The sequence below is a fragment of the Eschscholzia californica genome, unplaced genomic scaffold (genome assembly GCF_041429995.1).
Source record: "Eschscholzia californica isolate CP2 unplaced genomic scaffold, dmEscCali1.0.p SCAF_4, whole genome shotgun sequence".
NCBI lineage: Eukaryota > Viridiplantae > Streptophyta > Magnoliopsida > Ranunculales > Papaveraceae > Eschscholzia > Eschscholzia californica.
In genome coordinates this window covers 1,737,961-1,941,849 of record NW_028238461.1, presented here as the reverse complement: position 1 = coordinate 1,941,849, position 203,889 = coordinate 1,737,961, and the positions used below count along the sequence as shown (strand labels likewise).

General features: G+C 36.5%; 22 protein-coding genes, 3 long non-coding RNA genes, 1 other non-coding gene and 1 pseudogene across 38 annotated transcripts; 12 read left to right on the top strand and 15 right to left on the bottom strand.

Moving 5' to 3' along the window:
* Positions 1 to 27,843: 27,843 nt before the first annotated feature.
* Positions 27,844 to 30,723, bottom strand: LOC147541403 (uncharacterized). The gene has a single exon (XM_086635156.1). The coding sequence runs from the start codon at positions 30,639 to 30,641 to the stop codon at positions 29,367 to 29,369; it is 1,275 nt and encodes a 424-aa protein (XP_086491282.1). The 5' UTR covers positions 30,642 to 30,723; the 3' UTR covers positions 27,844 to 29,366.
* Positions 30,724 to 31,276: 553 nt separating this feature from the next.
* LOC147541402 (uncharacterized) lies at positions 31,277 to 32,551 on the top strand. The gene is made up of 2 exons (XR_015223999.1): positions 31,277 to 31,705; positions 32,037 to 32,551. It is a non-coding gene; the product is annotated as an uncharacterized LOC147541402 (long non-coding RNA).
* Positions 32,552 to 34,988: 2,437 nt separating this feature from the next.
* On the top strand, positions 34,989 to 35,763 carry LOC147541401 (uncharacterized). Its single transcript, XR_015239711.1, has 2 exons — positions 34,989 to 35,258; positions 35,361 to 35,763. It is a non-coding gene; the product is annotated as an uncharacterized LOC147541401 (long non-coding RNA).
* Positions 35,764 to 36,140: 377 nt separating this feature from the next.
* LOC147541400 (disease resistance protein Roq1-like) lies at positions 36,141 to 42,444 on the bottom strand. The gene is given in 6 exon segments (XM_086673140.1): positions 36,141 to 37,224; positions 37,614 to 39,559; positions 39,668 to 39,982; positions 40,201 to 41,099; positions 41,102 to 41,313; positions 41,905 to 42,444. Coding segments are annotated over 5 exon segments (2,733 nt in total). The 5' UTR covers positions 42,408 to 42,444; the 3' UTR covers positions 36,141 to 37,224; positions 37,614 to 38,755.
* An 801-nt stretch (positions 42,445 to 43,245) lies between these two features.
* Positions 43,246 to 52,500, top strand: LOC147541399 (uncharacterized). The gene is made up of 8 exons (XM_086632217.1): positions 43,246 to 43,921; positions 44,442 to 45,507; positions 45,600 to 45,971; positions 46,060 to 47,604; positions 47,988 to 48,563; positions 50,928 to 51,002; positions 51,104 to 51,238; positions 52,203 to 52,500. The coding sequence occupies exons 1-8, from the start codon at positions 43,446 to 43,448 to the stop codon at positions 52,314 to 52,316; spliced, it is 4,359 nt and encodes a 1,452-aa protein (XP_086488343.1). The 5' UTR covers positions 43,246 to 43,445; the 3' UTR covers positions 52,317 to 52,500.
* A 1,632-nt stretch (positions 52,501 to 54,132) lies between these two features.
* LOC147541398 (sec23/sec24 transport family protein) lies at positions 54,133 to 60,677 on the bottom strand. 4 transcript variants are annotated; one of them, XM_086637309.1, is made up of 16 exons: positions 60,511 to 60,616; positions 59,809 to 60,427; positions 59,668 to 59,733; positions 58,976 to 59,029; positions 58,697 to 58,869; positions 58,390 to 58,576; positions 58,111 to 58,256; positions 57,880 to 58,034; positions 57,626 to 57,707; positions 57,425 to 57,540; positions 56,744 to 56,833; positions 56,541 to 56,664; positions 55,418 to 55,695; positions 55,018 to 55,232; positions 54,675 to 54,895; positions 54,133 to 54,237 (listed from the first exon to the last, which is right to left on the bottom strand). In XM_086637309.1, exons 2-15 carry the CDS (start codon positions 60,134 to 60,136, stop codon positions 54,681 to 54,683), a joined length of 2,229 nt encoding a protein of 742 aa, XP_086493435.1. In that variant the 5' UTR covers positions 60,137 to 60,427; positions 60,511 to 60,616; the 3' UTR covers positions 54,133 to 54,237; positions 54,675 to 54,680. The 4 variants fall into 4 exon arrangements, with proteins under 4 accessions (XP_086493435.1, XP_086493434.1, XP_086493433.1 ...); XM_086637308.1 differs by having other exon boundaries at positions 59,809 to 60,677; XM_086637307.1 differs by having other exon boundaries at positions 54,133 to 54,895; positions 60,511 to 60,586.
* Positions 60,678 to 62,024: 1,347 nt separating this feature from the next.
* On the bottom strand, positions 62,025 to 64,818 carry LOC147541397 (large ribosomal subunit protein uL1). 3 transcript variants are annotated; one of them, XM_086673779.1, is made up of 5 exons: positions 64,675 to 64,818; positions 64,389 to 64,432; positions 63,321 to 63,540; positions 62,374 to 62,745; positions 62,025 to 62,267 (listed from the first exon to the last, which is right to left on the bottom strand). In XM_086673779.1, exons 2-5 carry the CDS (start codon positions 64,391 to 64,393, stop codon positions 62,214 to 62,216), a joined length of 651 nt encoding a protein of 216 aa, XP_086529905.1. In that variant the 5' UTR covers positions 64,394 to 64,432; positions 64,675 to 64,818; the 3' UTR covers positions 62,025 to 62,213. The 3 variants fall into 3 exon arrangements, with proteins under 3 accessions (XP_086529905.1, XP_086529907.1, XP_086529906.1); XM_086673781.1 differs by having other exon boundaries at positions 64,554 to 64,687; XM_086673780.1 differs by lacking the exon at positions 64,675 to 64,818 and adding an exon at positions 64,548 to 64,667.
* A 1,372-nt stretch (positions 64,819 to 66,190) lies between these two features.
* On the bottom strand, positions 66,191 to 71,245 carry LOC147541396 (cell division protein FtsZ homolog 2-2, chloroplastic-like). The gene is made up of 8 exons (XM_086673777.1): positions 70,909 to 71,245; positions 69,636 to 70,437; positions 68,218 to 68,517; positions 67,656 to 67,746; positions 67,227 to 67,351; positions 67,040 to 67,132; positions 66,613 to 66,669; positions 66,191 to 66,497 (listed from the first exon to the last, which is right to left on the bottom strand). Exons 2-8 carry the CDS (start codon positions 70,293 to 70,295, stop codon positions 66,363 to 66,365), a joined length of 1,461 nt encoding a protein of 486 aa, XP_086529903.1. The 5' UTR covers positions 70,296 to 70,437; positions 70,909 to 71,245; the 3' UTR covers positions 66,191 to 66,362.
* A 2,918-nt stretch (positions 71,246 to 74,163) lies between these two features.
* LOC147541395 (CAX-interacting protein 4-like) lies at positions 74,164 to 76,059 on the top strand. The gene is made up of 2 exons (XM_086673776.1): positions 74,164 to 74,371; positions 74,834 to 76,059. The coding sequence occupies exon 2, from the start codon at positions 74,857 to 74,859 to the stop codon at positions 75,811 to 75,813; it is 957 nt and encodes a 318-aa protein (XP_086529902.1). The 5' UTR covers positions 74,164 to 74,371; positions 74,834 to 74,856; the 3' UTR covers positions 75,814 to 76,059.
* A 2,400-nt stretch (positions 76,060 to 78,459) lies between these two features.
* Positions 78,460 to 83,320, bottom strand: LOC147541393 (protein ABSCISIC ACID-INSENSITIVE 5-like). Of its 3 annotated transcripts, XM_086673775.1 has the most exons (6): positions 82,978 to 83,238; positions 82,400 to 82,456; positions 79,750 to 80,957; positions 79,145 to 79,216; positions 79,016 to 79,045; positions 78,460 to 78,814 (listed from the first exon to the last, which is right to left on the bottom strand). In XM_086673775.1, exons 3-6 carry the CDS (start codon positions 80,863 to 80,865, stop codon positions 78,725 to 78,727), a joined length of 1,308 nt encoding a protein of 435 aa, XP_086529901.1. In that variant the 5' UTR covers positions 80,866 to 80,957; positions 82,400 to 82,456; positions 82,978 to 83,238; the 3' UTR covers positions 78,460 to 78,724. The 3 variants fall into 3 exon arrangements, with proteins under 3 accessions (XP_086529901.1, XP_086529899.1, XP_086529900.1); XM_086673773.1 differs by lacking the exon at positions 82,400 to 82,456 and having other exon boundaries at positions 82,978 to 83,320; XM_086673774.1 differs by lacking the exons at positions 82,400 to 82,456; positions 82,978 to 83,238 and adding an exon at positions 81,105 to 81,229.
* Positions 79,555 to 79,628, top strand: TRNAE-UUC (transfer RNA glutamic acid (anticodon UUC)). Its single transcript has one exon. It is a non-coding gene; the product is annotated as a tRNA-Glu (tRNA).
* An 800-nt stretch (positions 83,321 to 84,120) lies between the features above and the next one.
* LOC147541392 (diphosphomevalonate decarboxylase 1-like) lies at positions 84,121 to 89,895 on the top strand. Its single transcript, XM_086633743.1, has 10 exons — positions 84,121 to 85,000; positions 85,101 to 85,299; positions 85,954 to 86,017; positions 86,383 to 86,446; positions 86,537 to 86,617; positions 87,711 to 87,797; positions 88,072 to 88,229; positions 88,325 to 88,373; positions 89,125 to 89,249; positions 89,377 to 89,895. The coding sequence occupies exons 1-10, from the start codon at positions 84,779 to 84,781 to the stop codon at positions 89,594 to 89,596; spliced, it is 1,269 nt and encodes a 422-aa protein (XP_086489869.1). The 5' UTR covers positions 84,121 to 84,778; the 3' UTR covers positions 89,597 to 89,895.
* A 994-nt stretch (positions 89,896 to 90,889) lies between these two features.
* LOC147541391 (uncharacterized) lies at positions 90,890 to 96,321 on the bottom strand. The gene is made up of 5 exons (XM_086634002.1): positions 94,862 to 96,321; positions 94,216 to 94,469; positions 93,916 to 94,127; positions 92,024 to 92,288; positions 90,890 to 91,423 (listed from the first exon to the last, which is right to left on the bottom strand). Exons 1-5 carry the CDS (start codon positions 94,950 to 94,952, stop codon positions 91,124 to 91,126), a joined length of 1,122 nt encoding a protein of 373 aa, XP_086490128.1. The 5' UTR covers positions 94,953 to 96,321; the 3' UTR covers positions 90,890 to 91,123.
* Positions 96,322 to 98,567: 2,246 nt separating this feature from the next.
* LOC147541390 (uncharacterized) lies at positions 98,568 to 99,881 on the bottom strand. Its single transcript, XM_086634003.1, has one exon. It carries the CDS (start codon positions 99,572 to 99,574, stop codon positions 98,828 to 98,830), a length of 747 nt encoding a protein of 248 aa, XP_086490129.1. The 5' UTR covers positions 99,575 to 99,881; the 3' UTR covers positions 98,568 to 98,827.
* A 2,017-nt stretch (positions 99,882 to 101,898) lies between these two features.
* Positions 101,899 to 107,215, bottom strand: LOC147541389 (uncharacterized). The gene is made up of 8 exons (XM_086632214.1): positions 106,487 to 107,215; positions 105,726 to 106,309; positions 105,410 to 105,600; positions 105,031 to 105,329; positions 103,905 to 104,025; positions 103,204 to 103,619; positions 102,311 to 103,103; positions 101,899 to 102,216 (listed from the first exon to the last, which is right to left on the bottom strand). The coding sequence occupies exons 1-8, from the start codon at positions 106,870 to 106,872 to the stop codon at positions 101,899 to 101,901; spliced, it is 3,108 nt and encodes a 1,035-aa protein (XP_086488340.1). The 5' UTR covers positions 106,873 to 107,215.
* Positions 107,216 to 122,422: 15,207 nt separating this feature from the next.
* LOC147541388 (uncharacterized) lies at positions 122,423 to 127,430 on the top strand. Its single transcript, XM_086632669.1, has 14 exons — positions 122,423 to 122,762; positions 123,390 to 123,501; positions 123,882 to 123,994; positions 124,082 to 124,204; positions 124,302 to 124,474; positions 124,548 to 124,623; positions 124,944 to 125,030; positions 125,860 to 125,940; positions 126,034 to 126,066; positions 126,178 to 126,231; positions 126,335 to 126,376; positions 126,637 to 126,715; positions 126,949 to 127,019; positions 127,135 to 127,430. The coding sequence occupies exons 1-14, from the start codon at positions 122,583 to 122,585 to the stop codon at positions 127,225 to 127,227; spliced, it is 1,317 nt and encodes a 438-aa protein (XP_086488795.1). The 5' UTR covers positions 122,423 to 122,582; the 3' UTR covers positions 127,228 to 127,430.
* A 336-nt stretch (positions 127,431 to 127,766) lies between these two features.
* LOC147541387 (protein SUPPRESSOR OF K(+) TRANSPORT GROWTH DEFECT 1-like) lies at positions 127,767 to 137,690 on the bottom strand (annotated as a pseudogene). The gene is made up of 10 exons (XR_015223479.1): positions 137,625 to 137,690; positions 137,121 to 137,519; positions 136,680 to 136,767; positions 136,057 to 136,162; positions 135,731 to 135,929; positions 135,575 to 135,643; positions 135,407 to 135,481; positions 128,563 to 128,661; positions 128,323 to 128,472; positions 127,767 to 128,075 (listed from the first exon to the last, which is right to left on the bottom strand). The product of XR_015223479.1 is annotated as a protein SUPPRESSOR OF K(+) TRANSPORT GROWTH DEFECT 1-like (transcript).
* A 1,167-nt stretch (positions 137,691 to 138,857) lies between these two features.
* Positions 138,858 to 143,473, top strand: LOC147541386 (uridine nucleosidase 1-like). Its single transcript, XM_086638306.1, has 9 exons — positions 138,858 to 139,149; positions 140,613 to 140,728; positions 140,836 to 140,895; positions 141,144 to 141,326; positions 141,437 to 141,541; positions 142,132 to 142,228; positions 142,313 to 142,420; positions 142,945 to 143,080; positions 143,173 to 143,473. Exons 1-9 carry the CDS (start codon positions 139,068 to 139,070, stop codon positions 143,279 to 143,281), a joined length of 996 nt encoding a protein of 331 aa, XP_086494432.1. The 5' UTR covers positions 138,858 to 139,067; the 3' UTR covers positions 143,282 to 143,473.
* A 2,988-nt stretch (positions 143,474 to 146,461) lies between these two features.
* On the top strand, positions 146,462 to 151,207 carry LOC147541384 (uncharacterized). 2 transcript variants are annotated; one of them, XR_015224271.1, is made up of 4 exons: positions 146,524 to 146,662; positions 147,067 to 147,179; positions 147,249 to 147,413; positions 148,054 to 151,083. It is a non-coding gene; the product is annotated as an uncharacterized LOC147541384 (long non-coding RNA). The 2 variants fall into 2 exon arrangements; XR_015224270.1 differs by lacking the exon at positions 147,249 to 147,413 and having other exon boundaries at positions 146,462 to 146,662; positions 147,067 to 147,123; positions 148,054 to 151,207.
* Positions 148,384 to 150,871, bottom strand: LOC147541385 (uncharacterized). The gene is made up of 2 exons (XM_086638305.1): positions 149,436 to 150,871; positions 148,384 to 149,325 (listed from the first exon to the last, which is right to left on the bottom strand). Exons 1-2 carry the CDS (start codon positions 150,715 to 150,717, stop codon positions 148,547 to 148,549), a joined length of 2,061 nt encoding a protein of 686 aa, XP_086494431.1. The 5' UTR covers positions 150,718 to 150,871; the 3' UTR covers positions 148,384 to 148,546.
* Positions 151,208 to 152,956: 1,749 nt separating the features above from the next.
* Positions 152,957 to 155,435, top strand: LOC147541383 (copper transport protein ATX1-like). Its single transcript, XM_086638307.1, has 3 exons — positions 152,957 to 153,117; positions 153,533 to 153,608; positions 154,989 to 155,435. The coding sequence occupies exons 1-3, from the start codon at positions 153,109 to 153,111 to the stop codon at positions 155,276 to 155,278; spliced, it is 375 nt and encodes a 124-aa protein (XP_086494433.1). The 5' UTR covers positions 152,957 to 153,108; the 3' UTR covers positions 155,279 to 155,435.
* Positions 155,436 to 156,351: 916 nt separating this feature from the next.
* LOC147541382 (large ribosomal subunit protein P2B-like) lies at positions 156,352 to 157,981 on the top strand. The gene is made up of 3 exons (XM_086638304.1): positions 156,352 to 156,828; positions 157,416 to 157,636; positions 157,760 to 157,981. The coding sequence occupies exons 1-3, from the start codon at positions 156,741 to 156,743 to the stop codon at positions 157,787 to 157,789; spliced, it is 339 nt and encodes a 112-aa protein (XP_086494430.1). The 5' UTR covers positions 156,352 to 156,740; the 3' UTR covers positions 157,790 to 157,981.
* Positions 157,982 to 160,017: 2,036 nt separating this feature from the next.
* On the bottom strand, positions 160,018 to 163,078 carry LOC147541381 (Protein kinase superfamily protein). The gene is made up of 2 exons (XM_086638284.1): positions 162,432 to 163,078; positions 160,018 to 161,037 (listed from the first exon to the last, which is right to left on the bottom strand). The coding sequence occupies exons 1-2, from the start codon at positions 163,010 to 163,012 to the stop codon at positions 160,227 to 160,229; spliced, it is 1,392 nt and encodes a 463-aa protein (XP_086494410.1). The 5' UTR covers positions 163,013 to 163,078; the 3' UTR covers positions 160,018 to 160,226.
* Positions 163,079 to 167,286: 4,208 nt separating this feature from the next.
* Positions 167,287 to 172,232, top strand: LOC147541380 (serine/threonine-protein kinase KIPK1-like). Its single transcript, XM_086638281.1, has 3 exons — positions 167,287 to 167,986; positions 168,544 to 170,756; positions 171,289 to 172,232. The coding sequence occupies exons 2-3, from the start codon at positions 168,751 to 168,753 to the stop codon at positions 172,160 to 172,162; spliced, it is 2,880 nt and encodes a 959-aa protein (XP_086494407.1). The 5' UTR covers positions 167,287 to 167,986; positions 168,544 to 168,750; the 3' UTR covers positions 172,163 to 172,232.
* Positions 172,233 to 173,090: 858 nt separating this feature from the next.
* Positions 173,091 to 176,131, bottom strand: LOC147541379 (uncharacterized). The gene is made up of 3 exons (XM_086638285.1): positions 174,950 to 176,131; positions 174,030 to 174,207; positions 173,091 to 173,773 (listed from the first exon to the last, which is right to left on the bottom strand). The coding sequence occupies exons 1-3, from the start codon at positions 175,820 to 175,822 to the stop codon at positions 173,253 to 173,255; spliced, it is 1,572 nt and encodes a 523-aa protein (XP_086494411.1). The 5' UTR covers positions 175,823 to 176,131; the 3' UTR covers positions 173,091 to 173,252.
* A 15,600-nt stretch (positions 176,132 to 191,731) lies between these two features.
* LOC147541378 (uncharacterized) lies at positions 191,732 to 194,105 on the bottom strand. The gene is made up of 4 exons (XM_086634434.1): positions 193,471 to 194,105; positions 192,713 to 192,823; positions 192,198 to 192,278; positions 191,732 to 192,087 (listed from the first exon to the last, which is right to left on the bottom strand). The coding sequence occupies exons 1-4, from the start codon at positions 193,936 to 193,938 to the stop codon at positions 192,004 to 192,006; spliced, it is 744 nt and encodes a 247-aa protein (XP_086490560.1). The 5' UTR covers positions 193,939 to 194,105; the 3' UTR covers positions 191,732 to 192,003.
* Positions 194,106 to 196,268: 2,163 nt separating this feature from the next.
* Positions 196,269 to 201,631, bottom strand: LOC147541377 (anthranilate synthase beta subunit 2, chloroplastic-like). 4 transcript variants are annotated; one of them, XM_086638299.1, is made up of 10 exons: positions 201,490 to 201,631; positions 201,237 to 201,377; positions 200,575 to 200,776; positions 200,317 to 200,489; positions 199,856 to 199,926; positions 199,678 to 199,715; positions 199,476 to 199,586; positions 198,707 to 198,806; positions 196,909 to 197,044; positions 196,269 to 196,578 (listed from the first exon to the last, which is right to left on the bottom strand). In XM_086638299.1, exons 3-10 carry the CDS (start codon positions 200,699 to 200,701, stop codon positions 196,474 to 196,476), a joined length of 861 nt encoding a protein of 286 aa, XP_086494425.1. In that variant the 5' UTR covers positions 200,702 to 200,776; positions 201,237 to 201,377; positions 201,490 to 201,631; the 3' UTR covers positions 196,269 to 196,473. The 4 variants fall into 4 exon arrangements, with proteins under 4 accessions (XP_086494425.1, XP_086494428.1, XP_086494427.1 ...); XM_086638302.1 differs by having other exon boundaries at positions 200,578 to 200,776; positions 201,204 to 201,377; positions 201,490 to 201,614; XM_086638301.1 differs by having other exon boundaries at positions 200,578 to 200,776; positions 201,490 to 201,523.
* Between the last annotated feature and the right edge of the window lie 2,258 nt (positions 201,632 to 203,889).

Sequence of the window (203,889 nt, the reverse complement as noted above, 5' to 3'; positions counted from 1 at the left end):
AACCCTGAATTTCACAATAGAAATTTAACCTAAAACCCTACCCAACTCATCGATTAACATTGAAGTATCGTGTTCATCCCCAAAAGGACCTAGTCGAGACCAGAGACTAACCTAGATTTCATCCATAATAAGATACTAGATTAGAATGAGGAAATTCCAATTTAATAACAGGAGTAATAATAATGGACCAAATACTAGTACTAATATTCTTCCACAAGTATCCTATGAATTTGAAAAGATTATTCATCATATTCTCTTATAAAAGCAACATAAATCAAAGATCGTACCATTGAAGAACCCTAATTCAAACACCATATTTAGCAATAACAAAATCATAACCTAATAACTCTTCAACTATATACTAATCAAAATACTTAAAATTTGTGAATCATCAATTTCAGAAATAAATCGTTTTTAATTCAATTCAAAGAAACACATAGAGAAACTTGATTTTCTTCACATACAAATTACAAGAAGAAAAATGTAAAATCTTGTAGAACTTTCATTCAACATAAATCCAAATACTTCAATCCAAAAATCATCTTTATTAAGAAACCTTAAAAAGTAATAAACGAAAGAAACACAAATTCAAGGAAAAATTGACCTACTAATCCTATCTTAATTATTCAAAGATTCAAGTATCATATTCAAAAATGTAAATCTCAATTTCGGTCCCTTCAACTTTGCAGATTGGTATTAATGAATTACAGTCTGAAATCAATTCATTTTCAGGTACCCAAATCTAATATAATCAGGCTGTTGATCTTGATTTTGGGTCTCTGTCTGATCTGGATTTGAGTCTGAAGACGAAGACGTAAGCCCCTTTTGAGTTGCCGTAATCGAAACATTTACAACTTCAGGAGGATGGGTACCATCATCAGCCATAAAACCATAATCGATCAATTTTCGCTCAAAGTCGGATAATACCATACCCATGTAAGATAACTGAAATTCTGTGCTAACAGTTACTAAATTTCCAGAAGAATGCATGATTCTAATCCTCAGTTTATCCACTGTTTCACTTAATCCAATACAATCAAGATAATAAGACTTTTCGAATTGTCCTTGAATATTATGTATATTTATTGTCAATCCAATTATATCTGATTCCAAACTTGTTGTTCTTGAAGTTGGAGAAACAAAATTTGGAGAACTATCTGTTATTCTTAAACCACAACTTGATGAACTTCTTGTCTTCTTATCTTCATATATTACAACTTTTTTACCTTTGTCTATGAAAGTCTGGGTTTGTGGCTGATTGCGATCTTCATCAATTAGAACAAGATTTTGATGATCCTCTTGATCATCAGTCGGAGAAGAAGATGCCGGAAAAACAGAACTTGACGAAGACCCAATTTCAGTCAACTCATTGTCAAGAATTCGATCATCAGTTTGAGAAGAAAGTACCGGAGAAACATAATTTAAAAAAATCCCAAGTTCAGCTAACAGATCATTTTGAGAAAACAGAATTTCATCCAAATCTTCATTTGGAATGGGTTCTTGATCTTGAAGAGGATAATTAACAATATCAAGATGGATACGACAATTATGGTGTAGTTGGTAGAGCCCTATATCAACTTGATCGTACAAAATCACACCAAATAGGTTGGAAAGTTTCTGGAGAGAAATTGGGAAGCCTAGGGTTTGAAAAATGATCTGTTTGATCTTTGAAATTTTATCACTCAGTCTCACAGAAACAGGGAATTCCTCTGTTCCGAGTACCACATAGACAAAGATCTCCTCCATTCCTCTATCTAGCTATAGTTTCTCTCACTAATATTTTCTTTCTTTCTTTCTTTCTTTCTTTCTTTCTCTCTCACCAGATCTTTCCTTTCTTTCTCTCTCTCTCTCTTGATCTTTCCTTTCTTTCTCTCTCTCTCTCTAGATAGAAAGCTCTGAAGATCTCTGTTTTCCCCAAGTTTGATGAAACAGGGAATGAATTTATAGAGTGGAGTGGGTTCATAACTTATATTCCAACTGCCATAACTAACTAACAGAATTATCTTCCCACTGCCCTAACTAACTAAACCTATTTTATATATAGCATTATGTTTTTGCTCGGTTACACCACCGTCGAAGAATTTAGGAACAATGAGACCATTTATAGACTTCTGTTATCAAGGATTTAGAGTTATGTAAAAAGTAGTACTATGGAGGGATTTTTGTTGATTAGGGCAAAGTCGCTTAGAGAAGAAGGTCTAGACATCTAATAAAGTGGCGGATCATTCTGAGTTTCTGAAAATCTTTGACTACGGTATTCAGGACATTATTCACAATGAGTCAATGACTATCAAGGTCGTGGGGATGACCTGTTGTCTGCCCTCCCGCTCCACCAACCATGAGATCTACAGAAAAGTCACTCTTCTAAGACCAATGTGGTGTTACATGTTACTAAAAAATAGCAAACAAAGAGAATAAGATAAGAGAAGAGAAGTCAAGTGGTATTGCATGTTAAGAAAAAGGTAGTGGTACTGGTATTAGGCCATTAGCCCAGCTCGTTCGGTGACCTAGTCTTTCTCTCCTTACTTAACTGTTTTAGCATAGACACTATATTTCTATCAAGTTTCCAATCTCTAATCAAATAAACTAAATCATTGTTTAATTCACATTCTTCTTTAGAATCTAATAAAGTATTTTAATATCACATGTAACTATTGCTACCTGTTTTTTAATCCGATTATTTACGTTTCTTTTTTAAAATTGTTAAGCTTTTTGATTTATGGTTGACAATTTATTATGGACTTTGAAATAAAACTAATACAACCTCATCATTTAAAATTTTACTTAGCCAAATCAGTAGTTAAGAGTGTTACACTAAGATCTAAGTTGTTTTTAACAAATTGTTATTGTAACTAATAGAATGAATTGTTAGATCGTGTATTATTTTTATATAGTTGAAATTTATAGAATCAAAATAATATTATGAACTTAAATTTTTGTTGATTTTAATATCTTTTCATAGTTAAATCATTTCCAATTGCAATTTTTGTGGAGAAACAAAACTTGAAAAAAATCAAAGTTTATCAGTCAACTGATCGTCAAGATTTTGATCAGGAGATAGTGGAGATACATAAGTAATTTAAAGAAGACAAATGCTAAACGAAGCTGCATAATTGCTTCACAAAGCTATTTGCTAGACACAACCATTTGTTTTTTATTACATTGTTAAACAACACCAAAAATTGATTTATTGGTATTATCTAGTAAATATTTTTTTTGAATCTTAAATTGCTAAATACAACTATGTTTTAACTCCCCAAAACTATTTACTAGACACAACCTTTTCTTTCATTAAATTATTAAACAAAAATAAAATTTGTTTTATTAGTGTTATCTAGCAAATATTATATTAAGCATCTAAAAAGAAAATCATTACTACTACAATTAGACCCGATAAATAATAAATATAAAATAGATAGAATATTTTTTAAAGAGTTACTAATTTGACAATTACATAATCTATTTTTTTTTTTTTCTATATAACCTTAACATTGCACAAAAACTAAAATTTGCTCCAATCCATCGGAATGGCTTTTTTGTGTTGGGTACACTGCTTGCTTGTGGATACTCAATCTCCATGATTGATATCCTCCATGCCAAACAGAAAAATTCGAACACGAAAACACCAACCCCTTTAAATTCCAAAAGAGAATAGTTCAAAAAATCAAGTTGAATTAAACCTCCTCGGTTAAAAATAAAAGTTATAAATAATGATTGAGCATTTTGAACATATTAAAACTCTACAAATTGAAGGGATTGATTACTAATTACCGTTAATCCAGACAGTTTTTAGGAGTTTAAAACTCATCGACATTGGTTGCCTTGATAGTTTGAAGCTCTAGTAAGATCCTATGGAATGCTTCAACAACAACTACTTCATTTTCTCTAGTTTGATTCGAGCGGGAAGAGAAGAATCACATCTCCGAACGAAAACATTAGATTTCACTCATTCTTATTTAGATTTGAGCAAATTAGGTGTAAAGAAGTAGTAGCAGTACATATTAAGACTCATCTATACCATTAAGCCCTAAATTAGAATAAACCAAACCCAAATGGTCACCATAACCAAATGTCGTAACCCTAAACTTCTTCCAGACTCAACATAATGAATCCCAGTTTATTGGGTTTCAATGCTGCATGCACCTAATACAAACCCATAAAACCCCACATTTGACATAATCAACGTCTAAAAACCCTAAAAAATCAAAACAAAATCCGATCGGAACCCTAGTTTCATGCATTACGACATTTTCTGTTAAAGACTTTTTAGATCTAAATGACCATGTATATATAAACATAAAAACTACCATTAAAACCGAACCATGACATAGGTCTTTCATTTAATCTAAAATCTAGTTTAATATGAAACCGTGAATTTCACAAAAGAAATTTAACCTAAAACCCTACCTAGCTCATCGATTAACATTGAAGTATCATATTCATCCCCAAAAGGAATGGGCAATAACCCAAAAGGACCTAGTGGAGAACAGAGACTAACCTAGATTTCATCTATAATAAGATAGATTAGAATGAGGAAACTCCAATTTAATAACATAATAATAATGGACCAAATACTAGTAGTAATATTCTTCCACAAGTATCCTATGAATTTGAAAAGATTATTCATCATATTCTTATAAAAGCAACATAAATCAAAGATTGTACCATTGAAGAACCCTAATTCAAACACCATATTTAGCAATAACAAAATCATAACCCAATAACTCTTCAACTATGTAATCAAAATACTAAAAATTTGTGAATCATGATCAATTTCATAAATAAACCGTTTTTAATTTAATTCAAGGAAACACCAATTTTCTGTAATTATAAAAGAAAAACATACCACTTGTTCTATGTAATTATAAAAGAAACACAAATTCACAACAGAAGAAAAAAAAAAGACCTATTATTTAACCCTATGTTAATTGATCAAAGAAGTAAAATAAAGTCCTACTACACATTATTACTAGTTCTTTGATCATTAAAACTTGTAAAAAAGATTTTGTAGACAAGGAAAAAAATATAAATCCAAATAATAAAACCCAATGAACATGTTAGCTATGGTTTTAGACCTCTAAAGAAACCTCTAGAAAGTAAAATAAAGTCCTAATACACATTATTTAGCGAGTCAGACAAAAACAAAACAATATTGAAATTTATGTAACTATATTCTCTAAATTAGATTTCATATCTGAACATGTTAAAACCCAATGAACATGTTAGCTATGGTTGTAGACCTAAAAAGTAGTAAATAAAAGAAACACAAATTCACAATAGAAGAAAAATTGACCAAAGATTGAAGTATCAAATTCATATGTAAATATCAAAATTTCCTTACCTTCCATAATACTATTAGTAGTTTTTTCAATAAAGAACAATCTTCGCCGATTACTTCCAATTTGTATGGAGGAAGATAATCATCTATGTAGTATTGGACAAAGAGGAATTTCCTGTTTCAGTAAGATTGAAACAGATAAAATCCAATCAATCTCACTGAAAAGGAACTCCTCTATGCCCAATACAACATATTTGAATATCTTGTCCATTACTACTTTGTCTTCCTTTTCTTATTCTCCCTATAATAGATAGCTCTCTCTCTCTCTCTCTCAAAACCTCTCCAAGTAGTCTTGTGAAACAAACAGAGAGAGAACATGAATTGAATTCATATAGTGAGGGGTTTCTAAAATATAGTATTCAACTTCCAATGGGAGAAAGTGCCTAACCAACCTTTCTCCTTAAATTAAGGCCCACGCAATCCAAAGAATTTTAGAAACTTTCTAAATTCTTCAACAAAAAAAAAAAAAAAGAAACTTTCTAAATTCATAATTTATAAACACCAAAGAATTAGAAACCGTTAGAGGGTAATGGCGTCATGCTGATGTCAGCAACACTTTAAATCTTCTTCCCACGTGGCCATTTAATTAGTTTGGTTCCAACGTTATAAGATTTCACCAGTTAACATTTAGCTCCTGAAAATTGTCTTCTTGCAAAAAGCAACCCTAAACAAACAAATCTCTTAACCAACTTCATCTTTTATATATACCAACCCTAAAGATAAACCACATTAAATTTGAATTGGGTGCTCCTTTTAAACCATTTGCTCAACTAATGTGAGTCCTTCCACCAAGAAAGTAATGAAAATTGAGGTACTTCTCATTTTCGGTTGCTTCGATTTTGTCATATTCTCTTTTTTTTTTTATAATGATGAACGGGAGAAGTCCGAACCGAAACTTCTAACAATGAGAAAACGATTTTCGCTCTATACATTGCAGAGATTTTTCAAAACTCCTAATGACCCTTGGCACTCCCATAAGTTAGCGACCTCCTCTTATTGAAATTAATAGAAACAACTTTCAAAAAAGAAAAAAAGCTAGATTTAAGATTTTGTTTTTTCAAATTTTACGTATAATTTTGGGAATGTCTCTTCCTATCAAGATTCTACAACTTAACGGAAGGAAACAAACCAAGATAGTTTCTAATAGATTATTGTGGCGATTTTGTTTAATCTCACTTGTCAATTTGATTCCTTTGGGTTTGATTTGAAGTCCTAGGTCGGATTCCATAGATGTAGAAATGTTTGGTTTTCATTATCTTTTATTAGGCAAACTTTTCCCTCACCAAATGGAAATGTATAATTTTTCAACAAAAAAAAAAAGAAATGGAAATGTATAATAGTATGGAAATGTGTGAAATTGCTGAAAATATGTTCTCAATTAAAACCCAAGTCTCACATAGCTTTGATTCACCCAAAAATTCTAAAACTCAAAGTAGAAATTGACCTAATAACAACCCTATCTTATCAACTAACAAAAGAAGCATCATATTCATCTCTCAATTTTGTTTTTTGTTTTTTTTTAAAAACAAAACTATTCCTCTGTCAATGTCGTTAGTCAGACATCACTTCATCTGGATCTGAATCTGAAGACGAAGACGACGAAGATGTATACCCAGTGTGAGTTGGCGTAATCGAAACATCCACAACTTGAGTAGCATTGGTACCATCATCAGACTTAAAACCACAGTCGATCAATTTCTTCTCATAGTCAGATAATACCACACCCAAGAAAGATAGGTCAAATTCAGTTTCAATTGTGACTAAATTTCCAGATTCATGCATGATTCGAAGCCCCAAAGTATACACTTTCTCATTTAATCCTATCCCACCATCTAGATAATATGACTTCTTCAATTTTCCTTGAATACTAAATATATTTACCATCAATCTAATTGTATCTGAATTTGAACTTGTCTTCTCATCTTCATCAATTTGAATCACTTGTTTATCTTTAGTCTGGGTTTGATCTTGATTCTGGGTCTCTGTCTGATCTGGATCTGAAGATGAAGACGTAATCCCGGTGGTGCGAGTTCCCGTAATGGAAACATTTACAACTTCAGGAGGATGGGTACCATCATCAGACATAAAACCATAATCGATCAATTTTCGCTCAAAGTCAAATAATACCATACCCATATAAGATAATTGAAATTCAGTGTTAACAGTTACTAAATTTCCACATTCGTGCATGATTATAGCCCTCAATTTATCAACTCTCTCACTTAATCCAATCCCATCAAGATAATAAGACTTCTCAAATTGTCCTTTAATATTATGTATATTTATTGTCAATCCAATCATATCTGATTCTGAACTTGTTGTTCTTGAAGTTGGAGAAACAAAATTTGGAGAACTATCTATTATTCTTACTCCAGAACTTGATGAACTTCTTGTCTTCTTATCTTCATCAAATAGAATTTTCTTTTTACCTTTATCTTTAATCTGGGTCTCCTCTGTCTGATCTTGATTCTGGGTCTCTGTCTGATCTTGATTCTGGGTCTGAGGCTGATCTTGTTTCTGTGCCTCTGTTTCTTGAATTTGGGTTTGATTTTGATTAGGAACCCTAGTTGGTGGTCGATCAGGAGGAGGCATCATCATCAAAACATCAACAGTTTGAGTAAAAGACAGATTAGTATCAGGCTGAAACCCACAATCAGACAATTTTCGATCATAATCCGATAATACCGTATTTGAGAAAGATAAAAGGAATTTAGTATCAACAGTTACTTTATCATTAGATCCATCAATAACCTTCAATCTCAATATACCCACTGTGTCACTTAGGTATACATCATCAAGAAAAAAACTTGTCCATGATTTGTTTGGTATAGTTATCAATAATCGAATCTTATCAGATGATGAAGGAGGAGAAAGATTACCAATAAGATATTGATGATCATCAAGAAGTGGTGGTGAAATGGACAGTGGAGTGTAATCACCAAGATTTTGATCAACATAATCCTCATAATCTTTTGCTTTATTTAATTCAAGAAGAACACGAGAACCATGGCCGAGCTCGTAAAATTCAACTGTCATTTCATTTTCCATACACAAATAATCAGTTGTGTATAATTCCATTTGTAAGATTGGGTGATTTACAGTATCGAATATTTTTTCTTTGATAGAAAGAATTGTGTCTGTTGATCTTACTGAAATTCGAAATTCCTTCCCTTCCTCTGGGTCAATGATCAATTCCATTGGACTACTATTTTCTCTCTCTCTCTCTCTCTCTCTCTCTCTCTGGTTTTTCTTCTCTCTGTTTCTCTCTCCGGATTTTCTTTCTCTGTTTCTCTCACTAGTTCCTCTGTAAAACCCTGATTTCTCCCCCTACGGTTTAATAGAACGTCTTCCAACTTCCATAACTAATAAAATATCCACCAACTAGGGTTCCTATTTAACTACGGAGTAAATCTCTCTTTCTCTCTCTCTATAACGGTTTCCTCTCTTTCTCTCTCTATAACGGTTTTCTTTCTCTGTTTCTCTCTCTCTATTGATTAGTTTTCCTCTGTAAAACCCTGATTCCTCCCCACAATATATATAGGAACTTAATAAATTAACCGTTTAATCAAACGGTAATGGCCACCAACTGACTTAACTACCAAATCTATCTCTATAACGGTTTTAACTAACTTATTTGATTCTCGGTTTTAACCCAACCCAAAAGGAGGACCTAGTCGAGACTAACCTAGATTTCATCCATAATAAGATACTAGATTAGAATGAGGAAACTCCAATTTAATAACAGGAGTCCTAATAATAATGGACCAAATACTAGTAGTAGTAATATTCTTCCACAAGTATCCTATGAATTTGAAAAGATTATTCATCATATTCTCTTATAAAAGCAACATAAATCAAATATCGTACCACCTTAATTATTATACTAGTTCTTTGATCATTAAAACTTGTAAAAAAGATTTTGTAGACAAGGAAAAAAATATAAATCCAAATAATAAAACCCAATGAACATGTTAGCTATGGTTTTAGACCTCTAAAGAAACCTCTAAAAACTAAAAAGTAATACTATATAAAAGAAAGACAATAAATTCACAATTGATCAATTCAAAAACAAAAATCACAATAGAAAGATAAAAAATAAATAAATAAAATAGACCTATTAACCCTATCTATCTTGAATGATCAAAAATGTAAATCTTAATTTCCTTACCTTCCATAACATTAGCTTTTCAATATGAGAACAATCTTCATCCGTTACTTCCAATTTGCAGATTGTTATTGATGAAATACAATAGGATTGAGAGATCAAATAGATTATCTCATTGCATTTCATCAATAACAATCTGAAAATTGGAAATCCTCTGTAGCCAAAATACTACAAAGATCAAATAGTTTCTCCTTCTCCCCGTGAAAACCTCCTTTGTTTTTCTCTCTAACTAGTAGTAGTCTTGTGAAACAAATAGAGAGAACATGAATATTGTATTTATAGAGTAGGAGTTTCTAAAATAGTAATATTCCAACTTCTCAATGGGAGTTTCTAATCCCTTAAATTAAGGGCCACGCACTTTCTAATTTTGAAACCCTTAAAATCTTCTTCTCACGTGGCCCTTTTCTAATTTTGAAACTTTCTAATTTTGAATCCTTCACACTCAGGATTTATCCCACGTAAGTACTTGCATTGGTTTAGCCCACAACAAGATGGAATCTGCATTAAGTACTTGCACTTGCACTTAATCCATTATGCCTTGCGAAAAAACAACAATACCCGCGAACCACATATCCCTCTATAAATAAGAATTTTATGGTCTACCGACTTCTTTATTTATCATTTTGAAACCCACGACATTCTTGGATGCAAGTTTCATCCGTTTAAAGCCCCAAAACCATAACTAGTAAATTATTAATCCAATACCATGATTTCAATTCTTTTTCGATTTGTGGTAGAAGTGTATTTGCCAACTCAAAATTGAATATAAATAGAGAGTTGAAATTGAGTTCTATCCCACTTAGGGCAATTTGAATCTGGATAGGAGAGTTCTGGGCAGGTAGGAAGTCAAGTGTTAAAGATATGTCCCAGCTCACCCTTTGAAATTCTCTAATTGGTAGGATACTGCAATTCAAGACACGTAACGTTTAAGAAAAGTGGTTTTCCAAGGAAATTTATGCGGACCATTGAAGTAGGTTTATTAGATTCCCATCTCCCTCAACACTTGCTTGTGAAAGTATTGACCTAAACTCCAAGTTTCTGGAAGTCTCACATTCGATTTCCAGAAAATTGGAATCAATCGTTGTTGAATTTGAGCTATAAATGGTATAAATAATAAGTTTGTCACCGTTAGACCATTTATTTCGTTAGACTTTATGCCAGTAGTCTAGTTGCGCTTTAGGTCCATTAGTTTCAAGGTGGGTTTTCTTTGTGGAGTATTATATTTTCATTACAATAATAGAATAAATTATCAAAACTTTCAAGTTTTTTGTTTGTATAATAGATTTTTAATATTCATGAAGGATAGAAAGACCATCTTTCATAAAAGAGAATATGATTATATTATCAAAACCAACATAAAATTTATATAATTTTTTGCAAAACAATCATGATGCTTGGTGACAAGCTAAGCTCTATTGCAAGAGAAGCAACATAGTATAACATTTTGATGCAAACAATCCAATGAATTTTGCGAAGAGATTATCGAGTTTTTTTAAAATGCACTAAGTTGATGTTGAATGATTTCTCCTAAACTTGAGACTTTCCACTTCGTGCATATGATGAAGCTATCATGCATCAAGATGAAAATTCGTCGAAGGGAACTATAAAATTCTAGGGTTACATTTGCAACAGGGGGCCTATAGAATTCCTAACTCAATCTAGCATAAAATTTGTGTCATTGTTAGAAAAATTTAGTAATACAACAAATTAATATAGGGATTGTAGAGACTTGAAACATGTATTTAAATACACTTTCCTTAAAGCAATATTTGCTCCCTCTCCACTTGAGATTACTTATAGGTTATGAGCAAATTGCCTCCCAAGATATGACAAGCCTTATGTAAATCTGCACAAAGTAATATGTGAAGATTTACTTAAGGAGCACAAGAACAATCAAGATTTGGCTAAGAGTTTATTATAGAATAAAAAGATATTTCTGATTTTCTAAGTGAAGTGTTCTCTTGTTAATTCTCTTATTTATAAAGAATGAAACAACTTTTATGAAAGTTTGCAACCTTTCATAAAAGTAGTTAAAGTTGTAGAGATACATCTTCTTAATTTGAAATAAAACTTATAATTCAAATACAAAAACAAGTAGACATAAATTTAAAATTCAAATGTTATTTTGAAACTAAAGTATATTCAAATTAAATTAACTTTACAGGACAAATTGTTCATATTTTTCAACAATCCCCCACTTGAACAATTTTATTAGAAACCTACTTAGCCAAATATATTTAGGTAGTATTAATGCATAAAATATGGTATCTTTCGATTTGAACCATACCTTAGTGTAAGTGCACAAAGTTCCATCGAAATCCCAGGTAGCTTGTAGCTTTGAACCAGTTATTCCTTATGATAAAAACCGGTTACACCACACACACAATACATTTGTTCTTTTGCTCCACACAATTCTCGCTTAGCACTTTTATGGCCATGTGCCTCTTGGTTTCATGAACTATCCTTAGACAAACTCTAATCTAATGAGAGGCGGCACCACCTCTAAGTTCACATAGTTGAAGTTCTTTCAGTATCTTTGCTACTTTAGAGATACTTGTCATTATCGACTGAACTTCATTAAGAGTATTAAACTCAAACTCACTTCGTAGCAACCAACACTTTTCATCTTTAATGGGGTTATATATAAACTAAAGTGTTGAACTAGTCACTTATCAATAACTTGTTGTTACCCATTAAACCTAAGACTAGTTATTTCCTAGTATTAGGTTGGGTTGCCATCATTGGTGACTTTTAATGTAAGAGTTTCAACCCCATCCCACTAGATGTTGATTTTACCATATCTCTTGGTAGAGGTTTGGTAAAAGGATCCGCTAGATTTTGATTTTGTGAGAGGAGGTTTCAAGTTTGGATTAAATTGGTATAGGCGGTTTAGAATGGGTAGTTTCCAAAAGACGGCAATTGGCGGTTTAGGCTTGATGGCGGTTCCAATTTAGTTTCCAAAAATTGGATGGTTTCCAATGTTCCCACCGGCTTATAACATATATAAATAAGGGGCATTGAGTGCTTGTTTAACACCAACACAAGCAACAACAACTCTTCTTTAGAGAGAGCTAAAGAGAGAGAGCAAGAGTGAGAGAAATTTTTCATAGTTTTTGAGCGGTGTTAAATTTCTCGGTCGTCGAAGATCTAGTATAGAAGGTTAATTTCTATACGGTACCATCTTGGGACGAACTTGCGGGTTGTGTGAGTCGTCTTCATCTATCCTTCAATAAAGATTTCTTGTTCGCCCGAGGACGTAGGCTTTAAAGCCGAACCTCGTTAAATTCTGTTCGCATATTTGATTTTGACTTAGCTTTTCGATTAATCTTCATAATCGGATCAATTTCTAGGATAGGTTCGATAGCTTCCGCGACTTTTAGTTATAACAATTGGTATCAGAGCCTTGTTGAGATTGAACGAAGAGAAGATGGGATCGAGAAGCGGTACGGTCAAATCAGGGAAATATGAGATAGAGAAGTTCAATGGGAAAAATGATTTTTCTTATTGGCGGATGCAGATGAAGAATCTGTTAATCTCGCAGAAATTACACAAGACGTTGACGGGAAAGAAACCAGGAGATATGTCAGATGAGGATTGGGAAGAGTTAGATCTCGAAGCACGGGCTACCATTATGTTGTGTCTTGAGAGGGACGTGGCGTTCCTAGTAGACGGAGAAACAACGGCGGCGGGTGTGTGGTTAAAGCTAGAAAGCAGTTTCATGACGAAAACTTTAACGAATCGGGTCTACTTAAAATCCAAATTATTCACATGTAGAATGGAAGAGGGTTCTTCTATTCAGGAATATGTGAATAGGTTTGACAGGATTATCTCAGATTTGAAGGATATTGATGTTAAGGTTGAGGATGAGGACCAAGCCCTCATATTGTTACTTTCATTGCCTAAATCCTATGAGAACCTTGTTCAAACTTTGATGCTTGTTGGTGATAGTTTAAGCATGGAAGAGACGAGAAATTCGCTATTAGCGGATGACCTTCGTAAGGTTGCTACTAGCAGTATGGTGTCGGGTGGAGTTGACAAGGATCAAGCACAAGGGTTGTTTGTAACGAGGGGGAGGAGTAATGAAAGGGGAAAGGGAAAGGGCGGGAAATCTAGATCCAAATCTAGAGGCTCTTTCAAGAAAACGTGCTTTAGTTGTGGTGAGCTTGGCCACTTTAAAGCGGCTTGTCCAAAGAGAAAGTTGAAGCAAAAGAACGAAGGCTACAAGGAGAAACAAGAGATGCAAGAGGCGGGATATGTGTCAGAAGAGGCGGACGAATGTTTCTCGGTAACAGAGGTGTCTGAGAAGATCTTCGATAAGTGGATGCTTGATTCAGGGGCGTCACACCATATGTGCCCAAATAGGGAGTGGTTTACTACCTATAGGAGTATAGATGGTGGTACAGTTATACTGGGTGATGATAGTATATGTAAAACTGTGGGACTCGGAACAATACGGATCAAGATGCACGATGGAGTGGTGAGAACATTGACGGACGTAAGACACATACCCGATTTGCGGAAAAATCTAATTTCCCTTGGTGTGTTGGAGCGGAACGGCTGTAAGATAATTATAGAGAATGGCTCCATAAAAGTCGTTAAGGGTTCTTTGGTGGTAATGAGAGGTACTCGTTACGGTAATTTATACAAACTTTTGGGGACAACAATTACAGGAGATGTAGCAGTAGGAATCAATGGAAGGGATCCAACGGCTTGTACGAGGCTTTGGCATATGCGCCTTGGGCATATGTCGGAAAAAGGTCTATCTTTGATGTGCGGGAAAGGCTTGTTGAAGGACATGAAGAAGCCTTGCATGGAGTTTTGTGAGCATTGTGTGTTCGGGAAGGCACACAGGGTAACGTTCTCTTCAAGTAAGTACAAGAGCAAAGAGGTATTAGACTACGTACATACCGATGTCTGGGGACCGGCAAAGTTACCTTCCAAGGGTGGTTCCAGGTATTTTGTTACATTCGTTGATGATCATTCGAGATTTGTCTGGCTTTATTTTCTGAAGCATAAGAATGAGGTATTCAACACATTCCTGGTGTGGAAAGCAATGGTTGAGAACAAAACTGGTCGAAAGCTGAAGACGTTAAGATCGGATAATGGGACCGAATACACGGATGGGGCATTCAAGGAGTTTTGTAATCAGGAAGGCATTGTGAGGCACTGGACAGTAGTAAACACACCTCAGCTGAATGGAGTTGCAGAGAGATTGAACCGTACACTACTTGAGAAGGCTAGATGTATGCGCTCCAATTCGGGATTAGGCGTAGAATGGTGGGCAGAATCTGTTGCTACAGCTTGTTATATTGTGAACAAGTCTCCACATTCTTCTTTAGATGGCGGCATACCTTACGAGGTGTGGTCAGGTGAACATGCAGATTACGGGAGACTTAGGGTTTTCGGTTGTACGGCCTATTACCATGTTAAAGGTAACAAACTTGACAATAGAGCAAAGAAGACAATTTTCTTAGGATATGCTACAGGAGTCAAGGGTTATCGGCTATGGTGTACGGAAGACAAGAAGTTTGTAATCAGCAGAGATGTGGTGTTTGATGAGTCATCTATTGTAGCTATGGCGAAAGCTACGGTGCCTAATTGTGATGATGTTGGGTCTACTAAAGCTCAAGTAGTGGAAGTAGAAGCCGAAGACCAACGGGTTTCTAGGAATCATGATCAGGTGGAGCATCAGGATAATACTCAGGATGAGGAAATTGATGAACCCGATCATGAGGAGGTTCAAGGGGAAGGTACACAAGTTTTACAACAACAACAGCAGGATGTTTCGGTACACACTAGGCCGAAACGGTTATATAAGCCGGTACAGAGGTTAGGGTCAGACAATCCTCTTAGGCATTACGGGCAGGCAAATGTGGTTGAATATGCACTCTCGGTGGAAGACGACGAGCCGGTCACCTTCAAACAAGCTATTACCGCGGAGGAAAGAGAGAGTTGGTTGGTTGCTATGCAAGAAGAGATGGAGTCTCTTCACAAGAACCAGACATGGGAGGTTGTCCCATTGCCCGAAGGTAAGTCTGTTATTGGTTGTAAATGGGTGTACAAGAAGAAAGAGGATTCTTCCGAGATCAAGGGTACAAGGTATAAGGCAAGACTAGTGGCCAAGGGTTATGCACAGAAAGAAGGGGTCGACTACAATGAGATTTTCTCACCGGTCGTGAAACATACTTCTATTCGGGTGTTATTGAGTATTGTTGCTCATAGTGATCTTGAGCTGGAACAACTCGATGTTAAAACCGCCTTCTTGCACGGAGATTTGGAAGAAGAAATTTATATGGCTCAACCAGAGGGATACAAGGTTGAGGGCAAAGAAAATCAAGTATGTCGTTTGAAGAAATCTCTTTACGGATTAAAACAATCCCCTCGCCAATGGTACAAACGATTTGATTTTTTCATGCTAAAGCATGGTTTTCGCAGAAGTGACTATGATTGTTGTGTATACATCAAAAAGCTTCGCGAAGGTGACTTTATTTATCTCCTTTTGTATGTGGATGACATGCTTATTGCTTCTCGAAGCATGGTGGAGATAAATAAGTTGAAATCTCAACTCAGTCAAGAGTTTGAGATGAAAGACATGGGCGCTGCAAAGAAGATACTAGGAATGGAGATTAAGAGAGAGCGGTCAAGTAAGAAACTGTACTTGAATCAGAAAGGTTACATCGAACGAGTAGTCTCTCGATTCGGGATGCAGAATGCGAAGGCGGTGTCAACACCTTTGGCACCACACTTTAGGCTCTCGGGAAAACAATCTCCCACTACTACGGTGGAGAAAGATCACATGGATCGTGTACCGTATGCTAGTGCAGTTGGCAGTTTAATGTACGCTATGGTGTGTACTCGTCCAGATATTTCACAGGCGGTCAGTGTAGTTAGCAGGTTTATGGCAAACCCGGGAAAGACACATTGGGAAGCTGTGAAGTGGGTCTTGAGGTACTTGAAGGGTACCGTTGATACGGGTTTGTGCTTTGGTGGAGACACATGTCAGGTAAGCGGTTATGTTGACTCGGATTATGCTGGCGATCTAGATAGAAGACGATCTACTACTGGTTATGTATTTAAGGTACATGGTGCTCCAGTTAGTTGGCGATCGATGTTACAATCTACAGTTGCGTTATCTACTACGGAGGCCGAGTATATGGCTATGGCCGAGGGTGTGAAGGAAGCATTGTGGTTGTGGGGTCTTCTGGATGATATAGGGATTAAGCAGGAGTGCGTGGATGTATGGTGTGATAGTCAAAGTGCAATCCACTTGGCGATGAATCAGGTTCATCATGCTCGTACTAAGCATATCGATGTCAGGTATCACTTTGTACGAGATGTCATAGAGGAAGGTGATGTTTCTCTCATGAAGGTACACACAGATGAGAATCCCGCGGACATGTTGACTAAAGTGGTGACGTGTAGCAAGTTTCAGCATTGTCTGAAATTGCTACAAATCGGCTCGTGTTAAGTTGCCCGAAAGGGCGTAATGGCGACAAGGTAATCTTTATGTGAAGGGTTGGTAGAACTACGGTAGGCTTGATCCTGTAAAAGGGTACGTAGGCAACCATGGTCATATGGTGCAGTCGGATGAAGTTACAAGAAGCAGATATATCTTACAAGGAGTATCCTGGTGTTCGTCCAAAATTTGAAGTATATCAAATTGTCTACGAGGTGGAGAATTGTGAGAGGAGGTTTCAAGTTTGGATTAAATTGGTATAGGCGGTTTAGAATGGGTAGTTTCCAAAAGACGGCAATTGGCGGTTTAGGCTTGATGGCGGTTCCAATTTAGTTTCCAAAAATTGGATGGTTTCCAATGTTCCCACCGGCTTATAACATATATAAATAAGGGGCATTGAGTGCTTGTTTAACACCAACACAAGCAACAACAACTCTTCTTTAGAGAGAGCTAAAGAGAGAGAGCAAGAGTGAGAGAAATTTTTCATAGTTTTTGAGCGGTGTTAAATTTCTCGGTCGTCGAAGATCTAGTATAGAAGGTTAATTTCTATACGGTACCATCTTGGGACGAACTTGCGGGTTGTGTGAGTCGTCTTCATCTATCCTTCAATAAAGATTTCTTGTTCGCCCGAGGACGTAGGCTTTAAAGCCGAACCTCGTTAAATTCTGTTCGCATATTTGATTTTGACTTAGCTTTTCGATTAATCTTCATAATCGGATCAATTTCTAGGATAGGTTCGATAGCTTCCGCGACTTTTAGTTATAACAGATTTGATCTCACAAATGTAATCGAAATAATTCCATCTTGAATTAATTGTTTTACATACTCGTGTCGTAGACTAATATGTCTAGACTTGCCACTATATACTCCACTATATGCACGTGCTAATGTGGCTTGACTATCACAAAAAATTGAAACGGGTGGAATTGGTTTTTTAATGAATGGAATCTCAATGAGTAGGTCTCTTAACCACTCAGCTTCTTTTCCCGTTGCCGCTAATGTTATGAATTCGGATTCCATAGTAGAATGAGTTATACAAGTTTGTTTCTTGGATCCCCAAGAAATTGCTCCACCACCAAAAGTAAATATCCAACCCGTGGTTGATTTTTTATCATCTCCACTAGATATCCAACTTGCGTCTGAATATCCTTCCAAAATTTCAGGAAATTTTGAATATTGAAGGTTTAAAGCTTTAGTCTTTTTAAGATAACCTAAAACTCTTTTGATTGCTTCCCAATGTGAAATACCTGGGTTACTTGTATATCTACTTAATTTACTTACTGCATATGCTATATCCGGTCTTGTGCATTGTGTCGCATACATAAGACTTCCGATAACACTTGCATACTCAAGTTGAGCAACCGCTCTTTCACTATTTTGAATTAATTTGATACTTGGATCAAATGGGGTATTAGTCTCTTTTATATTAAGATGACTAAATTTGTTAAGTACTTTTTCAATATAATGAGATTGACATAAAGAATAACCCCCACTATTTTTCTTAATTTTTATACCCAAGATAGTGTCAACTTCTCCAAGATCTTTCATTTTAAAAGTAGAAGACAAAAATGTCTTAGTTTCTAGAATGCCTTCTAGTTTATTACAGATTAGTAACATATCATCAACATACAAAATAAAATAATAATTGTATATCTATCACAAGTTTTGAATTACAAACATTTATCCGCACTATTATGTTTAAAACCATTTAAAGTAATAACACTATCAAATTTATTATGCCATTGTTTAGGAGCTTGTTTTAAACCTTATAAGGATTTTTCAAGTTTGCATACTTTATTTTCATTTCCTTGAAGAATAAATCCTTCCGGTTGTTCCATATAGACCTCCTCATTAAGGTCTCCATTTAAGAATGCGGTTTTTACGTCCATTTCATGAAGGTTATGAATAGATGCAATAGCAAACATTAATCTAATGGAAGTAATTCTAGCTACGGGTGCATATGTGTCAAAATAATCTATTCCTTCTTTTTGTCGAAAACCCTTAGCTACTAATCTAGCCTTAAATGTTTGAAGTGTGCCATTGGTATGGTATTTCTTTTTAAATACCCATTTAGAACCAATTGCCTTTGAACCGGGTGGTAGATCAACTAATTTCCAAGTATGGTTTGACATAATTGAATCCATCTCATCATTTATAGCTTCCTTCCAAAACGCCGAATCTCTAGAAGCCATTGCTTCTTTGAAAGATTTAGGATCATCTCCAATTTCTAAATTGATTTGACTCACATTAATCACATTTTCTCTATTTCCTTCAACTAAATTGAAAGAAATTCTTTGAGAGTCATATTGATCCAAACCTAAATCTTTTTCTTTTCTTATTCTTTGACTTTTTCGAGGTTCATTCGGAAGTTCATGAATTTTTGAAGATATCTCATTTTGAGACTTATTTTGATGAATATCTATTTGAGAATTATTATCACTAGATAACAAGTTCTCAAAAAATTCTACTTCTCTTGATTCAATTACAACATTAGACTCTAAATCCAAGAGTCTATAAGCCTTGCTATTTTGTGAATATCCAATAAACATACGCTTTATAGCCTTAGCCCCCAACTTAGTCCTTTTAGGATTAGTAGTTCTACAATACGCAAGACACCCCCACACTTTAAAATAGTTAATGTTTGGTTTTCTTCCTCTCCAAATTTCATATGGAGATATTTTAGTTTTCTTTGAAGGAATCCTATTTAAAATATGGCAAGCCGATAAAATTGCTTCCCCCCATAATGAAAATGATGACTTAGCATTTAATAACATAGCATTTACCATTTCAACAAAAGTACGATTTTTTCTTTCGGCTAAGCCATTTTGTTGAGGCGTAAAGGGTGCGGTGCATTGATGTATAATTCCATGTGTCTCACAAAATTTATTAAAATCATCACTAAAATATTCACCGCCTCTATCACTCCTAATTATCTTAATTTTCTTTTCTAATTGATTTTCTACTTCCGCCTTATAAATTTTAAAAGCATCAAAAGCATCACTTTTATTTTTTAACAAGTAAACATAAGTATACCTAGAACAATCATCTATAAAAGTAATGAAGTATCGTTTGCCTCCTCTAGTTAAAATTCCATTTAATTCACAAATGTCGGTATGTATTGAGTCTAAAATTTTTGATGTTCTAGTAACACTTTGAAATGGTTTCTTCACCATTTTAGACTTTATACATACTTCACATTTATTCAAGTTGTTAGTATCACATGATAATAAACCACATTTAACCATTCTTTTAATAGTACTCACACCAATATGTGCTAATCTATTATGCCATAAATAAAAAGAATCATGCATATAAGTAGAAGATATAATATTATTATTAATTTTATTTTCCATAGTACATAGTTTCACCATTCCATCACAAGAATAACCTTTCCCAACAAATACACCACTTTTAGACAAAATTAATTTGCCCGATTCATACACCGACTTTATTCCAGGTTTTCCCAATAAGTCACCACTTACTAGGTTTCTATTCATATCAGGAACATGAAGTACATTTGATAAAGTAATTTTCTTTCCCGATGTGAATACAAGTTCAACATTACCTTTACCAAGTACTTTAGAACGTACTTCATTTCCCATTTGAATTTCTTGACCATCATTTATTGAATCATAGGTTTTGAATACTGCTCTATCATATGATACATGAACCGTGGCACATGTATCATACCACCATCCTGGAACTTTTCCATGAATTGCATTGATTTCGCTTAAAACTGCAACAATCTCTTCATTTATTGCATTTGCCTCTTGCATTTGTTCCTTACGAAATTTACAATCTCGAGCATAATGTCCCACTTTTCCACACACAAAACAACCTTTAGGTTTCTTTATGGTTTGGAAAGCCTTTTTAAATTTTCCTTGAACCCACTTCGGACCCGAAAATTTTTCTTTATTCTTCTTGGGATGATTTGATTTTTTCACCATGTTGGCTTTAGATATGCCAATATCATTCTCCACCTTGTTGTCTCTTGACCTTGATTCTTCTTCTATCCGAAGATGTTTTTGGATTTCCTCCAATGTAAAATCTTCGGATTTGTGAAGAATCCTATTCCTATAGTTTTTCCAACTTGGTGGTAATTTTGCTATAATTGCACCAACTTGAAAAGACTCAGGAATGTCAATTTTGACAACTCTCATTTTATTCACAATAATTTGTAATTCATGAATTTGGGGTAAAATAGGTTTATCATCAAACATCTTAAAATCAAAATATTTAGAAATAAGAAATTTTTTTCGTACCTTCTTCTTCAGCCTTATATTTAAATTCTAGAGCATTCCAAATATCTTTGGCAGAATGAGTATCCGTATAGAGATCATACAATCGATCAGACAATGCATTTAAAATATGACCTCTACAAATAAGTTCATCTTCTTCTCTCTTCTTTCTTTCATCCTTTAATTCATTAGTATCTTCTTCGCTTGGTTCAGGAATTGATTTCAGTGTAGGATCAAGAATATAGAACACTTTCAAAGCAGTTAAAAGAAATTTCAGTTTGTCTTGCCAACGAGTAAAATTAGTACCATCAAAACGATCTAATTTCACCAAATCTTGATTCATCAATTTAATAGTTGCCATAGTAGTCTCGGTCTCCATCAAAATATTGCTTTAAGATTGTTAGAAAAATTTAGTAATACAACAAATTAATATAGGGATTGTAGAGACTTGAAACGTGTATTTAAATACACTTTCCTTAAAGCAATATTTGCTCCCTCTCCACTTGAGATTACTTATAGGTTATGAGCAAATTGCCTCCCAAGATATTACAAGCCTTATGTAAATCTGCACAAAGTAATATGTGAAGATTTACTTAAGGAGCACAAGAACAATCAAGATTTGGCTAAGAGTTTATTATAGAATAAAAAGATATTTCTGATTTTCTAAGTGAAGTGTTCTCTTGTTAATTCTCTTATTTATAAAGAATGAAACAACTTTTATGAAAGTTTGCAACCTTTCATAAAAGTAGTTAAAGTTGTAGAGATACATCTTCTTAATTTGAAATAAAACTTATAATTCAAATACAAAAACAAGTAGACATAAATTTAAAATTCAAATGTTATTTTGAAACTAAAGTATATTCAAATTAAATTAACTTTACATGACAAATTGTTCATATTTTTCAACAGTCATTCCCATTCTTTTAACCTATTCAATAACAAAAGGCCGCGACTTTGGGGAATTAAGAAAAATCTCCGGGGAATAATTGATTTAGAGGGTACTTTAATTTTAACCCCAAAACAAATCTGATTGCAATTCGGCCCTTAATCTTCATCTTCTTCATCTCACCTCTACTCCACAACTTCTAATCACCACCATGGTTACCACCATTGGTTATTTGGTTTGTCCTTCTCCTCCTCTTTCTCTCTCTCGCAGAAACATCATGAACTTCCCCTTTAACTACAAAAATTATCAGTTGCATAATATCTCTAACACCTTTACCCTAAGAAAACACATATTCAAATAGATAGAAAACTACCCAATCCTAGGGTTTTTACAAAAGCTTTGTTTACTGCCCCAGTCCTCATTACTAGAAAACTAAACCAAACAATGGAATTAAATTCACTAAACTATTATGATTTGAACCTCCACCAACACCAACAATACTAGTGATTAGGGTTTATAATGAGGGTTGTACTTTATGTTTGAAATCACTTAGGGTTTCAAGAAAACTGAATATGAGGGTTTCAAGATCTGGGAAACCATTATAGTAATGAATCAATACAAGCATAAAGAACACTAAATCAGAATCACTAAATCGGGAATTATGTTAGAAATCGTTTTAGGGAGAGAAACCCTAACAGTTTAACACATTGAGAGAATCTCCATGGATTTGAGAGAGATAGTGACAGAGTGAGGGATCGTGAGAGAGAGATATACATTGAGAGCGCAAAAGAGAGAAAGTGAGACAGATAGAGCAATATGAGAGAGAGAGAGAGGAGAGAGAAATAAAAGAAAGGAGGAGATGAAGATTAGGGGGTAAAAGGTAACAAAGACGATTTTCGGACCTTAAATGAAGAAGTCTGCTAGGTCAAATGTTTTGACCAAAGTCTTTATTCCCCGGAGATTTTTCTTTATTCCCCAAAGCCGCAGCCTAACAAAAACACAACCCAAAAAAGTACTCAAAGAAACAACAGTGCAATGTCATTTTCAAACAAACCCCAGAAAGTATTAGAAATGAAACCAAGAGATTGTATTACTTGTTTTCGATGTATTAAAGACGACCTACTTACATCCTGAGTTGACAAGAATCACCAAAAAAAAGTGAACTACTAAAAGAAATTCGAACCCGAAGAAAAAACCGGAAGAAAAAAAAAACAGAACAGTTTTTGAAAGTGACAACCCTTGGATGATTTTCAGTTACTTTAAATCTCCCTGAGTGAATGGATGCTCCAATTTAGCAGTGTTGTTGGAAGAACAGAGACTGACCTAGATGTCATGCATAACAAGAGATAGATTAGATCAGGAAAATTCCAATTTACTAACATAATAATAAGAGAATAAACCAAATATACTAAGATAGATTTCATCTTATTCTTATAAACAACATTGCTTTATTCAAAATCATTAAACAAGATCCAAACGTACCAAATTCGAACAGAGATCCGGTTATTTCATTAACCTTCGACTTTCTAGCCCCCACTTATCCCAGGCTAACTCGTCTTTGTTTCTAACAACTGTATACTCAGGTTTATATTCTTCGTTCAGAGCAATGACCATGCAGTGACGGATTTCTTCCAGTTTAGGGGACTTATCGAAGATTTTAGTTAGACAATCTTGAGATGTACTACCAGATGGGACTTGTAGTATCACATCGGTCAAGCCAGTAAGATCTCGAGCTCTTGCAAAGAACATAACTTTTATCACAATATAAGAATTGTTATTTGCTTTCTCTCCATCATCCATTGTTGGGATCTCCTCCTGCCTACATACATATAATCATCAATGTAATACTACAAAATCATCCTAAAAAACGAAGAAAAATGGGTTGTTGTTGTTTACAAAATCAGGACGGAAATGGCTAACAGTGAGAACTCTAGTAAATAATGACTCCTAAAATGTCAATGAACCAAGTTCAAAAAAGAATTAAGCAAGACAAGGGCGGGTTTTCTCAAATTTTGATTGCAAACATTAGAACCTAACGAACTCGAAAGAATCGAAGAGATTATTATACATAAGAACTGAAATTTGTTCCGATCCATCGGAATCGCCTTTTGTGTTGGGTACACTGCTTGCTTGTGGATACTCAATCTCCATGATTGATATCCTCCATGCCAAACAGAAAAATTCGAACACGAAAACACCAAACCCTTTAAATTCCGAAAGAGAATAGTTCATAAGTCATGCTGAATTAAACCTCCTTGGTTAAAAATAAAAGTTATAAATAATGATTGAGCATATGGAACATATTAAAACTCAACAAATTGATATTTTTAAATATACGTCTGATTAAAACCCTAATTATATATTTTTAATCATAATCACCTACCCTTGATGCATTAAGAAATAAAGGTTTCGTAACCCATAATAGAAGATGATATTTTTTTTATCATAATCACACCTAAAACATACTTGAAAGTAATCGTTCAAATTCCGTGTTTATTGTGAGTAAATCTCCAGGTTCATAAATTATTCTAAACTAGAAATTCAAAATTTGATTCTCGCCCTTATTTAGGAATAGCTATCAATTTCAGTAATTAGAGCCCTAATTCAAACACCATATTTAGCAATAACAAACGGGAGATGCTAGAGTGCCCAGTTTTTAGCCCATTAAATTGCCCAGCTGATGTGGAATCACTAAAAGACAAGGGTTTTTCAAAGTTTGACTACGGTGGGGACCGCTTTTATTTCTAAATAAGGAAAGTTGGGCAATTTAATGGGCAAAATTGCTGGGCACTCTATCATTTCCCATAACAAAATCATAACCCAATAACTCTTCAACTATATTATCAAAATACTAAAAATTTGTGAACCATGATCAATTTCATAAATAAACCGTTTTTAATTCAATTCAAAGAAACACCAATTTTCTGTAATTATAAAAGAAAAGAAAAACATACCACTTGTTCTATGTAATTATAAAAGAAACACAAATTCACAACAGAAGAAAAAAAAATAGACCTATTATTTAGCCCTATGTTAATTGATCAAAGAAGTAAAATAAAGTCCTACTACACATTATTTAGCGAGTCAGACAAAAACAAAACAATATTGAAATTTATGTAACTATATTCTCTAAACAATATCTGAACATGTTAAAACCCAATGAACATGTTAGCTATGGTTTTAGACCTCTAAAGAAACCTCTAAAAAGTAGTACTATATAAAAGAAAGACAATAAATTCACAATAGTTCAATTCAATTCAAAAAAAAAATTCACAATAGAAAGATAAAAAAAAATAGACCTATTAACCCTATCTATCTTGAATGATCCAAAATGTAAATCTTAATTTCCTTACCTTCCATAAAATTAGCTTTTCAATATGAGAACAATCTTCATCCGTTACTTCCAATTTGCAAATTGTTATTGATGAAATACAATAGGATTGAGAGATCAAATAGATTATCTCATTGCATTTCATCAATAAAAATCTGCAAATTGGAAATCCTCTGTAGCCAAAATACTACAAAGATCAAATAGTTTCTCTTTCTCCATGTGAAAACCTCCTTTGTATTTCTCTCTAACTAGTAGTAGTCTTGTGAAACAAACATAGAGAACATGAATATTGTATTTATAGAGTAGGAGTTTCTAAAATAGTAATATTCCAACTTCCCAATGGGAGTTTCTAATCCCTTAAATTAAGGGCCGCGCAAAATTAGAAACTTTCTAATTTTGAAACCCTTAAAATCTTCTTCTCACGTGGCCCTTTTCTAATTTTGAAACTTTCTAATTTTGAATCCTTCACACTCAGGATTTATCCCACGTAAGTATTTGCATTGGTTTAGCCCACAACAAGACGAAATTAAATTGACCGGTTTAATAGAATGTCTTCCAACTTGCATAACTAATAAAATATCCACCAACTAGGGTTCCTATTTAACTACTAAATCTCTCTCTCTCTATAACGGTTTCCACTCACTTATCACTGATCGGGGTAATAACTAGAAAGGTCAATATAATATTGAAAATGAGTAGAAAAGCACAAAACATTTGAAAATTATTATTCAGGTCAAAAAGTATACAAAGACTAAATTATCCTTTTTTGTCTTTTTGTGTAACTAAATTCTTTTATTTTTCTTTAAACTTTAAATCGATATAACTTTTGTTTGAGATGTCGGATTTCAATAAAATTTATGTATTTAGAAATGATTTTTCATTAGCTTTCTAACAAGATCCACTTTCAATACTTTTTTTTTCAAAAAAAAAAACCAGAAAAATACGGTGTTTTTTCGCTTACGTTTTTCTGCAAACACGTGTTTGCACAATCTGTTATGCAAACAACTGTTTGTAGCAATCTGTTCTGCAAACAAACGTTTGCAAACAAGTGTTTGCATTTGCGATATTGCAAACAAGTGTTTGCATTTGCGATTTTGCAAACATGTGTTTGCATGTGCGACAATGCAAACATGTGTTTGCATGTGCGACAATGCAAACTGAGTTGTTTTCACTTTTGAGGCTTCATAGTTCATACCTTGAATTGGGTAAAATATCTCTCGTATATCTGTTGGCTTGGTTCATATATTGATCACATTATGAAAGTAGGAAGAGTCTGTGTGAAAGCAAGTAAGAGATTTGGAGGTATAAAGATTGACTTATATAAAGAAAGCAAAGTGAGAATTGATTGATGCCCTTGTTCTAATTGATTATCAAATTGACCAGTTCTTAAGAAGAACCACCACCAAATAGCAAACCCTAACAACAATGAAACAACAACACCCAAAACACCAGCTACAATTATAATTATCAAATTTCTCTTCTTCTTACTACCATAGTTTGATCCAAGAGGACCACCATATGGAACATCAAACTCATCATCTTTGGATGAAGAAGATGAAGAACAGGAACCTCAAACTTAGGTCGAGTCAAGAAGAAGATGATTCTAAGAAGAAGAAGATGATTCTAAGAAGAAGAAGATGATTCGAAGAAGAATAAGATGATTTGAAGAAGAAGAAGAACGGGTATAAGAAGAAGAACGAGTAGAAGAAAGAAAAAAAACCTAAATGTGTTTTTAGAGAGAGAGAGGGAGAGTTTTATTAAGTAAGGGTATTGTGGGAATGATAAAGAAAAAAAATGACCTTAATAATAATTATCAATATTATTTTAAACTTCACCTATTATTACACATAATATTGTGGTAACTTCTACCTAATAGAAAAAAGTTTAGGCTTTTTTAGTTATTATAATAATTTTTTAGACCTAAACAACCATTTTCTATTTCCACTACAAAAAAAAAGAAGAATTAAAAAGAAAGAGAGGTTTTACTAAACAAATTTCTGTTTTTGCTCGGGAGCACTCTTCTGTTCGGTAATTTTTTTTTCTTCAAGTGTTTTTTTATATGTTTAAGATGTTAAAGCCTAACACAAGAAACCTAATAATGAAGGAAACAGATTACCAATCACACTATTGATTAGTAGTTCGTTTCATTTGTAAAACATGCTCCACAATAAACAAAATGACAAGATGATTTTCGCTCTATATCTTGCAAAGATTTCCCAAATATGCCCCCCCCCCCCCCCCCCCCCCCCCCCCCACACCCCCCACCCCACTTGGAGTTTGAAATTGGCCTATATTTAAGACACTTAACGAGCATAATCTTTGTTATGCTGATGATAATAGACATTGAAATTAAACTCTGAAATTAGCTAACTAGTTACCATGAACCTTCATTCTTTAAACCCTAACAAACAAGAATTAAATGTCAAATAAAACAATTAAATGTCACAATTTCTTCATTTCTCTGAACTAGAAAGATTTTCAAAGATGAATCTCTACTTTCGTCAACCCCAACTCATAGAATAAGCAAGAGGTACAATCCAATGACCAACTTTATCTGTAGTTGTCATTGTAATAATACTCATCCATTAGCCGAAAACTCTTAACAAGTTTATAAAATTTCAGCTATGCCATAATAGACAGACACACTTGAAAACTGCGTAAAAGCAAGCACAATATCTCTAACGTTATTGTGAATCTCAAAAACAACATAGTCCACGTATTTCTGAAAGCAAGCTAAAATAAATTAATTTAGTAGCAATTTAATATCATAACGAGGTCCGTAGCTAGATAGATATGAAGCCACAAATTCAGCATGACAAAGTAGCGAAGGACCTCTTAGAATGTTTCGATTTGATTTCTTCCTTTGAGAACAATGAAATCAAGTCTGCGGGTCAGTAAAGATGCTAAGAAGAAGATTACTTGATGACTGGAAATTAGACATGAAACAAAAATCAACAACCAAACCAAGTCAGCCTGCATATCTGGAAAATAGCCTCTCTGATATTCTACTTGTGAAGGTATATGGGGAAAAGTAGCCGACGAACAACCACAAAGTACGACACAAACACTACAAATTATCAACTTATTCGCAACAGGTATGAAAGATGCGTGTCATCCTTTGATCTTCAAGAGCCGAACTAGCCAGTTAGGTAGACTGGGAAAGACACTTTTGAAAATAGTACAACAGTAGTGGTATGAGAACTTATTTTGTTCAATTAGAAATCAGAGCAAATTTTCCAAATAAACCACATTTTGGTAGCCATTAGCTATGAAGATCAGCAGAGAAGAGTGCAAAGGAAAAGAAGAAACCTGGATGTTGCTAGATCGGCTCCAGAGCCCAAATCATTGAACAAATTGCACCAACTACAACAATAAGTAAAAAGTTTAAAACACTTGATGAAAGAAAAAGAGAGGGAGCTCAGAGAGGCCTTGTAGCTGTTCTAGATTTGCTGTGTCTTTCGATTAATAAACACGTTTAATTGCAAAACCTCTTTCATGCATCTTCTAAAGCATTTGCATTGCCTCATCAACCTTACACTTCTTTAGCAAACACAGAATGATGGTATTGTACGTGATGCAATTGGGTAAGCAACCCTTCCCTTCCATTTAACCGATCAATTTTTAAACCTCGCAGACATCCCGTGATTGCAATGGCAATCAACCATTGTATTATATGTTACAATTTTTAGGTACTAATCCTTTGTTTGAAATTTTATCATATAACTTTATTGCTTTTTCATATTTTCCGCCTTGACCAACCCATCATTTAGCGTATTATAAATTTCAAATACTAACTTCAGAGCAACTACCCTCCATTACCTGAAATATCTCCATTGTCGTGTCTATATCTCTGTTCTTACCGAGGCCATTAAACAATGAGCAAATCTCAATAAACAGCTTCTTTGCAGTTCCAAATCTTCCACCCTGGCCATGTCTAGATATTAGTTTATTACTATGTGTGTTCAGTGGGTTTACATCCATTTTGTTTCATTTTCTCTAAAAGCTGCATAGCTCCATCCAACTTGCAACTTTTACAGTGACCATCTATCAAAGTTCTGTACGTGATCTCATCGGGCTCCAATCCTTTATCTACCATTGAATCGAACAATTTCACTGCCTCCTCCAGTTGACCTGTCAAACAAAACCCATTAATCATCGTGCTATATGTAACTAAATCAGGTTCTACTCCTAATTTCGCCATTAATTGAAATAACTCCCAAGCATCTTTCATCATCCCCTCTTTGCAGATGGAATTTGCTAAGATATTGAATGTCACTACGTTGGGCGATATCCCATGTTCCACCATTTGGTCGAAGTATTTTGTTGTTTTCTTCCATTGCCCACATTGGCAAAGACCATGGATTAGTGAACTATAAGTCACCACATTCGCCGTAATTCCTCGAGTAGACATTTCTTCAAAGAGTTTAACTGCTCCACTTAACTGTCCACATTGGCAAAGACCATGGATTAGTGAACTATAAGTCACCACATTGGCCATAATTCCTCGAGTAGACATCTCGTCAAAAAGTTTAACGGCCTCATTGAATTGGCTTGATTTGCAAAGAGCATCTATTATCACACTGTATGTAACAACATTAGGAGACAAATTCCATATCTTTACCATCTTGGTTTGGAACTCAATAGCAAGACCCACTTCACCAACTCTACAAAGTCCAGTTATTAGAGTTCCACATGTAACAATATTGGGTTGAATCCCAGAGTCAGTCATTTTATCAAACACTTGAAGGGCATCATCAATCTTTTTCTGCAGACACAATCCTTTAACAAGTGTACTGAAAGTGATCAAATTAGGCTCATAACCACTCTTTAAACATTTTCCAAGAACACAAAATGCATATTTCATTTGACCTAATTGACAACAACAATTAATCAAAATACTAAATGTGAACAAATCAATATGGATTCCCAACAAAATCATCTTTTTAAACATGGTAAACACATCAGAATAGGATCTAGATTTGGCAACTGAACTCAATAGTTGATTAAAGGTATAAGTAGATGGAACTGGTTCAGTGTAAACCAATTTATCAAAGTAAACCAGAGCATTATTCTTAATGCTCCCAGACTTATCTATTACTGAACCTTGGAATTGGGTAGGAGGAGTATTTGTGGGTGAAGAAGAATGATGATAATAACTTCTGAGAATGGAAGTGACAGAATGATTGAATGAAGAAACTACAACTAGTCTTTTGAAGAGGACTTCCATTTTCTTCTTCTCTAGTGATTAGTCCACCAAATTCGTTTTTTTGTAAGTAAATATAAAATGTAACGGCAAAACTCATAAACTTGCAACTAGCTCTAGGAAAAATGGAATTAACATTCCTTTTCGACCTCCACTCCCCCGATCATAATATCAATGTAACTCACTGTTATATCAATGAATAGATGAAATGTTTTAATAAAAAGAATAATGATTTGAAGGTAAGAAAGTTATTGATTTTATAGAAATGTCACGTATAAACAAAAATAATATAATACTCATAAAAACACACCTTGAAAAAAACCGACCTAAAGTCTAACTAAACTACGTATTGGCCTAAAGTCCGACGAAATAAACGGTCTAAAACCCGACAAACTTAAGTATTATTTATACGTTTTATAACTCAAATTTAATAACTATGGATTCCACCTATTTGGGTATCGAACTTGAGACTTCAATTGTGTGCATAAATTTATAACTTAAATTTAATAACCATGGATTCCACCTCTTTGGAGTTTACGTCAATATTTTCAACCACTTAAACAACCAAGTGTCGACGGAGATAGGAATCTATTAATCTAATAAACCTACTTCAATGGTGTGCATAAATTTCCACTTGGACAACCACTTTCTTAAAGGTTAGGCGTGTCTTGAAGTGTAGTCTCCTACCAATTGGAGAAGGGTATTTCAAAGGGTGAGCTGGGAAATAACTTAACACTTGACTTCCTACCTGCCCAGAACTCTCCTATCCAGATTCAAATTGCCCAAGTGGGATAGAACTCAATTCCTAACTCTCTATTTATATCTAATTTTGAGTTTCATTCAAGTAGAGGGAATGACTTGAAGCTTGTGTTTCTATAAGGATTTGGTTGCAAATATTTAGAGATAGCTAGAGAGAGAGACTTGTGGTTCTGTTCAAGACTAGAGTATAGTAAGAAAATTTAGGGAGAAATCAATGGGAAGAAGAAACATGATTATGGGAGCATTTCATCTCCTTCTGTTAGCTTCCATTTTCCATTTATCTGCATCCACCTCTGATCTTGCTTTCCACAAACACTTGCTTTCTTCAGGTATCTTTGTCTCTCGGTCTACCTCTTTCATTTTTCAAAATTGCTAATTGGTCCCATTTTTTGGGGCTGACTACGGGACGGGAAGTGACGTTGCCCGCACATTCGGTCAGACCATGAAGAGAGAGAAACAACCTGATCATTTGGGGCTAACCATCGTCAGTCGTCACCTTTTGGTACGTGGTCGGCCACAAAATCGGGTCGTTATCTATTTCAGATCATTTTTTCCTCCCCCAATAATTTTCAATTTGGGTGTTAAACACGTTGGAACTTATGATTGTTATTTTATAAATTCTTCAAAACAGTAAAAATCATATTTTGGTCTCAAACACAGTTTTTGTAGCTGATATGGAGGGAAAAGATCTGAACCATGACATGATACTGAATGAAAAGTTATGTAATGATAGCCGAGACAAAGTCACGTCGATGTATAGACGCAGTGTTCGAGGCAGTGGTGGTTTAAGAGGCTTTCGAACGGGCATTATCCCTATAGGCACAACTTCGAATAATCATCGTCGTAATTCAGCTACTGGTAGTGCCCATAAAGAAATTGGGTTCATTTCAGTAAGAACAGGACTCCTCACATTAACTCTTCTAATTTTTTCATTTTAGGCAGTATTTGGTTGTAAACTGGTAATGTTCTACGTTCAAAATTTACTTCTGTTTCGTTTTGTTTATGATGTTCAAGCACGTCTCTTGCAAAAGGTGTAAATCCGTCTTGGTCTTGTTTTTATATATATTGAACTGTTCAAATTTCCAAAGCAACAACGGCAACAATCGTATGATATATCGGACTGTTCGATGTCTGTCTGTAGAATAAGAAAATTAGTGTGTTTTTTTATTTTAAAATATCTCTTTTGTGCATTCTCTGTAAAATTTAGTTTTTGATCCCTAAATCATCTTTAAACACCAATCTATAGATATTTTACTCTCCTCTTTAAACACTACCGGCCAATCTCTATCGTAGATTTTAAAGGAAGACGGAACACTAAATCAAAATGTCACTGGATGCTACTGAGATATAAAATGAGAAGTGTGTCTGTAGGCAATAAATCAACTTCCATATGTTTTAGCGCCCTAAAGGTGTATGCCCAAATTTAGTAAGTGTCGAGACCTTTTGGGTGGGACCACTGAGAACAAAACCTCATACCTGTATTTAGTGTCTAAAGAAGGGACAATATCGACTTCTAAAGTTTGGAGCAAGTGATATCAAAGTCGAAGGCGACTCTTCGTTGAGGGGTGAGAACTGAGAAGACTGTGATAGTCTCACATTTCTCACGAGATCGTTCGTAGCGTGGTCTAAAGGTGTATGCTCGAGTTTAATAAGTGTCGAGTCTTTTTGGGTGAGCTTGTGAAGTCTTCGCCAAAACAAACTCCCGTATCTGTGTGAGACTAAAGCGAAAATAATATAGACAACTGCTAAAACTTAGGATGACGTACTATGGACTAGGAAGTCTTAAGATACTCGAAGTAGGCCTTATCTGTGTCTCAAACCCACCGGGAGTGCCAAGAAAGTGGGACTAAGAGCAAAAAGAGCAAGGCCCATTTGGAAGCACACATGGAGAAGTAGAATTTTAACCTGAAAAAAAAAAAAGAGTTATTTTCTTTTTGGCCCCCTAGTTTGTGACCAGATTCTTTTTTGGTCCCCTATTTTACGTAAATTCAAAATTGACCCCATTTTCTCTAACTCCGTCTAAAAACTGTTAGAGTTAATAGTTCTCTTCCACATATACCCTCGCGCGGGTCAGCCTGCATTACTCCTTTTCAAGAAATAAAACCCATTTAAGAAGTTCATTATCACCCCAACCTCAAAATCAACTTCCTTTTTATTCTCTCTCTCTAACTCCTCTTTTTCTCTCTAGGTTTTGTGTTCTCTGGTTCTATTTTTATAGTAATGGAGTTTATCATGAAAAGGGAACTTCTCTCTCTCCATCTCATTACAACCCAATATTGACATCTTTCTCTCTTTCTTTCTCTTGTTACTTTTCTTGCCTCTGATTTCATTTTGATAGTACTTGGACTAATCTAATTCCATTTTGATATTAATTGGGTTGCCTGTTTGTTGATGGAAGACTAGGGGTTATTGAGTGAGTTAAAACAACTTTTTGACTTTGTGTAGTTTAATAGATTAGTAGTGAAGGTATAAAGAAGGGAGAAAGAGATGATGCAAACATAATAAAGGGAAGAGAAGGCATTGATGGAAGGTACAAACACTGCTTTGTAAAAGAGGGGGAATTTAAATCTGAGTTCACAAATTAATCACTGGTATTGGGTTACTGGAACCAACACAGTTAATGAAGATCTATTGAATCACTGAACTCCCAATCATTTTCGTCCAGAATTTCCAAAATAATTTCTCCCAAATTGAATTCAAAACTAATTTGGTCCAAATTAATCACTTAATTCCCAGCCTCCGCTATGCCTTCTTGAAGTTCTATTAAATACTGAAATCGATCAACTTCTTCTTGTAGATACAGTTTCTGAATTTAAATTTAAATTGGAAGATGAAGATGATTAATTCCTTCTAAAGTAGAAGAACCCCCCCCCAAAAATATCAAACTTTAATTAAACCTATCTACAAGATGAAGGATTTAGCATCATGAAGCACAAAATAAGAAACCCCCAAAAAATCAAACTTTAATTAAACATCAACAAGGTTTTGAAGTTTAAACAACAAAAAAAACCTACAGTGAGTACTCAGAGCACAAATGCACAATAACCGGATTAAATGGAGGTAGATCTCCGTTGTTTCTTTGACTACAACGAAACACTAATCTTGTATTCGTATTTTTTTTTCAAAATCTGATCGATTACCCAAAAATTTGAATAGTAAAATTGAATTAGATTGAGATGGAGAACGTGTTTCAGGAGGTGTTGGAGAAAGAGATTGCAATAATTTGTGAGTGAATGGAATAGTGGGTAATAAGAAGAGAAAGTTATAGAGATAGAAAGTTGGAGAGAATGGGGGATGTGTATTTAAAAGTGCACGTTAACCAATCCAAGGATATTTTTGGAAGAGAACTATTACCTCTAACAGTTTTTAGACGGAGTTAGAACAAGGGGACTAATTTTGAATTTGTGAAAAACAGGGAGCCAAAAAAGAAGTTGGTCATAAACTAGGGGCCAAAAAAAAATCACGGGGTGAAACGTCATGACGACATAATGACAAAAATATACTCTAGTTTGGAGAACCTTATCGTAATAGAACACGTGTCTGTTTTCTATGCAACTCACGTGTTAATCACGTGCCTAAACAATCCCTATTTGTTCATCTTCTTCCACACATCATCACACACACGAAGGAAAAGAGTTATCAGGCAAAAACATCTCCTGTCCATCAAAACCCTATCTTTCTCTTTCTCTTTCTCTCTCTCTTTCTCTGGTAGTAGCTAGAGAGAGATTAACAATGTCAGGAGCGGAAGGAGGAGTAACAACAGAAGGAACGCCAGATCTGACATTTCCGGCGGCAGATGCAGAGGGAGAATTAAACACCGATAGTAGTAGTTTGCAACAGGATTCTGTTTCTTCAGAATTGACTACTTCAAAAGAGCTCAAGGTATGTATGTATGTATGTTTTTTTTTGTTCTAGAAAAGAAACAAAGTTTCTTTTGAATTTTATGTTGAAATAATATGTATGTGTTTTGAATGAATTGGATAGGAAAAGGAAGAAGAAGAAGAGAAGAAGGAAGAAGCAGTACAGAAGGTTAAATCGGCGTTCATAATATCCGGTGTTATTGTGGCTGTTATTGGTGCTATCTTTGCTGTTACCAAGAAATTGAAAGAGAAATGAAAACATGATTAAGCCTATCATCATCATCTTTCAAGTCTCTCTCTCTCTCTCTCTCTCTCTCTCTCTCTCTCTCTCTCTCTCTCTCTCTCTCTCTCTGTAGGTGGAGAGTATTATTCTAGACGGTTAAGAAGAAGTTGTCTGTTAGGGTTTCCTATTTGTTTGTTTCAAGTTGAATTTCTATGTCACTGTTATTTTGTTATCGTCTTTTAGCTGCTAAAGAAATGTCGTTATATTCTTTTTAGCTGTAACAGAATAAAATGATCATGTTTATATTGTTCGTTTTTTTCATTTTAAATGTCTGTCGCATTCTTTCCCAACTAGGGGGGGTGGGAATAGGACGGGTCCAGTCGGGTCTTTCCCAACTACGGGTGGGAATAGGGCAGGCTTGGGCAACTCCTTCACCAATTCGGGCCAGTCGGGTTCTCCGAAGGCCAGCTGTCCGTTAGAGTCCAGCGGGCTCAAAACCCCCCCACCAGACCTCGCCTGATCTGGTTCAGGTCAACGATTCGGGCCAGTCGGGTTCGAAGTTTGGCTGTCCGTTAGGGTCTAGCGGCTCGAAGCCCCCACCAGACCTCAATACTCCAAACTCTCCCAACGGATATGTTCATATCACAAAGAATGCCATAAAAGACTAATAACAATGAGAAGTGAGAACTAAGATCAAATTCACAATGAACACTAATAACCTAATGAAATGGTGCAATACAGTGATGAAAAGATATTGAAGTATGACGAGAATAGGGATAGAACAAGGTTGAAGCTCAAGCTATAATGGTGAAAACCAGAGAACACCATTAACAAAGTTGTGTAGGTTGAGAAGACCTAAATTTTATTTTCTAGTTAGCTCTTCTCCCAGGTGGGACTATTCTCAACAATAATAATAGTATATAAGTAGGGTCAAGATAGGTCATACGAAGTCCCCTATTATGGGAGACTTGGCACAGGCTCTAAAAGAACATAGATCATAAGGCTGATAACTGAACCACCATTCTCTCATTACCATCTACCTCTACTTGCACAGTAGAAGAAGCACCAAATCAAGTTCCAACGAGTACTTCTGTGTATAAGCTATTAGCTACAAGCAGAAATTAAGGGTAAAAAGAGCAACGCACTGCGGAACCTTCTTGCACCATGTGATTCATATCAGCCAGCTTCAACCTGTTTGGTGGGGTTGTGTCTTTCTTTCAGTGCCATGAGAATCACGGTTACCTGCGCTTATCCCATCCGAGGATCTGAAGAACTTCACCAGTTTGGCTGAAACAGATTGTGCAGTTCCATTACCGAACTGTTCGTCATCGTAATAAATATCATCGTCATCCTCGAAGACCAGGTGAATCCCATATTTCTTAAGTTTTAGACCAGGAAAGAGGGGTGGGTTTCGCATTGCTATCTGTACCTTGTCACCTTCTTTTAGTTCATGAACAAAGGGAGTATAGTGCAGGAATCTACACAAGTAAACTTGATCTTTGTCGGAATCAGGAACTCCCAACAAATACAATGTTGTAGTAACTATTGACTTGTTCTCCCTAAGGATCTTTGCTTTAATGTCCACTATGGTGGGGAGTGTTTTGAACTTATCCTTGTTCTGTTCTTAGAGAGAGATGGCGACAAATATAATTACATTTTTTATCACACAGTTTTTGCGATGTGATAAACAGGGAACTTCTTGAACCAACCGGCTTGGAATTTCACTTCCAGGAATGCTGAAATTCTGTAGCTTCTTTAAAGCAACCTGCAATTGGACAAATGCCATGACAAACACAAGGAATGATCATATATATGTAACTTCTCACAAGATAAATTCTCACCTAGTGTGTAAACTTCGTTTAAGGTTTAGAGTGTCAAAACGAGGGTGAGAGAAATATCAGATAGCAATGAACTGAACAAAACAGATATATAATTTTCACAAATAGTTCTCAATCGAAATATGGCTTCAACTCTAGCATTAGCTTTCCGGATGGTGTAACTGACAAGGCAACCAAACCAAGGAGAGTGAAAAGTACAGGAAAAACTAATCATATCCATTATGAGGGTAGTAACAAGTAATAGATAAGATACAAGAATTCTCTACTTATGACGACTGATAAGACCACAAAGCATGAAAACCAAAGAAAAACGTACCTTGAGAAGTTTCCCTTTTACAGCCGAGGCACATGAACTACAACCCCTCATGTACAATCTTTCAAGGAATTCAACTTTTCCAGTCCAGGAATATCAGTAACATTCTTGCAATTTTTAAGTCGCAGCTCCTGTAAACTTCCTAATTTTGACAAATCAGATACAGTGTCCAGTGCAGTACAATTTGTAACATCCAAAAGACTCAAACTTGAAGGAAGTAGAGGAAGACATTTTAGCTTATTGCAATTGGTTAAGGAAAGTGTTTCTAGACGTGAAAGGTCACTCAGGCTAGGAGGAAGGTTGCTGAAAAAGTTGTGGTCTAGTTTCAAAACCTCTAACGATGATAACTTCTCAAAATTATAAGGAATACTCGATATTTTGCAGTGACGGGGATCCAGATCATATAACAAGGAGAGGTTGGAGAAAGAAGCTGGAAGAGCGACAGAAGAAGGGTCATTTCTAGCATCTAAAACAGTCAAGTTACACTTGAAATCATGCCAAACTCTTCTCAAAATCATAAGGAATTCTCGATATTCTGCAGTAGGGTCTTCAATATCCGGAGGGTGTTCAAGATTGGGAAGCTTTTCCATTTTCAGCACCCTTAAGCTTGAAATCATGCCAAACTCTTCTGTTAGTTCTGTCACACCAGTTTTCTCCATCTGTAACTGATGCAGATTTTTTAATTTTCCAATGGAACTTGGTAATCTAAGGAGTCATTTACATTTGTTCACATTCAAGATCTCAAGCTATTCCAGTTGCCCTACAGACTTTGGCAACTCTGCTGTGGAGGTATTTTCAAGGATCAATCTAGTCAAGCTTAATTAGTTATTCTGTCATACTTCTGTCAACTCGTGAAGTCCAACTAGCTTTGGTGTTAGGTTTGATTTAAACTTTTGTTGCACTTCGTTTACACTCTGACCTCAAAGAAAATGGTTAAACTCGATGTTACATCATCTTCTTCAACTGAGTCCTCATAGATTCCAACCATCCATTTTTTTTTAACATAAAAGATTGTCCTTACCAGATGATCCGCCACCGTATAAGCGTAAGGATGCAAACTCAAGAAGGTCCACGGATAAACAGTAGGCAATGAATGACATCTCTCTATCCAGTTGGATTGTCATTACTCAGATCGAGAGCCATGTTCAGATGTCTTGTCCAATTTTCCAATTTCCGATTTCATTGGGTAAGTTTTCGATCAGTGTATTTTCTAACTGCAGATGAACCAGAAATGCTAATTTTTTAATGGATGCAGGGAATTGGTTAAGAAATCGGCAACTACGAAGGGACAACCGATTGAGACTTGATAACCCACCAATAGAATCTGGAAGAGTTTTTATTGCAGTGCCATCAAGGAACAGTTCCACTAACAATTTCAGATTGCCGATGGAGTCAGGAAGTGTAGAAATTGCTTCACACATCTTCAAGCTCAGTATTTCAAGCTTTTCCAAACATCCAATAGAATCAGGTATATCCTCTAAACTGGAACCATTAAGAGAAAGTTCTGTTAGAGAAGCAAGTCCACCAATGTTTTTTGGTAGGTGTCGCAGTGACATGCATCCATTTAGACTAAGCCTTTCAAGCTTCTTAAGGTAACCTATAGTATCAGGAAGCTCTTCTATAGCAGTTCCATCCGCTAGAAGATTGATTAACGATCTCATGCTTTTCAGGTCTTGTGGTAATGCTTTGAGTTTGGAGCAGCCAGAGAGGATAAGGTTTTTAAGATTTCTCAATCCAGAAATATCACTTGGAAACTTCACAAGACTTGAACAATCTTTAAGGTTCATCAGAAGTAGTGTTTGCAGATCCCCAATTGATTCATTGATCGTAACCAAGCTAGTACAACGTTCAAGGACAAGCTTCTCTAGATGACGATGACCAGAAAAATCAGGGGATTCAGTTAGATTAGAGCAACCAGAGAGATTCAAAACCTTCAACTTCTCCGGCACCTATGTGTAATTGAAAAAGCATTTAAGTCTGATAAAAGTTAGAAACAAACATAATCGCAAAAGTTATAAAGTTCATAACTATCGAGAGATGACTTAGCTAAAAGTTACCTTGTAGATAGCACCATGTTTTTGGCTCCATAGTTCTTTAATCTCACTCCCAGTGAAATCTAAGACAGCAAGTTCCGGCAGATAGAAATCAGAAGGAAGATATTTCAAAGAGCATTCTTTCCATTGTAGCCATTTCAGCTCAGGGGGGATAAATTTAAATTTCCCCTTTAAGCCGATATGGTTGATATGAAGCAATCTCAGACTACCCATTGGAGCAAACTGTTTCGTGCAAAGATAAACATCTTTTTCCTTTACATTTCTCCTTGTGCTACAATTCTCAACGTTGAGGATGATGCCTTGAATTCTCCTTGTCCCCTACAAGAAATCACAGGAAAAACATCAGATATACATGTCCTTGTGAACACAAAGATAACAGATGAAATAATCAACAGAGTGTTGCTACGATTGTGTTAAAATATATTGAATGAAATAAGAAATGTCAAACTTGGTAATATAGTTAAGTTTGAAATCTAAGTCATAAATGCTTGGCTTATAACTTGTACAAAGAATGAATCTTACTGCATGGCCCTTACCTTTTCGTACTTCAAAATTTCCATCACTTCATCATGGACCCACAATCGACTTTGCATACAAAGATTTCCTCGGCTTTCATCACGAACAATTTGTCTTCCCATGTCTCTAAATTGGTCATGCATCCACACGATATTGTTTTGAACAAACTTAATGAAAGATCTTGTTGTAAGATTTGTTATAGACATCTCGGAATTCAAACCACAACCCTTAAATATATCGACCATATCTTCTCTATTCATTTTCATTCGAGAAAAGAAACATGCAGTATCGAGGAAGATGCACTTTTCTTGTACATCTAAAGCTTCAAAACTAAACTTTAGAACTTCGTGAAGATTACCTGGATGAACATGTTTTAACTTTTCCAGCCCATCTGCCCACTCGTTTATTTTTTCCTTACCATAAAAGAAAGTTCCCAGTACTTCTAGAGCCAAAGATACTCCTCCTGCGATGGACACTACTTGCTCACTGAGACGCTTGAAAGCCTCTTTAGGTTGATCTCTTCCGAATGCATGATAACTGAACAGTTGGAGCGACTCTGCGGCATCTAACTCTTTCATGTCATATATATGAGTTACAAGATTCCCCGTCAACAAATTTCTATCTCTTGTTGTGATTATGATCCTACTTCCCTTAAGATACATGTCTCTGTTACCAACTAATGCATCAAGTTGGCTTACATTATCAACATCATCTAGAACAAAAAGTACTCGTTTATTAAGAATTCTCTCTCTAATCATACTGATACCGTTATCAATCTTTAGTGCAGTTGAAGAAGTATTTGGGAAAAGATTATTAATAAGTTTGTTTTGCAAGGATATTATGCCATTGTTTTTTCTTGAAGTTTCTCTAATATCTGAAATGAAGATGCGGCGTTCAAATTGCGGTCCGATCTTATTACAGCCTTTGCAAGTGTTGTCTTGCCAATTCCACCCGTCCCATGAATTCCAATAATTTGGACACTATTATTATTATCAGATATAAGGTCCGAGATCTTCAGCACTTCTTCCACCCGGGAACTGATACCAACAGGATATTTAGCCACACCCAAAGGGGTATTACTTAATCTGGCCAAGATCTTTTTAACCAAGAGTTGTATCAACTGTGTCTCATCCCTGCTAATAAAAAAAAAAAAAACAGGAAAATCATATGCTCATGGGCCTCAAAATGTAAGTGTTAGATCATTAGTGGGCATGAAAGAGGGCAAAGATTAATTGATGAAAGAAATTAGTGAAAATCACAATCAGTTTGTGTGACACCCAAGCTTTAGCACTTAGCCATATAGTAGATGGTATAGAGTTTTGTTTCTGGTAAAGGCTCCACGAGCCCCAATATTGTCGATTGCACAGGGTTTTGTTCTAGCAAAGGCTTCCCGAGCCCCGATATTGTCGAATGTACAGGGTTTTGTTTCTGGCAAAGGCTCCACGTGCCCCGATATTGTCGATTTTACAGGGTTTTGTTCTGGCAAAGGCTCCACGAGCCCCGATATTGTCAATTGTACAGGGTAATTTTGTTCTGACAAAGGCTCCGCAAGGCCCGATATTGTCGATTGCACAGGGTTTTGTTCTGGCGAAGGCTCCACGGGCCTCCGCCTACTTACTAAGTTTGAGTACACACAAATAAAATCAGTGATCAAACTTTGGAACTTATATATCAATCATAGATGGTTAAGGAAAATAAAGTAGTACTAGTATAATAATACTCACAATTCCTTGGAATACAAACCGGAAATTCCACCAACTTTTTCTAATGAATTCTTCCATCTAATAACCATGTCAGATTCGATCCCGAAACGTTGTTGGAGAGTTCGGAAACCTTTTCCAAAGCGGCCATTCAGTTCCCGGACGTCTGAAGGGTGGACTCCGTAAAACACAGGAATTAGAAATCGGCGGCATTCCAAAATCTTGGATAGCTCTTCAAGGCACCACCTAGAGTCGGCATAATTCACTGATATCACAAGGATTGAAGTGGCAGAATCGGAAATTGCATTTAATAAACTCTTATGAATTTCTTCTCCTCTTTCCAAACCCTCGTCGTCAAGGAAGGTACGAATACCATTTTCTTTCAGTTCTTTGTAGAGACTAGCAGTGAAGTTACTGCGAGTGTCTTCTCCTCTGAAGCTCAAGAACACATCCCAGTGGAATTTGAAGGAAGGAGGAGATGAGTAGTAGTGTGATTCTTCATCTTCTTCTTCTATATCAATAATCATTTCCTTCAAATTTCAAAGACTCATTTCCCTCTCTCTATCTCTATCTCAAAGCTAAGTGCAAATGTAAGCATCATAGGAACAAGGATATTCATGATGGTTTGCTATGAATGTGACAAGTGTGAATTATTGCCATCCAACCAAATCCCACTAGCACGTTTACTTTTTTTTTTTTTTGATGATAGCAAACAAAAATGCTAGTTGGCCTGACTTTTAGAACCGACCACGACCTGAATGATGATATTACCGTTTCCATTCTGTCTATTTGGACAGTGAAATGAGTCATATCAATTGAGTCGACCACGTCACCATTCAGGTGTTAGTTGTCTCCAATAATCAGGCCAAATAGTCTCTCTCACTAATAAAATACAAAGAACAAAATTCGTTAGTTTGTGTCGCGGACGACGATTGCGTAAGTGGTATAGCTCGAGAGAGCTTTTGGCACACAAAAACGTTAAATGCCCAACCCCAATCGAACAAGTCAGGAGAGAGATTCGACTTGATTAATTGAGACCAGCCAAATCACCTTTTGACCGTCGGTGGGAATCCAAAATTTGGGTTGCTTAACAGTTCTCTTTGGTGCATGTATCTCCATGTAAGTGAAAACAAAATTGATATATGATCTTTTATTTTAGTCGGTGTTTTTCTCCATAGCCTACTTGCATAAAAACTCTTAGAAAAGTTTAAAAAACAAGTGAAATGATGTGATTGTATTTTATATCGTATTTTTATTGTTTAGTACCCACTAGTTGGTGCCCAAGTGGGATTTTTTTTTTGTTGAAAGCGCAGGTGGGATTCGGTTGGATGATTTATTTACTTCTCCCTTCACGTTAATATGGTCGTTTTGACTGGCCATTTTGAGTTCTGTCAACAACATTAAAAAAAATTTCAACAAAAAAAAAAAAGCAACAGGGGAGTTAAAATAGAGTTTTGATGGGATGAATTCCTTCAAGCTTTCCTTTCCCCCTCCCTAGAGAGAGAGAGAGAGAGAAGATGATCTGGTATCATCGGCATAGGTAGCTGAGAAGATAAAAGGAGGAAATGATTAAGTTGGATGAAGAACCCTACTCATCATCAACATCCACTTGTGATGTGTTCTTGAGCTTCAGACAAGAAGACAGTCATGACTTCACTTACCACCTTCACAAAAAACTAAAAGAAATTGGAATCCGTACTTCCCTCGAGGGTAATTTGGAGAGGACGGTGAACGACGATGAAATCAGTCCAAACTTATTGAAGGGCTCCTCCGCTTCAATCGCCGTGATATCAGAGAGCTACGCCAACTCCAGACGCTGCCTCGAGGAGTTATCCACCATTATTTTAGATCACTCCGGCTTATATTTACTTCCTGTATTTTATAGATTAGATCCTTCACACGCCCGGCGTCAGAATGGCCCTTTCGAAGAAGCTTTCCGATTACACGAAGAATGTTTGGGGAAGAATTCTGAAACTGTTGTCCGGTGGAAGAAAGCCTTGGAGAAGGCAGGTGGAATTTCCGGCTATGATTCACGTAATATGTCAGTACTACTTATTATTAGTCTTTTTTGCTTTGATAGGTTTCCTGTTAATTTGCTACTCTTGTGTTTTTGTTAAATGTTCATCATCTTCTTTGTGACAATAGTCCCACATGGGGGAGAAGGGGTAACTAGCAACCAACAATACAATATATAGGTCTCTCTTGGCAATTGGTTTTGATATGGATGACAACAAATTTAACATGGTATCAGAGCTAGGCCAGTGATAGACTTAAAAGCCGCACGTGCTCCACGTCACCGTAACAAAAACAAAAACACGTGTGTTAGACTAATCACGCCCCCACGTGAGGGGGCGGGCGTGTGAGAATAGTCCCCACATGGGGGAAGGGGTAACTAGCAACCAAGAATATAATGTACATGTCCTTTCCAATTGGTTTTGAGTTGGATCACCACAAACTTAACAATCTTTACTAGCTAATAAAAGAAAACTCATGTATGTTGCGTTTCCTGATCCAAAGGAACGGTTCAACCTGTTATTTACTTCAAATATTGTTTTTGACAGGGATGAAACACAGTTGATACAAACTTTGATTCATAAAGTCATGACTAAATTGAGTAATACTCCCTTGGATGTGGCTAAACATCAGGTTGGGATTAATTCTCGTCTTGAACAAGTGTTGAAGGTATTATCTGAGAATACCAATGTTGTTCAAATTGTGGGATTTCACGGGATGGGTGGAATTGGCAAGACAACTCTTGCAAAGGCTGTATACAATAGACTTGCTCGGCAATTCCAACATTGTTGCTTCATTCCAGATATCGGGAGAGCTTCAAGGAGAGCAAATGGATCAATTTCATTAAAGAACAAACTAAAGCACAGTCTATTTCCAGATTCGGAAGAGAGTTTTCTTCATAAACCAGTTGTTGTGGTTCTAGATGATGTTGATGATGTGAGCCAACTTGCTGAATTAGTTGGGAACAAAGACATGTATCACAAGAGAAGTAAGATAATAGTCACAACAAGAGATAGAAATGTGTTGATTGGGCACTCTGTGAGTTATATCTATGAACTGAAAGAGCTGGATTCTACTGAATCACTTAAACTCTTCAGTTATCATGCATTTGGAAGTCATCAACCTATAGAGTCTTTCAAGCATCTCGCCAAACAGTTCGTTTCACATACAGGAGGACTACCTCTAGCTCTTGAAGTATTGGGTTCTTTATATTGCGGTAGGAGAAGGGTCAATGAGTGGGAAGATGGTCTGAAAAAGTTAAAACAGATTCCTCCAGGTAATCTTCACGAAGTTTTGAAAATCAGTTTTGATGGATTAGATGAACAAGAAAAGTGTATCTTTCTTGACATTGCGTGTTTCTTTGTTGAGTCGCAAATGGAAAGAGAATACGTAGTAGATGTATTGAAAGGTTGTGGTTTCAATGCGGAGAAAGCGATATCAGTTCTTACAGCAAGATGTCTCATGAAGGTTGTCAGCAACAATACCATGTGGATGCACGATTTGCTAAGAGACATGGGGAGACAAATCGTTCGAGAAGAAATGCCTGGAGATAGTGGTTTACGCAGTCGATTGTGGGACCATGATGAAGCTATGACTGTTCTGAAGTATCAAAAGGTAAGAAAAGCAAACTCAGCGATTTCTATACTTTTTCTAACTTTTCGTCTCTTAAAAATGTTTACCTCCATAATCCCTGTTACCTTCTTTAGGGAACGGAAAATATTGAAGGAGTCTTCCTCAACATTGAAAAAATACCACCAGTCTTGCATCCTTCAGAAAAACCTTCCAACACAGTCGAACGAGAAATGACAACTATTAAAAGAGGAAACATCGAGGAGAAATATGTACGTCTGTGCACTGAATCATTTGCACCGATGGTTAATCTGAGGTTACTTCAGATCAATAATGCCAGCTTAGAAGGGAAGTTTAAACTTATAGCTCGTAAGCTGAAGTGGCTGCAATGGAAAAGATGCCCGTTGAAAGAACTTCCTTCTGATTTATGTGCTTCAGAACTTGCCGTACTTGATCTCACAGAGGGCAAAATTGAACAAGTATGGAGCCAAAGATGGTGTTTTAATAAGGTAAATTACATATGGGTTTGGTTGTGGTCCGTGCTTGCACATTCCATTTAACATCTTCCGATTAAAAAGCCTTTTTGACTGTACACAGGTGCCCGAGAATTTGAGAGTTTTGAATCTCCTGGGTTGCTATAATCTAAATGCTACCCCTGATTTTACTGGTCATCGTCACCTGGAAAAGCTGATTCTTGAGCGCTGCACGGGCCTGGTTAAGGTCCATAAATCGATTGGGAACGTGAAAACGTTAACCATGCTGAACCTAAAAGACTGTTCCAATCTTGTTAACTTTCCAAATGATATGTCTGGACTGGGATGTCTTGAAACTCTTAACCTCTCTGGTTGCTCCAAATTCAAAGCATTACCAAAGGACTTGAGCAGCATGAAGTCTTTAATCAATCTTCTAGCAGATGGAACTGCTATAAAAGAGCTTCCTGATTCTATATCTCATCTTGAGAAGCTTCAAAGGCTTAGCCTAAATGGTTGCATGTCACTGAAACACCTACCAACTTCCATCGATCAGCTGCATTCTCTAGTAGAGCTTTCTCTTAGTCATTCTGCTGTAGCAGTATTACCTGATTTGGTTGGTACCCTCGATTCGTTATTGGAACTATATTTGAATGGTTGTACTATACAAAGTCTTCCAGCTTTTGTTGGTTCGTTATCCCGTCTGAAGCATTTGTCCCTTGGTCGTTGTCGTTCTCTTAACCAATTGCCTGCGTCCATTGGAGGATTAACATCTCTGGTTGATCTACAGTTAGACAATACATCGATCGAAGAACTACCAAATGAAATTGGAAACTTGATCTTACTTGAAAAGCTTGAATTGAGATTCTGTGCATCACTTAGCCATTTGCCCGATTCAATTGGAAATATGTCAAGCTTGACTACATTGCTTCTTGTAAATACCTCCATAGCAGAGTTGCCAGAGTCCATAGGGCTATTGGAAAAGCTTGAGATATTGAATGTCAACAAGTGTAAAAGACTCCTTAGATTACCAGGTTCCATTGGCAAATTAAAAAATCTGCATCAGTTACAAATGGAGGACACCGGGGTGGCAGAATTGCCGGAAGAGTTTGGCATGATTTCAAGCTTAATGGTGCTGAAAATGACAAAACACCCGGATCTTGAAAAACCTTTGGGTATTGAAGATCATACTAAATTGAATGTTTCAGATGCTAGCATTGGCCCTTCGTCTGTCGCTCTTCCAGCTTCTTTCTCCAACCTCTCCTTGTTATATGATCTGGATGCTCGTCACTGCAAAATATCGAGAATTCCTTATGATTTTGAGAAGTTATCATCGTTAGAGGTTTTGAAACTAGACCACAACTTTTTCAGCAACCTTCCTCCTAGCCTGAGGGGCCTTTCACGTCTGGAAACACTTTCCTTAACCTATTGCAATAAGCTTAAATGTCTTCCTCCACTTCCCTCGAGTTTGAGTCTTTTGGATGTTACAAATTGTACTGCACTGGACACTGTATCTGATCTGTCAAACTTAGGAAGTTTACAGGAGCTGCGACTTACAAATTGCAAGAACGTTACTGATATTCCAGGACTGGAAAAATTGAATTCCTTGAGAAGGTTGTACATGAGTGGTTGTACTTCATGTTTCTCGGCTGTGAAGCGGAAACTTCCCAAGGTATGCTTTTCTTTGGTTTTCATGCTTTGTGATCTTATTTTTCCTCATAATTAGAGAATTCTTCTATGCTTTGTTATCATGGTTATGATTAGTTTCCTATGGCTTTCACTCTTCTTGGTTTAGTTGCCTTGTCAGTTCCACTGTTCAAAAAGCTAGTGCTAGTAGAGTTGAAGTGTATTTCGATCGAGAAATATTTGTGAAAACTACATATCGTTTTTGTGCAGTTCATTGCCAATTCTGTTATTTCTCTCTCCCCCGTTTTGATACCCTTAACCTTCTAATAAGTTCACACACTAGGTGAACATTTTTGTTATCTTATGTGAAGTTATAAATATCTAATAATTTGATCATACTGTATTTTTCATGGCATTGTCCAATTGCAGGCTGCTTTCAAGAATCTACAGAATTTCAGCATTCCTGGAAGTGAAATTCCAAGCTGGTTAGTTCGAGAAGTTCCCTGTTTATCGCACCGCAAAAACTGTACGATAAGAGATGTGATTATACTTATCACCATCTCTCTCCAAGAACAGAACCAGGATAAGTTCAAAACACTCCCTGCAATAGTGGACATTCAAGCAAACATCCTTAGGGAGAACAACCCAATATTTACGACAACATTGTATTTGTTGGGAGTTCCTGATTCGGATGAAGATCAAGTTTACTTGTGTAGATTCCTGCATTATACTCCCTTAGTTTCTTTACTGAAAGAAGGTGACAAGATACAGATAACGGTGCGAAACCCGCCATGTTTTCCCTGTCTAAAACTTAAGAAATATGGGATTGCCCTGGTCTTTGAGGATGATGATAATATCGAGGATGATGATGAAGAGTTTTGTGATGAAACTGATCTATCTGTTTCAGCCAAACTTGAGAAGTTCTTCAGTTCCTCGGATGGGTTAGGTGCAGGCGACCCTGATTCTCATGGCACTGAAATAAAGAAGCAACCCCATCAAATAGGTTGAAGCTGGTTTATATGACATGCATGGGGATGAACTTTTAGGTAAAAGATTCTTTTAATCTCCTAACAATTTATGTTCTTTTCAAGTCTGTGCCAAGTCCGCTTGCGCCCATAAGGAGGACTTCTACAACACTTTCATATGACCTATTTTGACCCTCAGCTCCTCCAATTGTAAGTTGTAAGGGAATACATTTGCGTCGAACAAAAGCATTTTGTATTTTCAATCCAATAGTAGTAAACATTGTGTAATAAATTCATGGCTTTCATAAGGAATACCCATTTTTTCAAATGAAAGGTATTTTGTTTTTAAACAAAACAATTCCTAAATTTCAAGGTTTTCAGACACTTACTATGTTCGTGATTCAGATATTCTCATTTCTCTCTACTTTTCTTTATGTTTTATGGTTTTTGTTGTTCTTCTTCATGTTTAAGGTTTCAGATATTTGTGAAGCTATTTTATGTGAATTTCATAGTTTTGGACACAACCACCTCTTACAGAAAAGAAAAGGCATTTGACCATAAATAATCATTGAGGGGGGTCTTTTAACAAAAATGAGAGGGCCTTATAAAATCTCCCTTTGTTTTATAGGGTTTTAGTTATTTGACCAGAATAACATTCATATAAAAGGAGTTTAGCTATGTTTTTTTTTTTATTATTGACAACAAAGGCATTAATACATCGATACGATGTGATAAGCACGATAACTGCCGAAAGACTACTGATCTGAAGCCCGACGAAATTAAACGGCCTAAAGCCTGACGAAATAAATGGTCTCTACATAAATTACTTTATTTATACCCAAGTTCAATATTTGTAAAGACTATGCTACTTTTTCCATTAACCAGTGTTTTACTTTTTCTTTAAACTTAAAACATAGTATAACTTTTTTTTATTAGATGTCAGATTTAGATAAACTTTGCATATGTATAAAAGGTTTTTCGTTTTGTTTCTAACAAGATCTACTATCAGTACGTTTTAATTTTTTTTTAATTAAAAAAATGACGTTTTTCAGCAAATTAGATTTGCAAATTCAGAATCTAAAATGAGAATTACAAACCAGACTTTCAAATCTTGTACTCTCGATTTACGGAATGCAATTTCTGTTTGCAGAACTTGCAAACTAGATTTGCATAATGCAATTTCGGTTTGCAGATCATACGAACTTGATTTGCAAAGCAAACTCTGTTTGTAAATTTGAAATTCAAAAAAATCAATTCAGAAGGGATAAAGAAGTAGGAGAATTAACTTACTACTTTGTGAGAAAAAATAAAAATGTATTGAATTTTTGTTTAAGTTTTAAAATGTATTGAATTCAAAAAAAAATTCAATGATGCACATAGTTCGAAAATCTACCAATAATTAAAGCAAAAAAAACGATCCAAACTTGTGAGATAAATTACAAGAATTTGTAAGCCAATAAAAGTTCAAAAAAGGAGAATGAAAATCAAACAACAAAATAAGAAAATGAAAGGGAATTAAACGAAAATAAATCTCAAACCAGATCTCATGTTACTGATCAAGTGTATTTCTTCTGACAACATTTCTTCAAAACAAATCTCTTGCTTTCTCAATCTTATGAAGGTACGATATAAACTAAGCAACAATAAATAAAAACCAGAAGATGATATAAACTAAGCAACAATAAATAAAAACCAGAAGATGATGGTGACGACGAAGAAGGGAGAAGAATAAGATGAAGGCGAAGAAGCAAATAAATAACTTCCATGAAGGAGAAGCTTAACGGAGAAAAACAACTGAGTCAGGGTTTCAAAAACAAACCTGGATTCTATTATTAGAGAAAGGTGATACATAATGAAGAGATATACAAAGATACTCATGAATATTGAATTGAACAAGCACAAAAACGGTCTAATTTGGACCCAAACCCCATATACTTTTAACCTTAAAAACCAACTTTTATAGGATGGAACTTGGGACCTTCTCCTGGAGTGTCTATCTACCCACTACATCACGAGGGGTGGACAATAAATATGTCACATAAACTTTGTGCGCCCATTCCGTCCAATCCAACTCGGAACCGTTCCCCCGAACGATCAGGGTGTGTACTCTCACTACCCGGCGTAGGTTAGCCTACCCTCGACTAAAACCCTAATTTTTGAGAAACCTATTTCATCAGTTCATTGCTCTAAAATACAAACCTTTCTCCCAAGAAGCGGCCGCTGCTCCATCGTCTTTGAGAAGCTCCCCGGTCTCAAAATCTAACTCAGAAAATGGTAAGCAAGATTCTCCATCTTCAAGCTATACTCAAATTCTTCCATTTCCCTTTTCTTCTCTCTCTGTTTTCTATCTTGAATCAATGTGAATACACAAGTAAGGTTTTTTTTTTTTACTGTATTATTTTAGGCACCAAAGAAGGAGAAGGCTCCTCCTCCATCTTCAAAACCAGCCAAGTCTGGTGGAGGCAAGCAAAAGAAGAAGGTATGAATTAGGGTTTGTAAGATTTCCAATCAGATATTTGAGTTATTAAAATAGGATTGTTTTGGATTAGTAAAAATGGGTTCTTGATTTTTTTTTGGTAGAAATGGAGTAAGGGTAAGCAAAAGGAGAAAGTGAACAATATGGTGTTGTTTGATCAAGCTAGTTATGACAAGCTTCTTACTGAAGCACCCAAATACAAGCTCATTACTCCTTCAATCCTTTCTGATAGATTGCGGGTATGATATTTTCATCTTCTACTCATCTATTCTTCACTTGTTGCCTTTCACCAATGTTACAATTTTGTTTAAAAATTGCTACATTTTTTTACTAGCTTAGATACAATATGGGTGGGATTAAATTCCACCAAAAACTGAAAATATAACTCTGGTTTTGATCGAGTACCATTACCTTGCTAAGTAATTTGCTTTTGTTTCCGAAGAAATTGCTTTAGTAGTTCCTTAGTTGCTGTCTAGAATGCTAGCGTTGGCATATTGTTGATTTCTATTGAAACTTCATGATTCAGCTTGTATCTTTTATGGGTATGTATGTCTTTAAATTCATGCGCCCTGGAAATTCTAATTCATATTCTTGTGTATTGGACGATAGTCGTCAATATGGTTTCGCAGCCTATGGTTCATGATATATTTGGGATTTGTTAATTGTTTTGGTACATTTTATTATGGTCTGATCTCTTAAGCCTTAGAATGTTTGTTGGTTGAGTGTGTCACCCTTTGAAGGGTTATGACTTGGTTGTATAGCCTATGTTGGGAGTAATGAGTTGCCATTTAGAAAACTTAATTCACCTCTTCTTTATTGTCCAAGATAACCTCTTCTTCTATTCAGAGATTTATCTAGGATGTAGTTTCTTATCAAGACAGTGCATGATTCTTAATTTGAAGTGAACATTTCCTTTTATTGTGCTCCCTTTTGTTTTGAATTGTTGGTAACCCCTTGTTTCTCTCATGCTGTAGCTATCTAGTTTCTTTTTGTTTTTTCTTCCACAATCTCAAATTATACCCGTGATGAAGTAGGTATTTTGGACTAGTGACTTCGCATTGCAACTAATAATGTTCGTGGTAGTACCAGTTCGCCCTATTTGTTTTCTTACCTGCATTCATCCAACTAGCAATATCCTGTGTATAATATGACAAAGGTCTTATATTCTTCGGTGTCACTTATCCATTTTCTTTGTATCTTCAGGTTAATGGATCTTTGGCAAGAAGGGCAATCAAGGATTTGATGGCAAAAGGTGCCATCCGGATGATATCTACTCATGCTAGCCAGCAGATTTACACCAGAGCTACCAACACCTAGAGAAGGCCATGACGGAAGAAGCTTCTTACTTTTCGATTTCTAGAGTTAGTCAGAGATGACTAGCCTTTGTTTCTTTACTTTTGTGGTATCAAACGCCTGTTTTTAGTTATTCAGCTTGTTATTTGGATGATGTATTTTTGTTGAAACTTTTCGTGGTAAGATAGATGGAGATGATTTTATACTAGATGTTGGTATTTTTCTCGTGATTAACTGATTAAGAAGGATTTAAGAGTTAGGTATGCCAGCTGATAGCTCATTTTCTAATGATTTTAGGCGATAACTTGGTAAAACAGATGATGTTGTGCAAGTAATTTCTTGCATCTCTGATTCTTTCTGCTCGAGTTTGTGTTAGTGTTGTTCTCTATAAATAGCCCAAGAGCCACTGAGTAGGGTGAAAATTGGTCTGGGTCGGATAACGTCGAACCTACTTGGGAAAGGTCTATGGCACATCGGACGCCGCCGGAGGCAGCATGTAGACAACCTCCGTTTTTGCTTGTTCACTATTGAATTTGTAGGTCTACAGAGAAGTCATGCAGACAACCTGTGTTTTTGCTAGTTCACTATTGAGTTTGGAGGTCTATAGAGAACCCAAGTCGATTTGATGATGTTAAATTTATTTGTAGTAGAGATTGATAAAAATACTTTTGGCACCGTATCATAATTGTTAAGATAATTCCTTATTGGTACAGGAAAGGACAAAGATGAGTTTTGTGTAGGAAATATTTTACATCTCGAACTAGCTTTTGCGATAAGAGATGCTTGGGCCACCCAACACTGGTATTAGAATCCAATATATAACAAGTCTCAACTCAATAATTAATGAAGTTAAAGTAATGTGTGATGGAGTGATTATTAGGATAATCCCAATTAGAACTGAAAGGGACAAAAAGTGAATTACAAGTGTAAGAGCATCTCCAATGGGACACTTAACAAACATTCTAAAAATCCTAAGTGTCAAGGGTCAAAAGAGATTCTCTTTCCTAGATGTCAATATAGAGACACTCTAATTTTTGTTGATCTCCAATGGAGATCTCTAAAGACTCCATAAGTAATACACATGTTCCTCTTTAATTCAATAGATAAAAAGTAGTTGAAAAGTAAGGGTTTCTATTGGTTGGAATATTAAAGTAACACTTAGAGAGTCTCAAGTAGACACTCTCATTTTAGAGTTTCTCTCTCTAGACACTTTATAATAAATGTGTCCACCTCACATTAGAGTGTCTAACAAGGTGTTCCATTGGAGATGGTTTTTTAACAAAAACTCTCAAAAATCAAATGTGGCACTCTAAGTGTTAGAGATTGAGTGTCCCATTGGAGATGAGCGTCACCTCTTAAGCTAGTTCTTCGGGTAGAAAGGCCCAAGACCGCGCTACGCTAGTATCGAGTCTGTGATATAACAAGCGTCGACTCAATACCCACTGAAGTCAAAGCCAATGAGTGGAAGGGAAGAGGTGGTGAATTTGCAAGTGTAGAAAAAACTCGACCTCCTGACCTGGCGGAAGGAGCAAGGTGTGTATCAGATTGTTACGCAGTGATGTGCAGGTTTCGAAGGTCATCATTTTCCCATGTTAGACCTTGGAGTATTTATCTGGTCGGCATATCACTAACCACATTTAAAATCTCTAATAATTTAAACTTCAAAGTAGGGATTATGTCATCAATGGATTCAACAGGACTTCTAATAAACTCTAAAGTGATTGTAACACTAAAAATTACTGGAAAAAGGAGGGTAATGATTTTCTCTTTAGACGATTTATTTTTTTCTTCAAAAAACACAGTAAAATAGTAAGTTTTTTCAATACTATTCCGCAAAAAATGGAATCCCAAAATTTTTATTTTGGATTAAAACAAATGATATGTTCATTGTTCGAGGTCGAGAATCCATGCCTCCTTTTTCATCTCCAATAATTCTCCAGCACCACTGTAAATGAATACCAAAAAGTTTCAAAACAATCCTTCTAATTTGATTCTACTTGTTTCTACAGGTTTGAACAAAACCTCTAAACTCAAAATCAAAATGTATATCTCCAAAAGGGATCTCTACAATGAGAATTTGAGGCCCCGAGGAGCTGGTACCCTGCAAAAGTTCAAAGCCTGTGGTGCTCACGAAGTTGATGCATCTATGGAGAAAGAAACTTTACTTGTAGAGCCTTGTACTTCCTTTTCTTTAACCTGATTGATCGGAAAGCCTCTTTCTATTTATTCGGAGGGGTTGTTTATATAAGATAGGAACCTCAAGAAACTATGAATACAGCAGTTCATACCAAAATACTTCTGAGGTTTTCCTCTAATTGAAATTTTCCACAAGGAACCAGCAGTTTGGTGTATTGTATGAAACCTAATTTAAGTTAATATTACCTGGTTCTATGCTTTCATGTATTCAAAGACACTCTGGGTAATCTCTTCCAGGAATGAAACGAAACCCATGATGCTGGTAAGGCCATTTCCATCAACATCTTGTTCTTCAATTAGATAATTCTCAAATGAAGTTGCATCATCTTGCCCTCCTTTGATAAACATGAGCTTTGGCGTAATACTTCTCTCCTGTTTCAATTTGTTTATCGTAGTACGCAGTAAACCTGAAAAAAGAAGATTGTTTTACAAAAGAACAAGATATTTTCCTGAAATTTGTTTCCGGTGTTGGTGAATAATGATAATGATGAGAGAAGACGAAAACGATGAAAGAGTTAAAACTACTTACAATCATGGGGAGGAGGAAAGGGAAGCGAAGGATCTGCAGTTGGAGAATAATACACGATTAAGGTTGTGAATGCATCTAGAAAAAATATCGGACTCCCACTGGTTAGAAGAGCAGCACGACTCAACGAGTGGCGAGGATACGCTTGCTTGTCAGGGGTAGCATACGATGTCAGTACTGGATATATAGCACGGCTGAGTGAAGTTGGGTCCAGTGCACTGCATCAAAAGCTTAATCCATCACTTCATTCAAATAATTCGACAACTCAAAATATTAGGACTTGGGACGTCAAGGTCTACCACATGCACGACCCACACACACACATAAACATATAAAAAATACAAGGAATTAGCTTATCGTGTTGCCTTGCCTAGTGGTAGGGACTAGTGAGCAGAATTTGTACCTGAAAAGACATTGTAGGTATATACGGTAGTCGGGGTGAACACCTTCTTCATGGAAACGAAGAAGAGGATTTCTGAGTAAAGCAAATATAAGGCGGGGTAAAGGCTGTAATTGTGGACACTGAGAGAAGGCAACATCAATATGAGAACTGGTCGAATTTCCACTCTCAGTTTGACCAAGTTTACAAGCATCAATGTACTGTGCTGTAAGGATAACAAGCCAATCATGGAGTAGTGCCCGGCCCTCTCTGACTCCTTGCTCCAAAGAAGCTAATATAACCTAAATTAAGTAAAAAAATAGCTAATAATCAACAAACCATGAATGCAGGTCAGTGTGGAGAAGAAGAAAAATTAACATTCTATGTTTGATGGTAGCAATTCCCATCTCTCTCTAATCAATGACAGAATGGTAACAAACCAGGAAAATAGTAGAACACTTCTACAATATCAGATGAGTTGCATGAACCCGTCAATAAATCTGGTCTCCGTATAATACGTAAAATTGCATCGAAATATCGAATGAATAAAAAGAACAGATTTTAGAAATGAAAAAAATACGACCACATAATTGTCCAAGAATATCAGTCATACAGTTGTCATGACACTGACGACCAACACGTCACAAAGGTGACACAAAAGAGAAATAGTATAACTTACTCTTGCTTGGAATCTTTAACAACTCACCTTCCTTTCCTCCTTGAAAAATGCGTTCATACAACAAAGAGTTCCACGATCTAGACAACCATGGATTATGTCCAGTAGGAGAGAAAGAAATTTTGAAATCCCACAAGCATTTTTTCCGTGCACTATCATGGGTTCAAGCAAGAAGCCAACTAGCCAAGTACTACCTTCCTAGAATACTACTCTTACAATTTTTTTCACCCATCATGGCAGGTTGGAACAGAACTTTAAAATCTTCAAAGAAAGAAACTATTAAACTAGAGTGTGAATTAGTTGGCCAAGGAAGGCTGAAGATAAAACGAACAAAATCAAGGTTATAAGCCGAGGGATCTAAAAGTCTGAGTACCAAAATTTATCTTGTATTAGTGTCTCTAGTATCATAATCTATCAATCTATTACAATGGCATGGCAGAAGCTGGAGCAGACTAGGCACAAATGTAGTACCTTGTGGACGAGTATTGAGACAACGACTTCAGAATCCACGCTGTCATACAATTCATTAAAATTTCTAGCAGTCCCATATTGTAAAGTCCGTATCCTCAATCGTCGCTGGAGGGAATAGTTGGGCCTACAAAAGAGCATATTCTATCAACATACACATTTAGAAGATGAGATAATTTGTCATGATCAGGTACAGCTAATCATACCTACTTGCAGAAATCAATTTTGAATTTTCATCAGGTGGGACAATAACAGTATACTGAAATGCAACCTGCATAACTGGGGGCTCCGAGTGTCTGCAAAAGCATAAACTTATATTAAACCATTTCAATTAATAAACACACCACAGTTGGCGTCCGCTACACAAATCATACGTTGTGCATGCTTCTTCTTCTTTTTTCTGAAAGTATTGTTAATGCTTTGCCATGAACAAAGCACTAGTACCAGTCAGAGATTGTGTTTCCGCGCCAAAGTAATAAGAATATTTAAAAGAAACTATCTGAGTCTCTTCGAATAGAGGGCCATACATGACGTTTTATGCTAACGATGGTGTCCCGAGGGACTAGATTACATTTTCTTTGCAAATTAAAGCATTATATTATTACAACTTCATCTTCTGAAAATTACTGATCTAGCAGAATCAGATGACTTTTAAATATCACCAACAGAAACTGAGTCCAAGAAAAACCACACTGATCATAAGTTCGTGACAACAGCTACGGTCAGCAAGCCTGAGTACTATGGAAGAACTAACAAACATCCCATATATATAGACACTAGTACCCAACAAGATCCGGCTCTTTATGAATCTCAGTAATCTGCAATATCGTACTTTAATTTGTATACTTCACAACAAACAAATCCTGAAATGGCTGAGATTTTAATACCTCGAGAATCCCACAGTGTTGGCGAACTCAAAGTCATACGCATATGTGGCATAAGAATCACAACAAATAATGTGTTGAACATTTTCGTACTGAGGATCTGGGAAGAAATGACCATACTGCAAAAACGTAAACAAGTGAGGATGGGGTCCAACGTCGGATGAACAAAATGAAGTTCAAACACCACAATTATTTATCACATACAGAACGGCCAGGTTTAAACTCGGAAGATGTCCTCAACCGAAGTACACAGCCAAATGCATACGGACGACTCAGCATCCGGTACCTGCAGAAAGATCAGTTAACAATCATCCAATAGATGAATCACTAATATGTAATCCAACTTCACATCAGCAGGTTAGACATCAAAATGTGAATCTCAAGAATATAAATTATATTTATATTACATTTATATACTGCCAACTAATTCTGTCTCTCATGTTGAAACAATCACTTACATGTCCTGAGGAAGAGTTGAATCATCTGCATTGGAATATAAGAACAATGACCCTCCACTTTCAATACTTAAAAACTTCAATGATGCCAAATCTGTATATTCATCTGTAACAGCAAATATATCAACACAAACGCCTGCTTGAACAGCAACAGTGGCCTGCAGAAAATTCATCAGTAATTACATTTCAAAGTCAATTTCAAAAATAATTAACCTTAAATGAAACCAATAATACCAGATCTTTGTAGAAAGGTGTCTGCTCAGGAAGTAAAGCACGATCTGCATCCTCTCTTTTGCTAGCATATTGCTCACCGTACCGTCTTGTGTCTAATTGTCCAACCCCGAAGTCAGGAGGACCAGACAGAAATGCAAACACCCTGGCTGTAACCAGTGTGGAAAAAGTACTCAGGTCATAACATTTGAGAACTGTCGAGAAAAGCACATTTAGACTATAGTTTCATAGACTTCAAGCAAATGTAACAAATGTATATTTTGTAGGTTATGATATTCGTACCTAATGCAAAAGTATTTCCATATTCTGATCCAAGGTAATTAATGAGGGCTTCCATTGCTGCCCCAAAACCTCGCCCACCCAGAAAAACACCTTCTAGACCTTGCCCAGCAGCTGCGGTTCTCTCCCAGGAAGACATTGGCTTTAATGTTTCCAGTGCCGCAGCAATGCGGTCCTTGCAAGTTTCTACCTGTTTCATAATTATTAAATACTAAAACTTATCCTATTTAAAAGTGTAATTTGTATTACCTAATGGAAACTATGAAAGAATTTCGAAAAAAAAGGTCTCTTAGACTTAGATATCGCATACCGGAGCTAAAAAAGATAACAATGGCATGACATCTTCAAGTTCTGTTGCTACTGTGCTGTCTGACTCTGGGGGTATGAAAACGTTCTTAACAACAGGTATAGGCCCTTGAACATCATATAACCCCAATTTATGGCTGAATGTTGCAAGCCCAAATAACGATCCTGGTGCAAGAGCTGCCGATGTTCCAAGAGACGAAAGAAAGAAATTGTTTAGCTTTCTAAGCATATAACTCAACAAATGGAAGTACAGAATATCACCTCTTCCTGAAAATCCACTTACCTTCTAATGCTGCTAATAAAGCACTCTTGGTAAGTTCCAAAAACTCTTCAGAGGCTGCATAGAAGTTCAAGAATTTAAAATTATGTGAGATACATCGTTCCTACTATTTACTAAAAGACCAAATCTATTTATAGTCTACCAATGGAACTAATTCTATGTGATTAAATTGTCGTTGAACGGTTGAAAACACGTACCCTCCACATTCATCATCAATATTTTAAAAGGCACATAAGATGTGACTGAAAGCCATCATATCCTTTAACTTTACTATTAAATAACTAATTTGATACTATGAACGATATCCTATCTATCACTACATTAAAATATATGAAATTGAAGTTACGCCTCTTTATCACCTCGTGCCCTCGAGGCACCGCCTGACATTGTAAAAAACAAAACGCATCAACGAGGAAAAACACTTCTTTTCTTTTTTTAAAATTGTTCATCATCAAGGGAACATCAAACATTATACAAAGTGATCAATGAAAGATAATCCATTTGTGAAGTGTGAACTACCCATCGTCATTCTAGGGCATATCTACCAAATTCATATATAAAAGTATTGATTCATCTAAAGAAGCCACAAAATTAGAATCACAGAGTTTCACTCTATATAAAAATTCTGTAAGTGAAAACTAGACCAATTCAGTTATTCGAATTCACAGAGATAATCATCCCCAATCAGAACTTACAAGATAAATCCACTGCCGCAACATATACTGGGCGAGCTTGCATAGCTTCTTCATCAGATCCATCAACTAAAATACACAACAAATCAGATCAAACTGTAAAACAAAATCCTTTTATATAAATCTCATTTAAACGAAATTTACCAGGAAGTTCAAGATCTATAAATGAAGACATCATTTCAGGACAAGATTGAGGATGAGAATAACGAGCAATTGCCTGTGAAGTTAAACCATTTAGGGTTCCACATAAAGAACAATTCCATGCCCACTGATCCAATTCACAATGAGTATTAAAATAAGCCCAACAATTCTCGCAGCGAGGAAGAAGATGACCATCAGATCCATAAACAGGAGCTAAACCATGTTCATCAGTTGTTGAAAATGGAGTTACTGTAACACCCCAAGGTAATCCTCCTGCTTCTTGTGCATCTGCGTCAATCGGAAATCGAGCAACCGTTGCTCGGATCGCCATGATTCCAACCTTCTTCTTCTTCCTGATTTTAATGAGATTAGATCAGATATGAGAATTGAGGTTTAGGGCTCTTTTGAGTAATCAGGAATAAACTATGGATTTTTTGCAGGATTTGATTTACCGCCGGCCCGGCCGTGGGTTAATAGCCTGATTCTATTCTATTGGCACCCAGTAAATTTTAGTGCATCCCCAGATTACACCGGGTTGGTTTGGTCGGGCTGTCCGTATCCAGTTCTCGTCTTCTCTTGTCTTGCTATCCGCGTGGGTAGCCAACAACTGATAGCTCAATTACTAATCGGGCTGTCCGTATCCAGTTCTCGTCTTTTCTTGTCTTGCTATCCACGTGGGTAGCCAACAACTGATAGCTCAATTACTAAGGCATGTACTCTTGAACTCTGTAGGTCTCAGATTCGATTCCTAACAAAGGCGTGATCCATGGATATTGAACTTGAGATATTAAAGATATAAACATGGTAGTTAGATAGACTTTAGTCATTAGTTTCCATGAATTTTAAATCAATATTAGTTGGGCTTTAGGCCTGTTTCTTTCAAGATTTAATTAGGCAATTATCATATTTATCACATCTTATTAATGTATCAATGCATTTGTAATGACTTTTTTAGTTGATTTTCAAAAAAAAAAAATTAAGATGGGTAAATATGGTTTGCTGTTTTTAGGACAGAGGAAATTCTTGGGGGAGACGAAATTAGAGCATCTTACATAACAAAAATTCTAAAAAATTTAGAAGGAAAGTGTGAAAAAAGTGGATTGCAAAACATCTCTTAACTGCTTGCCTGCTTGGTCAATTAGAGATCTCTAATGGGACACTTGAGAAAGACTCCAAAACGTACATATTGGCTTGCATATGTGGCGATTAAAGATCTTCAAGAAAAACACTCTAAATTTGAAACGTCATCTTAGAGCTTGTTATTCGTTAAATTTTGTTACCAGCATTTTGAAGCCCTAGAACATCAAAATTCTCAAAACTTTTAAGATAGCTGGGAGAAAACTATACCGAAAAAAATTCAAAATTTTTTGACTTCCGGAGACTAAATCGCGAATTGTCAGATACTTAAAAGGGCCTAAACGACGAGTTGACAAGAATTTGGAGCCAAAACAAATTAGGTAATCATTTTTCCCCTATTGGGGTAGTCAGTAGTGGGTTGCTCTATGGTATTATAACATCCTTCACAAAATTTTAGATCTATGAACACATCATACAAAACAAATTACAAATTGGCTGAGTTTTAACTTCAACTTTCCTTACAACATAAAGTTTGAACGTCTACGTATGTCTTGGAGATGATCAATCCCCCTAGTGAACCCCTCAATACTAATTTGTAATTAAGCTTACCCCTCAGTAATAAGTACTCGAGCAGAAATAGAATCAAATCCACACGCCAAGATTGCATTATGTACATGGGAGTGAATCTAGAATGGTTCGGAAAAAAATGATTCTTCTTGAACAGAGAATCCAAGGGTTTGCACCTATGAATAGAAATACCATTAGTACATGACAATATTCAAGGTAACTGGGATGATTTCTTACTTTCAGCTCAGGGTTAGAGAGTACACATACTAGTTCATCCTCCCATACCCCCGTCGTTAACAAGACATCAAAAACATATTACTGAGAAATGTAGATGGTAAAATGCCGAGTACCATATACTTTTGTGATGATCTCATCTCTTGGATGCTTTAGATATTAATCTGTTCTATTTAAGCAACTTCACGTCTACAACATTTACAAAAATATCTTCATGGTCAATCCCGTAGTCATTTAATAAGACTGGACACAATGATAATCAAAAAGAGCAGAGACTAACAAGCAGATCATCGCATAATTCTTTATACTGAAACAAAACCATTAGAGCAAAACTAAATGTATGAATTCCAAAAATATCTTCGATTTAAACATTAAAAAAGACTAATGTTTCAAAGTTTCAGTTGCTACTCAAGGTCCAGAAGAAAACAGAAATGAAATTTGAGCTCGAAACAAAAAGGTTAACCAATTCTGAGGAGGAGACGTCTACAATTGTCTAACACCTAGATCTCTTCAACTTAATAACAAAATACCTAGAAAATGCGGACTGGCTTTCCCATGGTACTCTTCAAGTACAAGCAGCGAACCTGAATTCACAAACAACCAAACACATCAATTAATTACCGCTATCAATAAACAATGCATTTTAAGGATTTCTACTACTACTTTATCCAAGTTGGTGAAATGACTTACATTTTGCCAGTTCTTCTTCAACAATGAAACAAGGAAGTTGACACTGAGTTGAACATTTTGGAAGATTTGCTTCTCTTCCATTCCAAGGTTACCCACAGCAACACCCATGCACAAAACCTTCTTTAGTTGAAACTTAACCATAGCCTTGGTTTCGTTAACTTTGGCTTCCAGTGATTCTTGATGAGACACAAGGGTAGGGAACTTTCCTGCCTTGTTAAGACCAGGTCCGAGTAGACGAGGAATCTGCTTAATGACAGCTTCTGATGCTAGAAAAGCATGAAACCTCTTAGCGAGCTTTTTGACCAATTTCTTGTTCTTGTTAAGCTTCTTTAGCCCTTCTACATCCATGTAGTCCAAACCTATCTTCTCAGCCTGCAATTAAAACTAATAGCTTGTAATTTTTGAAAAAGTGAGGTCAAGTAACACATTACAGCAGTTCACCAATGAAACCAAAAGCAATGATACAATTAAATGGAACTTCATACCGAAAGTGGGGAACATAATTAGAATGTAAGCATCATAGCGAGCCATGAGCTGATTGATACAGACACTAGCTTTCTGAGATGTTAGATTTATGTCAGATCCTATTCTGATTCAAGAGACTTATCTCCGGGGGCTGTGAAAAAACACTCGGGGAAATACACACCTCTTCAAGGATCTAAATTTATTGCAATCATTAAGTTACTACAATCCAGTTTACCACATGAAAACCCAATCAACAAAGAAGTGATTTGCCTGTTTTTCAGTTACACATATTCTCCATCAAAGCTACAAAGTGGGAGGTGTGGTCCAGCCGCAGTTCATATTCACATGTCACAAACATACTCTGATACTCATTCATGCTTCTACAACACAATGGACTTCATAGGGCAGAGTTCATATTCACCGAACAATGTCACGAAAAGTATCTTACATAACCTAGTACACTAAATAGAAGAAAAGCTTACCTCTTCCACATGTTGAGCATCCCCAAGCATGCAAACTTTCATCTTAGGCCTAGGGATATGTGGCAACTTTACGGAACCACTGAAACGCTTATCTTTTTGAGGGTCGTAGTTCTTCAGACCAATCTGTAGTTCCACTGTCTCAGTGAACTTACGGGCTTTCTCCTTAGCATCTCCAGAGATCTGGGTGATTGCTTCTCTCAAAACTTCACTTTGAAGCTTACTGTAAAAGAGATAAGGATATTTAAACTAGATTAGAGTAATCCTTGGTTCTAAATAGTGGCATACTGTAGAATGGCAAATATAGTATTTCAATGTTTATCAAAATTCCAGTCTATCAAACACCAGTCAGAAGGTACTTTTTACGGAAATTGACTGATATCATTGAAAAAGAAAAAAGCCCAACCCAAGAAATGGGTATTCACTAATTTGTCCCCACATCTTAAGTGTCTTTTTACAAACAAATAGGTGAACCTCACAACTACCCTTAATGACTGAAATGAAATAAAAACTAGTGGTCCACTAAAGTAAACCAAACCCTGAAATTCCATGGTGATTTGTTCGAGGGATTCGACTATGGGTTTGAATTCATTCAAATATTGAAATTAATATAGAACATTAGAACCGAACCAGGGCATTCAGTCAAATTTAAAGGTTTTCTTCACTCAACATGAAAAATGTGTCATCAACAATTAATTTAAGGGTATCAATAGAGCAAATGAAACTTCAAAATTCCCATGTTGAGTTTGTTGAAGGGATTTGACTATGGGTTTCACTTCATTGGAAATTTTACATTAATTAACAACCAAAACCAGGGCATTTAGTTAAATTTAAAGGTTTTCTTCAATCAACATATAAATTTGTCATCGACGATTGGTTTAAGGGTATCAGTAGAGCAAACAAACCAAGATACACAATATCAAAAACTAGATCTACAAACTAAGCTGAACAAGCACTATGATTTTCGATTGCTGATATAACATAGTGATAATAGATAAAATCTGATCTATAACCTATAGATGTATCATGAGAAAATTTCTATATAACTGTAACAAAGAGAAGAAAGAGTACCTCATTTTGGAACCTTTTACTGAGGTCCTCTAAAAAGTTCTAACCTGAAAAGAACACAAAATGAACATTATATATCAGTTAGGGCTAATCAATCAAACAACTTGACTGAACCTTTACACTACTTATATAATCGACTTAGGGTTCTTATGAAAAAGATACACTCACGAATAGATCCATTGTCAATACAAACAGATCTAGATTAACATTTTCTCCCTACCCAAAACAATCAGAAATCGAAAAACCAGAAGAAGAAAAAGGTTCAACGAGGCAAAGTAGAGCAACTAACCTAACGAGAGAGCGGAGATGGAAAACCCTAAACTAGGGTTTCCGAGCTTTTTATTGGTAGAGAGATAAACTAGGGTAGACGACAATGTATCGTGGGCCTGGAGCTCCGGGCTGAGGCCTTCTATATCCTATAAACGATTTCTATATCCATTTTTAGTCAATTTTTCTCGACGGAGTCAAGTTTTACTCACTTTATAAAAATAGTAAATTATACACAAGGCCAGCGCTTTGGGGAAAGCTAAATAGTTTCCGGGGTGTGAAATTTTAAAGGGAAGATGTATAATTTCAGAGATTTTCCGGGGAAATAAATTTTAAGGGGAAATAAAAAAAAAACACTCCACCTCACCTCACTCTATCTCCACCTCACCTCACTCTATCTCCACCTCACCTCACTCTATCTCCACCTCACCTCACTCTCTCTCCACCTCACCTCTTTGTCTTCTCCGATTTGGTCGCCGGCCGGAAAATATTCCGGTCGGCGACCATTAAAAAAAAAAAAAAAAAAAAATTTCACTCTCTCTCTCTCTAAACTCCGGCGAAGGGGTTTCCCTTCGCCGGAGTCCCGGTCTGTTCTTCAACAGACCGATCTGGCCTGTTGAAGAACAGACCAGATCTGATATGTTCTTCAACAGACCAGATCGGGTCTGTTGAAGAACAGACCAGATCGGTCTGTTCTTCAACAAACCGGAAGTGGTCTGTTGAAGAACAGACCAGTCCGGTCTGTTCTTCAACAGATCCGGCCTGTTGAAGACCGGATCTGTTGAAGAACAGACCGGACTGGTCTGTTCTTCAACAGACCACTTCCGGTCTGTTGAAGAACAGACCGATCTGGTCTGTTCTTCAACAGGCCAGATCTGGTCTGTTGAAGAACAGACCAGTTCCGGTCTGTTCTTCAACAGACCGGAACTCCGGCGAAGGGAAACCCCTTCGCCGGAGTTTCTAGAGAGAGAGAGAGAGAGTGAAATTTTTTTTTTTTTTTTTTAATGATCGCCGGCCGGAAAATTTTCCGGCCGGCGACCTAATCGGAGAAGATAGAGGTGAGGTGGAGAGAGAGAAGTGAGGTGGAGAGAGAGAGAGAGGTGAGGTGGAGAAGCTATTTTGCTTTTCCCTAAATAAAATTGTCAAACAAATTTGACCAATTTTTGACCAAGTCTTCACACCCCGGAAACTTTTTAGCTTTCCCCAAAGCGCTGGCCTATACACAACAAGCTAAATAGAATATTCTTCCTATCTCAAAAAAACAAGCTTACATTATACAAATAGTAAATTATACTGCACAAAGTTTTTTCAAAGTAGGTAGCGTTTGCGTTTGCATTTTCTCTATGTCAGATCCAAAAAGTCTGATTTAGTTGGTTTTATGTTCATTTGATTCAAAAGATTCAACTTCAGAGTGGGACAACCCGAAATAAAAAAAAATACACTAGTATGTAGGTATTTTAGAAGTCATATGTTGGTTTGGAGATGATCTTGCTTGTTCTTGCACTAATTATAGCTCTCTCCCTCTCTCTCAAGCAACATTTGTATCAAGAGGAGTAGCTGCATTAATAAAGCCTAAATATAACTTTTTATTGGAAATTTGGTACATATTTCCACAAGACTATGTTGTACTATTTCCTAGTAGTTTTTTACTAGGAAAAAAGAACACTAAAAGAAGTAAAGAATGTTTTTTACGAGGTAATTAATTATACGTCAAGCTCTTGGATATCTTGAGCGGCCTTTCTTCTTTAAAAACTCGGGAATTTCCACAACCCCACCTTCGGTAAAAGAAGAGGAAGAACGTCTGTTGAATCTGAGATCTGCACCTCCCTGAGCTTGCTGACTTCCCTGCATTCCATCCAAATGATCAGGCTTTTCAAGTACAAGACATCTTGATAGAGTCTAATGACTAAAGAGGGGGCAAGTTAAGATTGCTCTCTAATGCGTTTCGTAAAAGCTTTACCTTCGCTTCGCTTTCCACTTGACGTTTGAATCCGGTGGCAATGAGTGTTATGCTGATCTGAAAGCAGAGAAATAGGACTTGGTGCTTTATTTTCTATATCACCCATCATAAATTAACACGTCTCAAACTGAACTCAGATGAACTTCTACTCTTATGAAGAACATAAAGAATCCATTACTAGGATTTCTATGACAGAAGATAAGCCAGAGAAGATCATTAACCATCACTCAATTAGCATTGCGTTCATCTTTTTGGCTTGCTTTTTAAAACTAAGAGCTTTGGACAACTAAACAGTAGTTATATCAAATGATTCAATCAAAATGAGAGCTCTAACGACTCTAACCAAGCTTACCAAGTGAAACGAGAGAAGGTAAAACCAACGTCAATGTGCAAGGATCGACAATTTTGAGTACCAGAGAGAACTTACTTGACCACTAAGTGACGGATCTACCACTGCCCCGAATATTAAGTTTGCACTTGGGTCGACAAGGTCGTATATCACCTCAGCTGCAGCATTTACCTTCAAAAATTTCAATGTAAGTAGACATATGAAGAGAAAGAGGTTTAATCCAGCGATAAATCTTAGATCATGTGATTTAATAATATGCGTCTACCTCAAACAAAGTTAAATCACTCCCACCAGTGATGTTCCATACTATTCCTGTCGCCCTTTCAATACCAATATCTAGTAAAGGTGATTGGATGGCATTTAACGCGGCATCTCTTGCCCTAGTTTTGCCTGAAAACATTCGAAAGAAAAAAAAAATCAACAAATCGGCATAACTATACAAGCAAGTCAACCCATTTTCAAATGAAACAACTATCATAGGTTGAGTCCTTATTGTATGGATGCAGTTAAAGATTAATACAGTAAGGTTAAAACGAGGACCCCCAAGAAAATCAAGAACTTGGTATTAAGTATTAACTATTATTTACCAACCAGAGAACTCTGACAAGAATCAGATTTTAAATTTTCTCACAACAACAATCCAATCAATTAAGGCGATATTGTCCTTCGAAATATCTTAAATTAGTGATGATACCTGTTGCAGTTCCTATTCCCATGAGAGAGGAACCTGCATCTGCCATGATAGCACGTACATCAGCAAAGTCAACATTAACCAGACCTGGAACCTGCAATCAGAATAACTTATCATCAATCAAGAAACCGAAAGAATATCTTGGCAGAGCCTAATACCTACAGTTTGAGAATAAAGAATAGAAACCAAGAGTTACAAATCTAGTATTCCGACATTATCTTGACTAGCCAAAAGAAAACCAAGATGCAATATGCGAGTTGATTCACCATAAAGCAAAAGCTTCATATAACATAAGCAAATTATCAAGTCTATCTACTTGTAAAAGCATAATATAGACTTAAAATTAGTTTTATGGCTATTCATTGTCGTCCCTCGAAAAAAGCAAAAGAAGAAAATAAGGATGTTGAATTCCAATTACCCAATTTCACCATTGATGTGTTCATCAAGATGTCAAAGCTAAAATGGTCAAAGAAATCTGCGTAGAAGTTGATTAGACCTTCTACTGTTTTTAAGTTAATTACTATGTAAATATAGCACTCCAACATTGAAATATGGCCTTCCATACCGTTATAATATCAGAGATACCACGAACACCTTGTCGGAGTATATCATCGGCCAAATTAAATGCTTCAGTTACAGGGGTAGACTGAGAAACAGCGGTCAACAACTTATCATTAGGAATTACAATAAGTGTGTCCACGTTTTCTCTCAAAGCAGCTACTCCTTCCTGTGCTTGAATTGCTCGCCTTCGTCCCTCAAAAGAGAAAGGGGTTGTTACAATACCAACTGTTAAGATACCCATTGACTTCGCAACACCTGCAATTACTGGAGCCCCTCCGGTGCCAGTTCCTCCACCCATTCCAGCCTGCACGTAAGGCATAGATCAGGAAACGAAACAAATAGCAAACAATGCAATTATGATATGCAATTTATGAGAAGAAAAAAGGAACATTAAAATTAAGTGGGTTGTCTCCCATGAATTCTACCTGTGATTTTATTTTCTTTTTCTTTTCTTACTGGTGGGCAATTTTTTATTTTTTTGACAAGAACAACAAAGAACGGCATGTAATCTATTAATAGCTAGCACTCCAAAATTGAGGGTACTAGAAGGCTGGCCATGGATACAGAAGTCATGATTGTGCGAAGAAAGTTTGGCTTGCCCAGTTATTCGTGAAAGACTGCAATACAACTTCTACTTAAGCAAGGAAGTGGAGATTCTATGATAGGATCTACTATTAATAGATTACATGCCGTTGACCACTTGTATAGAACCATGCTATAATTTCGTTTGAATCATTCGGCTCGATTTGAGTTATTGGTCTACAAATATAAATTTGAACAGATTTCAGAAAAAAGCTTTCAAAGCAGTTGACCACTTGTATAGAACCATGCTATACACCAATCTAATCAGTAACCAAACGTTTCCTATTTTCAGCGATAGCAACTTACATGACAAAGACGAGAATTTTGTACTGATATAAAAGATTGTTACAAAGAGATTGTACATTCAACTATTTCAAGGATAGTTAGAACATACCAAAAATAGCCTGAGAACTCCCAATTAAGGTAAAGTCCCTAAAGAATGGTGAACCCTGTCGGGATAGGCCCACAATGGTTGTGGGAGGAGGTGGTGGTCACATTATAAGCATGTGGACTTTCATGTGGAAGGGGAAGATAATAATCTTCCAGGTCCCAACGTGTAAAGGGAAAGATAATTGAAGTTTGTCCCATATTGGTAGTGGGTGGTGGTCACCTTATAAGTTTGAGAGAAAGTCGCTCACCTTGAGCTGGCTTATCGGGTAAGAGAGGCCCAAGACCACTTGGACAAGGAAGTCCCAAGACCACACCCACAAACCCATTTTTTCATATTTTTTAACCTCCAAACTAATGTCTCCAGTATATCAAAAGGGTTAGGTTCACAATATGATATAGCATAACTATTAATTGAATCAAATTCGATGTGCAAATGCGAGTTTTACTTACTGTCACGAAAACCATATCGGCACCAAAAACTGCCTCTTCTATCACTTCTTTGCTTTCTTTGGCAGAATGTCTACCGATATCAGGATTGCCGCCAGCACCAAGACCCCTAGTTAGCTCCTGACCTATCTGAACCCTGTTCTCTGGAAACACGGGTGATATCCTCATAGCTTGAACATCTGTATTAACAATCCAAAACTCCACACCCTTCATGGAACTTGCAATCATTCTATTAACAGCATTTGAGCCACCACCTCCTACACCAATAACTTTAATCTTGGCCTCCCCGTAATTCGGTTGAGCAGATGAATCCCTTGAACTATCTGTGACACTACTACCTGAATTATCCATTCTCGGACTACTAACATTTTCATTCTTGTCACTTCTAAGCATTGAAACTTCAGGATGCAGATTCAAGAAAGGATCCCTATTTTGATATGGGCTAATATTGTTGGACTTCATCGAGCATTTAAAATGAGACAAACTAGATGTAAACCTTTGACCTGAATATAATATTCCATCATTCTTTCCGTCAAATGTCTTCAAGAATCTAATACTACTATCAAGATGAATCCCCCTAACAACTTTTCTTCCCTGGACAGCTGAAACTCCAACTGGATATCGAGTATCATAAGGCGTAAAACAAGGTAAACGGGTAGTCATGTTAAATGAACAAAAACCAAATTTCGGGTCTCAATAAACTAAACGTTGTCGAGAAATACAAAAGTCTGAGCGCTCAAATGCTTGTGATTTCATCACCCAAATCATGCTTGTGATTTCATCACCCAAATTGTTCTCTGCACACCTGTTCATGGTAAACAGAATTATACATCACAATCCACCCAAATTAAAACAAAGGCGAGTGGACGCCTCGACCTAGTCAATTCTCAATTGATAATCATAGCAAAAAAAGCAAGAAAATCATACAGAAAACTAAGTTGTAATTGATAATCATAACAAACACAAAAACTCAAACTGAAAACCATGTGATAGTTTGATAGTACTCCAATCATTCACAAAAAGTACTTGGAATCTAGAACACCAGATGTGCATTTTATCCAGAAACGTTGCCCATGAAAAGAGAGAAACCCATAAAGTAAAATCAAGAGAAATCCAACTAGACACACAAACACCCAGAAAATTAAAAAAAAAAAAAATCAGAATGAACTTGATCTTGACAATAAATGTAATCATTAAATTGCACTTGAAGAAAAGAAAATAACAAATGAGTGGTATTTAATAAGAAAAAGAAGAAAAGGGTATGGAGAAGAAGGACCTGTAAGAATTGTAGAAGCCCAGGAAACAGTATCAGGTGAATCGCCACTGAATGGGAGTTTGGTTTCGTGGTTGTGATTAAATTAAAACAAGCTTCTTCATAGCTCCTTCTTGGTCTGTCTTTTTGGGATTTGGATTGTTGTTATGAGAGAGAGAGAGAGAGAGAGGGGATGAAGTGAAAAAAATATTTTGAGGTGTGGTGTGTGGGTGGTTTAACAAAAGACAATGTGGGCATAAAAAACATACAGGGGAAGAGAAGACACAGTCTTTTGTTACTTTCTGCATATTAACAAGCCCTACCTGAAACCATATGATGCATGTGACTTGAGACTTCCCGACTAACCTACAAAAACAGATTTAGAACTGTAAACATCAAAGACTTCTAGGCTCTCTAGCATACAACATATGAAGAGAAAAAAGTATAGAGATGGAGAAGAGTAATGAATCGTAAATATTTATGCAGTCGGTTTGGTAACAAGTGTTTTAACTATTTGAGTCAAAATAAATAAAAGGATTTTTGAGTTTAAGGTCCAAAAATAGGGGGGTAATTAGTCATATATCCACTCCTAAATCAATAAATAAAATAAAACCAAAATAAACCGAAAATGTAAAATAAGTCCAAAAATTCACTATTTGGTGGGCCCCATGCATCAATCCTTTAATTTTCTCTCAATTTTGCCCTTTCATAAATATTTTTTAACCATTGGTAAACCAAAGGTTTATAATGGTTGAGTTACTACAATTATTCTTTCCATAAATTTTATGAAAGAATATTTATGGTGGATATTTAATGTTAATCTTTATTTCCAAAACTTATATTTTTCTAAAGTAACCTACCAAATCAATGTATATTTACCTAAAACTAGTTTCTCTCCCCCCAAACACGAGTTTTTCTTTCTGTAACTATATGTTCTTTGAATTCAAGAAAATATATTATTTCCAAAACTGATATTTGTCTAAATTAACCTACCAATTCAATGAATATTTACCTAAAACGAGATGCTCTCTCCCAAAAACGATTTTCTATCTCTGTAACTCTATGTTCTTTGAACTTCAAGAAAGTATGAATTTGTGATTTGTTTTTTATATCTATCTCGATCCAATTAAACATCTACAAATTCTTTTGTGAGGTTAAAAAGCAAACTATTTTGCTAGCATCTTACTGATTCTACTAGCATATTTTACATTCTACAAGCATATTTTACATTCTACTAGCATCTGATGAATGCATCGGACAAAGTAGTTTAAAAAGCAAATACTATTTAGCTAGCATCTTATTGATTCTAATATTAATTTTTACATTCTATTAGCATCGGTTGAATAAATTTGAATACAGTAGTTTAAAAAGCAAGAATATTTTGCTAGCATCTTATAAATTTGTTACAATAGGTAAACAAATACTTTTTAGTAATTTTATGAAAGAATATTTATGGTGGATATTTAATGTTAATCTTTATTTCCAAAACTTATATTTTTCTAAAATAACCTACCAAATCAATGGATATTTACCTAAATCTAGTTCTCTCTCTCCCAAACACGAGTTTCTCTTTCTGTAACTATATGTTCTTTGAATTTAAGAAAATATATTATTTCCAAAACTGATATTTGTCTAAATTAACCTACCAATTGAATCAATATTTACCTAAAACGAGATGCTCTCTCCCAAAAACGATTTTCTCTCTTTGTAACTCTATGTTCTTTGAACTTCAAGAAAGTATGAATTTGTGATTTGCTTTTTATCTCTACCTCGATCCAATTAAACATCTACAAATTCTTTTGTGAGGTTAAAAAGCAAACTATTTTGCTAGCATCTTACTGATTCTACTAGCATATTTTACATTCTACTAACATTTGATGAATGAATTTGATAAAGTAGTTTAAAAAGCAAATACTATTTAGCTAGCATCTTATTAATTCTAATAGCAACTTTTACATTATATTAGCATCGGTTGAATAAATTTGAATACAGTAGTTTAAAAAGCAAGAATATTATGCTAGCATCTTATGAATTTGTTACAATAGGTTAACAAATACTTTTTAGTAATTAAAATATATTATGTGAAATTGTTTTTGTTACATTTTCAGTATTTTACTAGCATTTTCTTGATTCTGTTACCATCTGATATGAATTTGTTACAATAGGTTGATTCTAATAAAATTTTATGCTGGTAGAATCTTATCGAGTCTAACCGCATTTTTAACATTTTATTGTAACGTTTGTTTTTTCTTACTCTTCACTACTGTAGATGATGAATGAAACCATCAATCGATTCTCTCTCTCTCCCACTCGATGCTTTCACCTTTTTCACTCGGTTTAATTTGGGCGTCGATGATGAATGAAATCAAAACCTAGTTCATATATTAGAAAGTGACGATGCTCTCTCTCTCTCTTCGGTTTGCTTTTGTCCAATTCTAATAGAAATATAAAAGAAAGTATTCTGCTAAACGGTAAAGGCAACTATTTTTCCGGAAGGAAAGTTTATTTTTGAGGAAATCATTTAATGAATCTCTAAATATTATGGTATATATTATTTTAGGTTATTTTTTTTAACTTAGGATAGGTTAGGCAGTAAAAGAGAATGAGAGGATAGACATGTAATTTACTTTGAGTGGATTTATTTTCTATTTCAGATTATCTTTGGTCTCTAGACTCATTGATCATGCGATTTTGGACTTAAAACACATCCCCCGTAAATAAAAACACAAACAAAATTTTATAATATTCAGGTTAACTCTTTAGAAAGACTAGACTACCTATCTGTTTAACTAGTTCTTTAATTTTCTCTTTCAATTTTAAATTTTATAAATTTCTTTTAATTAAATGTTAACATTTCAATAAGACTTAGTATATGTTTGGAAATAATTTTTCATCTATCTTTTTAACAAGAATACAAGATACACTTTCAATACATTTTTCTCATAAACACTCCAGAAAAATGACGATGACGAAAATGACGGAGGTAGTGACGGGTGAAAGTGGGGTGGGCACAATAGTGGTCGATGAAGGTAGTGGTGTGTGACGAAAATGGAGCGTCCGATGGATGAAGGTGGTTGTAGTGATGGAGGTGATTTTAATGGCGAACAAAGAAAAAGATGCCCTTGCGTTGAAATTGAAATTTCACTGAGGGCATTTTTGTCCTTGCGTCACATGTGAAATTCGCACACTTGAAACTTACATGGGAATTGACGTCTTTTGTGTCCACGTGTCAGTGTAAATTAAAAGTTTTACAAAACGGTGTGTGGTCCTAATATTGATATAACAGAGGGGGCAATGTCAAAATATCTCAAGTTTAAATTAGGCAATATATAAAAAAAACCAAGGAGAGAGAGAGAGAAACGAAGAAGAGAGAAGGGGAAAGAGGGGATTTTTGGATTGGTTGGTTGCAGTAATATCGAATCTTGAGTTCTCTAGATCCTCAACTTCCTTTCTTTTAGATAAGCTCCCTCTCTCACTGGTTCATCAGGTATGCAATTTCTTTCCTTTACTTTGATCCGAATTTCAGCAGAACCCAGTTCTTATTAAACCTAATTCACTTTCTAGGGTTTACCCACTTTCTTTATCGATAAAAAAAATGCCCTTTTCTACAATTATCTTGAACTACATATATTTTGCCTGATTTCTAGGGTTCATTGATTGTCTCGTGGAGTTGTTGATTGTTAAAAACCTCATAATTTTTCTTATTGTTTTATATATAATTCATGTTGATTACTTTGGACTGGTTTGAGGGTTCATTAATTTTATTTTTTCCCTTTACTTTTGTGATTTTTTTAGGGTTTTTATTTATTGTCTTCACACACCTTCAGGTTTCGTTGTTATGTCACGTTATTCGTGAAAATAGGGTGTCTTTTAGTTTCTAGGTGAACAGTTTCTACTGATAGGAATAAAAGCCCTAATTTCTGACCCTAAAATTCACTGTGTTTTACAGATTCAGATTTTAAAAATCTCATAATGCCGGCAACAGCGGGTAGGGTTCGCATGCCTGCGAACAATAGGGTTCATAGTAGCGCAGCGCTTCAGACTCATGGTATATGGCAAAGTGCAATTGGATACGATCCTTACGCACCAAACAAAGATGAAACAAAACAATCATCCCAGCCTAAATCGTCCAACTCTGAGCCCGATCCCGAGAATGCTTACGCTAGTTTTCAAGGTCTTCTTGCCCTAGCCCGTATCACTGGCTCAAATGCTGATGAATGTCGTGGTGCTTGCAAGAAATGTGGTCGTGTTGGTCATCTTACTTTTCAGTGCCGGAACTTTCTTAGTCTGAAAGAAGAAAACAAAGAGAAAGACGCAGCGGCTCTTCAGGCTTCCATTGCTTCTGGGTTGGATAAGCTCACGGGAAATGGTGGGAGTAAGGCTGGATTGGAAAGCTCTGAGGAGAGTTCTGAAGAGAGCGAGAGTTCAGATTCTGATGTTGACTCAGAGATGGAGAGGTTAATCGCTGCTCGAAATGGGAAAAAGGGTGTTAGCAAAATGAGGTCTTCGGCTCATAAGAGAAAAGACAGTTTGGACGAGGATGGGTCTGACTCTGAATCCAAATCCAAAGAAAAGAGGAAGAGAGGTAGGTCAAAGAAAAGAAGAAGTGGGAGGAGAAGCAACAGTGCTTCAGATGATGATGATGAAAGTGGTAGGAAGAGGAGGGAGAAGAAGAAGAGACACGAGTCTTCAGATGAGGATGATGAGGATAGACGAAACCGTCGTAGGAAGAGTAGGAAGGAGAAAAGGAGGAGAAGCCACCGTGATTCCAGCGATGATTCTGATGTGTCTGAAGAATCTACTAAGCGCCATAAGCGTAGAAGTAAGAGGGCTTCATCACCATTTGTCTCTGATGCTAGCGAGTCCAATGATGGTTCACGGGTGGCCCGGCGAAAAAGACACTCTGGGAAGAACAGTAGGAAACATTGACAACGTTGTGAAGAATAAGCATTGTATCCTAAGTACTGCCAGAAAGTACTCCCATGAAAGTGTAAAGTTTATGTTTCAGAGGTGATATGGGTTTCAATTATGGCTTCTGTAATAACTATGCTGGTTCGATTGGATTCTTATTTGCTTCGCTTTTGTTCTTTTTGGGTACTTTGTTTGCTCTAACTACGATGTATGAGAATCTATTACCTGCTGCTTGATAAATATAAAATGTACTCTCTTTTCTAATCTGTTTCTGAATACATAGTAGGTGCTTGTGATATGTGAATGTTGACAGTGGTATGAGAGTCACAGGCCACAAATATGCCAGACAAGTCCTATTTTCAGGATTCGGTGGTTGCTTATTCACTTTGAAGCAACTGCTGAGTTTAGACATGCAAAGGAGGAACTTGGAGAAGCTGAAATTTAGCATTGAAGTTCGAATATGAAGTCGACTTTGTCTTGTTCTAGAGATACAAAACTTCCATTTTTTGCATTAGATCTTTCTACATAATAATCTTTAAAGTTTATCGGGTTGTTCTTCCTTTTCCAGATTTTTGTGGTTTTCACATTGTCGGTAAGAGTTCTTTGATGATCTAGTTCCTCTGAGACGGAGGGCTCAACTAATCCAAAACATTACTTACCGGGAATTTCTTATCTTTGAAGAAAACATCGCCTACGATAGAAAAGGGCAGATGGCTAAGAGTATCTCAAAGGGACATCAGTCCTCTCCAACTAGGAGGTAGACTTGGAAGTTCAAGGGAAAATCATTGTAGGTGTGGTTCCTGACCCTTTTAATGCTGGTTTTGGTATGAGTTGTAATATGGACTATACCACGGTTGGAACAAGTGGTATGAATGATCCTTAACGTGACAGTAATGCGCAAAAATACTGTGGAAACGGAACGCGTCAGATATAGTTTTTATGTTAGTTCACAGGATATATCTGTTCTCACTCCATATCATCACTTGCTTTTACTAAAAGCATTGAGAAAATGTTATGGGGAGAACGAGGATGTAGTTATGTTAAGTTGCGAATGTTGAGGAAGAACGGGGATCTAGACACTACAAGTCTACAATGACTTTTTTGGGCATGTTCTAAGAGGATGCCATCCCCTACAGATAAGGGTGTTTTGTGCTCAGGTACGTGCTGGAATGTGGAGGAAGAACATGTAGCTATGTTAAGTTGCGAATGATGTCCCGTGCTAAGTCCAATTTTTTTTACTTTAAACGCGTTTACTCCAAGCAGGGAAACTTCTCTATGTTCTACTATTTATTATTGGTGTTTATGTGACAGTCCGTACTTTTTTACTTTGAACATGTTTACTTCGAGCAGGAAGACTTTTGAAGATCCACAAGAAAGACACTTTTGAAGCTAAGCACCGTAACCTTTCTTCTTCGATCGTCAATTTATTGAAAAAGTTTGCCGAGCTTAATGTTGAGTCTATGTGTGAACTACAAAGATTCAACAACACCAGATTCAATCTCTAGTTTGGACGAGCGTAAATCGAAGGCTAGGGAGAGACAAGCAGTTTTAATGGTTAGGCCGTCTCTATATTTTATTTTAGCTTACAAGGATATAGGGAAAAATGCTTATCAATGTCAATGAATTAGGGGTATGATCTGATGGATTTTTCGTTTGACAGTATAACTTGATCAGCACCTTCTTCCCCATGTCCCAAAATTTTGTCTAGAAAATGACTTCATGAAAAGAACCTATAGGTTTGGAAGTGCATGTTCTACTTCAGATCACTTGCTTATCACCTAAGCTATTTGGTTCAACATGCAGGAAAAGATGAAAGCTGCACAATTCAAGTTCATGGAAAACATCGAGTCTGAAGAAAATAATGTTTCAGCATCGAACCCCCACTTAGGTCTAATAGCGTGTCGGCGGAAGTGGCAAAACAGCCACTTGAGACTAATAGCGAGTTGGCGGAAGTGGCACCAGTTGTTTGTTCTCTTTGCCGTGACCCAAATTTTTGAGTCCCCTTTCTTGGTTCTTTTCGGATAAGGGAATATAAGTTTGTGTGTCTCTATTATTTATTACAACCCACGCCATGATCAAATTGACTGAATCTGTTATTCTTTCCATGAAACAAGAAATCGGGATTAGTAAGTTTGTGGAGGGAGGGCCGGGCAAGGCGAAAGATCAATTTCCTGTCACATTATCTGTTTACAGCATTTGATTTCAGTGTTCAGTAAATGAGTTCAGCTATGATGCGAGGCCAATTTAGACAATATACTATCCCTAAATTAATTTTTTATATTGAGCTTCATAATCACCCCAAAGATTTCTTGAATGAAATATACGAGCTCTTCGTAGGCTCAGCCGAACCACGCAAATAATGGTCTTATAACTTTCTTTAGATAATGATAGTGGAATTGATGGTTGCTTATGAACAATCGTATTGCATATGAACAAACAAATTGCATATGCAAGGAACAGGGCGCTAGAGAAACACAGTACTTGATGCTCCACAACAGAGAGGGAGAAAAAACAACGGAAAAACCAAGAATAAGGTTTGGGGCCTAATACCCCTAAGTAGTTGGGTGTGTGTCCAGTTATCCCTTAAAACAATCATTCGAAATCCAACTCAAATCAGTACAGACACAGACTTGGATGTCTTATGACTTGAACAAAAACAAACACTATTCGAACACAAATATATTAAAGGAGTGAAGGAACAATAATTACATGATACCACATGGCAACGAGAACTTCTGTTATTACTTCTCTTGTAAACTCTGATATCTAACATACTCAGAGAAGTATAAATACGATAAAAGAGCAAATGAAATAAACCTACTTAAACTAGAGGATTCATATATGTATAGATATAGAAGAGCATATGCTAAAAAGATGAGAGTTCTGAAATCTCAAATAGCCAAGGGTGTGCACCAGTTGCAGACATTTTTCAAGAGCTGGAAGTCCTTCGCAGCATCCTCAGCTTATCTATGGTTTTATCTGCTTTCGATGGCGCCTTCTGTTTCATTTCCTCTTCCATCTGCAAAAATACACAAGCTTATTTCTGAATTAACGAAGTCATTTTCTAGAATATTTGTTTTGTCCCGCTAGTGAATTTCCCTGAATTTCTCATGTGGGTTGATTTTGGGTACTATTCGTGGCACAAGTGTCAGAAACGAATACCACCTGCGACTTTTAACTATATGAATCTACATACAATGGTCTAGGTTATAGTAAGTACCTCTTGCCGCCTTTTCTTCATAGCTTCAGCCTGTTTGGGATAATAACATTTTATTAGAGGACCAAGAAGATATGAAAAACACACTACTAGAGAAGTAAAAGCTGCACAAATTGCTTTATACATACTCACCAGCGATCGCTTGAGGCGAGCATTCTCTTCTTTCAGTTGATTTAGCTCTGCCTCTAGCTCCACAGTATACGCCTATTTACAATAACAAAGGATCACAAAGTTAATTAACATGTAACAAGTACAGTATACACCTATTAACAACAACAGAGGATCACAAGGTTAATTTCCGAATCAATACATTAAAATCTTCTTACGAAATTCACATAGAACGAGAAAGCCTATAGCAATCGAGATTCCATTTTGCGAATCAACCCAGGCAGATTAGGGCAAAAAAATTGCATTCTCAGCAGTGTGCTTTCTACAGGTATGGAGGTGTAATGAATTATGCATTTTCTAGGTCTCACATTTCACATGCCTACCAGGAGTGAGTTGTTTGTCTAAGTACTGTAAGAGGAGCAAATCTTTATCAATCCATTGTAGTCCAGCCCGGTTAGGATACCTGGCTTTCACCCAGGCGACCCGGGTTCAAATCCCGGCAATGGAATCAATTCGTTTTACTTATTTTTTTGTTCTTTTGAATTTTTCAGACAAATGGGGATGGGAAAGAAACAGTCCATTCTATGATACTATGGATCATGTAAACCAAGTGTAAGAAAGAATGTTACCTGTTTTCTAGCACGAGACCTAGCTGCAGATTCTCTGTTCTTGATCATTCTTCTCTGCCTCCTCTCCACTACCTTCTCTACTGGACCATCAATTATCCTTTTTCTTCCTCTCATTCCTCCCATTTCTATCCCATACTGGTTTCCTGTATTATCCACTTGATTCCCACCACCCATTCCGTCTGATGATCCTGGACTCGGCGGTGATCCCATCTGTGCCGATGCCACATACCCACCACCATTCCCTACTCTCCCACCAAAAGATACCCCACCACCACCACCTGGAGGATATCCTCCATTTCTTTTCCCTGCATAATTGGGCGGTTCTCCCACTACCGCACCCGCATGCGGGTACCCTTGATACGCCGGTACACCATTTCCGGCACTCTGGTGATGGTCAGGAAATCCAAGACTCATAACAGGTGCTATTCCATAAGCTGAATTTACTCCGGCATTATTGCCTGGGTATACCCCATACTGGGGTGGTCCAGGGGATGGTGTTGCTATAGCCGCATGTGGAAGGGCTGATGGCTGTGACTGGTTTTGAGAACTAGACCCAATTGCTTCTCTAACTACCCCAGCTCTTACTAAGAAATCCTCTAGTGTCATCTCTCCAAAAGTTGGCTGGCGATCTGTAGTTACCGGATTTCCGACATTGTTACCTCTCTGTTGTTGGTCTCTGTGAATTTCAGACCAAACTTCTTCAACTGTTTTCCGGCAGAGAGGAGCAGGAAGAGTAATAGATCCTTGGCGGGGTAAACTTGGGTGAGATTTCAGATGATGGGTTTTGATTGTCGGTTCATTTTGATTTGAAGGTAGTAAAGTTGATGATGGTTCATTATTATTATTACCATTTGAAGATTGAACAACTTGATTTTCTTCAGCAGTCCAAATATTAGAAAGGAATTCATCCATGTTCATTGACCCAAAATTCTTCCCATTTTCACAAAGGGTATGTTGAAATTCATCTAGGGTTAAGGAATAGATGGAAGATTGTCTTCCTAGTGAAGATAATGTATGAATTGTTTTTGGGTTTTCATCTTGATGTTGTAATGATCCTGACGGGGCTGAATCAACTTCTCCATGGGTAAGGTTCTCTGATTCCCGGTGAGAAACCATAGCTTCAAGAAATTTCAGGCTCTGGGGAAGATGGGTATGACTAGAGAGAGAGAGAGAAGAGGGATGGTGATTAGTTGAGTGATTCACAGGCTCTGCAAAATGAAACAGAGAAATAGAGAAAGATTGTCAGGACTCCACTAAAGAAAAAGTTTTGGGTGCGGAGTAAACAAAGAAATGGTAAATATTGAGCAGAGAAAGTAGGGATTCTCATTTATTAAAAAGTTTAAAGTGATAATTACATGCAATTCAAGAAACACAAGGCAGACATGCAGAAGGAGAGACAAAGTTCAGATTGACGAAAGCCCTAATTTTTTAAGAATGAAGTTTGTGGGGTCAAATTCAACATTCATGAAATGACATTTCCTTTATAACTCCAGATGACAATTGCATTACTTGAGCAAATTTGAGAAAAAAAAATCACACACCAAACAAGGGGCCAAGGGGGTCCCTCCTGTGATGGATCTTTTTTATAAGAAGCAAAAAAACTAAGGTAGTGATGATTTGTTTTACTATTATAGATCTTAATATCCTTCTCGTAATCTAATTAACTCAATGAGTTGACTCCAGACTAATTTAAGATGTTTAATTGTTTGATTTGGTTATATCTGTATGACAAAATTAGGATGTTTATGTTTGATTAATGATGTTCGACTCCTTTCAGTAACGTATTTGGATTGAGTGGTTTTGAATGAGCTGATCCAAATTTAGAAGATCCCAAAGATCCCGACAATCAAAAAAGGTCAATTACTACCTAGATGGGGTGGCAATAAGTATTTTTCTTTTACCCTACACGCGTCCATAATTCTCGATGTAGTCTATAAATGGGTCCTATTATGGTGCTTGTTAGGGATCGAGGGATCAACAAGTCTAACCACTCCCCTGCTACCAACATATCTCAATGATTTTGCAACAAAAAAAACATATCTCAATGATTCTATGGCTGTGTAGTCTGAAACGTTACATGACCACGATATATCATATTAACATAGTATGCAACATACGCAGAAAGTTACATGTATGACCTAAAGATACTTTTTTATCTCTACATCATACAAAATTGTTTGTCCGTGTACACCCAAATCACAAAGATCCAACTGTCTGTAGGCCATATAACATATTTTTTTGGATTGTGAACATAATCGATTACATATATTAGAAGGGTAGGACCTTCTATATAGGGTATAATAATCCTTTTTTTTTATTGAACTGGGTATAATAATCCCTTGCTATAGCAATTCACGACACAACCCTTTGTGAACCACTAAGGCACCACCACCACGACGGGTAATGAAAAGGTTTTTTTTGAGAAATCGACTACGATGTACGTTAGTCGTTACAAGACATTGATGCGTTACAAGACATTGATGCATCATGAAGATGCACGATAACCGCCTAGTTTAATTTTAATTCAATAACCTAAAACCGACAACATGAAAGAGACCTAAAACCCGACAACATAAAAGAAACCTAAACCCTAACAAAATTATTACATTATTTACTATATTTCTTGTCTAAATTACATGGAGCAAATGACCAACTGCTTCCACTGAGATCTGATCCCACGACCTGACTTAAGGGAGATGTCCAACCACTACAACAAAAGACGGAGATGTCCAAACACTACAACAAAAGACGGTAGACAACGAAAAGTTTTCTTATGGATAGGGATGTGGTATCAATAATAATAGGGAGCGTTATTTAAGAATAAAAAAAATAGACCTAATAAAAAAGCCCCGATAGCTTTGACAGGTCGCTTTTGTACGAAAAGGAGTGATATCAAAAATAATATCATAGTCTTTATTACCAGAAATAGAATAAGTTGTGGGCACAGAAAACAGTAATACTTTCCTCTTTCGTCTAATTTCAAATATCCCAATGGCAATTTCGTAATTGTTCGAACTAAAAATTCAAAATCACCTCAGCTGAAAAATAAGCCAGAAACTATAACTAGTACTGCTGCTTCTATATCACATATATGGAAGAAGAAAAGAAACTTTTACTGGTCAAAATTTTTTCTACTCTCTCTCTAACTAAACAGTCTAAACTCAAAGTGTGTGAATTTGAATAAATGAATCATTATGAAATGCTAATTACAATTATAAAGAAATATACCTGTTAATTTGATCTTCTTTGTTAGGGTCTCATTTTGATCTTTCCACTCATTCGTGAGACACGGCTTTCTCTCAATGTAGAAAACCTAATTTCTTCACTTCTACAACGATTCAAACTCGAATGCGTTTTATTAATCTCCTTGTTAGTGATTAAGACAATGATGATGATGATGATTTAGCTATTGTTGAAGAACTATTTCAAGAAAGAAACCTAAATTCTATAGAGAGAGAGAGAGAGAGAGAGAGCTCACTTTGCTTGACCAACTACCGAAAAATTAATCTCATCCTTTTATACAAGAGAGAGAGAGATTCCATAGTTTTCAGTCTCTTTTTCTCTTACAGTCATTATCACCCATCTTGGTTTACGTGGTGGTCCCTACTTTAGGGTCAAATTATATTAGATTGGATAAAAGATTTGAAGTCCGCAACCTAAAGAAAACAGACTCGAGCACCTGTGTCGACACGTTTACGACGCGTGTCTTCGCGAGACTACTCCTGTGAACTTCCTGCCGTCAATACGTGTCCTTTTCTAATCGTTGGATCCAAGCTATCACTTCCCTTGCCCGTGCGGTTTCCTAATTTACCGATTCGCCCTTTTGCGTTATTCGAGGACTAGTTGTAGTAGTATTTTGGTTGCTAATTCCTTCCATTGGGCAGTTTTAAAGGGCTTTCATTTGAGAGAGTTTCTGAAGAGGGGAGGTGCCTTTAAACATTTATATAAGGGGCGTCCTTTAAACTTCTCACTTGGAGCTCTTTTATGTTGAAATACATGAGTGATCAAAGGAGGAATCACTCTGACAATGAGTTCAAAAAACTCCTTGGGGTTGTTAAAAAGAAAACTCCTTGGGGAAAGAGAATGTCCGAAAAGGCGCGACGGTGCAACAACGCCGGACTCCCACAGACACTAGGGTCCGCCCGAAACTCAACTTTATATAGAAATGTTATATAGAAGAGAATAAGATAAGGATCCGTAGAGACCCGTATTTAGGTTAGTTGGAGGAATATTAGATGATAGCAGAGGTTACAAGTTTGAAATTTGCCTTCGACATGTTATTAAAACAAACATGATATTTCTGAGTGTTTGTACAACAAATGAGTGTGAATGAGTTTATTGTGTGGTTGTTTTGCTTACCAAGGGAGTCAGTTAGAGTTCAACATTGTCTTGTACAATAACACCTTCTATCTTCTTCTCTCCAAATAAAGATTTATCTCAATTTACAATTTGATTTAGATATAAAGTATATAGTTGAGATTTCACTTTGTTGGTAGACATAATCCTAGTTTTTCTCTTTTGGCTAAAAGAAATACATAATGTTTAAACACAAATTGCACTAGACAACTTATTTTAAAACATAAACGAATTTAGAAGACAATTAAACGAAAGTTCCATAGACGCCACCATTATTACTAAAGGCGCTCTTTTTACGCGTAAATCTCCTAAGAAATTGGCTATAAGAGTTGCTCATAAAACAATAAAGGGGTGCCTTTGCCAACATTTATGCACACGCGATTATTGTTATATGCAAACACATTATTGGGCTTAATTAAAAAAACTTGGTGCCTATAGTATCTTCTTACAAACTTAATAAGTAGTAGTTTCTAGTTGGCAAACCATTTCTCCTCGCTGGAAAAGCAGTTCAAACGAATTCTTTTTTCGACCCAAATCTGAAAATCTCGATCAAGCTTTTCTCATTCTTCTTCTGCAAATTTCACGCAAATCTCGCCTGTTTATGATCATAGAAATTCTTTGAATTATCAATACATTTCTTTGCGTGTTAATCTCTTGTAAGGAAGAAATAGAAATGGCAAGTGAATCATCAGATAAGAATTGGATATTAATGGTGACTGCTCAATCTCCAACAAATATTGCAGTCATAAAATATTGGGGAAAAAGAGATGAAACCTTGATTCTTCCTATTAATGATAGCATTAGCGTAACTCTAGATCCAGATCATTTATGCACCACGACTACTGTAGCAGTTAGTCCTAAATTTGAGAGCGATCGGATGTGGCTCAACGGAAAGGTACATTTTCTTGTTTCTTAATAGTATGATTTTTTCAGTTTCAGATCACCGGAGCTTTGATGCTCTGTAATTTTATATTATGTTTTTTGTTTTAGTATAGGAGATTTCCTTAGCTGGAGGTAGATACCAGAGCTGTTTGAGGCAAATCCGTAGCTACGGTAGTGATTTTGAGGACGAGAAGAGAGGGATTATGATTAAGAAAGAAGATTGGGAAAAGTTTCATGTACACATTGCTTCATACAATAACTTTCCTACTGCTGCTGGATTGGCTTCTTCCGCTGCCGGATTTGCTTGTCTAGGTATATCTCTCATAGATTTGGTTGTGGTTGTTAATTTAGGTAAATTGCCTGATTGTATCTAGTTATCTATGAGTTTCATGCAGTCGAAATTTTCCTTCATATCCCTAGTTTGTTAGGTAGTGAAGTTAAGCGGTCTTTCTCAAAACAAGCATAGCGACTTTCCTTTGCAAATCCTATGATCTTATTTGGGAAATACAGATTGTCAGATCCTCTGTTGAGTGTCGATGATATTAGTAGAAAACTTGGCTTTTCGAAGATGGGTTTTGTTTCATGAGATGTATAGTTCGATTACATGCTTGATCGTGAGCATAACGTACTCTTTAATGTGACTGACTGCCTGGTGAGCGGGACCGATCAAGAATTGTACCAATCACTCAATTGTTTTTGATACTTGCTTGTAGTTGTATGCGTAAAAGTAGGTATAAGGGTCTAGTTTACTCTACATAGTATTCCTAGCCCTGGCCACATCTACATCAATGGAAGAGGGGAGACTTAATGTGGGAAGCATCCGGATTCAGTAATGCAGCAGACGGCTTGTTTACTTTGACCATCTCTCAGTTTCTTTTTACTTTATTTGACTGACACTTCAATAATATTTGTAATGAACGGTTCTTTTGTAAATCATAGCAAACTTAATATACTGGTGTTTTGTAGTGTATTCACTTGCAAAGCTAATGAACGTGAAGGAAGATCAGGGAAAGCTTTCTGCTATTGCAAGGCAAGTCTTACAATTTTGCACTTGCCCCTTCGTCGAAACTGCTAATGTTGACTCATACTAACACTTCCTCATGTGCTATTTATTTTTTGACATGTTAGTGTTGATATGCTTACTCTAATATATTCCCCAGCTTGTGAACTTGTGGGTTTATTTGTGATGTAACACATGCAAGTGTTAAGATTTCTGTACTATAACATCCTTATGTTGTGACCTACAAGTTTAGTTTTCTATTAGAGACGTGCTTATGTATATCTTTAAACTTTCAAATAGGAAGCTGCAATGTGGTATGCTACTCATTATCATAATAATCAACTGAACATTATCGGTGTGTTTAACAATCAGGAACTTGATTTCTACTTTTGCAGGCAAGGATCAGGCAGTGCTTGTCGCAGTCTTTATGGTGGATTTGTGAAGTGGGCCATGGGAAATGTAAGGTTTTTTATTGTTAAAATTGTCTTGATAACATCTACTCGTTGTTAAAGGGCCTAAAAATCTGATTCTGCACTTGTATTTGTTAAGGATACAAATGGAAGTGACAGCATGGCTATCCAACTTGCAACGGAAGCACATTGGGATGAGCTTGTTATCATTATTGCAGTGGTATGGCAATCTATCATACATGATGGTTGGGTATTCAAATAGTTGATACTTTGAGTAGTTTATTGGCTTCATTAATTGCATTATATTATTATTCTCATCCCACAACTAGTATGCGTCATGTTTGAAATGAGAAAAGAACCCCCACAGTTTCTTTACATAAAGTACTTCGTATTATGAACATTACCTATTTTAAACGGTGGCCATATATATATTTTGTTTATTTATTTATTTACAAATAATTTTAAAATAACGGCTCCATTCTGTTAAATACTGCTACACATACTAGTCTTAACTCTTAACACGTCCATCTCAAGCACCTTTAGGCTCGTATTCAAGACCCGAACCAATTTCAATTTATATATCATTCATTAATTCAAATTACTATTCTGATGTTATTTAAGATTTTTGATTAAGTTGCTTTGTGTTCTAAAAGCCTAAGACATTGCACACTACGACTTCCAAAGAGAGAAAAAGTAAAACTAGTTAAATAGGTGGAAAAGGCTTCATACTGAATTAATTATACAATTTGCAGCTTATTTCCTGTTTCAGTTTTCTTGTTGAACAATTAAGAAGTAAAACCTGTCCTTCGTGCAGCCAAATGCAAATTATTTCTTCATTAGTCACAGTCATATTACTCCATGTGGACTGGAACATTTAGGATGGAGTTGTAGTTTGTTTAAGGATGACTTGTACTTTTCTTTTACTTTGATCTCCGCAACTAACTGTATAAACAGTAAATATCAACTGTCTACAATCTTCTCTATTTCAGTTTTCTCATTTCAAAATACTTCAATTGGTACACGCATGAAATAGGCCAATTCAGCAGCTTTTTGTTCATACAAAACTCCGACAACAATTTTACATCTCTGGTTGGAGTCTAGTCTTTTTGTTTTACATACTACTTGTGTTATCATGGTCGTACAATAAGATGATGCTGCGTTCCTGCAATATCACAACTCTATAATCCTTCTAATCTGTGATAGTTTTGGCGGCTTTTGCTGTTCCTGCATTTCAAATGCATCTTGTGTAGACTGGTTAATGTTGGAATTTGCTTGTTTGTTTTGCTTCTCAAGCGTCGATTTTGTTGAACCAGGTAAGTTCCCGACAAAAGGAAACAAGTAGCACATCAGGAATGCGGGAGAGTGTTGAGACAAGTCCCCTTCTGCCTCATAGGGCTAAGGTATTTAATAAAATCTTACTTTGATGTGTGTACTAATTAATCTAGCTGGTGGGTACCAATGTATGATTCCCTATGAACTTTTCTGATAGCTGTCTGTATTTTTTATGTACATCTGAGATTTGAAACTCTTCAATTCTTATACTATTTATTTTCTTAAAAAAACCGTTTAATAAGGATTTCCTCTGAAGAAAAACTTCATAGATGTTCACTAGACTGGAGCCTACACAAACCTTGACCTGTAACTTATACTGAGTATTGTTTTGTATTATTGTAGGAAGTAGTACCTAAACGCATAATACAAATGGAAGAAGCTATTAGAAATCGTGATTTCCCCGCATTTGCAAAATTAACTTGTGTCGACAGTAATCAGTTTCATGCGACTTGCTTGGACACATCTCCTCCTATATTCTATATGAACGATACTTCCCACAGGCAAGTTTTGTTTCCTCGAGCTTTCACATTCTGCAACTGATAAATAGTAATTGTACCTCTGGGTTTTGACTCATGATTTTACCTGCCAATTTCAGGATAATCAGTCATATAGAAAAATGGAACCACTCTGAAGGTACACCACAGGTAGGACTTCTCTACACCTGATTTAGAATCTTTTACTCTAGAAGGAGCATTTCTCCTATCTTTTTTGTGGCTGACACAGTAACACTATAGCAGTATTTGTGAGATGATTGAGGATGAAACCCCACTGGTTGGAACATTTGATAGTGCCCTGCATTTTTGAGCCATCAGTTTGTAATATTTAAGCAATTGAGTGGTTCGAAAATATCCACGACCAAGCAAATTTCTCTGTGGACCTGTCCAAACAATCCCATTTTTGAGAGGAAGAGACCTTGAAAATATCCTTGAATCCACTTGAAATGGTGTTTGGAGAGGAGAGGAAGAGAGAAGAGGACCGAGCAAAACCCCGGAAGTTCTCTGAAGTTGATTTGAAGAGAAAAAAAAGAGTAAGGTCATAAGTCCCGACTCACCCGATCGACTAGCCTACTCGAGAGTAACCGGGGACTAGTCCCGAATTTTTCTTCACAGAACCAAGAGACGTATCTTCTTGGTCGATCATGTGGAGCTATGAAGCTCTGAGTGCTTCCTAACTAAAGTGATGGTTGCATGTCTACTTAATATTTTTTGGGCCGCCTCTGCCCGTTATGAGATAATACTGCTGCTCATACACAGTTTTGCTTTCATGCTGCTATAACTTGTAGTATTTGATCATTTTCTGTGTTGAGTACGCTACCTACTTAGATAGAGCTTGATTTCTATGGTTCTGTCATTGGGGCTCTAGCACGAAGATTACTAATTTCCCTGTACTTTGTAGGTGGCTTACACTTTCGATGCGGGTCCAAATGCAGTTCTGATTGCCAAAAATAGACAAGTTGCTACCCTTTTGCTCAAGAGGTTGCTCTTCCAGTTTCCCCCATCCTCAGATACTGAACTATCTAGGTAGGGATGTCATATTTCAGAGTTTATTTGCTGGATCGAATGTCAACCCTTTTCTTCATCCCTTCTTTTGGAATCTTAGCACATTTAGTATGATGTACCAATACTAATGGTGAATTCATTTCCTCAGCTACTTGCTCGGAGATAAATCGATACTTAACGATGCTGGTATTCACACACTGAAAGATTTGGAAGCTTTGCCACCACCTCCAGAAAAGGATAACATCCCAACCCAGAAATATCCAGGTGACGTGAGTTATTTTATCTGCACAAAACCTGGAAGAGGTCCAGTAATTTTCAGCGATGAAAATCAAGCTCTTCTGCACCCAGAAACTGGGTTACCGAAGTAAGATGTGTTCGATGATTTTCTCTTTTCTACTGCTTTCTTCACCGGGTCGCCAAATAACTTCATGAGACCAACATGGGTTTATCGCAGGTTGTGATTGTTTTTAGTCCCAGTAGAAGTAAATTATGAACGGTTCCCTTAAAACTTCTCGTATTATGTTTTTTTTACCTTTCGTGTTCGGAATGTTAGTTTGGTTTCATTTCCTTCATTGTTGATGAACTACTTCTGTCTCAGGGCATTAGTGATCAAGAATAGAATGTTGTTTTAGAACTAACATTTATAAATCTCACCCTCTTTGATTAATTCTATGCTTAATTATATGATCTTTATATGTACTATGAGTGTGTAAATTTCCGATAGCCAAACTGGAGGAGAAACAGCCTACCATAGTAATGCGGCACCTCCAGCCCACCTGGACAAAGCCTGTTTAGGAACACTATGTGACCTGCTTCAGCCAATGGACAGGATGGTGTCACGAACAAAAGAGTGATTCGGCACCATCACTCGAAAGCTCGCGTGGACCTTATGCTCCAAAAGTTACTCGCCAAGCACCAAAGTTACTCGCGCGGACCTTATGCACGGACCCTAATTAAGGCAAACCAATATATCTTTTGGCAGCGGATTAACAAACATATAACTTACAAGCATACTTAATCACTCGCTCTGGACAATTACAAGACTTGCACACATTCCAAGTCACTCACTTGCTGGGTTGATCTTTATTAAGAACTCTCGGAGTACAAAGATATGCGTAAGAAGTTGGGAAGATTCCATACACTTCCTAAAGACATTTCTCGAGACATCTTGGACATTCCAGAGTGCTCTCCAGTGTCCTGCAAGTTTCTACAATCTTCTTGAGTTCTCACTTCTGTCTTCATTATGTCCCAGAGAGTTCTACCTACGCAAAGGGGGTCATTTTTGTGTGCCAAAATTTATGGGCGTCACAATGGGCCCGCTATGAACGACTCCCCTTACCCCAACCCTACTCCATCCCCAATCCACTTTTCTCAGAGCCAAATTCAATCATTTCCAGCTGGTGATCTAGAGGATTTTGTCAATGGAAGTTCTTTTGGTCGCTAGACTAGAGATCATGAATCAACATCCAAAAGAAAAAAAACATGCCGGCACCTTATGAGAAATCAAAGTTTTTGGGTTCCGGGTGGAGTATGGTCGCAAGCCTGAAACTTAAAAGACCGACAACAATACATAATTTATCGCCCCTATCTCTGCAAAATGCAAATGTTATTGCGATGTATCACCAGAGGCCGAACTAGAAGAAAAACTGATACAAAAAATCTGGATAGGTTACCTTGTTTTAGTATTGAAAGAACATTAAATCAGAACATAGAACTATTCATGAACTGGTTCTTCGAGTTCGAAGTAATAAATATATATTTCCAGACCACAAACATAACTGTAAGTTTCTTAGAAGCCCAGGAGTTAACCAAACAAAATATTGGCATTAAGAATATGATAATACAGACTAATAAACAAGAATACACGTAAAAATCGACATTTTTTTTGCCCTCACCTAGCTCTCCTCTCCGAGCACAAGTGCCCTCACAATGGCATCGCTCATGCCATCGGCATATGGAAACATGTGGCCGGCACCTTGTAGCTCATGGTAGTGAATCCATGGCAGCTTTCCCGTGATGTAACGTTGCAGAGAGACTGGCACAAGCAAATCTTCATCTCCTTGCCAGAGATGAACTGAACCTTCATTGTTTGGAAATGGATTCTCAAGATCCACAGGATCAAACTCCCAGCTTTTAAAACCCACGTTCAAGTCACGGTGAATAGATTCAAAATCGCCTTGTTGCCTTGCTTGAGCCTGAGAAACCAAGAAAATGGATTTACTTGGTCGGAGATAGCGAGTAGCAAAATAGAGGCAGTTTATGTATATTCACTCTTAAGAGTTTCAAATGCAGGAAATGAATATTCTTTTTCCTGAGGTTATTAGGATTTTAAAGATGACCTAGATAGAACAACACCACCAAGGATTGAACTCAATGGAAAGCAACTCCTGATACCACCTACGTCCCTACCGAGTTGGGTTTCTCGTAGGAGATAAAATTTATACAACAAATATATACTTTTTCTCTTCACAAAGAGGCGTTTAGTTTGAATTGGAGCTCTATCTTCCTATTCACAAGTATTTTTGAATAGCGATAAACCAATCATTATCTAAAACCAAGAATTCCAAATGGTGTCTAAACTTCAAACAATTCATGTTCTACCATGTTTCTTTTTTTACTTAAATTTGTAATTAAATTTGTAATGTGGCAGACTTGCAGATCATCGTGCCTAACTAGTATTACCAGACAGCTTTTTTACGAGGATAACACTCCTCGATGTTAAGTAGCATAAGAACTTTGAAAGTAAATACCACGAGAAAGTAAGAAACAGAACAGGTTTCAAGGTAAGAAGATACCCTAAATTTTGCCGCTTTGGCAAGCTTGGGAAGGAGCTCTTTATCCTGACGAGAAAGGGTAGAAGGGAGATGGGCAGCAACACTTGAAGCAGGAAACCATTTTTGACTGTTCCACCAGTAGGTGAGGAATGGTGCATAGTGAGCCACCCGAAGTGTCCATTGATCCTGTAGGAGTTGCTGCTCATAGGCTTCTTTCGATAAGTTTGATGGAAATCCAGGCCACCAGTAATTGACGAGTGGGGCAATTAGCGTCGCTCCTGCTAGCCTGCAAAATTCCCAACAAAAAGATTCAAAGGTGCGAGTAAGAAAATGTCATTTCTAAGTCCTTGTCTTCCTCACTTGGAACTCTTGTTACGTTTATCTACAAAAAAAACTATTCTCTTTTATGTGGATAGCTAAGTAGTCGGAATCAGCTAATTCACATGAGTAACTCGTGAATCAGATTGGGATCAGGATAGCCCAACACACACACACACACAAGTCAGAGGTTAACTAAAAGTCTTCGAATTTTGGAATTTAATTTGAACAATTTGAGTAGAGTATGTGACCTATGTGAAAAGCACCATATATACATAACAATAAAATGTATTCATACACACTCAAGAACCTAGGGACTTCATGTCTATTACGAAACCATAATACAGACGGAAATTAAAAGTTCATCATCAATGATAAAACCTCTCTCCATGTAGAAACTAGATTAATTTCAAGTCTTCAGTGAAGGAACTTCTTGCTTGAACTAGAATGAGCAACGACCTAGCTATCATCTCAATCTACCACATGTATTATGAAAGCAAAAAAACCCAAATCGATCACGAAGTTGTGTCATGCCTACCATAGTTTAAATGTGCACATAATAATTAACAAAGAAACAAAACTTCAACGGTTTTGAAGTTTTGTTTAACTTACCATACATAACTAAGTTCACACTTGATGACCCACGATCTGTTTATGTGTTCACACTAGATAGCCCACAAATCATTCATGTGTTTACATTGGATGTTATTTGGATAGAGCTTATTTAAGCCCAAGACTGAATGGATTAGTTGTGCGGGACAAAATTCGTACATTCCCAATTTGTTTTTTTGGGGCTTCATATGTACAAGCCCAAGCTTACACTATCCTACTTGGACCATACAATCTAAAACAAATTGCAAAATGGCAATGTACAACGCCACAAGTTTGTCCCACACAATCAGGCCATTATGTGTTGGGTTTAAGACTTTAAGTAACTCTCTCCAAATAATATCTAGTGTAAAACACATGAATGGATTGTTGACTATCTAGTGTCAAACACATAATCAAACTGGCGGTTATTTAGGGTAAACACATGTGTTGTAGGCATCACAAAACCTTTTCATGGATTAAACTTATGTTATTGTGCTATTTAGAGCGACCTAATTTGGTTATCTAGTGACAAAATTTCATAATGGATTGAAGTCATGTACATCTAGAAATACATGTGGAAGATTTAGATAATAGCTATGCTCTTGCTCATTTTCGTTCAAGTAAGAAATTCCATCACTAAAGACTTGAAGGACGAAAGAGATTAGAGTATGCTTTTACATATTAGTTTGAAGAAGTTAACCTCGTTTCTGCATATGTATGTCTACATATCTACTTACATACAAATGTATAAGAGTTAGTGAGAAAACACTGGGGATGGGAATCGGCATGGCTCGTGTCCAATCCCGAGCCAACCTCACACCCAACTGCTTACGTTGATACATTTGTCTACTAAATATGATTACTAAGACAAATTGTCAAAAACTTAAATTTCGAATATTGGAAATGACCGTGATTCGTAATTGTCAGCAAAGATTTTGAATACTGAATACCAAGCATATAAGAGTAAAAGTCTGAGGTAAGAAGAAAATTTGGTGACACCATACCGATGAGGAATGTACTTGAGGCAGCCCCAAACCACTTGACCTCCCATGGAAAATCCAATTACATAAAATTTTGATCCTAGACCCAACTGATCAGCGAGCTCCGCTATATCCAATGGAGTACTCTTTTCAGTCCGTTTTGGGTTTGGATCACTTTCTCCATATCCAGGTCTGTCAAAAGACACTAAATAAATACCTAGTTCCTCAATGAGTTCCTGTCCAAACCATACACTAAATCAACAAGACAACTATCAAAATTTCAGACGAGAAGGAAAAACAATCAGACAGATGAGCCAAAAGTACCTGAGATAGGGGAATGGCATTATGTCTACAAGAATCAAAGCCATGAACATAAATAATCTTATATTTGGCCTCATCTTTTGGAACACCATGCTCTTTATAGGCCAAATATCTTCCATCACTGAGTTTTACTCTAGATGCTGTAACAGGTGGTCCAAATGGTGTACCACACATCTTCGGCGGTGGAGGTTGAATGGCTTTATAAGCCCATGCCATAAACCCCACGAAAGAGAGTAGTAATATCTTCTTAATCATTCCTGAAGATGTCAAAATTCAAACCACAGTTCAATCAATTGGCTCTAACAGAAACAAGGGTTCACACTCACTGAATTCCACTCTACTTTGTAAAACTATACATCTTTAGGCTAAATCTTTTACAATTACAAATACCCATTTCTTCATAAGACTGAAAATCAAATTCGATCAATTCATTTCTCACATATTACAGTCAAAACCTTAACAATTTATTTTAGCCCTAAAATCATTACTTTGCTTCTAACAGTTAATTTACTCCATTTGATCCCAAAAAAAGCAAATTTTGAATTTGGAACCAGACTACTAGACGATTTGATCTTAATCTACACTAAAAAGAAAACAAGAACAGACCCATAAGAGCAAAAACAAGAATAAACAGAGGGAACCAACCAACCTGATGAAATTTTGAAGGTACTATTCTGATTTGATTTTCTAGTGTGAGCCCTAGCGGATGCAGCAGAAATTTTCCTGTTAACTCCCGCCATCTCTAAAAACCCACACTCCAAATCCCTTGTATGTTAAGAATTCAGTGAACTTTGATCAAATTTGAATGCTGATACACCTCTGGAATCTCAAGTTATGTTATTCGAGAGATCTGGATTTCAGTGAATGAAAGGCATCCTTTTCAGACAATTGAAGTTCAACCCCAAACTGGTTTGAGCAGAAAGGATACTACGTAGTAAATTTCAAGATGCCATTAGCAATTCATAAAGGCCGCTTTGGGTCCTCGGAAACGGTCCCGGAGTGGTAATGACCTTATCCGCCCAAGTCCGAGCTAGGGCATGGCTTGGGCCTAGGGGGTGGGAAAACGGCTGAAAGGCCCGGTACCCGTTTGGGTCCGTCTGGATCCGAAATGAATACCCGATACCCGTCTCGAGGACGTTCGGCATGTCAGACAAGAATTTAATAGGCCGGAAGTGGTCATAGGGCATTGACGGAGTAACCATCTTGTTTAACATGAGTGGTCACTGCGTGATGAATAGTACCAAAATACTCGTTTGAGTAACATCAATGGTCTGTGAAGACCTTCAAAGGGTCTGCTCTCTCTCCAGATCTGTAGAGAGAGAGAGAGTTCAAAATTTTTTTTTTCTTTAGAGAGAGAGAATAAAAAAAATAATTTGAAGGTCGCCGCCGGCGACCCCTGCAGGAGAAGATGATGATGTGGCGTGATAGGTGACTTGGCAAAGAGAGGAGATGAGATGGAGGAGAGAGAGTAACGAAAAAGTTAACGATAACTGAAAAAGGGGGCACATATGGATATTTTTACTAAAGTAAGGTGCTAGGTAGGAAGCTGGTCACAAAGTTGAGGGCATTTGCGAAATAACCTTTAATAACCAGATTTAATAACTATTGATTCCACCACTTGTAGGAATCATATCCGAGACCTCCAAAGTTTTATTGTTTATGTCAACACTATTCACCACGTTCCACCACCAATACTCTCCTACCACCAACCACACACGACAAACACCACACCACCAAAACCGAAGTACTACTTAGAGAGCTTCATTAATGCAAGAGGTTTTTTTTTGTTGAAGGAATTAACGCAAGAGGTTGAAATCGATGAAACTACACTCTTAGAGGAAGCCGGTCTAGGCTAGAAGTGTCACCTTGTACAATGTGCATCTCTGCCAACAAATATCGGTCTCCCTCAAACAAATCATAACTCATACACGATTTTGCAAGATATTTAGTAAGAGAATATAATAAACCATGTCATAATTAACCACTACAGAAGCGTCATAATAAATTCTAAACCTTGTTAAAATGAGTAAGAAATATTTCAACTATTGAAAAAAACACTCCTGCCTTCGGAAAACCAATGAAAAACATCCAAAATACCAAGAATGCTCACTTTTTTTTTTTTTTTGATGAAAGAAGAATGCTCACTTGAGCTACCTTCCTTGATATTTAGTAAGAGAATATAATAAACCATGTCATAATTAACCACTACAGAAGCGTCATAATAAATTCTAAACCTTGTTAAAATGAGTAAGAAATATTTCAACTATTGAAAAAAACACTCCTGCCTTTGGAAAACCAATGAAAAACATCCAAAATACCAAGAATGCTCACTTTTTTTTTTTTTTGATGAAAGAAGAATGCTCACTTGAGCTACCTTCCTTGATTTCTGTGTATTTTGCAAGCTCAAATGGAGGAGAGTTGTTCCCTATGAAAGTTTTGATTGCTCAATGTCATGATGAGTTAGTTTTACAAGGACCTACCTGTAAGTTGAAGCCCTCGATTCTATATAAATAGTTTATGACTTAAAAAATGAGAATTTTTTTTAACGTTTAGAACAAATATTTGTAAAAAAAAATTTAGTAACAAAAAAATTCACTTAAGTTTTTCTAACATTTTTGTGGTTGCAAGGAGTCTGCAATGGGTAGAAAAGGAGTTATGACTTATTAGAAAAGAGTTGCCTGCTAGTTTGCAAAAGAATTGCGACTTATCGCAAAAGAGTTGCAAAACAAGTTTACATAAGTTGCATTGTATTTGTGTTTTTAATCAAAGAAAATACAAATATTTACTTTTAACCAAACAAAATAAAAATGTGAGTATTTAACCAAACAAAATATACCTTAATCTTTTTAACTAAAAACATTTGTTTAGAAAAATCTCATATAAGAAGGTAAGATCTCCAAATTAACCGATCTATACATAAATTGCTCTTACTCGTGGCAATACCAGCGGTTATCCATCCAATTTTACTCTAATAGGGCGGGATAAACAGCACAACCAACACAGACCAATCTTACCAATCGAAACCAAAACGAGAAATGGGTAAGTACCCGCTTGGGCTCTGGACCGAAGATGCAAAGCATCTGGGAATCACAGACAACTCTTACCATCCCAAACCAAAACGAGGACATGGACACCCGGTTGGGGTCATTGAGCCAGAGAAGAGAGGTATTCGGCATTCCAGACTCAGGGTGGGGCAGCCCATCCGAAGTGATAGACTGCCTGAAAAACCCATGATCTACATTACAGTAAGCGTTTGAATCTAACAACTTGCAACCCTTTTATGTGGCAACAATTCGACTTTTCATCATATGAAAAGTCATTCACCTAAATCACATACTTATGCTCACTTTTCCCTCGTGTCAATGTTTTGAATTTGTGACAAATACGACCACAGTAAGTTGCATATTTTCCTTCCAAATATCGTTCCCAGACTTCTAGGGTAAGAGAAAGTGAAAAGTTTGATTCCCTCTTCTTTCTCTCTTCAAATTTAAAGTCCAAGATCTTAAACAGCACTTTATCCACATCTACCACCAGTCATCAGAGCAATAAGATATAGTACAAGTCAAGGCATGCGACTAGTAGAGCCCCAACAAGAAAGAAAGTAGCCAAAATAGTTCTACTAACCGTACATCGTGAACTATCTGAACCGATAAAACATGATCAGCCAACGGAGTTCATTTTCTCTACATGGTATACCTAATAAGCTGAAGAACATATGAAGGTTATATACCTTCTCAGAGGTAATTGCTAAGGCAACAACACCAAGGCTGATACCAACAAAAACAAATGAGCAGGCACGAGCATTAATGAGAGAGAATGAAAAGAAACGAAACATAAGTTAAGGATCACTAGAGAGCATCAATCAGTGTGCGGGAACGACGATGGGGCACAACACCATTTGCTTCTAAGATATTACGCAAGAAGTCCACTAGTCAAAATCATAGGGATGAACTGATGAAGGGATCTACAGAAGAAAGACACAAAAGCATAGAACCAACAAGTAAGCAGATAACAAGCATAACGTAGAAGTTCAGACGACTCCACTATGTCACTACCTTACATTTTCATTTTTCATCGAAACCCACACATCATCATTAATATATTTCTGCAGTTTTACTCTGATGATCTTATCTAGTTTATCTTCAAGTTTCTTTCTCGAAAAAGATGTTCCTTGCTGTATTAGACAAATTAACTCACACAGATTTTTCAATACGGTTACATGAATGTCAACAAACTGCAATTTATTGATCAAATATGGTTTAGTAAGAACTCAAAACTTCGACACAAATATCTCTATTTCTAAAACAGAGTAAACCATATACTAATCGTGTCTGAAAGTAATTGAGGCATGAATGTCAAAACGAATATCTCTAAATCCAAGTAACCCATAATCAAATTATACCAACCATGTTTGTTTAATAGTAGGCATTCAACAACGAACAAATACAACACTGGTTGATGAAATAAAGCTTCTAAAAAGGCTTAGTGGATAATGGAGAACAATTTGAATTTCAATTTTACAAAGAAAACAAACCAAAGAGTTCACACCTGAAGTAATGGAGGAATTCCTCAGAATCGAATTCAACTTCGTCGACGCGAATAAGCAACCCAAGGATCAAAATACAACTAGCAGAGAGAAGAGCATATAAACCAAGAAACAAGCATAAGCAATCAACCCTCGATGTTCATCACCACAAGAAGCAAGTTCGACGAGAAGACGAGTACAAACCCTAGTTGACCATAGAACAAAAACCCCAGCCATTGCAAGAACAACAATACTACCTTGTGGAAGAAACAATGAGAATGATGAAAGAATGACAATTGGTAACATACAGTAACCAATCAAACTCAAACATCGATAAAGATCTAAATTCCCATTTCGACCAGCTAACATATTGAATACCACATAGAGAAAAAGAGAAGCAACAGTAACCCAACCTAGAATTATCCCAAAATGAAGCTTTCCAGCAAGTAATTGAAATAGACCAAAAGCCATTAAGAATAGAAATGGACCTGATAGATCAGCATGTTCATGTAGATTTGCGTTTACCCTAATTGGATTCAAGATCGAAATTGATTTTCTCCAGATTTGACGAATATCTATTCCGAGTTCTTCTAGTAAAGGAAGTTCTTCATCAAATCCAGAACCTGATCCAATTGTTCCTCCAACATTTGATCCAAAAACAGGAGCAGAAAATGAAGTAGATGGAACAGCAGATCCAACATCGAAAGTCATAAAAGGTAGATTATTAGGGTTTTGTGCTTGAAATGGAGCTGTAGGTTGTCGCCGTTGTTGTGGAAGAATGTTAGGATTTCCGGTGTTCTGAAAAACCACCGGTGGTACATTGAACTCCCTCGCCATCGATGAAACTCGGTTGGAGGAATCACTAACCTAATAGTAATAAATTAGGGTTTTGATATCAAACCGGGGATCGACTGATGAAGGAAAACCCCTCCAATAATAGACAGATTTCAATTAACAGATCTGAAAGCCGATATAAAATTTGTATAGAGCGAAAAGGGGATGATTTCTTCAATGTCAAGAAATGGAAATCTAGGGTTCAAGAAATGGCGTGGAATTTCCTATGGGTGTTAATTGCTGATTTAACCGAGTTCACTTCTGTCAACTTAAACGTGCGGCTGGTACGCGCAAGGAACTTGCCAGGATGATCAATAATTCCAGTTAACCCGAAAGATCTCTTAAATCGGTTACCGACTGCAAAACTCAAAAAAAACTCTGTTTATCCTCCATTTTTACGTGTCTCCAATGCAAAACTCTAAACTTATCTTATTTACTTACGTAGCATAGTTATTTTTGTAAATGAATAATTAGTTATTTAGAAATATATAGAAGACTCGATTTCTATTGGTTGAAAATCAAATATTGATGAGTTGGACAATTAGAGATATCTCAAGAGGACACTCAATTTCTAGACTGTCCTCTTGAGATATCTTTATTCCACTCTCGACACGTCATTTTAGAGATCCAAATAGAGTGTTGCATTGGATCTAAAAATCATATGTGGCACGAGCATCTCCAATGCAAGACTCAAGAAAAACTCTAAAAATCCTATGTGTCAAGTGTGAAAAATGGATCTCTAAATGGTCTCTTTCCTATTTGGCCATTTAGAGACACTCTATTTCAAAACCATCTCCAATGCAACACTCAAGAGAAAATCTATAAACCTATACTTTAGTTTAAAACTAATCGATTTGCTTATGTGGCACTTAGAGAAACTCAAGAGGACACTCTAACTCTTAAGGATCTCTAAAATGAATCTTGACACATCGCTTTAGAAATTCATGTTGAGTTTTGCACTGGAGATGGATTTTAGAGAAAACTCAAAAAAATCCTATGTGGCACTCTAAGATTTAGAGTTTGAGTGTTGCATTGGAGATGCTCTGAGCCCGAGGTACAACAAGAACGTAAAATTTGTTAGGGTCCGTTTGGTGCGTGAGAAAACTGATTTTCCTACAAAAATTAATTTTCTGCCGTTTACTTGAGCGAGTGAGAAAGTGAATTTCTTGTGGGCAAAAAGCTAGAAAGATGTCAGAAGTGGTGGTATAGTTGGTGGTGGACGTAGCCGTGATATTTTAGTCCTAGTGATGGTGGTGACGGTAATTTTATAGTAGTAGTGGAGATATAGTATCTTTGGCGTGGTAATATAAGTAGTAATGGTGTAGGAAACACGGTGATGGTTGAGGGGCGTGGCTGAGGTGTGGTGGCAGTGGTTGAGGTGTGGTGGGTGTGGCTGAGGTGTGGTGGCAGTGGTTGAGGTGTGGCGACATTGTGGTTGAAGCGTGGTGGTGGTGGAGGTATGATGGTGGTTTTGGTGGAGTCTTGGTAGGTACGGTGGTAGAAAGAAAAAATTTTATCAAGTAAAATTTGTGTTTATATTTGAATCAGAGTAACTTAACTTTAAAATTATAAGGCAAAAAATATGAACTTTGCAAGAAAGTCATACCAACCTCCCACCAATCTCTTTGTTTGGAGTTGGGCTCACGTGGTAGGCTCTGCCAGATTCACGTCCCTGATAATTTTATCAAGGGCGTGCTACTGTGCACATGGTTGCTAACACGTGTAGCCTCCTCCGTCCATCTTGTTGATTTGTACCAATATTTGACTATTAATTTAACTAATGAATTTATTATTTTGAAGGCCAATGGAAACTGTGGACAAAATTGGTGGCCAACTGTGGACGCTGTACAAAATTAGGGGCCGGCCAACTGAAAATGCTGAACACGATTAGGGGCTAACTACACGAATTGGTCATGCTATGATTGCCGTTTGAAAATTAACATAAAATACATTACCAAGAAAAGAAAAAAATGAAAACAATAATGAGTTATTTAAAATGGCAGATTCCAATATCCTAGTATGAGGTAGCTAGTGAAAGTGTGGTGGTGTTTGGGGTGGAGGACGATGGGAAGACCAGACGAGGGATATTAACATAAGATACATTACCAAGAAAAGAAAAAAATGAAAATAATAATGAGTTATTTATAATGACAGATTCCAATATCCGAGTATGAGGTAGCTAGTGAAAGTGTGGTGGTGTTTGGGGTGGAGGACGATGGGAAGACCAGACGAGGGATATTAACATAAGATACATTACCAAAAAAAGAAAAAAATGAAAACAATGAGTTATTTATAATGGCAGATTCCAATATCCGAGTATGATGTAGCTAGTGAAAGTGGTGGTGGTGTTTGGGGTGGAGGACGATGGGAAGACCAGACGAGGGATAGGGCAAAAAGAGACGATACATCTTCTCGTCCGGATTGATCAACTTCCATTCAAACTTGGTCACCAGGTGGTGTATCACGCTCATCGTCTCCACCCTCGCAAATTCATTCCCTATACACGAGTGTTGTCCTCCTCCGAATGGCACGTACGCATAGGGTGGTATTGCTGACGACTTACTCTCGAATCGAGACGGGTCGAACTCACTTGGGTTATCAAATATCTTCTCGTCCATGTGTGTCCCATATGACACCCAAAAAACCTGTAAATTATTATTTGCTATCATAAATTAATCTTGAAAGAAGTAATAATTAATTATGAATTAGTTAATACTGTAAGAGTTTATAATGTTTTACCTGCCAACCCTTTGGGATATCATAACCTCCAAAGTTAGTGTCTTTAATTGCTCTTCTAAAACTACCAAAGAATGGAGGGATTAACCTCATCAACTCTTGTGTTACTCTCCAAGTGTACTTCATTTTCTGTATTTCATTCCATGTCAGTTTTTCTTCTCCTCCTTTTCTCTCTTTTATGATGCTCATTTGCTCTTTGAGAACGTTTTGATAAACAATTGGATCTTTAGCCAATTTCCAAATAATCCATGTTAGAACAACAGCTGAAGTATCATGTCCTGCAATCATCAACGAAACAAAATTATCGATAACCTCTTCTTCGGTGAAGGCTTCTTCATCATCATCACCAGCGCCTGCAGGTGATTCAAATGACAACATACAAGTCAATATGTCGTTCTTTGGGTTTAAAGTTCCATTAGCGAGTTGTTCCTTTCTATTATTTATTATAGGCAACACCTTGTTGATGATCCTGGAGCGAGCTTGTAGACCTTTTCTAAATGTTGTTCCCGGTAAATTGAGAGGAACTGACAATATGGCATCGAAACAATGTTTGAAATCTTGGTACAAGGCATCTTGGGTAGGTTGGTCGGCGATGCCGAAAAGTATGTGGGATGACAGATGAAACGTGAGTTTCTTCATGAAACTTAAAGTATTGATAGTCATGTCTATACTCATAAAGCCTCCTTGGGTTTCATCTTGAATGTGCTTGGTGATGATGGTGTCCATGTGTTTTATATGCTTTTGAAGGCTTTCTGGTTTCAAGAAACTCATGATTGCCCCCTTTTGGAGCTTGTACCTGCAGTACCATACATAGATATTAGATAGACAGTACTCTCAATGGTACATATCAATATGGTAAAAAGAGAAGGCAGAGTGAAATTGTTAAGATAATATACCTCTGTCCAGATACTTCAAAGAAGTTGTGTTTTCCCATGATAGCAGCAATTGTTGGAGGTTGTCTAGGAGCAAGAACTTCATTATCAGCTCCTAGTACGAACTTTGTGCCTGCATGACCCGTTAAGAAAATTGTAGGGGAACCCATGAGAGATGTCTTGAAGATGGGTCCGTACTTGGCCACCCTCTCGTCGACCCATTCTTCACCACGGTTAGCCTTCTGAGCATCCAAGAAGCTTAGACTCTCTCCGATCACTGGGAGATAACCCATTGACCCATTTGGTATGTTTTTCTTCTTTTTCCTCCCTATGCTGCTTTTCTTAAATATAAGCAAATTCAATAGATACAACACTAAAGAAGCACCCAAAACGGCTAATACCATAAAAGAAGACATCGTCTCTTTCTCTCTCCCTTCTCTCTAGATAGATGGATGATTAATATATAGTGACAAGATTAACCGAATTCTGATCTCTCATACTCAAGCTTCTTGTATTTCTTCTTGTATTTTATTTTCATCGTGACACATGAGGTCGGGGCCTCGGGGGAGGTGGTTCTTTCCATCGTTGACATCGCAAATTAATCATTCATTAAGTGTGACTATATAGTTTAATTTATTCATTATAATTTACATTTTTATTCATCCTAGCTAAGCGCACATCGGCACATGTAATCCACACATGTAGATGTAATCAAATACTATTACTCTATTAGCAAGATTGACAGCAATTTTGCAATTAATTAGTATAACCAACCAATCACGTTCTTCTTTGTTTTTTTTAATTGTATCACGTTCTTCTTTGTTTATTGGCCTTAAAACAACTTTGCTTAATTAAAATATCCGAAATGGCAACGCAAGGACTAGATCTCACTCTGACTTTTTTTAGTAGACCCTTTCTTTCTTAGCTAAAATATTGATGAGATGGGTATTTGATTTTGTTGGGCGAGCATGTAATACTATACAAACTGTAACCTACTTTCAGTTATGGGTTAGTTTTGTTATGGCTCCCGATTTGTGACTAGCTTAACTTTAAATCAAAATGCAAAAATAATGAACTTTGAAAGAAAGTCAAAGAAACTCATACCAACCTCCAGAGTTGGGCTCACGTGGTAAGTTATGTCAGAATCCCGTCCCTGATAGTTCTATCAAGGGCGTGCTACTGCGCATATGGTCGTTGATACGTGGTCAATCTTTTTGACTTGTCAATATTGACTAATATTTGGCTCAACAACTTCAAAAATCTCTCTCCATAATTCTCTCAGACACGATTTTCTCTCTCCCTCCTTAAACTCCTCTCGTATCATGATTCTCTCGCTTCGATGTTCGTGGTGGTGGTGGAGGAAGCAGAATTGATTTTTTTTTTCTTTAAAGTTAAAAATAAAAAATACTTCTTTACGATAGAAAAGAAATAAAGGACAAGGATGGAGACATTTTGAAAGAAAGGGCTAAAAAAGAAAACAAAATTAAGGGCTAACTACACGAATTGGTCATGTTATGACTGCCGTTTGAAAATTAACATAAAATACATTACCAATAATTAGTCATTACAAGATACATCATTAAGATGAACATGATAACCGCCTAAGTTAAACTAAACAGACCTAACATCTGACAACAACAACTTTATTTAGTGCCTAAATTACATGAGATAAATTTTAGGGATAAACTGCTTCTACAGAGACTTGATTCCACGACCGTATGGGCTTAAGAAGAATGTCCTACCACTACACCAAAAGGGGTGGACAACGCGTTATTTATTTAAAATGATTACTTATTTAAAATGGCAGATTCCAATATCCAAGTAGGAGGTAGCTAGTGAAAGTGGTGGTGCTATTTGGGGTGGAGGAGGATGGGAAGACCTAACGCAGGATAGGGCAGAAAGAGACGAAACATCTTCTCGTCCGGGTTGATCAACTTCCATTCAAACTTTGTCACCATGTGATGTATCACGCTCATCGCCTCCACCCTTGCAAATTCATTCCCTATACAAGCGTGTTGTCCACCTCCGAATGGCACATACGCATATGGTGGTATTACGGACGAGTTACTCTCGAATCGGGACGGATCGAACTCATTTGGGTTACTGAATATCTCCTCGTTCATGTGTGTCCCATATGACACCCAAAAAACCTGTACATTATTATTTGCTATCATAAATCTTGATAGAATTAATCACTAATTATGGATTAGTTAATTAGTTCATAATGTACCTGCCAACCCTCTGGGATATCATAACCCCCAAAGTTTGTGTCTTTCATTGCTCTTTTAAAACTACCAAAGAATGGAGGGATTAACCTCATCAACTCTTGTACTACTCTCCAGGTGTACTTCATTTTCTGTATTTCTTTCCATGTCAGTTTCTCTTCTCCTCCTTTTCTCTCTTTGATGATGCTCATTTGCTCTACAAATTAAAACCCCTCACAAAAAATATCAGAGATTAGTCATATACCCATATTAACGATATAAGTAGTACAAACAATTTCCATTTTTAGCAGGGGATCGATATTTTGTGACATATATATGTACCGTTGAGAACGTTTTGATAAACAATTGGATCTTTAGCCAACTTCCAGATGATCCATGTTAGAACAACAGATGAAGTATCATGTCCTGCAATCATCAACGAAATAAAATTATCGATAACCTCTTCTTCGGTAAAGGCTTCTTCGTCATCAACACCGGTTGATTCAAGTGACAACATACAAGTCAATATGTCGTTCTTAGGGTTTAAAGTTCCCTTAGCGAGTTGTTCCTTTCTATTATTTATTATAGGCAACATCTTGTTGATGATCCTGGAGCGAGCTTGTAGACCTTTTCTAAATGTTGTTCCCGGTAAATTAATAGGAACTGATGACAATATGGCATCAAAACAACATTTGAAATCCTCGTGCAAGGCATCTTGGGTAGGTCGGTCGGTGATGCCGAAAAGTATGTGGGATGAGAGATGAAATGCAAGTTTCCTCATGAAACTTAAAGTATTGATAGTCATAATGCCCCCTTGGGTTTCATCTTGAATGTGTTTGGTGATGATAGTATCCATGTGTTTTATATGCTCTTGAAGGCTTTCTGGTTTCAAGAAACCCATGATTGCCCTTTTTTGGACCTTGTACCTGCAGTATCATATACATAGAATGGTAGTATATATGGTACATATCAACAATAAGAGGAGTGAAATTGTACTATACCGCTAAGGACCCTTGGTTGGAGTGGTAAGATCAGGTATAATCTTCCATCTTAATTGGAGGTCAAAGGATTCAAAGAAAAAAAAAAAAAAAATTGTAGTATACCTCGGCCCAGATATTTCCAAGAGGCTGTGTTCTCCCATGATGGCAATAATTACTGAAGGTTGTCTAGGAGCAAGAACTTCAGTATCAGCTCCGAGTACGAATTTTGTTCCGGCATGACCAGTGACGCAAATTGTTGGGGAACCCATGAGAGATGTCTTGAAGATGGGTCCGTACTTGGCCACTCTCTCTTCAATCCATTCTTCACCACGGTTGGCCTTCTGAGCACTCATGAAGCTTAGACTCTCACCAATCAATGGGAGATAACCCATTGAACCATTTGGTAACTTCTTTTTCATCTCTTTGCTGCTTTTCTTAAATATAAGCAAATTCAATAGGTACAACACTGAAACAGCACCCACAACTGCTAATACCATAAAAGAAGACATCCTCCCTCTTTGTCTCTCTCTCTCTCTATCTCCCTCTCTCTAGATAGATGACAAGATTTACCTAATTCTGATCTCTCGTACTCATGCTTCCAGTCTAAGAATCAATTTCTCTCTCATTTCACTAATTCACAATGAGATCCAGTCGGTGAAATTAGGGTTACAATTTAGGCACACAGATTGGTCTTTATAATCCAAAGTGATTCCTCATTGACCGTTCCGTTCCAACTACTTCCAAAGCTCCCCCCACTAATATTGAGTTAAATAGAGGAAACGCGGTTGTTGGAATTGGAGGTAGGTTATTGAGTTTAATAAAGGAAACACGTGTACGGCTGAAATGGCCGAAATTTATCTTTTTTTTTTTTTTTTTTTTTGATAAAACCTTTCCATTAAATCCAAACATCCTTACAATCATAAGACAAAAGGATATGGGAGAATTAACAAAGGGGCATAATTGCCAATTAACAATCACTATTTAAAGCTGCAAGTGTGTGAGCTAGGGGTGGGAAAATAGCCCGTCGGCCCGAGACCGCCCACGGGCACCCGAGCCCATGATTGACCGTGGGCACCCGCTACCCGCTTCGGGTATATCCCGCCCGGCCCGCTGAAATTTAATGGGCGGGCTCGGGTGAAACTCTCTACCCGGCACCCCGCCCATGCCCGAGCCCGATAGGGTATACCGGTGGGTGCCTGTATACCCGCCATAGAAATGCTTGTAAATGTTGTCTGCCTGAGCCCACTAATGCAATAAAGTGCTATAAGCCCACCACCCACCTATGTAAAATGACATATTACAAGTCGTTGGATGGTGAAGATGATACCCGTTGGATCTAGGGTTAGAACTTAGGATGCCAAAATAGGCTTAGGTCAATCAATCACTTCATTTTGCTCTCTCATTTTCAAGAGAGTTCCAGAAAGAGAGAGGGAGATAGAGGTAGAGAAAGAAAGTCAATTGCAGTCTTGCATAGTGGCAAATCATGCCAAATGAAGGATAAGCATTGAAGAAATGATGAAGTTCAAGATGATAGTTAGATCGAGAGAGATATAGATCAAAGTTAATCCCTGTTTATTTCTCTCATCCTCTTTGATTCGATTTGTCTTCATCTCATTTTTCTTTCATTGACCTTTTAAGCTTTTATAACACAATATGCAATTAATTTGTTTCCATCTAAAGATCTTCAATAGATTTGGTCAATCCAAATCTTTATTTTGTTAATCTGTAATGAATTTGTTTCCATCTTAAGATCTTCGATAGATTTGTTTATATGTACATGCAGAGATAGATAAAGGGAAAGAGAGATCTACTGTAACCTAAATTAATGAAAATCTTTGCTTGATATTCTATCTACTTTTAGAAAACCTAATTTATGATTGAATTTTTTTTAGTAATACCCGATGCCCGATTGCCCGAAACCCGCGTGGCCCGACTCCTGTAACGGGCTTGGGCGGGCTCTGATCATAAGAAAGTTGCAAATTACCCGCCCGATCTGCCCGACTACCCTAATAGCCAGAGAGGTAATCTACCCGATCCGCCCGAGCCCGACTCATTACTACCCGCGGGCGCCCTTGCCCGCCCGATTCCCACCCCTAGTGTGAGCTGCTGTGTTTGAGGAGCGGGGGCAGTGTTGTAATTTCACGTTTCTTTGACACAGCTCTACACGTAGTCTTTCAATCTCATCAGATAAGCGCCACGGGGTTGGTTCTAGACCCTCCGATATGAATCCAACGAGTACAAGGGAATCTGTTTCTATGATAAATCCTTGTAACCCTAGATCCACTCCCAAAGAAAATCCTAAAGAGATGGCTTCGAGTTCACTGTGGAGTGGCGTTTTTGGTTCGAATCGGTGTTGTCTACTACCAATGGTGATACCTTCCGAGTTGCGAGCAATGGCTCCTGCTGCTCCTCTTCTTGAAGTGAAAGATCCATCCGTGTTTATTTTGATAATATTTGGTGGAGGAGGGATCCATTCACTTTCCTGTAAATGATTAGTTGTAATGGAAGGAGTATTAGGTTTAGAATTATACCTGATGTGCCGCCGAGTTTCCTGAAGGATGAAGGGGAGATTGATCTGGGTTCCATTGAAGTGGACAGCATTCCTAGATTTCCACCAAAACCACAAAAGATAAGTATAATTTATCCATACTTTCTCTTTACTCTTACCTTGAAGTAATAGAAATTTCAAAGTTTCTATATGATCTGTTTTGATATTAGCTTGAATCTCTGGATCTGTAAGTGATATTAAATCCTTGAAGGTTGAACATTCGCTGAAAAGATGCGTCACTGTTTCTACTCCATTACTACACATATGACATGTAGAATCTATTGTTTGCACTCTCTGTTGTATATTAGATTTAACAGCAAGACCGTCATGGATTAATCTCCATATGAATTGTTGTATTTTAGGATCCATATTTGTGTTGTTCCATAGTTTAGACCACGGAAATTCAGTGAGATTTGCATTGAGTATTGGCCGACCCTTTAGTGTTGCATAGAAAGATTTTGTGGAGAATGAGCCTGAGGTTGTATTACACCAGATTAACTTATCTTCTCTTTGCATGAGTGGGAGCTGAATATCTTGAATTGCTTGAACAGTTGAATTATCAAAATGTTGATGAAGTAATGTTGCCTTCCAAACTTTGTCTATTGGATCTACTAAGTCAGAAACTTTTGTGATATGTTGAGGGAGAGGATAAATAATAGTTGGTACCTTGTTAGGCTGACTAGGAATCCAAGGATCAGACTTCAAATTAATAGAATTTCCTGTTCCTACCTTCCACAATATGTTGTTTTTCATAACATCTCTGATTTTTATTATCGATTGCCAGAGTGGGGAAGAAGGTCTAGATGACCTACTTTCCCATATACTATCTTCCGAAAAATATTTGCTTTTAAGTAATTGTACCCATGTTGCCTGAGGATTATTGAGTAGTCTCCAAAATAATTTAGCCACCAAAGAGTCGTTGACAATATCAAGAGATCGAATCCCTAATCCTCCATGCTTTTTTGAACTACTAATTATATCCCAATTCAGAAAATGTATTTTCTTGTCTCCAATGTTGTGCCCCCACCAAAATGCTCTCTCTTGTTGTTCTAGTTTGTTTATGGTGCCTGTTGGGATCTTTTGTAGACTAAAAGGATATGTGCAGTATGAATTTAGGATTGATTTGATTAGTACCGTCCTCCCTGCCTGTGATACTAGTTTTGTTTTCCATCCTGCTAAAGATTTGTTGAATTTATCCTGAAGCCAACCATAACTATTTAATTTGTTTCCTGGTTTCAGAATGAAAGAACCCAAATATTTTGCATGATCTTCCATCATTGGGGTACCCAACTGTTGGATAAATAGCTGCCTGGTCGCCAAAGGGACAAAGGAGCCAAAGTAGATGGAAGATTTGTCGAAGTTGACAGCCTGGCCCGAAAAACCTGTGTAAATTTCTAGTATACTCTGTATAGCATTAAGATTCTGTGAGGTAGTGTTGCCAAAAAATATGAGGTCATCGGCAAAAAGGAGGTGAGTGATTGCAGGACTATTTTTTCTAGCCTTGTATCCTATGTAAGATCCCTGTACTTCAAAAGCATTAATAAGAAGAGAAAGAGACTGGGCCACTAGGATAAATAGAAAGGGTGATAAAGGACACCCTTGCCTAAGTCCTCTAGAGGAGTAAAAGTTCCCATAGAGACTACCATTAATCTGGATATTAAATTGTGGAGTAGTTACACAGTGCATAATCAAGTCTAGAATGGGACCTGTGATCCCAGTAACAATCAAAACATTTTTAAGAAAAGGCCAACTAACTCTATCATAGGCCTTAGCCATGTCCATTTTTAAAGCAAACCCCCCGTTGCGAGTGATGTGACACGAAAATGTCACATTTGGAGAGCCTAACTTAGACTAATTAGTCATTTTCGAGTGTTATCAATAATATTTTATGTGTTTTTCTTGTTTAGGTACCATATTTGGAGCTAAACATGAAATTCGGAATAAAGGGAGCGAATTATCACTATCATTTCATGTGCCCAAAATGAGAGAAAAAGACTTCAAGCAAATCATATGAGAAGAGGAGTCAAAGACGAGCCCAACGGTGAAAACGGAAGTCAATTCCGAGTTCGGACGGGGAAGTTGTGAAAGAAAGAAGTCGAGGTTCGGTCTTAAAACAAGGATTCTATGAAGGCACCCTCTTGATTTCCAAGTGAAGTCTAAAACCCAAGCCCAAAGAAGATGAAGAAAGAAGAGATTTTGGAGGCACCCAATGGACTCAAGTTTGGGTCAAAGTCAAGGTTGACTAAGTCTAGGGTTTGAGTCAAATACACTATTCATCTTCTTCTTCAATCATCATTCAAGAACCAAGTAAGAAGAGAGAGAGAGAAGGAGGCAAGGGGCTAGGGTTCTTCATCATTTAGTAGAGTTTGAGAGAGAGAAAAAGAGAAGAAGGAGAAGGAGGAGTGCCGGCCAAGGCAAGGCCGGCCTAGCCTTGGCCGGCAGCAGCTCGGGCTGCACGGCAGCAGCTCGGGCTGCTCGGGAGAAGCTGCTGAGCAGCACGGACGGGACAGCAAAGGGGCGGCCATGTTAGCAGCTCGGGTTGGTGCTCTATGCTCGGGACAGCAGCTCGTGCTAGCTTCCAGCAACCGGGACGGAACAGGCCGGAGCAGCAGCTACAGCCCGAGCAGCTCCATGAAAGGCACGGGAAGGAAGCTTCACTCACGGCCATTGGCAGCAGCCCGGGAGCAAGCAGCAGCTCGGGTTTGCTCGGGACGCACTAGGGACGGCTGGGACAGCACCTATGTGGCCGGATCTACTTGATTTGTTGGCCGGATTCTTCTTGTTTTGGCCGGACCTTTCTTGACTTTTCCGGCCACTTTCTTGGCCGGAAAAGTTAGGGCTTTTACTCCCTATGTCATGGTCTTGCTTCCCATATGGTTTGATTTGATTTTGGTTGAAGTTTTCTAGAGAGAGAAAGCTAGGGTTTAGCTTTAATGGAGGTTGTGTTCTAAATGGAGAAGATGATGGTGGTCGCTATGGGGAACCCAGAATTTGCTAAGGGGAGATCGGCTGAACCTTAAAGACTCATATTTTCCGACGATCTTAGCCTCGAACCACATCGAAAAAGGGGGAATCTCTCACCATTTCCTTTCCATTTCTTATTCAATCGCCATGTTAGCTAACTTTAGTGTGTCGATTATATGAGATGAAATGTGATGAATTCGTGATTATGTTTAATATGATTTGATGTTTTGATTATGAATTGATGTTCATTTAATTCGATTATCGTTTTGATCGTATTTTCATGTGTCTTGTCAAGCACTTCGCATAGTTAATAGACGAAACGAAGTATTCGATATCGATCGTAGTCTAAGTCATAATTTCATGTATCTTGTCATGCACTTCACATAGTTAGGCGACTAGACGACACTTTCGATGACTCGGGATTAATCGATTATGATGTTTGTTTGACTAAGTATGATCTCCGGATATACGTAGTGCTTATAGACATCACTTTAGGAGTCGAATATTGGTTGTACCTCGACACATCAAATCGGACTACACATAGTCGTAGGTTTATCATTATGGATTCCCGGACTTCGACACCTCTCTCACTTATTTGTTGCGCGAATCGAGTCTTACCGTCTCCCGACTCTTATTCCTCCGACTCTTCTCTCGAATCTCTCTCGCCCATTTACTTTGTTGTTTAGTTTAGTTTTACTTTTTTATTATCTTCTTGTTACTTACTCAATCATAAACCTCCCACTTTTGTCTTGTTTTTTTCCTTTTTAGTCTAAGTTAGTGAGTGACTCGTAGACCGGTGGACTAGACTCTCCCGATAACCGGACTACCAACCTATCCTTGGATCGACTCCGGTTTTACCGGTTACTACTTGATACCTCCGCTTGGGTGTGCAACCTTTTCGGGTGCATCAAGTTTTTGGCGCCGCTGCCGGGGATAGGTTTAGTAGTTAGGATAGCGTTTGTTGTTTTGTTCATTAGTCTTGTGTTAGTTGCTTTCTTAGACGTTTTTTTCTTTATTTATTTTTGTAGTTTTATCTTCTTTTTAGGTACCGTTTTCGAGAAAAGAGCCAAAAGTGACATAAAGGCGAAGGAAAAGGAAGGAATCGAGAATTCAAGGAAAAAGCGAACGAAAGGAGAGGAGCACTCGATAGTATCACATTCTATCTCTTCCTTTTTACTTGTGTGTGATCGTTAGTCTATAAGTGTTTGTTCCCACTTTGCGATTGTGTGTTAGTATCCTTGAACATTGTGAGATCATGGCAAGTTGGTCATTTGATGAGAATGACCTTATGCGAACCCTTTCCAACACTAGTCGACCATCTACAAGTCATCAGGACTACTCAAATTTACATAGGAATGTTCCGACTAGTGATAGGAATAGGCGAGTTGAGTCTGACCGACCTAGGATGACCATGGGTGAATATCGACAGATGTATGGAGTCGGTCAGACTCGTCATGAATATGGTTTTAGGGATTATGAGCATGAGGGTAATCAACCCCGTAAGAGTCTTCGAGACTATCGACAAGAATTTGGGATGACAACACCTTCATGTATGGATTTGTCATTTGATGATAACCGTAGTTCTATTAGTATTGATCGACCACGTCGAAGTCTTCGTGACTATCGACAAGCATATATGAACGGTTCACTTAGTGATGACAATTCCCGACTCGATGATTCCACTCAAAGAGTCGAGTCTATGTATATACATGAAGGTAGTGAAGAAAGGACCTTGGAGACCATTAACCCGGTTTGTGCTATTTGTGCGAGCTTAGACCATTTAACCGAGTATTGTCCCATGATCCGTGTTCCGCGAGAGTCTTCGTCTAGTTATACTCATGTGCCTTATTACGAGGAGATGTCTGAAGACACTCTCCAAGCAATTTTAGAGTACCAAACTAGATTTAATCGAGATATAACAGAGATCACGGAACGGCTTCTCAAAATTGTTGATAGACTTGAGTCAGAGCCTATCGTCGACGAGGAAGGGGTTTGCGCACCCCAAACTCAAGAAGAGACTATGAATGATGGTGAGGGTAATACACCTAACTCTAGTCTTAAGTTAAATGTCGAAGAAGCTCTTGACAGACCCTTAGAGCATGAATTGTCCGATAACCCTTATTGCTCACTCCCTCGACCATTGTTATCTCACCATGATTCGACTACATTAGATTTTGATGTTGAGGATGATAGCTCTACGAGCAAACTTGGGAATCACATAATGTTGAACTTTCCAATCTTTAACACTTGTGATTATTTGGATGGGTTATGTAGAATGGAAGGTGTTATGCCTAACTTTGAGGCTCCCGATGCCTTTAAGGATGTCGATAACATAGTAGTTGAAGAGATAGCGGATAGCTTGTTGGATTATTTACCTGAGGAACTTATGGATCTTGACTTGGTCCCCGAGCCTATTGCCTTACCCTTAGAGTCTAGTTCGACCTTCCACATGATCTCAGACTCGGTTGTTGACCCCTTTTGGGACACTTCGGACGTCTTCCCTAGCATGTCTAGGGACTTAGTGGATATTTTATCCACTAAGCTTGAGTTTGACTTTTTGCCTTCGACTGACCTCCTCTCCCTTCACTTCTATGTCGATCCTTTTGACGACTTCTTAGTCGTCGCCCCTAGCATTCATGCTAACTTAGTGGACCGTGCATCCACTAAGTTTGGGGATGGCCTCTTTTCGGTTTTCGTCTCACGCGCAGTTCTTTGGTTTAATATTTTTGTGAGACGATTACCATGTGTATATAGCTTTCTTTGGGTTGACCCCCAAATCTTCCGTCTTTTGCTATATGATCGTTAGCCGATTAAGATGGGCCTTTGATGTTTGTGGGTAGCATCTCTGGAAACCCTCCACGAGACATAACTCGTGCTTTTGTGTGAAAACAAGAGAATCAAAGGCTAATTGCATAGCTCAATGCAATCGAGTGATCCGGCGTGAGTGGTCATTTTATATGGTCATGTCCTTTATGTGCTTTATTCTCATTATGTTTTGGATATTTTAGGAGCATTTCTTATATGTTTTACTTCTAAGGCGTGGTTTGTTCCAAGTTTGGGGATGGCGTGAGCTTGGCATCAACTTGGAACCTCGTTATACATGAGTCTTGGTAGTATCATCTTTTATCTCCTTCGGTTATGGTAATATCTTTCCACTCTTCTCTTTAAATTGATGTGCCTCTTTATCTTTTGGTGAGTGTATGCTTAGAACATTGAGGACAATGTTAGTTTTAAGTTTGGGGATGCGGGATATGACCATAACCAATGCATGACCATGGGTTTCAAAGACAAAAGGGTTCAAATTAGCTAAAATTTGAAAAATTTTGAACATTTTGAGTAGATTTGCATGTGATTGTAGTGATGGTTTTAAGAATGTTGATGCATATGTCTTGAGTTGATGAGTTTTGTGATTGCTAGTGACCTTTGCATGAAAGTCGAGTCTTTGAGTGTTTGTGTTATAATATGGGAGTAACATCTTAGTGAAGAAGAAACATCTCTAAGAGACCTAGAGTAGTCATTAGTGGAGACTTAACCCATGTGAGAGCTCAAAGCCTAAATTGCCCTTCGAGTGTACTCTTCCGCGCTAACTCCGAGTAGAATGAAGAGCTACTCAACCTCGTACCTATTAAAAGAGCTCATTTGATCTCGTGTGCTCAACTTCCTTAGCCACTAGGAGTGACATTAGGATAGCGAATTAACCTTGTCCTTGTAGTCTATGAAACCCAATGAGAATGCCAACTAGAGGGAGGCGGATACTCCATTACCATCATCATCTTATATCCCGAGAATGAAGACATGAGAAGAAAAGAACGAAGAATGTCAAAAGCAAGTATGAAAGGAAAAAAAGTTGATTGCACGAATATAGTATTGTGCGAGTTATGTTTGTTTTATGTGATGTTGTGTTGTGAAAAAAAAAAAAAAAAAAAAAAGTGAAAAAAAAAGTGAAAAGGTGAAAAAAAGAAAGAAAGAAAGACAAAAAGAAAAAAAAAATGAATGATGAATAAAGTTGTTTATGTTATGTTTTGAGCATGTTAGCTCTTTTGTGTGAGTGATGTGATTGTATATATGTGTGTTTGTGTGTATGTTCATGAATAAGTATTCGAAGCAAGAAACGAATGTGGAAATGCTTAAGAGGTTCTATCATGAAGAGTTCGACATTCTCGGGAATCCACCATCATCATCCATTTCTAGTATCCGTTAACCTTTAGAAGACATTCTTAGAGGGTAGAATGGGTGAGAAGGGCGAGTGAGCTTCCCCACTCTATTTAGTGGCTAATTCCTTTTCGAAGATCATTCGTTCCAAAATGTTGTCCTCACCCCTTTTTATGTGTTGAGTCCATGTTAGTGATCACACTCACACATACGAGCGAACCATTCTTGAGCGATTTCATATTTGGAGTGTATGTCCGTGAGGCCGAAGTCGAGGCGAAATGTACTAATTTAGGAATCAAGGTTTTGCGACTTCGGAACATAGATGTTGCTCATTATGGTATGACACTAGCACTTTAGGGTAAGATCATTAGTGAAGGGGCCTTTAGCTTTTATATGAACTTATTTACTTGATTCATTATGTGTTGACATGCTTAAATCCTTTACTATACGAATCATGCTTATCTATGATTTCGATATTGAACCATTATGTCTCATGAGACTCGATGTTTGTGGGTATCATCTATGGAAACCCTCACGAGACGACACTCGTCCACTAGGGGTAACCTAGGGGTTTAACGGCTTGTTGCATATGCTAAATGCAACCGGGATTCCTCCGAAAGTGAGTTAGGCTTTCATTTTAGCGAGCTTTCGAATTATGCATAGAATGGAGAAGTTCTTGGGTTATGATGATATTGTCAATAATTTGGCGGTCTGGAATGAAAGCATTTTGAGACCAACAAACACAATTGTCCAAAAAAGGTCTGATTCTATTAGCTATGATCTTAGTGATGAACTTGTAGACCGAATTACATAAAGCAATTGGTCTGAAGTCGGAGGAAGTGCTTGGAGATTCTACTTTAGGAATCAAAGCTAGAGTAGTATGATTAATACTGGGCTCAAAAAAGCCATTAGAAAAAGTGGATTGAATGAACTTTACCAGATCAGGACCCACAATGTCCCAATTGTGTTGATAAAAATGGCAAGGCAGACCATCCGATCCCGGACTCTTAGATGAACCCATATGCATCACAACTTTTTTGATTTCATCTTCGTCGGGTATCCTAGAGATGTAGGCCAAGTCTTCTGAGGAAATTGCTTTATAGGCTTGTAGAATCTCTTGTGGAGGTGGATTTACTGGTTCCGCTTCGAAAGCTTTCTGAAAGTGAGCTAATAGATCAGTCGCTATTTCCTGTTCATTATTCGAGTAATTGCCTGAACTTAATTGAAGTTGCAAGATTTTATTTTTCCGTTTTCTCTGCGTCATTGATGTATGAAAAGCCTTGGTGTTTCGGTCTCCATTCCGAGCCCATTTGAGTTTTGATCTTTGTTCCGCCTTAATTCGCTGAGTCTCCTCCAAAAAGATAATTTGTTCCTGCAATGATGATTCAATAATTAATGTAGATGAAGTCGGTACCAGCGATTGAATATTTAGTAGACGGAGTTTGAGGGCTTTAAGTTTGCTGTTGATAAGACCAAAGGCCCTTTGACTCCAAACTTTTAAATCTTATTTAGTATGTTTAACTTTATCATGGAAAGAGCCAACAGAATTGGTCCAAAATTCAGTAAAAGTCTCTTTAAATTGGTTGTGAGAGGACCAGAAAATTTCGTATCTATCAATCGTCTCTAATGTGCGACTCTGTGTATAAAGTCTGAGTAAAATAGGGGCATGGTCACTATTATAGCGGGGCAAGTGGAAGAGCCCCGAATCAGGGTGATCTAAAAGCCACGCCGAATCAGTAAGTGCACGGTCCAGACGCTCACGCGTCAAGTGATGAACAGACCTATTATTTGTCCATGTGTAGGCAGGACCATGAAAACCTATGTCAAGGAGCTGGGCCTGGTTAACAAAATTTTGAAACTGAGTGAGAAAGGGAGATCGCCCGGTACCACCCCAAATTTCTGTAAGAGAGGTGACTGCATTTAAGTCCCCAATACAACAAATGGGGTTGGAGACGTTACGTAATCTCCCTAGTAAATTGTTCCAAAATTGCGCCCTATCTTGAAGTCTGGGGGGGCCGTAAATGCAAAAGAGATCCCAAGGTATATTATTGAAATTATCCAGAATAGTAATATGAATAACATTATTAGAGGAAAAATTAACAGAAACTTCTATGGAGTCCGACCACAGGAGGAGGAGACCACCACTACGGCCTCTAGCCGGAACTAAATGATTATTAGTAAGACCTACATGATTAAAAGATGGAATAGAAATAGTGGAAGAAAGATGGGTTTCAGAGAGAAACACAAGATCCGGTTTAATGGATCGAAGGAACGCCTTCAGAGTTTCTATTGTCGGATCGTTCCTTAAGCCCCGACAATTCCACGCAAAATAACTCATTGTTCCATCGGCATTAGGGTTGCCGTGACCCGTTCATCATTGTTATTTTTTGAGATCTGATTAGCATTTCGTTTTGAAGATCGTCGATTAGGTACTTCTTTATCGAATTCCATATTGAGACTATTCTGAATTCCCAGCATTTGTGCGTTTCGAACAACGGAATTCTCATCCTGAAATAAATCATTAGTATAATTAAATTGAACAGAGGGATTAGGAACACTTGTCTGAGTTGATTCATCCGGCCTTGTAGCCTTTGAACGTTTAACCTGTGGAAAATAATTAGTTACATTAACTAAAGGATCTGTCGACGTCATTCCGACATGGATGCTAGAATCAGAACCTTTGCCTAGTAATCCTTCGACGCAATTTAAATCTCCAAGAGAGAAAGATATTTGTTCTTTACCAAGTCCCCTAACATTAAAAGGAACTCGAAAGGCCTCCGGATATCGAGGTTCCATTGCCTTTAGAACCATTGCTTTTAGTTCTTCAGTGGTGGCCAATTGTAAAAGATCCCCATATTTAAGAATGATGGGACAAAATTTGATCGAGTGACCGATAATACCACAAAACCTACAATAGCGAGGGAGACGTTCAAACCTAAGTTCAACACTAACAAGTTTGTAATTAGAGACCTTCAGGTTGACGCGTTGGGGTAGTGGTTTGGTAATATCGATTTCGGTTCGGACCCTGCCATAGACACTCCATTTTGAGACGTCAACAGCGGTAGTCGGAACAATCTTACCAAAGGAGGAAGCAAGGTTATTGACAGTGGTAGAATTAAGAAGACCACTAGGGATACCATGGAATTGGATCCAAAACCAAGCCATATCGAACTTGTGTTCATGGGGGGCCAATTGCGGGTCACTAGGTTTGAGAATGACAAGATCATCAGCCAAAACCCAAGGGGAAGTATCCAAAGCAAGTCCCAATTCCGTTGATGTGGTGAACCGGATCAGAAACATGTTATCGGCTATTTCAGTTAAGGAAAACTTGTTAGGTCCGTGAAGAACTTTTGAGATTCTCAGCATAGCCATTCCTATATCAATTTTCTTTTGACAGAAAAATTTGAGTATGCCATTCTTATTAACTTCATGTGTCTCCATATAGTGACTGCCATCAATGGTGGGGATTGGAGTTTCTTCAGTAGAGAGAGCGGCAAATTGGTGTATGAATTCCGTGTGTTGTGATTCCATGATGAATTGACTTAGAAGACGAGGATTAGATAAAAGAAAAACGAATAATGGATTAATGAGACTAGATCTCAGGGATTAAGGCCCCTAAAGGGCATAAAAAGGGGGAGGGATCACCGGAAAAGAGGAATCAATGTGTCTATTGGCAGGAAAACTGCCTAGAAACCGAATGTAACTAACTAACTGCCTAGGAATGAGGAGGAAATAAAGGAGGCGCCACCACTAACTGAAAACACTCAGCTGCAGAGCTTTTTGGCCGAAATTTATCGGTATTTCAATCTACTACAAAATAGAGGAAAATTTCGTGTAAAGATTTGGAAACTTAATGGGTTTCCGACCCTTTCCTTTCTCAAAAGAAGAAATCATTAAGGTGAATAGTAAGATTCGGTATGGTCCTTCATAATTTCGAAAGTTCTATAAATTCTAACCCATAAGAATTGAAAAACAACATACCTTCTATTATCTTCTTATCTGTTAGGGTTCTTCAATATTTCTTCTAATTTTCTTCAACGAAATTCTTCATTTTTCTTCATCTTTCTTCTCTGTCTATCATCTTCCTTCTAGGTTAGTCTTCTTCAAAAATTTAATCGACTACAATCTACGTTACAAGCCATTGATGTATCATGGAATTGTAATAAGCACGATAACCGTCTAATTTAAATCGAAAATGAAAGGGGCTTAAAGCCCGACAACAAAGAGGCCTAAAGTCCGACAAACTATTACATTATTTATAGCCTAAATTTGCTTCCACTAAGATTCGATCCCACGACTCCATGGTCTTAAAAGAGGTGTCCAATATTTTCACCAAAAGATGGTTGACTCTTAGCTACACTATTGATAAGATGCCATTTGATTTTTTTTATTAGACTAACAATAACTCTGCAGGTATAAACAACTATTTTTTTTTTTAATGAAATTAGGTATCAACAACTTGGCAAATAATAATATAACTAACCGATCACATTCTTATTTGTTTATTAGCCCAAAAACAGATCTGCTTACTTTGTTTATTGGCCCAAAAACAGATCTGCTTAAAACATCTTAAAACACCAATGACTAGTTTTCACTTTGACTTTCTTTTTGTAATGTTAGATATATACATACCGTTGAGAACATTGTGATAAACAATTGGATCTTTAGCCAACTTCCAGATAATCCAGGTTAGAACAGCAGTTGCAGAAACATATGCTGCAATCATCAACGAAATGAAATTATCGATAACCTCTTCTTCGGTAAAGGCTTCTTCATCATCAACACCGCCTGCAGGTGATTCAAGTGACAACATAAAAGTCAATAAGTCGTTCTTAGGGTTTAAAGTATTGATTGTCATGTCTATACTAATAATGCCTCCTTGGGTTTCATCTTGAATGTGTTTGGTGATGATAGTATCCATGTGTGTTATATGCTCTAGAAGGCTTTCGGGTTTCAAGAAACTCATGATTGCCCTCTTTTGGAGCTTGTACCTGCAGTATCATACATAGATAGATAGTACTCTTTTTATTTTTAAAGATTTTCATCCTTCGTTTTTGGGAATAAGACATCTTCCTCGTGTTGCTTCCGGAGTTTTTCCATCTCTTTATGGTTTGCTTCTTGTGTCTTTAAGGAATTTAATCTTCCTTTTGTCGAAAACTTTCTATGCTTCGAGATCCTTATCGTTGACTATGAAGGGAGTGGAGAGGTAGTTGGTGTGGCATACAGGTCTTTTCGAGAGACGGGAAAGCTTTCTTTTGGCCTAAATCTCTTTCTGCTTCTTCACCAGATCCATGTTTTTTTTGTAAGTACGTTAGAGTGGATTGCATGCATCCTGTTCTTTTCTTCTTTCAGCCGTGGGATTTTCACTGCTAGATATTCGTCGGAAGACATGATGACGTCTTAGATTTAGGTGACTAAATGAATTGTAGCTCGATACATTGAAAAAACAGAGTTATTGTTTTACTGGATTCGTTCTATAACAAATGTTTAGAGGTTGTTGAAGTGTTCTCCCTTTTTCTAGCGCCAACTTAATGATGTCGGAAAGTGATTTCTTGAGTATCTTCCCAGTGACCGGCTCATCTCGATCTCATTGATGGACTTTCCTCCCGTTTTGGTGGAATCTCGGGTAGGTGAAGGACGTCCAAAATTGGGAGGAAAATACTTCAGTGAGATATTTTGTAGGTTAAGAAAGTAATTCAATACTTTCAACAAAAAAAAAGAAGAAAGTAATTCAATAAGAGTGAAAAATATGACATTTTATCCTTTTTACGGCAAAGTTGATATGGTTATGTATGTTTGGGGAAGTCGGCAATCATTTAAAAGTGATAATTGACAAAATGCAAAAGAACGCTAAACGTTTACAAATAAAAGGTCAAAGCACCCCACATAAGTGTTAAAGGTATCTCACTCTCTCAAACCGCTGGGAAAGAAGAAATGAGAAAATCATTTATTCACCTGCAAACTTGTAACGAAGGAGGTGCCTTTAGCACTTACAGTAGAACCGCTAAAAACTCCCTATGTGAAAACTTGCAAAAAAAACAAAACAAAAAAAAAAAAAGCGGAAACAAAGATTAAATTTCAGAATAATAATTGTCTATAGATGAGAAACACTAGTATTTTGCAAGGTTGAAAGAAGTGTGGGTTGGAATTATTTATGTGCATTTCTATTAATCAAAGAGCATCCTCCCCCCTTCTTCTCTTATTTGGTTGGCTGCTGCTGCTTCATAAGTAAAGTAAACCATTTTCAGAAAAAAGTAGAAGATGTCAGACAAGACAACAATAAAAGCAGACAGATCCATCCATCCATACATCGTGCGTGACACATTATTATACACACCACACAGTACGGACGTGCGAGAGTGTGTCAATTGAAGGATAAACACACGTGAGAGTTCGTATGGCGCGCGCATACCATTCTCCTCCTTTATTAACAGTGTTGTGTGTTCCATCGCCTCTCAAATCTCGTGATAATAATCATTCATTTAGACTTTAGAGAGAGAGAGAGAGAAATTTGTTCTTCTTTTTAGATAGAGAAAGTGAATATAGAGAGAGAGAATGGATATGAGAAGTGTTAAAGAATTGAAGCCACTGGTTCATCTTCTAATACCTCTATGTATTCATTGGATAGCTGAAGAGATGACTGTTTCAGTTCTTGTTGATGTTACTACTAAAGCCCTATGTCCTGGTCAAACTACTTGTACTCAAGCTATTTATCTCACTGGTCTTCAACAAACGGTAACTACTTATTCTTTTCAATTTTTTTTTTTTTTTTAATTCTGATCTGGAAGAATAAGGAGACTCTGATTCTTCTTCTTCTTATAATTTACGGATCTTATTAGGATTCTCTGCTCAATATTCATCAATTATGAGTAAAATTTTGTAAATCATGACGTATGAAGTTTTAGGGATGTTTTGATATTAGTACTACTGATTTCATGAATAGAATTACTAGTACGTACTATTTAGGAGTAAGAGATTAGGTGTACTTTGAGGGAAATTTAATTACTAGTAGCATAATACTAGTAGTAGTCATTTTCCTTAAATGAAATCATAAGATATACTAGTAGAATTCTCCAACTTGTCTTAATATAAGTATATTTAATGTTTTGTCTTGATATGAGTTCATTTTATACTAATATGAATTTTTAATCGTTCTAAACTATTCTGAAATATTTCAAGTGTTAGCAATGAAGGTCTGAAAATATTACTAGTATTTGCCCAATTTTGTTTTATAGTTCCTACTTTTAACTTCTTAACTCTTTTATTAGTATTTGATATTCTCAGTTTTGATTATTCTGGATTTGTTCCTACTTTTAACTTTATGGAGGGAAACTAACTTAGGGCTGCTATTTTCATTTGTAGGTTGTTGGTATTTTCAAGATGGTTGTGCTCCCTGTCTTGGGTCAGCTTGCAGATGATTATGGACGAAAACCTTTACTCCTTGTCACTGTTTCCACCACTATTGTGCCTTTTGGTAATGCATTCTTTACTTCGACCCACTTTATAAGAAACAAATCAAAATTGTAACTTTGTTCAATCAATTACAATTTTGCCGAAAACTTGATTGTGGAATGTATCTTTACCCAATGTGGGGGCAATTGGGTCTCGACAAGTAGAAAAGTTAAAAAAAATAAATAAATGTTAGAGCAATAGTATGCTTGTCAGTCTTCCCCACCAGAAAGCACCCCCAAATGATGTCGCAGATGAAATAAACTTCGATAAAAAAAAAAATGAAGTCTTTCAATGTTGGAGGTGCCATTTGGGAGGGAAATTCTAGCATTTCCCCGAAGTGAGTAACTACATTCTGAAACTATACTGAGAATGCTAAAGAATAGTGTGTGCCTGTTCTTTCAGGTTTACTGGCATGGAACGAGTCTAAGCAATTTGTATATGCGTACTATGTGCTCCGTACTATTTCTTTTATCATAAGTCAAGGGAGTATCTTCTGCATATCCGTCTCCTATGCAGTAAGATTTTTTCCTCAATTGCCACTTGGTTTTAGTTTAAAATCCAGTATAGCTCTAGTATGAATAACTATTTCCTGCGTCTAGTAGGCAGATGTCGTGGAAGAAGGGAAGAGAGCTATTGCATTTGGATGGATTACAGGTCTATTTTCTGCTTCACATGTTTTGGGAAATTTATTGGCACGCTTTCTTCCCGAAAGTCATATTTTCGAGGCATGTTTGCTCAAACTTTCTGTTTATTTTTAAAATCCTAAATTAGATCCATTCATCCCATATTTGGTTCACATTACTGACTAAGCTGTGGTTTTAGGTATCAATAGCTCTGCTGATACTTTGCCCACTTTATATGCAACTATTTCTCGTTGAGACGGTTAAAAAAGTTCCAAGACAGGAGACAAACTCGCACTGGTTCACTTCAATTTTCAAAATCCTCCAGAACCGATGTAACTCAATGAGGAATGCTATTAATATTGTTACTAGAAGGTTGGTTTGTCTGAATTTGGAAGCATGGTTCTTCTTTAGACTAATAGCTAACTGACTTCATTTAACTTGACAGTGAAACACTTAAGCGCATTGCTCTTATTTCTTTCTTCTATGAGTTGGGAATGTCTGGCATCAGCAGTGTCTTACTGGTACTTTCACTCTCCGATTTCTCTAGTAAATGCATATGTTCGACTTATTACCAATACATCAAAATCGCGATACTATTCATTGTACTAAACCTTAAACCCTATAAGTATTCCATATATTAGTCCATGAAAGTAAGTTGTACTGCTTCTTTTCTTCTTCACACGAATATATTACAAAAGTTGTATATGGATTACATTTTATTCGCTAATATGGTAGTAATCTTCGTCATGAATATCATACATAATTCACACATCCAGCATCTAAAAAATTGAATGTTCTATCCCAATCACTTATTTTGACAAGTGGATATCTTCCTTTGCAGTATTATCTTAAGTCCGCTTTTGGCTTCAACAAGAATCAGTTTTCAGAAATTCTGATGATGGTGGGAATAGGTTCCATTGTCTCACAGGTATTGCTTGCGAAATCTTCATACTACAACCTCTTTAATGATTTACCTAGTTAAGAATACCAACTTAAATCACATCAATGTCGTTTTAGTAGAAGGCAAAAATGTGGACACACCTTTTTTCCCCATTTCAAGAATGGTTTACGCTCTAACGGGATGCCGAAGAACAATAAAAGCAGAAAAGTAAATAAAAAGACTAGGGCAAACATAACGTAAACGGGTGGGCCAAAATCTTGGGAAGTGGTTTTGTTCTGGTTGGACTTTGGGTTTGATATTGACCCATACTCAAGTCACTTTTCAACAGCTTATGATGTTTACCTGCTAAGTACATCCATAGTCTGTTTGGAGTGCTCAATAATGGCCCACTATTGGCCAGCACATGCCTCTGGTCCTCCACCTCTGCCCCCCCAACTAATTGGTCCACGCCACCAGCTTGGCCATTTTGGCTTACTGTACAGTGCAGCCGTAAGGTGTGACCATCTTGGCCATTCTTGGCCTGCTCTCCGAGATATATCTTGGAGGGTCTAGTGTATCTCAGTGCCCTCTAACTTTTTGAGTTTTTATAGGTTTGTGTTTCTACACTTTATCTTACTTTCTAATCAAGTCTGATGCCCGAGATCAGTTTCAGTGATGTAAATATAGTTTAGCTAGTCTAGTCTCTGTCCATTAACATTCATATGAATTTCATTTTTGGGCTCCTCAGAAAATTGGTTTCTGCGTAGTTAATTATGATACAATTTAACTGTTCCAAGAACATAATCCTTTTATATGAATTTCCTTTTTTTTTTTATTACTCATGGCAAGCGGAACTGATTCTCTTTTCACATTCTAGATTTTAGTGCTTCCAATTGTGAACCCTTTGGTGGGAGAGAAAGTAATATTGTGCATCTCCATTCTTGCTTCAATCATTTATGTAAGTTCACAAGACATCATCTTCCTGATATTCTTCAATCCTTATTGATGCATTTATGAGTCTGAAAATCATGTATATATCTTTCTTCTTCAGGCTCTACTTTATGGCTTGGCATGGGCACCATGGGTATGTACCGTTTACCAAAGCTAGTTGCTATTGATTCACTTTTTCCCTTTATCAACCTTAAGCAGTTAAAGAGTCGTATAGTTTTCGATCTAACAATGTCCTCTGATACAGGTGCCGTATCTCAGTGCCTCGTTTGGAGTCATTTACGTCCTAGTGAAACCAGCTGTGAGTATCTCAGTTGTTTTCTATGAAAATATCAGAAGGGCTTATGATGTCAGTTCTTATCTATTCAACTGTTCCTCTTATCTTATCTTCTAATCTATGGCAGACTTATGCTGTGATTTCAAAAGCAACAAGCTCAACCAATCAGGTCGGTACATATTTCTTGAATATTCTTGTCAGACTTCCCTTCTGGTTTTTGTGTGAATTTCAAAACATATGATCTTTAGTCTTCGAGCAGAATCATGACTTTATAAAACCAACTTAGACAAAGAACACCGAAGATAGAGAACGAGAATAAACTAGTTCTTTTGGTTGTTTATTTTCCCCCCTTGCATACATTTCGATGGATCCTTGAAGTATTCTGTTTCTTTTTATTCTCCCCTGGAATATAACATTAAGATTTTATAGGGGAAAGCACAAGGATTTATCGCTGGCGTGCAATCTGTTGCAAGTTTGATATCACCACTCGCAATGAGTCCTTTAACTTGTGAGTTTATCTCTCTGTGTTTACACCTATATTTCATGACTTTGTAGGTGGTGTTTTTTCATTTTGTCTTTTCTCATTGTCTGAATCTGACTCCTCTGACTTAAATGGACCCAACTTCAAATCAAATCAGCCATTCAGACGAGTCAGACGAAAGCAAAGGTTCTGAAATCTTACAGGAAATGCAGAACCAATATAATTTCATTATTTCACCCACAATATTTATATTTTTTCAGCATTGTTCCTCTCAAGCAAGGCTCCTTTTGATTGCAAAGGTTTCAGTCTCTTGTGTGCGTCAACTTGTATGGTAAATCCTCTCTCCCTCTCTCTCCCTCTCTCTCCCTCTCTCTCCCTCTCTCTCCCTCTCGATCTATCTAGATTATATGTGTGTGTGTGTAACTAACAATTGCCTCATGGTCCAGGTAGTTGCTCTCTGCCATGCCTGGCTCCTAAAACCAGATAGTGAACCAAAAGACAACTGCGAGAACACCGTCGAAGCTCCACTCCTTGCGTAATGCTTTACAGCGGAAAGTAATAGTTTGTAGGTTATACGACGTTATCTCCTCAGCTAGAGAGTCTCCACGAATGAATTTCCTCCCCAGGCTACACATCTATTGTACTATTGAAGATTTATTCTTTTATAATGTGTAACCTCTGACATAATGTTGTAAATATGAGCATGTCTATGGAATGTTTATTTTGATTTTCTTGTGTTTCATATTCTTGGGTTAGGGTCTGTTCTAATTCTTAAACCAAACGAGAAAACGGTCGGCACAACAAAATTACAATAATTGTACAACAAAATTCATTTTTCGTGGAATATAGTATTTTCCCGTAATCTTATTTATTGTTTTTACAAGTTTACTTCTAATGTGAAAGTCGTTAGTGAAATCTTGAAATACATTTTCTAGTTGGTGATGTAAAGCACCACTTGCTTGGGCCAATCGTGTATTGTCCTGGTTCTAATACCATGTTAAGATTAGACATCCAATTCAAAAAACTATGTGACAAAAGACCGAGCAGTCTAGACATTATATAGTTGGTTACGTGCGACTATTCTGACAACCATCATACAATCATATGTATTTCAAACTGAAGGGGCGACCCCAAAAATATGACAGAGATCAGATGAATTTATTCAGAAATGCATTGCTTTCAAACAAGCATAAGCTTTTACCATAAACACAGAGTTGGTGATAATTATTGTACAAGAATGAGGGAATTTAGTTTGATTTCATTTACCCTCCTCTCCAAACTAATTTGTGAATCTTTCATACCCATCAAGGTCCTCTTTACTCGCTGTTGGTTGCAGTCTTGAAAGTACTTCTTCGAAGTCCATTCTTGTGACAGGTCGCGAAAGGACCTACATTTCACACGACAAAGTTAAATTTGAAAAAGAATAAAATTCGATCTTTAACTAATCCGAGCAAAAAGGTTCATGTGCTTTGTGTTTAGTCCCACATTATGCACCTTTAGCCGTAGGTAATGCCTAAATGTGCATAATGTGGCTTATATTAGAACTGGTGTAGTGCCACAATGCCACATGTAGGTGTGTGTTTAGTGGTTTTAGTCCGATAGAAAAAAAAAAATCTTTTCCGATCTGTTCTTACCTTTGAGGCACGAGCTTGTGCCTGCAGATCTTGCACGGTGACCTGAATTGCTCCTGTTGGTCCCCATGTTACCCACTTATCCTTAGACGTCTTAATGAAGAACACTGCATCTTTGGTTTTCCTAACCGATTCAAGTATAGCGTCTTTCACCTATTAAGGTGACAAGAAGAAACATTATCTACTCTCATAAAATAAATCTGAAAACCTAGAGAAGGGTAACTTGAAACTGTGAATACTTACAGAAACTGCGATATCAGAACCAGAGAATCCCTCTGTCCTACTAGCTAAACTATCGAAGTCACATTCAATCAAATCGTGGGGGATATCTCCAAGATGCGTCTGAAACCATCATAACGGTAAATAGTTAAGGAAAATGTTTAACAACCCATCAATTAAGTTCAATAGTTAGACGCGTCTTTACTTATGAAACTTTGATCAAAATCTAGACTACTCTTGTTGAACACTCATTTAAGATGAACAACCGAGATTCAACTTGTCTAACTAGTAGGCTGAATTGTTGGATGTGTAGCAACTCCCAGAGAGATTTCTGAAGTGTTTGTTGGGGTCCCTCCTTATAATAAAAGGACTCCTAGTTGGAATAGGATTTCCCTTATTCCTTGTTTGGGGAAAAAATAGAAGTTTCTATTTTTTCAAGCCTAAAAAGGAATTCCTATTTCTTTTGGTAAACCTCCCTATTTATCATTATAAAAGGGAATGAAAGGGAAGAGATTATACACAACAACTTCCAGAACAAAGAGAAGTCAGAGAAAGAGAAATTTCTGAAGTGGTTCTTTCAAGAGAGATTGAAAGAGCAGAATATTGGTTTGAAGAAAAGAAGATTATTAATCTTGTGAAGCAATTTAGTTTGTGGTTATCTTCTTCAACCTTTAGGAATCTAGGATTTGTTCAAATCCTAAGGAGTAAGAGATTTTATTTCTTTGTTTCTTTGTTTAGTTTATCCACCATAGGTTTGGTGAAGAGTTGTTACTCAAGAGTGTTTCTACACATCTTGAAGAGTTGGTTAATCCTTTATTAGTTTAGGGAAGAATTGTTATCCAAGAGTGTTTCCACACATCTTGAACAATTAGTTTATCCACCATAGGTTTGGTGAAGAGTTGTGTAACCCATTATTTAATCATAGTGGAAGATTTCTGGACTAGGTCCCGTGGTTTTTTACCTTCTATCTTGGAGGGGTTTTTTGCCACGTTAAATAATCTCGGTGTCTCTGCTTTTACATTCATATCGTTTATCTTCATATTCCTGAACAAGTTAATTAGGTTATTTTTCCTAACAAGTGGTACCAGAGCTAAGGTTGGATTTATTGTTCAGAAATATGGAAGTGAATACTAATCGCATGATTAGTTTAGATGGAGAAAACTACTTGATGTGGAAAGCAAAAATGGAAGATTTGTTATACTGCAAAGACCTAGCTGCACCCATTGAAAATCACGGTACAAAACCGATGAAGATAGATGAAGAAGATTGGAAGGTATTAGATCGTAAGGTTGTTGGATTTATTCGACAATGGGTAGAACCCAGTGTTTTTCATCATGTATCGACGGAGACTTCCGCTTATAGTCTATGGAGGAAATTAGAAGAATTGTATGATCAGAAGACAGCTGCCAAAAAGGCTTACTTGTTCAGAAAGCTAGGAAAATTACAATATAAAGAAGGAACCTCAATTGCTCAACACTTGAATGAGATGAAAAGTCTAGAAAACCAGCTTTCTGCAATGAAGTTAGTTTTGGATGATGAGTTGCAGGCCTTACTTCTTCTAAATTCTTTACAAGATAGTTGGGAGACATTGGTGGTGTCTCTTAGCAATTCTGCTCCTGATGACATAATGCGTATGAATCACGTAACAGGTAGTTTGTTGAATGAAGAAACAAGAAGGAAATCATCGTCAGACGAGTCTCATTCAGAGACACTTGTTACAGAAAGACGGGGGAGAGGTAAAAGTAGAAAACCTCATAACCGTGATAAGTCAAGGGGGAGATCAAAACCAAAGAAAGAAGTTAGATGTTTTGGTTGTGGAAAAATGGATCATTACAAGAGTGATTGCAGGAAACCAAAGAAGGAAAATAAAAAGGATGATGAAAAACAAGATAATGTTGCGGCAGTTGCCTCAGGTGATGACATTATCTTACTCTCAGGTTGTGGAGACACTTGCTTAAGTATGACTGAGTCAGAACCAGAAACTGAAGGAGTTGAAGGAGATGTCCTTCGACCAAGGTGACAATGCAAACAATTTGTCGGATAGGACAATTGATGTGGAAGATCATCAAGTCCGATTGATTTAGGGATCGTAGAGTTGTAGCTAGAGACCAACTACGATCGTCGAATTACGAAGTAATTCGCGGCTAACTTCGATCGGATCCTACAACGGGTTACACATAAGAGTGACAAATTGATCTAGGATATGACTAGTGGGAGTGAGATATAATCATGGGAATGTCCCATAAACATATCTCATAGGCCTAAAAAGGAATTAGGCAAAGATAGTACAAAAAGGCCAAAAACAGGGTTTTTGGGCCTAGACCGGTTCGGGTACTTCTAGGACTCGGATTGGGCTGAATTTTGGAGGGTTAGTTGCTGATATAATAAACATTATATCTGCCAATTTTAGTGGTGTTTGGGCACCTCCTCCTTAGGGAATTGAGAAAATACCAATAGTTGCTCGACTATTTCCCTAAATCTTATTCTAAAGGGTGTTTTAGGAAACCTAAAAGGAGGTGGATTCTTATTAGGGTTCTATATAAACACTCTTAGGGCAGAGAATAAGGTGTGGAATTTCTCTCTAAGCTTTCTTACTCTACCACATCAAGTAGAGAGGAGAAAGTGAGCTAATTCCCATTAACTATCTATCTAGTCAAGAAGAAAGGAGTTCTTCTTTTCCAACCACCATTGGTGTGCTAGCTATACAACAAGGTGGGAGATCAAATTGATTGCTCGTGTCCCAAGTAGAGGAGCTACACTTGAAGCTCTTGGTCTTCTTCAATCAATTCAACTAGTTCGAGGGAAAAGCGATTAAGGTAATCTACTATCTCCATTAGATTAATTACTAGTTTTGCATGTGATCCTGGGAATACTAGTGTAGACATTAGATGTCATATTTCCGCTATAAACACTAGTAGAAGGGTGTAAATCCCTACAGAAACAACATGGTTGGTTGACTCAGGTGCTTCGTATCATGCTATTCCATGTAAGGATTTCTTTAGATCTTACAGAACTGGTGACCTTGGCAAAGTCAGGATGGGAAACTTAGGTTTCTCAAAAATCGTAGGAATTGGAGAAGTGAAAATCGAGACGAGCACAGGGAGTACATTGATTCTTAAGAATGTGAGGCATATACCAGATCTTCGATATAACCTAATCTCTACCGGAGTATTAGATGATGAAGGGTACCACAGTCACTTTGGTGATGGAAAGTGGAAGCTCACAAAAGGGTCAATGGTGATAGCAAGAGGGAAGAAGTGTTGTACTTTATACAAGACTCAAGTAAAACTGTGTAAAGGAGAATTGAATGCAGTTGAAGAAGATTCTTCCACTGATCTTTGGCATAGAAGACTCGGGCACATGAGCGAGAAATGACTTCAAATCCTTGCTAAACGACAAGACTTACCGAACGTAAAAGGTATAAATTTAAACACTTGTTCTCATTGTTTAGTAGGAAAGCAACATAGAGTATCCTTTCAAAGGAATGCATCTGAAAGAAAATCCAGTGTTTTGGAGTTTGTTTATTCTGACGTTTGTGGACCTTTAAAGGTCAAAACACTTGGTGGTGCTTTGTATTTCGTTACTTTTATAGATGATGCTTCCAGGAAAGTTTGGGCATATGCCATAAAGACCAAAGTTCAGGTACTTGCAGTTTTCAAGAATTTTCACAACATGGTAGAACGGGAGACAGGAAAATCATTGAAGTGCATTCGCACTGACAATGGAGGAGAATACATCGGGTCGTTTGAAGAGTATTGCAAAACCCATGGTATTCGACATGAACAGACAGTTCCCAAAACTCCACAACAAAATGGTGTAGCAGAACGCATGAACCGCACTATTGTGGAGAGGATCAGATGTATGCTCTCAGAAGCAAAGTTGCCTAAAAGCTTCTGGGGTGAAGCAATGTGTACTGCATGTTATCTGATTAATTTATCACCTTCAGCACCATCAGATGGAGATGTAGCTGAGAGAGTGTGGGCTGGGAAAGAAGTCAGTTATGAACACTTAAGGGTGTTTGGTTGCAGGGCTTTTGTGCATATACTTAAAGATCAAAGAGCAAAGCTTGATGATAAAGCCAAGCAATGCATCTTTTTAGGGTATGCAGATGAGAAATTCGGATACAGGTTATGGGATCCAGTGGATAAGAAAATTATTAGAAGTAGAGATGTGGTCTTTCTTGAAAACCAAACTATTGAGGACTTCGGGAAAGTTGAGAAGCATGAGAATCATAGTAATGATCTCATTGATCTAGACCCACATATCTCTTCTAAGGTTATGCATGATAATGCAGGTGAAGAACAAAATCATGAAGATGAAGCTCATGAAGATGTTCCTATGGGTGATGATGTTGAGCAAGAAATGGAAGTTCAACATGAACCACCAGTTGAATTGAGAAGATCGACTAGAGAGAGAGGACCATCTACCAAGTATCCTCCACACGAGTATGTGATGGTTATAGATAGTGGAGAACCACAGTGTTATGAAGAAGCTATAAATGATGAACACAAGAAGGAGTGGTTGAAAGCTATGCAAGATGAGATTGAATCATTGCATAAGAACAACACTTTTAAGTTGGTTGAAAAACCTAAGAATAAGAAAATTCTTAAAAATAAGTGGGTTTTCAAAATCAAGACCGAAGAAAGAAATTCACAACCACGGTATAAGGCACGCCTAGTGGTGAAAGGATTTGGGCAGAAGAAGGGTATTGATTTTGATGAGATTTTCTCTCCGGTGGTGAAGATGTCCTCTATACGGTTAGTATTGGGATTGGCTGCAAGTATGAACCTAGAAATTGAACAACTAGATGTCAAGACCGCTTTCCTTCATGGTGACTTGGAGGAAGATGTGTATATGGAACAACCAACAGGGTTTGAAGTTAAAGGTAAGGAACACTTGGTTTGTAAGTTAGAGAAGAGTTTAAATGGGCTGAAACAAGCACCAAGACAGTGGTACAAAAAGTTTGAATCATTCATGAAGGATCAAGGGTATCACAGGACGGCTTCAGATCATTGTGTTTTAGTTCATAAATTTCATGATGGAGATTTGATTATACTTCTGCTTTATGTTGATGATATGTTGATTGTTGGTCAGGATGCTAATAAAATTAGCAGGTTAAAGAAGTAACTAAACAAGTATTTCGATATGAAAGACTTGGGTCCAGCAAAACAAATTCTTGGCATGCATATCTCTCGTGATAGAAAAGCTGGAAAACTTTGGCTATCACAAGAAAGATACATTGAGAAGGTTCTAGAAAGGTTCAATATGGACAAGACAAAACCAGTGAGTTGTCCATTAGCCAGTCACTTCAAGTTGACTCGTGATCAGTGTCCATCAACTAGAAGTGAGAAAGAAGAAATGGAGAAAATTCCTTATGCTTCAGCTGCAGGAAGCTTGATGTATGCAATGGTGTGTACAAGACCGGACATTGCTTTTGCAGTTGGAGTAGTAAGCAGATTTCTTGCTAATCCAGGCAAAGAGCATTGGTTAGCAGTAAAGTGGATTCTGAAGTATCTTAGAGGTACATCTAAAGCTCGTATATGTTTTGGTAATGATAAGCCAGTATTAGTCGGTTACACAGATGCAGACATGGCATGAGATGTAGACTCTAAAAGGTCTACATCAGGCTACCTATTTACATTTTCAGGGGGAGCAGTGTCATGGCAATCTAAATTACAAAAGTGTGTAGCTTTATCTACTACAGAGGCAGAATATATTGCCATTACAGAATGTTGCAAAGAGATGTTATGGATGAAGAGGCTGTTAGAAGAACTTGGTATGAAACAAGATAATTATGTTATTCATTGCGACAGTCAGAGTGCCATCCACCTCAGTAAGAATTCTAGTTTCCATTCAAAGTCCAAGCATATAAATGTGAGATACCAATGGATCAAAGATGTTCTTGAAGACAAGGTGTTGAAGATCGAGAAAATTCATACTGACGACAATGGTTCAGATATGATGACAAAACCATTACCCAAAGGCAAACATGAGCTATGTAGCAGTGTTGCAGGTTTGGGGATGGTAGGTCCCTCTTCATAAGTCGGGAGGGGTAGTTTGTTGGGGTCCCTCCTTATAATAAAAGGACTCCTAGTTGGAATAGGATTTCTCTTATTCCTTGTTTGGGGAAAAAATAGAAGTTTCTATTTTTTCAAGCCTAAAAAGGAATTCCTATTTCTTTCGGTAAACCTCTCTATTTATCATTATAAAAGGGAATGAAAGGGAAGAGATTATACACAACAACTTCCAGAACAAAGAGAAGTCAGCGAAAGAGAAATTTCTGAAGTGGTTCTTTCAAGAGAGATTGAAAGAGCAGAATATTGGTTTGAAGAAAAGAAGATTATTAATCTTGTGAAGCAATTTAGTTTGTGGTTATCTTCTTCAACCTTTAGGAATCTAGGATTTGTTCAAATCCTAAGGAGTAAGAGATTTTATTTCTTTGTTTCTTTGTTCAGTTTATCCACCATAGGTTTGGTGAAGAGTTGTTATTCAAGAGTGTTTCTACACATCTTGAAGAGTTTGTTAATCCTCTATTAGTTTAGGGAAGAATTGTTATCCAAGAGTGTTTCCACACATCTTGAACAATTAGTTTATCCACCATAGGTTTGGTGAAGAGTTGTGTAACCCATTATTTAATCATAGTGGAAGATTTATAGACTAGGTCCCGTGGTTTTTTACCTTCTATCTTGGAGGGGTTTTTTGCCACGTTAAATAATCTCGGTGTCTCTGCTTTTACATTCATATCGTTTATCTTCATATTCCTGAACAAGTTAATTAGGTTATTTTTCCTAACAATAATGCATTAACATTCTGTGCCTACAAGTTGGCCAAGTTCAACCAACGAAGTACCAAAGAGTATATGGAGTACCTTGAATATTTGTTGCCTGGCTTTCAAATCAGGGAGAGGAAGATAAATTCGCTTCTCAAATTGTCGAAGAATGTTCTGACATTCACATTAAATGTTTCAAAATAGAAGGTATAGAAATTTGTAAATCTAGAAAGGCATGATCTTGATTAGTTCAAGCTTTTCTTTTACCTGATCAAGTGAGTATGGGTTATTTGTAGCTGCAAGTACAAGAACTTTCTGATCATCCTTTCCAACACCCTGAGAAGTTTTAAGAGTAACGAATTAAACAATGTAAGATATAAAAGGGTCAAGCCTATCACAGAATTGTTCGAATTAGACATATACCTGCATTTGTACAAGGAGTTCAGTAATGACCCGAAAGGAAGCTTCATTCTCGTTTCCATTCTCATGCTTTCCACATAAAGAATCTATTTCATCAATAAAAATAATGGAGGGAGCACTATCACGAGCCATTTCGAAAAGATTTGAAACAAGCTTTTCACTTTCACCCATCGACCTCGAAATCAATTGGGATGCAGTAATACTGCAGAAAGTAGCAAACCTTAATCAGCTTGTTGGCTTATGTACTGGTTTTGAGAGTACATGGATGATATATTGGCCACTCAAACTAGATATAAAAACAACATAATGTTGTATAGTAGATATAGAACCTGAAAAATGTTGAGTATGCTTCTGTTGCAACAGCCTTTCCTAAATAAGATTTTCCAGTTCCAGGTGGTCCATATAGAAGAAAAGCTTTCCATGGTGTTCTCTTGCCTAAAAGGTAAAAATGTTTAGCAAATGTTACCTTGTAACAACACAATAGAACCACATTCCAAAATGCAAAACTACAAAGAAAAATGCCCGGAAAAAATGGGTAGACCACAGGCTGAAAAGTGAGTGGAGAGGACCTAGATACTCATTATCCCATGTAGGACTATTCTCACACGCCCCCTCACGCGTGGCGTTCTTTTGAGCGTACCACGTGAGTTTTTCTTTTCGGGTGACATAGAGCACATGTGATTTTTAAGCCTATCACGTGTGGGCCTAATTCTGATACAATGTTAAGTTTGTGGTCATCATCCAACTCAAAACCAATTGACTATGAGTGGAGAGGACCTAGACATTGTATCCTTGGTTGCTAGATACCCATTCTCCAAGGTGAGACTATTCTCACAGCCGGTCGCGTCGGATTTGGTTTATGGTCAACCCATTCTTTTTTGGGCCGTTCGGTGAGTTTGTCATCGTTAGAGGACCAAAATGCAATTATTCCTTAACATAAAAAAATACTAACCTGTAAAAAAGTGGGGGAACCTGATGGGCAAGATAACAGCTTCTTGCAATGCCTGTTTGGCATTTTCAAGTTGATGGAGACCATCTTCCTATTGGGCCTCACGGCCATGGTGATAGTGGGCCTCACGGTCAAGAAGCTACATTAGCGTAGTTTCTATAATTAAGTATTTAGGGTTTCCATAATTATGAGTCTTAGAAATCAAGGAAAGTATTATTAGTAGTTATCTTATTTCCTTATTTGAGTCTATCTAGGAAAGTACAATCTCTATATAAGAGAAGTCTAGTCTGTCTTTGTTAACCAGATCAGAGAATATTATCAACCAAGTTTATTATTAATCAAGTTTATTGTTTATCGTTATTTTATCAGTTTTATTTCGTTAGTTTAGTTTATTAATAATGGTGGATTCCATTACTTTTACGCTTCCGCAACAATCTACATCACAAGTCCAGCAACATCATTCCATTTAACATTAGGTTTTTCCTTAACTATAGCAGAGTTCAAACCAACCCTCATCTTCTCTTTCTCCAAATCTTCATCATCTCTTGACTCTATCTTCTTCTTCGGTACATAAGACGTCGACGAAGAAGACCCTGAACTGATAATTCCATCATCGAGAATAAAACGAATCTCTTCTGCTCGTCTTAAGTATTCGGTGAACTTCTTGTTAACCGCTTCTCTAATCTTGAAATTTTTCTCATACTTCAAATAGGTTTTGAAGTATTCTAAAGCGTTCATGTATAATGGAAAAGCCATAGTGTAATTTCCTCCATTATCTTCTTCAACAGCTCTCTTTATGTATTCTATAGCTTGATCCTTGAAGAAACGAGACCTATCCCAATTCTACACAAGTTGTGTCAAATTCAAACCCTCATAAAAACAAAAACAAAAAAAAAAAAAAAGTAAAGAAAAAGAGTCATACTTATAGAAAGTTCTTAATTTGCCAACCTGTTCTTCTCCTTGAACTCCTTCCATCTGTGTTGTCTTTGAAAGATAAGAGAGAGAGAGAGAGAGAGAGAGAGAGAGAATGTAATATGATGCAAACAAATGATTAAGGTTTTATGATGAAGTGTTGACTTTTTTAAATTATGATGATGGAATTTAAGATCAACGGTTAAGAATGGTAGATATTTGTCAAATGTTAGACATAGCAGTTTTGTTTGATATTGGTCGTACACGTATTAAGCCCTATTAGCATGGGGCACTCCCCATAAGATAATGGGTTAATATCATCTTGACCTCATATTGGTGACTAACTCACCGTTTTAGTCTCATAAGAGTTTTGTTGTTGGTCTTAGCTCCCAAAGACTAAAATGAAAAAGTTGAAATTTTTTTAACCCACTCAACTCAACCAAACTACATGACACGTAACCAATTGGTGAATTGTCACAAATTAGAGGTTGAAACAGAACTAACTCTAAAAGAATTTCGAAAATAACATAGTAACGTGCCTCATCCAATACAATACCTAACAAGAGTAGGCTTTTACTTAGCATGGTCAAAAACTAAATCCGGGGAGAGCTCTTTCTATAACCTCAACAAATAGGTACCCAAAATAGGGGTATGCGGGGTGAGTGATTTAGGGAATAATGTTTTGGTTCCCTAGGTATCCAATCATTTATGAGAAAAATCTTTTTTTTCTTTGTTTTTTTTTTTTTTATGTTTGTTGAACTACTTTTTTTTTTTTTCTTTGTTGAAAACATTTATGAGAAAAATCTAACTTACAAAGTTTTGAATGCCTCCTGTCATCACCACATGTGTTTTCTCTTGATGCGGGTGAAAAATAATTAACAGACTCTGATTGTCTATGACCATTTATTAAAAAAATTTCTTTCTTTTTTCCTTCATTTACCACCCGTACTGGTCAATTAGCACCTTCGCCATCATGTCTCTCAGCGTCTCTTTTTTCTTATCTTACTATTATGGGCCATCGTGTCACGAAAATAAGAAAAAATTTAATGGTACAAAATTTTGAGTGAAAGTGTTTAACCAAAATTCTTTTTTGTTTCCCCCAAACCTCCTTGCCTCCATTAGCATATTCTTGACACCTAAGAGTCATCCGACGAACTTCACTCAAAAGTTTGTCCCCTCAAAATTTTTTGTGTTCCCTAGAGTGTTCGGCATAAAAATATCACTCACGTTTTTAAATAGCCCATCTCGATGTTTGGCCCCCTTGCATGGAACCCCATAAATTGGGGTTTTCTTCTCGCACATCATTCCGGCCGGGTATCAAATCCAGGAAGGCGAAACTATTTCTCACTCCTCTTTCTCTCTCTCTCTCTCTCTCTCTCTCTCTCTCTCTCTCTCTCTCTCTCTCTCTCTTTCTCTGTGTTGTTCTTGAGTGTAATAAGTAATACTATATCCAATTCTCAAGTCGAGGGAGAAGAAGTGATGGGAGAGAATAATAATAGTTGCTGCGCTTTGTCTACATCCAAATCCGAGAAGATAATCATCGATACAGATCCTGGAATCGGTAATAATCATCTTTTTTCTTATCACGATTAATTCATTCTCCATTTTGGGACTGGATCAGTTTGTTGATGCAGATTTCATTTCTGTAGTTTGTGTGCTTTTAATTATTTCTTTGATCTTGAAAAATATTAGTCAGTTTATGCTTTAGGTATTTTGAGCTTTGAAGAACTTTACTGTGGGAATAGTCCCACATTGGAATGGGCACTCCAACAACCAAGAATAGAATATAATGTCTAGGTACTCTTCTCTACCAAATGGTTTTGAGTTGGATGACTGCAAACTTAACATGGTATCATAGTTAGGCTCTCACGTGTATAGGTATCTAAACCTACTTCTAGGCTGCTTCTTAAAATGTATGTTCAAAGGGTGGCTCTAAAAAGATGTAATTTAGAATTGGGAAGAAATTTCTATTACTTAGTTGTATGTTGATCTTATTTTAGAGTATTGTACTCATTCGTGCGATCTCTTTTTGCTTATTTTAGAGTATCGTACTCTTTCAGAAAGATAAAAAAAAGTGTATATGAGAGAATCTCCAGATTTTTAGATTTTCTCTTTAAAAACCATCTCCAATGCAAAACTCAAAACGAATCTCTAAAATGACGTGACAAGATTTAGTTTAGAGATCCTTACGTCCTCTTGAGGATCTTTAAGTGTCACACAAGTAAATCAATTAATTTTATGGTCAAAATATAAACTTTAGAGTTCCTCTTGAGTGTTGCATTGGAGAAGGTTTTCTAATAGAGTATCTCTAAATGAACATGAAGGAAAGAGATCATTTAGAGATCCACTTTTCGCACATGACACCTAGGATTTTTAGAGTTTTTCTCGAGTCTTGCATTAAAGATGCTCTAAGTTCTTGATTCTGAGTTTGAGTCTTCAATTTTGACGTATGACTGCTTCATCTTTATGGTGTCAGTTTAATATCCTCCTTTATCTGGAATAGGCGACCCTTACAAATCGAGGACAAGCTGGTTTATATAGGCGACCCTTACAAATGCATGGATTAAGGCTAATTAGTGTAGCTCCCAAAAATATTTGACCATATTAGGCCACTCAAAGCATAATTACCTTGTAGTCCTGACCTTGATTGAGGAGCGCTTGATGGTTAACTGATTAAGGATTTAACTAGATATTTGACATAAAATTTTCTTAAATTTTGACTTAGAAATTTGAAAATATTGTCAGCATTTCTATTTTTTTTTTTTTAGTGTTCTGGATGTTTGAGACTTTGCTTTTTTCTAAAATGGGTCTTGAAAAGATGGATTTCGAACAGTTCTTATTATATATTTGTTTCACGGTCAAGGTTATTATGGTTTTTGAGGTATTACTAGCACTTGAAGATTTCAATAGAAACTTCTCTGCTGGTTATTCTCTTTTTTCTGAACATTATGTTTCTGCTCCTTTTTCTTTTGTTTGTAATTTACGTAGAATCCAATTATGAAAGAGATCTATCTTTATTTGCAGATGACAGCATGGCTATCATGATGGCATTTCAAACACCAAATTTGGATATTTTGGGTTTGACAACAATCTTTGGTAATGTTACTACCAAAGGTGCCACTCGGAATGCGCTGCTTCTGGTATTTAAAGCAATGAAAAAAAGAATTTACATCTTTGTTAATATAAATCATTTCACGTTGACTTTTACTTTACAATTAAAAACATTTATTAATATATAAAAGGATAGTGTGAGATAGCAGGGAGGAATGACGTTCCAGTAGCGGAGGGTAGCTTGGAGCCTTTGAAGGTAAGGAGACGTTATATTTTTCTTCTCTCAATATATGGTTCCTCTTCTATTTGCAACTGAAACATTTCTACATCAAAATTCCAATTTATCCTTGATAATTTACATAATTGATAGTTAAAATAAGTAAAGAATAAATCACCACTTAAGAAGTTCCAATTGCATTACCTCGTATATCTTATGTCTTTTTATTTCTGGAGTTCTGCTGTTTTGACATAGAAATTATACTGTGATTGAACGAACACTTGCAGGGAGGAGAGCCTCTTATAGCTGATTTTGTTCATGGTGCTGATGGACTAGGGAATTTATCACTACCTCCTCCGAGAGGAAAGAAATGTGATAAGACTGCTGCAGAATTTTTGGTTGAAAAGGTTTCTGAATTTCCCGGTGAAGTATCTATACTTGCATTGGGACCATTAACAAATTTGGCTCTGGTAAGTAGAAGCTCTCAGTTTCTCATAGGCACGAGCCTAAAACGTCTTGTTTTGTAGTGTATTTCTGGAAGGCGCTTCTAATACCATTTTGCTTTCTTTCTGTTGATCAGGCAATTAAAAGTGATTCATCCTTTGGGAGCAAGGTGAAGAGAATAGTCGTACTCGGTGGTTCTTTTTTTGCATTAGGAAATGTCAACCCTGCTGCTGAAGCAAATGTAAATACTACTTTTCAAACTTCTTTTTCAAGTCCAACTAGAAAATGTGGCTCTGCACTTCGTTGTCTTAGACGTTGCCAAGGGGTCGTGCTGTCCCTGGAACTCCATGCATTTTGAAACGTTTTGTTGCAGTCCAACATGCCAAAAAGGTGGACCTGCGTCGGGCCGTTTCCGGGTCGACACAGTCGATTGGTGACCTACATTGTCTGGTCATTACTGAATGCCGAATTTTCTTCGTCAAGTTTATTTTAAGTTGCGAGAGAAACTATATCTATTTGTGCACTTGTATTCCCGTGTAGTAAAATCAGATCATAAAACAAGTCTTTGCAAATTTAGACTTGGTTTTGAGCCAAAAACAGACATTTGAGGTGAAGACTTGTTGTAGTATGTAACTTCCTTAAACAGAAGATCAATTCCTATTGTCAGGTGAACACTTGTTGTAGTATGTAACTTCCTTAAACAGAATATAAATTCCTATTGTCATTTTGTCTTTAACCTAATTGAGGAACAAGTAGGAGAACTTTTTTTTTTTGTTTTGTTCAAATAACTAGGGGAACTTAATATAGCAAAGCTTACTTTCTGCCTTGCAGATCTATGGAGATCCAGAGGCAGCTGACTTTGTGTTTACTTCTGGAGCAAATATTGTTGTTGTTGGCATAAACATCACCACTCAATGCCCTCTAAGAGGTGCTGCACTCTACCCTACATAATCTATGCATTACTTGGCAATCCCATTTTACCTTTCTAATTTGAATATTCCATATGTTCCAGATGATGACATTTCTGATCTGCGAAATTCAAAAGGAAAACATGCTCAACTATTATGCGACATGATTAAATTCTACAGAGATTGGCATGTCAAATCAGATGGTTTCTATGGTATCTTCCTTTTTCTCCACTCCTCTTACTGTTTTTCCCATTATATGGGAGTATGGATGTTGGTTTCTGCTGTAGATATGACTTTTCCAAAGAAAAGGGCCAGTCCTGTTTGACCAAATCGACCTTCTTTTTGTTTTATGAATCTTTTTTTTCAAATACCAAAACATAAATAGGAAAAATATCACCACCAGGTCCACTACTTCACCACCACCACCACCACACGCACCAAGCGGGAGGGCGCATGTAGGTCCATTAGTGGATCTCCTCTTCGAGCAGGAAGGCTCAGTGAATGAGTTGATGTCCTCCTTTGGTTTTGTATATTCTTTTAATGTCCATCATCTGATGTTCAAGCACAGTGATGAACAATAATAAGAAGAGAACCGTGCATCCACTAGTAGAAAACAACCAATCTTAGAATTTGAAGGATCTCACTCCTTATAATTATGTCCATATATTTCTTTTTCTTGTGTGTGAGTCTTGATGGTGCTTTCTATAGTATACTTAACTGTAGTTGCTTTTTTCAGGGATCTTCCTCCATGACCCTGTAAGCTTTGTGGCACTAGTCCGCCCCGATCTGTTCACCTACAAGAAAGGGGTTGTCAGGGTTGAGACACAAGGCCTGTGTGTGGGGCATACTCTGATGGACCTGGGTCTGAAAACGTACGTAATTATATGATTATACCTATAATGTGCGCATATTACTCTGTCGTTTTGATTTTGAACAATTGATTTGAATTCATCTTTCGGTGCAGATGGAACACAAGCAACCCTTGGACAGGTTATTCTCCCATCTCAGTGGCCTGGACACTCGATGTCGACGAAGTTACTTCTTACATTAAGAATCTTTTAATGAAACCATGAAAATGATTGAAGAGATAACTTGGACTTTTTCTTCATTTGTTAGGTATCTTGCATTCATCCACATCATTGTAATGTATAAACAACTCAATATATTAGAATGTTATCAAAGTTTACATCACCTGTGATACAACATTGATATTAGAAGAGGTTTAATGGATATTACAAGACTAGAAATGCATAAAAATTTCTTTATTCTTTTTGTCTAAAACTTGAGACGAAAATCATGTTTCTCCCAGTTCTTTTTTTTCTTTGCTTACGGGGTGCGAAACTGAGGTCTATCCTAAGGTTTAATTCCATTTTGAATTTTGAATGTGAGAGGAACGCTTCTAATTGATTAACCCCTAGGATTGAGAAAATCCTGGCAGGACCACTCATGCAAATCCATGATTTTGAAAGAGAGATCATATGAACTTGTGATCAAACAAATTAAAATTTAGATGTGACAAGTTTGATAGCATAAGAGCTTCTCTGTCAAATGAGATCATACTTAAAAATAAGAAGCCAATTGCATCACTAATATTATATTTCATAAATTTGGTTAGTTTTCCTTCTTACTAGGGAAGTTAGTTTCTTTTCAATTTTAGGTTGGAACTCCCTCACATAATAACCTTCCTAGTTGATGTGTCAATTCTCAATTTTGGGAGTTGGCAAGGAAAGTGATGTTTCTCTAGTCTAGATATTAACATTCAATTAAGCATATTCATTTAACATACTATAAGAAAATAGATTTCCTTGCCAACTCCCCAAATTGAGAACTTTTCCTAACTATTTGCATGATTACCTCTTGGTGATGTTGATTTAACTCCCCAGGTTAACAAAATTTTAAATTATACGCATAAATTTGACAAAATATAAAGTAAAATTAATGCTATATTGAGAACAATATATTCTTTCATTATATTTGGTTATAAATAGACTAATAAGAGAACAAGATAGTAGTAGTAGTAATAATAATAATCTATTATATAAAACAGAAGGGAAAACGATGACTGGGACAAACATCCTTTTTTAATAAGGGATATTGTCTAGAGGCCCTTCTTAAAATTTAAAATATAATCCTTCGTAGAAATAAAGTTACCAATTTAAAAAATAATATCTTTTCCTTCTTAGAAAAAAGAATTCTAATTTAAGAAAAAAAGAAACAAAATAAATTTCAAGGGTTAAAAAAAGAAATTAAAATCTCTCTCTCTCAATAAAATAATAACAAATTTAAGAGAAAATAAACACAAGAATAATTCAAAAAAATAATAACTAATAAAAATCTCTCTCTTTCAATAAAATATTAACTAATTAAAATCTCTCTCAAGTGTCCGTGCCCTAGGGCACGGGATATACCCTAGTAAATAAATAACTTGTATAGTTTCACTATTACACTAGGGAAATAGTTCTAAGGGTTATCTCTCTCCAACTAAAAAATCTTAGGTGTTTTTCTTTTCTAAATTTAAACCTGAAATTTAAAATAAATAATGTGTAAATCACTTGTATAGTTTGAGTATTTGCATGTGTTTACTTTCCTTATCAATTTAGACAACTCGTCTCAAATTCAGACTTGTTTTGAAAGTTGAAAACTTATGCATTGGATATAAAGACTTTTTTTCAAAATCTTAAGATAAAAACATGCAGAACAACTAAACTTACACGTACAATCATTTTAGATTTCAGATGCAGAACTACAGAAAAACAAACGGCATGTTACACTAATTTCTATCGGTAATCTCTCTCCAATTATACATTCACTCACCTTCAAGTGGTCATCAAATAGATTAAGAATCCTCAACCTCCAAGTTGGGATGTAAGTGCTCTTCCAATTAGGGCAATCTTTGGAATGTCTATACAATCTTTAATTAGTCAATTAAACATAAAATTTTGGAATTCTACCAACTACTATGTTACATGGGCACCTTATCTATTTATTTAAGTGTTGCTTAAAAATAAGGAAAACAAGTGACATCAATATGGAGAAAATCAAGAATTGGTAAACCCTCTCTCTCCCTCTATCTACCTACTGTCCTGTAGTAGGGGTGAAGTTGAACTCCCATAAACCAAATATAACATTCACTTCAATCCCTCTCATCAAATCAACCAAATAAAGGGAAGGGGGAATCTTAGACTTCTTCAAAACTTCACCTAAATCTGTATATAACTATCCATACCCATTATACCAAACATTGATCATAATCATCAACAAGAGCCCAAAGAAATATATGGCTGATACTGGTAGAAGAATTTCATGGTTTAATATTATGACTGTGTTTTTGTGTTCAATGTTAATTATTTTTTTGGTTGCTTCTGTTGAATCAAGATTATTAAGTTACAGAGATTCATGGTCTTATTCATCCTCTTCTTCTTCGAAATGGATGCACAATTACAAGAATGCCATTGATAAACCTTGTGATGAGATTTATGTAGTTGGAGAAGGAGAAATTTTACATTCAATTAGTGAAAAATGTGGAGATCCTTTTATTCTTGAAGAGAATCCTCATGTTGATGATGCAGATGATGTTTTTCCTGGGTTAGTTATCAAACTTAGTCCTTTTTCCGAGTGAGTCACATATACAAACAACGATAAAGATTTTCGAAGTGAGTCGAAATAAGCAACCAGAAGGACTAGTCGTGTATATGGGAGTCGGAACACCTCACGACTTGTAAAAAAAATGTCAATCTGTTTAGATTGTAAATATTCTTTTTTGTACGTTTAATCATTTTTACCTATTTTCCTACTGGAAATATTTGTCATATGATCGTCTACAGAAAAAAAAAAAAAAAAAAAAAAGATTTGTTAGTTGTGGTTGAAGGATCCATTATTAGCAATGTAACTCGGTTTGTGATTAAGGCTTCCTGTTTTCTTGTTTAATAAGAGATGGTCGATCAAGAATGTAGATTGTTTGTTGTTTGTAAAATCTTTAGATCGATGTTTGTTAAGTTTCGCTTCGTTCTATTTTCTTCTTATGCAGTTTGAGTTAGTCTATTAGTTATTGTCATTCAAGCAGTCTGAGTAATTGATTTGATTAGATATATCCTAACTAGCTATGGTCAAATTTTCAACGAAAAAATTAGCAGGCAAAATTAAAACAATAAAACTTAATTTTCACCTTATAAAAATGTTAAGTGGGGGCCAAAAAAGCGAATTGGAAAATGTGGGGGGCAAAATGGTGAGTGAATCTGATCCCATATTGGATCAAATTTATGGCGGGAAAAGTAGACAGAATAATTCATATGGGGGATTTGGCGAGCGAAAGAGAGGGAGGGAGGAACCCTAATTCTTGAATATCCATAATTGAGTTTAGATTTAGAGGAGGAGGTAGATTTGAATGGATAATTCTTTGCTGAGACGAACAATTTTTGAAAGAAACTATGAAACAAATTTCGGGCTTATTTAAGGTGAGTTCTATTTTATCCTTTAACTGAGGGTTGAAAGAATTTTCTAGGGTTTTCATGAGAGATGAATGGAGTCTTCGGAAAATTATGATCTTTGTATGCATTATTATTCAAGAAACTAGGTTAATGATGATATTACTGTTTAATGCTAGTAAAAAATTTGAGTTGTAGATGTTTACGAATAAATAGCTCATAATGCCTGACTAGATTACAATGAACCGACTGAAATTAGTCATTGCTGGGAATGGATCAGTATAGGTTTTCTGGTGTAGGAGATGATGTTCGAGAGAGACATAATCAGATGCTCAAAGAGCATTTTGGATGATAGGGTGGTAATGTTGAAGGTTAGTTGGTAGTATTAAGCATAAATGTTTATAAGCTCGTTTCGTTCTTGTTCTTTTGGACAGGCAGGCGGTAGAGGGAAAGTCTGGAGTAGCTTTGCAATCTTGAGACGTTCCGCTAGGGTCAGTGATCAAGTTTGCATTTCCTTTCTATCTTTCTCGTATCTGTTGTGAAAATGGCTCCTGCCCTATTTAACTTCGACATTGTTAAACTGCATCATATCGATAAATTAATAGGTCCTCAGTAGCTATGTAGTGTAATATAGCAATCTATTTTGGGGGCTAGTTTTGTATGGTGTATTGTTTTTCATCGTTTTGGAACTGCTACTCATTCACAAGAAAATGCGTGGAGTGGAATGTAAAATTTTGAACTGTAGCCGTTTGATTTCGATCCTGGATTCTTTTTTGATGGGGTATGTTAAATTGCCAACTTTGCTGGGCTTCATAGTATAAAAAGACCACTTTCTTTTTTAAGTTTTTCGTTGATATCCTTGTTTGCGAGCTATGTCAGACAGATACATCTCCATTTTAATCCTACAAAATCCCTTCAATCCTATCTTGTTTTAGTCAACTATGTCAATAAGGCTGACTCAATTATCATAACTTACATCTTACTGTGCACTCCTCTATAAGCCTAAAATTTATTTTCTTGATGTAGAGAAAACGGTTTTGGAACGTGATTCTGTATAGAAATACTGTTGGTTCTTGGTACACTAAGAATGAATGGTTGTTGATCTTCGAAGAAGCTAACACGGTGGAAATGAAACAATCCTGGTTCTTGTAAATTCCAATAATGTTCCGGTCCCTCGGCACTTGACGTTTATTCCTATTGGCAGTTGTAGTAATTCCACTGTTCTTTATTGGGTGCTTGTGACATTTGGGTACCGAATTGAACGAACAGTTTGCTATGTGATCGATACCAGGAGTACCTAAACATATACCCAAATTCAAGTTCCATTCAATATTATTATTTTTGTTTTTCTTTGTCAGTTGAGCTGTGATACTTAATTGCTTTTTCTGTTTTTTCTTTTGTGTTATAATGTGAATGGACAGATGGAGCTGGAAGCAGGAGTGGGGCATGGTTTCAGGTTAGTTCCTATCCACCAATATAACTTACAAGTGTAACAATTAGATTCACTGGGTTTTTAGGCTCCAGAAAATGCTTCCCACAGCCTAAATTCTTCCCTCATTTTTGTTATCTCATTTGATGTAACACTTTCTTGAACTTGAAATAATCATCCCCCTCTTTGAAAACTGATATCATCACATTAGATGGGTCTAATAAGATTAGGATCAAGGCTATTTATCAACATAGAATACCCTTATCATGGTTTTTGTCCATAGACTAGAAAATCAAAGTTCATATAGAAAAGCATAGCAAAGTTTATAAACCTTCATATTCTTTTATTTCCTTACACATAAGGTTGAAGAGAAAACATGAACAACTATTACAATATTGTAAAGTCTTATTTGAAAATTAAATTAGGAACTGCTTCCATTGATGGAGTTCATTCCACTTTATTGCATGATAATCGACCACTTATTTCTATCTTTTGCAAACTACCCCACGCCCATCAATTCTGCTTGTGCAATCTAGGCTTGCATACTCAGTTATCTCAGCTCCAGTGTTAGAGATAGAGGCAGCACCGCGAAACTGAGATGCAGCACAATCTCTTGAAAATAAAGTCGAAGTGATAAATTTCTTATCACCTCCCATGACGGGCATGGAAACACCCATCTTTACTTTACTCACATACTCATTGCTATAAGTCTGACCCAGGACACCATTCACATTTTCACTCAATGAGTAAAACTTGAAGCCCAAATCAAGATGAGCAAAGGAGTCATCTTTTGTTATTCCATAGTTATGAACTCTCGACTCCTCCTCAGTAATGGGTACAACATTAGCAGTGATCTTGAAGTTACCTTCAACTTGCACACTAATGCTGTTAGTCATGCTAGACCTAGTAATGGTGACACTTGGCGTAAGCTTAGACTGCCACTTCGCACCCTCTGATTCTTCCAAGAAGATGGGCTGTCCATCGAAGGAGAGGGATAGACGGTCGACAGAGTCGTCCCATGTTGCTGTCTTTTGGGCACCGATATAGATTTGGTGGTCACCGAATAGGATGCCAATGGCTTGGACCCAGGTGAAGTCTCTCTTCATGTAGCGGTTCCTCTTTCCAATGAAGTGTGCATTGATGTGAAGGTTTGAGTCTGAAAGAATGCAGAAATCACGATCTTTCTTTCCGTGGAAGTAAAAGGTTAGTCCATCTCCTCCAATGAATCGTGGGTCCTGACACACCGCTCCGGGCTTGTCACACTCTGCACACATGATATGTAGGATCAGATGGAGATAATTGATATTTAGCTATTACAATGTGGTAATATGTTAGTTGTATGTCATTTCAAGGATATTGAGTTCGTAAACTTACTGCATACGGGTTTGCAAGACTCACAATTGACCTCACATCCACCAGCGCAAGATTTAGGACAAACATGCTCCGTATTGTAGCAGGTAGTGTACTTCGGGTCCTTGCACCTGGCTTTCTTCGATCCAACCTCAGAAGAAGGGGTTGATGGTGAAGTTGGAGGTGTTGGCGTTGGGACTGATGGTGTTGGCACAGAAGGTGTTGGTGTTGGGACAGATGGTGTTGGTGTTGGTGTTGGAACAGATGGTGTTGGTGTTGGAACGGATGGTGTAGGAGTTGGGACAGAAGGACTAGGAGTTGGGACTGAAGGCGTAGGAGTTGGGACGGAAGGCGTAGGAGTTGGGACAGAAGGTGTTGGCACAGATGGTGTAGGTGTTGGGACAGAAGGAGTAGGAGTTGGGACGGAAGGGGTAGGAGTTGGGACAGAAGGTGTAGGAGTTGGGACAGAAGGCGTAGGTGTTGGTACAGATGGTGTAGGGGTTGGAACGGAAGGCGTAGGAGTTGGGACGGAAGGTGTAGGTGTTGGTTCAGATGGCGTAGGAGTTGGGACGGAAGGTGTCGGTGTTGGCACAGATGGTGTAGGAGTTGGGACAGAAGGTGTAGGTGTTGGCACAGATGGTGTAGGAGTTGGGACGGAAGGTGTAGGTGCTGGCACTGATGGTGTAGGAGTTGGGACGGAAGGTGTCGGTGTTGGGACCGATGGCGTAGGTGTTGGGACAGAAGGAGTAGGTGTTGGCACAGAAGGAGTAGGTGTTGGCACAGAAGGTGTGGGTGTTGGTACGGAAGGTGTAGGAGTTGGCACAGAAGGTGTTGGAGTTGGCACAGAAGGCGTAGGTGTTGGCACGGAAGGCGTAGGAGTTGGAACGGAAGGTGTAGGTGTCGGCACAGAAGGTGTAGGCGTAGGGACTGCAGGAGGTGGAGTAGAAGGTGGTGTTGGATAAACGGGAGGTTTAGGTTCTGGAACAGAAGGTGTGGGTGTTGGGACAGATGGTGATGGTGTAGGGTAAACAGGTGGCTCGGGAGTAGGCTCTGAAGGTGGAGTAGGATCAACAGGAGATGGGCTTTCAGGGCCACATTGAGGTTTACAAGAGACACAATCAACATGACAGGAATCAGGGCAAAACTTAGGACAAACATGAACTAAGTTGTGACAAAGCTTGTAATTCTTGTTATTGCAGGTAGCATGACTTGGGTTATTGGCTATTCCAGGTGGAGTTTTCGCCTCCGCCACGACTGCTGCCATGATGACCAAAACAGCAGCTAAAATCATAACTCGAGACATCATGGTTGCTCTCAGGTAGAAGAAGTTCGACCCCCACACTTTCTCTCTCACTAACCTTTAACACTATATATATATTTATTAGTTTAAAGGTTAGCACAAAAAACTGAAAGTAGTGTGAATGAATAAGTTTGTGGATCCTCTCTGACCCTTTTTATAGAGAAGTTTGAAGCTCATAAAATGATAGTATGGTTGATTCCTAATAAGGCAACATAGTAGGATCATCTTCATCAAAAAAAAAAAAACATAGTAGGATCATGCCACTTTTATAGAGTTTACGTTCTCCTTCACATGTTGGGTTTCATCATTTTCAAGTCAACCCTTTTTCAATCATACTAAACTAATGTTAAGATTCTCTTCTACTTTTGTGTATATTATAAGTCATTATTATTATTATTTTGAATAGGATCACTTAGAAGAAATGCAAAAACAGAGAGAGAGAGTTAGCTACTTTTTTAATGGATCTTTGCAAATGGGTAGGCAAAGTTTAGTAGTATGTTATTTATGTGGTGAGTATGTTAGACTCTACTTACTATTTCAGCATCAAAATTAAACCAAAATAATATTTGCTAGTGGGCTTCACCATTGCTTCAAACTGACAAGGAAACAATTTAATGTTTCTTGGTACGAAGGTTTTGTTGAGGGCCCTTTTTCTCTCTAATTTTAATCCAAACTCTGGATGATTTTTTTTTTTTCTTCATTGGCCCTTGTAATGCATATGTTTTTCTTATGTTTAAAGTTTGACATAAGTACATCTGTACATGTAGCTTTCTTGCTTGAGGTATCTATATAAAAAGCTAAAGTTCTATCGGCGCCACCACTTTTACAAACCTAACTCTTAAGGACCAAATCTTTTGGGTGGGTGCCTTTATTCGTGTTAGAATTTGTTATTTCGTGGTGCTCTCATAAGTTTAACTTAAAAAAAAACGGATAGTTATAACTTATAGGCACTGCCAAAGCTTCAAAATCAACTAATCTCCAAATATAGTAAAGGCTATGTTTGGTTAGAGTTTGTAATTTTGAGAAGAGTCTTATCTCATGGTTCTGGTGAAAATTCTTATCTGCTAGAATTGAGTAAATATGGTGTTAAGACTTTGCTTGGTTAGATTTTGTTTTTAAAAAAAATTTAAGAAGGGTGCAGTTTTTGGGGCTACAAAAAATTTCAGGGGTGACAAAATTAGATGTTCCCCAAACATTCAACTTTCTAGTGACTGCGAACATCCCTGAAAATTTATTCTCGCTGGCTTTTGACTCTCTTTCTCATTGTTCTGGCCTAGAAGAATGAAGTGTTCTTTTGTCTAATTTTCTAGACGAAGATAGTCTGGTATGGGGTTCTAAGCGAAGCAATGTCTAGTTTTATTAGACGAGAGGTTCCAGTAACGGCTTTTAGCCAACGACCCTTGCAAGGGTGAGAGAAAAAGTGATGGTGGACAGAATAGAACAATTTTCTCCCAAAAATAATTTTTTGCTTCCACGAGAAGACATCTCTTTCATATCTTTGTGAGATCAATTTAGCTCTCTATATCTCACTTTTGTAAATTCTAATTTGCTGTTGTAGCATTCAAATTTTGTAACTTCATCTTTTGCGGATATCATGATGTATAAGTTTTTTTTTCTTTTCACATAAAAGATGGGTAAATTTATGAAGTCGGAATGCAATAAGAGAAGGACAAGACATGTCATTCGTAAAAGACCTTTTATTTCATATATCATGGTGGGTGGAAGACATGATAAGAAAGAACCCACCAAATCTTAGCCTTAAATTTTAAATCTTCATAAAGAGAATAGTATTAAAATCCATGGATGAAAACTTCACAATGTACTTCCCATTTGTACTACTCCAAGTTTTAGTACAAGTGTACAACAACCACTACACCCCTAAATGAAAGAGAGAATACCTAACTAATATAATCCTATTCCACTTTCTTTATAGTATATTCCACAACATGCACTATTATCACCTATTCTACATCTTATCACTGTACACGTGTCTAGATATTGGCATTTTGATTTTAAATAATAAAATTTATAAACAGAACTCGACTTCAACCGCTACTAATCTTAAGTTTGTAGTCATTCGGCTCAAATCAATTAACAATAAGTAAAAATGAAATTCGGACATTATATTTTTGGTTGCTGGATCGCCCTTCTCATATGGTATTATTCTGCATCCATGAGTCATGACGTACCTTTGTTGCAACTTGTGACCAACTTTTATGCGTTTTGGTGAAGTTGGGGTACAGCTGAGATAACGGCATCCATCCAAAGTCGCATATAAATATCAAACTCACGAGTTAAAGGTAGTCACGACATTCTTCTCATTATCTCTCTCTCTCTCTCTCTCTCTACTATTTCTTGCTCTCTCTCTCTAAATTGCTCCTCCTTCTCTTGGTCGCTATGGCTCAGGTATACTTCAACTACTCTACCTTTTCCTCTCTAGGGTTCTTGAATTCAACAAAAAGTTGTATGTTATTGAGTCCTTAATTGTTCTAGTTTTTGTGGTAGTATTTAAGCTTTTATCTTTAGTCTAGAGACTAGAGGGCTAAGCTCATAATCAAAATGCTTAGGGGTTAGGTCTGATCCCCCAATGTCATATGAGAGTAGGTCAGAAGCGTTTAGGATGCTCAAAGTGAAGCTCAAACTTAGTAAGTGTAGAAGCCTTTTGGGTGGGTTCGCAGAACCTTCAACCTGTTACTAGGCTTCGGTGTGGGTGTCAAAAGTTGGGACAATATCGATAGCTTCTAGGGCTTGGGGATGTATGTAATTACACCCTTGATGCATAGTGAGATGAAAGTGATCATGCCTATTGTCTAATTTGCAGACAGTGGTTCTCAAGGTTCGGATGTCATGTGGAGGTTGCTCCGGTGCCGTGCAGAGGGTTCTCTCCAAAACAGAAGGTACTGTCCTAGTTCCTATATACTATACCTTCATCTTAGTTAGAATGTTAGATGAACAGAAAGAGCAAAAATTTTATCTATTTGCTAATGTGTCAATGATTTTGTGGCTCGTTCCCACTAGTTTGTATGATTGCAAACGCAAGGAAGACCTCAGTTTACTTTGAATATGACCTAAGCAGTCCGACTCGGACTCGGACCTTGGGCGAGCCAAGTCCGAGTCAGGGGGCGAGTCAGCCGAGTCACTCGGCCGAGTCAGCCCGAGTCAATCTTTTGGTATTCAACAGATTTTAAATACTTCATTTCAAGAAAATATTTTTGTATTTCATAGATTTTGAAATATTTTTGTATTTCATAGATTTTGAATACTTACTACTAATAAATTTTTTTTTTATGTCTAGAAAATCTTTTGGTATTCTAAAGATTTTAAATACTTACTACTAAATTGCAACTTTCTATAACTATGTCTTGGTATATTTCTAGAAAAAAAATTTGATATTCCAAAGGTTTAAATACTTACTACTAATAAAAAATTTATATAATTGCAACTTACTACTTATAATCTTTTGACAAAAACAGAAAATTTGGTATTTCTAGAATACTTTCAAAAACAAAATTCATATGTGACAAATAAAGAAAAAAAAATCTGGCATATCCTAGTCATACCCGAGTCAGATCCGAGTCAGGAATCAGCTCGATGTATGTTCGAGCCGAGTCCCGAGTCACTTGGCTGACTTGGCCGAATCGTACTGCTTAAAATATGAGTATAAATAGTGGACATTCTTTTCTCGAATTGGGTAATGTAGTTTCCTTGGGTGTCCAAATTTTAACATGTATTGGTTACTTCAAAATTTGTTATATGGCGCAGTCCTAATAATGTGGTTGTTGTACTAGATTGATGTTACCAGGTACTACACTCCTCTTGCATAATGCGTACAAGATTATTTGTGCCGTTTTGGATATTGTTTCTATACTATACTCCAAATGTGGCGTACCTTGTCCGCCCTAATTAACTTAATTTTTGTGTTACAATCTATGAGCTAATTAGTTGAGTAGTAAACTGACAAGTTCTTTCTGTTAACTAGTTAAGATTTTAAAGTTAATGAAGATGTTTGAAAGTGCATATTTATAAATTCTACATACATCAAAAAGTGTATATATAGTTTAGAAATAGTTCAAAATGTAACTGCAATTGAGAATATAGTGTTATGAAAGTGGTATACGCCTAGCTACCCCATACTCGTATGAAAGCACAGCGGAGCAATCCGGGTTCAAAATAATATAGTACTTGATGGGCCAAAACTCTCTTGCTACGATACGGGTATTGTACTGGTAGTATTTTGGCAGTATTCACTTTAACTGCTAGAGTTTTTTGCATTACAGGGGTGGAGTCTTTCGATATAGATATGAAGGAGCAGAAGGTCACAGTGAAAACCAATTTGCCACCAGATGTTATTCTTGAGACGGTTGCCAAAACTGGAAAGCAAACTGCATTTTGGGAAGAAGAGGCACCACCTCCTGCCGAAGCAGTATCCGCCCATGCCGAAGTAGTATCCGCCCCTGCCGAAGCAGTACCTTCCCCTGCTGAAGCCGTTTCCTCCACTGCTGAAGCCGTACCCGTCCCCATGGAAGCAGTACCTGCCCCTACGGAAGTGGAAACTAAAGCTGCATAAGTCTTGAACATTTCACTACAGTTGTAACCAGTAATAAAAAAAAGAGAAAACAAAAAGGGTTTCGTGCTAGACCCAACTATTTCTTAATGTTATCAAGTGGTCATGTAGGAATTTCTCCGTTATGAAAATGATCATCTCTTGACTTCTTGAGCTCTTCTTTCTTATTCTTCCACCATTTTCATTTTGAGTTTTCTTCCAAAATCTTTGTCGCAATCCTTAGACTTTTTGTGTTTCAAAGTACCATGTGTAGTTGGTTCTTTGAAGAAAATTTTTTCCAAAGATTTCAATTTGATATGAAAAATGAGTCCTAAAAGCCCTAATATTTTTATGATTTTAGATTTCAAATGGTTTAGCAGTGATGTATAATCAATAAATTCTGAATGGCTCGAGACTGCTTCCAATCTAAGAAGTCTAGACTGTCCAATCCAAGAGGAGAGTGCCCATAGACCACACCAGTCAAACCGAATTTTGACTGGAGTCAAATGACTCTTGTTGCACCTAGAGAAAAAGGCGGGTGTATAGGAGCACCTATCTCTTTTATACAAAACAAATGTATTTTATGGAAACTTGGACAAACGTCGTGATAAGTCATGGTCGCCCTTGTATGATGTTATGAGTGTTTTTTTACTTCTGTGTGATATTTGTGCAAATTATTAGGTGTTCAATTCAATTTTAGTAATTAATCTAATTTTTGTAATTAATTCAAATTGTAAATTTTGTTTTGTATAATAGATAATATAGACTTGTAAGTTTACGTTGTAAGATAAATAAGATAGAAATGTGTTTCTTTTTAAGACTAGGTCACGTTCAATTTAGATTAATTAAGAAAACACTCATTTAAATTGTTATTAGCCCCCATTTCATCCCGCCCATGCCCCCTCTTCTTATATTAACGTTTAGGGAGACGCCAACAACACTTCGGAGGAGCGCCTTTAAAACTTTCATTCAATTTATGACCGATAAGAGAACTATAAAACATCTTTCCTTTTTTTTTTTGTTGAACGCTAAAACATCTTTCTTATTTCACCTATTCAAACTTTTTTTTTTTTGTTGAAATCACCTATTCAAACTTTAGTTTTCAAAGAAGTGGTACCATCTTTAACAAAAAAAAAAGAAGTGGTACCACCATCATGGGTTATACCTAGGTAATGGGGTAATGGCGGTGTCTTTAAGAAACCCATTTTTTTAGAGCTCAGTAAATAACAAACCTGGCGGTTTATAAGAAAAAAGAAAGTAGCCGGTGTAATCATTGGTATCCCACTACGACAAATAACCGACTAATAGTGTTTTAAGAAACCAAAAAACTCATTGGATAGTAGCCGCCCCTAGAAGTCCGAAATTAGGGTAACTTTTACCGCCTCAACACTCCCCTTTATAAACCCCTTTTCTTTCTTAGAATCTCTCTCATCATTCTTTTCCAACTTACTCATTGTTTACTATTACTTTCTGCCAATATTCGAAGATGAAGGTTATCTCTGCTTATTTGCTCGCCGTTTTGGGTGGAAACAATGCCCCCACTGCTCAAGATATCAAGTCCATTCTCGGATCAGGTTATCCGATCTATTCTTTTCTTCAGTTAATAATTATTAGTATATTATCAAGGTTTTAGGTTTTGTTTGACTTCGTCTCTAGGGTTTGTTTGTTTATTTGTTTACTGCGACTCTATGCCAATGTAGTATGAATGATTATTTGGGGTTTTAAAACTCTTCTTGTTTATATTCCATCTCTATGGCAACAACAATGCATTATGGTTGTTAGGGTTTTGGTTTTACTTGGTGTCTAGGGTTTGTTGAGTTTCAAATCTAAGGTTTATTCTTTATACTTTGTTGTTTACTTACTAAAAGACTGTGCCAATATGATTATTAGGGTTTTGTTTGACTTGGTGTCTAGGGTTTGTTGAGTTTCTTCTCTAAGTCACTCTAGCATCTCCCTTATGATTATTAGGGTTTCAAACTCACACCTGATTGCAATGTCCAATCTGTTTGATGTTAATGTAACCAATGAGATAGTTACTATTTTCTGGATCATACATATAGTACAAATTTATGAGCAAACAATTCAATTTTTGTTAGAAAATAGAAACCTTAATTGATGATCTATTCTAAAAGGAACGTATAATTTTTTGGTATTATTACAGTTGGAGCTGAAGCTGATGATGCTAGAATTGAGTTTCTCCTTTCTGAAGTAAAGGATAAAGATATAGTAGAGCTCATTGCATCTGGACGTGAGAAATTGGCTTCAGTACCTTCTGGTGGTGGTGGTGCAGTTGCTGCCTCCGCTGATGGTGCTGGCGCAGCACCTGCTGCAGCTGAGCAGAAGAAAGAAGAAAAGGTTGAAGAGAAGGAAGAGTCTGATGAGGTAAGAACCGTTTTTTTTACGATAACTTAGTATCTTCTACAACTCTATTTCAATTTATGGATTATTATATGAATGGTGTTTGGGATGCTTAAGTTTTTATATTCTTTTTTTTCGTTTTTGCAGGAGGATTTTCTTCCCAGTCTCTTTGACTGAGTCGCTCGCTTGATTGCTTGCTTACTTGCTGCTGTCAATATATATGAAGTTTTCTTCGGACTAATCAAAGTTTACTTAGCAGATGATCACTTGTTAATCTTTTCTTTTTTAATTTTCTAGTAGTTATATGCTTAAAAGGAAACAGTTATGTTTGGATTCCATTTATGAATAGAAATTTAATTGGTGTTTAAACTCTTGTCTGGAATTCTGAATGCTCCCTTCTTTTAATTACTTGAGAGTTTGATGATTGTCATGCTAATTACATTCTATAGTATCTTCTATTTAACCGAATGAGTCTAAGACATCTACTTTCATAAGTTGATCTACATTCTCAACAAAAGGTTGAAATCTTGCAACTTCAGCGATAGCTTCGCTTTCTTCTGCTGTTCCACTCTCCAAGAAAGCTCCGACAACTTTCCCGTCTTTGATCCAGTATGATCCGAACTTATATGTTGAAGATGCAGGATCATTATGCCGAATAGTACAGTATTTCCCACATTGTCTCCGTAAAACTACCATGAAAGATCAAACGAACGAGAGTAGAAGTAGGGGAGGTAGTCATAAACTTCAGTGGTCTTCCCTTCTTTACTGGCCTTGATAGCCTGCAATCGTAACACCAAAATAATAGAAATTGTCTATGAGAATGATACGCTGAAAGAGTATTATTACAAGATGGGACTGGTGTCAACTTAAAAGAAAGTAGAAAAGTATATATACACACTATTTTTTTTTTGTTGAGCTATACTATTGAATAGCATATGTTACTCCAATTGTCTATCCTTCTCATGGTTAAAATGTTTCAAGTGTCTTCTATTTTCAACAATAAAACTTTTTTTTTTTGGTTGAAAACAACAATAAAGATCTTCAAATTTAAAATTAACATCGAATTATTTCGCCCGATTCTGGAATTTTCCCAAGACTCCAATCTCAAAGACTCGAGCACACAAAGATTTAGATACAAAGCAATTGATTGACGCATTTATTTTTGTTTTGTAAACTTGGTTGGTGTTTGTACGTAGTTGTGTAAACTATATTATTTCATAATACTTTGTTAATATATTATTCCGGTGTAGTGCAATTTCTAACATCATCTATAAGAGAGGAAGAAGAAGACGCATATGAGCAAGGAAAATGCCTTTCTACTACCTGACCATTAGGTGGACTGAATCCAGACCGGTGTACATGATTGTACAAAATTTAAAAAGAATTTATTTTTTCTCTCTACATCGCGTCTGACTACATACTTCCACTTGAATTTGGTCGAAATAGTAGTCGGGCATCTCGATTCCACCGCCTACTTATTTTAAAAAATTTAAGCTAGAAAGACAAGCTATATCTTTTTCTGTTATAAGCCCAGAATTTTTAATCTTTTCGGTTAAGAAAATCAAATATTTTTATTTTGTTTCGTTAAAAATACAATATTTTTTGCAAAGTTGTTGCAAGTTATTGTAAAGCTGTTGCAAAGTTATATTGAAATTGTGAACGCATAATAACTTTGTTACCTCTTGGTTTATGTCCTCACAAAATGTTTGTATCAAAAGTTTCACAACATATTAACACTATTCCGATGGAGAATGTGAAACCTCACCACCTAATGACTCAACCCGTGAATTTTGAACAATTGTGCCTAAAATCAGATAATGGGACTTAATCGAATCAAACTTACATTAACAAAATTCCACCTAATATTTGTATAAATTTGAAAATGAGTACTATCGTATCGAATTAATAGCATTATTAGCATATTATGTTTGCAATCCCCCCTTTGCCTAAAATATTCTTATGGTTCTTAAGATTCGGCTCACCGCCTCATAATTAATACCTTCCTCTTATCAAAGAAACATATCACATGGTGGGTCATTTCCTTCACAACCAAACACAAATAACAAATAGCAATACTCCCAACCATTCCCATCCTATTCCTATTTCCCATCCTATCACTATATAATATAACATCACAACAACCATGCCTCTTAAGCACACTAGTGTCCATCACCACCCATCACAACAACCATGCCTCTTACCCGATTTCCCATTTTGTTAAAAGATTTCTATACTCTCTTTCCAACCAAATATCATAATTCACTATCACAAGTTGGAATATCTTAATAAGTGATACTACAATACTTAGATTTTTTTCTGCACAAGATGAGAAATATGAATCTTGTAAAAAGAGTTTGCAAAATCTGTCAACTAGTCAAAAAAAGAAAAAACAATCGGACCGTCCATCTTGAATTTTAACCCAAATATTTAGGCAGACCATCACACTTATGTAGTATATATGAACTACAAAGAGAGGGAGAGTTTATAAACTATAACTTGTAGTTGACTTGCTAATAGTAATATATACATCCATCTAATCCAACTAGTATTATAAACCAACAATCCAAAAAAGGTTCGTTTCCTAACCCCCCACCAATATAATTAATGACACTAGCTAGTAATACTCAACCGGAGTATCAGGACAACTATCATCAGAAGTCTCAAAATCTTTGCAAACAAATGGTGGAGGAATATAAGGAGGTTTAGTACATCTCAACAATGCCCAATTCACACCATTAAAAAATGGATGCCTTTTAATTGCACTTGCACCCATTGTTGATCCTAATCTTCTATTTGGATCCTTAATCAATAACTGACTAATTAAATCCTTAATTGACCCCGAAACTGCTGGTTCTTTAGGAAATTCAAGAGCTCTGGCTACTATATTAGCCATTGTTAATTCATTATCCATACCTTTAAATGGTGTAAATCCATATAAAAGTTCAAATATGAATATCCCAAGTGTCCACCAATCAACTGAACTTCCATGACCTTCGCCAGAGACGATTTCCGGTGCTAAATATTCATGGGTACCCACAAATGACATTGATCGGACATCCACTGGTTCTGAGACAAATTCCGGTCCACTCCGGCTACTTTGTTTCTTCTTCTTCTTTTTACGGTTTGGGTGGAAACAAGAAACTGCTGGGACTATACAATTTGGAAGGATACATGAGGAAGAAATACATTGAGAAGGGTCATTCTTGTAATTTGCCGACGGGAGAGGGAGATTTGGAGGTATTTCGTTAGACACAATCTGAGCCGTTGATGTAGTTGAATTATCACATTTGAGTGAGAGATCGAAATCGGTCAACATTATATGACCGTCGGATCTAACTAACACGTTTTCTGGTTTTAGATCTCGATAAACTATTCCCATCATGTGAATATACTCCATTGCTACTAAAACTTCACAAGTGTAAAACCTGGAAAAAAAAAATAATTAAGAAAGAAATACTTTTAATTAATATATTAATAAAATTTTAATTAAGAAATTAATTGATCTATTATGAGTTAGTAGTATAGCATGTGAAGGTTAATTATATTTAGGTGATGTGATTAATTGACTTTTGGTTCTTTTTGAAGCATTACGTGAAACAATTGTTAATTAGTGTAGAATCTTCTAATTCATAAACTTTTAATTGAATAATAAGTCAAACCCTTGTCTTGAATTCAAGTTAAGTAGTACTTAATTTTTACTCTAGATAGTTACCAAATTAAATATTTTTAACTCGTATATCTATAGACTCTGATTTTTTTTTTTTTTTGTTGAAAGAAGATATAGATGTCTTAAACAACATGATTAGAGGTCTGAGTATCTGACACGAAATATCTCATTAGTCAGAGTAAACACTGCACGAGTTATAATTTACTCAATGTACTAAAAATACCATAAGAACGACTTATAATTTTTGATATTTTCGAAAAACAAATATTTTCAACTTTGACATAAAAAACAAACACTACTACCAAGCGTTTAAAGGAGGAGGAGGAGGAGGAGGTAGATCCAAATAGAAAAAGTGTTATGAGAAAAAAACAAAGACAAAAATTAAGGAATCCCCGAAAAATCTCGAAAGTTAACAGAAAACCAGAACTAGGTTTTACGGAGTATATTTCAACAAAATGGTACAGCTAATCAAAAGGACAAAAATAGCATTATACTCCACATTTCCCGCCAGCTGTTTCTTAACACGTGACATGATTTGATTGATTTTTAACCGTTAGATTTGTGGATCAAATACTAGTAGTACTACTTATTAAGCCCAAAATCCGTCTAGGAATTCAATCAATCACTTGGCATACAAAGAGTCGACATTTTAGAAAGAAGGAAGGCAAGTGGTGGCATTCACGTAATATTTCCCTAAAATTAGCCCTCAAATCTAGCAACATACTATCTAATCAGTAATGAAAAATTGATTAATTCGATTTTAGCCCCCTATAGATGACCAATTAGCTATTTCACTCCAAAATAGCCTACTACACGATGGTGGAGCCCAAAATAATTCGTTAGTCGGGGCCAGTGGCCAAAACCTGAAATAGCCCACAGTGTCCCAACTGCTGATGAGTTTAACGAGAGCCACGTAGCTATGTTATCTCTAAATCTTGTTCGACCACAATCAATCGGACTAGTTGGGACGGGAACACTGGTTAGTTGTACAGACAGCAAATCACCAATGCTGGGGGGCCACTGAGTTTATGATTCTTCTATTAATTACTGAGCAGTGATGGTGACACAAACAACAATTTTTACTAGATAATCTTGTCCTGTCAATTTCGAGGAGAGAAGGAAAAAGTAGAAAAGAGTTGGTAAGGTACGCACCTGACGGCAAGCTCATCGAATCTTTTACCGGTTTGACGTTGTCGGAGAACATGTAAATCGCCACCGGGACAAAACTCGGTTAACAAACAAGACCAACGAGTTGACTCTAAATGAGCATAAAGAGTTGGCAAAAATGGATGATCAAGCATTTCTAGAATTTCCTTTTCTACCCTTGCTCTACCTTCTTTATTACGAGTAGCAATTTCTTTCCTATCCATAACTTTAGCAGCAAAAGAACAAGCAGAACCAACGGACGAGGAAGTTCCTCCTCCTCCTCCTACTCCTTTTAATTCAACTAAATAAACACTACCAATATCACCACTTCCTAATCTTTGAACAAATCGTAAATCACTGAGTCCTAATCCATTACCCGATTCCGATCTGAATCGTCGAATCCCATCCCAACATGAATCAGTTGTTGTTGAAGAAGAATGGGGTTTTATTGTTGTTGTTGAACGAAGGCTTGTTGAAGCTGCTGTCCATGTTGTTGTTTCAGAACCAGAACTTGTGCTTCTATTGATTTCTGCTGTTATTGTTGAGTTGAAACTCATACTCTCAAGGCCGTCTCTTAGATCGTCCATTGCTGATTTTCTTTCTTGTGTTTTAGAGAGAGAGAGAGAGTTTAGAGAGAGAGAGGTGTTTATGAGTGGTGTGGGGAAGTGAGAGGGGGAATGTATGGGAGTGAGATGTGAAACTGGGCTTGGGCTTTTTTGTGGGCCCTACAAATGAGGGCTGAGGTTGGACGGGGTATATTTGGGACGAAAGAGTGGACCAAAAACCGGGATTCGGTCGCCGGGTGTCTGTGGGATCCTTTCATTGAAATGCTAAACAACACCGAGTTTTTGCTCAATAAAACTATTTATTAGACAATTTTTTTATTATTTTCTTCCTTGTGCTCAATAAAATGCTAACCACTTCCAAAAAAAAAAAAAATGCTAACCAAAACCAAGTCAAATTGCTTTATTTTTTTGATTTTTTATTGAACTAAGGGAGTCAAATTGCTTATTTGGTAAGTATTATAACATATATTCTTTTACCAAATAATTTTAAGAAATTCAAATAATTTTAAGAAGATAATGTACTGTATCTTTCTATAAAACTCAAAAACTACTTATATAGATTAAAACTTTCTCGAATCCCGATTGTTAATCTTCTATTTACCTTCTCTTTGTTTTTCTTTCTCTCTTGGTGGTTCTTCAATAATTTTGGGAACATTTTTCATAGAGCAAAGATACGGTTTCCCTTAGTAGTAGTTTATTTTTAACAAGTGTTTGGGAAGTTGTGATATGTCCCGTATAAATTGGCGTGGAAATGGGAGGTATTGTCTATTTTAGTTGTAGGTTTATATTGCCTCACTTGTGACCCAATTCCCCCACTCTAATTCTAGGTATTAATATATTAATTTTTGAATTTTAAACGGTTAGATCACCTAAGCAAAATTCAGTAGTTCCAGTGGTGGATTAGGTATTAAACGGTAAAACTATTATAACGAATGATATTGTAACTAAATTAATCTTCTTTTTTTTTGAATGTTTGTTTTCGTAAGCATCAATTTGAAGCTCTTGCAATATCCACGGGGTCGATTGAGGTTGAGATTTTCCTCTACTTAACTCATGGTTTCTATGGCAAATTCATAAAATCTTATAGTATCATAATGAATATGCAAGATTACCTTATTGATCATATCAACTATCTAAGTGGACCTAGTTCCTTAATTAATAGAGATCCAATTATTGTGTAAATTTATAGTCGGCACACTTATTACAACTCAACTACTGTTGGACAAAACTTATCGGTGGTATGTCATGATCGTAATAATCTTGAACTGTTTTGATTGTCTCTGTAACATTTAATTTTATTTATTAGTCAACATATTTTGACCAAGTTCAAGATTTACCTAGTTTGATAAAACATTCAAATGCTAACCCGTTTTGTTGTATGAAGCAAGGGGGATCTCAGAATTTTAATCATATTCTTCATACAACCTTTTGGACATTCTTGAATCAGTTCTATGTCTATTTATTCAACTACTTAGTGGGGGCCTTGAGCAAATAATTGAGAAATGATTGTCTCTCTCTAGGGCACTCTCTGCCGGATCTTCACTTAAGAACATACACATTTTGTTTACCTAATATAGACATGACATGTTATTTTCTCTGTCTACAAATCGGTATACACAAAATCAAAAAAAATAAAATTGAAAATAATAAAAAGATTTATTTTTAAATGTCACCATATGGGATAGGATTCCGTGTCCCGAATTTTTGACATCAAAAGTGGAAATTAATTTGGTAACATTCTTACAAAAAGTTGTTGAGGAGAAGAAAATTTCTTTAGGTACTCCAAATTTTGCAATATACACCACCAAATGTCTTGGACTCGAGTTTTCGGATCATCAAAATGAGATGGTTATCACTTCAGTAGACAGAGTCCATGTTTTGTCCAACATGGGGTGGAGTTCGGAGTTAGAATTAAGAAATGTTCATAGATGTCATTGCCAAGCAAGTGTACCTACTGAATTTCCCTAAAATAAAACGGTCTTGGGGCCTCGATATGTTGGTGGTCCCAATATGCAGTTGATCTACCATTATTGGTATAGGCACCACGCTAAGAGCATATCCAATGCAAAACTCGGAAACAAAAATCTAGTTGTTGAATGTATCAAGTTTCAACTGAGATTTTATTTGTTGGATGACACTATTGAGATTATTCTTGATACACCTTAGTATAAATGTTACCGCATCATCTTATGACCCAAAATAAAATTTGCACACAAGATAACTTCTTGTAAAATCTCAAAAGATCTAAGGTGACTCTTTGAATTTTTCAAATTGAGTCTTGGAGACTCCAACAAAAAAAAAATTGAGTCTTGCAATAGAGAAGCTCAAAAGAAATTTGATTCTGAGTGCATGGGGGCCATCAATACCAATAAAGAGGTGCCCCATGAAAACATCCCCAACAACAAGCGCTGTTAAAGGCGCCAAACTTTAGGGGTTGGTAGGCTGAAAGTGGGCAAAACTGGGGTGCGCTTTTAAACTTCCCCAACTTTAAACCTAACCTCTACCTTTTATAGTAGGAAGTTTTGTGGGCACACATAGTATTTAACTATGCCCACCGAAGACTACAACTGAAGTCAACTGTTAAATACTTAAATGCACCAGAAGAGAGAAAAAAAAAACTGTTATATACGCTTACCATTTATACTTGCCACACTCACATCTCCTTCCGCTTAAGCCCAAAACACCTATTATGTATGTGGGTGTATATAACCAAACTTGTGAGTGCATTTAAAATTTCCCAAATCCCAAAAAACAAGTCTCCATGTCTTTCTCTCTATGTGTAGCCGTGTGGGCCAAGTAAGATCTCGGGCCAGAAAATATTAAAATTACAAAGATAAGTATATTTTTTTTTATATGAAGTAACAGGTAGTTTTGAGAGGTATAAATGCACCACCTCTAGTTAAGTGGAAACCTCATCAATAAGAGAAATATGTACACAACCACATCATAATTTACAATACTCTCTCTTTAGATGACCATCATTGTCTCTGTTATCATTGCGGATTGTCTCACTAAAATTCTGTCAACAAAATTTAATGGCTCAAAAGCCAAATAAGATAAAGGAGAACAATCTAAGAAACTGAGAGAAGTGTGAAGTTGTCTCGTAAAAAATTTTGTCTGCAAAACCCTGCGAGACAAAAATTGGACGACGGAAAAATAGTAGAACGCGTATATGCTTCAATCAATTTAAAAGACTTTAATTTTTCATTGCCTACTAATTATAATCATGATTTCTGCTTTTTATAGAAATTTGTTTTTCCTAACCTAAAACAAAATGAAGACACATGTTAGTTGTTTCAAGCCGAACTAAACCGAACCGAACTAAACTTGCTAAGTTTAGGGTGTGAGACTCTGGGTAGATAGATGAACAACCGAATCCCATTCCACACCAACCCACCAACCTTTAATGTTTATCTAAGTTTGTACAATATAATAAGAATCAGAGACCATCATGTCAGCTACTTTCAATGGATGTCTACATTGGATCTCTTTCTCTCTCTAAATTTTAAAAATACTACTCAGTACCATTTTTTAATAGACTTTGAGCATATATTCTTCTGCATATCCAACATCAGATCTTTCAATATATTTGAGTTATTTTGCCACGAAAAACTATATACTAATACAATAACAACTACTAGGAATGTGCCTCTTTAAAGAGCACGTCCACGGAGTGCAGGCCTGTAGGTTTAAACCGTTCACAACGAGCAAGCCCTCCCCCTTATTACACATGAATAAGGTGGACGTAACACGCACCTAACGTGCCTACCACGACTAACCCATCACGTTTGAGTGAATATGGTTCGCTTGGTTTCAAAAAAAAAAAATTTGACTTGTACTCCTAACCACAGGATACAATTGATCTTGAATTTTCCAATATCTTAGCGGTAAAGAAGAAAAGCGGGTCTACATAATCACGACCACTCAAGCGACTGATGGGGATGATGAGTTACATTATTAGCCGTCCCCACACGAATGGGAGGGACCCCCAAACTTGTGTCTTAAGGTATAAGACAAAACCGGATAGGCAACCATCCTTTTCGAATATGGCAGCAGGAACCTATAATTCCACCAATTCTTCGACATATATCTTTTAAGGATGCTATTATACACAAGTTTAGGATTACTCAAAAAGAAAATGTTACACAAAAATAACTAAATATTTTTATTATATCCAAACGTAACCATTCGGTTACTTGCCAACAACTCTTGGTTGGAGTGGTAAGAGGTATAATCTTTCACTTTAGAGGTCAAGGGTTCGAGGCACACGCTGAACAATTCAAAAAAAAAAAAAACATTCGGTTATTTTCTTGAAATTTCTCCTTAATCACTCTCTACATTTTCACCAAAAAAATAACTCTAGATATAGACACAAAATTTCACATTTAGTAAAAAGAAAAAGAACATACTGCAGTAATTTTGATGGAAACCAAAGGCTAGCAAACAAGAAATCTAATGAGGTGTAGCATGAGTCGATGCACCATTTTTTACATGGCAGTACATTTTTCTTCTGCTCACCTGGTAATGACCTGAAGATGTATGTATACAGAGACAGTAGTAGTGTAGTGTTCTTTCTTGCTTGCTTGCTTTCTTTCTCTCACTACCTCCTCCTCTTCACTCACTCTATTTCTCTCTCTCTCTCTCTCTCTCTCTCTCTCTCTCTCTCTCTCTGTAATAGAGTAGTAGGTCATTTCGTTTCATCCTCTCCAGTCCAGAAAAGAAACAACAAGTTATTATAATTTGAGAGACACTTCTCGTTATTTGCGTTTTCTCGTCTTCTTTCTCTCTGCCCTAATCTTTCTCTCTCTTATGCTCTCCCATCTATTCCCTCCCTCCTCCTCCTCCTCCTCAAAAACCCTAGATTTCTTCAAACCCTAGTAATATTTATCTCTCTCTCTCTCTCTCTCTGGACTTCGGAAAAAAGAACTTCTACATTTATTTCCTCAACTCATTGATTACCTCTATTCAGTGCTCGCTGGTCTGAAGAGCTCCAAGGTAGTTTTACTTTTTCTCTCTCTCTCTCTCTCTCTCTCTCTCTCTCTCTCTATTGTTGTTTGTTGAAATATTTACCTGCTTGAACTCCTCAGCTCTCAGCCTAGTAGTGTAGATAATTTATTTAGGTTAGTCAGGCAAATCTTTCCCATGGCCGTCGAACCTTAAATGAACCTTAGATTTTCATTTTCATGGGGTCCAGTGTTCGATTAAGCTACATACCCCCCCTGTGGTTCTGGTAGGGACATACATCTTCTATATTCATCATGAATTAAGCTTCACTTTCTGTGTTTAGGATTTCTATGGAGTATTAACTTTATGTCACTCTTGATTTGGTTTCTTTTCATTTTTCTACTATTTAGGGTTTTCATCTAGTATAACTTATCTTAATAACTTTGTAGATTTTGTTTCAATTTGTTAGATCTAATTAGTGATCAAATATAGATTAATGAGATTTGTATTCGGAGTTGCATTCTCTTTGTTTTTTGATTTGGATAACAGTCTAGTATGAGTCTTCTTTTTTTGTTTCCTTCTATTTCTGAAAATTGGTCATTTTACAGATTCTAAAGCGTATCCAAGGAGGAGCCGTGTGACTGTTCAAATTTGGGTTTTCATTATGGTTGGAGAAAACCATAAAGTTAAAAAATGTCTGATTTTTGGGGCTTCTTTATCTCCAAGAGACCTCCTCACAAATGGGTTAATATGATCTTTCCAAGTTCTATTCATTGTATTTTCTTAACTTTAGCAGAAGCTAGATTACTTCTATTATGGGCTCACTTTCTGGTACTTGTGAAATTATGGAATCGCACGAAGAATGTGATTTTGTTCGACGGTCTAAAGGAATTAACCCTCAAATGGATGGGAAAGCTGGAAAGCTTCCTATGTTGAAAGCTGGTCGTAGTTATGCATTAGAAGATGATATTAATCAGCTGTTTGAAGCAATCAATTTCCGACCTTCTGGGAAGGGTTTCAGTCAGTCTCTCCAGTTAGATAGAGCCACATCAAGCAAGAAAGCATCAAAGAACCCGCATAGAGTAGGTTTACCTCAAGCTTCAGGAATTGGAATTTCTGAGTCTGTCAGTTTGAAGCAGGCACTGAGGCGCCTGACCATTTCCCATGCTTCAGAAATGGCTGCTATGAAGCGTCTATCAAACCCTACCAGCTCCCCTGGGGTCTCTGAAGCTGGAGCTATAAAAAAGCTGTACAGAGCTGTGGTAGCTGAGGCTAATGAATCGGGCCTCCCCCTTGATGAAGGTAAAGGAAGTTTGATAGAGATTTCAATTGTGCCGGAAGAAGCAACAATGAGTTCCTCGAAGAAGATGCCTGAATCTTTGCAATTCTTCAGGACAAAGTCACCATTGCCAAGTGCCCGCTCCTCTCCTAGACCTGCAACCACTCCAAAGGGAAGTGGCACCAAAAAACCAGCCCATAGTGAGATTCTTTTCGAGTCATCAAAAGTTGGAGGTAAGGTATCACCGAAGATTGGGAAGAAACCTTTGCAAGCCACCAGGTCAAAATCACCGACCACTAGTGCCCATTTTTCTCCCAGGTTGGCACTTGTAGCCACAACAAAAGGAACTGACAGAAAAGGATCACCACGTGAAGAGATTCTTCCCGAGTTGAATGAAGTTGGAGGTGAGAAATTAACTCCGAAGCTTGGGGAGAAAGGGAAGTTGAAAGCTTCACCAAGTATATGTAACTCAAACACGATCAAAGAAGTACTAGAGGAAGATGAGAAAGATCCTACTCCAAAACTTGGGAATAGAACATCAGCACTTGAGCTGGGGTCCAGAAGCAAGCCTTGTACTGCAACATCTTCTTGCTCTTCCACTGGCAGTAAACTAAGCAAATCCCCCAGCAAAAGAATTCGTGGCGGGAAGCTGGTTTTCAAACCCAAGACTGTCATTAAAAAGAAAGCAAAACCAGAACCAGTTTCGGGATCTAGTAGTTTCGGCATAGGTAATGAAGCTAAAAATGAGGGCTTGGTCCCTAGTAGTAAATCAATAAAAAACAAAGTAATGAAGGATTCAGTTAATGAAGCAAAAAATGATGATTCGGCCCCTACTACAAGTAAGCTGGGTTTTCAGACCCACAACTTAAACAAGAAGAATGCAAGAAAAGAATCTTCTTCTCCAGCATCCAGCAGTACAAGCCAGAGTTTTGAAGTCTGTTCGAGTAGTGTGTGGCAAGGTGTAAGTAAACCGGAATTGAGTTCAAATATCCAAAAAGGGAGAAATTGTGGTCTAAAAGTGAGCAAGATCTCTAGATCAAAAGAAAAGGGGCAGTTTTCCCAAAGCTCGAAAAGTAGCATAGGTGAGTACAGTACCAGCACTAGCATTAGTGAGGAGAGTAATTTAAGTGGGTCGAGTTCTAACGGCAATAGGCCCCACATGTCAAAAGATTTAAGATGGGAGGCCATCCACCAAGTTGAAGCTCGGTATGGCAGCTTAGGCTTGAGGCATTTTAAGTTGCTTAAACGACTTGGTTGTGGAGACATCGGAACTGTTTATCTTGCGGAACTGAGCGGAACAAACTGCTCATTCGCTTTGAAGGTTATGGACAATGAGTTTTTAGCTTGCAGGAAGAAGATGCCAAGGGCCCAAACTGAAAGAGAGATACTGCAAATGCTTGATCATCCTTTTCTCCCTACATTATATGCTTATTTTACGACAGATAAATTCTCATGCTTAGTTATGGAGTTCTGTCCAGGGGGAGATCTACACGTTCTCCGGCAGAGGCAGCCCACTAGGTGTTTCTCAGAACACGCAGCCAGGTAGGAAATGTCTACTACATCCCCACCCTGTATAACATTGTGTAATCTTGTTAATATTTTGCTAAGTCATATAGCATACATGCTTTCATGCTCTCAGGATACATACATACTGGTAATCTGAAATGCTTACCTTATCTAGTTAGTTATCAACTTATCTTGAAATTTTATTCAATATTTTATTCTTGTTGGCTTAGCAAGTGTGATTCGTGATGATAGTAACGTGAAATGCTTACCATGTCTAGCTAGTTATCAACTTATCATGAAATTTTATTCATTATTTAATTCTTGTTGGGTTAGCGAATGTGCTTTCGTTTGCTCGACTTGGCTTGTTAGAGTAGTTTAGGAGCTTGAACTGAGAAAGTTCCTTGTTTCTCCCCTCTTCTAGGAGTATCCTTTTGGTGAATTTGTTTCTCATAATGGAGAAATTAAACATTTGATGGTGTGTCCAGATTGGGTTTTTGTTAGTGAACTCCTATTTTTATCTGTTATGATCTTTGCAAGTCTGACTAATTTGATGCTTTCGTCGATACAGGTTCTATGTCGCCGAAGTACTTCTCGCATTAGAGTACCTACACATGCTCGGTGTTATATACAGAGACTTAAAGCCCGAAAATATTCTTGTTCGAGAAGACGGTCATATCATGCTATCTGATTTTGACTTATCTCTCAGATGCTCAGTAAGTCCTATGCTCCTTCAATCATCTTCATTACCCACTGAGCCAACCAAAAATGCATCAGGCCCATGCATGGAATCGAGCTGTGTCGATCCAACCTGTCTCCATCCATCCTGTGTCCAAGTATCCTGTTTTACCCCAAGGCTTACTGCTTCAGGAAAAATCCGAAAGTCAAAATCTGATCTGGCAGGACAAGTCAACCCACTGCCACAACTCGTGGCGGAGCCAACCAGTGCACGTTCAAACTCGTTTGTAGGTACCCACGAGTATTTAGCCCCCGAAATTATCAAAGGAGAAGGTCACGGAAGTGCCGTTGATTGGTGGACATTTGGTATCTTTCTCTATGAACTTATATATGGTAGGACACCTTTTAAGGGATCAGGAAATGAAGATACCTTATGTAATGTTGTTGCAGAGAGCTTGAGGTTTCCCGAGTCACCAATTGTTAGTTTTCAGGCTAGGGATTTGATCAGAGGACTGTTAGCAAAGGATCCTGAGAACCGGTTAGGGTTTGTAAGAGGGGCAACAGAGATTAAGCAACACCCTTTCTTCGAAGGATTAAATTGGGCGTTGATCCGATGTGCTATTCCTCCGGAGTTGCCGAAGTTTGTTGATCCTATACTTGCTGCAGCTGCTGCATCTGCAGCTGCAGCTATGTCTTCTGAAAATGATGAGAGAGAATGTATTGAGTTCAAGAACACTGGAGAACATTTTGAGTTTGAGATGTTCTAATGAAATCCTGTTATTGTCTGTATTAGATATCTTGTCGTAAAGTGTAAATGAAGGTAAGAAATTAGGCTAATTCAAGCTTTGTCTGTGCATATTTCCTAATATTAAGGTAGGAAATTAGAACTATGAGATTTGAGCTTTGCGTAGGGCTGGGAAAGTCTGAAAATCCGAACTTGTCATAAGAACCTGAGTTCGTTACAGCCCATGGACACGTGAACGTGAGACCCGAAGACAGGTTCGGCCCGACGGCTCGACAAAACAAAAGGTTGAGCATGGGTTTTGAAGTGGTACACGGGCTCTCGCGTGATACTGATTTGATAATATTTGCTTGCCCATAGCCGACTGGAAGAACTAACTTCATGATAAAACTATTTGACCTTAATTAGTTAAGAGATCGTACAAACAGACTTCGTTAATGTTTTTATCTTTAATGGGGCATTGCTTTCTAAATTCCAGACCCTCACAGTGCACACTTATCTTGTGCTTAATTTGGGTTGAAGGCTTCTACTTTAGGTGACAGAAGGGTGCATAACTTGACGCTTCTAGAGGTTTGTCAGAGACTCCGATTGTTCCAAACCAGCAAACCCCAAAAGGGTATGCGGACTTTGACGAGTTTGGGACACCAATAAGTCATTCATCGAAATCTGCTCCATAATCTTAACGAGTTACATTCCAAAGCCTGGCTATTCGACCCAATGAGAGAGTAAACCCGTGGTTGCTCTACCCGACCTGATTCCCTAGTTTTGTTAAAATAATCTCATTGGGAGACTGAATTGTCTATAGTTGATCCAAAATTGACCACATCCAGATGAGTCAGATTAGAGAAAGACAAACACCCAGTAGGCTTATACAATGAACTCACATAAGATGTAGTGGAGATTATTTCTAGGGTTAGCCCATTTATGAGAGAGAGAGAGACTCTGCATTCTTCGGAATACTCTATGCAAACGATCTGTTTGCGCATTTAAACTTTCATCTGCTCAAGTAAAAACCTCTTCTCAGTGCATGTTAGGTTTACATACTTTCTCCAATAAAACAAAAAAATTAAGCAGATTAAAGTTCTGCTGTTAAGACTAGTGATCAGAACTACTATCTAATAAGGTTTAGAACTAACAAGATCTTCTGAGAATTCCTTCACCAAGAAACTGAAAATATCGATTTCGATATCGATAACTGTTTCTCGAACTTGTTCTTGAGTTTTACGCCATTCTTCACCTTCACTTCTGAAGTCCAATTCGACCATCATATCTATCGTGTTGGATTCAACTTCCTTCCATGAATCTAATCTCTTCCTTAGAGTTTTCTTCATCTTCATCTCTCTGTCATTTGACGATAACTTAGAGTTAGACTCTTTTCCTTCTTCCTCATCAATAAGATCTAAAACTAGTTTCTTCATATGTGAAGGTCGTTCGTTAACCTTCCACAAGTTTGATCCACTGAGAACTTCTTTGACAAACAAATCTCCCTTATAACCATCTAATAAAGCTTCTTTATCTTCATTAACACATGATCCTTCTTCTTCTTCTTCTGCAATTCTCTTTTCGAGTTCAAGAGGATCTAGCTCGGCCAGTAGCTCAAAACGACGAAGTTTGTGCAGTAAGTGTTGTCTTGATCCTGTAAAACCAACAAACAACAAGTTTAATTTTAACATTATGATCTGGGTAATACCAAATAGAACTATATATATAGTTCTTGACATCAAGGTTTGCATAGGCAGCTACTCTAATCGAACTCTTACCTAATAAAGCGCCAAAAACGGTTTTCTTGGTCTATAACTATCTCGAGGATGTAATTTTAAAAATATGAGAAAGACGAACGAAAAAAAAAATGAGATAAAAACAGTAAACAAAATGATGATTGTATAACTTACTCTGTACATTGTCGAAGCTTCGTTCGAGTTCATGTTCAATATCATCTTCATCCTCATCATCTTCTTGTCCTTCTTCATTGTAGTCTTCTTCGAAATGTGGGTCCAACACAGAAACAGGACTAAATTGTTCTTTCTCTTCTTCCTCTACAAACTCTTTTCCTTTTTCGTGCTTTTCTACCTAAATCATTCCCAAATCAAATATTAATTAATTAACATATTAGTTTTGTTGTTAAGCATGATTAGTTTAATCATGCACAAGCATAAGACCAACCTTGACTCCTAATATAACTCTTTCATTCTTGACTTAGAAATCACTTCGTAAACTACCAAATCCAATGTGGTTTGCATAAAGAAAGATTATCTGGTTAATAACCCGAAATATCATCTACCTCTACCTGTAATCTTACAACATTTTTTGTATATAAATTCTTTTTACTTTTAACAAATAAATTTTGATGTAGAATGACTTTAAACCCTACATTTGTAAAAAGTGCAACAAATCCGACCGACAAACCCTAATTCCTTTTTGTCTTCTTAAGAATAATTTTCCAATTCAGTAACAATGATTCACAAGTTAACACATCTATCTTGTCCTTGGTGATTTTTTTTTTTTTTAAAAAAAAAAAATTAAAACAGAAGGTGAATAATAGATAATACGGATGATTCAGTATTTCAGTTTCAGAAAGACATTTTGTCAGTTTCATCATGTACGAATTGTTTTTAATTTCTCCGCATCACAATTGGGTCTGACTCGTGTTTGTTTGTTTACTGATTGTCTAAATCTGAATCAACCATTAAAACGATTCAAAATTTCAAAAGTGTTAACACATTAGACAAAAACAAATATATCACTCAAACCATTCAGACGAGTCAGATTTGAATTAGAAAAGAACACCAAAACAGGGGGGAAAAAATCGAACCTGCTTTGTCAGTCGGCTCGGAGAAGTTACCGGCGACCTTAATTCCGGTGTAAATTCGCCGGAAGATAAATTATTTTGAAGAACAAATCGAAAAGGACTTGAACAAAAATCCTTGTCATCATATAAACTAAAATCCCCATTTCGAATTTGTTGATGAACAAATTCCATCTCTTCAGAATCGTCAGAGGTGCTAGTAGTAGAAGTCTCTAAATCAAAAGATTTATCTTCATTGCTTTCAGACCAAGCACTACTCAATCTACTATTACAAGAACAAGAAAAACCCACTTCAGAAACCCTAATTTCATTTGAACCCAAACTTGACTCCTCTGTTTTCATCTCCTCTGAAACTTTTGAACACCCATTGTAAGAATCCCACCTGAGAATATCTTTAACCTTAATAATCCCATCATTAATATCCTCACTGGTGTTTCTCTTTCTACTTCGATGAGTTATTCTCTTCAACATCGATCCGAAAAACCTAAATCCGACATTTTTAGATTTTTTAGAAGAGGAATTTTTCTGAATTCTTAAAGCAGCTTCAAGAAGAAGAGTTGCAGTTCTAGAAGGGATATGAACGAAAAAAGGAGTATTTGGTGAGTTTCTATTTGGGGTTTTAATTGGAGAAAAAAGGGGTGACATTTTAATGTCGGGAGATTCGTGGAAAGATAAAAAGCAAGCATTTTTAGAGAAGAAATTAGAGTTTTCTGATATGGGTTTTCTTCTTTTAATCTGTAAAAACTGTGTTTTTTTCTCTAGTGGTAATTTAAGTTGATAACGTCTTTCATCAATGTAATTCTTCAGTACGAATGGTTCTTGAACTTCATCTAATAAATGTTTCAGAAGATTCTTAGAGGAGGAAGAAGAAGAAGACATTGTTGTTCACCTTTAAAATACTGAAGAAGAAACCCAGATTGAAATTCTTAGAATGGGCAAATTTTTGAAGTTCTGAGAAAGAAGACTACAAGAATGGGCTTCCAAAAGGGGATTGAAGAAGTTGAGTAGATATAGATGTGAGAGAGAGTGAAGTAATGAGGAAGGTCTGGTGTTTAAAATCTAGGGTTTGTACAGTAGTACTGGGTAGTGGAATTAAACAAATGAGGAATTGGGGTTTTAGTGAGTGAGAGAGAGAGAAGAGACTGAAAGTGTAGTAGTAGAGATTAAGGACTGTGGGGGTTTTATTTCGATTAGCGGGCGCTGTCTAGCTGGAGGACTCGGGGAGAGAGAAAGTGTTAAGTGCCTGCCATAGTTACACGTTTTATTATTTTAGTATTTGAAAATTAAAAAATTTCTAATTTCTCTCGATATATTGAGGAAGAAATTATTGTCAATAAGCATCCAACTATGAGAAGCTTTCAACCAAAAAAAAAAAAAAAAGTTAATTCCATTTTGGCCCCTTAAAAATGACTAACTTTCAATTTGACTAATTTTTTCATTTTTCCGTTTTTTTTCAACGTTAGACGTTAGTGAACTAGCTTTTCTTACCAAAATTGCCCCTGCCCATGTCTTCCATGTCAGACGCAATACTGTGAGAAGTGGAAAGGAGATGGAGAATAGGCTGTGGAGATAGCAAAAAATGTCTAACTAAATTTTGAAGTTGAAAAAATATTAATTGGCTTGACAAGTTATAATGAGTCTTGGGATCCAAAATATTAGTGTCTAACATGACAATATGGACAGGGGCACTTTTGGTAAGAAAAACCACCTCACTATCGTTTGACATAAAAAAAGAAGAAAAAAAAACAAATTAGAAGCTGGTCATCTTTAGGGGGCCATTTCAATGAATTGGTCATCTTTGAAGGTCAAAATAAAATTATCTCAAAAGAAAACTACAGAAAGATTGGAGAATGATCAACTGAAAATATAATGACTTTTTTTTTTGTTGTTGCAAGAGCCAAGAGGATATAATGACTTGATGATAGGTTTTTGGCCCCGTGATTTTTGAAACCTCAAATTCATATAAATTAGTGTAATGATAATAAATATATTTGAAATAATATGATTATAATTTATTTTGATACAGATATGCTCTTAATGGTCATTATGATTTTTAATAACAGGTATCACTATCCTAAAATCATCGATTGCACTTCCGCTCGAAATCGAACCTGCGACTTTTAAGATTTAGGAGTGTGTGGCTACCAACTGAGTTATCAGTTGTTGGCTCTTGATCCTTATTTCAATAAACGTTCAATAAAGATAAAAAAAAAAAAAAAAAAAAGCTTCTAATTCATATACGTCAAGAAAGTTTAGGCCGGATAAAAACCATTTGACGAATAACAACCTGAAATTCAAATCAAGAATGAAGATGAAAATTTACAAGGTGAATCCCAATTTGTGATTAACTCATTTTAGCTTCACAAGGGTACCGCCATTCAATTCACCTCCAAGGACTAAAATATTTTCAATTTTTACATAAATACCGCTAAGAGCCAAAATGAAATTAACCTAAGAAAAAATTTGAAACATTTATTTTCACTTCATATCTTCCTGTCTCCTCCATTCCTTCACTTCTCAAGTCAACTTCATCTCTCTCGCCACCTCATCTTCCTTATCCAACGAAGATCGTAAGTTGTCGGATGGTGAACTTCAACACAAAAAATTAATTAAATTCTTGTACTTCTCTTATGTTATCTCTCAGCTCCTACCACTACTGTCGCTAACCACCACCATCTCCGTTTCTCTATTCTCTTCTTTCGTATTCCTACCTCTATTGCAGGTAACCAACACTACCTCTGATTATCTCTTATCCTCTCCTTCTCTCTTACCCTCTCCCTCTCTCTTTCCTTTCCTCTTTTCCCCTTAGACTCACTTTAATGTCTAGATCCCTAAGAGTTGTGATAAAGGAAAATTCTTTCTTGAAGAGAAGGTTTTCTATATCGTAAATCAATTCGTTCAGTAGAAAGATTTTCTTTCCCAAGGAATTCGATAGTGAAGGAAAACTAAAGAGAAAACAGTAACGAGGCGGGTAGAGGGGCATGTAGAAAGAAAAAAAATAAGGAGAGAGAAAAAGAAGGAAGTGGTGGCCGACCACCACCAGTTTCCGTCTAGTGGTGATGGTTAGGGAGAAGGAGATCAAAAAGATTAGATACTAAGATTTTTCCACTCAAATAATTTTACTTTCCAAAAAATACTTCCTCCGTCCCAAATTAAAAGTCCCATTTTAAAAACGTAATTTTTTTTCACAACTTTTACTTTTCCATTTTTACCCACATTAATTTTTAACATTTTTTTGTAATTCAAAAGAATTAGTACTATATATAAGATTAGTTTCCATAAACACAAATTATTTTCATCTCTTTCTAAAAGATTACTAAAATACGAATTGTTTTAATTAAGTAATAAGTACATTATATATTGTCAACACGGGTATAATTAGAAAATCTATGGATTTTATATGATAAAAGAGGAATGAGACTCTTAATTTGGGACAGACGAAAAAGGAATACGGGACTCTTAAATTGGGACAGAGGGAGTAATTTTTTTTCCTGGAATCACCTAACAACCAAAAAATGTGTGGATTTACGGGTTCACGGCCGTGTCCCTGTACCAATAAACGGGGTATTTGTTTCTATAGCTTACTCCTTAATTTAATAGTATACTAAGAAAAACTATTACTACCAAAAATAAGAGTTAGGTCATGTGATTTAGAAATATAATACTTTACTTTATTGTAGGGTTTGATATAAAATATGATTCTTACAAACTTATTTTGTCTGTAAATTACTTACGATCTAAATTCTTGTATCCCGGACGTAATTTTAGTATTTTTTTATAGAAATAATAAATGTAAACTCAGTAACTAATTTTAAATTCAATTATTAATTTGTATGGTGAAGGTAAAGAAAAAAGGATTTTTGAGGGAGAGGCCCAAAAAATGGAGGGTAAATAAGCATTACCCCCAGCCCAAAAAAAAAATTAGAACCCAGTCCAAATTGTCAGGACAGCTCACAGTTTCCTGGTTTTTATTTTATTTATCCCTCTTTTACCCCTCCACGGGAAATTTCTGTGTTTTCTGACAATCTGACGGACGACAGCGAATCAATTAATTCCCCGTACATGACGTCATGTCAGAGAAACATTCAGATTTTCTGAAAATTCAAAAATGGCGCCATTTTTTGACGAAATTTCAGTCAATTTTTTTGGATCCCTCCCATTATATTTTGTTTCAACTCCTTCTTTCTTCTTATTTATACATCCAAAAATCTTCTTTTCATCATTCTTATTTTGTTTTTCACATTTTATCTTCTTCATCTCTTTCAATCTCTAAAAACATAAATTTTCTTTTCTTTCTCTCTCTAAAAGTTTTATTTTCTTATTTTTGGATGTCCATCATTCTTTTTTGTTTCACATTTTATTTTCTTCATCTCTTTCAATCTCTAAAAACATCAATTTTCTGTTCTTACTCTCTCTAAAAGTTTTATGTTCTCATTTTTGGGTGTTCATCATTCTTATTTTGTTTCACATTTTATCTTCTTCATCTCTTTCAATCTCTATAAACATCAAAGTTTTCTGTCTCTCTCTCTAAAAGTTTTATGTTCTTATTTTTCTTCTTCATCACTCTTATTTGTTTCACATTTTATCTTCTTCATCTCTAAAAACATCAAAGTACATAACCAAATGTCCAGTGCACAGAACCATTTCCGGTACAGGAGAAAATTCCCAGTTCAAAAGTGTCCAGTACTAAACCAAATGACCAGTACATAGAACAATTCCCGGTGCACAAGAAAATTCCCCAGTACAAAAATGTCTAGTGCATAACCAAATGACGAGTACACAGAACAATTCCCGGTACACAAGAAAATTCCCACTACAAAAATTTCTAGTACATAACCAAATGGCTTGTACACAGAACAATTCCCGGTACACAAGAAAATTCCCAGTACAAAAATGTGTAGTACATATCTAAAAAATGACCAGTACACTAAATAGTTCCCGGTACACAAGAAAATTTCTTTATACAAATCAATGAAATACTACAAAAAATGAAGAAATTTGTTGAGATTGGAAAGAGATCAGAAATAAATCTGGAAAAAAAAACGAAATTTGTTGAGATTGGAGAGAGAAATATGTGTGGGAGAAAATAAAAAAGAAATAAGAAATAAATCTGGAAAAAAGAACGAAAATGGCAAGTTGGTAAATTTTGTAATGGCAATTCTGTAAATTCATGGAAAGTACAAGGTTTAATGTCAGGTGCGTCAGACTATTTTCCAAAAAAATTCGAATTTCCCGGGAATTTTTCGATGGCAATTTTGTGAATTTATGGAAAGTACACAGTCTGATGGGAGGCATGTCAGATTACTTGTCAGAAATTTTCGAGTTTCCCGGGAATTTTTCGATGGTCGTTTCGTAAATTTCAAAAAGAAGAAGGGTGTTTCGGAAATTCCACCCCTAGCCTGACTTTTTTGGACCTGCCCCTCATTCTTTATCTGCAGTGGGCCTGATACATATTGTTGGGCTGATTTTGGGCCTTTTGCCCAACCCCTCAAGAAAAAATACTACTTAATTTAATTAAAATCAATAAACAGGATTCATATAAAAAGTAGTCAAATTATCGTGAGATGATTTATGTTATTTGACTGGTAGATCGAATAGGCATCGGCGGCACTAGATTCAAAAAGCTAACTAAACGACAAAATCTAACCCGGTCGCGCGTGAAAACGATTTTGTCGATTCGATCTTACAAGACTGAATCCCAACCGTCCATCTCACTTACAAATTCATGTCAATCTCTCTTTTTACTTTTTCTCACTAAAAAAACTACTACATTTCCCAAGAACTTTGAATCGTACGACTGCCATGATAAGATAAAACCTTTCAACTTTAATTCAAAAGAAGTGGAAAAGTGATCACCTGTAGTACATGTGGCTCTCATTTGGTCAATTGGATTTGCCACGTGTACACTAATCTCCCTCATAAATAGCAAGAGAGTTTTTGACTTTTTTTTTTTTTTTTTTTTTTTTGAAAATCAAACTTCATTTTAAGACACAAAGACACAACTAAACAACTAAAACCGGACAAACAAGACAAGTTATGTCCACTTGGACTGTCTCTAGAGCTGCTTGATCTAACTGGTGGGCTACTTCTAGTGCAGTCGCCGTTAATCATCTAAGGGTAGTTTTATAACTGATGCTTCTTTCACCTTTTTCTCTTCTCGTCGTCAAACGTCGGCGTACAAATCTCCAGTTTGCGGCCTTTGAATCAGATACATCGATAGACAGAGTTGTAAGTTGATGAAAAAACTCCCAATAGTGGTCTATAATCAAAGCACTCGGACCTAAATAAAAACGAAAATCAAAAGGGTCCTAAATGTTAGGAAAAATAACCTAATTAACTTGTTCAGTAATATGAAGATAAACGATGCGAAAGTAAAAGTAGAGACACCAAGATTATTTAACGTGGCAAAAAACCCCTCCAAACTAGAAGGTAAAAAACCACGGGACCTAGTCCAGAAATCTTCCACTATAATTAAATAATGGTTTACACAATTCTTCAAGATGTGTAGAAACACTCTTGGACAACTCTTCACCAAACCTATGGTGGATAAACTGAACAAAGAAACAAAGAAATAAAATCTCTTACTCCTTAGGATTTGAACAAATCCTAGATTACTAAAGGTTGAAGAAGATAACCACAAACTAAATTGCTTCACAAGATTAATAATCTTCTTTTCTTCAAACCAATATTCTGCTCTTTCAATCTCTCTTGAAAGAACCACTTCAGAAATCTCTCTTTCTCTGACTTCTCTTTGTTCTGGAAGTTGTTGTGTATAATCTCTTCCCTTTCATTCCCTATTTATAATAATAAATAAGGAGGTTTACCAATAGAAATAGGAATTCCTTTTTAGGCTTGGAAAAATAGAAGTTTCTATTTTTTCCCCAAACAAGGAATAAGGGAAATCCTATTCTAACTAGGAGTCCTTTAATTATAAGGAGGGACCCCAACAAACTCCCCCTCCCGACTTATGAAGAGGGACCTACCATCCCCAAACCTGCAACACTGCTACATAGCTCATGTTTGCCTTTGGGTAATGGTTTTGTCATCATATCTGAACCATTGTCTTCAGTATGGATTTTCTCGATCTTCAACACCTTGTCTTCAAGAACATCTTGGATCCATTGGTATCTCACATTTATATGCTTGGACTTTGAATGGAAACTAGAATTCTTACTGAGGTGGATGGCACTCTGACTGTCGCAATGAATAACATAATTATCTTGTTTCATACCAAGTTCTTCTAACAGTCTCTTCATCCATAACATCTCCTTGCAATATTCTGTAATGGCAATATATTTTGCCTCTGTAGTAGATAAAGCTACACACTTTTGTAATTTAGATTGCCATGACACTCCTCCCCCTGAAAGTGTAAATAAGTAGCCTGATGTGGACCTTTTAGAGTCTACATCTCCTGCCATGTCTGCATCTGTGTAACCAACTAATAGTGGCTTATCATTACCAAAACATATACGAGCTTTAGACGTACCTCTAAGATACTTCAGAATCCACTTCACTGCTAACCAATGCTCTTTGCCTGGATTAGCAAGAAATCTGCTTACTACTCCAACTGCAAATGCAATGTCCGGTCTTGTACACACCATTGCATACATCAAACTTCCTACAACGCTGAAGCATAAGGAATTTTCTCCATTTCTTCTTTCTCACTTCTAGTTGATGGACACTGATCACGAGTCAACTTGAAGTGACTGGCTAATGGACAACTCACTGGTTTTATCTTGTCCATACTAAACCTTTCTAGAACCTTCTCAATGTATCTTTCTTGTGATAGCCAAAGTTTTCCAGCTTTCCTATCACGAGAGATATGCATGCCAAGAATTTATTTTGCTGGACCCAAGTCTTTCATATCGAAATACTTGTTTAGTTCCTTCTTTAACCTGCTAATTTTATTAGCATCCTGACCAACAATCAACATATCATCAACATAAAGTAGAAGTATAATCAAATCTCCATCAGGAAATTTATGAACGAAAACACAATGATCTGAAGCCGTCTTGTGATACCCTTGATCCTTCATGAATGATTCAAACTTTTTGTACCACTGTCTTGGTGCTTGTTTCAGCCCATATAAACTCTTCTCTAACTTACAAACCAAGTGTTCCTTACCTTTAACTTCAAACCCTGTTGGTTGTTCCATATACACATCTTCCTCCAAGTCACCATGAAGGAAAGCGGTCTTGACATCTAGTTGTTCAATTTCTAGGTTCATACTTGCAGCCAATCCCAATACTAACCGTATAGAGGACATCTTCACCACCGGAGAGAAAATCTCATCAAAATCAATACCCTTCTTCTGCCCAAATCCTTTCACCAGTAGGCGTGCCTTATACCGTGGTTGTGAATTTCTTTCTTCGGTTTTGATTTTGAAAACCCACTTATTTTTAAGAATTTTCTTATTCTTAGGTTTTTCAACCAACTTAAAAGTGTTGTTCTTATGCAATGATTCAATCTCATCTTGCATAGCTTTCAACCACTCCTTCTTGTGTTCATCATCTATGGTTTCTTCATAACACTGTGGTTCTCCACTATCTGTAACCATCACATACTCGTGTGGAGGATACTTGGTAGATGGTGCTCTATCTCTAGTCGATCTTCTCAATTCAGCTGGTGGTTCATGTTGAACTTCCATTTCCTGCTCAACATCATCACCCATAGGAACATCTTCATGAGCTTCATCTTCATGATTTTGTTCTTCACCTGCATTTTCATGCATAACCTTAGAAGAGATATGTGGATCTAGATCAATGAGATCATTACTATGATTCTCATGCTTCTCAACTTTCCCGAAGTCCTCAATAGTTTGATCTTCAAGAAAGACCACATCTCTACTTCTAATAATCTTCTTATCGACTGGATCCCATAACCTGTATCCGAACTTCTCATCTGCATACCCTAAAAAGATGCATTGCTTGGCTTTATCATCAAGCTTTGCTCTTTGATCTTTAGGTATATGCACAAAAGCCCTGCAACCAAACACTCTTAAGTGTTCATAACTGACTTCTTTCCCAGCCCACACTCTCTCAGCTACATCTCCATCTAATGGTGCTGAAGGTGATAAATTAATCAGATAACATGCAGTACGCATTGCTTCACCCCAGAAGCTTTTAGGCAGCTTTGCTTCTGAGAGCATACATCTGATCCTCTCCACAATCGTGCGGTTCATGCGTTCTGCTACACCATTTTGTTGTGGAGTTTTGGGAACTGTCTGTTCATGTCGAATACCATGGGTTTTGCAATACTCTTCAAACGACCTGATGTATTCTCCTCCATTGTCAGTGCGAATGCACTTCAATGATTTTCCTGTCTCCCGTTCTACCATGTTGTGGAAATTCTTGAAAACTGCAAGTACCTGATCTTTGGTCTTTATGGCATATGCCCAAACTTTCCTGGAAGCATCATCTATAAAAGTAACAAAATACAAAGCACCACCAAGTGTTTTGACCTTTAAAGGTCCACAAACGTCAGAATAAACGAGCTCCAAAACACTAGATTTTCTTTCAGATGCATTCCTTTGAAAGGAAACTCTATGTTGCTTTCCTACTAAACAATGAGAACAAGTTTTTAAATTTATACCTTTTATGTTCGGTAAGTCTTGTCGTTTAGCAAGGATTTGAAGTCCTTTCTCGCTCATGTGCCCGAGTCTTCTATGCCAAAGATCAGTGGAAGAATCTTTTTCAACTGCATTCAATTCTCCTTTACACAGTTTTACTTGAGTCCTGTAAAAAGTACAACACTTCTTCCCTCTTGCTATCACCATTGACCCTTTTGTGAGCTTCCACGTTCCATCACCAAAGTGACTGTGGTACCCTTCATCATCTAATACTCCGGTAGAGATTAGGTTATATCGAAGATCTGGTATATGCCTCACATTCTTAAGAATCAATGTACTCCCTGTGCTCGTCTCGATTTTCACTTCTCCAATTCCTACGATTTTTGAGAAACCTAAGTTTCCCATCCTGACTTTGCCTAGGTCACCAGTTCTGTAAGATCTAAAGAAATCCTTACATGGAGTAGCATGATACGAAGCACCTGAGTCAACCAACCATGTTGTTTCTAGTTCTGACTCAGTCATACTTAAGCAAGTCTCTTCACAACCTGAGAGTAAGATAATGTCATCACCTGAGGCAACTGCCGCAACATTATCTTGTTTTTCATCATCCTTTTTATTTTCCTTCTTTGGTTTCCTGCAATCACTCTTGTAATGACCCATTTTTCCACAACCAAAACATCTAACTTCTTTCTTTGGTTTTGATCTCCCCCTTGACTTATCACGGTTATGAGGTTTTCTACTTTTACCTCTCCCCCGTCTTTCTGTAACAAGTGCCTCTGAATGAGACTCGTCTGACGATGATTTCCTTCTTGTTTCTTCATTCAACAAACTACCTGTTACGTGATTCATACGCATTATGCCATCAGGAGCAGAATTGCTAAGAGACACCACCAATGTCTCCCAACTATCTGGTAAAGAATTTAGAAGAAGTAAGGCCTGCAACTCATCATCCAAAACTAACTTCATTGCAGAAAGCTGGTTTACTAGACTTTTCATCTCATTCAAGTGTTGAGCAATTGAGGTTCCTTCTTTATATTGTAATTTTCCTAGCTTTCTGAACAAGTAAGCCTTTTTGGCAGCTGTTTTCTGATCATACAATTCTTCTAATTTCCTCCATAGACTATAAGCGGAAGTCTCCGTCGATACATGATGAAAAACACTGGGTTCTACCCATTGTCGGCGTACAAATCTCCAGTTTGCCGCCTTTGAATCAGATACATCGATAGACAGAGTTGTAAGTTGATGAAAAAACTCCCAATAGTGGTCTATAATCAAAGCACTCAGACCTAAATAAAAACGAAAATCAAAAGGGTCCTAAAGACCAACAAAAATTACTTAAAAATCAACAAAGAAACATAACCTTTATTGTACTAAGTAAAATAGATTTTGTGATAAAACGGTTCATACGCGAGAAGAAGTGTGGTATTTCTCTTAAAAGGCTAAACGCGTTATCTTAGTCAGGCTTTTTCAAAATCGTGAAGTTTAAGTGTGTCAAACAAATGGAATCACTAACAGTTCAGAAGACTAATGCAAATCATCTTATAATACATTATCAACGTGATTCGCTTTACTGTGTTGTCGTCTTGGGAGGCTGTGTCATAAAACAATCTCATATCGGTGGTGAGACAAGGTGTAGTGCTCCTCTTAAGAAGTGAAACTCCCTTCTTTAGTGAGGCCTTATAGAATCGTGAAAGCCGAGTGTATCAAAATAGACAGTATCACTAGTAGCTCAAAAAGTTGGTCCACATCATCCCATAGGCATTTTCAATTTTTCCAAAAAAGTGTAAAATTTGAATGATTAAGAATGTGAATCCAAAAATAGGAATAGTGTGAGAACACAATAAACTTTTGCTATTTCGAGAATGTTTTTCTTTATTTAACCCATCTTATTTGGTCAAGTTTATTACTTTTGAGAAACCAATTAAGTCATAGAAAATGGTCGATTTCAACTAAATACGGAAAACCTAAATAGAAAATAACCATAAGTATTCAACAACTAAAATTATCATATGTTTCTTAAAAATGATTAATGGGTTAAACTCTCCCTTAATTTGTACATGAATCATGGCATTTCATCTTTCTTCCCATAATTAAATTGAGTCAATTGACAGTCCCGCACTAATTGTATAAAGACCGTGCATATGGTCATTTAATAATTGCAGGTAATCTTATTTTGAAGAAGGGAGAGAAACAAAATCACCAAACAATGAGATCAGTAGAACCTATGACAAAGTAAGTCTCAGTCCAATAGGCTATTGAAGTTCAGGAGGGAAAGGTCTACGGATTCCATAAACTAGCTAATTTCACGTCCATTAACATTTCAAGACATATATTGCCATTGGAGGGTTTATTATCATTTTTGTTAGCTAATTATCATTTCCATTAATTAGTTGCCAATTTAATTTATCATCATTATCATATTAATTATAAATTTTGAGTTTTTAGTCCAAAAATCTACACCTAAACACACATTAAGTCCACCCAAATATTAATATAGGATTTTAAGCTAAAATAATAGTAATTATAATAGATATTTAATTTAAATTGACTCATCTCTATAGAAAAAATTGATTTCTATCATTTCTATTTAATCATAACACTCATTATCACCTTCTATTTAAGAAAAACCTCATTTTTGAAAATCAATTCTCAAAATTCTTTCTCTTCTTTTTTTTTTCTCAGATTTTTTCGATTAATTTCAAATTTACTATCTGTTTCGCAATATACACGTTATTTAGTATCAATTACGTATATTTCTACAACAAAACACATTTAGTATAGTTAAAGTATGTCTAGATGTCTAAGTTACAGTATTTTTCTATTTATTGATTCTTGTTTTGTGTCATAAATAATGTGTTATTTATTGTTAAAGTTTCATACTTTATTTCATTTTCTTTTATATGCGTCATACATAACACACTATATATCAACAATGTTTCTTTCAAAAGGAAAAAGGACTAAAATCCAATTTTCTGAGAAAATTAGACCTTAATCTCCTTTTGAATTTTATTTGGGCTTAAAACTCGTAGACCCTATTAATTATTATGATCTTTAACCAACTTAGGATTTCAATGTCATCCATTTTTTTGTAGGACATTTCTTTCATTGGAATTTACACTAAAATCATCTCCATGTCATGAAATGTCCAAGTCCGCCAAATGTCGTTGATATTTTGTATGAAATTGAATGGGCTGGACCGTCATGGACTCTCAAATGCCCTGACACTTAAATGCTTTGGACATTCATGGACTATCAAATTTTCTCTACTTAAATATCTTAGACGTCGTGAAATCTAAGATATTTTGAATGCTATCCACATTCTTTATCTGAACTCCGAAATATCTTGATCGAATGCTCTCAAATATCCAAATTGTACACCCCATACATGTATCAAATCTCAAATGTCCTAGTTGTATAAACTCACCATCGTGGTCGTGGTACATTTGCTTACTTGTTGCGCACCACGAAAGATGAAGGGGCGCCCAATGGTCTTTATCATCCACTAGCAAGAACTCATGAAGGAGAGGAAGAGAAAGAGACAGAGAGGGGGAGGAAGAGTGTGTGCCCCGTAGGCTCCAGTTTGTGCTTTGTGGGCCTTTCCCTCGTCAAATTTGACTTCATACAAATTCGAATTGGCAAAATTTTCATGACTTTTGGCAAAGTGGGGTACAATACTGGAATGAATAGTATATAATATAATATATGATTTTATTTGGTTTTGTAAGAGATGGAGCTCTTCCCTTGATGGTTCTGATCCGACTGAGAAGACATGCATTCTGCCTTGTCGGAGAAATAAACGTATATTATTAATTCCTACTAAAACAAAATAGTAAAGTAAAAATGGTTAAATTCAGAACCTCAAAAATGACCAAATCACTTTTTCTTTTTTGTTGTTGAAAGACCAATTCACCTACATTGACTCTTTATTATGACCTATTTCAAAATCGTTTCTTAACCACTTTTTTTTATAAGATTTTTTTTTTGTGACACATAATGTCGTTTCCAAATTAATTTTTTCCCAAACACTTTTTCACCTTGTCTTCATCTTTGTTAGTTCTTCTATTTTGTCGGAAAAAAATGAAAATCTGAAATCTGATCCGAAGAGAAAATTCCAAACCAAATTTGTCCGGTTGAGAAAAGAAGCCCCAAGGTCCAAGCTAGTTCGTTTGATTTGGAGAAGAAAGTATCCAACGTAGGCGAACTAGTTTAGGAAATTAAATTCATCTCTAACTAGACAAATTGATGTGTGAAGTCTCGTTTAGATTTTTACATAACTACGTTGACTAAGAAATATTAAAATTCAAACCGTAAAAAATGAAAGGATAATTAAAATTTCTCAAAAACTAATCACATTTTAGATAGCTACAAAATAACCAAAATAAAATTAGTCAAAACATTAAATTCAAATGAGATTTTGTGACTTGAAAAGAAAAAGATATATACTTCTCAACAAAAAAAAAAAAAAAAAGAAAAAGATATATAAATAAGAGAACAAAAAGAGAAAAAATTTGTTTTTGGAAGGAGATGACAAAGTGAGTAGAGAAGACAAATTCGAATTAACTGCACCGTTTCTTTCATATTATAAAATAATAATAATAAAAAAACCCACGTGTAAGTGCATGAATCGAATCACCCAAAGTCAGTGATGGTCGGAAGAGATTTGTCCGTCTCCCTCCGGCCTCCACCTTAACTTTGTGTTGGTCCCACTATCCATACCCCAACAAAACACATACAGACAACATAAAACCCTAATAATAATAATAGTAATCAAACAAATCTAACAACAACAACAAAATTGAGATAGCAAAACGCCAAAGTCCAAAACCTCTCCATCTCTCTCTTATAAAACGTGGAACCCTAATATCAAACCCTAAATAATAATAATATCAAACAAATCTTTTTTTTTTTTTGTTGAAACAAATATCAAACAAATCTAACATTGGATTCTTGATTGGGAATATTAAAGAAATGAAAAAACATCAAACAACTAAGAGAGTCTAGATACTGTAGAGAGAGAGAGAGAGAAATGGTGTACACCTCTACACATTCCTAAATGACTTGACTCACTATTATTAACAACTACAACCCCAAGAAGATCCTTATTGCCCGACGCCCTATGATCTAATTAATTACTCAGTACTCCATTTTAATCTTAAGCTTCCTCTACTCTTAGCTCCCGCAAAGACGGGGTAGTCCGAGGTCACTAAGACTGGCCCTAATCTATGTTGGGTTGAACAACACGGTTTCAGACCAGTCTTTATGTCCCGAGACTGTTCAATTCGAGACCCACAGAGAGTGCCAAGAGAGATGAATCCGAAGAGTAAAATGACCTGACATTTTTAGAGTCACCTATCTGTGTTAGTATTATGTTGTATCCCGCGATCCCCTCTTCCATATCTTTCTCTCTAGGTTTTCTCTTCTCAAATTTAATGTAAAAAAGTTGATTAGATTGACTTCTAACTTTGTTCATTTTCGAAGGGACAGAATGCTATCTAAGAATGAAGAAAGAAAATGTAAGAGAGCAATAGTTCTTTTAACAGCCATGACACTCCATAGCAAATGAAGTCTACTTTGATATTCTAGATAATAACTTATGCTTTCCTCAATGATTATCAATTACTTTAGAATCAAATTTGTTATCTACATGTTTCAATTTAGATAGGCAAAATTCAATTTAAAGATAGCCCTACTCCCTTGATAGAGAGAGACATTATCCACCTAAATTTCACCACATAATTAAGGAATCTTAACAATTCTTTCCCCAAAAACAATTATGTATGTCCCACTAACAAACTCAAAAGATCAAAATCAATTCACCCCCACAAAAGACATAACACCTAATCTCCCATTACTTTCCCTCCTACCTCTTCCATATCTCTCTCTAGGTTTTCTCTTGTGAAATTTAATGAATATATATTGATTGGATTGACTTCAATTTTGTTCCTTTCCAAAGGGATAGATAGATAGGATGCTTCCAAGCGACAACAATAGTAGCAAAAGCTAGGTTTGGTTATGGGTACCAAGATTCTTTCTTAATTTTGTGATCAAGAATTAATACAATGACACCATGTCACTATCTTTATGTTAATAATTTAACTTCACCGCTTCCTCGTTGACACCTTAACAATTAGATTCATTTTTTATCCAATAAATATCGCCGTTGTCTAGGAAGACGATGACATCTTGTGTATGTCAAAATGTTAGTTCATACTTTGATGACACGTAGAATATTTGAAGTAGGTAAATCGTCCACAACTCATAAAATTATGGTTACATTTGTCAAAATGAGATGTTTAAACAACGAGAAACAACAACGAGGCATAAAAGTGTATTTATGTTCGAACATCACCCATGATAACAGCATTTTGTCCAAAGTCACCTTTACCATCAATGTATTATACGGGTAACACTCGTGGACTCTTAGTTCAACAGTTGCGCACCTCCTCTAAATGTAAGAGGTGGTACGAGGGAAAATTTAAATGCACTTACATTTTTTCGTATATGTACTCGCATTTCCTACATTTTTTCGTATATGTACTCGCATTTCCTACAGTTTTTCGTATATGTACTCGCATTTCCTTTCATTTGAACATAAAAGACTTGTGATGTGAGTATATATATAATAAAAATAGTGAGTGCATTTAACATTTCCATTGGCATTATACAATGGGAATGCCCATAAAATTTGATTAAATAGGAGCTATTGCGCGGGGAGGGATTACTGGAAGGGAATGTTAAATAAACACACGATTTTGTTATATACACTCACATCTCTTTTGACTTGGAACATAAATATACTTATCTCCCTCCTGTAGGTACAGTTCCAGCTCCAGTCTAGCCGGCTTATCAGAGAGAGTTTCTTGCCGTGTTTTCCTGCAAGCGCTAAGCAAACACAATAATTGAAGTCCGATCTCTTAAACAAAGGACCCGAGCTTAGATAATAAATCTCCTTGTCGTCGTCGCGTAAGGCAGCCAGTTTCTCAGCAGCCGGCGGATAACGGGCGCAGGCAAATCATCGAATGTCATTGGCTTAAGATAGGGCAAGAAGAGGGAGGGCTGCAATTTGTTTGTTCTCCTCCTGGCATGTCTTACTAATCAAGAAATAAAACTGTCGGATGATGGTATATGATTTTCGCTCGGTAAATTCATCTTGAGATTCCAAAGCTCTTACAACATATTAAACTACAGGATGAACAAAACTATAAACAAGACACTCTAAATTAGATGAATAGGATCAGCATTCTAATATTCTATTTAATTTTAGCAGTGTTTTCTTGTTTACATACTTGAGAAAGAAAGAAATTAGAGACACAAACAAAACAACTTCAAACCATTAGTAGATCATCTTCTACCACCACTCTTTTTTTTTTCCCCTTTCTGTTCTAAGAAATTCAATAAATATTACACTAAACACCCCATAAACAAATCTTAGTTAGATACATCATCATCATCATCATCATCACACATTCTAATTCTAGGTCTATATTAACATTTAGCCCATCTTAGTGAATGCCTCAATGTTCTTCCCAAGTTCTTCCAGCTTCATCATCCTCAGTTTTTCGCTTTCACTTACCAACTGAAAAGTTATATTAACCCCATTCAATTAATAATTGGTTTCATCATCAGACACTACTACTACTACTCAAACTTTAAAAGCAGAATAATCACAATTTCATGAATATTTACCTCCATTAGTTTGGCATGAAGTTGTGTCTTTTCCTTGTTCTTTGCATTGATAACTTCAACTGCTTCTTTGTATTCCCTTTCCTGTAGCAATTTCACATTGATTTTCATGCTGTTAATTGAAAACCTAACAGTAATAGAAATCGTTCAGCTAATTCTACAACTGCTGTTGGATAGGGTAAGCAGAAGGCCCCAACTCGTTCGTCTCAATTTTGAGGAGAAAGAAGTTCAAAACCACACACCCAACAATGTCATCCAGAAAATAACAAGTCTCAGCCCAACAAACTATCAAAATCAAACCGATGTTTGAGAGGGAATTACTGGGCTAATCCCACATCAATGGTAGAAAGAAGAGGGCGATGGTCAATTCATTCATATTAAGTGGGTAATTTTGAGGATAAATCCCACATCGGTTGTAGAAGACAGGCGCGTGAGAGGTAATCTCACATCGGTTGTAAACACGAGAAGTGATCAGGTTTATATGAAGTTTGTAAACATATACTAGAATATCTTCTAACCTTTTTTTGACAGTTCTTTTCGAGAGGCTTTAAATCGCGGTTAATGGCATCAATCTTCTTACGAATGTTGGTAACTTCCTTCCTCCTCGGATCAGCCAGTGCTTCAAGTTCCTGTGGGATTGCATTTTTCGTATTCAAAATTTAGAATCAATTAGTAATTCTAAATAGAGTTATTAGTTGGAGATAATTGCATAATTATATATAGTACTATGGTTGGAGGAAACTACAATACACAAGCTACATGTGGTGTTTATTTTTCCTTTTCATGGTCTGAATCTGTCTCATCTGACTCGACTGGATCTGAATCATCTGACTAAAATGGGATCCAAAATCAACCCAAATCAGTCTCATCCCACAAGTCACACAAAAACAAACAGTTAGACATCTAACTCTAGTTAATCCAGATTCTGAATCAGATTTCAGATCTGACTAAAAAGAAAATCAAACACTAGTTAAAAAGTATAGATCTGTGAAGAATTACGGCCAGAATTCAGGAATTTCGACGGAAATTATGGGGTTTCCTTTCTTGCTTCTCTCTTTAAACCGTAACATTGGATCTCCATTAATGGAGGCCTATAGATCTAGATGAAGAACCAATGGAGCTTGCTGTGACGATGATTATAATGAAGAAGACAAGCAACTAGTTAAGGTAACACAACAAATGGGTATTTACAGAAACAAAACAAAGGTTTGAAGAAACCCTAAAAAGTTAAACCCTAAACAACTAGATTTGTTCAGAGAGAAAACTTAAAACTTACTTGTCTAATGGCTGCTAAACGTCTGATTTCACCTTCAACACGACCTAACTGAGCATGAACTTTTTCTTTCATCTCCAACTTTTTCCTTTCGATCTCTTCTTCCCTTTCTTTAAAAACAGTTAAAGCCATTCTTGAAGTTTCTTCTCCACTTCCACTTTTATTTTCTTCATCATCATCATCTTCTTGTTCTGATTTATGACTTCTAGTAAAGTTAATAGCAGTACCCAAGTTCTGGATTTGGTGAGTAGTAGTAGTAGTAGTAGTTAGTTCTTTCTCTTGTTCCCATGTTTGTTTAAGACTAGTATGCATCATTTTATCTGCTAAAGAAGAAAAACCACCCTTACCCTTATCTTCTATTTCATCATTTTGAAGAAGATCAAGCTTGTTTTGGTTTTGGTTGATTTTGTTGATTTTAGGGTTTTGATTTGGAATGATGGGGTTTTCTTTTTTCTTGCAGCAGCTGAACATGCTTAGCTTTAAAGCTCTCAAATCACTAGGGAGAGAGAGTTGTTAGCTTTCTCTCTCTCTCTCTATGGGCCGGCAAGTATTACAAAAAGCATGCCTTACTCAAATTACCTTTATACCCTCCAACGTTCATATTATCATCCCCCCCCTTAATGACTCGTTTGGTATTATTTCTCATGGTGAAAACCATTTTCTCATCTATACTAATATGAGAAAAAAGTTTCACCTCCCTACCCCACATTGAAAACCATTTTCTCGTTCTCTTTTCGATAAAATGTGGTCGGTCGATTTCTCTTCTCGCCTCTGACTCATTGTCTCTGACGCTTCCTCTCTAAAGTTGATGCTCGTGTTTATGATATGCTACTGTCAATTGTTCACAATCGAAGTCAAGAGGGTTCAATTGTAAAATAAAGAAGATGATCTTAGTAAACAATAATCGAGATTATTAACTATCTTAGATTTACTTTTCGTGGCATCTATAGGCCATAGCCAACCACCTGTAGGTTCAACTACTTAGAAAAGAAAACGTAAACGTCTCTATCTACCTCACTCTCACAAACTCTAGCCTAAACTAAAAATCCTCCCTGTTTTGGAAGATAAATCCCGATTTAGAAAGCCTTAACTCCCATTTTTGAAAATTCTAACTCCAACGTGAAAGGTTACTCACAATTTTGAAAGTCTTTAACCCCAATTTTTAGATATTTAACTTCTAACTGGTTCTAGTGGGAATATATTTCCCACATTTTGCAAAAAGAAATAACTCTCAAATTAAAATCTTAAATCTTTCGACCATACTAAAATTGACATTTTGATTCCTAATGAAAATAAAATATTTTTTTCCATGAAAAATATAATTTTACAAGCAAATATTTCCGCATAAACATAAAGACACCAAAATCATTTTCGGCATGAGGGGAAATGGATATTCTCATTTGCCTTGGTCAGGAGTATGACTAAATATCTAAAGAATATTTGATTGACAATCCAAAGATAGAATTGCAAACCCGTCCACCCTTTTGATTTGAAATTTCTCCTGGGAGGAAAATCACACAATTAGATCATTTCTTAAAATTTTGTAAATGAAGGGAGAAGACTCAATAAGTTAATATTTTGAATAATCTTTAATCGACCGTTACAGATACGGCTATATAGATAAAACAAATTCTATTATTGTCATTATATTGTTATTATATTATTACTATTATATTACTATTATTTAAGAATTTCTCCAAAGTTGAGTAGTTGCTCTAAATTACAGAATTTCGTCTCAACTATTAACCAAACAAAATATCTGTATGAGCAAAACTAATTTAAGATTGCTGGATCAAATCCATGTGATTGCAACTGTTATTATTCTACATAATCATATTTATATTCTCCTTGGCAGGCAGAGATTAATTAGTAGTATATGTTTACTTGTTCTTAAATAATTTGGACCAGATGAATTCATTTCTTGCTTGCACATACTTAAAACTGCTCCAATTTATCCCCATTAACAGAGCTTCCAATTTTTGAAACTTGCGTAAGAAAATATAGTCTAAGATGGCGTTTATCTCATTGTCTACCACACCATCCATGCATTACAAGTCAAAACACACAAGCGGTTCAAATCTTAATTCATTAAGTTGTCAAGTATATTTGTTTCTTATGGTAGTAGAAGTATCGTTGTGGTGGTGGAGGGAAGATGGTGGTGGTTATGGAAATATGAAGGTACGATGATAGACGTACAATGGTGGTGGTGGAGGTATGGTGTTGGCGGTAGCAATGGTGGATGTATGATACTGGTGTTGAGGCGCGAGTGTGGTGGTGGTGGTGGTGTGGTTCTCTTTTTTTTTTAAGTTGGTTCTCCTCCATAATTCCTTAAGTTGTCAATTATATTTGTATCTTATGATCATGAATTTTCAAATTTTAGTGGGTGGCACATATGGTGGTGGTAGTAGTAGCCACTAGCCAGTAGGGGGAGAAAATGGTCATCTTCATACTTTTCCCTCGGATTCCTCCCTCCCTCCCTCCCTCCACATTGAAGGCAAAGGAACACTTCTTGACCCCACTACCCTACCAACTTCATCACTCTATGTTTTCTCCCTTTTGGCTAACTTTGCCACTTGCCCAGTTTAAAAGTAAATGACTTTGGGATTTTTGTTTTCTTCAACTTTCAAACATTATTATGTCTAATTTGTATTCATGGTTTCATCTTCCACTATATATATATATATATGCATAGAGTAATACATATTAGACAGCAATTTGAACTAACACAATGGTCCTAAGGCCCTTCCTACTTCTCGACTTAAGTCGATATCATACTGAATAAAAAAAAATTGAGAAATATGTACTAGTTCAACTGATGGATTTATTCCCAACTGAATACATTTAAATACTCTCTGATTGTTGATCAAATACATGAAACAGAAGAGGTTCTATCCTGCTACACATGACTAGCTGTTCTCTTGTCCGAAAAATAATCAGGGAAAACAAATTTTTTTTTCCTAGTTTTAGAATATGGAATATCAAAAAAAGCGTAATCTGGAAGTTGTTTTATATCTTCGAATCATTCTCAATTCTTTCCACAAGTTTTATGAAGTTGCGAACTATGGTCTTACCTTCAGTAGTTATAATGCTCTCTGGATGGAATTGAACCCCCTGAATACAAAAAAAAAAAAGCTTTTATAAGTCAGCAAGGTGGTGCGTGTATATAATTTTGCGACAGAATATACAAAAAAGAAGCTATTACTTCATGGCAAAAACAGAATAAGAAATTGATTTTTACTCCAAGACGGTCTACGTAATATGTTTCTGGAGAAGAAAAACTGAAGGGTTTGATCTCATATGATTTTGCAATATCATTTGATAGAGGCATTTGTAACTTGATTCGTCTTCTAATCACATTAATATATATTTTCCAAGTATTAAAAGTAAGAAATTGAAGGACATGATAAGGAAACCAATGAAGGCGGCAGTTGTTGTCTTTACCTGAAGATGCTTATATTTTTTGTGGCGAGCAGCCATTATCAATCCATCCTCTGTCCAAGCTGTAATCTCAAGCTCATTGCTAGGAAAGCTATCATTTTCAATCACAAGACTGTGATATCTACCTGCAATAAAAGGGCTGGAACATGATAACATGATTAGTCAACCATAATCATATATTCATAGTATTAGTTTACTCCATGTTCAACAAATTGGATAGGATAGCAAGCATAGAGAAACAATGCATGCACAAATCCTTAAGCATTGGTGGTTAATCCGTAACTTCAATCTACGACAACAAGAATTCCATCTTTAGTGTCCAAAAAATCCCCAACTTACAAACTTCTAACTGAATTCCATAATCTCCCACACTCTTCGCTGCAACATACAAACAAGGTGATGTCTGCAATACCCCAACCCTCGACACACTCAGCTAGCAACACCAACACCTTATCCAATTATCCTTCACTAGTTGAATACACTGCCAAACATCACTTCGGCTCATTCCAACCGACTCATTCACTCAACCACCACATAGCAACCCAAATACCCCTCGAACCTTTTCGACCACTCACATAGTAGCCCTTCGGTAAACCCCTTTCAACCTCTCATCCCAACCCAGCCTCATTGAGCTCAGCTCAGCCAAAACCCTCCCTTTTGTATTTCAAATCACCTACATACATTGGTTACTTTTGAATTAACCAATCTTTTTTCTGAACATTTCCCGCGCCCCAATTCCATCGGCTCAATACACTCCACATCTACTTTCCACCCTAGACTCGCTTCCATCTTATCAGACTCGACCTGTTGGATATTTTGGAAACGAAACACCCTTTCTGGAACACAAAATGGAAACACATTCTCAATTCCCCCACCGACCATAATTGAGTACCGACACCCTACACACCCACATGAGAATGCTAGATTTTGAACTAATTACCGTAATGAAATACATGAAACATTAATGAATACACTAGCCTTCCACTCCATGCCACAAAATTGTGACATCTCTTCGCAATCATGGGTGGGGGCTTCTAACAGGAAGGCAGAATGAAAACCCAACGAGAATTTGATTGGTAGACAGACAACCGAGGAAAATAGACATACAAAAACGAAGAATGTTGACAAAGAAGTCCTCATCCCAAGCACAAACACGATTCTCGTAATAAGAAGCATAAACATATGATTTGTGCAAATGCAAGTAGTTTAATCTAGTTTAGTTAGCTAATTATTTAAATCGGTTAACTTCAGATCAAGCTCTTGGCATTGTTGCTCGGAATTACTTCCAAAATTGTTTCGAAATTTAGAATTTGTTTCTAAACTAGATTTTAGTTCAAGAATCCATATGGTTTCTTATCTTATTGTTGTCATACAAGCCTTTCCCTTAATATGGCCAGTCACCTAGGACTTCAAAAGCATCTAACAGGCCTTACTGCATGACAGTGGAAGTAGGACAAGAAGTTCCCAAATACAGGTTAATGATGCACATCGATTGTTCAAGTACAACAAAGGCCACATACCGTTGTAGGAGGAAATATTCATGCTGAGACTCTATAATCTTTATAAAACCCAAGGAAGGATGATTTGAATTTTGAAGTATTTCACAAAGATCTTGAATACTTATTTAACATGAGATACTACTGTAGATTGGAATTGGATTATGTAAAGATACAAACTACAAATAGGTATCTTATAATTTCTAACAACAATCTTGCATGCCATTTTCTTGAATTAATAATATCTAATGTGCAGAGTCTTGCATTAGAAGTTAAATGAACAGTTTAAAGGTAAAGAATCCTACTTCGGTAATCCCGCAAGTAGGCCTTCGTCCCCCTTCTCATCATAAAATACAGGAGAACTTTTACCGTGCATGACGCCGGAGGGAGCACGAATAATCTTTCCTGCAAAATGAAGAAAAGAACTGAATTAAGCACACTCCATTGAAAAGTTCAATACTCTAATCATAGGATAACTCATAAGAAATTATTAGTTCAAATGTCCTTGTTAAGACAGGAAGAAGCACGAAGTGGATCCACCAACTTGTGCATTTGATTAAAAGACCATTCAGACCTCGAATCCACCTTCAAGCCATCAAATCCATAAGCTACCACTAGTTTGATGGGATCTTGTGAATCTTTTGTTGTAGGTGGATTCACAGCTCAATGGTCTCCCAGTCAGTGCTTGATAGTCAGTATACCAACAAGACCAAAACTAAGACAGTTGGGTTAGACTTTAGAGTCCACATTATGTGGAAGCATAAAAGTATATTCCTTCACATGTTGTATCAAATGGCTATTTAATCTACATAATACATGATAAACTAGTCAATTAAACACTAGATAAATGATATATTAGTATACCATAGAGCTACTCTACATAACAAAGGCGAGACAAAATATAAAGTAGACTTTCAGTGCTACTTTTGACAATATAATCTATCAATAGGAGACTTGGTTGAACTTGAGGTCTTGATTGTCATTGCCCCTACGATTGGCTCATGGAAAAGATTGATATGTAAGCTAAAAATTAAGTGTAAAGCGGGAACTAAAGACATGACCACAAAGATTTACCTCCATAAGCCTCTCCGATACATTGTAACCCCATGCAAACACCAAATAAAGGTACAGAAGGGCCCAATTCAAGAACAGTTTGTAATGATATCCCTGAGTCTTGAGGTGTGCCTGTAACAAGAAAAATTTAGAACACCTTGGGCTTTTAATGTACTTGTACTCCCTTAATTCAATAACAATGACATAGTTCAACATATCCAACCTGGTCCAGGAGATATAAGTATTCCTCTCGGATTTTTCCTAAAGTACAAAAGAAGAAGTTTTTACTTAAATATTTCGAAGAAAAATAACCGGGTATGGAAATTGAACCTCACGGATGGAAGAGAGCACCAAGTGGCATGACTAAGTTGGACACTAGATCATGCACAAGAAAGACTTACCCTTTTAATTCATCAACCGTGAGCTCATCATTCCGATAGACTTCAAAGGTACAACCCATCTCGCCCATGTACTGAAACCATAGGCATATGGTCAGTGAAAGCGAGTTAAGTATTAGTAATGAAAGTGAAGCAATACTTTGTTACAAGTGAAGTAGTTCAACTATCGCCATGCAGCATTAGTTTTTGAAATTTAATCAACTTTAGCAAGGTTAGTAGACAACAATTTGAAAACGTTATTTCGCCTCGAGGGTTCTCTTTGATGAGGCAATGCTTAGCACTTAAGCATAGCCTAAAGGCAGTATAAGGTGTAACTTTGGTTTTAGTAGTCCAAGTTTTAAGCTCCCAGACTTCCAGTCATATAGAACATACTGTAATTCTATATGACTAAGTTCAAGTGACAAATGAAACAGATTGAGAGACGAAATATCAAATCAGAGTGACATATAAGCTTAGAAACAAACCTGGCAAAGATTGTAGGTGAAGCTATCGTAATTATCAATGACAATAATGGGATTTCCAACCTTCTTCTTCTCTCTAAAGTTGACACCATTATTACCGATCTCCGTTATTGCTGCTGATGCCTTGGTTACAAAAGAAAAACTCTTTCTTACCAGTAAAGATTCATTTCGATTTTCTGCACCAAAACGCAAGGCTTTTAGTACACATTGATTTCTAGTAATCGGAAATTACACTAACAAAGAGAGAAATCTCGATCTTACTACTTGCAGGAAGAGCAACGGAGATTTTTCGGGAGACGACTCGAGGACTTGCTAGGGCTTCAGAAGAAAATAATGGTTCCCTTTTGCATTGGAAGGTCGGGGGGAGCGAATGAACGGCCAAGTCCATAACGAATATTGTGAGTACGCGGCTAGAATGTTCCCTTATGAATAAACTTCTTCTAATCACTCCTTCTTGTCAATACTGGAAAAAATTGAGCAAAAAGATATTGCTGTTATGCGATTCTGTGCTAAGAAATTCAACCGAGAGTACAATTAAAACCAAGTTCTCTGAGCAAAAAGATATTGCCCTTGAATAATTGATTCGAGAAACCATGTTCGACAAAATTCAGACAATTTGAACTCAATCAACTAGTAACAAAAACATTATCATAATCTGCAATTTCAAAGGAATTTAGGTAAGCTATGCTCAATTGAAAACCCTAAAAGTTACTCAAGAATTATAGAGATTTTGGGGATTCCAAAAGCAACCCAGATCAAAAGTAATGATTTTTAAGAGAGTTAGCGGATTAAATAAACATTTATTAGTCAACTAAATTAGAAAATGGAACTCGTTGGTAGCGCTGAATCAGAGAAGTAGAAATGGAAGTAGAACGGAGTATCAGTTTTACCTTAGTATTGAAATGGAAATAGGAGGTTCTTACCGGTGAAGAATGAAATTTTATTAGTTGAAATGCAAGTTACGGGAATATGTCGGCTCTCGATCTCGAAGACGACACTAACACTATCTCGAAGACGACTTCTTCTTCTTTCGATCAATTATTTCTAGGGCTTGGTTCGTGTACCTGAGAGAGAGAGAGAGAGAAAAAAAAAAGAGGGAGAGAGAGGGAGATAGAGATGAAAAGAGAGAGAAGGAAGAAGAAGAAAGAAGAACAGGAAAAAAGGGTTATTTCTCACCAGACGGTCCCTAATTTATGACCGGATCCTGCCTGACCTCATAGTTTACTGAAAATGTCTATATGCCCCATCTTTTTTTTTCTTTTTTTCTTGAGGTCTACTAACTAGCTAATGCAGTTCAACAAAAAAAAAAAAAAAGTTCAACAAAAAAAAAAACTAGCTAATGCTACATTCCGATAGTTTTTTTGACTACACCTAAGAGCAACATGAGGTTAGAAATCTTAATTAATGTAAACGGGTTATAGATGGGAAAGAAGAAAATGGGGTCTATAGATATTTTTTGTAGCGAGGAGGTCAGATAGATCAGATTTACTTATAATTTATTTAAAAGATTTACATTTTTGTTACGAATTTATCTAAAAGATTTACATTTTGGAGTTCAAAATTGCATGACAAGTATCTATGAGAATATTAAGTGGATAACTAAGTAAGAACCATATATTCTTTAATAATCATGCAAATATAAGAGAAAATCTTTTTCTTGTTGAAAGTTATTTAAAAGATTTACATTTTGGAGTTCATAATTGCATGACAAGTATCTATGAGAATATTAAGTGGATAATTAAGTAAGAATCATATATTCTTTAATAATCATGCAAATATAAGAGAAAATCTTTTTCTTGTTGCAAGTGTAAGAAAAAAAATTTTGAGAGAATTTTATAGTGAAAATTTTGGTAAGCCATTATTGAAAATTTTGTTTTACTTGTAACTTATTTAGGAGGTTTAAATTTGGATGTCATTCTTAAATTGCTTAACGAAAAATTGAGAGAATTTTATAGTGAATATGTAGTTCAAGATATAAGTTTACGTCTGTTCTGCTTTAATAAATATGCGTGAAAATTTCAAAAAGTTGTAAATGAATAAATTTTTTATACGTCCGGTACTAAAATAGATATTTAAAGTACTACATATATCTGTACATAGTATCTAGCCAAATAAATGATTAACAACAAGTCATACAGATTTTGAAGTGTAAAGATAAATAAAGATCTTATTTTTCTTCAAGAAGAGTTTGTAAGTCTCACACGAATTGGCTTCCCGCAAAAGCAAAAATTTGCTAAAGTCCAGTAACAACTTTTGAAATGTCGTAGTTTTTTTAACCAAACGAGAATAAATCAATAATCATTTTAGAATTAGCTAAAGGTCGGTCATATGTTGATTTTAAGCTAAATCAAACGTGACCTTAATGACACGACACAAATACTAAAAATTCTTTCACTAGTAATCTAACCTCAAAGAACATACGACTAACCCAAATGAGAATCGCCTTAGTTATGAAGATATATAATTTTGATCCATTTCCTAGTACATTTCGTCATCACAACTTCACAGGTATACTCTTCAAAATAAATTCGCTTATACCTGGTTCACTCTGATTATGAGTAAAGAATCTAACTCAACACATGTAAAAAAAAGGACTGAATTTTAAACTGTTGATCTCCCAGAGGAAATAACCACTAACTAGAGTGGGGAAGCTTACTCATGCTTCTCATCTGATCAACCACCCGATAGAGTTCTCCAAAAGTCAGTAGATAAGAAGAATGTGGTAAACATAAGGTAATTTCTGGTAATGTCGACGCCTTCAAATCACTAAAAATACTTGGAGCACTGCACACTTTTATTTCCTTGCTTCGCATTATTTTCTTATAAATTGACTTTTTATTAAAAAAAAAATTCATTTTTTTAATCACACAAACTACATTTTTCTTTACTTTTCTTTTTTATTTATCTCTTTTCACAACATTGATGATAAAACAACACATTTTTACACAATAACATATTCTCTTTTTCCAGCCACCGGCTCTAGCACACTTCTCTTCCTTTTTCACGTCTTCTTTTCAGGGACCAAATGATGGATGGTGTATGCCATCGTTTAGACACTACTATTTTCATTTCAAACTTGTCAGACTACAAGAATAAGATTTGTTTGCACTTCTGATGTCATTCCTAGTGGCAAGAAAACCCAACACATGAGATCAAATGAATTTTTAAAACTTGCAAAGTTGAGTAGTTTTTCAATCTACTCGGTAGTGCAAAAGAATACGCTCGAACCATAAAAGGCCTTGAGCTCACTTTGTCCAAAGTCCCTACTAGTGATTAGCCTAGTTCATTTAAAATTGCTTTCTATTCACTAATATAGTACTTATTTGGCTAGACGACAAACAACTCTAAGATCTAGAAGTATGAACAAATGTTTTAAAAATATAAGTTGAGGCTAGATTTGAGCTTCAAGAATAACAATCCATTATAATTTCAACTCTTGTCTTTGGAAGATTTCAACCGAAGTAGTTTTAAGAGAAGAGCAGCCTCCCCTTAGATAAAAAAGTATATGAAGTAATGAAAAAAAAGATTAGAGAGTGAGATAAAGCGAGAGGGAGAGGTGGAGCTAAAGATGATGAA

What these genes read in the sequence shown, in the direction of transcription:
- LOC147541403 (XM_086635156.1), bottom strand. Translation starts at nt 30,641, where the DNA reads ATGGAAGTCCTCTTCAAAAGACTAGTTGTAGTTTCTTCATTCAATCAT.
- LOC147541399 (XM_086632217.1), top strand. Translation starts at nt 43,446, where the DNA reads ATGATTAAGTTGGATGAAGAACCCTACTCATCATCAACATCCACTTGT. An exon ending in AGCAACCCCATCAAATAGGT is followed by an intron (nt 48,564 to 50,927) that starts TGAAGCTGGTTT and finishes GTATTATTTTAG; the next exon opens with GCACCAAAGAAGGAGAAGGC. An exon ending in GAGGCAAGCAAAAGAAGAAG is followed by an intron (nt 51,003 to 51,103) that starts GTATGAATTAGG and finishes TTTTTTTGGTAG; the next exon opens with AAATGGAGTAAGGGTAAGCA.
- LOC147541398 (XM_086637306.1), bottom strand. Translation starts at nt 60,136, where the DNA reads ATGGCGATCCGAGCAACGGTTGCTCGATTTCCGATTGACGCAGATGCA. An exon ending in TTTATTAGCAGCATTAGAAG is followed by an intron (nt 58,870 to 58,975) that starts GTAAGTGGATTT and finishes GAACATCGGCAG; the next exon opens with CTCTTGCACCAGGATCGTTA. An exon ending in TGTTATCTTTTTTAGCTCCG is followed by an intron (nt 58,577 to 58,696) that starts GTATGCGATATC and finishes ATTATGAAACAG; the next exon opens with GTAGAAACTTGCAAGGACCG.
- LOC147541397 (XM_086673779.1), bottom strand. An exon ending in ATGCTCAACATGTGGAAGAG is followed by an intron (nt 62,746 to 63,320) that starts GTAAGCTTTTCT and finishes TTTTAATTGCAG; the next exon opens with GCTGAGAAGATAGGTTTGGA. An exon ending in TGAAGAAGAACTGGCAAAAT is followed by an intron (nt 62,268 to 62,373) that starts GTAAGTCATTTC and finishes TTGTGAATTCAG; the next exon opens with GTTCGCTGCTTGTACTTGAA.
- LOC147541396 (XM_086673777.1), bottom strand. Translation starts at nt 70,295, where the DNA reads ATGACTACCCGTTTACCTTGTTTTACGCCTTATGATACTCGATATCCA. An exon ending in GTATCTCTGATATTATAACG is followed by an intron (nt 67,747 to 68,217) that starts GTATGGAAGGCC and finishes TTCTGATTGCAG; the next exon opens with GTTCCAGGTCTGGTTAATGT. An exon ending in AAGTGGAAAGCGAAGCGAAG is followed by an intron (nt 66,498 to 66,612) that starts GTAAAGCTTTTA and finishes GATGGAATGCAG; the next exon opens with GGAAGTCAGCAAGCTCAGGG.
- LOC147541395 (XM_086673776.1), top strand. Translation starts at nt 74,857, where the DNA reads ATGCCGGCAACAGCGGGTAGGGTTCGCATGCCTGCGAACAATAGGGTT.
- LOC147541393 (XM_086673773.1), bottom strand. Translation starts at nt 80,865, where the DNA reads ATGGTTTCTCACCGGGAATCAGAGAACCTTACCCATGGAGAAGTTGAT. An exon ending in GGTCTCGTGCTAGAAAACAG is followed by an intron (nt 79,217 to 79,749) that starts GTAACATTCTTT and finishes TATTGTAAATAG; the next exon opens with GCGTATACTGTGGAGCTAGA. An exon ending in TGAAGAAAAGGCGGCAAGAG is followed by an intron (nt 78,815 to 79,015) that starts GTACTTACTATA and finishes GTATTTTTGCAG; the next exon opens with ATGGAAGAGGAAATGAAACA.
- LOC147541392 (XM_086633743.1), top strand. Translation starts at nt 84,779, where the DNA reads ATGGCAAGTGAATCATCAGATAAGAATTGGATATTAATGGTGACTGCT. An exon ending in TGCCGGATTTGCTTGTCTAG is followed by an intron (nt 85,300 to 85,953) that starts GTATATCTCTCA and finishes GGTGTTTTGTAG; the next exon opens with TGTATTCACTTGCAAAGCTA. An exon ending in ATGAACGATACTTCCCACAG is followed by an intron (nt 88,230 to 88,324) that starts GCAAGTTTTGTT and finishes TGCCAATTTCAG; the next exon opens with GATAATCAGTCATATAGAAA.
- LOC147541391 (XM_086634002.1), bottom strand. Translation starts at nt 94,952, where the DNA reads ATGGCGGGAGTTAACAGGAAAATTTCTGCTGCATCCGCTAGGGCTCAC. An exon ending in ATGCCATTCCCCTATCTCAG is followed by an intron (nt 94,128 to 94,215) that starts GTACTTTTGGCT and finishes TGGTTTGGACAG; the next exon opens with GAACTCATTGAGGAACTAGG. An exon ending in CCAAAGCGGCAAAATTTAGG is followed by an intron (nt 91,424 to 92,023) that starts GTATCTTCTTAC and finishes TTGGTTTCTCAG; the next exon opens with GCTCAAGCAAGGCAACAAGG.
- LOC147541390 (XM_086634003.1), bottom strand. Translation starts at nt 99,574, where the DNA reads ATGGCGAGGGAGTTCAATGTACCACCGGTGGTTTTTCAGAACACCGGA.
- LOC147541389 (XM_086632214.1), bottom strand. Translation starts at nt 106,872, where the DNA reads ATGTCTTCTTTTATGGTATTAGCAGTTGTGGGTGCTGTTTCAGTGTTG. An exon ending in TTGGAAATATCTGGGCCGAG is followed by an intron (nt 106,310 to 106,486) that starts GTATACTACAAT and finishes ATGATACTGCAG; the next exon opens with GTACAAGGTCCAAAAAAGGG. An exon ending in TTATCAAAACGTTCTCAACG is followed by an intron (nt 105,601 to 105,725) that starts GTACATATATAT and finishes TTTAATTTGTAG; the next exon opens with AGCAAATGAGCATCATCAAA.
- LOC147541388 (XM_086632669.1), top strand. Translation starts at nt 122,583, where the DNA reads ATGGATATGAGAAGTGTTAAAGAATTGAAGCCACTGGTTCATCTTCTA. An exon ending in CACCACTATTGTGCCTTTTG is followed by an intron (nt 123,502 to 123,881) that starts GTAATGCATTCT and finishes CTGTTCTTTCAG; the next exon opens with GTTTACTGGCATGGAACGAG. An exon ending in GCATATCCGTCTCCTATGCA is followed by an intron (nt 123,995 to 124,081) that starts GTAAGATTTTTT and finishes TGCGTCTAGTAG; the next exon opens with GCAGATGTCGTGGAAGAAGG.
- LOC147541386 (XM_086638306.1), top strand. Translation starts at nt 139,068, where the DNA reads ATGGGAGAGAATAATAATAGTTGCTGCGCTTTGTCTACATCCAAATCC. An exon ending in CGATACAGATCCTGGAATCG is followed by an intron (nt 139,150 to 140,612) that starts GTAATAATCATC and finishes CTTTATTTGCAG; the next exon opens with ATGACAGCATGGCTATCATG. An exon ending in ACCCTGCTGCTGAAGCAAAT is followed by an intron (nt 141,542 to 142,131) that starts GTAAATACTACT and finishes TCTGCCTTGCAG; the next exon opens with ATCTATGGAGATCCAGAGGC.
- LOC147541385 (XM_086638305.1), bottom strand. Translation starts at nt 150,717, where the DNA reads ATGATGTCTCGAGTTATGATTTTAGCTGCTGTTTTGGTCATCATGGCA. An exon ending in GTCTTGCAAACCCGTATGCA is followed by an intron (nt 149,326 to 149,435) that starts GTAAGTTTACGA and finishes TCATGTGTGCAG; the next exon opens with AGTGTGACAAGCCCGGAGCG.
- LOC147541383 (XM_086638307.1), top strand. An exon ending in GGTTCTCTCCAAAACAGAAG is followed by an intron (nt 153,609 to 154,988) that starts GTACTGTCCTAG and finishes TTTGCATTACAG; the next exon opens with GGGTGGAGTCTTTCGATATA.
- LOC147541382 (XM_086638304.1), top strand. Translation starts at nt 156,741, where the DNA reads ATGAAGGTTATCTCTGCTTATTTGCTCGCCGTTTTGGGTGGAAACAAT. An exon ending in CAAGTCCATTCTCGGATCAG is followed by an intron (nt 156,829 to 157,415) that starts GTTATCCGATCT and finishes GTATTATTACAG; the next exon opens with TTGGAGCTGAAGCTGATGAT. An exon ending in AGAAGGAAGAGTCTGATGAG is followed by an intron (nt 157,637 to 157,759) that starts GTAAGAACCGTT and finishes TCGTTTTTGCAG; the next exon opens with GAGGATTTTCTTCCCAGTCT.
- LOC147541381 (XM_086638284.1), bottom strand. Translation starts at nt 163,012, where the DNA reads ATGGACGATCTAAGAGACGGCCTTGAGAGTATGAGTTTCAACTCAACA. An exon ending in TTCGATGAGCTTGCCGTCAG is followed by an intron (nt 161,038 to 162,431) that starts GTGCGTACCTTA and finishes TTTTTTTTCCAG; the next exon opens with GTTTTACACTTGTGAAGTTT.
- LOC147541380 (XM_086638281.1), top strand. Translation starts at nt 168,751, where the DNA reads ATGGGCTCACTTTCTGGTACTTGTGAAATTATGGAATCGCACGAAGAA. An exon ending in TTCTCAGAACACGCAGCCAG is followed by an intron (nt 170,757 to 171,288) that starts GTAGGAAATGTC and finishes TCGTCGATACAG; the next exon opens with GTTCTATGTCGCCGAAGTAC.
- LOC147541379 (XM_086638285.1), bottom strand. Translation starts at nt 175,822, where the DNA reads ATGTCTTCTTCTTCTTCCTCCTCTAAGAATCTTCTGAAACATTTATTA. An exon ending in CGAGCCGACTGACAAAGCAG is followed by an intron (nt 174,208 to 174,949) that starts GTTCGATTTTTT and finishes GGAATGATTTAG; the next exon opens with GTAGAAAAGCACGAAAAAGG. An exon ending in AAGCTTCGACAATGTACAGA is followed by an intron (nt 173,774 to 174,029) that starts GTAAGTTATACA and finishes TTGGTTTTACAG; the next exon opens with GATCAAGACAACACTTACTG.
- LOC147541378 (XM_086634434.1), bottom strand. Translation starts at nt 193,938, where the DNA reads ATGTTCAGCTGCTGCAAGAAAAAAGAAAACCCCATCATTCCAAATCAA. An exon ending in AAAAGAACTGTCAAAAAAAG is followed by an intron (nt 192,279 to 192,712) that starts GTTAGAAGATAT and finishes AAATTGCTACAG; the next exon opens with GAAAGGGAATACAAAGAAGC. An exon ending in TTCATGCCAAACTAATGGAG is followed by an intron (nt 192,088 to 192,197) that starts GTAAATATTCAT and finishes ATAACTTTTCAG; the next exon opens with TTGGTAAGTGAAAGCGAAAA.
- LOC147541377 (XM_086638299.1), bottom strand. Translation starts at nt 200,701, where the DNA reads ATGGACTTGGCCGTTCATTCGCTCCCCCCGACCTTCCAATGCAAAAGG. An exon ending in TCACCTACAATCTTTGCCAG is followed by an intron (nt 199,927 to 200,316) that starts GTTTGTTTCTAA and finishes CTATGGTTTCAG; the next exon opens with TACATGGGCGAGATGGGTTG. An exon ending in ACGGTTGATGAATTAAAAGG is followed by an intron (nt 199,716 to 199,855) that starts GTAAGTCTTTCT and finishes TTTGTACTTTAG; the next exon opens with GAAAAATCCGAGAGGAATAC.